At 35.6% G+C, this 205,042-nt stretch overlaps 1 protein-coding gene across 5 annotated transcripts; it reads right to left on the bottom strand.

Annotated features, from left to right (window-relative positions):
- Positions 1 to 26,379: 26,379 nt before the first annotated feature.
- On the bottom strand, positions 26,380 to 182,970 carry KIFAP3 (kinesin associated protein 3). 5 transcript variants are annotated; one of them, XM_025390910.1, is made up of 21 exons: positions 173,678 to 173,974; positions 157,915 to 158,046; positions 149,383 to 149,537; positions 144,373 to 144,536; positions 141,937 to 141,992; positions 140,995 to 141,136; positions 138,095 to 138,194; positions 137,025 to 137,149; positions 134,547 to 134,645; positions 127,112 to 127,290; positions 119,236 to 119,398; positions 97,413 to 97,513; positions 90,271 to 90,379; positions 88,962 to 89,074; positions 88,387 to 88,552; positions 87,644 to 87,769; positions 83,745 to 83,843; positions 78,297 to 78,382; positions 66,946 to 67,135; positions 59,575 to 59,674; positions 26,389 to 26,842 (listed from the first exon to the last, which is right to left on the bottom strand). In XM_025390910.1, exons 4-21 carry the CDS (start codon positions 144,455 to 144,457, stop codon positions 26,737 to 26,739), a joined length of 2,145 nt encoding a protein of 714 aa, XP_025246695.1. In that variant the 5' UTR covers positions 144,458 to 144,536; positions 149,383 to 149,537; positions 157,915 to 158,046; positions 173,678 to 173,974; the 3' UTR covers positions 26,389 to 26,736. The 5 variants fall into 5 exon arrangements, with proteins under 5 accessions (XP_025246682.1, XP_025246695.1, XP_025246683.1 ...); XM_025390897.1 differs by lacking the exons at positions 144,373 to 144,536; positions 173,678 to 173,974 and adding an exon at positions 182,798 to 182,970 and having other exon boundaries at positions 26,380 to 26,842; XM_025390898.1 differs by lacking the exon at positions 144,373 to 144,536 and having other exon boundaries at positions 173,678 to 174,021.
- Positions 182,971 to 205,042: the final 22,072 nt, after the last annotated feature.

Raw genomic sequence — 205,042 nt, 5'->3', positions numbered from 1 at the left:
GAAAAGGAGTACGGGAATTAGCGAGGACTTTCAGCGGAGTGACGTCACTCAACCTGTAGCTTTGATTGGCTAGGCTGCGAGGGCGGAGTCGTGCAGAGCGGCTGAAGTTGGCGGAGGTCCTGGTGATCTCGTTTAATCTTTGAGAGGGAGGGTCCTGAATCACACTTCATTACCAAAAAGTAATATTTGAAAATTTTAATATTAATGCAGTAGTCTCCCACCCCTCATGCTTTCTGCAGTGTCAGTTACCTGTGGTCAAACCTTGGTTCAGAAATGTTAAATGGAAAACTCCAGAAATAAACAGTTCTTAAGTTTCAAACCGCCTGCGTTCCAAGTAACCCGATTAAATCTCGGACCATCCACTGTGTCCCACCCTGGACGCGAATCACCTCTTTGTCCCAGGTAGCCCCGTATCCACCCATTACCCACTCAGTAGCTGCCTTGGTTAACAGATGCACCTGTAGTACAGCCGCGATAATGAGAGATAACACCAGCTTATGTTCAGGTAACCCTTATTTTACTTAATAATGGCCGTAAAGCACAGGAATTGTGATGCTGACAGTTTGGATATGCCAAGGAGAAGCCGTAAAGTGCTTCCTTAAATGAAAAGGTGAAAGAAAAAGAATCATATGCTGAGGTTGCCAAAATCTATGATAAGAACAAATTATCCATGAAATTGTGAAGAAGGAAAAAGATTCGTGCTAGTTAACTAAGCACCTGTCATGCACTGTGGCTGTAACTTTTGTAGTTTGAAGTGCAACAGCAAAAGACGGAAAAGGCATTACATTTGTGGGTGGGAGACATGAATAGAAAACGTGTTTCAACTGACCACAGTGTGTTTTGTCAGAAAGTGTTGAGCCTATGGGAAGACTTCAGAAAGGGATCCCCTGAAATTAGGCACACCAAGCCATTTACTGCAAGTAAAGGACAGCTACACAGATTGAGGACTGAAAAAATGTAAAAGTAACTGGAGAGGCCACATCTGCTGATGAAGAAGCTCCCACGTGTCTGGCAGAGTTGAAGAAATTGATTAAGGAGAAAGGCTTCCAGGAGATTGATGGAGAAGTTAGGAAAATCATTCAGGTAGCAATGAAACTGCCTTTGCAAAATTATGACTAAGACAGTGAAAGAGATCCAATTTAACCAACTCCATCTTGTCCTTAACCTCCATGCTGTCCTTGTTTATTCCTGTGCGTAGGCTGCACTAACTTTGGGAGGAAATTAGTTTATAATTTACAGTTTGAATCAAAGACAAAACCCTTTCTCAAAACAAACCTCCTTCTTGCCTGGGGTCTAGACTACCAACATTAGCCACAAGATTAGATATTATGGTTTGGGAGTCATGCAGCTGGAGGCCACAAGATTCTGACCCTCCCTAAACTGCTCCTGAGATCCGTTCTTGAGGTGTTTTGCAGATGCTGTACTTGATGGATCAGCTGGCACTACCCAGATGATAAACTGGCCCATCTGATCTTGTGACCCCGACCCAGGAACTGACTCAGCTCAAGAAGACAGTGAAGCCCCATAATCTCATCTCTGACCCAACCAATCAGCACTCCCTGACTTACTGCCCCTCCCCACCCACCAAATTGTCTTTAAAAACTCTGACTGCTGGAGGAGACTGATTTGAGTAATAATAAAACTGGCCCCCACACAGCCGGCTCTGTGTGAATTCTTTCTCTGTTGCAATTCTCCTGTCCTGATAAATTGGCTCTATCTAGGCAGCGGGCAAGGTGAACCTACTGGGAGGTTACAGCAAGACAAGTTGGTGAAGTAGGATTTGTCAATATGCTTGATGAAGAGATGGGAGAACATATCAAAGGCCTCGCTATCCATTCTGAGGACAGGTTTAACCTTCTCATACTAGAATCAGGGCTTAGTCACCCTGGACAGTCTCTAGTTCTCTGCCTCCTCCCACTTCCTCTATGTGGTCAGTCCAGAGATCTGCCTTGTATGACCACCTCTGGTGACCACCTCCCTATCGAACCATCAGGTACAAGCTACTTGCTTCATCCAATTGACCCCTATACCCCACATATACTTTGCAGATATGCCTCAGTAACCACCTCTTAGTCACAGTGGGATGTCAGGGAACTTGAAGCCAGCCAATTAGAATTCTTTAAGAGAAACCTGGTTGGGTAACACCCAGGACCACAGTGAAGGCTTTGGCCCACAAGTCCCTCTCTCTGTCTCGTCCCACTCCCACTGGTTGAGCATGTGTGTCCCCCTTCCCGTCAGCCCTATGAGGCATACTGTCCTCTTCTTATGGATCTGTAAGTAATGAAACTGCTTCTGTTATTTCATATGTTTTGTTCACCTCCTCTGTATCTCACCTGATTATGCACCCAAACCTGAGTTGTTTCCTGGTTATGGCTGTCCTAGAGAGTGGCTATCTTGGTTGGAATAAACCAGACATGGGGCAGACAAGAGCCACAAATGTGCCTGCTAATATAAACAAGCTTCCTGTGAGAGGGACCCCTGGTCATGGGTCAGACACCTAGGATTTAGGCCGTCTGCCAGGATAAAGAAGTGTGCCATGGAAGCCATGCTGTAAATATACAAGCCCCATCAAGGAAGAGCTAACGTTTATAACCACTCCCAGAAAGAGACCTCAAGACTGAATTAGAAAAGAAATACAACCCATATACTCTAGGTTTACTAGCTCCAACATCCTTTCCCACTCCTCGCCCCCTTCTTCCTTGTTCACCTTCCATAAAGGAGTTAAGAAATCAAAAAGATCACTTTCTGAGCCTACTTTGCCGCTAGGGTGGTCACAAGTTTTGGCCAGTGAGACGCAGCAGAAGTTGGGAGGAGGATAGACAGTGGATTAGGAAAAGTTTTTCCTCCCTGATAAAGGAAATGGCTGTGGGTGTAACAGCAGCAGCCACCCAAGCACCAGGAGACAGCAGGAGAACATGCTGAGGATGTAGATTTGAAAGACAGAAGAGGAATTCTCTTGCCTTTCACACTATCTGTCGAGAGTTCATAACTATGTTTTTCTTCCTTTTACAGGCGAAGTAGAGATGAGTCTCTTCAACCAGTACATGAAATCTTCTGCAGTCAACACAGCTACTTGCTGGCCCACCCTTTTCCCAGTGCCCTCACCTCTGAGTCTTTGCTGGCCTTCCCACCCTGTTCCTTCCTCCCTGATCTTATGTCCAGATGTGCTGAGCTCCAGGGTATCCTCTATAATCATTCATCAACCTAGAGGACTCTATTTCCTTTCATTTTCCCAAGGTGAACCCACTCCTCCAAATATCAATGAGAAGGGAATATTTTGTAGCGAATGGAGTAGGAGAGAGATGGGAGGGAGTTTGACACTCAATGCTTCCCCTCTTCATTATTCATCTACTCACCTATTTGCTTTTGATATCACTCAGGTCTCTGAACAAATGTCACCTGTTCAGACTCTTAAAGATTTGGGGCATTGAAGTCACAGGCTAACTTGTATATTTTTGTCCAACGAAGATGCAAATCTTTCTGTCCAGTGGAAAATATAACCCCAAAGTTTATTCTTATTGCAGTAGAGAGCGTTTCTCATTTTAAAATCTAATCTAGTAATCTTACTTCATTTTATATTTGCATGAGAGTTATAATTATATTTTGAAAACTCTGCTTGAATGCAATTTATCAGAGACAGCTCCCCTGAAAACACTGTCTAAAACAGCACCTTACCTGCCTCTTCCTGTCTTTTGACCTTGCCTTATTTTCCTTAACACCAATGCACATATTTGTTTGTTTGTTCAGCATCTCTGTCCCACAGCTAGAACATCAGCTCCCTGAAAACAGGGCCTCCTTCCTTCGTTTCTTTCTTTCCTGCCATATTTCTAGCACATAACACAGTGCCTAGAACATACTAGATACTCAGTAAATATTAAACACACAAATGAATTCACTGAGAGCATGCTGCATGTGCCAGGCACCCTAACAACATCTCTCTGCCTCCCAGCCCTTACCCCACAGAGCCCTCTATAGCTCCGGTTCCAGTTCTGAGTCCCCTGTAGCTGCCCTCTGAGCTCTTTCTGCCTTTCTTATGCACAGCAATCTTGTATTCCCTCACTGATTCCTCAGTCCTCATTTTAAATATGTGTAAGGCCAGGAAAGAAAAGAATCTCCAACAACCTGAATCCGCTGTCCTTAGAATGTGGCTGGTGGGACAGTTAGAAACAAATAGTTTGTTTTCTTAATAGAAATAATTTTTTCATGTCATACTGTTTAAGGCTCAATCTGAATTTTACTTTCAACCAATCCTCTTCTTAATTCAAATCAAAACATGTCAAATTTATTGCATTCAGCTTGACTTTTAGGTATTTTTAAAAAATCTTTTTCATGTTTCTAACTTAGACTCCCAAGTAGACTGTAAGTATTTGGATATATTCCTGGTTCTATAAAAGCCTTACCCATCCAACTTAATTATTTTTTCCAACTTGATTTGAACTAACTTTTTACAAGCTCTACCTAAAAACCAAAAAGAGTAAAAGTTATTCAAGTGATTTCTATTTAATGTTCTACCTCAATAATTTGTGTAATTGCATAATTGCAATTAGAATCTGGAAATGTAAAAGGGGAAACTTGCATTAAGGACAAAGCCTCCTTCAGGCACCTTTCAGATAAATACATATAGCATCCATAGGTAGTGGATACCTTACAGCAAACTGACCTTCACCTCAGCCACTTTGCTCTCTCATTGTTTTTTAGGAACTCTGCATAGATACTAGAAGATTTCTCTAATGAGAAGTATGCGTTTTCTAAGTTCCACCATAACCTTGCTACCACTACAAAGAGAGAATGAAAGCAAGTCTGAGGTGGGATTCTACACATTCACACGTTTATTAGCAAGGTTTAAAGACAGACAGTAGAGCTGTTATAAGACTCAATGAGGTTCCACTTCCTTGTTTAGGAGCTTGGACAGCATCTTCCATGAAAGGTTCATCTGCTGCAGGAAGATGGGACAGTATTCTAATAGCAGATTCAGCTATCCTAATTAGAGTTGGGTGACAAAATCTTTTTGTAATCTTCATATGGGACTGGTTTGAAATCCTAAATCTAGGGCACCTTTCCGAAGTGTGTAGATTAGTAGACTCACTAGATTCTCATACTCTGATCATGTAACGCATGGCAACATTTCTTTTCATTCTGTCCATCTTGAAATTACTCACTTTGGCCATGAAGATTCACTTTTAAACATCCTTAAAGCCACTAGCATTGGACTGAGTTAGAGATAGCTGAAGTGCTTGTAGTATCTGCCCCAGGAGAATAGACGTCTCATTGAAATCTTTCAGATGCTAAAACCCTCTAAGTGTGAATTGCTTCTCAACTTCAAAGTGCACATGAGTCATCTTGGAATCATGCTCCTGGGAGACAGATTTGGGGCAAACAATGTGTGCATTATATATCTACATCTTCTTTAAAATACTTCAGCCTTGAGGGGGATATAGATGTGTTCTAACTTAGATCTGTCCTGTAGGGGCAGTTAATTAATATTTGAAGGCAACATGAGCATCCTCTGGAAGCCTGTTAAAAATGCGAAAGCTGAGGCCTCACACTATATTGTCGGAGTCAGAATCTACATTTTAACAGGATCTCTAGGTGATTTGCAGGCACCTTCCTTGCAGGAAGGTTTGAGAATTGCCCTAAATGATCTAAGGCCTCGCTCCTTTGGCCTCACTGCTATCCTCCTGCTCACTCACTCTGGTCCACCCTCAGTGGCCTCCTTGCTGTCCTGTCAGCATGCCAGGCGAGCTCTTGCCTTAGGACTTCTGCTCTAGCGCTTCCTTTTGCCTGTCCTCCTCTTTTCCCACATGTCCGTTTGACTAAGTCTCTTACTTCTGTTTTTTGTTCAGATCTCATCTTCTCAGTGAAGTCTGATCCACCCTAATTCTACAACTTTTCCCTTTCTTCCTGCTATACTCCTGATGCTTCCTATCCTGTTTCCTTTTGCTGTTTTCCTCCATAGCACTGGCCATCTTATAAACATCCATATACTGTATTTTCTAGATTGTAAAAACTATACTTCTTCACATTTTAACATCCCTGAAAGTCAGAATGCGTTTTACCACAAATGGCATAATATAATTTGTCAATAATTTTTTCTTAGTGGTACGAAATATATTGATGCTCCCTAAATGTGATGGCATCATCTATTTGATGAAATATGGCAATTTATTTATATATGATGGCTTTTGGTTTTGAGAGAAAAAAAGTATCTGAGACTTTAAAATAGGCAATCGAGGTTACTGTGGCTGTCTTCCCATGCAATTCTGGATTAAATTCCTATTGACTAGGTTATTTTACTACTTTTTTATTACCTTTCTAGAGGCAGAAGCTAACTTTTTTATTTTCACCCACTGGAGATGTAAATAAGTTTGTCCAGCACAGCAAATCATCTTAATGGTTACAGTTTATTGTCCTGTAAGTCATTAACCCAGCAACCCGAACCTGACATGTCTTTATCAAATTGGCTACATATACACCTATCTTCTCAGCTGCTATTTGGACTAGCTTAAAATCTTAGTGATTCCCTCATTAATAAAAACATTACATAGAGTCTTTGACATGTGTTCATTTTATATTGGCCTGAGAAAACTTATTTTTTTTTTAATTACATTTTAATGGTTTCTTTCTCCCCTGCTAGAATGTTAAGTTTCACAAGGGAAAAAAAAAAATCTATTTTCTTCAATGATCTACCATAAATGCTTAGAACAATGCTTGGAACATTATAGGTGCTCAACAAATGTTTACTGATGAACGAAGGAATAGAAGTATAGAAAAATATACACTAGTCTGTTTACATTCACCATGTAAAGTAGGGAGAGGTTACTTTCTTTATATACCTTTTTATCTATCTGCATATTGGTTTGTGTTACAGTGAGCCTATATTGTTTTTGTTTGTTTGTTTAAAAGACAGAGTTCTTGCTCTGTCACCCAGGCTGAAGTACAGTGGTGCAATCATAGCTCATTATAACTTTGAACTCCTGGCCTCAAGCAATCCTCCCATCCCAGCCTCTCAAGCAGCAAGGATTACAGGCATGTGCCACCACACCCAGATACATATTTAAAATTATTTTTTGTAGAGACGGGGTTTTGCTCTGTTGCCCAGGCTGGTCTTGAACACATTGCCTCAAGCAACCCTCCTGCTTCGACTTCACAAAGTGCCGGGATTACACTCGTGTATTTTTGTAATTTTAAAGATAATTTAATAAAGAGATGAGGAACTGAATGTAAAGTTGTATAAAGGAGGAAAAATAATCTTTCCTTTTCCGTCTCTTAAGTTCATTGTCTGGGGCCCCTATAACAAAGATTGACAAGAGAAAAACAAACAGAAGTTTATTTGTATTTCATATACACATAGGAGATACTCAAGAAATGAGTAATTCTCACAGAGGTGGCTTAGAACTCAGGCATATATAGCATCTTCAACAAAGAAGATTCAACTCTTAGAGGAATAAGACAGAAGAAAGGATGGCAAACCATGGTAAGGCAAATCAATGGGAGTTTTTAATGTAGAGTCTTCTAGTGTTGACAGCAGCTGCCTTTAGTGATCAAACTTTGTGTTTCCTAGTGGAGAGGAGAGAAGGGATACTTTTGTAAATTTATATCTTGTTTTGAGGGAAGTGGGAGTAGGATAGAGAGCTTTTTAAAAATATCTGCTTCTTCTCAATTGCCTTCAGCTGAAAATAATCCTTATGCCAAGGAGGCATATTTTGGGCATATTCTAGTCTCCTGCACTTAAATTGAAAGCTTTTGAGTCTTACATCTATAAAACAGTGCCCATAGCCTGTAATTCCTCATATGATAACCATCTTGAGGGTCTTGTAATAGTAGCTCCAAAGCATTGATAGGAAACAGGAGGGGATACGGCATGGTCACGTTTCCTGATAAGGTATAGATGGCAGTTGAGTTAACTTTACAAATTTATGCCAAGAAACAGTAACTTGTGATCTTTAGCTAGTTTCTCAGTCCTCTCCAACCCTGTGCTTTAGCTCAGGACAATATAAAAATGATTTACTCTGTTTCCTTAAAAAAAATAAAAATTCCCTGTTGCTCACTGTGCCATTCCAAGTCTTTCTGAAGGCTGCCATCTCTCCTGAGTCTCTCGCCTCCTCACTGCAAACAGACACTCACCCCAGTCTCAGTTCTACATCAAGGAAGCAGCAGCTAGATCGGGGAACTTAACTGCTTGTGGGACAAAGGGATTCGGTGCAATGTCTGTTCCACCATCAAGAAGTGTATTAAAAACGGGGAAAACAAATCCCAATGATTTTAGACCTCCTCTGAAAACTTTTGCCCTCAATTTTGATACTAGTTTCTTATTATTTTCCTCTTCCCTCACAGCAATTATTTTTTCACCAATCTTTTGAATTCTTTCATTTACTTTTTTCCCCTAACTTTGCTCTCACCGTATGGAGTATAAATGGAGTTCTTTAGGAACGAATTTATTGATCCAGTGACATTATCAGCAGTAAAAGCCACTATGGTGTGTACAACCAAGTGATGAAGACACCTGTGTTCCCAAAACACAAGGAATAGCACCACTGCTACCTTCTCACCATTTTTGATTTGGGAGATGGGGAGGAAGAGGACGTGCTTATTTGTCTTTTTTATCTTCTGCAAGAAATAGGAAAGCAAGAATCCGGTAGTGATGTGCTGAAATCAGGGTAGCCTTAAACCAAGTGTGTCAACAGGGCATTTTAATAATAGGAATTCAGACCAAGAAGGGTAATTAGGAATTACACGAAAGTGTGATTACACTAACAACGTTGTTTTAGAGAGAAAACCTAAAACAGAAATTGGTACCACAAAATTAACTCTCCAGACAAAGGCTGGGCCAGGTGTGCATTTGGTTAGGCCTCAGAGCAGACCTCAGTTCAGGGCACTCTTTCTGCTCCCTGTGATAGTAAAAAGACAGTGAAGTCACTTGTCTGCTGGGTAGGTGTGTGCACTTGGAGCTTTGCTGTGTCTTCATTTTGAGTACTTTTATTGCCGCCTTAAAAGTTCCTGGACCAATGAACGGCTGAACAAAGTGTATTCCAAACAATGGAATATTATTTGGCCATTGGAAGGGATAAAGTTTTCATATGTGCGACAACATGGCTGGTGTGAAAACATTATTTTAAGTGAAACAATCCAGGCACAAAAAAGCCATACATTGTTTGAGTCCATTTACATGAAAAGTCCAGGTTAGGTAAATCCACACAGAGAGAAAGCAGATATATGGTTGCCGGGGGCTGGGGGTAAGGAGGAATGGGGCATGACTGCTAATGGGTAGGACGTTTCCTTTTGGAGTGATGAAAGTATTCTGGAATTAGATAATGGTGATCGCTGTGCAACCTTGAGAATATACTAACATCCACTACGTTATATTTTTAGTTTTAAAGTACATCTTAAATGTAAATTTTAGAAAGGCACTTTTATGGTATATGTATTATTTCTCAATTTAAAAAAAGACCATGCTATGTGTATTAGTGCATTCTTGCTCCACTATAAAAACATGCCTGAGACTAGGTAATTTATAAACAAAAGTTTAATTGGCTTATGGTTCTGTGGGTTGTACAGGCTTAGGCTTCTGCTTCTGGGGAGGCCTCAGGTGACTTAAAATCATGGCAGAAGGCGAGCGGGAAGCAAGCACGTCTTACATGTCAGAAGCAGGAGGAAACGAGTGAAGGGGGAGATCCTACAGACTTTTAAACAGCCAGATTTCGTGAGAGCTCTGTCACAAGACAGCACTAGGGGGATGGCGCTAAATCATTGCAAACCACCTCCATGATCCAGTCACCTCCCACTAGACCCCACCTCCAACATTGAGGGTCACACTTCAACATGAGATTTGGGTGGGGACACAGAGCCAAACCATATAACTAGGTGTACGAGCATGTACACAGGTGCATGTGAAGGGAGATGAATATCACATTCGTCGAGTCATTAACAGTTGAAACAAAATGGAACTCTATCGACAGCAGGTGCCTTATAACATATTCTATGTCATATTCTGTTATATTCCGTTATTTCTGTCAGGTTTGAGAAAAACTAAAAATTGGGGATACTCATAAAGACATTAGAAATGTTAAAAAATGAAAACAAGTAGCTAGACTTGGTAATTTCAATAAGAAATGATTGATAGGCTCTGATATGGTTTGGCTCTGTGTCCCCACCCAAATCTCATGTCAAATTCTAATTACCAGTGTTGGGGGAGGGACGTGGTGGGAGGTGACTGGATCATAGGGGCGGATTTCTCCTGTGTTCTCCTGGTGATACTGAGTTCTCACAAGATCTGGTTATTTAAAAGCGTGTGTATAGCACCTACCCCTGCACTCTTTCTTTCCTGCTCCATCATGTGAAGAAGGTGCTTGCTTCCCCTTCGCCCTTCTGCCATGACTTTAAGTTTCCTGAGGATACCCCAGTCATGCTTGCTATACAGCCTGTGGAACTGTGAGTCAATTAAACCTCTTTTCTTCATCAATTACCCAGGTAGTTCTTTCTAGCAGTGTGGGAATGGACTAACACAGGCTCAGCGTCCGTTTCTCAACTATTTCACTCCATTTCTGGAGTTTGTATGCACCCTCCAAACCTGTGTGGTTCTCCTTTTCAAAATCACCAAATTAAAACTGATTCCTTTGCAGAGAGTAGCAAGCGGTTGCCAGAAGCTGTGGGGTGGGGGAAACGGGGAGATGCTGGACAAAGGGTATAGACTTTCAGTTTAAGATGACTAAGTTCCGGGGATCTAACATACAACACACTAATTACACTTACTAATACTGCATTGTATACTTGACATTTGGAGATAGTGGATTTTAAGTGGCTTCCCCCTTCCCCACCCCACATACACACAAATAGTAACTAATAGTGGTGATGATAATCTTTTTTTTTTTTTAAAGACAAGGCCTCACTCAGTCACCCAGACTGCAGTGCTGTGGCGCGATCAGGACTCGCAGCAGCCTCAACCTCCCAGATTCAAGCGCTCCTCCCACCTCAGCACCCCTCGCGTTCTCCCCACCCCCAACTAGCTGGGACTGCAGGCATGCACCACCGTGCCCAGCCAATTTTTTCTTGAATTTTAGTAGAGACGAAATCTCTCTTTGCTGCCCAGGCTGGTCTTGAACTCCTGGGCTCAAGTGATCCCCTCACCTCGGCCTCCCAAAGTGCTAGGATTACAGTTGTGAGCCACCGTGCCTGGCTATGATAATCATTTCATAATGTATCCATATATCAAGTCATCACGGTGTACACCTTGAATACATACAATTTTTAATCCGTCCATTATATCTCAATAAAGCTGGAAAACAACAACAAGATTCCTTCAGTCCAGGACTGGAAATAAAGAAGCTCTTAGAATGGTGATCATTAAAAAGTCAGGAAACCACAGATGCTGGAGAGGATGTGGAGAAATAGGAACACTTTTACACTGTTGGTGGGACTGTAAACTAGTTCAACCATTGTGGAAGACAGTGTGGCGATTCCTCAAGGGTCTAGAACTAGAAATAGCATTTGACCCAGCCATCCCATTACTGGGTATATACCCAAAGGATTATAAATCATGCTGCTATAAAGACACATGCACATGTATGTTTATTGCGGCACTATTCACAATAGCAAAGACTTGGAATCAACCCAAATGTCCATCAATGATAGACTGGATTAAGAAAATGTGGCACATATACACCATGGAATACTATGCAGCCATAAAAAAGATGAGTTCACATCCTTTGTAGGGATATGGATGAAGCTGGAAACCATCATTCTGAGCAAACTATTGCAAGGAGAGAAAACCAAACATCGTGTGTTCTCACTCATAGGTGGGAATTGAACAATGAGATCACTTGGACACAGGGTGGGGAATATCACACACCAGGGCTTTTCGTGGGGTGTGGGGAGAGGGGACGGATAGCATTAGGAGAAATACCTGACGTAAATGACGAGTTAATGGGCGCGGCACACCAACATGGCACATGTATACATATGTAACAAACCTGCACACTGTGCACATGTACTCTAGAACTTAAAGTATAATAAAAATAAATCAAAATAACAAACATTTTTTAAAGAATAAAAAGTATTTTTGCTTCTGGTAAAAAACAAAAACAAAAACAAAAACAAACCTCTGAAAGTTAAGCTAAGCAAAAGGTAATGTTTCCTTGACTCACCCTCCTGGAGTTTAAGCCTTAGTGGGCAGCTCCATGTCCCACCTGGTGCAAGCTGTAATAGATATAATCTAAGGGATTCAGTTTCATATTCATGTACTAGTGCAGTGCTGATTACACAGCAGACTTGAATCGGCGGTAAATTGTAGAGAAGAAGGAAAAAGAGCTGAACCTGTAAGAACTCACTCATCATTTCTGTCTCATTCTATTGGTAGAAGTGAGATACAAGGGAAGCCCAGTTTCAAAAAGTGAGGAAATAGAGTCCATCTTTTGATGGGAGGAGCTGGAGAATACCATGGTCACCCTTTTAAGTTACATATCTCCTTCTGCCACAATTGTTTACATCCCATCCACATGCAAAATATGCTTACCTCGTCTGCCAAAAACCTCCTATCCTTATAGCATTAGGCTCTGGTTTAAAGTGCAGGATCTCATTATCAAAAATCACATCCAGGCACGGATGAAGCTCTTTGGGATGGTCTTCAGGTTCTCCTGTAGTCTGGCTCTTCTTGATCTAGAACCTGTGGACTGAAAGGAGGTACCTGCCCTCTCAAACTCTCCACCCTCACCCAACATACAACAGTGAGATGGACACAATAAGCACAAAGGATACTTGCGTGGAAAAAGAGATGCGTAGTCATCCTGGGTTCATAGCAAATCTGAAATGGTGCCAGGAACATGTGCCAGTTCCCTTTACTCTAGGACCAGGGAATGTTCCTTAGAGCTCATTTTTACTTCCTTTGAATAGTTTCATATTCTACAATGGTGCTATAATTGTACAGGAGCTAATCCTATAATAAATTCCATACGCTATATCACTCATAGTGGTTCTGTTTTTCTGATCAAACTCTGACTGATACAAGCTCAATTAAAAAGAGGTGCCCCCATTAGTCTCAGAATTTTCTTTAGGGGCATTACTCACTGGATTCTGGATCTTAGATCTGTAGATGATCCCTATTGGGTCAGGAAAGCTTCAGGAGCCATCAGTGGGATTTTGATGTAAGGGATTCATCAATCCAATACAGTGGAGCTACCCACTGTATCCCTGTATCAGGGGATACAAACAAATTTATACCCTTAGGAAAACAACCACTTTCTATTTAGTTGGAGCTACCTGAGTTGGAAGGCCTTATGGGTCTGGTGCCTACATCATAGCAACAAAGCTTCTAACTATATTTTGGAACAGATTAAACTGCAAACAGTCTAGAGTGATGGCCCAGATCTTGAGCAAATTAAAATAACAATGTTACTTTAAAGAAGGGGCCAAAATATTACACTCACAAGAAGGCAGCATGGCAGACGCTGGGCCTCCACTATTCTGAAGGATGGCCGTGTCAACTGAGATCAAAAGGGAGCCTGTGAGAAGCGGAAACTACCTGGTAGGATTGACAGTGGAAACACAGACTATGAGTGCGTCATGGATAGCAATGCCACCATAACCTGAAATAAAGTTAAATGCTAGGCCCTCTTTCCCACCCACACGCCTTCAGAGAAGAAGGACCAAGCCAATCGGCACAATATATTTAGCTCCAGGTAGTTTCAATGCAGACAGTACAAGAAGCCAGGTGCTGGTCATGTAGATGGAAACAAAATGCCTAGATAATTAGTGGAAAACCAGGTTGGGAAAAGTAACTACAGAAAACCCTGCTGATATATGTAGATGCCAACTTGATGAGGGAGAGGTTTATATATATAATAATGAAATAGATGCTCTAACTTGAACCACAAGCCTGTAAAAAGGAAAACTGGGACAATAGGGGTTATTTCCATCATGGAATCTGATAGATTAGGGAATTAAATGAAGAATATATACAACCCCGTGGAGAGAATCTGAGGCAGTTCCGTACTGCATCAAGTAATGATACACAACCAGATGCAGAAGAGGAAAATTACTTTTCAGAAAGGCTTGTGAGGTCACTAATTGCATTCAGTGTTTCTTCTTCTTCCTCTAGCTGATGGGATTCAATGGATATGTTCCCAACCCAAAGAAGCAGCATTGCTAGGAGTTGTCTCTGCAGTGGGGAAATGAGCTTGTCCGATAGGGGAGGATAGCTATTTAGGCTAGAGTAAATACCTTCTATTAGTGTCAAACACTTATTTTGCAGGACTAGAGGCCTGATTACTCAAAGAGAGAGACTTGCATTAAAGAAATGGAAGTAGTACAGCTGGGTGCAATGGCGGGCACCTGTAGTCTCAGCTACTTTGGGAGGTTGAGGCAGGAGAATCGCTTGAACTCAGGAGGCGGAGGTTGCAGTGAGCCAAGATCACGCCACTGCACTCCCGCCTGGGCAACAGAGGGAGACTTCATCTCAAAATAATAATAATAAATAAATAAACAATAAAAAATAAAAAAAAGGAAGTAGTGGTGAAGGCAGAAACAGAAATAGGTAATAGGTAACTAAGAGACCAGATGACTCACATCTGGTGAAGATGAACAAGCTAAGAAAAAAAGGCTTAAGATATAATGGACTAAAGTTATATTTACCCTTTGGTGACAATTTTGGCTATGGTGTTACAGTATACTCTTAACCTTATTAGGGATGATGACAATATTTATGACTAGTTGTGCAACTCAACAGCCATTAGTGATGATCACTAGGGCAGCTGGTTTTGTATGTACTATATTGTGTGCTTGTAGGTACTCAGGATGGTAGCTTTTGCTGTAGCTGCTTTTAGTTCAACCAATGTATTTGATGTGGAAGCAGAACCCCTGTGTCTTGTTGCCTGAACTACAAACAGTAATTGTAGTTACATTACAACATCAGCATCTGCCACATCTGCTGGAACAAATAATACAGATGTAGTATTTACTGGCACAAGAATTTCATGCTCACGACATCCTTGCTCTCCCACATAACCTGGACAGGAACCTATAACTAAGGTGAATAAACAAGCACACAGCCATTTAAAGAAGCTTCATGTGGGAATTCCTGTGTATTTACTGGCTTCAGATAATGAGGTTATACCTACCAGTTAATTTCCTATAAACTAGCAATTCTCAACCCTGGTTGCACATTAAAATCACCTGGCAGAATATTTTTTTAATAATTAAAAAAAAATGTGTGTGTCTGTCCAGGGCTGACTTTCAATACATTTCAGCGAGAGAGTTGCTCTGCTACATAGGAAACCCCAAACCCCGATCCAGAAGCAGGTCGTCTCTGAGGGGTTTAGCGCCAGGTTCCCCACGAACGTGCCTTGTGTGAAGGGTGTGGGGGTGGCTGCCTTTCCGGCTGCACCCCATTTCCCAGGACTAGGGGCTCTCTGCACCCGACCCGGTCCAGGCGCATGGTGGGGCAGCCCGTCGGGGACCTGGCAGAAATTTTAAACCACGGTGATGTGTGTGTTCCATCCCCAAAGATGATGATTTAATTGGTTTGAGTTGGAGATATATATATATATATTTTTAAAGCTCCCCAGATGATTCTACAAAATGCATATTAGTTCAGGGCCCACACTGTGAACTAGTGCAGTGGTTCCCAAAGTGTAGTCCTTGGACCAGAGCCAGCAGCAGCCCCTGGGAACTTGTTAGAAATGCAAGTGGCTCAAGCTTGTAATCCCAGCACTGTGGGAGGCCGAGGTGGGCGGATCATCTGAGGTCAGGAGTTCGAGACCAGCCTGGCCAACGTGGTGAAACCCCATCTGTACTAAAAAAATACAAAAATTAGCCGGGCGTAGTGGCACATGCCTATAATCCCAGCTACTCAGGAGACTGAGGCAGAAGAATCGCTTGAACCCGGGAGGCAGAGGTTGCAATGAGCTGAGATCATACCACTGCACTCCAGCTTGGGCAACAAGAGCGAAACTCCGTCTCAAAAAAAAAAAAAAAAAAAAGAAAAAGAGAAAAAAGCAAATTTTTAAGCCCCATCTCAGACGTGCTGAACCGCAAACGATTCAAGTCTGGCCCAGGAAGCCCACCCGTTGATTCTCATGTAAGGTAATGTTTGAGAACCGCTCGACTGGTGAAACAAGTTGTTGGGGTTTGAGCAAGCATCACTTTACTTCTACTAATGCATGAGAAAGACAATAATCCCCAAAACGAGCTGGGACAGAACTCTGTGGTCTTATGTGATTATTTGCACTTCTTGAGAATAAATTAGTTTTCCTGAGAATAATGTTTGCTAAACTTCCATGAGAATGCAGTTTTCTTCTGGAGAGCTAAAATTAGTCACACAGATGGTTGTCCTGATAATACTTAAGTAGAAATTCTTCCCTTCCGCCCCGCCCCACCCCCACCCCCCTCACCTCAAGAAATGATTGGTGGTAGGGGCTTCTCGCTGTGACACTAGGAAGCTGGGGAATATTTGCCCATGTAGTTCCCATTTTCAATGCGCTTCATTTTTTGGTGTAGATCCATAGTTTATCTGGTATCATTTTTTTCTGCCTGAAAGACTTTCTTTAACATTTATATTGTGTGGGTCTGCTGGTGAAGAATTCTTTCTCCTTTTGTATCTCTGAAAATATCATTTTTTTCACTTTCATTTTTGGAAGATATTTTCACTGGGTGTTTTAGGGTTTTCTACAGAAACAGAACTAGGAGGATATACAGGCGCTGCTCATCAAAAGTTGAGGAACATCCTGAATGCATATTGTTTTCCCACCATCACAAAGTCAAAAAATCATAAAGGGATCCATCGTAAGTCAGGGACCACCTATATAGACAGGTATAGCTAGATAGGAGCAGGTTTATTATGAGAATTGGCTTCAAGATTTTGGAGACTGAGAAGTCCCAAAATATGCCATCTGTAAGCTGGAGAACCAGGAAAGCTGGTGGTGTCATTTATTCTGAGTCCAAAAGCCTAAGAACCAGGGAGTCAATGGTGTAACTCAGTATGAGGAGAGCTGCTGGTATGAATCCCATAGTCCAATGGCCTGAGAACCAGGAGCTCTGATGTCTGAAGGTAGAAGACAGACACCCTACTTCAAAAAGAAAGCTTTCTCCACCTTTTTGCTCTATTCAGGCCCTCAATATATTAAATAATACCCACCCACCCTGGTAAGGGCACATTTTTTTTTTTTTTTTTAAGAGATGGAGTCTCGCTCTGTTGCCAGGCTGGAGTGCAGTGGCACGATCTTGGCTCACTGCAACCTCTGCCTCCTGGGTTCACGCAATTCTCCTGCCTCAGCCTCCTGAGTAGCTGGGACTAGACACATGCGTCACCATTCCCAGCTAATTTTTGTATTTTTTGTAGAGATGGGGTTTCAGCATGTTGGCCAGGATAGTCTTAATCTCTTGACTTTGTGATCCTCCCACCTCGGCCTCCCAAAGCGCTGGGATTACAGGTGTGAGCCACCACGCCTGGCCTTTTTTTCTTTTTTTTTGGAAACAGTTGTCTCTGTTACACAGGCTGGAGTGCAATGGTGCAATCATAGCTCATTGCAGCCCTACACTCCTGGGCTCAAGTGATCCTCCCGCCTCGCTTCTTGAATAGCTAGGGCTACATGGGCACACCACCATGCCCAGGTAATTTTTTATGTTTTGTAGAGATGGGGGTCTTGCTATGTTAACCAGGCTGGTCTCGAACTCTGGGCATTAAGTGATCCTCCTGCCTCAGCCTCCCAAAACACTGGGATTACAGGCAGGAGCCACCACACCTGGCTGGCAGATCTTTATGCAGTCTACTGATTCAAATGCTAATCTCTTCCAGAAACACCCTCACAGACACACCCATAAATAATCTGAGCATCCCTTACTGTAGCCATATAAAACTTTGTGACATTAAATTAACCATCACACTGGGTATAGAATTCTAGATTGACAGGTGTTTTTTTTCAGTACTTTAAAGATATTGTTGTGCTATCTTCTCGATAGCAAAATAAGAAATTTGCTAACATCCTTGTCATTTTCTTCTGTATATAATGTGTCTTTATAAAATTTCAACCTCTGGTTGCTTTTAAAATGTTCTTTTTATCACTTATTTTGAGTATTTGGGCCAGCAGGAATTGTAAGACACCAGTAGAACACAGTGTACATTTTTTTGTTTTTTGTTTTTTGAGATGGAATTTCACTCTTGTCACCCAGGATGGAGTGCAGTGGCATGATCTTACCTCATTGCAACTTCTGCCTCAGCCTCCCAAGTAGCTGGGATTACAGGCGCCCAGCACCACGCCTGGTTAATTTTTTTTTGGTATTTTTAGTAGAGATGGGATTTCACCACGTTGACCAGGCTAGTCTTGAACTCCTGACCTCAGGTGATCCACCCGCTTTGGCCTCCCAAAGTGCTGGGACTACAGGCATGAGCCACTGCACCCTGCCAACACAGTGTAAATTTGCATGAATGCACAAGTAAACTCATTTCTACACTCAGCGTGTGCACAGCGTTAGAGTTTGAATTGTATCCCTTCCCAAAAATATATGTTGAAGTCTTAACCCCCTAGTACCTCAGCACCTCAGTAAGTGACTTTATTTGGAAATAGGATATTTACAGAGGTAATCAAGTTAAAATGAGGCTAGTAGGGTAGGCCATAATCCAATGACTGCATCTTTTTAAGAAAGGGAAATTCGGACACAGAGACAGATCTGCAGAGGGAAGAAGATGTGGAGACACACAGGGAAAAGACAGCTATATTATGGAGCGCTGCATGTATAAGACAAGGAAGGCCTGAGATTGCCAGCAAACACCAGAAGCCAAGAAGAAGCAAGGAAGGTCTGTCCCTTACAGGTCTCAGAGGGAGCACAGCCCTGCTCATACCTTGATTTCACACTTCTAGGCTCCAGAAATGTGAGACAATACATTACCATGCCTGACTCGTATGTTTTATACCATCTGGTTTTGGTGCTTGGCAACCCTAGGAAACAAACACATGTGTATTTCATCCCTGTGTTTGATTTGGAGCATTGCACAGGTCCCACTCACTCAATCTCCCTCCCAAGTTATAAGAATTAATCAGGACCAGCAATTCACACTAGGGGTACAGCATACCAGGCCTGGAGCCCTGTTGACTTTCCGTTATTCCACTTCATCAAGTGCCCTGTTGTTTGAGCAAATTGCGAGGTTTGCTAGACTGACCACTGGAAGATGGTGGCTGCTGCTTCAGTGAGTTTTTAATGCAAAGTGATGACTGATCTCTGAAACCAGGGAACCACCACGTTGGGTCCAGGCCAAATTGCCAACCTTCCCAGTTGGGAACTAAATAAATGGTTGTTATTTTAAGTCACTATGTTTTGGAATGGCTTATTACATAGCGAAAGATAATAAAGTCCTCTAATAATGCTTGCCTTAATATTTGTATATTTCTCATATGAATGCATGTACTTTATCTCTTTTTGTACTTGAATGAGTTTGGCTGAATATACAACTGTAAGTTGGCAGTTATTTTCTATCAGTTCACTGAAGACAGTTTTCTACTATATGCTAACACAGTTGCTGAGATCTGATGTAAGACTAATTAGAGTATCTTTGTAAGTATTCTTTCTCTGTGAATACTTATTTCTCATCGATGCAGAACGGTTTCACACTGATGCATCCAAGGGGTGTGTGTGTCCTGTCTTGGAAATGTTTCCTTCCTCATTCTAAAGATATGTATGTCTTTTGTTAAGTCGGGAAATTCTCTATTTTCTCTTTAAGTATTGCCTCACCCTTTCTATTTTCTTCTTCCAGAACTCTATATTTATCTCTCCCCCATCCCCTTTCTGTCTTCTGAGAGCAAGGTTTAATGATGCCTCAGAATTATGATTATAATCATTTTTAAAGTATTACCAATTCCAACACACTGTGTAGGAATTACTCAGACTTTTTACCCCTTTAGCTTCTGAAAAACCATAGTAACTAACCATTCCTGGACTCAGTTGAGGAAGTAAAATGCATTTCCTTTTCAATAATTACCACAGAAAAGCACACTTAGCTTGCATTTCAAGTTGTCTTCGGTAAAGTCTCTTTTGCTTGCAACAGTTGTATTCTCCTGATTGCTCTTCCCCGACTTCCGTTCTCTGTAACAGAGATAGGTGTGTTGTGAAGGGCTACCTCCAAAGTCTTGCTTTTCCGTTTCTTTGCCTTGGGAGCACCTGAGAAGCCTTGAAGGTGAGGGCAATCGGAGGCGTCATGGGCGGTGTAGTAGAGCCCCGCACCGCAGCTGGGCTGAGATTGGGCCACTCTTGGTTTCTTTTGCTTCCACCTGGGAGACTTGCCCCGGCCTTTTCCTTTTTACCCTTTACCTGGCAAAGTAAATTCTCAGCTGAGCAGGTGAGTGTGGTTTCCAATTCTGAGATGCAGAAGGAGACCGAGTCCCCGCATCCCCCAGGGGCCATGCCCACAGGTCTGTTCCTTCAGCTTTCTCCCCCGCGCTGGTCCGGGACCCCCGCGGCTCCCATGCTTCTCTCCCCGTGCCCATGAGGCTCAGATGTGCAGGGGAAGGGGCCCAGCGCCGGCGACCTCACCCCCGGGCTCTCCATGTCTTTTAATTCCTTACATTTCTGATTATCTCTGTGCTGCACTCTGGCGAACTTTTAAAAATCTAGCTTTATTTCCTCTTCATCTGTATCCCATCTGTTTAACTCTTCCATTGAAATTATTTATCTGTTTCATATCTAGAATTTTTAATTTTGTTTATGTCTGACCTTACCCATTTGTCCTTTAATTCTTATGTTTTCATCCCCTCTTTCTTTAAATATTTTAAACATATTTGTTTTATATTCTCTCCATGAAAATTCCAGTGTCTGATGAAGGAGGGTGCCTCATTTTGCTCTGTTGTTTCTGCTCTCACGGGGGCTTGTTTCCTCGTGGGTTTTGTAATTTTTTTTTTCTAAAAGGTCATGTCCAGCTGATCTTAATTTGTGAGAATCCTGTGAAAACTGAAGGTTCATTTCTCTAGGGAGGATTTGTGTTAGTTTCTGCCAGGTGCTCCTGAGGTTACACCACCATACAAATATGGTAAATCTGAACCTCCGAAGATGTTCAAAGATGTGCTTGAATTCTCAGATGATACTTCTCCTTTCTCACCCAAAGCCCAGCCTGTATGGGCAATAATTTTTTTTTTTTTAATGACATATTTTCTTAGAGGTCCCTGCTTTGTGCTTCCAACTGCTCACTTTACATGAATCCAAGGCCCCTATCTCCTGTCTCTTGCATAGATTTCTACACCCAAGGCTTTATGTACTTGACATTGGTAATGCCTTCAGGGTAGGTATAGTGTGCTTGTGTGTGTGTGTGCGGGCGGGGGGATTGTGAGGGGGCGCCTCAGAGCTCAGTTAGGGCTCTGGCTTCCTCCTTTCTCTTCAGTGATCCCCAATCAATTTCCTTACTTTCTTCTCCAAGCCTCTAAAGCATTATCCCTCAATCCAATTCTTGAGTTTCAAGACCATGTCATCATCCTCGAATTATTTTGCCTTATGTATTTTTTCAGGAGTACATTTGCATGTTGTTTTGTAATAATTACCTATATTTGCAAATATTTAACTGCTTTTAGTGCTCACACCTGTCCTTTTGTGACCTGCTAATTCTAGAGCTAGTTTTGCATTACGTAAAAAAGTCATAGCACCAATTTATTTTTTTCCTCCCCCTCCCCCTCCTCATTCTGGGTCTCTGTCGCCGATGCTGGGTGCAGTGGTATGATCATAGCTCACTGCAGCCTACAACTCCTGAGCTCAAGTGATCCTCCCACCTCAGCCTCCTGGGAAGTTGGAACGGCAGGTGTGAGTCACCACACCCAGTTAATGTTTTTAACTTTTTGTAGAGATAGGGTTTAGCTTTGTTGCTCAGGCTGGTCTGGAACTCCTGGCTTGAAGCAATCTTCCTGCCTTGGCCTCCCTAAGTGCTGGAATTACAATTGTTAGCCACCTCACCCAGCCACCGTTTTCTTATGAAAATTAAATGGAAGGTATATTTTCTGAGATCTTTAAGACTCTCCATCTCCCTCACAAAATAAAATTTTTTGAAAAAATAATGAAAAGTGGTCAGGTGTAGTATTTCTGAGTTCCAAATCTATCTCCTCAATAAAAGGAAACAGCTCTACGGATCACACTTCACTGTTTTCTGCCACTTAATATCAAAGTTCTCAGGGTGGTCTGTTTCTCTGAAGATATTTTGTCTTTCTTTCCAAGATTCTTATGGAGGTTTTAACTCATTCTTCATAAGACCTTTCCCAGCGTATGTCAAGATAGATGCCAGTCTCCATTTTCAAAACAGGATGACCATATTGTAGGAAAAAGGCATCCTTTTTTTTTTTTTTTTAACGCAGGAAGGTTTTCTTGTCTTCTTCTTGTACTTTTTTAAAAGGAGTTTTAAAAATTTTAACTGGAAAACTTACTAGACAAATGTTGGTGCTCTGATTTTTGCTTCCTATATTCTTATTTATCATTTAGTACACGTTCTTTTCCTCTGCCTTGTCAGAGAGCTTCTTAAAGTTTTATTCCACATCACTGATTTTCCCTCAGTATTCCCTTCTTTAATGCCTGCTTCAGACCAGTCTTTATCCCAAATAGGAGGGCAGTGCTGCTGTACTCCAAGAACACATCACAAAGCCTAGTGCATTATCATTTCAATTTTGTAGCTTTTAAATTACCCACCTAGATCGTGGTGATAATTAATTTTAGGATTAAGAAAAGTTAAGAAATACTTAGACAGCTGGAAAATCATTATTTCTGGTTGTTTGTGAGGGTGTTTCTGGAGGAGATTGGCATGTGAGTTGGTGGACTGCATAAGGAAGACCCATCCTTGATGTGGCTGAGCACCATCCAATTGGCTTAAGGTCCAGATAGAAGAAAAAGACAGAGGAAGGGCAAATTTGTTCTCACTCTCCTGGAGCTGGGACACCCTTCTTTTGCCCTTGGACATCAGAACTCCAGGTTCGCTGACCTTCAGACTCTAGGACTTGCACCAGCAGTCCCAGGTCCTCAGACTTCCAGCCTTGGACTAATAAGTTACACCATTGGCTTCCTTGGTTCTGAGGCTTTCCGACCTGGACAGCCACACTGCTGGCATCCCTGGTTCTCTTGCTTATAGACGACCTGTCATGGGACTTCTAAGCTCTACAATCATGTAAGCCAATTGCCCTAATAAATCCTCTCTCTCTCTCCTAATTTCTCTCTCTCCCTCCCTTGCTTCCTCTTTCCCTCCCTCCTGTTGGTTCTGTCTCTCGGGAGAAACCTAACTACTACACATGTCTATGTGGGATTTTAGATATTTTAGGAGAAAACAGTATTTTCAAATTTTCCACTAAACTAGCAACAAAGACATAGAAGAACACAGTAATTCACCTCACTAAAAACCTCAATGTATCCTCAATGATAGAATTTGGGAAGACTTGCCGATAACTAGGTCAGTTGACTAGGTTAAAAAAGAAAAACAGGCTGGGCGCGGTGGCTCACACCTGTTATCCCAGTACTTTGGGAGGCCGAGGTGGGTGGATCACTTGAGGTCAGGTGTTTGAGACCAGCCTGGCCAACATGGTGAAACCCCATCTTTACTAAAAATACAAAAATTAGTCAGGCATTGTGGCAGGTGCCTGTAATCCCAGCTACTCGGGAGGCTGAGGCATGAGAATCGCTTGGACCCAGGAGGTGAGGTGGAGGTTGCAGTGAGCCGAGGTAGTGCCACTGCACTCTAGCCATGGCAACAGAGAGAGACTCTGTCCCAAAAGAAAGGGGGCTGGAGAAAAAAAAAAAAGAAAAACAAACCTCCAGCTACCACTTGGGGAAAAAGTAGGCAGACAGTTTCTATTTCTCTCTTGTTGTTTTGTGACTTAAAATATACAGGATCTGTAAAATCCTGAAGATCAGGTAGCTAATAACAATTAAGCTTGGAAGAAGAAACGGATTCTGAAAGTAGGTCTTCAGTTGGTTTGAAGAAAAAACACTCTTTTCTGTGGGACCTTCTGAGAGTTTGGCCTCATCTTAGAATTCTAAAGATTCCTGAGTATTTCTGGTGGCACAGGGCAAGTTAGCCCTGCCATGCAGGCCAGGTGAGAGCCTTGTGACTGTTGGCTCTTGTAATAATAGCAAGTTATTTTGCATGATATCTCTCTTCCCTTATTACTTATATCTCTGTAAAGTCATGATGAAACATATAGCTTTAGTTTCTCTTGTGCTGTGCAGATTTAAGCAACAGGTGTGTCACACACATGGAAGGGAATAAGAAAGGGGAGAGCAGTGTCATCTTCCCAGGTCCTAAGTGGAGGGAGCAGTGGTTCTCCCATGTGGAGGGCAGCTGTGATCTCATGAGGATCATGAACACAGAGAAAGCCGTGTAGGGGGAAGAGGAGGAACCATAATATGAGAAACCTATTCCTGGGCCTATGTGAGTAAGCACCTTAATGAACTCTCAGAAAGAGCAAAGAACTATGGAGAAGAAATAATTTTCAGCTATAAATCAGGGCTTGAAGCCATGACAATTTAGTTATTAAAATAAATCTGACCTAAATTTGTAGTCAAAATGTGGTGAGGACAGGATATTCGTCTTACAACATAAAATTTATTTCTAAAAGTGCCCAAGGCCAAAACCTTTTGTTCTCTGAAGTACGTAAAAATATTAGGCTGGGCATGGTGGCTCATGCCTGTAATCCCAGCACTTTGGAGGCTGAGGCAGGTGGATTACTTGAGCTTAGGAGTTCGAGACCAGCCTGGGCAACATAGTGAGACCTCGTCTCTACAAAAAGTCAACAAAAAATTAGCCCACTGCAGTGGCACATGCTTGTAGTCTCAGCTACTTGGGAGGCTAAGGTGGGAGGATCACTTGAGCCTGGGAGGCTGAGGCGGCAGTGAATGGTGACTGTGCCACTGCACTCCAGCCTGGGTGACAGAGCAAGACCCTGTTTTAAAACAAATCTTTTTTTAGATAGTCTTCCTTATTAATCTCTTTAGAAAAACACTCCTTCATAAATAATGCAATGGTAAACCAGTTCATACCTGAGTGGAAACAATTTCTAAATTTGTTAAGTCCTAAACTAATGAAAAAAAATTAGGGAGAGTGAGTATGTGCATGTAAAATTCAGTGAGCATAGCCCTGGGAATGTTATCAATTTTGGGGGGTGTTCTTCCTAAAGCAGTTTATAACAACATGAGGGAAGTTAAAGCTATAGGATGTTTGCATCATTTTCCTATTAATGTCACTTATGTGTATTTATACTTTGTACGCATGAAAATAATAAAACAAGGTATTTAGTATTGAGATTGCTGAATAGGAAGCAAAGAGACAGGCTATGTCATTGACTAAGTCACTTAATCTCTCCTGGCCACAGTTTTTTTGACTGCAAAAAGAGTTGGACAGGGTTGCTTCTAAGGCCTTTTCCAGCTTTAATATTTTATGGTTAAAATAGAAACTAAGACAAATAAATGTATGTTTTCAGAAAGATCAAAGGCATAAACATAAACATAAACATCCCCTAAGGTGCATCATATACTTCCTTACACATAGCAGGTAGTCAGGAAAATATCTGTTGATTACATTTAAATTCTTTATGTGATTGGTTTCTTAAATAAGTAGGCAGACTGAGTTATTTCAAAGGCCTTTTCCAAATGTTATCCTCTGCTTAAAATGTAATTTAAGCCAAATAAATAGTGTACTTAGATCAATGAGATTTTAAATTCAAGAATAGAAGTCTTATCTTTGATCTATGTATTCCCTTTGAAGCTTCATATTTCCTTCCATAGCAGGTGATCATGGAACTATCTCTGATTATAGTTATTATTATAGTTATTTGTTTGCTTAGTTTTTCAAGTAGAATTGAACATTTTTCTCAATATGAAAACACTGAACTACTTTTAAAACTCATTATTGTATAATGTCCATCCATTTCTTGCTATCTAAAGCTATGTTATAAAAACAAGTGAATAATTGGGAACTGGGTACCAAAGTGAGTGAAATATTCTGTTCCTTAGTTTTCCATAATGAGACTTTTAATTAGCTTTCCCATGGTTTAGATACTAAATTTATGAAGAATAAAAGTTAAAAGCCAAATGCTAATCTTGTATCACCGCTTGTCTTGTATACTAATTGTCCTAGGATTTCTATATTACAACCAGGAAGACGTGAATTAAAACCTCTGAAGAGACTATAACCATAAATAACTTATGGCATATGTTCCATTATTAATTGAAAACTCATAGTTAATAAACTTTGGGAAGGAAACTTTCAGGCACATGGCATGGAATATGAAGGTGATGTTCTTTTTATAAATTATAAAGGTAGCATATATTATATGAATTACTCAAGACTTTACAAGCAGAAAAAAAGGACAAAAAATAAAACTCATGTGCACCCTATGTTAACATGTAATTCGTAATGAAACGTGTGAAATATAAACACATGACTTTCACTTATTCATTTTCACTTTATACTTTTTAATTGAAATTAAATTAGTCACTTAACATACATAATGCAGTGTTTCTTTTCCAGTCTAGTAGCTTTTCAGCATTCAGTTTTGAGGCTCATGGGAAATGTTACTCAGTATCAAGATGTGGTTTGATGAGTGAACAATGTCAGTATCCACTGTACTTAACAGAAGACAGAAGGGGCTGGGGTTAATCTGCAGCTAACAACATATAAAAATAAAAACAAACACAGACCCACAATAACATCAACATGCATTATTAGGCAAAGATCCAAAATTAACCCAACCCACACAGATTTCTTCTAAGCTGAGGTAACGCATGGAAACAGATACTTTATCAAGATCCATAGCCATAGTAGTAAGGTTCATCAGGGCGGAATCCATATGCTGTGGCAGGGCGTCCAAGAATGCCAACTGGTTGGCCAAAGCCATCCATTCCAAGGCTAAAAAAGAGAAAAAGGAATGATAAGCTACGTTTTTCATCACACACCCACAATGCAGATTAAGAGGCCTAGATTTTTATACCACCAACATTCTCCTCCTAGCAGGGATAGTGATTTATGTGGATATCACTAACTTTTTTTTCTTAAGGTTAATAGAGTCATTAAAAGTGTATATAATAAAATACTTCTAACAATGTGTGTTAAAAGTATGAGAAACCTCTGTCAGTAGGTACTATTCTAAACAAAGTGGAAGAATCAAGTTAGAAAAGTTTTATTTAATGAATTACTTATATATGGCTCTTAAGCAAAAATATGAAAAGATTTTACATGCTAGCAATGATCAGTAATATATTGCTAGGGAATGATAAAAATAAAACTGTAGTAAAGTGAGTTTTGCTGTTTATAATGTCTTTTCATATGACGATATGGGACTAATTCCACTTTTAGTAAAAACATGTGTTTGAGTTATATCAGTGAACTCTCATGCAGGGCCAAATCATACCATAAGCCTATGATTAAAAGAACAAGATAAGGAATTTGACAAAATGTGAAAATTAGTCAGATTTGATCTGCAAATCCTTCCTCTGATTCCTCAATGCAAACAATTACAAAAAGTATCTATTTCTTTTGAGTGACAGCAAGGCAATTACAAATTCTGGTTCAACTTATTCTATGGAAATAACAGAAACCCAAAGATAACCTTCAGAGCTGTAAAGATAGCTTCAAGTATGTTAAACTTCATGATTATTAAAAAAATTACTTGTTGATCTATTAATACATTATTTAGAGGAAAATCTGTTCTCCAAAGTCCTTTTTAAAGGTCAGGGAATTATCCGACACTTAGGAAAATGACAAAGTATTAATGTTACCAGGCAGAATATGGTGACCTTAACATGCTCATGCATAGCTCATGCAGTGAATGCTAGTGAGCTTGACTTCCAATCAATAGAAACCATTTGTAATGCAGAAATGTAAGTTTTGGAAAAATAAAACACATTTAAATGATTTAAGTTTGCACTACATGAGGAGATGGAAAGATAATTTTCCCTCAATAGCAAAAGCTGAATCTGATGAAAAAATATATTCACATAGGCACTAACTCTCTGTCACACTCAGAGTGAGATTAAGTTGACACACTTTAGAAGTAACTATTAAAATGTTAAGGTTTTAAATAAATGTGTGTATGTGCATGTGTGCGTGTGCACGCATGCTGGTGTGTATTAAGATGGAACTAAAGAGTAAATGTAAAGAGCCAAAATACATATAACACATACTGGTCCAGTGACTCTACCCTTTAGGAGAATGGAAGTTCTGAAATACAAGTTTCAGGTTAGCATTTGTACTGAGCAGTCCTGGACACAACTTATTGTTTTGGGCTCCTCCTACATCAAAACTTTGTCTATAGTTTCCCAAAGTTGGTTGAAATTTTTAAGTCTACATTTTATTTTGAAATGGTAAAAATATAAGCACCTTTTCTTACTTTGGTCTCATGGGAAGAGAGACTAAATTTTGTGATGAGGGAATCAAGAGGTAGCTTAACAGATGTTTCAGAAATTAATGGAGTCAGTGAACTAAGAGGCACTGGTATCAGCTTAAAATTAGAGTAAAAGTTATTGAAAACTTCTCTGCAAGCACTAAGGCTAACAAGTAATTATCTATCTAAAGAACTCTCCATTATACAACTGTTGATTACATAGCTTGGATTTCAACTTGTTCCTTCTTCATCTTTCTGCTTATTACCTGTCTTTAACCAGTCCTTATTGTTTTTAGCAGCTCCTCTGAGGCCAAATAGCAGTAAGCTTAGGTTAAACACAAGTTAATCTTATGTTCATTTCTCAATCTGGGGGCTATGGCAAGATCTATTTCAGTAATTTGAAAACAAGAGGCATATATGGGACAGTGAGGAAATACGAAAAGGCACCTTCAAAACAGAGTATCTCACAGATGACTTGTTAGCAATATCACTGTAATTTTATCTAAAAGAAGATGGTCCTCAGAAGGGAGTTTGCCAGTCGTTGGCACAAAACAAGGAGCTTCTCGGCTACAATGCTGGTTGTAGCCACCTAAGCAATTGTGTGGTGATCTGGTAAGCTATAACACCATAAGGAATATCTGGCCTTTTTTGCAGTTTGGTCCTCAGTCAGGAAGGGAATTTAACATTCTCAGAGTCTGAGGCCATTCTACATTCAAGTTGCAAAATTCTCCCCCTTTTTTTATTTCTATGACTAATAGGCAAACTATTGATCATTGTTTTCCCATGTAATTTGCCAATAGGGTAAATAATAAACTTAGATATTACCTAATCTACCTGATGGTTATAACTTCCACTGTACATTAACAAATGGATTTTTTTTCTTTTTAAAATATGTCATGCACATTGTTGATAAGAATCAGAAGTCCCAAGTCAGTGAAAGAATGACCCTTGAGCACTGATGAGTCTGAGTTTCTGAACCTATAAATCTCTGGTCTTGAACAGCATGGTCTTTAGGTTACTATGGTAAAGATCTATTTATGCAGTCAACAGTTCACCCAGAGACACCTGTGGGTATTACAGTGTAGAGGACATCATTTACTTTTCTGAATTTCTATATACAAATATCATTTGGGGAAAAAGGAATAAAATTTGAAACCAAACTGTAAAATGATCTTTTCTGGAATTCTTCATTATGTATCACAGATGAACTTGCTGTTTAAAGAAAAAAATATTTAAAACATTTATGATCAGTTTAGAGAATACGTTGACATAGGTCCTAGGTCCTTTTGTATTATGAAAAATCAACTATATCTACAGAATTAATACATTTTTAATTAAATTCACTGTGAAACAAATAGTTTGTTTCTTTAATCCCTCTCATTTGATTCTTTCTAATATAGTGGGGGAAATTAGGCTTTCCAGGATGCTAAAACCTGGAGATATTCTTTTGGAATATGTAGACACTTTACTTTTTTCCTTGGGAAAAGGATATAGCCTTGCTAATGCTGAGTTTAGTTCAAAACCAGGAGAGTTTTCCTTTAAACAGAAGCAGATAGATTCTTCATGTAAGTTCTTGAAGGAGATAGAAACTATGAATATAGAAAGGCAATGTTGCAGCAAAAATTGTGCTTTCCTGATCTGGAAAGACTTGACTTCAATAGTGTGTATCACAGGAATTTGTACGCCCTCACTAGGGGCCCTGAGAAGCAAGGAAAAGTAAGCTGTGATATGCCACATCTGCTCTTGCCTTGTGTGACCATTTTGCTTCAGATACCAGTTTGAATATGTGGCTATTTATAAGTATACTGGAATTTAATCCAATCTTGTAGGGTGCGTGTCTCTGTATGTACATAGTTTCTTCTTGCTACTCCTAACCCACATAAAAAGTGGTGTATCCCTCTAGATTAGTATATGCCACTATTATAGTATTTTTTCTTTACAGGATTGGTTATTTAGTGTCATTTCACCTTTATCCTTAATGTTCAGATAACATATTTTGGACCTTTGAATCACCAAAATACAGTGTCTCTTCCTGAAAATACATAATTCTGGTCCAAAGAAAATAGTTATTGTTTATTGCGAAAAGATAACTAGGAATGATAAGGGCAAAAAGTCAATCTGCCATTAAGTTTTATTTCCCAAGAACAATTATTTCTGGGTACCTAGGAAGAAAAATGACAAGTTCTTTAAAAGACAAAAATTATATTTAAAACTCAACAACAAATAGAAAACCACATCTAGAGTGTGTTTTTTAAAATAAATTTAGAAATCTAATTAGCATTCAGCAAGCAGAAGACTGAGTTTTCACTAATATTTACAAGACTTCAAACACATTTGTAATAGCAATCATTAGAATTCTAAACTTGAGATGATTTAGAGCAGGAAAAAAGAAATCTGGAAATGACAAGTGATGCTTCACATGCAGCACATAACAAGGGAATGGCAGCCAGTAAGGAATCCCAGGCACTCACAGGCTCTTATTAAATTTCTGGGCCAGAGTTGACATTCCTGTAGAAAGAGAAGAAAATCACCTACCTCTGGCTGTTTGTGAGGCTTAATTAGTGCGTATTTGTAAAGCACTTTGAAATCCTTGGATGAAAAGTGCTGCATAAGTGAAAAGTATCATTATTTTATTAAAATGAGATAAAAGCAACACAAGTCTTTTTCTTCTTTTAAATTCCTAGGTCAGCAATATCAATGTAGAGCAAGTAATGAATTTATTAGTAAATGGCTACAAAAAAGAATAAATGCAGGCCAAATTATTGTTTCATAGGCTCATGGAAGTCTGACTTGGGAACATTTTAGGAAATAATCTTGGCTACACTTTTATTCACAACATCCTTGACAGGGTCTATCCAGCTCTTGTCTGAACACCTCCAGAAAGAAGTGCTCACTACTTTGTCAAGGCAGTTCATTCCATTTATGGATATGTAAAACTGTTGGAAAGTTCTTTATTACACAGCTCTAAAATCCAGTTCAATTAGTCTTAGAATTACCCTCTGAAACCACACAAGGAGTCCAATTCCTCTTTGATATGACTGCTCCACAGCCCTGGTTTACTCAAGCCTCATTACATGGTCTTCAATCTTTACCATCTCACTTGCTCTCTAAAACCACTTCCATTTTCTAGTGTTTGTCTTCAAATGAAGAAGCTAAAATTAACATGATACTTATGATGTGGTCTGAAACCAGTACAGAATAAAAGATCCTATATCTGACTTTATACTATTGTAGGTTAAAACTGTATTAATCTTAAACAATATTTTTAAGAAGATATTATCACAAAGTTGCCTAATATTGACTGCTTATAATTGTGTATATATGTGTATATGTATATACATAACATTGAGTTGTATGTAGTTATATAATATTGTTATATGTAACATTAAGTTTTTTATATATATGTACAGTTGTGTTTGTACACACACACACACATTCAAAATTTACTTATAACTACCATGCTGAATTTCATCTTTTTGGTCTGAGTCTGTCTTTAGGAATTCTATTCTTCCCAAGACAAAATCATTTATGACTACATATTTGTAAATAGGCAACAGTGATTTTTCTTAACAAACCAGTCTTTGTGATCCATCAGGTAATATTGAAGGCTGGAATGCTTTTGGAATTGTCAAGCGAAAGAATTTAACATGAGCTGTTATAGGAAGAAACTTTCCAGGATATTATAAAACCATATGAAATTACTTCTTCATAATTTCTTAGAATACTTCATTCTTTTTATGAATTTCTCCAATATATTGATTATAGAATCAAAATCAGTATTTAGTATGTTTACCTTTCTAAGTAGATTGTTAATTGATCATCAGGGTAATTTCAGCTTAAGTATGATTTGTCATGGGAAATTTAGGTCTATTGTTAATAGTGACTCTATATACCATTTGCCCATCCATTCACCTATCCCAATAGTAGAAACATTTATTGAGTTCCTACAATGTTCTAAGTATAGTTTTTGAAGCCAAGGAAAAAACACATGCTGGGAAGGCAATAATAAGACATAGTCCTTGACTATAAGGATTGGAGGCACCTAACATGGAAGAAATATTCTGATAATAACCTGATGTCATACTACTGTAGCATATGTATAAATTGCTACAGAAGAAAAGAGGGGGGCCAAATATTTAACATAAGAGTATCTTAGAGACATGTACAAATTGCTTCAGGAGAATCTTGGCAGCTAGAAAGTCTTCATACAAAATACTTTGATTTAATGCATCTGTTACTTCCTGACATATTTTGTTATTGTATTTCTTTCCCATTAGAAAACAAACACCATGGAGGGCAAGGACTGTCTTGGCCATTGCTATATCCCTAGCCTCTAGTATTGTATCTGACATGTATTCAAAAAATACATGAATTCACGAATGAATGAGTCTTAAAGGACAAGTAAGATTTCACAGGCGAAGACAGACAGAATTCCTGATGGTGGAGCAGCCTGAGCAACAGAGAGGAGTGGCCGATGAAGAGCAAATGGTTTGTTATGGTTAAAGTTTTAGATTTATGATATCAGCAAGTGGCAGGAGATAAGGCTAGAAAGGGCGGTTAGGACTAGATATTGAAGCTTTTCATAAAGCTAAGAACTGGTGGCTTCTGGAGAGTCGTCAACAGTTCCTAAGAAAGAGAATGACCAAATTCTATGTTTTAGAAAGATAATTGTAGTAGGAAAGGGGGTTGAGATGCAAAATCATAAACACTGAGGAAACTATTACAGCTGTCCAAACGTGAAGTAATGAGGACCTACAGAGGGGTACTGGCAGAAATAACAATGATCAAATATGCTACAATTCACAACAATGTTATCTTTTCTCTGTTTTTTTTTTTTTTTTTTTTTAAGAAGGAATCTTGCTCTGTTGCCCAGGCTGGAGTGCAGTGGCGTGATCTTGGCTCACTGCAACCTCTGCCACCTGGGTTCAAGTGATTCTCCTGCCTCAGCCTCCGAAGTAGCTGGGTTAAGGTGTGTGCCACCACACCCGGCTAATTTTTCTATTTTTAGTAGAGACTGGGTTTCAGCATCTTGGCCAGGCTGGTCTTGAACTCCTGACCCTGTGATCCACCCGTTTCAGCCGCCCAAAGTGCTGGGATTATAGGCGTGAGTCACTGTGCCCGGACCATCTTTTCTCATTTAAAATAGTTTTATTAGGCCAGGTGCTGTTGCTGATGCCTAAAATCCCAGCACTTTGGGAGGCTGAGGTAGGCAGATTGCCTGAGCCCAGGAGTTCAAGACATGGGAAAACCTCATTTCTACAAAAATACAGAAAACTATCCAGGCATGGTGATGCACACCCATGGTTCCAGCTACTTATGGGGTTGAAGCAGGAGGATCACTTGAGCCCAGGAGGTTGGAGGCTGCAGTGAGCCATCACCGCCACTGCACTCCAGTCTGGGAAACAGAGTGAGTGAGACCCTGTCTCAAAAAAAAAAAAAAAAAAATTTAAAGTTATACCTTTACATGTTGGGGACTGAGAGTTAAGGAGAAGAATTTTAAAACTGTCTGGAAATTTTAAAGGTTATAGTTAATTGGAATGGAGCAAATTTTGCCCCCTTAGTATGGGAATATGCTTCATCAAATGACTGAGATGCTGTGGTATTCCACATAGATGAAATCAGACTGTAGAAGAAGCTTGCCCCTATTTTCTACAGGGCTGAACTATTCTGGAAAAGGGAATATTTTCTCCTTGAAATTCTTACAATAAGAAGAGATGTGCAGATTGAATGAAACAATGAGTATAAAACAATACCTAACACTAGTAAAATGATGTGTTACTACATCGAGATCTAAATGTTTGTCATTTATAGACCAACCACTAGATGGAGAGCTTGTCTTACCACTGAATTTCAGGTACTTTCACAAAGTTTCAAAGCAAGGATTATTAAATTTAAACTTCTCAGCACATTTAACATTCATAGAATGTGGTGTCCATTGCTTTCGCAGATAATTAATGTCCAGTTTTATGATTATGAAATAATTTACAGCTAAATAGAAATACCTATCAGTTACATGCAAAAAAAGTTTTGTGAATGTTGGGTGCCTAAGAAAATAGGTTATAAGAAAAGATGCTGATTGTCTTGAACACTGAAAAAAGTAATATGCATGAATGTTAAAGTACTATTACTATAACATAGCTTCTAAAATTTTTCATTGACCTGATATTAATGGCATCTTGTTTCTATAAATCTATATGTAATAAATATATATTTTAAGTTGCTCAAAGGTATTACTCATTTCTTTGGATCTGAACTTTTGTATTGTTGAGAAAATAAAATCCAAGAGCATGGTTAAGAAGTCTTCTAATGAGTTTCACCAGCATATATCAAGTTTAGTTGTCATTTTCCATTTAGTTTTATTCTTAATTTTTTATATGCATAATTATAACTTTTTCTTTTATTATAATAAAAAAAGTGGCTAAAGCATCTTAAAGACTCTTATTCTTAATGAATTCAAACTAGTGTTTTTTTTCAAAAATCAAGGGCAAATTATATGAGTAGTGGGAGGCTGTATTTAAAATACTCATCTAAAAACATTTTTTGAAGGACATCTGTCAGTTCTAAGGGTGAAAACACCTTGAGGAAAACTCCTTTCAATTTAGTTACTACACTGAGATACTTCAGATAAAAACTAATTTGTACTAATGATGAAGGGAACATGTGTAAAACAGTCACTGATTTATTCTAAATGGTAAAGAAATTCCATTCCATTGACTGTCCTCTAATTTCATTCAAGTTATACTTCTCTTCTTATACATCTTAATCTGTTGATTAACCTGCCTCCAGAGTATTATTTTAGTGACTATATTTTAATGTGGAGATGTTATACTTGGTACTTTTTGATACTATATCATTGCATTAATTTTTCTATTCCTTTTTATTAATTTACTTATTTATTGCATTTTATATAGTCTCATTGAAATTCTTCTATTAACTATAATTCTCAGGCATCCTAACACTCTTGCTGTTAGAGCACTTGTCTTGTACTGTCATGTACTTTACTAAGCTTTTTTTTTTTCTTTTTCTTTTTCTTCTTTTTTTTTTTTTCTCCGAGACGGAGTCTCACTCTGTTACCAGGCTGGAGTGCTATGGCACGGTCTCGGCTCACTGCAACCTCCGACTCCTCAAGTGATTCTCCTGCCTCAGCCTCCCAAGTAGCTGGGACTACAGGCACATGCCACCACACCCAGCTAATTTTTGTATTTTTAGTAGACGGAGTTTCACCATGTTGGCCAGGATGGTCTTGAACTCTTGACCTCAGGCAATCCACCCGCCCTGGCCTCCCAAAGTGCTGGAATCACAGGCTTTACTAAGCTTTAAAACAAGGCTTATCAAATTTAAACTCCTCAGCATACTGAACATTGATAAAATGGGATTTCCATTACAATCTGATGATTCTCTTTCATGATGGTCCTTTTTATGTTTTCATTGATATGAAGTCTCATTATATTGCCCAGGCTTGAGTATTGTGGCTGTTCACAGGCACAATCATGGTGCACTGTAGCCTCCAACTCTTGGCCTCAAGTCATCCTCTACCTCAGCCTCCAGAGTAGCTAAGACTACAGGTATGCACTGCTGCACCTGGTTCCTTTCTTTGTGTACTTTGTAATATTTTATTGTGCTTTCAACTTCATTTTTTTTCCCTGTCTGTTGGCTCTTGAGCTGTGGAATTATTTCTACAGAGAGGTTCTGTATTTGTTTATAATGTGTCAGGGCCCTGGCAGTTCCACTGTCCTGAAACAATCTAAATGGCAATTTCTTGACTAAGGTTCCCTGAATTAAGTATATGGTGTAAATTCTGAACCCACTCATGTGCATGAAACAAGCTTGTGACTTCTCTTTCACATGAGTGACTATCTTCCCCTACTGAGGGTCTTTGAGCACAGACAAGTTTTGGCCACTTCTCTGGGCTGGTGAATTAACATCATTTAGTCCTCTTTTCAACTGATGAGAAAAAGGTAGACCTTTGAAATTCCAGGCTTTATTTAGAGAATTCAGTTCCATCTTCCTTTACCAAATAACCCATACCTAGTTCAATATTCCTGTGGGTGTTTTTTTTGTCATTGGGGTATTCCCTATCTTTCTTATGAACTTGGTCATGTAAGTTTCTGTTACATTTTTGTCTACCATTTACATATTATCTGTATAGCAGTGGTCCCTGCCAAATTAGCTCAGTCTACCATCTTGCTGGAAGTCCTTTTCATTTTATTATCACTATTTTTTTTGATGTGGAGTTTCATTCTTCTTGCTCAGGCTGGAGTGCAATGGTGCAATCCTGGCTCACTGCAACCTCCACCTCCTGGATTCAAGTGATTCTCCTGCCTTAGCCTCCCAAGTAGCTGGGATTACAGGCCCACACCACAATGCCTGGATAATTTTTGTATTTTTAGTAGAGACAGGGTTTTGCCATGTTGGCCAGGCTAGCCTCAAACTCCTGAACTCAGGTGATCCACCTGCCTCAGCCTCCCAAAATGTTGGGATTACAGGCGTGAGCCACCATGTCTGACCCATTTTATTATTATTTATCTGCACATTCGAAGAAAAAAAAATAAATTTTAGATTTCTCTGGCTCACAATAGGCTTTCTTGAAGAGAACAATGACTTGCAAGAAACAACTGGAGCCATTAAAAGATACTTTATTTTTCCTTATTTGTAGTTATTAACAGAAAAAATGCTCTAATAGGTACCTAATGGAAGTTGTCAGATGTGATTATCAAGTTGAAGTGAATATTTACTCAAACCTATAATGGTCTCAGGCTTTTTCTGGCAATATTTTAATGAAGGTATGCCATCTAGTCATCTTTAACTTACATTTCTTCCATTAAGTACAAGGACTTCTTAAAATTGGCAGTTCTATACTATCAAGCAATGCTTCATTTCATACCACCAAATGTTAAGGGAACTTGCTGAGTGGCTTAAATAACCCCTAGGTCAATAAACCGAGTCATTAGCACCTCCTTTAAATAATTGTTTGTCTGTTACTGGTTCAACATTTATATAATCTGTCATAATACCCTGGTTTTCTAAGGTAAAAAAATTACTGCTATGGGCTTAAACTAGAGAATATCATGTAAGTAGCAATGTTTTTTCAGTGATAGTTTAACTATACTGTCTGGTACTGAGTGAGTTAAAGCCTGAACACCACAACTAATTACTATGTAATGCTAACCTTAGTTGCTGGTTCATTTTGAGACTCTTTAAAATATGAACTGTGTATTTTACCCCTATGCACTCTCTTAATGATTTGTTTTTTTAGACTGAAATCACTTCCAGCCATCAGTTATACTTTTGGTCTCTACATATGCACTTCTCCAAGCACAAATATTTCTTTTTCCTATTGGTCTGCCAGCCCTGTCAGAGCAAATTTCACTTTAAACTAAATGCTATGATACTTAAAACCTCTTGGATTACTCAGGCTGCTAGTGTGATCTGTAACCTTCCAAGAATGACAGCTGAACTTTCCAATTTGCTTATAGTGTTTGGGGAACTAGAAAGCACATGCCAAAAGGAAAATGTTTCTGATGTTGAACAGAAAGGAAAGTTCTTGTTGGAGGTGGGGGCAAGAGACTATTAAGTACTGAAAAATACTAATAAGAAATGAAAAGAAACTAAACATGCTGTAAAGTCTAAGACCTCAAACATAATTCAAAACTTAATACTAGTACTAAAAACTCTGGTTAAAATATGAAAAATAACCTTTAGTTACTGTAATTTAAGCGCCAACCAGAATCTTAAAGTGATAATGCACTATTGAAATGAACAAATTCAAAAAATGGAATATAAAATTATCACAAGTAGTACACAAAATGGGCTATATCAACTCCCCATCTTTCTTTATAAAACAGGCAAGTCTGACATATGAACAAAAATAAAAGTTAATACAGTCATCTAACATACATGCTACCTCCATGGACATAATAAGAGTCTCTCTTATATGAACAAAAAACACTACTGACATAAACCAGTCTTTTTTTTTTTTTTTTTTTTTTTAATTAATGTTAAGTTTTTTGTTAAAACTTGTGTCTCCAAAATCCTTAAACAAATCATTCAGTTTGGGAACATTTTGGAATAGTTTTGAAACTTTTCACTTCAAGGAAGCAGACAAATGTTTGTTTTAAAAAAATCCTGAAATCTTATCAAACGTAAGATGCTTAATATAAAATCTCCTATTTATTTCATAATCTACTTATTCATTTGTGTCAATATTTTTTAGGCTAAAATAATAGTCAAATTACATTTGGATGATAAAAATTGAGCAATGACTGCTAAAGACGTTTCTGGAAAGCTAAATCAAACTAACATTTTTCCAAAATTGAGGGCAAACATATAGATAATAGGAACTATATTTAAACACATTAAAAGTGCATCTTTTTAAATAGCTAAGCATAATTTAAAAAATTTGATTCTAAACTTATAATTGCAAATACACACACACACACACACAAAGGCATTTCCTTGCTTTACAGGGGTATGTCAAAAGATTTATATTGGGCAGTATTATTTGATGTTTTGCAGCCATTAATTCAGTAATTTCAGTAATAAACACAGGTTGGAAAAATATATCACAGTTATTTAACGTCCGCTAGAACGTTTAGGATCTCAGAATACTGCATAATATAACAGAAATGCATTAGAAGAACAGGTATTAAAGTAAATCTCTACCGTTATAAGCTTTCTTGATCCTTAAGACTATATTTAACTGTTACATTATAGGTTTCTTTTTTAAAAAAGGTAAATTTATTTTCTGTTCAGGTATAAGACTATAGATTGTAAGATTACATGTCTTCTGATGATGAAGCATGGTGTTTCTATATCATCTTCAAAGAATAGGGCTAAGCATCCTTTGGTCACACTTTGCATTGATATAAACAAATTCAGTGTAGACTGGAATATAGAAATATATGACAATTGTTTATCTGACTTGTAAGAGTCATATTTTAAGTTAAAATTATTCTTAAATCAGCCTAAGGAAACACTATCTTTTTTCTTCTTTGTCACTCATGTAAATGAGCATTTCCCCTCTTCATTTAAGGACTAGCAATTAAGTTTATGAAATTCAGCCAAATGAACTTAAGTACAAACTATGAACTTATCAATAACTCCTAAATTTTCTTAAAGTTAGTAGGGTGCAATTACTTCAAAACTAGAATATCTGAATGGGATTTGTGTCTCCACTGATAACTTGTTTCAGTCTATATCCATAACTAACTTTGACATGACTTCTTTCTTTGTAAAATAAGAATAATGGCTATATCTTTTAACACCTCTATGCCTTGAAATTATTGTATTTCCAAGAAAAGTACCCGCATATAGTATATATTTGGTGGTGTTATTGTTATGACATGAAAATGATGAATACTTCCCTAGAAATGCTTAGGAAATTCTGGCTTCTGCCTAATGATCTAGACAGTTAAGGGATACTCTATCATACTTGGCAAGCTTCATACACATGCTTTCTGTTTGCCTTTATAGGGCTCCTACATAATTCATAGAGATTTATGCCTCCACATAGGCATACTAATTGTTGTTGCACTAAAATAATGCCATGGCCAATCGTTCTTTCCTTTTACCGTAGTAAGACTGGACTGTTTGTATTAAGATTGTTCAATCAAAACCCTTTAGATTCTATGTCATGATTGATGAAAATAACACCTTTAGGGATGAAACTTACTGAAAGATTCTAGTTACATGCTTTTTCATCTTATTTTATACTCAGTGAGTTTATTTTGAAAGTAGTTAATCAAGGGTAAGGTTTTTAGTTATCTCATGTAAATCATCACTTCTCACATTGTACACATTCCTATACTCAGGTTTACTGCCAGTGTTGGCTTCTCTTAGAAAAGTGCACACAGGTCATGAAAACGTTTAGGGTGGAGTATTTTCATTCTGCGATGTGTGTTGTCTTTGGGCTTGTGCCAACCTAACAATCTGGCACTTATAAGCAAAGCTGGGCAACTATGAGAATTCTTTAGGGAGATGGAATGCACCATACATTTTTGAGATTATCTAGGCTTTAGACAGTATTCTGAATGAGCATATAGGTATATCTATATTAGTTATTTCAAGTATGCAGGAAAAGGGACAAATTGATTCAATTTAAAATAACTATGGTATCTATTTGCTGATGGCAAAGAGTATCTCCCTTCCCTAGACTTTGTTGGGGGATCACGTAACATGCAACTGTATAAAATTGTAATAGTTTCTTTTTCCCCATAGTGTATAAAAAGAATGAGGTAAATTATAATAGCCTAATATTTACGAAGGCTTTGAAAACTTTTTAAAAAATATTTTAAAAAATATTTGAATGTTTTTAAAAACACTTTTTTTGAGATTTTTAAGAACTCTTAAAATGCTTTTTAAAAACACTTTTTAAATGCATTTTACAATGTTTTTAAAAAATATTTTTTGACTTTTAAGAGCTCTTGCATATTTATCACCTCAAAAATATCTCAGCATGAAGTTGGGCACCTTTATCAATATAGCTTTATAGGGTTTCTTGTATAAATTTGAAAAGATGTAAATTTTAAGCTACAGTTGTATTTTAAAAATTTACTTGCCTAACTATGTTCATAGAAGCCTCCTCCCATCCTTTCACACTTGAGGGGCTCTAAATTAGCCACTTGATACTGTCTACACAAATCTGGATTCCTTTTTAAGATCGCTGTGCCTTTTAATTTCTGACAGGCCAGTAGGAAGGTGCTTTGTTTTTGGCTGGAAAACCCTGAAAAATCGGGGTGTATCAACTTTAGATATAGTTTCTTCTAAAGCTAAACAAAGAAAACAGGCTTAAAATATATAAAATACATTATATTTCTTAAAATATAATGTTGACTTATGTTCATAGAAAGAGAATTATGTTCAGGAAATCATTGATTATGTTCCTGTTTAAGTGTATTCAAAAGACCATTTAAAATCCTTAGCTTATTCAAAGGGTGCAAGACAGCTTTTGTTAATTGTGCCTTTCTACTCTAAAATGAGACCATAGAAATATGTAGCTTTTACTTAAGAATCAAAATAAATACACACAGATTTTACATATACCCATAATGAACTATAATATTAGAAAAATGATTAGAAAATTACTAATAATTATGTTTAAACACAAAACAAAGTAGCATTTGAAAATAAATTATATTACAGAGTCCCACACTTGTCTCTTTGGAGCAGGTCTGAGTTCTATCTAATTCATGGAGGAACTGAGCGTTAGATTACCAAGTAATTTGGGCTAATACTGAAAGACTGCGTGTTAGCCTAAAATTCCTACAGGTAAATTCTATAAGATTATAGTTCATAATTAATCCTTTAACTCCAGACATCACCTCCATTTTCAAATGACCACTTTTTTAAAATTAGAAAACCTGATGCATTTTAACAAATCCTTTATAATTTAAAACTCTTCCAATGAAAAGTGTTAAAAATTCATCAATAGCTATGATGTCAGTGTTAAAAGAATTTCAAAGACTAAAATGTTTGTCTCTTGTTCCCTTGGGAGTATCTATCTATGTAAAATGAAAAGTCAGTTTTAACTCAGTAAAACTTTCACCCATGAGATGGGAGTCATAGAAAATCAACATTTATATCAAGCTCCTTGATAAAATGGTTCTCCCCAAACCTGTAATTATTCAAATTACATTTTTTAGGACTCTGATGTGTTTCTAAAGAGGGAATATCTCTATTACAAAGACACCAAAAGCTGTTGTTTCGACTAATCCTTCCAAACTGCTTATTGCTGTAAAGAAGTAATTAAACATTAGTGAATTATCAGACCATGAAAGTACGATATTTTATGAAACAGCATATATAATTTAAAAAGTTATATTTCAAAAATAATGTGGTTCTTTGACAAATATTGTACTGCTTAGCTTAGAATGCTATAAAATCTGGACCTATTTACTTTTTTCTAAGAAAATTCACATTCTCTAGATTTTTTTTTGTGTGTGTATAAGAAGATACTAAAGGTCTGTGTTTTTGTACCAGAAGTAAGTTAATGAATGACACACTCCAAATATCATGCTCTTCATAAAATATAAGGAGGGAAAGTATTATTTAAGATAAAGTGGCATTCTTTTCTAAATATCATTAATTCTGTTTCCTCTAAAAATTAAGAATTCAGAAATGTTTAAGATGTTTATTCTACTGGAAATATTTCCAATAGACAAATATTATTTATTCTATTTACAGTAGAAGAAACATCTTAAACATCTGAGTTCTCCTTAATTTTTAGAGAAATATATATATATCAAGATATTGGAATAACATACAAGTGGGCAGAAACAGATGAAAGACCATTGATGTCCAGATACTGACAACATAGTATTACTTTTATAAGCCTGATAATACTATTACCCTTAAATATTTTCAAAACAGAAAGCTGAAAGAATAATAAATAGAATGCTTTAACTCATCTCAAAAAATTATACTTTTAACCCTGAACTATATAAGCCTCTTAAAGAGAAAGAGATTATTTCTTACTGACCTCTATATCCCTAGACCTCATCCAAGTGCTTGTCAACTAAAAAGGTTATAAATAAAGGAAATTTTAAGTGTTAAAAGCAAACATTAAGTGATTCTATATTTTATCCTATATTTTGTGTTTTATAAAGTTAATTTCACCTGTCATCACAGAAACTTTAAGTAAAATTATAAGTATCTTTTGGAAATAACAGCAATAACAACAAAAAAATCCCAACAGCATATATACTATTTTTATGATTTATTGACTACTAACAGATCATTAGTTATAACCTGGTAGTAAGAAAGAAACACAAACAAGGAAACTCTATTCATTTTAAGTATGGAGTAGTATTTGTTGCTACAGAACTTAAGCTATTGCACTATGAAAACTAATACAGATTTTTAAAATATTCTGATTATCCTCTAAAAATACAACCAACTAAAGATACAACTTTAAGACACAGTCTAAAGATACAACTTTAAGATCCTCTAAAGATACAACCAACTTTAATATCCTCTAAAGTCATAACCATCCTCTAAAATTACACTATCCTCTAAAGATACAGCCGTAAAAATTCTTAAAACAAATACTTCTTGATGTTTAAACATAGAGCCATTTCTCCAGGTACAACAAAACTGAAAAAAAAATTTTTACAGCAAATCAGCAATGAAATTGACTATAATTGAAATTATGTGACTTCCAAGCATGTATTCTACTGATCTTTCTCCATGAAAAATGTAACTCCAAGAAAATAATTATTTTGCAATTCTAGTCAGTTGGTTATTGCTATTGTTAATGAGAAATTGAACACTAATCATATTATTTCTTCCTCCATTATGGTGAACCTATAATGTTTCTTTAGGCTAAAGTAAATGGACTATAAATATGATTTTACACACTCGTAATATTGGGACATTATAAGAGTTATTTTTGAAAATAAAAGAAAATTTTTCTGATAGAGATTGTGCTTATATTCAGTATAGATGGGTACTTCTCGGTATATTTAATTAGACTTGTAGTAGTATAATACAAGTACACTAAGAATCACTTAACTGGATCTTAATTATGAAGGCAAGCATCTTCATTTGTGTAAAATATGCCTATTTAAAGTCTGTTTTTATCTTACGTAGGTTATTAAAAAATTTTCCCATATAGCATAGGCTCCTATCAACAATTTTATAATACAAAGCATATGATACTGTAAGCAGGATATATAATACACATCTACTTGATTATATATTTAATAGATGATATGCATTGTACATTTGAAAGGATACTGAAATAGTAAAAATTAAAATTAAGAAATTATAAAAAAGTTCACACTGAAAATAAAACAGCATGGGAAATGGAGTAAGACATCTATGTCTGAATACTGGCTCTGACCTTTATAACTTTTATTAAACAAACGTCTATTAAGAGCCTAGTGTGTGCCAGTAGATACAACTTGGAAAAAGACAGTCAAAGTTCTTGCCCACCTAGAGACTGTATTCTTGTGGTAGGAGGGAGAATAAACAAGTGAACAAAAATTAAACTACTAGGTTAGATGAGGGAGAAGCAGCTTCTTTGATAATTCTCTTAGGAAAAGACTCTCTGAAGAAGTAATATTTGAACTGAGATTTGAAAGGTAAGAAGAAGCCAGTTATTTAAAAAGTTGAAAGACTATTCAAGTTAAGCGCAAAGGTGATGAAGTGAGAAAGAACTTGGTGAATGTCTGGGGAAGAGAAGGGGGTCCAGAGTGGGTAGAATTAACAAGCAATTATAACTGGAACATTTGATGAGGCTGGAGATGTAGATAACTGTCGAATAATGCAGGACTTTATAGAACATGGTAAGAAATTTGTATTTTATTACAGGAGTATGGGGAGCCACTGAAGGCAGGTGAGAGATGTGGTATGACATACTTGAAAATGATCATGATGGCTACTGTGGAAAAAATGAAGCAGAAGGGAAGTGTAAAAGCAGGAATATTAGGCTATTGAATGGTTCAGGTGGCAGATGATGGTGGCATGGAATAGGATACTAACAGTGAAAATGGAAATAAATAGCCAAATTTCAGACCTATTCTAGAAATGAAATGAAAACAATAGGACATGCAGATGGTTTGCAGTGGAGAGAGAGGCTACTGATGAAGAAAAGGGAGATAATAAGGAAGATTCCAAAGTTTAAAGCTTGAACTACTGGGTGGATGGTGGTGACATATACTAAGATGAGAAGATTATGGGAGGAACCTGTTTATATGTGAGAAATCAAAAGCTAAGTTTGATAATTTTACGAAACATTCAATTGGATAGCATAAGGAATAAGGATGGTGCTCAAAGGACAAGTCTAAGCTAAAAATATAAGTTTACAAATGGTACTTAAAGCCATGGATCTGGATGTAATCCTAGGTGTGGTGGGTGCAGTTAGAAAAGAGGGTCCCCCCAAATAGGGTATGGATAGAGAACAGGGATATAGCCCTGAAGTAACCAGCATTTAAATATGGAAAACAGAATGAATAGCCAGCAAAGAACACTGGGAAGGAATGACAAAGGGCTTGGGAGGAAAATCAGAAAAATGGGGTATCTATCTTGAGAGCTGAAAGAAGAGAGTTTCAATAAGCAGGGGCCTGGTCAACTGTGTCAAAACCAGCTGAGAGGTAAAGATGAGAATGGTCCATTAGATTTGGCAATATGATGACTACTGGTGATTCTGACAAGACTGGGTAAGTTGAACAGCACATGCAAGTCTTTTGAGAAGTTATGGATAAAGGGAATTGAGAAACAGGCAGTAGTTGGAGTATGATGTGGGGCCAAAGAGTTTAACTTTGTAGATTCTGATTTATGTTTATGCTGATTTATGATTTATGTATATCTGATTGTGTATGCTGACAGGAATTATCCAGTAGAGGGGAAGAGTGATGACAAAAAAAAGTCCTTGAAAGGACAAGAATGGGGTCTAGAATAAAAATGGGTTGACTGGATTTTGAAAAAACTTCCTTCATTGTAACAGAAGAAAGGTGGGCAAACATAAGAATAGTTTATTGATTGAGTGGTGGCAAGATAACCTTGGGCAAGTTGCTTTAAACCTACACGCTTCAGTTTTCTTAATAATAGTGTCTCCCTTCTTCAGCTGTTGTGAAGAGTAAATTAGATAAGGGATGTAATAAATAGTAATTCATACACTGCCTGGCACTCACTAATTTCAATAATTGCCATCATCATTATTGGTCCATCTATCTCATATTGTACATAGATCTGAAACCATTTAGAGTATCAGCCCACAACCTTTTTGGCACCAGGTACTGGTTGTGTGGAAGAATTTTTCCATAGATGGGGGAGGACAGACAATTTTAGGATGAAACTGTTCTACCTCAGATCATCAAGCATTAGTTAGATCCTCATAAGGAGCACGCAACCTAGATCCCTCGCATGCAGAGTTCACAACAGGGTTTGTGCTCCTGTGAGAATCTAAGGCTGCTGCTGATGTGTCAGGAGGTGGAGCTTAGGCAGTAAGGTTTGCTGGCCTGCTGCTCACCTCCTGCTGTGTGGCCCAGTTCCCAACAGGCCATGGACAGGTACTGGCCCGGGAGTTGGGGACCTCTGATTTAGAGAATACCATTTAAAATAACACAATTAGAATAAAGATTGTGTATGTCACTGAAGTCTGCATTGTTTCTACTCCTTTCTAGCAGTTTCATTTAAAACTTTACTGGGTTGTTCATGTCCCCAAAACACATTCTTTTGAGCAGTTGCACTTGTTTAAGATTTGTGTGTGTGTATGTGTGTGTTTTAAAGAACAACAAAAACTGAAGAAAACTATCTTCATGCAGAAACTTTCTGTGGACTTTCAAGGTTAGAATTTTGGGCAGATTTAAAGTTGCAAAGAAACAAAGAAGCAAACCATAGAACAGGCCCTCAGATAAAGTCTAAAATTCTGTTTTCACCTTCATCTTTTTTTCACATGCAAACTATTATGTTACAATTTAAGTAGACATAGGTCTATTTGAAAACAATTCTAAGAATATAAGCTACATTTTGAAAGTTCAACATTCCAGCATTGTACCTAATACCTTTTGAAAAGGCCCTGTGAGTGCTGCACTCTCTTTCCTTTAAAATGTTCAAACCACTCCTCTTACCCTCCTCTTGTATTGGGGTAACTAACAACAGGCACTTCCCCAAAAGTGGATCCTCTTTTTATCAGGAGATCTGACTTTACTGTCCCCAATTCAAAAATAGTCTTCTGAGTTCTCAATACACTTTTAGTTACTGCTTTTACAATAGTCATCTAAATCAATACATGAGTATTACGTATTTTTGATCTATCTCAACATTTTTATTTTTATGAGGATGGGAATAATTTTTTCTGTGAAATTAGATGGCTAAAACAGTAACTGTGACTTCAGTCTTCTGGGAAAATATAAGCTGATTTCCTTTTTAAATTTATTTTATAAAATTTCATATTTCTATATGTAAATTTGACCAAATATAAAGATATAATAAAATGTATTTATTCAATGACTGTCACCCAAGATGGCCCCCTGAGGGTGAATTTCTTGACAAAGAAGTTGCTAACTTCCAGTTGCCAACCACAAAAACAAAGCAGTAGAAAAGATAAGAGGTGTAAGTAAAAATTATATTTAACCTGTATTAACTGAATCAGATTATTAATGTCTCAATTGAAAGATTTCATTGTAACAAAAAAGAAAATAAATATTCTTCATGCACTTTACTATGAGAATGCACATATTAATGTATAAAATTCAGCTTGCTTAAATGTGATTTTGAAATTCCAATTGATTTATTTAACATATTCATAATATTTCCTTTATGTATGTAAGGACCCATTTGATAAGATGGTTTAGTGTATGTTAACAACAACGTTATTTTTACTCTAAGAAGAGCTCTTATAAAGCGGAACTTCAATTTTTTGAAATCCTTGAAATTCCCTTAAATTTCCTTAAGTACTGTGGTGTCTTCTCTATAACGAAAACCGGAAAAATAATGTTATGACTCATTAAATAAACCCAGTAAGTACAAACTTATGTTGAAACTAAACATACAAAATAACGAAATAACAAACCATTTTATTTTATTTGAGAAAAAAGAAAAAAAGCCTTGGTCTTTTAAAAGGATTGAAATAGACTCAATTTATGGAGTCTTGGAATCTTCACGGTAGTGCAGACGAACTTCCACTTGCCCTCCCCTGCCCCACCTCCTGCACACCTTCTCCTCTTAGTTTATTCGCATTTTAAATCTTTCTTCCAAGTTTGGCCTGCAACCACTTGACTGGATAAAGTAGGTCACTTGAAAAGGAAGAAAGCCCAATAAAATAAATTGCAAAGACAACAAGATTAAACTGATTGCGCTGTTTTCATACATTGTAGCTGAAATTCTGCAAATACGCAGTTGGCTGTGGTTTGGCATTCAACAGCATGTGATCAGTAAGAAGGAGGAAATTTTATTCTCATTAACTGCTGCAGATTTACTGCAGTGAAAAAGGGCTATGTAACTCGAGATGTGACAGTACAGAAAGATCAAAGCCATGGACTGGAAACTAAATAAACCCTCTGGCTACTTCCTGCAAGGAAAATTCACTTTGGCAATGTAAAACAGAGCCCAGTTAAAAACTACTCTCAGTTTTATGAGCTGTCACAGCAGTTCAAGTGGTTTGGACTGGCTGAGTTTATAACATTATATTTCCTTGTTTTTGTCTTAGATACTTCTGTAAGCGGTTTTAAAGACGCCCCCCACTCCTTTAAAAAATACAACAACAAAAAACTAATTTCTTTTGGTTGAAACCAAGAAGGTAACCACTAAACTTATTAACGCAGGTAGGTCTTCATTTGCACATTCCTTTCTCATTTAAAACAGCTTAATACTTTATTCTTAGATTTATTTGGTAATATAAATTTACTTAATAATTCATCTACGATCTGTACAATTCCTATTCAGAATAAGTGCAAATCAGTTTACAGAGCCCATATGGCTCATATCTGAGGAGTAAACTATTTGTAATAGCACATCTGTAAGGACTATGGGCAATATGGAGATTATGGGAATTAATATTACATTTAAAATTACATTTGAAAACGGTTGGCCCTAGGTTTTAGCTGTTTCTTAAAAAACAAATACCTTAGAAAAAATACCTAGTTTAATATTTCTAATATAAGAAATCTAACAACTGTTCATAAATAGTTAAATTACATTGTTAAATCAATGAAGACAAAAATAGGCTAGATTAAATCTACCTTAAATTAGAAAATATCCTTGAGTTAAGGAGTAAGCTCAATATCATTACATTCATATTTAAAGGAAATAAAAGATGACATGCTGTATTTCTCTCCCTTATTTTTTTGGAGGGGGTAGTGATGCTTATTAACCAATTATACACAATTTTGTTATTCTCATTATAATATGAAGGAGTAAGCCTTTATGATGGTAATTTGCATTATATTCCCTTAAAAATCATTTTTGTTTTTTAAAATAAGAGCATTTCCTAGGACAAATATGTCATAAGAGCAGTCATCTTTGCTTAAAGACTTTCTTCCTTTCCATTTAAATTTATAACTAATTTCTACCTGTAAAGCCAACAATGCAATTAATACATGTGAAAAGTATATGACCTTTAACACTAGACAATCACTTTTAAATGGTAATGATATAATTAACTTGCCAGATACAACTGGATTAGCTTCTGTGTCATCTTTTCTTGTAGAAAGCTACACCATAATTGACATGTTAACATTTTCAAAGGTTCCAGTCATATTCAGGTTACGTTTTTTTAAATTTATAGACTCAATTACGCTGAATTTCTTCTACTAAGTGAAAGTCCTAGTGTCACAGGATCCTTGGGGTGTTGCTTTGCCACCCAGATACCATTGTGGCTGGGCGGTACCTTCTCCCTGAGCATTGTTTGCGGCCGCTGGGCTCGTTCTGTCCACTCGGCCAGGTAGGATGTGCTCAGCTTGCGCTACCAACCTGCATCCCACACCAGTCACGGGTTAGCCAGGTGTGGAGCGGCAAGGGGTGTGTGGCTAAGCGAATGCAGGGCCTGGTCACCACACACAGCAGGCATGCTGGCTGACTGGCTGCTACGGCAGGGTGGGCAGCTCCAGGCACTGGTACAGGTGCTGGCTCCGTGCAAGGCTGCAGATGGACCAGATGTACTGCACCCAGCTTCTGCTCTGAGCAACTGCGTCTGGATGAGGGGAACACAGAGGCGCCCAGAAGCCTAGAGAAACCGGGAACCACAGAGCCCTGAGGGTGTCACAGCCCTGGCTCAGGAGCACCTAGGTCTGGGCTCTTGGAAGAGCCACAGCTCTTCTCTCCTTCTCGTTTCCCGCAACATGGCGAGTGGGGGCGATGTGTTTCAGCCCCATTTGTTACAGCTCTTTGAGTCCTGCCATTCAGGTCCCAAGTTCTTGTTTCACATCCAGGAAGAATGAGGTAAGTGGACAACTGGAGGGTAAGCAAAGGGGAAGAGGAGCTCCATTGAGTGACAGAACAGCTCTCAGGAGACCCAAAGTTGTAGCTCCTTTCTGCAGGCGGCCTGATGAGTGTCCAGCCCTCAGCAGAGAAGAGATCTGCAGTGGGTAGCTCCTTACAGCAAGCAGGAAATCCCCACATCTGTACGAGTCTGGCTGAGCCTGGGGTTTTTATAGGCTCAGAAGGGAGGAAGTGCATGCTGATTTGTTCATGGCTGGCCACAGACACGGCCAGAAAAAGTACAAGTTCTCACTTTGGGTGGAAGACTCCACCTGGAACCGGCAGCCTGGTCCCCAGGCTCAGGCCATCCCTGACTAGAAGGTAGGGTTTCACTGGGGACTCACCCCTTCCCCAGAAGCCTGCCTCTTGCCATCAACATGCCATCCACTGCGCCCAGGCAGCCCATACTGAGCCACCTTCAGCACCCCCTGGCCTCCCTCCCTGAGCTCGTAGGTGCCCAAAGCTTCAGAGGGGGCTGGGGCAGTGCGGGGCAGGGCGGGGGGCGGGGGGGTGGTGCTAGTGTGTCAGGGCTGCTCCAAGTGCAGGCACACCCAGCCAGATCATGACAGTGCCTGGGCTTGGCTTCAACTTTGCTGCAAAACTGGAGTAGGTGCCGGCAGCAGGGAGAGGCCAGGGAGCGGAAGCAGGCACTTCCGAAACTGCAGGGGCAGGGGGCCTTCCCCAGGCTCCCAGGAGCACTGGGATGACCTGGTCTCAAGCTGTAGCTGGGTGGGTGCAGCTGCACCCAGGAGCGCAGGGGGCAGGGCTCCTGCCTCTTCCCAGCCTCACAGCTGTGTAGCTCGCAGTGTCAGCTGTGCCTCCCCAACTGCAGCTGGCATCCCTGCAGCAGCTGCTCCAGATGGGCCACTGCCGCCATCACTAATAAAGTGACAATACATTTGGTTTTATTTGGGAGCATCTTTGGGCTTTCTATACAGCTAACGTGCATGCCTTCAAAATTTTTGCTCAGATTAGCAGATTTAAATTGAACACTAACTTGAAGAGGGTAGTTCTGTCACCAACTTCTCTTGTTTCTAAATTTCCAAAAGAAAGCTAATCACTTGAAATATTTTTTCAACTCAGGATTATAATTTCTCTAGGATAAAACATCTTCCCAAGTTTCCAGGATTCTAAGCCTTGATTTATGGCTCATATGTCTATATTTCAGTTACGTTTACAATTTACTAATGCCGATGTGTGATAATCTAATAAAATCTGCCCTTAAAGGTTATAGGCCCAATTTACTAATAAAACCTAATCCAATTCTCCTTGGGAAATGCAAATCATTAGTGTCCAAGTAGCAGAATGAATTTCCTTGCCTTTTCAATACTAGAAAGAAGTTGTCTCTCTAAGAAGTCTAAACAAATAAGAGAAATCAGACTAATATACAAGCCCATGAGGATTCATTTATGAGCATTTTAAAAAGAATACTATCACGTATGCAAAAATTTAAACTGCTTAATTAGCTGAATAAATGATTTTTAAAGAGACATTTACCCTTCTAGACTGAGAATATCCCACTTATTTCATTCCCATTTTTTATACAACTGGAATTAATCTGTAGAGAATTTAGTGAACTATTTAAGATAATTTAAAGGTAGTGAACTAATTACTCAATGTGTTAATAAACCCTTAGCAGCTCACTTCCAAGCAAATCTGAATCACCGATTTGCAGTAAACCATGTCAAATGTATTAAATCAAACTAAGTAAACAGTATGTCGTGTTGCACAACAAAACCTACATATCTTACTCTGAATTTTAATAACATTTATTTCAAACTTTCTAAAGTACAGTTCACTGATAAGACTAATATATCTGCTTGTCATCTGGAGGCAATAATGATGTAATAGTAAGAGGGTTGACTCTTACCAAGCTTAAAGGCTTCACTATTAGCTACCTGGTTTTAGGCTATTTCTTAAAAATCTCTGAACTTTAATTTTCACATTGTGAAAATGGGGACAATATTACTCTTTGCCCTATAACCTCACACACTTTTTGATGATCAAATAAGATACATGAAGATTTAAATGCAAGATAAATGTAAGTTATTAGTCTTCATATACTTAAGAGTAAAAAGGCTTAAACATTTTATTATTTGAATCTTTTAGAAGGCTCCTAAGGTATTCCACCTTCTTAATTAAAAAAGTAATTGGGACAGCTGCTATGAAAGTATACAGAAAGAAAAAAGGGATTTCATGTAAAGATTATGTGAGATCAAGACTCTTGTAGTATAAACATTTTTTATTTGCTTTTTTTCTCATTAATTAGAACTATGCTGTGACGTAACTATTGCACTCTTGTTCTCCTGTTTTTACCATCCCACAAGTTGAAGAGTAAAATGACCACTTCATTATCTTAGGAATAATTTTGCTTGTCATATAATACTATTTCTTATGGTTTTACTCGAAAAATTTTACTGTACACTTCTGCTTCATTAATACTGAAGAAGGTGGAAATAACTTAAAATTATTTCTATTGGCTTTACCTACCTATGTCATTTATTACTTGGCTTGAAATAGATGCTTACATATATTGAAAATAATGTCATTTGGAAAACTGAATACAATTATTACAAAAATTTGCACAGATCTGAGTATTTTTAGATCAAATCATATACCATGCCTGAATCAGAGCAACTTTTAAAAGTAAACAGGACACTGTATTATTATCCAGCCCTACTGTTGCTATAAAGAGGTTCTACTGAGTATGTTTAAATCATGACTTAAAATTCTATTTACATTGAGAAGCAACTCTTGCAAATATCCCAACCTAAATCCAGTTAAGAACAATTAGGGACCTACACAAATGTGCATGTCAAGAACAAAGTGTAAATAAAACATATGACAGTGCCTTGCCTTTAATGACTTTTTGTTCTTTTTAATACTATGTTTCATAATAGACTCATCTTAAAATGTTTACATATTAAGAATAAGTAAACAAATCTGTTATGATGTTTTAACACATGAAAATCAATATAAATAGATTGAGCAAATATTCTTAACCATACTGTCTACTATCAGTTACTAGAATTACAGATGTGGCAGTGATGTATCCAATTTTATGCTATCAAAACATCATATGTGAATAAAATTTTTATAAAAAACATTTTTAATAAGGAAGAGGAAAATTAAAAATTCACTGTGGTAAATCCTTTAAAAAGTCAAGAAGTTTATGAAAGGTGAATATTTATTGCTAAATGTATCTATTTTGACTTATGTTGACATTCACATATAAAGTTTACTTACAGTACCAGTGTAATAATATAATCTAATATGTAGACAAAAATCTCATGGCACAAAAATAATGTTGTAAAAATGTTTATTTCACTACCCTCAATTATCAATTTTCTTTGACACACAATAAATTATCAGTCTTTATTATTATCTCTGATTATTTCATAAGGACAAATTCTTAGAAATAAAGTTATAGAATAAAAGGAAGTAAACGAATTAAGGTTTTTGTTCTTTATCATCTTGCCTTTCATAAAGGTTTTATTAACTTAAATCCTACAAGAGGTGTTTAGGAGTACCGTTTTGCTCTGATGTGTGGGTGTTAGCATTAGAAATTATTTGGCAATTGATAGGTGAAAATGTTATCTGTCTGCTTTATTTTGTAACCACCATGTCTAGAAAAATCGCTAAGTCAGTTTTTTGAAAGGCTTCATGAAGCATGTTTTCTGCTGAGAAAAAGTAATAAGAAATTCATAAATAATAGAAAAACTATGATCATCTTTGGTAAAAAAAAAAAGTAATAACACACTAAATGAAGCAGTATTTTAGTCAATGATTACTTTAAAAAGATTTTATAGGTTTTTAGCAATTAGGTTAGTTCTTACAATGCTGAACAAATGGCTGGTGTCAATATCTATCAAAGAATGTGCTTCTGAGAGGTTCTTTTCACTTTTTTGATCCTTCCATCTAATTGCTATGCTATGGCCACAGTAAGGAAGATCATTAGAACTTAAGTTATTAGAACAAATGAGTTTGGGTTATTAATTAAAAATTGATAAACGACTTATCAAAGAAGGAATTTTGCAGGCATATTTACTTTCCTCTCAATATAAAAGAATTTTTTGCTTGGTCAAATTAAGGGCTGTAAAATAGACAACTTAGTTTCTCTTTTGAATAACTGCTTTGAAACAAACTCATAATATATAGTTCTAGGAATATGTAGTTCTGTAAACACTGCACAATGCCTTTTAGACAGAGAATATGTAATTTTGAGGTTGCTTTCTCAAGGGAAAAAACAGTAAACTAAATAGCTGAGTATAATTAAGGCAGCCTTACAGCTAAACAAATAAGTCTAATTTTTTTATATGTAGAATTCTAGAATTAAAAAATCATACATTTAAAAATTTGGGTAAACACAGCGCGAGACTCCGTCTCAAAAAAAAAAAAAAAGATTATTTCTTACATTTTAAAGAAATAATTTGTTCTCCTCAGTATGATTTTTTAAAGTACAACAAATATTCAACTGTGATTTAATATTTGAAAAAAAAGAGACCAAAATAGAAGGCATATGTATATGTAATATAAAATACATATAATGCACAAAAGTTAATACTAAAGTACCCTAAGAAAAGAAAAAGAGGCAGGCTATAACATATACATAGAAAATGAAAGTGTAAGAGTCAGATGGCTCAGATAATGCACACATCTAGTTTGTCTTTGACACCATTGAAATGGTCAGTAAATGACATCACTGTGCCAACCACAAAGAAGAACTCCAGGCTCTCTGAAAAATATTTTTCAAAGCCCCAAGGAAACCTAAGCAGTCTGCAATTTTTTTTCCAGTTTATGAAAATTGGATTCCTATAAAAGAAAAATGAACCATTTTTACTGCAACAAAAACTGATTTGTAAAAGCTGGAAGCAGTTTAAAAATACCCTTAACATGCGGTTCTTGTTAGTCTTGAAAAGTAAAAGTTATAATAAAAAAATGGTCCAAAAGTATGGTGCAGATACATGGTATACATAACTGGAAAAAAAGCTAGTCTTGCTCCTATTATTTTTAATTAGCTTCAAAAGCAAGTTCCACTTTACTTTCTAACACCAGTTCAGATTTTGGGAGGGGAAGATTTACATCTGATGCTCTGGGATTGGCAACTCCATAGCTAATGCCTTAGAGCCCTAATGCATTTTGCATTAGCTCTAAATGTTGGGAAATCCTGGCGCCAAGAGGTTCAAACTGATAGTGACACATGTCTAAAACCCAGGATTCACAGACCAATTGCCAATATCTATTTTATCAAACATCCAGTCTTCTTATAGAATGAGATAGATAAGTTTAACTGTTTTCACTGTTGCCTATTAAACTGCCTTGCTATCTTACAAAAATGCAGATATTCAGATTAAGAAGGACCCCCGATGTGGATTTTAAGAAAAACACCAATTTGAACTATTTAAATTCTTCTCTAAATCTGGCTTAGTTTCTCAGATTTTAATACATTCATCCTATTACTGAACATTGTCATTTTATGAAGAAATAATTTTTCTTTAAACAATTAAAAAAACCCTTGTGTCATACAAATTAGCAATTTATTATTTATTACATGAATCCACTCAAACTGAAATATTAAGAAAACAGAGAATGAAAAGCCATGAGAACTGGCTGAAGAGTATGCCACTTGGCACTGTCATATTGTTTCATGTTTTATCCCACATATTGTTATACTCAAATCATTACAAACAATGGTAATGATAAAAGTTCACTTTTTATACATTTATCAAGTATTATTCTTTCTCCAGATAACTTGACAGTGCTTATTTATTAAAGACATATGAAGAAGAAACAGGGAAAGAATTTATAAATCGTCTGGACCATTTCCCTGATTTAAAGGAAAAACACCCAACAACTCCAAATAGATAACATTTCCTCTTTTTAAGATACTTAGAGAATCAGCTTTTTCAATATGTAAAGATCAATTAAGCTATTATTCTATCACAGGTAACACAAATTCTTCATGTTGTCCATTAAGTCTGCTTATTCTCATCTTTACAGTAGAGATGAAGAATAGGAGTTCAACAACTTCTCTTTAATTAACTTGCATTTCTTGAAAAAGATTCCTATTTTGCTTAAAATCAGTTAAAATGAAAAATTTCAAAAATATTTTTGAATGACTATTATTTAATGAGATTTAAATTCACCTATAGGATATCAGGAGCTGAAATGCAGCCATAGTTTAAAATTTCACATTATGCAGCAAAATTATCATATTGAAATATGTGAATAATTATGTAAAGATTTAAAATACTTAAATCCTTGAATTGAAAAAATGCCACACTTTCAGATCCATGGTTACTGTTACAAAAGAGCTTAGAGGTCCTATTAAAAGGAGAATCTTAACCAACCACAAATGATTGAATAAAAGCAAAAAAGCAAATGATTCCAAAGTAAGTCAGTAAAATAGAGTAAGAAAAAGAAAACTATGAATCTTTGGCTATATTGTGTAATCCGTCTGTGGCTCTGCTGATAGAGTTTAGGGTCCCTTCTCGTTTGTTCTATTATGTACCACAAAATTTGAGGAAATTCATTGTGAATTATTTGTTCTAAATATGAAAAAAGTGATATAGTTAAATGTGATTTAAGGCCTTAACAATTACAAAAGACAAGAGATGAAAGTCTTAACTTTCTCAGGGAAAGTTCTTTCTAAAGGGCAAACAATTCTCAAATGAAAATAATTATAAAAATTGTATCATTCTTTTGATTTGAAAAATAGTCTATAGTAAGTTTTATTAACTAATCTTTTAAGTCAACATTACTGGGCTGTGTCTTTTGTAAAGTAAAAGAAGCTACTTAAGCATTTTTACTTTTAAAAAGAAAGTAAAGGTACAAAGGTAAAAGGATTTTCCCAAAGTCATTTAAAAAAATCTTATTAACAGAATGGAGGAATAAAATCCTGAAATCTTTGGACCCAGTACATAACTTGTAGAATACATTTATCTCTCTCAAAACTTTTATTATTTTATAAAGTAAGCATTTTCGAATACTGGAAATTAGAGATTTTGCTGAATTGGGCAAAAAAGGATTGTTTTCTATATTTTAGTGAAAATGTTTAGTTTTTAAAAAGTCACATAATTAAATAAAAAAATAAAGGCAAGTCTTTCTCAAATAAGTAATGCATGATTTATAGCAGTTGGTTTTTTTTAGATTCACAGTATCTGCAGGAGATACAAAAATAATGTTTTGCTAAAAGTAAAACATAAATGGCAGAATAATCTTATAAATGCTATAAGCAAAATTTTTCAATATAAATATTAAGATCACATATCTAAATCATTTCTCCTTTCCCAATTATGTTTCAGAAAACATTTGTACAGTAAATTGTCACCTGATACAGTATTTATAATGATTAAACAGAGCCTCTATTCAAATAATTATAGCTAATAAAGCCAGAAGCATCAAAAGTAATCAAAAGCCATATGCTTTCTAGTATTTAACCAAGTTTAGCTTTTATTTCCTAAGGCAAGGTGTTTCTTACTATGACAGTCTAGTACACAGATGAAACAATTTTTAAAGGGCTACTATTTAAACTACACTAAAGAACACTGAACTACACATAAGGTTATTATATTTCATGTAATACTGCTATGATTTTCCACCATGCTTTTAAACTTTGGGTCATGACCATCAGCAAGCTGTAAAATCAATTTAGTGGGTTGCAATTTGCATTTAAAACGGGAAATGGAATATAATAAAATATCATTGTGTATTACAGGTAGAGTACCACTTTAAGCAATTTTTGTTTTACACATATATACAGGTAGATACATGTATGTAAAACATTTACATATATGTATAGGTAGATACATGTATGTAAACAAATATGTATGTATGCATTAAATTCAAATATGAAAGGTATTTCTTTTAATGTGGGTTGTGATCAAAAGAGCTTAAAAATCACTACACTATGTTTTGTTTCCTCCAAATGAGACAGCATGTTATACTGGAAAGAACATAAACTTTGGTGACATATATACCTGAGTTCAAATTTTTGCTCCATCATCCTACTTGTGTGAATTGGTCAGTTAACCTTGAATTTTTAGAGCTGTGATTTCTTCATCAGTAAAACAGATATAATAATACTTGTTTTAAAATGTTGCTGTGCAAGTTAAAATAAATGAGTATTTGTAAAACAGATTATATACAATGGATAATCGATAATGGTTGAAATTATAATTTAGTATTAGATTAAAATAGCATTACAAGTGATCATTAAGAGTTATCACACATTGGTTGCAACTGTATTGTTCATTTAAAAAAATACATGAACATATCTTACATATAGAAAATAGCTTATCCTAATGAAAAGTAGAATTTCAGAAGAAAAAATAATTTAATAATTTAATGAAAAAATTAATAGGCTTAAGGGAAAATAACACTGTATCTGTTCACTGGACTAGCTTAATGTGAAATGTCAACTGTCAGCCTTAATTAAAATATTACACCTCTAGGAATGGTATGAAGAGGAAAATACTATTTATACTTTCTGGCAAGATTTTTAAAATCTGTTATATCATTATGTAATAAAGCTGGATATATGCTGTGGGGAACTTTATTATAATTGCAAAACAATACTGGCCTGATTTCTTTTTTCTCTTAAATATTTTATGCAAATGCCATCTAGGGAGGAAAAGTCTTCAATTTAATAAAAGCACCAACTTTTTAAAAACAGCTATGTCTTTGGTAATTGTTAAAATACATGTCTTGTGTTCTCATTTTATATTTTAATGGCTTTGGAAAACACTCAGAAACAATCTGCATTCGTTAATTAGGCAAAAGTATTGTTTGTGTCAACAGACAATCTATATTTTCCAACTTGAAGAGCATGTTTTGTTTTAGATCTGTGATCTCCCTTTTCTTTTTGAGACGGAGTCTCGCTCTGTCGCCCAGGCTGGAGTGCAGTGGTGCCATCTCAGCTCACTGCAAGCTCCGCCTCCTGGGTTCACACCATTCTCCTGCCTCAGCCTCCCGGAGCAGCTGGGACTACAGGCGCCCGCCACCATGCCCGGCTAATTTTTTGTACTTTTAGTAGAGACGAGGTTTCACCGTGTTGGCCAGGAAAGTCTCGATTTCCTGACCTCGTGATCCGCCCGTCTTGGTCTCCCAAAGTGCTGGGATTACAGGCGTGAGCCACTGCGTCTGGCCTTGTGATCTCCGTTTTTTAAATACAGAAAATGTGACTTCGTAAGTTACTTTAAAATCAAACAAACAAGTCCTTGAAAAGATTGAGGGTTTTTTCCCCTCTTAATGAAAAAGAAGAGAAATGGAGAGCGAAGAGAATTTTAGCTTTCCAAAAGCAACAGATCCCACACATTAGATTTTTCTTGTAAAACTTTACCTGCCAGGAAATGAATGCTGCCCAACAACATCTCCATTTTGAAGGTGGTAATCATTGAAGAAATCGGGACTTATGGCTCCTTCAGAGGCAATTAATCCATCTAGAAAGAAAAAAAATGGTAACCAGTAAAACACATGTGAAGGAAAAACCAGTCTATCAAGCAATACAATAAGAAAATAACTTGTATATTTAATCTATAAAGAAAAACGTTAGCATGACATGTTCTCTCCGGGAGTGTGAACAGATGACCACATGTACCTTAAGTACTGGTTCACAATAATGCAGCACAATAACTGAACATTCATTGAGCATCTACTGTGTATTTGGTACTATACGATTACAGAGAGGAATTAGTCTCTGCCTTCAAGCAGGCTTATGGTCTTCTGTGGAGAAGAAAGACAGAAAAAGATAAGGAAGGGAAACAAGGTGGGGAGAGACAGTAAGGATGGTTCAGGCTAAGGAAACAGAACAAATACGGGCAAGGAGGTATTAAATAGTTTGGTATTGGTAAAAGGTAATACTTTATTGTATTTCACAGCTTTATTAGTGTAGCATGATTAGGGAATCAGATATACCAAATAAGTGAATTTCTAAATAAGCAATACTTGACAGTTTAAGGGCCAAACATTAAAATACACGCACAAACTTACATTAGAAATCTTCATATAGTTTATACTCCTTATATTCTTAAAAGGATATACTATACATAAATATTTCTTGATTATTCAATATTCATTATAAATACTAAATATTGTACAGTCCCTAGGGTTAAGAGATATATTTGATTACCTATGCTAAATAGCTCTATACTAGTATGCTTTTTGAGTTATTTTTCTTTGCTTATAAAATGCTTCTTTCCCTAAATTTAAGTATTTGTTAAGACATTTTCCTGATTATAGTTATGCTACTTTCTCATTTGTTCCAATCTAAGAATCTAGATAACCTATTTTTGATAGAATTATGAGTAAGTTAAGAATAAAAAGAATCTGAGGAAAAAAAAGATTTAAGTGATGGCTGCAGAGTTGTTCAATGCATAGAACAAACACGTTAGTATATTGCTTTTGTAATAACTATTTGGATAGCTTTGAGGCCTTTCAAAGTTTCCTTTTCTGAAAGTATGCTGGGCTGTTGAGTGGCCTGCAGATAAATGTTAGCTAGGTCATACCCACCACATTGTTTATACATTTGGCACACAGTATAGGCAAATTATTCAATCACCAAATTTTATACTTAGCACATGCATAATACTGTGCTAGGTCCTGTGGGAAATATATAATTTTACAATACATAACCTCTGTTTTTAAGAATTTTAGTTTAAGTGAAATATAAGACAAACACTTAAGATGCAATTAAAAATGTAATTTATAATAAATGATATACAGAAGGAATGGATATAAGTACCCAATGAGTGTGGAGGCAGTAAAAGCTATAGAGGGGTCAGAAAATTCTACTTGGGAGGGGAGGAGGCAGAAGTGTAACAGATTTGAGTCTGGAAAGGCAGGTAAGAGTTAAATGATGAAATCTGTTTAGGAGTAAGGGTCTTAAAAATTGAGTGAATGGTAAAACTAAGTAATAGAGTTGGCAAACGAATTAAGTGGGGTAATTTGTATTTCCATAAGACTCCCATACTACTCATTTGATATATATATATCCATTTGTTATACATCATATATTAATGACATATTATTTAATTGTCAAATTGTTAATGGATGCCTTTGGTATTTGTCCTATTACTTTACTAACTTTAAAATACGAGATTGCTTGAGTTTCTACTGAAAGTGTCAGTAATATTTAATCCAGTTTTTATGTGCACTAGAAGTTAAAGTTTCTATAAATCAAAAAGACCAGCTAAACACTAAAGTCATAAAAAAATGAAATCATGGAAAATGACAAGACACCACAGACTGACAGTAAAGCAACGTAAAAAAAAAATCAATTTTATATGGATTCTCGCCATACAAAAATTTGTGATTCTATATGGTAAACTTTTTTAAAATATCTAGGACTTTGTGAAAGTGCCTAAAACTAACAAGGTTAAGAACACAAAAATCAACAAGTTCCTCTGTTAAATTAAAACCAAAGAATTGAGAATCAGAGTTTAAGAAACCTGCCAATTTTAGAGGAACAAAGCTAAGTAAAATGCCAAAATAAATTATATGCCACACGTGGAAAATACACACAGAGATATTTGGCATGCTAATTAAAATAAAATAATTTAACACTAAGAAATATTTCAGATATAAATAAAGACAAATGAAAAGATACATGAATTATGTAAAAAGCTATATACTTATAAAGTATGACATAGTGAAGTGTTCCAGGTTAGGCAGAAATTAAGTAAAAATCTGACCAAATTCTCAACATCTTATTTTTGATTCAGAATGCCTATTGTCTTCAAAGGGAACAATGAGTAGCAAAAGGATAAACAGAATACAGGGCACTAGAAAATGGGCAATCATCAAATAGAGATCAAATTAAAAATTTTGTACTTTAAAGATTCAGCCAGAAATTTTATAAACCCAGAATACAACTAGTCCAATAATATAATAAGTCTACTCTTATGTGAATAAAAAGAGTAAATTTATACTTCTGAAGTTGTTTTTTTTTTTTTTTTTTTGACAGACAAGGTCTTGCTCTGTTGCACAGGTTGGAGTGCAGTGGTACAATCATAGCTCACTGCAGCCTCAAACATCCAGCTAATTTTTAAAATTTGTTTTAGAGACCGGGTATTGCCCAGGCTGGTCTTGAACTTCTGGCCTCAAGAGATCCCTTTTGCCTCAGCCTCCCAAAGTGCTGGGAGTATAGGTGTGAGCTACAGTGCCCAACTTCATTTTTAATTTTCCTAGGACACTGTGGTTGATTCAGAAAGCTGCAGCTTCTACAGTGCCCTTTAAGGCTTGACAAAAGTTAGGCAGCTCTGACATGTGAGTAATCTTTCTTTACTAGAATGAGGTATAAAGATTCCATTAAAGCCTCTCATCTCAAGCATCTCAACTTCTTTGAAAATATCTATGTTTTCTTAACATTGTTCCACCAAAATTAATTCCTTTAGGGAAATATTAAAAAAGAATCACAGCTTCTTACTTATTCTCCAAATAAATCTAGGAGTGTCTTAAATTCCTACTCTAAACTTGTTGTTTCAAAGATACTAACAAGGAACTAAAGTATTTCATGTAACATTTAAATGACCAGAGAACAAACAGGAAACACAGATGATATACACCATAACCCTCTAAGCTATAGAGTATTATACACATTTACATTACTCAATTATATAAAACCTTTTAGACCACAGTTATAAAGTACACCTTTCTGAGATGCCCCAAGTAAGATGATAAAGAGTTATGAACAAAACAGAGCATATATTAGAACAGTGATGAAACCAAAGCAAATTTGTTGTCAACACAGGTAATTTATCAACCTTCTGATTTCTGAAAGCCAGTTTTAAAAAACTGGCTTATAAACATTGTGAATTAAAAAAAATACAAAAACTCAATATCTTATGTATTATCTTGTATATCATATATTCTTACTGAAATACAGTTCTTTTTTTTTTTTTTTTTTTTTTTAACTCTTTTTCTTTTTCTTTTGGAGATGGAGTCTCACTTTGTTTCCAGGCTGGTAGGTAGTGGCGCGATCTTGCCGCACTGCAACCTCTGCCTCCTGGGTTTAAGCGATTCTCCTGTCTCAGCCTCCCGAGTAGCTGGGATTACAGGCGTGTGCTACCACATCTGGCTAATTTTTGTATTTTCAGTAGAGCCGGGGTTTCACCATGTTGGCTAGGCTGGTCTTGAACTCCTGACCTCAAGTGATCCACTTGCCTCGGCCACCCAAAGTGCTGGGTTTACAAGCATGAGCCACCATGCCTGGCCAACTTTTTTGTTAAAGAGACAGGGTCTTGCTATTAATAATTGGCCCAGGTTGGAGTGCAGTGGCTGTTCACAGGCATGATCTCACTACTGGTCAGCCTGGGAGTTTTGACTTAATCCTTGTTGGATCTGGGCCAGATCACCCTTCCTTAGGCAATCTGGTAGTCTCCAACTCCCAGGAGGTCACCATAATGATGCTGAACTTAGTGGGGACACATGATTGGCATAGCTCATTACAATCCAGAGTTCTTTTTTTTTTTTTTTTTTTTTTGAGACGGAGTCTCGCTCTGTCGCCCAGGCTGGAGTGCAGTGGCCAGATCTCAGCTCACTGCAAGCTCCGCCTCCCGGGTTCCCGCCATTCTCCTGCCTCAGCCTCCCGAGTAGCTGGGACCACAGGCGCCGCCACCTCGCCCGGCTAATTTTTTTTTTGTTTTTAGTAGAGACGGGGTTTCGCCGTGTTAGCCAGGATGGTCTCGATCTCCTGACCTTGTGATCCGCCCGTCTCGGCCTCCCAAAGTGCTGGGATTACAGGCTTGAACAATCCAGAGTTCTTAAGACTCAAGTAATCCCCTCACCTCAGCCTTCTGAGTAGGTGGGACTACAGGCACATGCCACTATGCCTGGGTAATTTCTTTTTCTTTTCCTTTTTTTGGTAGAGATGAAGTCTCATTACATTGACCAGGCTAGTCTTGAACTCCTGGCCTCAAGCAACCCTCCTGCCTTGGCCTCCCAAAGTGCTGGCATTAGAGCTGTGAGCCACCATGCCCGACCTCTTTTTATTTCTTAAAGTCAAATGAAAATATAATATTGGGCACAGTAATATATATAATATTGGACATATAATAATATATAATATCAAAATTATATTTTTACTATATAAAATATAATATATGATATTGGGCACAATAATATAAAATTCATATCATATGAACTAAAGGTGAAATTGTGACTGTATGGGAGAAAATAGATGTCAATAGTATAGAATATGAGAAAAAGAAATAAGTAAAATGATAAATCTTATTAATAATTTATTTGACTATACTTTACAAGACACATCACAGAAATACACAGGTAAATGAAAACTATGGTTTTTACAATATTCCTGAGATAGAACAAACCATTTTCAGCTTCCTATTCCAGTAATATATTCACATACTAAGAGTAAGATTCACTACAATTAATGAAGAACAATTAAAAAATAAAAAGTCATTTAGACATATGTCGTAGCAATACGGCTTTATAAATGACAAAATATTTCCTCTATGGGTAAAAGTACTAAAGCAAACAGCTTCATTTTCATGATAGCAAAGGACATTAATTAGTGACTACAATCACAATAATTTTAGACTAAGGAAAAAGTACTGTAACTAAAGGAGATGCTAGTTTTGTATTTCACATGATAATACTAAGATTTTTTTTTAAAACATGGGAGAATCATTCATTAAATAGTCTAAAAATACAGAGTGATGCTAATGACTAGAAAATAGCAGATGCCATTTCATTTTAAAGTAAAAGATGAGACCCAGGGAATTACGAGCCACTCAGTTTAACCTCTGTGACTGAAAAGCCGCTAAAGCTGTTCTTATCAGAAACAGCCTAAATTTTCAGGGAGACCCAGAGGCTTAGAAACATGGCTCAAGCATTCAAACAAATCTGCAGTAGTACACATTTATCTGATGTTTTTTGATGATACAATCATACACAATAAAGGAAAGGAGGCTGATACTATCTAGATTTCCATGAGACACATCAAGAAATGCTACAGAGATTCATTTAGCCCATGGACTATCCATGGAAAATGATGTATGTAAAATAATTACTAAACTAAAAAAAATTGCTTGCTATAAGAAATTTAGTTTTAGACTCACAGCATGTAATTTCTACTGTCAAATGTCTATCATATCAGGCTACAGATTAAAAAAAAACTAAATGTTTCTAAGTTTTGGTATATGAAAATATACATAACTGTTTTCTCACAAAAGCATAACTTATACATTTTAAAGTATCAGAAAAATATTTAGGATTTTCACTTTAAGAGGTTAATCTAATTTTGGAAATGTGGTATAACTTTTTAGAAATCTGTTCTGAAATTTTAATTGTATTAAAACAACAATGATGAATACTGAGGTGGTTAATAGCTTTATCTGGTTTTGGAACCTGGTAATTGATTCATTATGAAAGGTAGCTATCAACCTTCAAAGCAAGAAACTTGATTCCAAGAATATTCTGATTTCTATTAACAAAAAAGTTCGTATCATATATATTTTACATCATCTTACTTCATGAATACTGAATATGGAAGTAACAGCTGTTTGCCATTACTGAACTAAGAAATTCTGTTTGGTTGAAATTAATGATCTACTCCATCTGGTTTGAAACACAAAGCAACATTTCATAACTACTGTAAAGTTCAGTTAGGAAGAAATCTATTTGATTTTCAGAGTAAAGCATAAGTTTTCCATGATTTAAATATCTATACCAAATACAAAAATAATACATAATATCTATGGAAAATTTGCACAATACACAATTAAGAAAACACATGAATGAAAATGTGAGTGATATTATTAATGTGAGTACAGTGATCAGATGTAATAGTAATTTACATAATCATCCAATCATTGATCAAATTGTTCAGATAAAATGAGATAATACACAAAATATTTAGACAACATATATTGAGAACACTAAATGCATGGTAGAAATACATGGTAAAAAAAAGTGAGTCACTAATTCAGATATAATCACTTTAATGATTTTTATCTTGAACTTGCTAGAGATCTTAATTATTATAGAAATCCTTTCCTTCTTCTCAATTAAATGACTTCAATGAAGTAATATTAATGTTGGCAACAGTACAAAATAGTGAAAGCTAGAATACGCAAAAACTTACCAATCTTTGTGTCAAACTCATCTTTGGAAAAAGGTAGTAATGCAGAATCAAAAGGTTATAATACATGTAAGATTTACGTAAATATTAAATTTTACCTTGAAAACATTAGCATAGTTTAGAAAGAATAAACAATTGCTCTAAAGTGTCTAAATCTTCCCCAAGTTACCATATAGAGCTTGGTAGTTTGAAACTAAAGCAAAACCATGGCAAAATTAAACTGTTAAGATTAAATACCTTGGAAAACAAAAGATGAATAAATTATGCATTTAATAAATGCAGAAGAAAAATGAATATTACATTTTTGAACAGAAGTCAGAAATCTTGAAGTTGTCCATTTAAGTTACACATTCTAGCAAGTAATAAACTTCTAAGAACAATTAATTTTCCTGGCTACAGCCTTTTATGGAGATTCCATTAAAGACTAACTTGGAAAAAAATGGTAAGTTAATAGGTTTGCTTTTTATATATAGATGTTACATCTAAAATCATTAGCAGAAGACCATTCATAAAGTAAAAGAAGTGCTAATTAAACTTGGGAATGTGCAAGGCTGGCAGACTAAAATCTCTATTCATAGCATATAAACTGTTTATTTTCGCTTTGGTTATCACCTGAGTTGTAGAAAAGGTCAGGTCTTTCGAGAATATCTCCTTCATGAATGTATGGCTCAATTCGATCATCACCATACAAGTACTGCTCACTCTCGTCCATCTGACGACTCTCTACCATCTCCAGCCACTGGGAGTTATGCCAGCGAAACTTTTCACTCTGAATTTTCTTAGCCCATTCTTCATCATATTCCTGTTGAAAACAAACAGTTAACGGTTATTATATAAGCTAACTCACTTGGCACTCAGACAGCAATATTTTTATCTCTTGAGAATTTTGGGGGGCCTTCATTGGGTCAGAGGAAGCATTAAAAATACCTGTTCAGAATTATTTTATATGATAGCCAACGAAAAGCAATTACATACATAAAGAAGTCTGTGTTTGTATTATTGATTACTAATGGCAATGGCAAACACTAGAAAAGTTCAAATTTCATAAATTCTTATTACATAAATATTGCCAGAATTTAAGCAAGCAGTAAGACTTCAGTTTCCAAAGAGTTCTTGTGACTGTAATTACATTTGACCTTAGAACAAAATGGATTTGAATTGCACAGGTGCACTTATACATGGATTTTTGTTCCACCTCTGCCATCCTTGAGACAGCAAAACCAAGCTCTCTTCTTTCTCCTCCTCAGCCTACTCAATGTGAAGACAACAAGGATGAAGATCTTTATGATGATTCACTTCCACTTGGTGAATAGTAAATATATTTTCTCTTCCTTATGATTTTCTTTAAAACATTCCTTTCTCTAGCTTACTTTATTGTGAGAATACAGTATATAATACATATATAAAATATGTTTTAATCAACTGTTTATGCTATTAGTAAGGCTTCCAGTTAACAGTAGGCTATTAGTTTATGTTTTAGGGGAGTTAAAAGTTATACATGGATTTTCAACTGTGTAGGGGGATTGGTCCCCTAACACCTGTGTTGTTCAAGAGTCAACTGCATTTGTGGCACTAATGACAGGTAGTTACCATAAAATGACATATTTTGCTGTATCTTTTAGTCTAGATAACACTAGGGGGAAAGCACTATTAAGTATTATTTTAGCTGCTAAAATGGTTTACTACAGAAAACAAATATCAGAATTGAATTTAATTTTTGTTCCAACCACAAATTAATGATCTTATTTAGTTGTAATTAGTTCTTTAAATGCTTCTTGTTTTGATCATAAACTCCTATGGAGCAAGATTAGGTTATTCACTGATAGGTGTATCTGTAACACTTGTCAGAGAGAAAGTTCTTGGTGAATGATTTTGAAGGACAAATAGGCAAATTACTGTAAGCTACAGCAGAACTTCTCCATCTTCTACTTGTCCCATAGGGTGCAGCTACTACTGATTAGTGTATTGCTTTATGGACAGCAGAAATGATAGCATGGATAGAAAATAAAGGGCTTCAGATATTTCATGTCATTGTTAGAGTTCTTGGTTTTAAAATCCTCTGTCATATCTTTAAACACATTTGGTTACAGCGGTCAAAAAGGAGTTAGAGGGATGTAGGATAATAGCACTATTAAGGTGATCACAAAAACTAAGAGGTAGACCAAATATATATTTTAGTCAAATGCTAAGCAATTTCAACTCAAGCTGAGACTCAAATCAAAATCACTATCACAGAATACATTTCTGGGATATAAAAATAAAATCTGTAATTTTATAATAAATGTAATTATTATTGTAATTTTCTTGTTAAAATTATAACTTGTTCAAGTTTCACATTATCAGCAAATCCCAGCAGTGTCAGTTGTCAGATTGTATGTTCTATACTGTACATTTAAAAAATACACAGACGCTCCCTTCAACTGAAGTTGGGGAAGGTAGAGGATATTTTTTGACTATAGTACTGCTAGTGACAATTTTGCTACCAAATTACTAAACTTTATTTTCTTTTTAATTTTTATTTTAGGTTCAGGGATACATGTGCGGATTTGTTATACAGGTAAACTGTGTATCATGGGGGTTTGGTGTACAGATTGTCACCCAGGTAATAAGCATAGTAACCAAATAGGTAGTTTTTCAGTCTTCACTGTCCTCCCACCCTCTACCCTTAAGTAGGTCCTGATATCTGTTGTTCCCTTCTTTGTGTTCAAGTGTACTCAGTGTTTAGCACGCATTTATAAGTGAGAACATGTGGTATTTGGTTTTCTGTTCCTGTGTTAGTTTACTTAGGATAATGGCCTCCAGTTCCATCCATGTTGCTGCAAAGGACATGATCTCGTTCTTTTTTATGGCTGAGTCCATGGTATATATGTACAACATTTTCTTTAGCCAGTCTACTGTTGACGGGCATTTAGGTTGATTACATGTCTTTGTTATTGTAAACAGTGCTGCAATGAACATGCACGTGCATGTCTCTTTATGGTAGAACGATGTATATTCCTTTGGGTATATACACATAATGGGACTTCTTTTCTTTTTCCTTTTTTTTTTTTTGTTGAGATGGAGTCTTGCTGTTACCCATGCTGGAGTGCAGTGACACGATCTCAGCTCACTGAAACCTCTGCCTCCTGGGTTAAAGTGATTCTTGTGCCTCAGCCTCCAGAATAGCTGGGATTACAGGTGCCTGCCACCACCACCCAGCTAATTTTTGTATTTTTGGTAGAGATGGGGTTTCACCATGTTGGCCAGGCTGGTCTTGAACTCCTGACCTCAGGTAATCTGCCTGCCTCGGCCTCCCAAAGTGCTGGGATTACAGGCGTGAGCCACCGGGACTTCTTTTCTAATAGTTATCTATTAACATTTCTATTAGCCGTCAATCTATTTCCTAATGTTATTATTTAAAATTAAGTTGCATAAAATTAAGAGCTATCATAAACATTATGTAAAAAATAGACATTTTTTATTCAACTGATAGTTTTCATAATTAAACAACTGAAGATCTTTACCTCAGTTACATCTGTTACACTAAACTATACTTGAAATTGACTATTCAGATATAAATAATAAATCCAAATGCCATACCTCCTTAGTATTATTGATGTGGTCACAGTGACTGAATGTGATGGTAATTTATACAACCACTCAATCACTGATCACACACAAATTATTCTGCCAAAAGGAGATAATACATATAAAGTATTTAGATAACTTATATTGAGAACACTTAATAAATGTTAGCCATTACCTTAATTAATTCAGGTAACGGCTCTCTGAAATAAGTACTATAATTATCAACATCTTACAAATGAGAAAATGAGGCCCAGAACACTGAAGTAACTTGATCCAGGGAACACAGCTGGCTGTGGCTACTACAGCACTGTAAGCCTCAGGCTAGCAACGTGGAAGAGGCAGTTAAACAGAGGATAAATGAATATTTTCAGGGTTCCTGCAAAACGGCTTCTTCACTGAATGAGAATATAACAAATAACCCCCAGGGACAACTTTCAGCTCTAAGATTTTGTAAGTAAACAGTGATATGGGAGGAAGTCGTTGACCAAGCAGTGATATGGGAAGAAGTAGCTTCTGGTCTGGTAAGTATATTATCCCATCGTATTCTCAGTCATGCTCTTACTGAGCTGGCTATACTTGGGAGGGTATTGGGGAAAGAGGGAATTGAAAAATAATATGCACAGAGATGTTGTTACAAGCAGTTTTGTGGTTCGCTTTGGGCTTCCAAACTTAAATAAAATATCAAGCGATGCCTCATTGTGTAATATAGGCATATGATCAGCTTCAAAGTTATTTAGCCTAAATGCTAAATATAACTGTGAACCTCTTTAAGATTCATATAACTTCACAAGAGTACACTTTTTGTTGCCATGTGTGTCTGTGTATGTGCTCAATTAAAGTTAGCTGCAGAAAGATATTGTCGTATTAGAAATGGCCAGATAATTACAAAGAGTGATCACATAACCACACAGTAGAAAGAAAGGATAAATTTATTATATCCATTGGGGTAAGACATTTAATATATTAAAAAGCAAAATGATAATGTGGACAAGAAATTGTCCATACTAATTGGCTTAAAAAAAAAAAAAAAAAAAGTTAGTTACAGGTTACCAAAACTCTCAGAATATGCTTTATAAAATATTAGAAATCCTAGTAAGTCCACATTAAATACAGAACTAATTTGAATGTTATTTTTTTAAAGAATAGTAGCTTGTTTCACTTGGGAAGAGGCATAAAACTAATTTTTCATTTTGGTAGAAAAATTTAAATCTGATTGAATTATCTGAACGAAGAGGTATTCATTCAAGGAAAAAGACAGAAAAATCATATGATCTGATGATTTCATTGCAATTTAAATTTCAAGCATACTCATTTCTGGTGTAAGAATAGGAGTTAAAATTCAGTCAAGTGCCCAAAGCATATAAAATATGGGGTCTGCTATTCCACTAAGAGTAAAACTTGACTCCTACTAATACCTGTGAAATGTTACAGAGGTAGGTAATATTTAAAATAACAATATCCTTAAACTACATTTCCACAAAATGTATTTAGCCTAGGAAGTAATGCTTTGCAAAACCAAAAATCCTGCTTACTCTGAGTTATCATTTCACATCCTCTTTTAAGATTATCCTAACAATAACAAAAATATATCTAATAAATGTAAAAATGTATAACAAAGAAGTTTCGTCATAAACAATTGCCCTTCTAACTTTAGCCTTCTGATCACCCTACGAGCTCACATCATTATTCTTATTAAAAAACTTATACATACAAGGCTCAGTTTAAAAAGAGATTACCAAATCTATCTGACAAAAGTCCAAACACACAAACCAAAAATATCCATAAGCATCCATGGCTAACTTTTGATACTTTCTTGGTAAAACTGATCTTCTAAGACAGTGAGTTAGTACAGAACCTAGCACCAAATGTAATGACTGCCCTTACACATTCCTTTAAAATTTTCACCTCTCTTTTATCAGTTTTTGATTGAATTTACTGTATACAACCAGTGCATCTCTTGACATTATAAGCCTAAAAAGTATGGTAGCAATGATATAGATTGTATTATCATTTTCTTACTTAAAATAATTGTATTCTAACTTTTAAGCATTTTGTACTATAAAATAATAGGTTTAATTTCTATGACTAACATACTAATGAACATGCATTATTGTGTACAGGATCACAGTAAAAATACCATGGTTATTTTCTCAGCTCTAGAAAAGATGCAAAACAACTCTTCTCTCAGGAAATACGACCCAGCACGCTACTCTGTACCAAACTGTGTATTTAGGATATTGAAAATTATATCCTGCAAAAGATCCAACAATGATTCCAGAATCCTACTAGGATGAATCTACTACATTGGCAAGCAGAGTTTTCATAAGAGGTGGCCTTGAAATTAAACATGTATGTATGGTTCTTTGTTATAGATTATAGATGGAAAATGGCAAAAAACAAAACAAAACAAAACAAAAACCTCGGCTTAACAGTATGAAAGCCTTCAAAGTTTCTCCATTTAAAGTCTTAAAGAGTCATAACATAACTCTGAAATAATATTTGGAGTTTCGTGATTATAAAAGTAATATTTTCATTGTTGAAAATGGAAAATTACAGGAAAAATACCTATAAAAACTTCAGCAAGATAGAACCACAATAACTACTATATCCCACCAGTTTTCAATGACTTTCTCAACTCCAATATTAATGGATAACTTTGGAAAATATTTTAAAATATGTGTTTAAAACATTTACAGGCTAAGTATGAAACATTATTAAGATATTGGACTTGTGCCATAAAAGTTTGCTCTACTTTGTGATAATGTTGCCTCAGGTTTTCAACTGTTTACCAAATAAAGCATCTTAGAATGAAATATGCCATAAGGAACACAATATTCATTAAAACTTTTTTACTTCTCTTTTTCCTTAGTAGTAAACGTTACTTAGAATCAAATGAAATAGCATTGTTTTGCTGTATAATGCTGACCATTTATGTTTATGTTTCTGGAAAGGTTTACCAGATTTCTTGAAAATGAAATATTTTAGCTCATGGCTGTTGAGATTCTATTTACCAAGTACAGTGAATTAATAGGCTAAGACAATGGTTTTGGACTTCAGGAAAGGTTCAAAAGCACATTTTGGGGACAAATATTAAAAGTAAATCAACTGCCACCTACTATTCCTGTTTTATTAAAGAAGGGTCATTTGCAGACTAAAAAATGTGAGAAAGAATCTCAAAGTAAAGACATACAGTACTTTCCCAAAATAAAACATGTTAGCAACATTATATCCCCCTCGTGGACTAACCTTTCCTTTTTAATATTTTTCCCTTTTCCATTTCAGTGACAATTTGCTGTATCATATTCCTATGGACCATCATTTGGGAATCTCTACCTTCTGTATGTGCTCTGGGAATCCTCAATGAATATAGTTTAGTAACCATGGCAAAGTGAGTTTCTTTGTGTTTCAGCATCTGCATTTATAGCTATTAATAATATGGTATTGTATAATATAAAGAACACTGGATTAGGAGTCAGGAGACCTGGGCTCTGGTTCTAGCTCTGATATTAACTGAATTATGCAACCTTTTAAAGGTATTCTAATCTCTTTTGGTCTCAGATTCTTCATTTGTAAAATGAAACAAACCTAAGACTTACTTAAGCTCTAACATTCTATAAATAAAAACCGATGATTTATACCATGAATTCATAAAGCTGTTGAAATAACTATCCCAAATAACTAAAAAATACTGGTAGGATAGGAGTTTCTTTTAAAAAGTTAACAAGCAATTCTTAAATGAAAACCCAGTGTCAAAAAATTTTAATCAACATATATCATTAAAATCAATTCTCTCAACCCCATTCACCAATCTCTAGTCCCTTCTTATTATTCACTCCCCTCTACCTCCAGCCCCGTATCAGAAAATAATTATGAGAATTCAGGGATGTCACAGCGGAATCACAGTTAAGGTATGTCATCAAAACCTATCCAAAGCCTTTGTGGAAATACTCTAGGATTATAGTTTTTTCTTCATTTTTGAAATACTTCTTTTCACAAGGAGTATACCCTGGTGTCCTGGCTTTGAGACTTGTATTTAAAGAAAAGCATGCTTTGTTTTTTATTTCTTTCTCTTCTCAGCTCCTGACATTATGATTTTAAGCACTTAGTATCCATAAATTCTAAAGTGTTGTGAAAGACTGATGGTTTGATTTTACATGGAATGTACCATCCTTTTTGAAGTCCTACATCATTTTGTTTATTAGTTAACCACCGAAACATTATGAAGCCTTAACTAGCCTATTATCAGAGCCTGTTCACTATCATGAAAACTCTTTGTCACTGGCTTCCGTCACACCTTGTATCTCATTAACACACTATAGGATAACACAGAGCAACATAGATCTGCTTTGTGTTCTAACATAACTGATGGAAAACAGATTTTCCTTTTTCCTTTAATGTGGCAGCCCCCTAATTGAGACTGTAATATGGTTTATTTAATGTAATTTTTCATACAAAATTAAAGCAAGTCTGGAGTAATTTAGTTGCTCATTAAAGTTACGGTGGTAGCTGCTAACAAGACACTTGTTATATATTAAAAAATATTTATTCCAGTAATATCGATAGACATACACATAATTTAACATACATAATAAAGTTGTTGATTTTTATGCACATACTATTTCTCAATAAGACTGCCCCAAGTGTTGACCTTTAGTCTTGACCACAAAATAAAAGAAATAACTAAATAAAATGTATTTAAGTAAGAAATCATAATTTTTTTTTCATACTATGTGTGGGTTCTTTTAAGTCCAACTGTTGCCAATTAAAAAAAAAACAAAGTAACATGCATAACAGGTAGGAAACACACACATTTATGTATAAAATTATGTGTGTATATGCTTAAATTCTAACAGGTTGGAAAAATATCCTAAATGTCTGCCTTTTGGTTTATGCAATATAAAAATGAACTATAAAAGAGGGTTAACTAAATTTATCTCATTAAACCCAATTAGACTATATGGGAAACAAAAATCAAACTCACACTGGGAAATAAAAAAATTTACCAAGACTGCAAAACAAGCAAGAACCAGTTCTGCTTGGTCTGGAAAGAAGATTTTAGAAATTTCTGCCAACAATTCACTTGAAAATCACTACTCCCACATCCAACTTGCATGCCAATTAAAAGTGACCAGCATTTACCCATGCCCTGCTCTTGAAAGTTTGAGTTCTAACGCTAACCCTAACCCTATAAAACCTTCTCTGTAACTTCTTTTCAAGATGTTGTAAGATACTTTTTAAAGTGCTCTCCCTTACTGGCAAGATTATTAATAAGTCCACCTTTTCTCTCTGACACAAAGATAACTCTGCCTGTGTTATCTCTGCAGAGATCATAACAACGGGTGATGTAGAAGCTACATTTAAAGCTACATTGGTTTCTTTCATTTTAGTAAACCAGCCTTATTAAGTACAATTTTGTCTGTCTGGAATGAAGGTAGCACCTACTTTTCCAAGTTTAGAATATTAGAGTTTGCTATTAATTCCAGATTATTAAAATAAAAACAATCTGCCCATGATCGTAATTAAGAGTTATTAAAAAAGGAAGAGGTACCCTTCAAAATCTCAGTGACACAAACCTATGTCACTACTAAATCATACACTGGCTAGAAAGATGACAGAAATCAGTCTTTTACCAGAGAACCTGGTTATATCCCTTTTCCTGTAAATACCCTGTAGATACAGTGTGCCGTTACTACAAATAATCTAGTGATAGGCCATGTAGTAGTATTGCTTCTGGAACGCCAGTTCACATGTTTACAGAATAGTATCTCAGGAGTTCTCTGGAGTCTAGATGGTATTTTCATATTAAGGAACTTTGTACTGTTGAGTTTTGTATTCTCAGGGTCTTTCTTAGTGTTTGGCACATAATAGGTGCTTAATAAACATGTATTAAATGTCTGACAAACCAGACATATCAGGGGAGCATTTTTGAAGTTCTCAAATACTTCATACAACGCTGAGGATGTACTGATGGATACAAATCTACATGAGTTTTTAGAAGTTCTCTAGATTGGAGGGGTAGGTGATGTTCTTCCCTTCATGATTCCCATGATTGCCTTCATGCAAGAGAAAGAGGCCATAGTCAACTGACTTATAATTCCCTTGGGAGATCAACTAGCTATAGGCTTCTCTCTTCTTGCCTCCCTGCTCCTCTTTGCACCTACACCATTCCCTGCCTCCCCAAACTACAAGTAACATAGTCACACAGGTGACAATGTGCTGATGAGGCCACAGAGACTGTATCATGTAAACAAGTGATGTAATCCTCCTTGGTACCCAGGGTACTGCCACCGCACATGTTTCAATTAATCAGTTGAGGGCTTGGGCCCAACTAAATTAAACAAATCTTCACTAGTATAATATTTGCATAATTTGGGGGACAAGTACTTTACTCCAGAAAGTATATTTCCCCAAGGCTTGCAAGGCATCTAAGTTTTCTTAGTATTATTCTGCACTGTCTGTCTTCAGTGGCAAATAAGTTTGTTTTTTTAAAGGTAAATTGTTTTAAGCTAAGAATATTCCCATTCTGTCTATATATTTTTTGGATTTTTTATTATTATAGAACACAGTCAGTCTGAGAATACTAGGACATCATTATCTAGAGGTAAAAAGAATTTCAAGGGATCATCCACTCCTCTCCTAAGCAGGTTTCTAATAATTTAAGTTTGTTATTTAGCCATTACTAATGCTAACTGAACAAAAACTTCACATTCTCCCTTGATGGTCTTTTTAGTGCGCACCACTTCAATGCAGCGATGGAGGCAGAAGCCAGAATTTTCATAAGTTTAAAGTGCAGAAATGAAGGAAGTAAAATATAGACAACTGTTTGGAAACTTTGGTACTAGAAAGAAGGAGAGCTAAGACAGTATCTAGGAGAGAAAAGAGACACAGGGTCGGGGGTGACTCCAGTTTAAGATGAGAGACTTAAGCCCAGAGTTTAGAAATTATTTGAAATTAAATTATTTTGTAATAAATACATTTGTATTGGAACTATCAACTTACATTCTAAACCACATACACTTAATATGTTAATCTAAACATTGTTATCTTCTAGCTACCTTTCCTAGACAGAAGGTAGATAAAAAGTATGCTAAATATAATGCATAACAGAATGACAACTGTCTCCTTTCTTTGTTGCTTCAAGTAAGATAATCATATATGGAACCATAAGAAGTTTCTTGTTCTTATACTATATACTTTATATACAACAATGGCACTGTGATCTATTAGAAAATAGTACATGAGCCATGAAATTATTCTCTAGGCATATTAAATATTCTATATTCATAAGCCCTGTGATCAGTGACCTATGTGTGAAATATTTTCGTAGAATGAGGATTTAATATGTACAGTTTCTCTATTCTGACTTAGAAATCAAAGCTAAAATGTCAACGTATCCATTTAGTTCTACACCAGTAATGAGATACTTAGTGAAATCCAAAAAACAGATAACAAATTAAGATGAATTTCTGAAGTAAAATGAGAAAGTGACAATAAAGTTCCTAATGGTGATTGTCTAGTTTCATGATTATATCACTGGCAGAAAACCCAACTTAGTGGATTTCCAACTAAGTTATTAATTGATTTTAAAAAAATGTTATTCTGATCTGTTTAAAAAGCTAAAGTTAAACTTTTAAAACTACTGAGTAGGCTACATTCAATAAGCTTTCTAAAAGTGAGCCAAATCCAGTTTGAAAAAGAAAGCAACCTGGTTGTGCGTAGCAGTATATACCATATATAAAAACATACTTAAAATAATCAAGTATCTTGTACATCCCTGGTACAAGGCCCAAATCCAGGCAGAAGACTGTGGTAGGCAGCAAAATTGCTGGCAATAAGTCTGCGTGGTTCACAAGTTTCTAACTCAACACTTAGATTATCTCTTTGATCATATCCCTCTAGTCATGTATCCTTTAAAAACCTCCAAAACTATAAATAATATTGAGATTTTTGTATTTCCCATCATTTCAAAGCAACTTAAACGGCAACTGTATGTATAAAACTATCAATTAACTGGAAAAAATAGCTGATACAAGATTTGATTTATTAAAAAAATTTAAGGGCCAAACCACAAAATTGATTATGTTTTGACAGAACTGTCTTCCAACTCCCCACTCCTATACAATAATTTATCTGAAAAACAAGTAACTCTGTGATGATATGTAGATCAGAACTCTGAATACCTATAAAATCTCTTTAAGTAAGGGGCCGATGACTTAAAAGTTGAAAGCTAAAGAACTTACTAATGTTTAAAAAGTAAATCTGTTATCATTGTATATCCTGAATCTTACCAAAATACAAATTTGGGTTTACACTGAATGCATTGTTTAAAATAGGTTTACAATGTCTTTTTCCCCCAAGATGAAGTCAATTATACTTTGTGTAGAAAAAATACTTACCGCTATAATATCTAATGTATTATCACAGACCTTTCGGATTTCATTATTCTTATCATGCATCAGGTCTATGAGATATGCTGGAGCCTCTGAATAAAAATGGTTAAAGATACAAACTACATTTGATATTGTGGCTAGTCAATAATACTAGAAAAATCTCATATTTTTCTAAATCTAAATGCTAAATGGAAATTTAACTCAAATTTTAAAATAAAACCATTAATACAAGATGACTAGAAACACTTAATATTTCATTTGTTTAAAAAAACAGGGATAGTAGGGACATAAAAAAGAGAAAAATCTAGATAAAAATGGGTAAGGAAAACAGTCAGTAAATCTCAGAAAGCACAAGACCACATTTGTGAATACATGAGGATCATGAACATAAATAAAGAGGAAGCTCTATAGTTGCGTAGCTATAAATGCTTCTTCATCTATCCTGCTCTCCTAAAAATTCAGGAAAACTAATTTCATACAAAACTAACAAGAGGGATTCATGGTCAAAAAGAGAAGGCATGATAAAACATTTTCACACAAAAGAAAGCTGCAACCTAATATTTCAAAAGAGATAAATATATTTTAAAAAACAGTATATATATATACACATATATATACACACATATATACACACATATATACATATATACACATATATATACATATATACACATATATATACATATATACATATATATACATATATATACACATATATATACACACACACACACAAAAGTGAAATTATTATATTGGATAGCAAATAACATGGAAAATAGAAGTGGAGATAATAGACTGTCAAATAGAAAGATATACTCCTTTAGAACTTGGTGACAATGCATTATGAAATTTAGGTTTGCATCCCAAAAGAAAAAAAAATGGAATGTATAATTACAAATAAGTAAGAGAGAAGGGACAGAATGAAGCAAACTCAAATTAATAAAGAAACCTTGATGAATCTAAAAGAGGAAGTGAAGAAAAACATTGTGATCTCGCATCAATACTATCAATTGGTCTTAGTTAAAACAATTTGAAAACAGAGTCCACAAATTTCTACTAAGAAACTCTAGCACACATACACAAGTACATACCATTCTTTGTATCACTGATTACACCCCCAAAATTTTATCACACAGTATTATGACTAGCTAGTGGCAAAGTGATGACTTAACTCATTAGTGTTACTTACTACTTAAATTGTTGTTTTTTAAAAATAGATTTAGGGGACCCAAGTACAGTTTTGCTACATGGCTATATTGCATAGTGGTTCTTACTATTTTTTTTTTTAGGGATACAAAAGGTATATTTAAAAATGTAGAAAAAATATACAGAATAATGTATTTGTGCATTCTGAAACTCATTTTTAAGAAAATATGTAAAAAATATGTATTGACTGCCTCTTTTCTCCACTGGAATATAAGTTCCACTAGGGCAGAGACTTTGCCTATCATATTCACTATAGTACCCCAGGTTTTAGATCATAACAAGTGCTCAATAAATTTTTATTTAATGAATAAATAATCATCTACATACTTCACATGGTTTTGTGAGAATAAAAATTATTAGAAAAATATTAAAAATTCTCAAGGGGAATCTAAAATAATCTAGACAAATGTGGATTATAATCTTCCCTCAGCAGCCATGGGAGACTTGTTCTAGGATCCCCCAATGATGCCAAAATCCACAGATGCTTAAGTCTCTTATATAAACTGGTGTAGTATCTGCATATGGCCTATGCTCATCCTCCCGTATACTTTAAATCCTTCCTAGATTACTTACAATACTTAATAAAATATAAATGCTAAGTAAATAGTTGTTATACCATATTTTCTGTTTTTTATTGTTGCATTTCTATTCTCTATTAGAATGCTTTTTGAATAAATTTAATCTATGGATAGTTAAACCAGCAGATGAGGAACCCCCAAATAAGGAAGGCCAGCTGTATTTTATTTCCCATACTGCAATTGTTGAGATTATATAAAAATATAATCAGCATTAGTTCTCAATTCTTATGTGATTGAGTCATGGTGTGAGTCAGTTTAATATTTTAAACATCTGAATATAAATCATATATTTATCTAAAATAAGTCTACACTAGCTATCTCATATGTCAAGTTTTCTGTTCAAATTATATCAACTAATATTGATCGAACTTTCTAACAAAAAGAAAAGGAATAAAATCTTGCCTAATAGATTTTTATTTTAAATATTCATATTGGATTCATAGGGAGAATCACAATAAAATGCTAAAGGTTATGGTGAAATAAAATATTTCAATAATTTTTAATATGTAATACATTGTAACATGACAGATTTAAATGCCATTGACATCAACAAAAATTGTGTTTTTTGAACTCCAAAACATTTTTAAAATGTATTATTTTTCAGCTTTTTTTTTTTTTTTTTAAGAGACAGAGCCTCGTTCTGTCATCAAGGCTGGAGTGCAATGGCGTGATCATAGCTCATTGGAGCCTCAAATTCCTGGGCTCAAGTGATCTTCCTACCTCAGCCTCCCAGGTAGCTGAGACTATAAGCATGCCCCACCATGCCTGGCTTAGAAAACATTTCTGTGTTTTGTATTTTGGAAAAGCACTTCAGTGATCTTTATCCAATTTTAAGACACAAAGTTTTTATAAAAATTTTAACTCAGCAGATCTTTATCTCCCTGTTGCACCATTATCAACATGTTATAATCTTCAGGACAACTATTCAAAAAGTATTGACTCCAGATTCAGTGACATAAAACAGAAATTAAACTTGGGGTAAAATGCAAAGAAAGTTACACTGAAAAGAAAGGTCAAATAGGAATTCTCTTAATTCTGTGGGCTCTGATAATAAGGTACTAAGTATACATTTTAAACAGACTTTCCAAAACAGAGGCGGTAACACTTATTCACTGTGTGCAGGTACTTGGTAGGTACTTTAAATACTTCACTTTTTAGTCCTCACAAAAAACCCTATGAGATGACCTGTAAATAGGGTTGTCTCTCAAAGAAGTTACCTAGAAAAACTACATTTTCATTTTACTCTTTTCTGTAGTGGCTTCTATAGTTATGTAAATTTTAAGTAATTCTACACATAAAATACACCTTCAGAGACTCTCAACCCAAAAAAGCATATTAAAGGTTCCAAGAAGACCTTGTAGCAAGAAAACTTGTTAACTTTAACTCAGTCTTTCCCAAACTTATTTACTATCGGAGAACCTTTTTTTTTTCACTAAGCAGCTATTAATACTTAAGGATTATGTTCCATGGAATACAGCTGGGGAAAAATGAATTTACTCCAATTATTTTAACACTGTTCAAAAGTGTATTTGGAATTTACCTTTCTGGGAAAGTCAGTTTATAAACCACATTAAAAATATTTATTCATGCCTGTAATCCTAGCACTTTGGGAGGCCAAGGTGGGCGGATCACGAGGTCAAGAGATCAAGACCATCCTGGCTAACACAGTGAAATCCCATCTCTACTAAAAATACAAAAAATTAGCCGGCCGGGCGCGGTGGCTCAAGCCTGTAATCCCAGCACTTTGGGAGGCCGAGACGGGCGGATCACGAGGTCAGGAGATCGAGACCATCCTGGCTAATACCGTGAAACCCCGTCTCTACTAAAAATACAAAAAACTAGCCGGGCGAGGTGGCGGGCGCCTGTAGTCCCAGCCACTCGGGAGGCTGAGGCAGGAGAATGGCGTAAACCCGGGAGGCGGAGCTTGCAGTGAGCTGAGATCCGGCCACTGCACTCCAGCCCGGGTGACAGAGCGAGACTCCGTCTCAAAAAAAAAAAAAAAAAAAAAAATTAGCCGGGCGTGGTGGCAGGCCCCTGTAGTCCCAGCTACTCGGGAGGCTGAGGCAGGAGAATGGCGTGAACCCCGGAGGTGGAGCTGGCAGTGAGCTGAGATTGTGCCACTGCACTCTAACCTGGGCGACAGAGCGAGACTCAATCCAAAAAAAAAATTATTACTTTCTGTACTCTTAGCTGTTAAGGCAGAACAGTATTTGTATTTTGATAGCCCATATTAGCATTTCTCAAATTAGACTTGCTATTTATCAGACTTGACTCTTAGAAACTCTATATGGTTCCAGAATTTTTAATTTTGTTTTGAGATAGGGTCTCCCTCTGCCACCCAGGCTGGAATGCAGTGGCAAAATCATAGCTTACTGCCGCCTTGACCTCTTAGGCTCAAGTGATAATTCCTGCTTCGGTGTCCCGAGTAGCTGGGACTACAGGCATGCATCACCGTGTCCAGCTCATTTTTTATCTTTTTATTTTTAGTAGAGATGAGGTCTTACTATGTTGCCCAGGCTGGTCGCAAACACCTGAGCTCAAGTGATGCTCCCACCTCAGGTTCCCAAAGTGCTGGGATTACAGGCATGAGCCACTGTGCCTGGCCAATCACACTGGATTATAATTTTATATTTCTTGTATATTATACCTGTCTATCTCTCCAACTAAACTATAAACTCACTGAGGTCAAGGACTTTCTTATATATCTAACACATAAGCCAGTATCTGTTTAGATGGTCAAAGCTTGAGAAATGTGTGAATAAATGAATGTTTAATTATATATGGTAAAAGAGTTAGCAGATACCAAAATTTTCAGCTTAAGAGGCTGTGTAGATGACAATGTTGTTATTCACAATGAATACAGATGGCAGGACTGTTCTGCTTATCAGGAGATGATGTTACCAATATTGAGTACCCTTTGGATGCAAGAATGATAAACTACCAGGTACTAAGTACCTCTGTGTATTGGGAACTATTACAGACAATTTAAATCCATTAGTACTTACAACAATTCTACAAGGTACGAGGTCTTTTTATTTTAACAATGTTACGGGCATTTTTAAGGTATATGATTGTATCCTAGGGAGGTTAAGTAACTTTCCAAGGTCCTGCAGCTTTGTAAGTAGCAAAAGGTAATTAAAATTACGGCTATTTGATTTACAAAGATCTCTAGACTACAGCATGCTATGCCCCTTTAGGTAGGTGGAAGATAACCAAGTGGCAGTTAGCAACAAATGCCTGGGGCTCAAGATAGGGGTTATCAAGATTAAATAGTTAGTATATAGTTGGTAGCTGAACTCATGGGAATAGATGTGGTTTCTCACGTAGAGTAAATAAGGTAAGATTAGAAAAGGACCAAGGATAGTCCTAGAAACCTCTGATACTTAAGGTATGTTAATAGAGAAGGAAGTTCTGATTTGTTTGCTAAGTTTCTTAGGAATCACAACCTGATAAGTTAATAAAATTGTTTTCATTATATTCTACCTATATACTGATTTGGGGTCAACAGCTTCCATGGAAAATAGGTTATCTTGTAAATTTATCTCAAAACTTAGTGTTTTCAGCATTATTTCAACATTTGCCAAAAAAACAAAAAACCCCAAAAACCTAAAGATGCATCTTTTCTGAATATGTGAAATATTGTTATCTACTGTAAACACTGAAAGGATACGTGTTTCCTTGATTATGACGTCTCTTGTGGCTTGGTGGAAAACCATCTGGTAGAAGACGTAAATTATCTGACATACAAATTCATCATCTTCCTGTTGAGCTGTAAATAAACAAAAAATTCAAATAAAGAATACTATATTTATATACCAAATTTAAAATAATTGAGGGGAATAATATCAAATGAGAAAAACTAAAAGTGATAAGGAGGTAAGTAAGCAGAAATGGATTAAAGTAACTTCTATGTTCCTAATGTAAAATGGTAACAGTTATCACCACTTGTTTTATCCATCATAAGAATTCTTTAAACAATTCTAATTTGTAAAATAAACCTGGTTCTATTTTGTCTTTATAATGTTGACTTCGCAGGAGAAAAATGATTCTTAAAAATTATCATGCCTTCTAAACTAAGTTTTTGGTAGAAATTGAACTATTATAAAAAGGTATTTCCTTTTGTTGAATAATGTTCAGAAAGTTAAACTTTACAGATTGCATGAAATAATAAGTAATTTAGTTTCCATCTAATTAATTATAATAGTAAAAAAGTTACATAATCATAAAGGCTAATTAATAAATCTTTAATATCATACAAAGAGTAATTTACATAACAGCTGATGTCCACCGATTAGTATGTAATGGAAAAAGCATAATTGCTTATAGAAATCTAACCTTAAGTAATGATTATGAAATTAGATTTAATAGTATAGTTTGCTATCAACTCTTGGTAAAAGTTCAATGAAATTTTAGAAACAAGAGTTTCAGGTCAACAGAGTATCAAACCAGTTGTGTAGAATAAATTGTGGGTCCCTTAAAGTTCAATTTGTCCCAAATCATCTCCCTCACTAACTTGCCAAAGTACTACTCTCCCAAACGAATTGGGCTAAATTTCTCACTATTAATTAATATCTTGGTATACAGTATTCCCTCACTTAATACCAAAGGCTTTTAGTCTTGAAAATCCATATATTTCTTAAAAAGAATATTATAAAGCCTCTGCCTGTGACAATCTCATGTCAGAGAACACCAAAACCATAGTAAAACACTCTGAGCTGGCTGTGTCAGATCACTTTACGAATATCTCAGCTCTCTTGATTATAATCACTATGGGACAGTAATTCCAGGATGCAGGTCATTTTGCTTCAACTTTCTTCAGCTCTCCACAAAATCTTCATTCTCACTCTGTCAACTACATGTCTTTACTTTCACCTCCCAACTACTTAGTCTTTCTTTTAATTATTTGTGATCTGACTGTGAGAAGACTGTATCAAAGTAAACACAAATATGTTACAGTTTTGAGAAGTATACTTCAAATATTGGGGCATTATCTCTAGATGACTTATTAAAATGAATTATATTAAGGAACTTACAAATTAAATTAAAAAAAAAAACTCAAAAGAGAAAAATGTGCAAGAGGCTTAAATAGGCACATCTTTTTATTGGCTATCCCTAAATAATCAATAAACATAAACAGGTGCTCAACTTCATTAGTCATTAGGGAAATACAAATTAAAATCACAATGAAATACCAGTATGATGGCTACAATTGAAAGGACTGACAATGCCCAGTATTGGAGGTGATGTAGAAAAATTGCAGCTCTCTTACATTACTGGTAAGAATGAAAACTGGCACAACCACAGATTCACACAGTTTACTAAGGTCAAACATATATACAAACTCTGTGACCCAGCCATTCTACTCCTATGAGTGAACCTAATGGAAATGAGTACATAAGTGCACCAAATGAAAGGTTTCAAAATGTTCATAGGAGCATTATTTATAATAGTCCTCCTCCTCACAAAAACCTAACTCTACTATCCATCAATAGTAGAAAGGATAAATGGTGGTATATTTATATAATAAAATATTACATACAATAAAAATGAACAAACTTTTGTATACAACATAGATGAATGTCACAAATATAAGGCAGAACAAAACAAACTAGATTCCACTTAAATAATAAAGTTCAAAACCAAGCAAAACTGATCTAGTGGTGACAAAATAAACTTATCTTTTGTTTCAAACTAACCACTTTGAAGGAGGTGGTAATGACTGAGAGGAGGGAGAAGAGGCATTTCTAAGGTACTGGTAATGTTTTATTTTCTTACATTAGTGATAACAACATGGGTGTGCTTACACTGAAAATACATTGAGCTATACTTAACAATTTATGTATGTTATATATTCTAAAAGTCTATTAAAATTAATACAAAATGCATATATATTATGCCTAGTACAAGATGAACTGAGATGAGAGTATCTTCTTCAGGGATCTCATATTAGCATTTTTAACTTCTATACTATTGGCTAGCTATGATGTGTAAGATCCTAGAGAACTTGGCCCTAATAAGATTCAGATAAATTTTGTATGCAATATGGAGAAGAATGAGCCCTGCCCCTTAAGAGCAATATAAATGCAAGGGGAAAACTCTAGGCCTACACTGTCAAATATTATAGCCATAAACCACTGCAGCTAATTAAATTAATTCAAAAATTCAAGTTATCAGTTGTGACAGCCACATTTCAAGTGTTCTATAGCTACATGTGTCGGACACCACACATATAAAACATTTTCATCAACTAAGAAAGTTCAGAGAACTCAGAGGACAATAAATTCTGGATCTAGAAGGGAATATTACATTTAGAATGAACCTTCCAACTTAGAAATCAAGTTTTAAAAAATAAGATTTCTACAAGAGAAGAGATCCAATTCAAACCAACACAAATCTCAACAGAAAGAAGTGATATAGCCGGGCGTGGTTGCTCAAGCCTGTAATCCCAACACTTTAGGAGGCCGAGGTGGGCGGATCACCTGAGGTCGGGAGTTCGAGACCAGCCTGACCAACATGGAGAAACCCCATCTCTACTAAAAATACAAAATCAGCTGGGTGTGGTGGCGCATGCCTGTAATCCCAGCTACTCAGGAGGCTGAGGCAGGAGAATTGCTTGAACGTGGGAGGCGGAGGTTGCGTTGAGCCGAGATCACACCATTGCATTCCAGCCTGGGCAACAAGAGCAAAACTACGTCTCAAAAAAACAAAACAAAACAAACAAACAAAAAGAAGTGATATGATAGAGTGGTCCTCCCTTATCTGTGGTTTTTCTTTCCATGGTTTTAGTTAACTGTAGTCAACCATGGTCAAAAATATTAAATGAAAAATTCTAGAAATAATTCATAAGTTTTAAACTATGCACAATTCTGAATAGTGTGATGTAATTTCCCACTGTTCCACTCCATCCCATCCAAGACATGAATCATCCCTTTGTCCAGTGTATCCAGGATGTACATGCACGCCACCTGCCTATTAGTCCCTTAGTAGCCATCTCAATTATCAGGTCAACTAGCACAGTATTGCCATGCTTGTATTCAAGTAACCTTTATTTCATTTAATAATGGCTCCAAAGTATAAGAGTAGTGATACTAAGCATATTGTTATAATTATTCTGTTTAATTATTAGTTATGGTTGTGAATCTCTTACTGTGCCTAATTTATAAATTAAACTTTATCATTGGTATGTTTAGAAAAAAATAGTATATACACGATTTGTTAGTATCTTTAGTTTCAGGCATCTGCTGGGGGTCTTGGAATGTATTCCCCTTGATTAAGTTGTGACTACTATATTAGTTGTTCAAGGTTGGTGAGGAGAGTACTTCTGTAAAATTGGTCCTGAACTGCTTTATAGCAACATTCTTAACTTTGAAAGCTAAAGATCTTTGATATTACTGTATCCAATCCCAGTTAGTAGTATATTTAATTCATTTTTCTTGATTATATAAGTTGCTATAAAACAATGTAATGAGAAAAACAGATTCAAACTCTGCATTTTATATTTAAATATTTAAATCAATAAGCTGTTAAATCAATAAGACATTAACATGAAAATGCATTAATGTTATTTACCATTTAGCAATTCAATGAGTGCAGGGATTATCCCAGATTTGGCTAGCAATGCAGCACAAGAGTCATCCATGGATACAGTTCCAATCATTATAACCACTTCTAAAACAAGATCATCTTCTGCAGCACCTAGTGAAGTCAAGCCATAGAAAGTTTTCACTGAAATGTCCTGATCCAAATTCATTTAAGAGTATCAAAATGTAAATACACAGAAAGGATACCGAAAGCTATTAAATCAAGTCATATGAATCCTCGATATGCTATAAATTTGTCCTTTTTCCAAATTTCCATGTTTGCTGATGACAGTTTGTGATAGTGGGGGGTAAGGGGGGGCAGTAGAAAAGTGGAAATAAGCCTTTGAGAGTGCAACTGAATGACAACGTAGACACAGAAAATAAAAGACTCATCTGAATGCCTCAAAGACCTTTGTGCGTGTGTATGTATATGTAGAGGGATGGTATTTGGTAATTTTAAAGAGATAGAATAAAAAAAATTACCAAAAGACCGCAAGAAAGGTAGAATAGGAAACAGAAACTAATACTAAGAAAACACACTGTTAGGAAAAAGAGAGTATATATATAAGAGGAGATTCAGTGACTACCTTTCTGGGAGAAAAGAGCTGTGAGAAGAAATGGCTTTTCCTAACATAATAATAAAATAGTCACACAAAACTGCTCTAGCAGCCTTATCCATAACAGAAAGAAATAACTTAGTGATTATGCAAAAGTGAAATACTTAGCACAAACCTGGTTTTAGTTTATCCTTGAGGTATGGAACCAACTTATATTCTTTAAGAACCAATTCCCAGTCTAAGTCTGGAATGGTCAAGTTTGCAAGAGTTCCCAAACATTCAATCACAAACTCCTCTTCCTCATCATTAGAGATCTGGGCTGCAAGGTCCCCAACATAATCCTGAAGAAAACAGAATTTTAGTATACATTTAAATTATTTTTTATTTAATCTAATAATTAACCCACAGGAATCTAACAATTGAACCCACTGAAAGAAAAAATCAATATCAAATGTGATTTTCTTGTTTTAATAATCTTGAGCTAAATTGCTAAAGAAGCCTATGGTGAACTGGTTTAAGGCAAGAAGACTGTAGTGGGGTGGAGGGATTAGGGGTAAGGGTCACAAAACAAAAACAACATTGAAACGTAGGTTGAGATTTCTAGGTGCTAAACTAACAAAGAAGTTGATAACATAAGAGCAATTTGGATTATAAATTAATATTTGACGAGAATCCAGTAAGAGTTGTATTTCCAAATGTAGCAATTTCAACTCCCAGTCTATTTTAATAGAAAGCCAAAATGATACTTACAATAAACAGATTTTTAGTTGGTCCATCATGCTGAGAAATGTTTCTAATCATTTTCATCAGCAATGGATCCTTAAACTTCAGAGCCCTCTTCATGAGCATCTTCAGCCCATTTCCTGAAACAGAAAAGTCCCCCAATAAAATTAAGGTTAACTTAAGTTTAATGATTTTTTGTTTAGTTCTCAAAAAAAGCCACAACTATTTATATCTAGTAAAATGCACAACTCTTAAGGGTACAATTTGATGAATTTAGATGCAACCCATACCATATATCAACATATAGAGTATTTTCATTCCCTCCAGAAAGTTCACTTGTGCCCCTTCCCAGTCAATCGTGTTCCCCAAATATAATCACTTTTCCTCTTCCCTGTCTCATTTTTAAACACATATAAGTTTTGCCTGATATAGAACCTCATATAAATAGAATCATACTGTATGTGTTCTTCTGTGTCTACAATTTCTACTATAAATGTTAAAAACAAAAGTACTTTTGACTCAGAAAAATTGTACTTCTGGGAATTTATCCTAACAACATAAAAATGAAAATGTGTAAAGATTCAGAGAATGAGTAATCACTATAGCACTGTTTGTAACAGAAAAGAGGTGGCAACGAACTATATCCATAATAGTGAAGTAAACTATGGCAAAATTCTTTAATAGACAATTTTGCAGTTATTAACAAATATGCTTTATAAAAGCATTTAAACACATAGAATATTATTTCATGATATTACTAATTTTAAAAGAATATATCATGATATACAGACAATCACATTTTTATTTAAAAATATGCAGAACTATTATACTAAAATCTTACCTATGATTATCTGTGGATGGTAGGAATAAAGATTCAAATTTTTTCCTTTTTGCTCATTTTTGCTTTTTATAACAAACACATACTACTTTTCAAATAAGGCAAAAATTATTGGGCAGATGCTGAAACATCATAATGTATGACAGGCTGTTCTACCAAGATATTATAGAAATAATCTAATACATTTGTATTTTATTACCTCATATTGTAATAGACTGCTTTGCAAAAAAAAGTTTCATTTTATCTAGAAAATGTTTTAAAAATCAAATTTCAGTGAAGGCTAACTCACCATGGTTTCTAAAATGTTACCAGAAGGTAAGTGTCTGCATTCATGATGTAAGAATATTCTATCTGACCTTTAAGGATTATAGCTATGAAGAAATTATGTGAAAACAGGACTTACATAATCATTATAATTCTTAATTCTTTATTATCTATTTTCCATCATATGCCAAATACCATATACTAAAAACGTTACCTACACTCAAAGGCACTGACCTTCACAGATAAGCTGTACATTTCTTTTGTTAGCAGCAAGATTAATGCAGAAAGAAATGAGTTCCAAGTCAATTCGTTCATCTGAACATTCAAACAGCATCTTCATTAACTAGCAAGAAGCACAAGGCACATTTTACTCAAGAAACAAAACAAAAAACCAAACATAGAAGCAATTATTTTTATCATAATGTATTATCTTAGACTGTACACTGGACATAATATTATTAGTTACGTTTCAACACATAAAACTGGCAGGCATTCACTGTTCAACAACTGGATGAATAAACAGTTAATGAACTCTTAGATGCTCAGCATTAAGTATAAACTTCTACGTACAGTGGAGAATATAAGTGAAGAATTAGATAAAACATCTGTCCTTAAATAATTAAACATTGTTTGGAAGCAGAGCATTCCAAGCAAAGAAAATAGCTTATGCAAAGGTCACAATGCAGGAAAACACAGTACTCTTTGAAGAACTAAAAGAAAGCAAGCATTGTTGGTGAAAGGGAAACAACAGTTTTAAGAGATAAGAAGGTAAAAACCAGATCATGCAGGGTCTTGAAGTACATGTTAAAGATTTTGACCTTCGTGCTAAGGATGATGGGAAGCTACTAAAAGCTTCTAAATAGGAAAGTGTCAGGATAAAATTGGTGTCTCAAAAAGATTTAGCCAGTGTAAAAAATAGAATAAAATTCCAAGAAAATATGGGGAACCATGTAGGATGCTAGAGGAAAAGTCCAAGTGAGAAGATGGGTGTCTGAACTAGGTAGAGATAAAATGATTGATTAGATATATATTTAGAAAAGAGAACCAAAATGGAATGGAGTAACTGACTAGATGTTACAGTTAAAGCAAGGGAGGAGTCAAAGATGACTTCCAAGTTTATGCACTGAGCAATGACATACATGGTGATGCCAACATCTACCAAAAAGGAGAAACTAGGGTAGAAAAAAACTTTAAAGGAAAGATGGTAATTTTGGTTTTAGATATGTTGAGTTTAAGCTGCTCATGTGGTAGTCTAGTGCAGATATTCAGTAGGAAGTCATAAACGCAGGCCTGAGTTTAGAAGAAATGTCTGGACTGGAGGTAGAATTTTAGGAACTGGCATATATGGTTGAAAACTGAAGTTGCAGGCTAAATCCAATCACTTGGGCATGGGTATAAAATGAGAAAAGAACTTTTTGAGTGATAAGAGAAAAAGGAGGAGAGTGTGAAAAACAGCAGACAAAAAGGTAAGAAGGAAAAGGTAGGCTACCTATGCCATTTAGCAGTAATCTAGATTTGTCATAATGAGAGATAGCTGCTATAATAAAGGACAAATGAACAAATTTCATGCTATGTTTTAGAGAAGCTAGTCTTCTATTATTGTCGAATCAGCAAATTAACTTAGTGTATAGTATGTAAAGAGAATTTTCTCTCAGCCCAAACTGTTAACAACAAATAGAAGTTATTCCTAAAATTTATAGTATAAAAACTTCTTATGTTTTATCTCAGGGCAATACCTTTTTAGAACAACATGCCTTCATGAATCCAACACAGCGAATAATAAATATTTATTTATTTTAGACCACTTTCTGTTAAATCTTGTTTTGATTACTCTTAGTTCAAGATGACTTCTGCATTTCAAAAATGATATGTGGTCAATATACAAAAATCAATCATATTTTTATGTGTTAGCAATGAACAGCTGAAAACCAAAATTAAATTTGGTTAAATTAAATAAAAAACACAATATCACTAGAATTGTTAGGTATAATTCTAAGCAAATACACTGATCTGTATGCTGAAAATTACAAAATACTGTAGCAGGTGAACGGCTGGCATGTATCATGTGCTCTCCCTGCGGGCAGATATTTAACCACAAATATTACCACTGATGGCATCTCTGGGTAAGAATCATTAATACTTAATAATGCCACAGAATAAAAAAAGATTCAAGGGCAAAAGTAAAATAATCTTAATTTACTGGATATATATTTAACAGATTTCACTACCTATCTGCCCAATTAAAATTAAATTACAAATAAAATTGCCAATAAAAATTAAATTACAAATTACCAAAAATGTAGGTGACAATCCTCTAATTAATTGCTATGTTTTCTAAACTGTAATTAAAAACCCACTATAGATTTTTTTCAAACTGAGAATTGGTTACATTGAAGCAATGTTTCAAGCTAAGTATTTATTGCTAACAAAAATTATTTACTTCAAATCAACCTTTGTGGTATGAAAATTAGCCTTAAACACAGGGCTACAGGTTATTATTTCAGAAGGTAAATTTTCTTTAAAGTAATTTCCATATTAAATTCTACCTAGAAATAAATAATCAGAAACTAGATTTTTAGAAAATAAAGCATGGCTCGAAAACTTACTCAACTCCCATTCCGCTTATCAAGCTAAATTAGGACTAAATATAAATGGAATGCATAATGATATAGAATTAGTTTTTCATAAGAAGAGAAATAAACATTTCAATTTTAATTAAAGCTTTCAAATTTAAAAAAGCAATAGTTTAGTTCAAACTCCACATGAAAGAGTATGTCTTTAATTTGATTGCTATGATGGCACTTCAAAAGTAAGTGTAATTGCTGACAACTAGACAATATTAAAACTAGATTTGTTCTGTTTTAACTATGTCCATTGTCATCTTTTACTAATTTATCAGAAAAGCACTAAAAGGGCTTCAGTCTGTGCGATGAAGAGGCAATAGTGTTCAATCAGACAAGTCCCATATTGAGTATCAGATACCAACGACCCATGACTGAAATCACTGTGTCTAGACTCCCTGGCACCTGACTTCACTTATTTACCAGTGACCAGAGGCCAACCCCCACAGCTCTCTGTATTCACATATAACTCTACCACCCCCATCCCCTACCCAAACATCTTTGAATGATTATACCAGAACTTTGCATGCCTCCGGAATCTTTTCTGACTGGCTACTCCCTAACTCTCCTGTTTGAAGTGATGCTCTGGTTTCTGAACTTCGGCAGATAATGGCAGGCAAGAGCAAAGGGGGCTGTCAGAAAGGACGTTTACCAGCATTCAGCTAAAAAGAAGCATGTAGATCAAAGGGGGCCATATAGGACAACTGCGGTGGAAAACATGTGGATCACTATGAAGATTCTTGCATGCTGTTCTAGGATAAAATATTAAATAACACCATGACATCACTACCTAACCATGTACTTTCATTGGCCATTCTATTACCAATAAATACTTTTATAAGCATCTGGATGGCATTTGCACCCATTTAAACAAAACACGCATCTCAGAGGTCTAAATAACAATGAACTGTTAATGTGTACTTTTAACTATTATTAGAATACAACCATTAACTCCCGGTTATCCTCAAGTATGCTTACCTGAAACAATCTACCCACTGAGACCGTTAAGATCATGTATAAAGACTTGACCTGGCCCCTAAATTTTACAGAACAGTGATACAACAGGGTAAGAAAATTAGAATACATTAGATATCTAGAGGCAATAAAGTACAAAGGAAGTAAAGCAATATAATATTGGGAAAGATTATGAGACATGTTGTATATATAATCACCCACTCCAGATGCTAAATATTTTCTAAAAGTAAATTCTAATCTCATTATAGGTTTATTCTATAAAACACATGTGATAGGCAGTATTTAAAATGGACTATAAATGGGTCAAAATGGTGAGAAAGATTTTACTAAGAATATCTTACTTTCAAATAGTTAAATTTATAAAGCTCCTTTAATATATGTAATTAATGAAGATGATTATACTCAATTTCTTTTTCATCATTGAAATGAATATGAATTACTACTAAGCCACTGCTTTCCTACCTTCAAAGTCATGTTACTGGCAATACATGAGGATTTTTACCAAGCAAAAATTAATATGCATAATTACAAAAGAACAGAATATTATATTAACTCTAAGATATGCCAACCGGGGTTATGACTTTAGTAAGTAAGTTAATCAGTGGCTGATTAAACTCATGAGTGAGTTTAAAGCCTTACTGATATTATAAACATTACTTTGAGTAGCCAATACCTCTAAAGGAGTACCTTTTTAATTCCTGAAGGAAACTTGGACATTTCATTTAATTTCTGACTTGTTTTCCATCATTCTTTTATTTTGCAATTAACTTGGCACTGGGTGGCAATAAAACCACGTCAACTTTTCTCCTTAAATATGTAAAATTTGGCACTATAAAGTAAAAGTTATAGGCTGGATACCATATTTGAAACAAATATATTGTACAGTATCATTTGTTTTTCTCAAAATACTAGCTCATATAGAAGCTTCAGGATGTTTACAACACAATTTGGTAACACAACCTTATTCCCTAAAGGGCTGAAATTTCAAAAAGAAAAAAATGGGAAAAAGAAAACATCGAAAATCATTGACCTCCTAAATTTGGAAAATGTTGTTCACAAAATACAGATTACACATGTACTGAAAACTTCACTGCATACATGTTTGATGTTAGAAAACTGTCTGGTAAGAAAATACGCATGGATGTTGTTCCTGAAAAGGTATGGGAGAATTTTCTGTATACAAAGTTTTAAATTGCAATAATAACAATATCTAAAAAGTAACCTAGACAGACTCTTATTTCTGATTCTTTCATTTAAAATAAAATTTTACATTTTATATTTGAGATTATACATTCTAGAAGAACAGGATAACTCCAAATTCAAAATTGTATAAATAAGTTTCCTATTTCTTCTTGGACTGCATATATTTCACTTTTATTTAATGTTATTCTCTTTAAAATCTAAATCTGGATAAAAACAGTCAATCTCGGCAAGAATATTATTATTTTTTGGCTGCTTTCCAGTTCATATCCTGTGGTCAATGAAGTTCTGACTCAAAATGGAATCGGAAAAGGAACACCCTTTGAAACTGCAAAGCAGAAACCTTTAGAACATATGGAGTGAGACTGTAGTAAATCACCTGTAATCTCCCTTTGACATGGCTACTCTTTTATTGAAAACTGGTTTGACAAAGAGTTTGATTACACTTTGCACTGAGTATAGTCTGACATGCATTATCTCTGTAAGACACCCTGCCTTGCTAGATAAGATATGCTATATATTCTTTCAGGGATGTCTATTTCCTATAAACAAGCATAATTAGTTTATCCCCTGATATAAAAGTCTAAGAAATTACCCTAGAGAATTTATCATTTTTTTAAATACATGTAGGTGAAGTGTTAAAACTCTCGAATAGCAAATTCATTTTTAGCACTGTTTTATCTAATTTGGAATGAATGAAAGAATAGTCAATTAGAATCAATAAAAAGAAAAGTTATGGTCTATTTTTTACTATATGTTATTTTTCAAGTAACATGCATTTAATAATTCTTTATAGATGAAGAAGGAATTATGTAGTAGGAGTCAAGAGGAATTACTTTCATAAGGATGATTTATTCATATTCTTCTAACACGTTTTTAAATGTATGTTTATTGTATATCATACATCCTACAATTTTTGTTTCAGAAAACTACTTTATAAAAAATAATGTAATATTAAAAATCAGCCCAACTAGTGTTACAATCATCATAATTCAAATTAGTGGAAGGTAGTTTAATAAAGATTAATGACACAACAGTGATCCTATGAATGCTAATTCCCTAAGAGTAAAATTGTTACTATGTACAGAATCTCTACCCTTATAACATACAGTCTATGTTACAAAAAAATCAATAAACTCCTTCAAGACATTTAGGACAGATATTTATTTAGGTCTATTTAGACCTAACATATGATACATATCTAGCCACTGAATCACAGAAAAAACTTTCTTGAGAGCAGTTGTATAAAATAAAAGAATTTTGATGAAACATTTTCTCATCAGAGAATGCAAAGCAATTAAATCTATTAATATTAAACATAAACAAAATTAAAGGACACGTGACAAGCTTAAGCAATATTTGTAACATAAAATTAAAATAGTTATTATATACATTGATCTTATTTAATAATAAAAATATTAACAAATCAATTAAAAAATTGGGAAGGCCCATTTTGATGGCTCACACTTGCAATCCCAGCACTTTGGGAGGACAAGCAGGGAGGATTACTTACAGCCAGGGGTTTGAGACTGTCCTGGGCAAGAAAGCCCAACCCTGTCTGTACAAAAAATAAAATAAAAAAAATTTAAAAATTAACTAGTCATGGTGGTGCACACCTGTGGTCCTAGCTACCTATGAGGCTGAGGCAGGAGGATTGCTTGAGTCTAGGTATTTTAAGGCTCCAGTGAGCTATGACTGTACCACTGAACTTTAGCCTGAGTAACAGAGCAAGATCCTGTCTCAAAAAAGTAAATAAATAAATAAAAAGGAAGGAAGGAAGGAAGGAAGGAAGGACGGACGGACAGACAGACTGGCAAGAGACATGAATAATCTGTAACAGAATATGGATAATAAACACATGAAAAAATGTTCAACCTCACCAATATTCATGGAAATGCAAACAAAAAGAAATAATGAACCACCACATATTTAGAACAATAATATCCAGTGTTGTTAAAAATTAAATGTTAGCTGGAAATAAAAACTTATGTTTTCTTAGAAGATATTTTGGCCAAAACAAAAACACAAGTTTTCATTATCTTTTGACTTAGCTATCCTACTTTTAGGAATCTAAGCTAAAGAAACATTCAGAGATGTGGAGAAGCATTTACAAATATGATATCTCACATCATTTTCATTTGCTTACATGTATTTTTACGTGATAAATTGGAAAAAACCTAAACATACAATTTAACAATATTTAAATTATGGTATATCCATGTAATAGAATGTTACACAACTATTAAAAATAATTTTTGAAGAATGTTCAGTGACATGAGCATAATTATGATATATTAATAAAGCAATATGTAAATATTATATATACCATATAATCTCAATACATTATTTTTTAAGTATGTAGAGAGAAGTATACCAAAGTATTAAATAGTTATCTCTACATTTGGGATAATGGAAAGTTATTTTCGTTTTTATACAGTTCTGTACTTCCTCAAATTTCTATAATAAATTTGTAGTATTATTAAGAACTTTTTAAGAGAGAAAATCTTGACAAATCAAGAGAAAAGAGTAAAAAAATATATATTTCTTAAGTGTTTTTCTTAAAACACTTAAACCACTTACCTGTGGTATACAGTCAGTGTACGCAAACATTGATTTAAAGCGGTCATCCATGCTTATGTGGTAAAGAACACACATTGCTATTTGTTTGTAGTTGTCATTGCCTAGGAATAAAACATCACGGTGATGATGCCATAAACACATATTTTTTTATACAGCACACTCAATGTACTACAACTTAAACTACTGAATAAAATCCTTATACAAACTTAATCTGAAAAATATTTTGAGCTATTTCAAATCCAAAGTTTAGAGCAAGCATATTTATGTTATATGTGAAACATCACTAATTTCCAAGACAGAATGTCTATTTTCCAAGGCATAGTTTTGAAAAAGACAATTAACCCTAACAATTAATTATTTTCATGAGTCCAATATAAAAACAATTGGGTCATTAGCCTCCTCATCTTTACTGTTTTATCAAAATATGTGATTAATATAGTTCACTGACAGTGGTGATGTATTAGAAATAGTAAATAAAAGAGCATATTTCTATGAACCAGAAACTGAAAATATCATCCAAATGATGAAAGAAGTAAAGTAGTAGTTATAACAAAAAAATAAAATATATGACCATAAAATGCTATAGGCTATAACATAACCTAAATATAGTATGAAGAATGTCTCAGAACTTCTAAGGTAAGATTATTCTGGTTTTATATGCCATGAAACTGAAAAAAAGTGAATATATATCAAGATTTGAAAAACAAAATGGGACTTCAATATATCATTTAATCCTAACTGCTTTCAGACAGAATATATTTTAAGGACCTACTTATGATCTCAAAGTCAATGATAAAACTAGAGCCAGAAAAGTTGCTTAACTAAAAATTTTATCCAAAAAACAATATCCCTTTTGAAAATTCTGGGCTACGAGAAATCCTGAAGATATTCCCAAGTAGTTAGAAATTCTTTAGAGGAAATAAACTGGTATTTTCTTTTCTTTTCTTTTTTTTTTTTTTTTAAAGAGACAGAGTCTCACTCTGTCACCCAGGTTAGAGTGCAGTGGTATGATCTTGGCTCACTGCAACCTCTGCCTCCCAGGTTCAAGGTATTCTCCTGCCTCAGCCTCCTGAGTAGCTGGGATTCAGGCACTTACCACCATGGCTCGCTAATTTTTTTTGTATTTTTAGTAGAGACGGGGTTTCACCATACTGACCAGGCTGGTCTCGAACTCCTGACCTCATGATCCGCCCACCTTGGCCTCCCTAAGTGCTGAGATTATAGGTGTTAGCCACCACACCAGGCCCTAAACTGGTATTCTCACAAGGCCTAGCGTAGAACATGGAAATTGTTCAATAAGTATCTGCTGATTGATTCTATTTTTAACATTTAAAGATAAAAGCTGAAAAAATAAATTCATTTAGTCAAAGACAGAAATTACTAGTTCTAAAAGGGGTTCAGAATTCAAGACAGATAAGATTTGAGACAGAAGTATTCAGTTTCAGGAGGTCTTTGAAGGATCATGCCTGTAATCCCAGCACTTTGAGAGGCTGAGGCAAGTGGATTGCTTGAGGTCAGGAATTTGAGGCCAGCCTGGCCAACATGGAAACCCTGTCTTTACTAAAAATATAAAAATTAGCTGGATGTGGTGGTGTGCGTCTGTAGTACCAGGTACTAGAGAGGCTGAGGCAGGAGAATCGCTTATACCCGGGAGGGGGAGGTTGCAGTGAGCCGAGATCATGCCACTGCAAGCCAGCCCGGGCAACAGAGTAAGAACTCTGTCTCAAAAAAAAAAAAAAAAAAAAGGTAAGCAAAAAATATAGTGACCCTCTATCTCCTGAATTTACTTCGAATTTCCTTACCATTTGATATATTTATCTAACATATAACCTCCAGGAAAACAAGGACTTTATTCACTGCATTATCCCCAGATGCAAGAATAGTACCTAGCACAGAGAAGGTATTTAATAATTGTTGATTGGTTAATAATAATCATTTATTAAACAGTTACTACATATCAAGAGACATGCTAAACAGACTGCATGGCATTGAATCTCAAAACAATCTGTCAAATAGGTCTTATCATCCCTATGTTTCAGATGAGAAATCTGAAGTTTACAGAAAAATAAATATTTGCTACACAGCCTTGTAAGTGGTTGAGTGGGGATTTAAACACAGGTCTCTCTGATTCCCAAATCTTTACCAGGTAATGTTACAATACCACTCTCAAACATTTTTTTCCCTCATTTGATGCCTTTGGTATTCAACATTTTTATATCACAAGGTAAAACTATTTTCTATATAAGATATTATCAGGTATAAAAGACTGATAGACACTGATATATGAGAGAATTAAACTTGTTTTAAAAATATACTACTTTTTAAATCCAGGCTTTTAGATTTTCAAAATTGTTAGGCTAAAGTCTATTTCCTATTGCTTACAATAGCAGTAACAACAACTCCTTGGGATAAGATAAAAACAATGTATGTTTTTCAGATGAACGGACACTAGTAAGCATTTTCACCTTAAATAAAATCTATAAATTCACTAATTCAACTACTTGGAATACAACATATACAGGAAACACATTTTATTTATATGAACTAATATTTATTTCATCTATTTTTAATTTTTCCCTATAGCATTATTTATAGAAAAATTAAATTTATAGAAAATTTACAGAATAGAGAGCCCAAGTCAAATCATTTAAGGTAAATTTCGCATTTCTTCTATTGTTTGAAGAGCTTTACCATAAAATTTATAAAGAAGAGAGAAGCTGAATTAGAGTCAGAGATAGGCTCTAAGGATAATGACTATTGACTAAGGTTAAAATAAAGCTAAGATAAAGTAATGTGGGAGAAAAAAACATTTAAAGTCTTTGTTTAGGGGTTAGAATTTTATTTGGAGGGAAGTAGGTAAAAATTGTGAAATCGCTCCAAGTAAGAGAAAAGTGCAGACAAAATAAATGTTCTCAACCCCAACAACTTTGTCCTCGAGTTTGGAGCAATCTAAACATGTAAGATTTATCAACTTTAATGTTAGATTTTAACAGACTACATTTTTATACTGTTGAAGGCATCAATTTATACTTATTCTAGTATAAAGCACATTTGCCATAGCAAAACTTAACATTTAAACAGGTTCTCATGATATGTAGGTTAAACATGAAAAATTCCAACTTTATTCTCCAAGAAGATAGGAATCCCTTAGTCTTGGTCAGACTGTATCTCACGTTATTTTTTTCCCCTGGAAATTGAGATATTTGAAAATCTTTTCAAACAGTTTTAAAGCAAACTCTAACATTCTGAAGGAAAGTCTTTCTTTCCCTGTGATTCCAGTTATTTTCTATGTCATTCAGCTGTGGATAAGTCCTAGTCCTACTTAATTTTTACAAAATATTTGAAGATATTTTCTCTATGTAATGGATTCACTGAAAAGTAGGATTCCAAGTAATACAACTTATTAAATGGTAAAAGAAACAAAGAGAAATCGATAACCAATATAAAAGATTCTTCAATAACAAAGTAAATAATCAAACATTAAAATTCAATGGGAGGACAGGAAGGAAACAGGAAACTATTCTATACTCTAGGAGAATCTGTCTGCTGTTTATGTCAATGAAAAAATTCTAAAAAGCAATGTCCTGAGGTGGCACATCATTCATGTAAGGTGAGAGGAAGGGAAGGAAAGACTCACCTTCAAAAACAGGTATTACATTAAAAGAACAAGAAATTCCTGAACATTGGGAGAAGCTAAAATAATTTAAAGAATAACAAGGGAAATTCTCTAATTAATTTTATATACATGTATGTATACATATAGCTTGCGTGTGTGTGTGTGTGTGTGTGTGTGTGTGTGTGTAGCTTCCAAAGGCCAACTCAGGATAAAGGGTATCTGTTAGAATAGAAGGTACAGAGAAGAGTCCTAAAATTATAATAATTTCTACTGGCAGATAAATAATATAAATAAGAAGCAGTTCTCAGATATAACAATTTATGTTAATTTTATATGGCAAAACTAAATGTCTAATTTCCAAAAATAGGATGATTCATTTTGCAGCCAGTCCTAACTCTGCTCTTATGTACTTTCTCATTTTCCTTTTCTCTTCACACTTATGGCCAAAGGTGAAAGCTCCTTACAGTTCTCCCACATCTTCCTACTTCTCTCTCTGTGATCCTCTATTAAAAAAACTCTGAATATGTTTCCAATTTCCTATAATACTCATCTAAAATGATCATTATATCCAAAAGTTTGCTAAAAACTAAAGGACTGAAGTTAAGAGAAGCTCTAGGGATATAAGGCTATGGACAGTTAATCTTTCTTATACCACAATTCTTTGAGAGAAGGTTAAAGAGAAAGGGTTAAACAAACAATGGTATTTTTCCTATTGCATGTTCAACATAGTTTTTGTCATTTATACCTTACAAGTAATTAAAGGGGTCGGTATTATCTTTGATTCAGAGATGAGGCAATGACATTCACTAAGGCTATGACCCTTTCAAAAGGAAACACAGATGTGAATCTGAGATTCAAACCTAGGTCTGACTATAAAGCGCATGCATGCACTCTTAAGCAAGCCTTCCAGGAGGCAGCAGAAAGAGGGAAAACAATAATGCCAAATAAATGTAAGTTATCATTATCATTCCTTAGGGCAAAGTACAGGAAGGAGATGCACCTAGAGGGACTCTGTAGGATCTGCTGGATCTGGGACTCTTGGGGAAAAGGGTAAGAAGATTGGCAGTGGTGAAGATAAGAGATGAAATGGAGAAATGCAATCAGATATTTCTCAGAGGGCCTGTGCCCAGATACAGCAGGTTCTAATGGATGAAATAAGTTCTTCATGGGGCAAACTGCATTATCCCCCAAGTGGTTTTGAGGACTAGACCTACAGCAGCCTAAGTTCTGAAACTCACTCTCACTAAATTGGACAATAACTGCTATCAATCTGTGATTTTATGAGAGAAACAAGGGGCTAGAAGCTTAAAATGTAGGTAGACTGATAAAAGCTATACTCTAACATTGGTTGACAGCTCAGGCTCTGGAGGCAGACTGCTCGGGTTCAATCTGTGGCTCTTCCACTCATTAGCTATACAGCCTTGTGAATGTTATTTAAATTCTGTGTTTCAGTTTCATCACCTGTAAAAATGGGATAATAACTGTACCTACCTGAAAAGGTTGTGGGAGGATTGGATGAGAGGATCCTGGTAAAGCAATTAGCACTAAGTTTGATGTACAATAAACCAATTTGATAAATATCATTTATTATTATCATTATTATGTTGACAATAATATTTTTTGTTTTACCAATACAACAGTACTATCATGTGTTCCTAATATATATGATGCTTTGTATTTTTTACTTTCAAGACTTGAACTGTAGTTAGAAGTAAAGTAAGTTGGAAAGGTAGCCAAGATTTCTGAGATGAGCTAGACACGATTCAGAGGTATTCTCTGAGCCTGTGGCTAAGCCACTTACCTTTCTACTAGTCATCTTCCTATACAGCTCTGCTGTTTGGCTGGATGCAGTGGCTCACGCCTATAATCCTAGCACTTTGGGAGGCCAAGGTGTGTGGACTACCTGAGTACAGGAGTTCAAGACCAGCCTGGCCAACATGGTGAAACCCCGTCTCTACTAAAATATAAAAATTAGCCAGGCATAATGGCAGGTGCCTGTAATCCCAGCTACTTGGGAAGCTGAGATGTGAGAATAGCTTGAATCTGGGAGATAGTGGTTGCAGTAAGCCAAGATTGTACTACTCCACTCCAGCCTGGGTGGCTGAGTGAGACTTCATCTCAAAAAAAAAAAAAAAAAAAGAAAAAAAGAAAAAACACAAACAAACAATTCTGCTGTTCATAAAATTTAGGCTTAGGAGAATCATCTTATACCTGAGGCTCTACTCAGTGACCCATATGTAATAAGAACCCATGATCATTCTCTCACTCTCACAGTTATAAATTCCTTAATGGGGAAAAGAAAAAGAAAAAACTTTACTAAAGAAAATGATCCCTTCTCAATCCCCCCCTCCACAGGCACATTGCAAAATCTCTTATCCTTTCACGTTTCCTTCTTTTAACGGAACTTACTTTCACTCCTAAAGTGGGGAACAGTCATGGAGGTGATGGGCTATCAAGCAGATGAAAGAACAGACAGAAGTCTGAGGACATTGAAGAGAAATCTCACAATTAGCTACCCTCTTTCATTTACCTTTAAACAGCATATCCCAGACAAATAAAACCTGTATGAGCAGAGGTGTTTCCCCCATGTTTTAGCTGAACACAACTGAACAAAAGAAATAGGACTACAACTAGTATTGCACCAACTATATATATATGTATATACACACACACACACACACACTTTTTTTTTTCTTGAGGAAAGAGTATGAAAGAAGGTGATGACAGAGCTAAGGAACTATAATATTGTATTCAGGGATCTATCTAACCCAAGTTGCTAATGTGTCTTCTGGATTTTATCTGGGTGAAGGTTCCCCTAGAATTCAAACAATTGATTTACAAATAACTATAAATTTAATTTTCCCCCCTTTTTGTATTTAGTTAGGGAATGAAAAAGATATAAACTGGCATTTGGCCTTTTATTCAGAAAAATATGTAAATATTTTATAAACGGTCTTGTTACCCATATATTATCTTGATGATTCTAGTTCCACAGTTACAAATCACATATTTTCTTTCTCTTCTAAATAATTTCAATATAGGAAGACTACAGTATATAAACCATATGTATCTTATTCACTGAATCATAAATGATTACATAAATAATCAACACTTAATAAAAATGTGGCCTATAAGTTCATGGCATCTAGCAGATATCTGACACCTACAACAAAAAAGACAAGGCATTTTAGAACAAAAGTGAGTACCTGGAGTGGGAAGATGTCTGGAAATAACTGAATTCATCTATTCAAACACAGCTCTGCAGAGAAAGTAAAGGCTCTTTGGCAGCCAACATTTATTATTATGACTTAAAGGCTAATTTGCAGATCACATAGCAATAAACAGCTATTAGAGAGATTAAATGGTCTAAGTAAAATAAAGATCTTATCCTTTATTGTAAACTAATAGTCTTCTTCATTCACTGAAAGAACATCTGAGTTCTTACAAAATAAAGCCCAAGAAAAAAATCTTATATACCCTAAGTGAATTCCTACAAGAAATGAGGATTGGAGGGTATGATTTTCCCATAAGAATTCATGACTAGAAGCCATAAACTCTAGCTAACCAGCTATGATTCCTCTATATCCTACAAATGGCAGACATTTCAAAAAGGCTCCTTTAAGACATAAAGACATCAATTATTCTCTAATGGCATCCCAAGTAGAAACAGGCTGCCAATAGTCGGCATGCTGGCACAGCACCAAACGCTCTGTGAATTTTAAGCAAGGGCAGTGAAAAGACTGAGTATCTTGAGAACTATGTTCTTAATGACTGGAGGTGGATTAGTCAAATCTGTTCAAGTAATAAGGGCAGGGTAGGAAAAAAAATGGCCTAGTCATTATGATTCCTTTGGTATTTATAGTAATAAACATGAATCATGATGAACTCACTGGCTATTAAATGCAAAGGTCATAAGTACTTCGATAGGATTTCCACAGGAATTCACCGTTAATTAGCTGGATCATTATTTGAAAGTGTTACTGAATTATCTTAGCATTTGTGCAGCCATTCCCCTCAAATTGGTCATTCCCAGCTGAGGGCAGTTAATGCCTTAACAAACTGGTCATTAACTCCAGTAACTGATTTTGTGAGAATTATTGCACTTATAAAGTACATTCAAGAGTTTATAAGAAACATTGCGTCTTTTTTTCTTTTTAAAGAAATTTACAGCTCGTAGTTCAGCTGGAGCAGCTGAAGGAGAAAAAAATCAGCTTTCTGGGCTGCTCTCACAATCGATTTTCTGCCAATTAAAGGGCAAAACACATGCTGATGGGTTTTGAATTTTAAAATGTCTTCAGTTTTTTCATCTCTGAAGTGATTAGTAAAAACACCGTTCAATTACTAATTTTGTAAGACAGTTGGGATTTTTCATTCACAGTTCAGTCAAGCAGAAACAAGTTCTGAACACGAGAACTCAAAAAGCCAAATTTCTGTTTCTGCAGTAGACCCAGCCCAACACTGTGAAAACAAAGTGAGAACACAAGTTATGGGCCACATTATCAGCCAGATTCTCATTCTCTTCTATACGCTATGTCTTCTTTCAAAGTAGAACACTCCCTTTGATGTCACAAAGGCTCCATGAAGATAAGAGAAGTGGGAATATAAGCACACCCATATTAGGATAGAACAGCATTAAGGTGATATATTACCCCTGGAAAGTCTATATGAATACAACATGCTTCAAAATTTGCAGGTGTCTTTACATTTATTATGGACTTAGAGCCCCTAAAGTTCTATCAATACAGTGAAAATGCCACAGGTGAAAACCACCACTTAAAAGATAAGTGCGACAATTATTGAACATGTTAACTACACTGACATTGCCTAAAAACATATTGAAATTATACCAGAACATCTTTGATACATTTCCATATAATTTTATGCTTATTAGAGCATATACTGCAGATATATACTCAGTATAAACAGATAGCCTTAGTTTAAACTTGAATTTGCACAGACCAATGTTTAAGACGGTAACTATACTGGATGATCTGTTTTATAATAGATTTGTCTATAGTCAAGATTTGAGATGAACAGATAAAAACTAACAGCTGTTAAGCAACAGTTAAGGGGAAAAAATAACATAATTTATAGGTTACAAAGATCAGTATGAAAACATTAAGTACAACAATCATTTCTGAGGTACAGTGATTCACGGATAATTTTTTATGTCCAATTACTTAATTTTAAAAGTATGAGAAACTAACATTGCAGATCTACCGGTAAGCTAAACACTCTGTTTTTAGAGATATTCACTAAATGAGTACTCTTATATACAACCTTTTTGATGGATTTTCATTTTTTTTAGTATATACAACTGCACATTTGGCCACACAGCTTCTTTTTCAACACGTCTTCAATTATTTTATTATGTCCTCTGTAGAATTTTTATTACATCCAGACAATACAAGTTATTTGCAATAAGCCCTAAAGAATACACATACTTGTGGTACAAATGATAAGGACCAAAATAAAGCCCTTAATGATGAGTGCTTTCTAGCCTTTATGTCCACATCATTGACTTAATATACTTTTGCCAAATTTTACCATCTAGAAATGGAGACACCCTAGGCAATATTCACACACACACAGTATTGGAACCAGCTGGTGATAGAAGAATCTTAAGAAAAAAAGGCTTCTTGATTTAATTGGGAAAACAGGAGGAAGCATAAATTTTACTGCCATTAATAACTTCAAGCAATCCTGATATGACTCTACCTCACCCTGACGGCGAGACATGTGCTTTCTGTTAAACTGTTTGCCACATCTGACCCCTATTGTTTGCTCACTTGATCAGGTAAGAAAATGTAGGTTTATTTATAGCATAAATGAGGCCTATTAAAATTGAGAAACAGTGTAGTAGTCTATGAGGAGTTGTGTTCGGAAACAGATGTGTGAAATTCCATAACAGTTTGGTAATAAACAGACCAACCAAACCAATTTATTTTTTAAAAAATCTACTTTAAGTTTCTTAAAGAAACTATCATAAAGGCAACCTAGTTTCAAAAAAATGAAAAACACTTCATTTTGCTTGGAAATCATTACTCTGACCACTTCCAGTTTTTAATAAGTCAGAAAAGGCAAAATGTTGCCTTCTTCACAAAACAAAGTTTTATTTTTTCATTCTTCACGATGCTGTTGGTAAATTAAAAATTAGATTATATTAATATAAAGTAAACAAGTGATTTAAGATTGTGAAAAAATTTCAAAGGTGTTCAGAAGTTAACTTTGTCAATTTTCTTTTAAAGACATATGACAGAATGGTCAAAGGAAATAACCCTTAATTTTTATATGATCAAAGTTTAGAGTTCAACAGTATCTGCTCTGGTGATCTCCAACAATAAGGGAAATCAGACTTGTCTAAACCGGAAGAATTCAAGCATTTATCACTTAACTCTTGACCTGGTCTGACTCCTTACATGCTGATGAAACCTTTCTACAGCCCTGTAAAATGCCCCAAACCCATATTACCTAAATGTAATCTAGACAAAAATGAATCAGGTGCCATTCTTACTCTCAAAATCAATTTTGGGTCTATTCACAGAATACAGAAACATTTATATCAATTTGGAACACCCTAGAAACTCTAATTTGTCTTCCAATGAAGACAATATGGTCTAACATTACTAAAAATTAGACCTTTTGAAATTATTCACATAAAATTGTGAAACAGGTCTGATGTGCTATTGAATTTAGGAGTCCCAATTTTCCTGTCATAACCAATAACGTTAGTTTCTGCATAAGCCAGCCATGCAAACTGGCACAGACTTAAAACTAAGTTAGAAGAATCAAAATTTACACAGTTAGAACTCAGAATCAAAATTTAGATGGTTCAAACCTTCATACTAGTAGCTTTCAGTGGCATACATTTATCACTGACCAGGGTGGCTCTGTTGATTAAAAGATAACTTTAAGAAATATGTTGTAGTTAGTTAAATTTTTTATTTAATTTGCATATGGTTATAAATTATATATGAAAATGCTTAACACAAGTTAAATACACCAGATGATTGACTCAATTTATAGCTATTATAATTACTGTAAGTATAGAAAAACTTAGCAACATCTATGGGTAACACTACTAATTCCTCAGTTTTTAAGGATGAGAAACATTCTCATCTCTGCTTATAAATGAGCTAAGGAGGTATCTGAAGGCAGGGTAACTTTGTGATACTGGGTTCAAATTATATGGACTTCTGAATACATTTAAAGAACAGTTTACTAACCTAGGATTAAGACTGTCATTTCATCTATTTGAACAGTAGTTCTCAAACTATCTGTGGTGGTGAGCCAGGTTTTTGATTTCTTCCCCTAACATTTTTATTAAATTATTTTATTATATTATTATTATTATTTTATTATAATACTTATATTATATATTATATTATCTTATTAATAAAAATGAAATTAAACGATATATAAAACAGAAAATGCAAATTTTTATTATTACATTCAGCAGACAAAATCTTATTCAGTCAAACTGCTATATGTGTCTAAGTGCTTACTTTCAATTTTTGGACTTACTCATTATAGACCAGTAACAACTAATAACAAATAGACCAAGTATTGGTCCATGGACCACACTTTGAGTATCACTGTATTAGAAGATTCCTGCACTGAATTCACTGATACATGAGAAAGGCATAAAATATAAGTGAAATTAAGGTGCTATTTCAATGTTTAAAACAAACACTCTATAACAAACCCTCTATAAGCAGGTCTAGAAATACTCAAAACTGTGAAGCAAATTGTTTTCTGTCTCCCTGATCTCTCATTTGGCAACCATTAGCCCCCTCAAGTCTTTCCCTTCCTTTTCTTCCTCCTTATCATGACTAACATTTGTACACGACTTTCTAGTTATCAAATAAATATATGTTTATTCTCTCATCTAATTCTCAGAACAAACCTGTGAGATAGGACCTATTTTATCCCCTAATTTTTTAAATAAGACAAAAGGTTTAGTGAAGATCAACTGATGACGTGCCTAAAGTCACTCAGGTAATAAAGGGCAAAGGGAAGACTCAAGCTCAGTTCCTTTGATGTTCTTTCCTTTCATGTGTTCCTTTCATCCTTTCATCCATTCATCCCTCTAACCAGCCACCAAATATTTATTGAGAACATACAATGTGCTAGACATTGTTCTAGGTATTAGGAGTAAAGAAGTGAAGTAAAGAAGTGCCATGCTAATGGTGCTTCAATATTCTTCATCTGCCTCTTCCTACATGTTAGCCGAGACTTGATGGAACTCCATATTGTCATGGAGCTTATGCTGATGGGGCCTGGAGGGTGAACACGGGAGGTGGGTGGTGGTGCATAGGTAATAAACAAGATAATTATATGGAATTTATATTCAATGATGATTAAGTACTATGGGGTAGCAGCTATATTTTGAAGATATAGCTGACTGGATTTCTAAGAGTTTGGATAAAGTACAGGAGGGAAAGAAAAGGATTGAGGATAATTCCTCCAGTTTTGGTCCAGTTAACTAGAAAGATGAAGTTACCATTTACTGACATGAGAAAGACTGTGAAAATAGTAAATTGAGGTGAGGGTAGGGTAGAGATTGGGAGCTTAATTTTGAACCTGTTAAATCTCAGATGCTAATAAGGCATCCAAGTAGTAATATCTGGACCAAGAAAATCAGGGAGGAGGCTGAGATTATTTCTATTGCTATTTAGGAGTCGTCAGAATAGGCAGACTATTTAAATGGAATGAATGAAGTCAGCAAACTAACAAGCATAGATAAAGTCCAAGGACTAAGTCCTGGGGGCATTCTAATGCTGAGAAATTGGAAAGAAGAGGTGGAAGCAGAAAAGGAAGCAGAGAAGGATTGCATATTTAGGAGGAAAGCTATTAAGAGTACTGAGTCCTGGAAAACCAATGGAAAAAGTTAAAGGAGGGAACTGTAACAAATACTGCTCATAGGTTGAGTAATATGAGTACTAGAAATTGACCATTGGCTTTGGCAATGTGCAGGTCACTGGAACTTGACCAGAGTAGTCTGATGGGTTGTTTGTGTGGGAGGTGAAGAGTGGGAGTGACAGCTTGATTGGAAAAGATTCAGTAGTGTGTAAAACAATGAGGGGAGGGGACTGAAAGAGGAGAGAGAATAGAAGGAAGTGGGGAGAGGGAGAAAGAGAGGGAGATGGGCAGATAGGGAAAGAGAAACAGAAAGAGACAGAGAATAGGGAGAGAGGGCATATTAATATATATGAAAGGGAAGAGGGAAAATGAAGACAGGAAATGAACACTTTTTTGAGGAGAGTTGAAATGGGAAGAAAAGAAACAACATAATAACTAGAAGGTAAAAGAAGTGAAAGTGAAAAATAAATTTACAATTGCTACAAAGAGAACACAACACCTAGGAATACAACTTACAAGGGATGTGAAGGACCTCTTCAAGGAGAACTACAAACCACTGCTCAAGGAAATAAGAGAGGGCACAAACAAATGGAAAAACATTCCATGCTCATGGATAGAAGAATCAATATTGTGAAAATGGCCATACTGCCCAAAGTAATTTATAGATTCAAAGCTATCCCCATCAAGATACCAATGATTTTCTTCACAGAATTAGAAAAAACTACATTAAATTTCATATGGAACCAAAAAGAGCCCACAGAGTCAAGACAATCCTAAGCGAAAAGAACAAAGCTAGAGGCATCACACTACCTGACTTCAAACTATACTACAAGGCTACAGTAACCAAAACAGCATGGTACTGGTACCAAAACAGATATATAGACTAATGGAACAGAACAGAGGCCTCAGAAATCTGATATTTGACAAACCTGACAAAAACATGCAATGGGGAAAGGATTCCCTATTTAATAAATGGTGTTGGGAAAACTGGCTAGCCATATGCAGAAAACTAAAACTGGACCCCTTCCTTACACCTTATACAAATATTAACTAAAGATAAGATTAAAGACTTAAACATAAGACCTAAAACCATAAAAACCCTAGAAGAAAACCTAGGCAATACCATTCAGGACATAGACACGGGCAAAGACTTTATGACTAAAACACCAAAAGCAATGGCAACAAAAGCCAAAATTGACAAATGGGATATAATTAAACTAAAGAGCTTCTGCACAGCAAAAGAAACTATCATCAGAGTGAACAGGCAACCTACAGAATGGGAGAAAATTTTTGCAATCTATCCATCTGACAAAGGGCTAATATCCAGAATCTACAAGGAACTTAAACAAATTTGCAAGAAACAATCCCATCAAAAAGTGGGAAAAAGATATGAACAGATACTTCTCAAAATAAGACATTTATGCAGCCAACAACATATGAAAAGAAAGTCATCATCACTGGTCATTACAGAAATGCAAATCAAAACCACAATGAGATACCATCTCATGCCAGTTAGAATGATGATCATTAAAAGGTCAGGAAACAACAGATGCTGGAGAGGATGTGGAGAAATAGGAATGCTTTTACACTGTTGGTGGAAGTGTAAATTAGTTCGACCATTGTGGAAGAGTGTGGCCATTCCTCAAGGATCTAGAACCAGAAATAACATTCGACCCAGCAATCCCATTACTGCGTATACCCAAAGGATTATAAATCATGCTAGTATAAAGACACATGCCCATGTATGTTTACTGCAGCACTATTCACAATAGCAAAGACATGGAACCAAACCAAATGCCCATCGATGATACACTGGATAAAGAAAATGTGGCACATATATACCATGGAATGCTATGCAGCCATAAAAAAGGATGAGATCATGTCCTTTGCAGGGACATGGAGGAAGCTGGAAAACATCATTCTCAGCAAACTAATACAGCAACATGTTCTCATTCATAAGTGGGAGTTGAACAATGAGAACACATGGACACAGGGAGCGGAACATCACACACCAGGACCTGTTGGGGGGTGGGGGGAAATGGGAGGAGTAGCATTAGGAGAAATACCTAATGTAGATGATGGGTTGATGGGTGCAGCAAACCACCATGGCACATGTATACCTATGTAACAAACGTGCACGTTCTGCACATGTACCCCAGAACTTAAAGTATTGTAAAATAAAATTTAGTTAACATTTTAAAAGCTGACAAAAAATTTGGAACATTACTCAATTTAAAATATACAATAATATCACTCACAACAGAAAAAAAATATGAATAAACTAAAAAATTCAGAATTGTCCAAAAGAGTTCACCAGTGAAATGCCACCTTTATTATTATTATGATGATGCATGCACTCTGTAAAACACTGCCACCTATCACTATGTGATGTTTAACTTTTATCCAAGAATGAAGGCCCTTCCAAAGAACACATTTCAATTGCGTATTTATGCTCGCTCTTGGGCTAAAACCATCCTCAAGTATATCAAACAATCCTCAGCTTATGAAATCTCTAAACCAAAGCAAATGAAAGGTGCAACAAAATGTGTGCATGATCCATCAGACAAAAAGCTAGGAAAAGTTAACTTTTCAAATTACTTTTGAAATACTATCAGTACATCCTCCAGGGCACTGAAGAATACACTATGACAAGGAATTTTCTTGCCATCTTCCAACCCAGTCTGACATAAGGAAGCACTCGAGACATATCAAGGTCAAATGGCTTAATAAGTTTTGACAAGGAAAATTGTTTTTTGAAGATCTGATTCTTGGATAAGCCAAAAAAATCTTTAAACACTTTTAAAAAGGTAACACTATAAAAATCTCAAAAAAGACTGTATCTAACAATTAAGTAAAGCCAAGTTTTGTAGGTCCAATTCAATTTGCAGATAATCACATTTGCTGAAACCAATGGCTATTATAGATCTCCCAGATGGTAGCATTAAGTTACCAGACATAAGAAACTATCTGTCAAAGTACAGGAATGATAGAACTGAAACGATTTACAACTGATACTGAACTAAGCAGAAATAAATTTAGTATCCTTATGAAATCTCAGGAAAATAACATATTAAAAAATAAGAAATGAATAAATTTGGTAATATTTAAGAGAAGGAAAACAAAGGAATATTCAGATATAAGGTTTTCCATGGAACCAATTAAAATTTTAGATTTTCTGCACTCTTAGGGAAAGATCAAAACTACTCAAATCAATTTCAGCATAAGATAGAAAATGTAAAATAATTATTTATAATATTCTTTACAAATCCCTTTTTGTATCTCTGGTTTTAAAAGAAAAAGTTAAATTTAAAATTCTTAAATGAAATGCTTTATGTGACAAAAGAAAATTAAAATAATTTTTGGTTCTATTGAATTACAGTTTCCCTTAGAGCCTTACATGGAAAAAGGCCTGAGCTATAACACAATTTCCCTTTTGCCTTTAATTATTCAAATCACAAAACCTTAATTATATATATTTTTTCAGTTTATTTTCCAAGTAAACTTTGAGTAGTTATTCAGCCATAAACACCAATCTCACAACAGCAGGGGTCGCAATGTACTAGTTAAATGTTTCAGGAAACTGAGAAGCAGATTAACTGTTCATATTGCATAGATTTATTAGAGCATGAAAGATTCACAACTCATTGTACTCTAGTGAAAATAATCTATCATTAAATATAAAAAAGATTTTTCTGTTGTGGGGATCCCCAAATTATAATAAAGAAAATCTACTTAAAAGCTGATAGCATTTCTAGTTGAAACAGCATAAAAATCACTTATGCTAAGTTCTACCATATGCATTAGCTCCACAGAGGTGCTTCTACACCTCTTAAAAAATAAGTAATTTCTATATATGGAACAGGTAATTCTTTAATTCAGTCAACTGTCAACTTGAACATATATTAAACATTGAGTTTATTTCCGAAGAAAAAAGCAAACTGACCATTGACGTCTACTGCATATTTTCAAATTCTTTTCTCCACAGTGGAGAAAATGTACCCCAAATACTTTAAATATTTGATTTACAGAAAGTTTCTGCTGTCGAATTTCTTTAAATTTTAATTCCATGTAATCACTCCAGTTATTTACCAAAAAAATCTAAAATAATTTAGATTGTCTACTATTTAACACATTAAAAAATCAACTAAAAATAAAACTTAAAAAAATCCACAAGAAACAGTGATATTTCTGAGGGTTTGAAGAAAAACAAGTCTAACCACCTCCTCTAGTTCATTATTTTTCATCAAACCAACCAGGAAGATAAAATCAATGAGTACCTAATAACTAGCATAAAAAACGGAATACAATAAAATACGAAGTGTCCATTGCACACAGAAAAGGTAAATACTGTTTTGTGAACATTTTTGTTTAATTACATATATTAAACAAATTTTTAAATATATATCAAAAATAATATGTAATATATATTGACATACACACGTGAATATACATATATACAAACATATACACATCACATACACGTGAGGGTTGGGCTACACTGTAAAATATATATTTAAAATAATATACTTTTTTCACCTTAGGAAAAATATATTTTACTATGGATTGAGGTAAAGAATGTGTGAAAGTCAGTACTCTAAATAAATTTTTCCTGTCCCTTTCAAATTCATGTCCTTTATAACACAGTTTCCTTACTATATCTTTTGTATAAGCTTGTAGCCAAAGATCACATATGTTAAATGTATCACTGAATTACTCAATTGAGAAGTTTAGCTTATTGTGTTAGGAGTTAATGATTTAATTGTCTACACATGTAACTTATACAGTAACAAATGTAAAAATGACCATTCTAGTAATATCAGGAAATCAATTATACACTAAATGCAATTTCTGTGAACATAGCAGAGAGATACAATCCAGCAAAATCAGTTTCTTCACAGTCAAAAGAAATGTTACAAGGTCCATGCAATAAAACTCAAGAACATTACTAGGAAGAGAACCCTTGGGGAACTCATTTGGAATTCATTTTTTAAAAAATATACAATTCAAGTAAGTTCAGTTGTCAGTTTCCAAGACCGCAAGAGAATAGAAATAGATTATTATAGGAGAGAAAAATTGCTGCTATAGAAATGCTGCTGGTACAGAAGAAATGTGAAGTGACAGCTAAGGCCAGGGGAAAAACAGAAAAATTGTATATAAAAATGAAAAATACATGGCGTTCTGGGGCCATTTAGCAAGGGGAAATCCTTGGGCATGGTAATAACATTTATGGCCCTGCATAATAAATTATCTTCAGACTTGCAAACTTGAATAAATGACAGTAAGAACAATAATAGCTACACACATATAGCCTTTGAACCTAGCGACTCTGGCTCCAAATCCCATGGTTTTAACCACTACACTATACTGCTTCTCACTAAAATTTAAAATTACATTCAAGATATTAAAGTAAATTTAAGAAAATACTTTAGAAAACAAAGATGTAATTGATTTTTAAAAGACCTTCTGCTATAAACTGAATGTCTATGTTTACCCAAAATTCTTATATTGAAACATAATCTTGAATGTGATAATATTTGGGGCTGGGGCCTTTGAGAAGTGGTTACGTCATGAAAGCAGAGCCATCATGTATGGGATTGGTGCCTGTGATAGTCTGTTGGCATGCTGCTAATACAGACATACCCAAGACTGGGTAATTTATAAAGAAATAAAGACTGGGGAGGCCTCACAATCATGACTGAAGGCAAATGAGGAGCAAAGTCACATCTTACATGGTGGCAGACAAGAAGAGCTTGTGTAGGGGAACTCCCATTTATAAAACCATCAGATATGGTGAGACTTATCAACTACCATGAGAACAGTACGCAGAAAATGCCCCTATGATTCAATTATCACCACCTGGCCCTGCCCTTGCACCATGGGGATTACCACAATTCAAGGTGAGATTTAGTGGGGACACAGCCAAACCATACAGTGCCTTTAGAAAAGACACCTCAAAGAGCTCCATTTCCCCTTTTGCCATGTGAGGACACGGTGAGAAGACAGCTGTCTATGAACCAGTAAGCAGGCCATCCCCAGACCCTGAATCTGTTGGCACCTTGATCTTGAACTTTACAGCTTCCAGAACTGTGAGTAATAAATTTCTGTTGTTTTAAGTCACCCAGTCTATTCCCTTATAGAAACCTGGACGATCTAAGATACCTGTGTATAAAATGATTAAATACCCTTAATAATATAAGCCTGGAGAACTTATCAAAAAAGATCCTTTCTAGATATCTAGTTTTTTGGGATCTATGTATTTTTATTTTGATGATAATTTCACATATTTGTAATTTTGTAATATTGCATTATCTCATTTAACTTTTCCCTATTAATATATACTATTATTATCTACATACTGGAGACAAGAAAACTGACATATAGTTTAGGTAATTGCACAATATTACATAATTGGTATTGGATGAAGCCAATATTCAAAGGCATATAGTCTGGTTCCACAGTCCTAGCTTTAATCAATGTGCTCTGGGCTACCACAGTTGCCAGACTGACTACGTCCTGTAGGATTTGCTATGTGTCAGGATGTACTATTTAAGAGATTCTGGTAATCCTGAAAACCCCAAAATAACTTTCAGAATCATTTTCTTGCTCACCAATGTTCTAGTTTTACTCATTCCAGGCATTTGTCCACTCCCTTGAAGTTAGGCATGGCCATGTGATTTGCTTTTAACAACAGAATGTAAGCAATAAGAATTTGTCACTTCAAAGTGGAAGCCTTTAAGAAAAGCATGCAATTCTCCATATCCCTGTTCCTTCACACTTCTCTCTTTCTGTTCCTGGCACTAGCATTCTAATAGTAATAGATTTTATGACTTCTTTTCCTATCATTACCCACATCCAAACAGTAACTGTAACATATTCATTTCACCTATGACAAATCCCTTCTGCCCTTTCCTTTTGCCTCATACTGGACATACTATGTCTTCTCTAAATGAGGTTTTCTTTACTTCTTGTCTTGCCTACTACAACAGGCTAGTGATCTCATCTTCAGACTCTAATGTGAGTCCACCAAATAGAATACATCAGATTAATTTCCCTTTAGCAGATTTCTGACTATAACCTACCTAGCTCAAAAGTTTACAATGATTCCCACCATTAGTTGTAAGTATAAACTTCTTAGCAATGCTTTACACTTTATAATACCACCTAAAAGCATAAATCCATTTTTCTAAATGTTATCTTTCACTTAGTCATATTCTATGCTCAAGTTGAAATGGCAACTTGTTCCTCCTACTGGCCTAGCTCCATCTATGCCTTAGGTAATGTTTACTGTTTTATCTTAATTACTTTCTACAGCCTCAATTCTTATTCTTTTATAAATATCACCCTGTGAAAATGACAAATTTTTCAATATCCATTTCAAATGAAACCTTATCTATAAAGTGTCAATATGGGAACATCATCTCTTTTGAATTCCAATATATCTGTAGGTTGAAAAATATTTCTCTATAGTGCTCAGCGCTGTGCTTTGCCATGGTAGAGTATCCACATTTTACTGAATTAAATTGTACTGCATATTCAAGAGTAAAATGTTTTAAAAAAATTAACTAGTTTGTCAACAAAAATATAACACTTTTGCGAAAAGTATTTGTACTCAGAGTAACATAAGTCAGCAACATTTATAGAATGTCTACTTCATAAGGAATGATGATGTTGATTAGGAAAATAACAGTAGCCAACATTTACTTAGAAAATACTATGTGTCAGCTACTTTGCAGGCAATTCCTCACTTAATCTTCAAAAACTCTAAGTTGAATATAGTCATTATCTTTATTTAAGAGATGAGGAAACTGAGTCACAAAGAGTTTGCAAAACTTGCCCAAGGTCACATGGTTAGATGTAAACAGTCACAATTCTCACAATTCTAATAAAACAGTCTGACTCAGGAAACTGAGCTCCAAAAGAGATAAAACATTAATTTATATATTGGGTATTATATCTTATATCCCAAAATTTACTACTTGTTAACAAATTATGAAGTGGGTATCGCATGAGTGATTTCTTAAAAATCTCTTTTAAATCACACATTTTATCATATATTACAAGGCAATTATTTAATAAAAGTACATGACTGGAAACTGAACAAACCAAATAGACTATGAATTCTTTCAGGCCAATGGGTGTAAATTGTTTATCTTCATACATTGGGAAGCTGACCTAATACGTGACACATAATTATGTCAGATTTATAATAAGGGAAAGGTCACATGAATTAAATTCAAAATCAATCAACTTTACTTTTAAAGTTTTCCTTATTTATCCTCAAATATCTACAATGCTGTGGTTCTCCAAAACCAATTTTTGAAAGTGCTCCTTAATAGAGTAACTTCTAAAATGTATAATAACACTGTTGTGCAGTATTTGAATATATGGAGAAAGCTGTAAAAAAGAATGAAACTGCAGTACTGAAGCAAAGGAACAAAGAGTTAAGATATAAGTAACAATTTGCTTTCTGGTTAAGAAAGGCAATGGCATTGCAGGTAGAGGAAAAAAGCAGATAAAACAGGTAGACAGGCACTTAGGCATGAAAGAGCTTATTTAGCAAACTGCAAGTGTTTCAGTATGGTGATAGTGTAAAGTATATGCTGGGAACTGGCAGGAACCCATAAAGATGGAAATTGAGTAGTTTGTAAAGAGATTTAATGCCCTACTAAGAAAGTTAGCATTATGTTGACTGCACAATGTTAACTCTTCAACTCACCATCTTGCTGGCAGCGGAAACAAAATAACCTATAAACTGAATTCTCCAATACAGTACTTTCTAAGTCTTGCTATACAAAATACCCTTTTTAGAGGCCAAGGTGGGAGGATCACTGGAGCCCAGGAGTTCAAGACCAGCCTGGGTGATATGGTGAGACTCTCTATTTAAAAAAAAAAAAAAAAGAATAACCCTTTTAACTTAATAACAAAAAGTTTCCACAAATTAGCTCATTTTTAAGTAGTATTTTAAAGGTATAGCAGAATATGAGAACATAAATGATACCTGCTTTTATTTCCTTTTTTTAAGAAAAATCCTGAAGATAAAATATTTTTTTCCTTATTGCTTCCTTGCTTCCTTATTTTTCCTTGCATCATTACTTTCATTTTGGCTTAGTATGGATACATGAAGTCAAAGGGTTAAAAGTAGCTATTTTATTTCATTCCACAGCACCATGGAAATCCTGGTACAGATCATTTTTTACTTATTCTGCTTATTTTTATTATTTAGTTTCCAATCAAAGAATACAGACAGAATGCTTTTTGTTCAGGAGACTTTTCAACACAGAGCTCAATTTTCTAGTGATGTTGGAAATTCCAGGCAACACTGTCATTGATTTTTAAAAAGCATACCTAGGAGTGCAGTGAGCTTGGGAAGCAGTCCAACTTGTACCATCTTATTCCTCAGTCCTGTGTCAAAGGAGAGGTTTAGTAAAAGTCGGAGGGTGATATTCAGCAGGTCTTCATGCTCACAAGGTATCATTTTCACCAGTTTTTCAACAATATCCATTTCCACCTACGTAAAATAATAATACAAATACAGTGAAGTTCTGCTGCAAAATAGGACAAAAATAATATAATTATTTTTTGTTTTTACCGTAATGTATACCTATTTTATAATTATATGTTAATCTTATAGTCCATTTCAATCTGTAAACTTTGCTGAAATCAAACTTTTGAGGAGAAAATATATATGCTACACCATCCTCTCCTTCCCTCATTTAATTCCATCAACTGGAAGACAAATTACATTTGATCCTTGAAAACACTTTGCATTATTGAACACCACCTACTGAGTACCAGGTCCTATGTAAAGATCTCATCTTGGCCTTCAAGGATTCCTCAGTATAAAAAGAGAGTAGGTTGGGCATGGTCGCTCACGCCTGTAATCCCAACACTTTGGGAGGCTGAGGCAGGTGGATCACGAGGTCAAGAGATTGAGGCCATCCTGGCCAGCATGGTGAAACCCCATCTCTACTAAAAGTACAAAAATTAGCTGGGCATGGTGGTATGTGCCTATAGTCCCAGCTACTTGGGAGGCTAAGGCAGGAGAATCACCTGAACCCACGAGGCACAGGTTGCAGTGAGCCGAGATCACGCCACTGCACTTCAGCCTGGTGGCAGAGCGAGACTCCGTCTCCAAAAGAAAAAAAAAAAAGTAGACAAATAGAATGAATAATGAAAATACAGTATGATAAAAACTGAATGAACAAAATGCTCTGAAAACAGCATGGACAGAACTACCAACTCACCTGGAAGAACAGAAGACTTCAAATTGGGAACAAAGTAAAAAAAAAAAAATGACTAAGAATTTGTTCTCTGGTTCAGAAAGGCAATGGCAATACAAGTTGAAGAAAAAGTCAGTGGATCAGCATTTAGGAATAAAAGAGCTTGTTAGGGAATTGCAAGTGATTTAGTATAATCATAGTATAAAGTACATGTTGGAGATTGGCAGAAGGCTGTAAGACAGATCTATACAAAATCATAAGAGCTTTTAATGCTGTACTAAGAAGATTAACATTATTACACAGGCAGTAAAGTGTCCTGAAAGATTTTAAGTCCAGGGGGTGATGTGGTCAGATTTGTTCCTAGACTAGGAATACTCCTAAAATCCAAAGTCCTAGACACTAACCAAGCACCAACTTGTAAAAGGCCTATTTAAAAACAGCAGTATCAGAGTCCTTTTCTGTACGGTCAATAAGGTAGATTATTTTCTGTTAACTGACAAATGGAAAAAGAGGTTTAGGATAATGAAGGCAAAATATTATTTTAATTTTTGACATTTAATTTGAGATGGTATTCAGTGAATATTTAAAAATCATATAAAACCCAGGAAAGAAGCTAGACTAAAAGTAATAGTTGAAACTTTAGGACAGGGATCAGCCAACTACGGCTAGTGGGCCTATCTGGCCTGCTATCTTTCCATTCAGCCTATGAGCTAAGAACGGCTTTTGGCTTTTAACAATTTTAAATGGCTGAAAAAGAAAATCAAATGAAGAATGATATTTCATGACATACAATAATCATATGAAATTCCAATTTCAGTTTTGATAAATAAATATTTACTGGAACAGAGCCATGCTCATTTGTTTATCGACTGTCAATGGCTGCTTTCATGCTACAACTAGAGCAGAGTTAGTAGTTGCAAGAGAGATCATATGGCCCGTAAAACCCACAATATTGACTATTTGACCCTTTGTAGAAAAAGTTTGCAGATCCCTGCTCTAGAAGATCATAAAATTGCATTAAGAGAACTTACTTTATAGTCATAGAGGACAGAACTTATTTAGTAAAAGAAGTCCTGCATTCAGATTTTTTTAAGGTAGCAATCAGAAAACTTTGGTTGTAAAAACATCACATGTCTTTTAGTTACACAACAATGGCAAAAAAGAAAGAAATTTGAAAAAGTATTTATGATTTTTTAATCAAAGGATTTATAATGAATTGTGCTCTACTTTTTCTTTTATTGGAGATCTAAAATATTTATTTATACTACCCATTTCATATCTGTGTTGCAATCTTTCACTGACCTCATAAAAATCACATTAATAACTGAGCCCTTGATACATTTTTTTCCTTTCACTCCATGCCAAGGAATAAACACAATTTTTTTTTAAATTGCTAAAGTGACAAATTTACACCTGATTTTTCCTTTAGACTTTTATCTACACTCCACAGCCACACTGTAGTCCTACCCTGGAGCTGTTCATTATAGGGTATAATTCTATCGCCAAAGACTTTCAAAAATCAAACACAAGATAAAAGTTGCTTCTTTGAAAATACCAAAGCAATTGAAAAACCGCTAATCTAGAAAAAAAAGATCGATATCTGAAATAAAACAGAGAAAATCACTTTAGCCTTTCAGACAAAGAGAGAAAAAGGAAACAGTACCAAAAATTTTATGCCCGTACATCTGATAGCAAATAAATGAAATAAATTCCCTGAAAGATAAACTACTGAGCTACCACTCAAGAAGAAATAACCTAAACAGTTTTATATCTATTAAACCAATTTACAGAAAGAAAATCCCAGGCCTATGACTTTTTACTGGTGAAGTCTATTAAACATTTATATAGAAATAATACCAATTCTACACAAACCCTCCCAGAAAAATTAAAGAAGAAGGGATGCTTCCCAACTCATTATATGAGGACATAGTTACTCTAATAATAAAACCAGACCAAGACATTAGGAGAAAAGAAAACAATAGAATAATGCCTCATAAACATAAAAATTCTCAAAAATAATTAGCCAATAAAACTTAGCAATATATATAAAAGAGCAATATATATAAAAGAGCAATATATCACAACCAAGTAATGTTTACACCCTAAATACAAGACTGGTAAACCTTCAAAAGCCAATCAATGTAACTCACTATATCAACAGTCTGAAGAGAAAAACTCATATGATTATCTCAGTAATAGATACAGGGAGGCATTTCACAAAATTTAACATCCATTCATGATAAAAAGTCTCAGGAAGCAAGAAATAGAAGAACTTCCTTAAACTGATAGCAAGTATCTAAAAAACCCTACTGTTAACATCATGCTTAATAGTGAAAGACATTGCTTTCCTCATAAGATCAGTAACAAGGCAAGGATAGCTGCTCACACAATTCCTCCTCAACATCAAACAAGAGGGCATACCCAGTGCAATTTAAGGCAAGAAAAAGAAATAGAAATCATACAGATTAGAAAGGAAGAAACAAAACTTTCTATTTGCAGATAACACAATTATCCACTTAGAAAATCTCCAAAATCTGTGAGTCAGTACAACTAAAAAGTGAGTTTAGAAAGTCACAGAACATAAGGTCAATATGCAAAATCAATTATATTTCTATATACTATCAACCAAAACCAGGAAATGGGTAATTTTTTAAAACTATCATTTATAATGGTAAAATACTTAAGTATAAATCTAAAAAAATACGTGCAAAATATGTATGCTAAACTATAAATGATGGAAGAAATCAAAAAAGACCCAAATAAATAGAAACCTATACCATATTCATAGATTGGAAAAATCCAATATGGTCAATATATTGATCCCCTCAACAGATTCAATGCAATTCCAATGATTTTAAAATGTACATGGAAAAATACAGAATAGAATAACTCTGAAAAAGAATAACAACATTTCAATACTTACTATGAGGTTATAGTAATCAAGAGAAAGAGGTATTGATGAAAGCACAGACACATAGATTAATGGAACAGAAAACAGAGTCTAAAAATAGAAGCAAACATATATGGCCACATTTTCTTTTTTCTTCTTTTTTTTTTTTTTTTGAGATGGAGTCTCGCTCTGTCACCCAGGCTGGAGTGCAATGGTGCGATCTCAGCTCACTGCAAACTCCGCCTCCTGGGTTCATGCCATTCTCCTGCCTCAGCCTCCCGAGTAGCTGGGATTACAGGCGCCCGCCACCACACCCGGCTAATTTTTTGTATTTGTAGTAGAGATGGGGTTTCACCATGTTAGTCAGGATGGTCTGGATCTCCTGACCTCATGATCCATGGAAAGGCAATTTCAATGGATAAAAGCATCTTTTCAACAAATAGTTATGAAACAACTAGATATCCATATTAAAAAACATAAATCTCGGTCCATATCATGCACCATATACAAAATTAACTCAAAATGGATGTATCATAGACTAAAACGATGATGACAAAAACCTCTATAAAACTTGAAGAAAACACAGGAAAAAATCTTTGTCAACTTGGGTTAGACAAAGATTTCTTAAATATGACACCCAAATATAGTCCACTAAATTTTTTTAATATGCTGACTTCACGAAAATTAAAAACTTCTGCTTTTCATATGAGAATGAAAAGAAGCCATAGAAAAGTGAAAATACTTGCAAAACATGTAACTGATAAACAACTTGTATCCAAATACAGAAAGAATTCTCAAAAGTGAGCAGTAAGAAAATTAAGCAAACTAGGCAACATATATCCTCTCTGTTGTTCCTCTGAAAAACTGTCTAAAAGCAAGGCTGGTATTAGTTCACATCAAGAGTAAAATAAACACTTGATTTAAATAAATAATACTACCTCACAAATAGCTCAACCATCTCCTTATTCCTTTTATAAATAAAACTGCCACAAGCTTCAATTGTCACTAATTGTATCAGGTGGTATTTTCCTTTTGAAAAAGCAACAGTGTATACATACACTGGTTGTTACAGCAAAACTTAATTAAAAAAACTTGCAGAGTTTGTTATTAATTTTTTTTTTTTTTTTGATGGGGTCTTACTCTGTCACCTAGGCTGGAGTGCAACGGCATGATCTCCGCTCACAGCAACCTCCACTTCCTGGGTTCAAGCAATTCTCCTGCCTCAGCCTCCTGAGTAGCTGGTATTACAGGTGTGTGCCACCACACCTGGCTAGTTTTTGTATTTTTAGTAGAGATGGCGTTTCACCACATTGGCCAGGCTGGTCTTGAACTGCTGACTTCAACTGATCCACCTGCCTTGGCCTCCCAAAGTGCTGGGATTACAGGTGTGAGCCACCATGCCCAGCCGGTTATTAATTTGTATTTCTATTGCACAGAATAGAATGTGAAATATGTGCCATTAGACAATCAGATGTTTAAACACTAGACTAGCATTTAACACAGCCTTCTAGTCATGTCTTTTTGGTTGATAAAAACCCAATCTTGAGAGCTAAATTTAATAACTACCTCAATATGCAATGCCCTCAGGTCTATTTCTTTCTTTCTTTCTTTTTTTTTTTTTTTTTTTTTTTTGAGACAGAGTCTTGCTCTGTCACCCAGGCTGGAGTGCAGTGGCATGATCTCAGTTCACTGCAACCTCCGCCTCCTGGGTTCAAGTGATTCTCCTGCCTCAGTCTCCGAAAAAGCTGGGATGGCTGGTGAGTACCACCACGTCCGGCTAATTTTTGTATTTTTAGTAGAGATGGGGCTTCACCATGTTGGCCAGGCTGGTCTTGAACTCCTGACCTCAGATGATCTACCTGCCTTGGCCTCCCAAAGTGCTGAGATTACAGGCATTAGTCATCCTGCCCGGCCCTCCTCAAGTCTCTTTCTATATCACAGAACTTATAATTAGTATTTTTATTAAACAGTCTATGTAAAGTGAGGGTTTACCAACAATCTATCAGCAAGTTTGTTTCAGCCTTTAATTGTATCTTTCTCAGTGTTTCTGGAAATGAACATTTAAAAACTGCTTATTGTTAATCTTACTACAAATGTCTTAAAAAAAAAAAGACCTAAACTATTTTTCCCAGGAGGCAAAGAAGAAGAGTAGGAAGTTCAGTATCTAGAGATCTGCTTCCTCAAGCAAATTAATGTCTTTGGTCCTCTCCTACTTCATCTGTGAAATTGGGAGGCTATAGATTCACTAAATCTGGCCTTGGATTTAAGGTCCAGTGAAATTCTAAAAATCTTGATTCTACAGATATCCTTAAATAAAGTGTATTTCTTCCACAATAAAAGGTAAAATCCATATCATCTATAGTAAAAATCTGGCTAATCAAATACTTCTCTTGATCTTAGAAGAATAACAAACTTTTTGGAACCTCAGTTTTTCCTCCTCAATAAAAAATGAGGTTTAATGAGACAATTTATATCATACATTCCAATTCTATGATCTTCCCAGAAAATAACTTTTAATAATAGTCAAGATCTTTTTGATAGAATAAACACATAACTGTATTAGTTAAATCTAACTCTAATACATATATAATAGATACATGCTGATAGAAATCAATTTGAATTTTGAAAACTTACTAAAAGTGAACTTAATTTGATCACACAAATAGAAGAACATACTTCAATTTATAGCAAGAGGAAGTAATTATTTAGCTATACTCTTAACTACTCAGGACTGTTTATATACTACCATGTTATCATATTCTTCTTAGATATAAGTGAAAACAAAAAATATGTTTGATTAATCTAAGAAGAGTCAATCCCAAAATAATGTCAGGCACATCATGAACATAAATAATTATATACTGATAATGAAAATGACAGATACTAAATATATATGGGAAAAATAAAATTTCATACATTCAATAATTATAATTCAAGGTACTTATTAAATCTGATAAATAAGTCTCAGGTTTTCAAAGGGCCTGCCATATCATTCACTATAGTATAGCTACTTCCTAGTTCATTTGATTTTAAAATAAAATAGAGTAGGCAGACATACTATATATTTAGACTATCTAAAGGAGAAGACAGTTTTGCCAGTAATACATAGCCACATAATGATATATAGTTATAAAAATTATCCTTAATGGAGTTAAGGTCAATGATCCAATAATTTCATTTATAGGAATCTGCTCCAAGAAAATAAGCAGAAATATAGACAAATATGTATGTACAAATATGTGCAGTGAAGAATTATTTGTAATAGATAAAATTGTAAACAACTCGGTTATGTGAAAACAAGGTAGGTTAATATATGATCTATTGACTATATTATTGTACATAACAAAGACTTTTTAACGACATGGTAAAAAGCAGATGAGAATTTTTATTTTATCTTTATATATTTTTATACTATGTATATTTTACACAGGTGAAAATGATATATGCTCAACTTGTATTTCCCAAAGATCATTGCATCAACACAGTAAAAGATGGCAAATGAGAGCCTAGTATAATTCAATCAAGAAATAAAGAAGGTATGAACAAAGAGGGTATTAATTAATAAATTAATAAAGAGGGAATTAATACAATGGCACTAGTAATGAAAGGAAGAAATATTACAGTTTCAAGAGATTTTTAAAAAGCAGAATCAACAGGTTGTGGCTGCCAAGTAGAACAGCAGGTAACAAAGAAGAACTGTAGGTAACAAAGTGGAAGTATGGGTAACAAGGAAGAGATCTGGCTAAATTTTAATTCCACAAACTGAAGTTGGAGATGCAGAAGGCAAAATAGCTTAGGGTAAAATAACAAGATCAGGTGACTCTGAAATAAAATTTTAAGTTTAAACAAACTTTCTATATATTATGTTTAATATGGCAAGATCCATTCTATATATTAGAAATGATTTTTATTCAGAAAGGTCCAATCATCTGGAATATTGACTAATATGGAATACATTTCTTAATGAAGCAATAACAGTGAGTTATTGCTATTGTAAAATCTTTATTCAGAATTATCTCAGTAGGGGAATAAAGTGTTTAATTTTTATCAAAATATTTTAATTTGAAAATGGCAAACATGAACTATTTCAAGAAAAAGCTTTGTAAGTTACCATATCATTTTTATTCTCCATAAAAATGCTGAGTTTCTTCAAGAATGACACAACTAGAATTAGCAGCTCAAAATTGTCCCGATCAAGGGCCTTCACCAACATGTGAACTATGTTCTTGTTCCTCATTTTCAGTTCGGTACGAGTATCCTCAGCAAGATTCAGAAGCAAATAAAGAGCAACTAGAAAAATGAAATATATGAGAGTTAAAGAATTAGTAAACTGAATCAACAATTTAGAAAATCATTTCTACTCACCAAGGCAACAGAGATAGCCATAAAACGTTAATATATTATTTTGAAAATTTTAACTGGTTAGTAATTGGTTAATTAAAAACCATTTATTGTTACTGAATGGGATATATATGTGTGTGTGTGTGTGTGTGTATTTTAAACAAAACATATATATAAAAAATAATTCATACAATGCTGAGAAGGACACAATAACCAAAATAAAACAATGATTCCTGCCCTCTTGGAGCTTACAGTTTAATAGAAATCAAATGGCAACTAAAGGTAGATAAGTCAGGAAAAAATAACGCAGACAGGGGAAAATAGTTTTTATACATATAGAAAACAAGATAACATATTATAAAACTTTAACACCTAAAGTCTGCTGTGTTAAAAAGTGCAATAATCCAGAATATACAGTATAGCTACAGCTAAATTTGAGCCTACTAAAATCGACTTTTCGTATGCAAACCGATTTTCTGTTAGTCACTATAAGAAAAGACCTTATGAAATTCAGTAAGACAATTATTGTAGTAAACAGAGTTGAAGCCACTGTTTGCTAGTTTTAAGTAAAATTTCTTTTAGATTTGTATAATAAAAATGCTTAGGTTCTCAAAGGAAACTTATTCTCTTCTTATAGTGAAAACGATATTAACAGATAATGTTTTCCATTTTTCCTTGATTGACAGGGAGCTTCAGAGTTCAATTTCTGTAAGAATTATGTAGGTTTTTATGTTCAACACAGTCTTTTTGCTCTCTTGTGGCCTCATTGTTTTAGTGTTTCACTTCATGTATTCTTGCCAGCTACCTCTAAATGCTTATGAAAAGAAGAAATACATGCATATGCATATTCATAAGTAGATAAATATAAAATTTATTTATTTAACAAATATTAGAGATGGAGGGTGGAAGGCCAAACGTATCTATTGTATGCCAGGCCTGTTGATGTATAAAGCATATTTAAATTCTAAAACAGTTTTATGAGGAAAGAAGTATTATAAAAATTTTACAGATGGGAAACCCCTGATTCAAAGAAATTAAATAACTTTCCCTACCATACAGCTAGAAAGTGTGCTAAATTGAAATTCAAGCCTATCAGATCCAAAGCTCACTCACATATTTACACTATTACATTATGCTGACTTTCTATACGAGGCACTGTCAAAAGGTTTCAGAATTACATTGAAAAAACAAACAGGCTTCTCTTTACAGCCAAGATAGATGTAGCAGGTTGAATATCATCCTCCGAAAATTTATGTTCACCCAAAACCTCAGGATGTGCTTTATTTGGAAATAGGGTCTTTGCAGATGTAACTGGTTATGGTGAGGTAATAATGGATTAGGGTAGACCGTGAATCCAATTAGTGGTGTCTTAAGAAGAGGAGGAGATGACATAACAGAGACCGACAGATTGGGAAGAAGGTCATATGAAGACAAAGGCAGAGACTGGAGTGATGTAGCTAAAAGCCAAGAAGCACGAAGGATTGCTGGGACCCACCAAAAGCTAGAAAGAGACAGGAGAAGATTCTTTTCCAGAGCCTTCAGAGAGAACATGGGCCTGATGATACCTTGATTTTGGCCTTCCACCCTCCAGAGCTATGACAGAATAAATTTCTGTTGTTTTAAGCCATCCAGTTTATGGTAATTTGTTACAGCACCCCAGGAAATTAATAGGATGGGGTTTTAAACCTTTGCCTGACAACACCACGAAAAAACCTGACTGAAATACACAAAACAAAGATTTTCACAATAGTGGACACCAGACAAGGAAGGACAGTAATCCCTGAGAGATAAGAAATAAATGAGATAGTCCTATGTTTATCCTAGAATATTGCCTTGAGAGAGTTTCCAGGTCACAACACAGTGAAGGAGAATCCAGGCAGAACCTGATAGTATCCCTGAGTTAAGGAGATGAAGCCAAGAATCCAGAGATGCCAAGGAGTTCACAGAAAAGAGTATTGAAGAAGAAAGAGCTGAGCAGAGAGAAACTCTGGAGTTCTAACAGAGGCCTCCCTCAAATATTGAGTTGAGTATTGATGGGAGTGTAGGAATTTAAGTGAGGCTGGGACAGAACAAAATGAGAGGAGTAGAAGAACAAAGCTGAAAATAATGCCTGCTTCTACCAACCATACTGGCAAGCTCATAATTCATGCATTAGTGGGTAGAGTCCTCAGAAGGGTCTTGCCTCCGTAGTGGGAAATAACCAGCTTTATACTAAATGCTGCTTCTGTCCAGACTAACAAATTATGAGTAAGATCCAAGAGGATACAACTGTTTCCAAGTAATTTAATTATGTTCCCAAACAAAACTCAAAGGTATTTTTAGGAATAAAAAATCCACCTACAACAACGTAAATTTCACTGTCTTGCTTTTTTTTTTTTTTTTTTTTTTAGACGGGGTTTTTCTCTTGTTGCCCAGGCTGGAGTGCAATGATGCGATCTCGGCTCACTGCAACCTCCACCTCCCAGGTTCAAGCAATTCTCCTGCCTCAGTCTCTCGAGTAGCTGGGATTACAGGCATCCACCACTACTCCTGGCTAATTTTGTATTTTTTTAGTAGAGACAGTGTTTCACCATGTTGGTCAGGCTGGTCTCGAACTTCTGACCTCAGGTGATCTGCCTGCCTCGGCCTCCCAAAGTGCTGGGATTACAGGCATGAGCCACTGCGCCTGACCCTGTCTTGCTTCTAATCAAAGATTATCAGTCATACAAGAAGCAGGGAATATAACTCACAAGGAAGAGAAAAATGAACCAATTGCAACTGTCCAAGAATTGACCTAGAGTTTAATTATAAAAACGGAACATTATAAGTTATATAACTGTATTCCAGATCTTCTAAAAGTTAAGTAGAGACATGGGAGATACCACAAAAAAATTCAAACTTCTATCACTGAAAATTACAATGCTTGAGACTGTAAACTAGATGAAATTAAGAACAGTTTAGAAACAGGAGAAAAAAAGATTAGTGAAACTGAAGACATAATCACAGAAACTATCCAAAATTAAACACACAGAAAAACATGGAAAAAATGTTGAGTTTCAGAGAACTGTGGAACAACTTCAAGTGGCCTAATATATGTTTACCTGAAGTACCTGAAAAAATAGTAACAGAAACATTTCCAAATTTAGTGAAAATTATAAACCCAGAGTTTCAACAAGCTCCCTAAACTCCAAAAACAAGAAACAGAAAGAAAATTACACCAAGGTCCGTCATAATAAATTACTCAAAATGAATGATGAAGAGACAATCTTAAAAGCAGTCCAAGAAAAAGAGACCTTATATTAATATATAGACAAAGATAGCATGACAGCAGACTTCTCATCAAAAACAGCGCAAACAAGGCAACAATGGAGCAACATCCTTATAGTATTAAAAAAGGTTGTCAACCTAGAGATCTAAGCCCAGTGAAAATATTTCAAAAAGATAAAAATATTTTTAAAATAAGACATTTTTAGACACACAAAAGGTAATTAACCACTGGTAAATATGTCCTACAAGAAACATTACAGGAAATTGCTCAGGCAAAAAGAAAACGACACCAGACAGAAATATGGATCTATGCAAAGGAATAACATCAATGGAAATGGTAACTCTACAAGTAAATATATAAGATTATTTTCTTAGTAAATATATATTTAAAATAAAATTGATTATTTATATAAAATGATAATGTGTTATAAGGTTTTTTGTTCGTTTGTTTTTGGCTTTCTTTTTTTGAGATAGAGTCTCACTCTGTCACTTGACTGCAGTGAAATGGTGTGATCTTGGCTCACTGCAACCTCTGCCTCCCAGGTTCAAGTGATTATCTTGCCTCAGCCTCCTGAGTAGCTGGGGACTACAGGCATGTGCCACCACACCTGGCTAATTTTTGTTTTTTGGTAAAGACAGGGTTTCCCTATGTTGCCCAGGCTGGTCTCAAACTCTGGACCTCAAGTTATCTGCCCACCTGGGCCTCCTAGAATGCTGGGATTACAGGTGTGAGCCACCACACCTGGCCTTGTGATAGGGTTTGTAACATATGTATAAGTATAATAAATGTTAGTATTAGCATAGAGGTGGGAGAGGGAAGAAGTGATTGTAACACTAAGCATGAAATGGCACAAAATACTTGACAGCAGACTTAACTTATGATAAGTTAAACATGTATCACTTGTAGGTAATTATGATTAAAGATGTGTGATATAAACCTTAAAGCAATCAATAAAATAACAAAAGACTTATAGCTAAGCTAACAATGGAAATAAAATAGAATTTTTAAAAGTCTCAAATTCATATGAAGGTGGACAAGAAGGAAAAAGGAGGAAAAAGACACATACACACATGCAAAGCCAATCTAAATGCTGTTCATAAAAAAAACACACTTAATATAGACATAAATATATTAAAAATATATAGACAAATATATCCCATGATAACACTAGTCACAAGAAGTAGATTAACATAAGAAAAGGTAGATTTTAGACAAAAAAAATATCCAGCCATGATGAAGATCACTTCATACTGATAACAAGGACAATTCATCAATAGTACATCTACATCCTACATCTTTATGTCCCCAAGAATAGAGAGCTTCAAAAATACATGTGGTGAAAACTGGTAGTAGTACAGGAGCAATAAATAACTCACAATTATAGTCAGAGATTTCAATATTACTCTCTCAACAATAGAAAAAGTACAGGAAAACATCAACATATGTAAAGACTTGAACATCAATTATTTGGGAAAAAAAGATCTCCCTTCTAAATAACCCATGGGTCAAAAAAGAAACCAAAAGAGAAACTGGAAAGTATTTAAACTGAATGAAAATGAAAACAGGACATATGAAAATCTGTGGGATGCCATCAAAGAAGTGCTTAATGGGAATTTTTTAGCACTAAATATCTGTATTTGAGAAGAAAGGTCTTGAATAAATGACCTCAGCTTCCATCTTAAAAAAAACCAAAAACCAAAAAAAAAAAAAAAACCAAAAATATAAGAGCACATTAAACCCAAAGTAAGCTGAAGAAAAAAAATTATAAAGATCAAAGTAGAAATCAATGGAATAAAAAATTGGTAGGGTTAAAAGCATCTGATATCAAAATTTTCTATAAGCTATGGTAATGAAGACACTGTGCTACTGGCATCAAAACACACAAAAGTGATGGACAGAACAAAATAGAAACCCAAAAATAGGCATGACACATATGGACAAATGGTTCTGACAAAGATATAAATCAATTCAGTAGATAAAAGATAGTGTTCTCAAAAGTAGTACTTACATAATTAGCTATTCATATGCAAAAAAATGAAGAACTTTGATCCATTCCTCACCCTATATACAAAAATTAACTCAAAATGTATTATAGGCTTAACTAAACTGAGACTATACAACTTCTAGAAGAAAACATATGAGACAATAATTGTAACCTTTGGTTAGGAAAGGATTTCTTAGATACAATACCAAAACCACGATCGAAAAAACACTAAGTTGGAATTCATAAAAATGTAAAATTCTGCTCTTAAAAAGATACTTTAGGAGAATGAAATCATGTATCTGCATAAATGCTTATATCCAAAACATGTAAAGAATATATATAAAACAATCCAATTTAATAGTAAGGCAAAAATTATGAAGGCACACTTCAACAAACAAAGAGATGGCAGATAAGCACATCAAGAGATGCTCAACATAATCAGTCACTAGAGAAATTCAAATCAAAACCACATACATTCATGGTGAGAATACAAAAATGACTATTATAGAAAAACATCTGGCAGTTTCTTACAAAGTTAAACATACACCTATCATATGACTCAGCCATTCCATCATTAGGTATTTAACTAAGAGAGAAGAAAGTGTATGTCCATACAAAGACTTGTAGACAAATGTTCACAGCAGCATTAAAATTGCCAAAAATTGGAAATATTCTAAATGATCAACAGGTGAATACAAAGAAATACTATTTAATAACTATTTGATAAATGCAATAATATGAATGAATAATTATGCTGAGTAAAAGACAAAAACACATATATACTACGTGATTTCATTTATATAAAACTCTAGAAAATGCAAACTAGCCTAAAGTGACAGAAAGCAGATCACTGATGACTTGGGATTGAGGAAGAAGGGAGAAGGTAGAAGGAAAGGGAGAGATTACAAAGATGTATGAGGAAATTTTGGGAGTGATGGATATGTACTTTATCTTGATTATGGTCACCATTTCATGGGTATTTACATATGTTAAAATTTATCAAATTATATACTTTAAAATTATACAATTTATTATCTATCAGTTATACCTCAATAAAGCTGTTAAGAGTATACAATATCTGCATAAATAAAATATTTGGTTAGAAACAGAGCTTAAACTTTTGCATGTTAAAAAAGTCAAATTAGTTCTTCGAAACTTTTACACGAAAACAATTGCTTTCTTGAGATCTGATGCATTTTGGATTACATGCTAACATAGATAATACCTATTATTTTCTAGCATATTTTAAAATGAACTTTTGAAAATCTGACATTTTCTCCAACAGGCTGAACTAAATTACTTGGCTTCAAATATTTAAAAAACTCAATGTAGTTAAAATTGCTAATAATCTTCACAGGATGAAAATATTTTGGGAGTTAACAAGTATTTCCACATACAAAGTTAGTCAAACACCAATTAACTACATGAATCATCAAATAGTCAAGTAGAAACCAGGAATTAAATTCACACTTAAAAGTCCCATGTCATTATCACTAACCACCATAAGATTTTACATCTTATCAGTAACCAAAAAACCATACTATTGAAGTTTTAAATCTCTTAATAAAGCTAGAGACAAGGAATTCTTTTCTATTAAACAAAAGAAATATTTTAAAATTTTTATATCAATTTCCTAGGAAAGCAATAAAATAATTCACTTTATAAAACAAGTAAGTTAGGGTTGAAGAGACAAAGATTGTTATCATTGAAAAAGTCACACACTAGATTAAAAAATCCTTTCTTAGGAAATAAATAATAAGTATATAAACATTTAGGAACTAAACGGGGAAAAATAGTAGAGTGAAATTTAAAACATTACCCATGCTAAAGACAGACGAACTTGTAGCATATTAATATTTATAGAACTTTCAGTTATTCTCACATTAGCTTTACAGGTATGATAAAAAAGTGAACAAAACAAATGTATTTAGACTAAGTACTTTGTTGCCTTCCTCATTGCTTAGGAATTCATACCTCGTAATAGCTGTTCCTGTTTTACCACAAGCCCCTGGTACTTTTTAAAGGTTTTTTCATAATCCTTTCTCAAGGTTTGATTTTCAGGGTCTTCATCAAGTAAACAACTTGTTAAGGATCATCCATACTCACTGAAGCAAAAAAAATCTACTGATAAATTCTATGAACAACGGCACTATTAGATTTTATATGCAACTTTATCCAGTTATTTTTCTCACCAAAAGTTTAACTAAAATGTTCTCTGTATAATAATTGTGCTGTAACAGCACTTCTTATCTAAGTGCTCATGGATTCCCTAGGAGTCCTTGGGTGAACAAACTTTTTTTTAATGTAGCCCACAGCTAACATCATATAGATGTTTGAACCTCACCAAATACTTGAATTCCCAGAAACTGTATGTGAGTATTTTATGTAGGTGCACAAATCTATAACTTTTAACAGATTATCAAGTGGGTCCATGAACCAAAAATATTACTGCCTCAGAGAATGATTTAGTTACTAAGAACACTGGATTTTACTTCAGACAGAGGCCCAGAATATTTAAAGGATATAGATTAAATCTAAAGCTTTTGTAGCAGCCTTTTCAGACTAGAGATGCCAAGAAAGAACTAGCCCAAACTTAAAGGTAAACAAATTTTAAAAATCACATCTTTTGGTCCCAAATCGTCCCCTGGACACCTTGCAAAAATAATCAGTTATTTCAGCATGTGAGTCAAGCATATGACCCCAGAATATGAGTCAATGCAGCTAACCTTGTTGAATACCACTTGTATCAAAGTACAAAGAAATTTAGGACATAATAAAATAGTAACATGTCAGGAGAAATGACCAGAATTCTGATGTAATTTTTATATCCCTTCAATTACCATAATCTATTGAGTCTAAGACACATTTTCCTCACATCTTAACATCTCCAAAATGGGATGTGTCTTATAATCCATGATGTGTCATAGCTTAATTGAAAGCCTATGTTCCTCTCCTAGCGGTTAAACAATAGTGAATCTTAAAATTAATGGTGTCTGATATAGAAATACAGTATGTCCTAAGATATCAGTTCTTGTCACCAAACAATCACAAAATGCAAATTCATGATTGCTAAAGAGTTCCACTAGTGGTTCCCTGCATACTTCTCCAGTTTAAAAAATTTTAGGTATCACTGAAGCATTCAGGAGTCTTGGGACTCCAGAACTGATGTAAAGTCTCTAGGATTCTTGGGTTGTCGATGTAGTTGAGTCACTGTCAATCTAGATGCCAGAAGTTTATGGTATGCATAGGAAATTTATAAACCTGAAAAGATTCTAATTAAGAAAAGTCAAAGCTTGTGTGTGATGTGGATTTTATAGCATCTTGGAATTCCATGTGACAATAATAAAAGTCTGACAGATTTTGTACACAATAACCTAAGTTAACCTATTACAACACAGATTAAATTGAAGCCTCAGGGTTTCCGGAGGCCAAAATTAATATAAAAGTAAGGTCCACTTCTGCACAAAGCAGAGTTAAAAATGTATGATACACTGCACAACAGGAATAAAGTTTTCACTTTTTAAAAGACACAATAAACACGTGATTCAAAGGAAAGTTACCAGCATGCCTAGTTGATCTACAAAACACATCATGTTTGAACAGATATGAATAAACCAGGGGCCTCCGATCCAGAAGCATTAAGTTGTAGAGGCTAAAATGTGATAAATATCTTCAAATATGAGAAGAATTATGATGTTGAAGAGAATATCCTTATTCCATATTGCTTTGGTATGCAATACTAGAACCAATGGATAGAAGTTATTGGGAAATGGACTTCAGTGCACTAAGCAAAAGACTATTATAATAAACAGAATGCTAAACCACAGAATGGGTGAAATAGAGAAGCATTGACATTGTTAAAGAAGAGCTGATGTAACGCCATTTGCCAGGGAAGTTGCAGAAAAGATTTTTATATTTGCAAGATAGGTTAAAACAGATACCTAAGTTTTCTTTCACAGGTTCTATCATTCTATAGGCCTTTCAAATTTTTATTTATTAACAACAGTATTTTTGCACTTTCCTAGAAAAATAGAACCTTTAGGTTCATCACCAAATTTACACCCATTCTAATCAAAGTCACCTTAGTACTCACATAGAAGTATATAAGTAGTAGCGGTGAACTAGGCTTCAACTAACCAAAGGATCATAGTGGATGTAATTACGTAATCCTTTAGAGGTTCACCTACTAACTTACCCGACACAACTACTACCTGCTCCGTCTACCTCATTAACTAATAAAGGTTGTTAAAGACAAAAAGTGAATGTCAAACTGTATTCATTTTGACAGTTTCAATCTACTTCTTAACCTTCAATAACACACTCCTGCATTGCTTCCAAGTAATGCAATTAACAATTTTACAAAAGAAAAAAGAAAAGAACAAAACCATCCCACCCATCCAAAGCTTATAGCAAAGGGCAAAAGAGGGTTCAAATGCCACCCTAAAAGGATATCAGCTTTCTTCTTCTTTGAAAGTTCTTCTTGCCAAAGCTCATGTCTTTTTAACTCATGATCAATAATATTCATACACAGAGCTCCAATTTTATAATGAGTAATAAGTCCATGAAACTGAGAAAAGCTTTAAAGAAGACATTTTAATATATATTTAAAAGAATACATTTTATGGGTACAGGAAATTTGTTTTTGGTGATCAATGGTACAAGCCATGTAGAAAATAAATTTGATATACATATTTTAAAAGATATATCAACAATACACTACTAGGAAGACTTGAGATTATAAAATTATTTTAAATATATCACACTACCCTTACCTAAAATAGTTATTTTTAAGAAGTTAGAAAGTAGACATTTTTTGTAACTAACCACCATATTAACTACTCAGATATTCACAATAGATTTTTAGATTATTGTCTAACAAAACTAATAATGTATCAATACTAGACATACATTTTATTTATTGTGTAAAACTGACATCAATTAGTAAAGTACTAGTAATTAGGTTTTACATATGTTTTCTAGACAATTCATTCATCCAAGTATTTATTCAATAAACAATTATTTGCTACTACTAGCACATTTTTAGAACAGAAGCAGCAATTCTCTAGGAATTGGCTAGAACTTTTCATAACATTTTAATAAACATCTTTCTTAAGGATATATGTGTATAAATAACAAATATGAATACATAATAGGTATGTATTTGCACATACATGCATATATATAACAATGACATTTACTGAGCACTTACTGTGGGTCAGGCCTTATTCTAAGCATTTTAATTTTTAATTCATTTAATCCGAAAAACTATCCAAAGAGGGTGCGACTATTACTATCCAAATTTTACTCATAAGGAAACTGAGGCATGAGTGAGTATAGACTAAATGAAAGATAGAATAACAGATAGCAAGACAGAAAATGGGAAACAGGAATAAGAATTTAGCGGTACAGCATAGGCAGACACACAGAGAAACTGAGAGAACGAGTGATCTACAAATTAAATCAATGACACAAACAGCAATAGAGATACAGTAGTCATTTGATTTAATAATTTTTATACTCACCTGGAAAAGCAAAAAAATATGTAAATTATGTTTGTAGCTAACTCAACACTTTGCTTCCAGTCTTCTCTCAGGACCCTTGCTAATGCACCAAGGGCAGTTTCTAAAGAAAAAGGAGAAGTACCGAAATGATCATTCTCCTTGCTCTGGTATAAAGGGTGATTGGTTTTAAATGTCTAGTTATTAATAAATAACAAAGCTAAGATAGAACTGGGACAAAAAGTAGTATGCTTCTTTCCAATACGGACAGCTACTTTTAAAACTAAAATGTAACTTTACTTAAAGATACGTAACATGCTACTTCAAGTATATACTGTACACAGAAGTAATCAAATATGATTTAGATAAAGTGACATAATATATATTATGGTAACAATAAAATAATTAAAAAGCCTTTCATTTTTTAATTTAATAATCTTAGATTAAGAACTGCAATCTTAATTTGTAAGATTAAGAACTGTACTCTGACTACTGCAGTACTGATTTTTTTCTTTTTAACATCTGATTTAATGTATTTGATAATATGAAAAAAACTTGAATAAGTCTAGAAAAAAATGAGCAGTTTAGTAGACTAACACTAGTTCCATTAAAGTAAATTAAAAACCAAATAAAATCTATACACAGAAAAATAAATTTAATATTTCAGTATCACACTGAATTTATGCTAATAGCCACAAATAAAACAAAAAGCTTTCACAAAATTCACTTTCAGGTAGGTTAATAAGCATTTCTGCTAAAATTTTCTCTTCAGGAAATGAAAATTATAAATTAATGGCATAGTTTCAAATTGGGTTGGTACATGGCATACTAATTCTTAAAATAATTAAAACAAAATAAAATATCTGTATGTTAAAATATAAAAATCATAATTCCACTGTTTTTAATAGGTACTCAAGATTTACAATAGTACTTTATGGACTGCATTATAAGTATTTATTATGGTAATGAAAATGTTCCATATTTGAGCTTTCTGGCTATTCGGACTATGAACAAAAATTAATTGTATTAGTTATGAATCCACATAGTGACAAATTTTTTAGCAAATTAAAAATCATCCTATGATAGCATTTCACAGTATTATTCATATTCACAATGCAGAGAACTGGAATAGTATATGCTTTGAAAAAAATTATTTTGGAGTCATGTAAATATGTTGGCAATGCATATTAACATGCAAAGCCTCCCAAAAGTCCTATTTAATAAAGAATCCGGTATAGCTTTGTTCAATCTAGTAATTCCCAAAGGTATTTGACCATTATAATCCAGAGAAAATAGTATTTCTTAAAATACTAGCCTATACAGAACTGTTCTATAATGTCATAAATTTAGGCATAGGTTTAGTGACCTATTTGCAAAATTTTATTTCATTTTTCTCCTTTAAAACAGAATAGAGAAACATCTCAATAAAAATACAGTTACAGGAGTTGTACACAGTTTACCAAGAAACAGCTAAAAGAAAATATAGTTTACAAGAGGTTAAAAGACAATCCCAAATTAATTTCTACATTGAATGCAATCATAATCAAAATCCCATTATGACTTTTCACAGAATATGATGAAGTAATCTCAAAGTATATAAGACAAATGTGCAAGACCAGTAAAGCCAATTCTTGGGGAAAGAAAGCAATTTGGAACATTTTTTCCCACATATTCTAAAGTTCAAGTCAAAATAAAAAACAACACAACAATAGTGTGGTATCGGTATGTAAATAATCAAATAAACCAATGGAACAGAAGGAGAGGGAACACTAAAACAATTCCATGAAAATATGGAACAGTACCTGCCACAGAATAAGTTTTCAAGAATTATCTATTTCATAAAAGAATGGCAAGCATATAGCAGAAAAGGCATTTGAAATACTTATTTGAAAATACTGATTGAGAAAACTATTGATTTGAATTATTTTATCCAGGTATTTGGCAACAACCAGAAAGGCATTCTCTCTCATGTAATGCAAACCAGATAATAAACACATCTTTCCTATTTTGTTTTTGATAAATGTATAATCAGAAAACTATGGATTTAAAATGATTCTATAGGCAGGGCATGCGGTGGCTCATGCCTGTAATCCCAGCACTTTGGAAAGCGGAGGCGGGTAGATCACCTGAGGTCGGGAGTTTCAGATCAGCCTGACCAATATGGTGAAACCCTGTCTCTACTAAACACACACACACACACACACACACACACACACACACACACACACACAAATTAGCCGGGCATGGTGGCACATGCCTGTAATCCCAGCTACTCAGGAGGCTGAGACGGGAGAATCACATGAACCCGGGAGGCGGAGGTTGCAGTGAGCCGAAGGTCGCAGTGAGCAGAGATCGTGCCACCGCACTCCAGCCTGGGCAACACAGAGGGAGACCTTGTCTCAAAAACAAAAACAAAACAAAACAAAACAAAACAAAAATGATTCTATAGTGGTATTACTGAGAAAAGGGTGTTAAAAACATTCTATCTCCTTTTCTTGTTACTACCAAGTACTTCCAGTGAAAGGAAAGCAAATACTTGATGTGAAATTCAATCTCAATGAAACTGCAAAGATTAATAGCTTTCCCTGTGCTACTGAGAAAAAACTAATACTGGAACTTTAATAAAACATGATATATATATTTATGCAAATGTCTGTAGTTTGATCTTATATTCTAATTGAAACAATAAAAGAGTTTCCCAGAGTAGAAGAAAGAAAAGGTATAGTACCATTAATGCTTAATTTTCCTTGTTTACATTAAACGGTTTGTGAATTCTCTGGAGAATATTTAAATGCTATGCTCTCAATTTAAGAAATCTGAGTAGAAAGAAATAAAAAGCTGGAAAATATATGCAGTCTTAAGTTTTGTATATATAATTGTAACTTGTTCATCTATTATGATTAAACATGTTTTATGGTAATCACCATTTAATAGTAGTTCTTCCAAGTTATCAGGATTTCGAGCAAGCTGCAGGATCAAAGCAGAACCCCGAACCTTGTCAGGAATATCTTCATATAATAACTCAATATATTCATCCATGTCATTAATGTTAGCAACTTCATCAATCTGAAACAAAGGAAGAAGCAGAAAGTACTCATCAACAATGCTCAACAGATCCACTGTCAAAGAAATAATATTTTGTGATCGATACAGATATAACAATACAGAAATTTCCAAAGAACTCATAGTAACCATCTTTTTGGATAGGGAAATTTTAGATCTTTAGACCTAGGACTCTAATACAAAACCCCATGATAAAATGAGATGTATATAAACTTTAAAAATTGTTTATCAATATAAAGTATCTTAAATGTAATAAAAAATATTTGTATCTACTATAGTAGATTAAACAATATTTCAAAACATATTACAATAAGAATATGTAAACATTTTTGCCCATCATTTACCAAAATTAATTGTTTAGAAAGCACAGCCAGCCACAGGTACAGCGGCTCACAGCTACAATCCCAGCACTTTGGGAGGCCGAGGCGGGCAGATCACAAGGTCAGGAGTTCGAGACCAGCCTGACGAACATGGTGAAGCCCCGTCTCTACTAAAAATACAAAAATTAGCTGGGTGTGGTGGCACGCACCTGTAATCCCAGCTTCTCAGGAGGCTGAGGCAGGAAAATCGCTTGAACCCGGGAAGCAGAGGTTGTGGTGAGCCGAGATCACGCAAAAAAAAAGCAGAACCAATACTTTTTGTCTTTTTCAATTAAATAATGGTTTTCTACCTTTCTCAGGTACCTGAGTTCAGTCATTTTTAAAAAATACCACATGCTTAATGTGATTGTGTGTATTATTGATGGAAAAAGGCAATATCTTATAATTCAGTCCTCTATTAGATCAGAACGCATGCAGTCTTACCTCCATTCCTTCAAAAGGAGGTGGATCTTTAGGCTTGCTTGATTTTTCTTTTTTCTCTGTAACAAGATTTTTTTTTTAAATAAGGAGAATTAGGTTTTTAGGGTTTCTAGGTAATTTTTATTTTCAGCAGCTGAGTTTAATTCTAGCTAAACTGGGGATATTAAAACCAGTTTATGAAATAATCTCTTTTCAATGTATAAAAATGCTCATATATAATCAATTCGATCAAATGAGGATATCAAGGAGAGTATAAATTAATAAAATCTGTATCACCAACTTCCTCCTTGGTTAACTTTTTGGGTATGTAAGGTATACAGTCAGACTTGCCAACAAGCAGCAAAATAGTCTGTTCTAAGTATCCTCTCTTTCCCTTCCTAATTCAAATTTAAGGTAGGAATAGGAAAATCAATAAGGCAAAGAAAAAAGTATGACTTGAGTAATATAAAAACTAAAATGAAAATTAACAAAGCAGAAAGAAATAAAAATTGGTAAATTTAAAACCTAAGATATAGAATAGTTGTTAACTGGTTCTTTTTTAACAAGTAAAATTAATATCATAAATTAAAAGGCAAACATTTATTACTTATATTAATTAAATCCCCACTTATTCCCAAATAAAGAGTTATCCAAAGGTGCTGAACACAAGTTTGAGCCATTCGTTTATATTGAATTATCTAATTAATGGCATAATTTCATTTTTTAACAAAAAAACTATCAAATACTTTATTGATCTGGATTATAAGTCTAAGTAATGTATGTACATTAAAGTAAGTTAGAATGTTATCAAAATTTTCGATTCCATAATTAGCAAATAAATATATGATAGAATTAGTCATTATTTTCAGAGGACAGCACTCATTCTATATAAGATCATACATTCTCAACAGCTTAATTCTGCTTCAGACAGATAATTTACTAAGACAGTGGTTTTAATTATGCAAAAAAAATCACTGAATGTAATGAATTACACAACCAAGTAAGTATTATTGTTTCAATTGCTTTTAAGATAAGATTTCTGGCTTTGGAATACTGCTTGCCAAGTAAAAGAATTTTAACAAAGAAAACCAGTAGTGTAAAAAAAAGCGTATATTTAATATACACTTCCTAAAGCATTTCCTATGTCTTCAATTATTAATAATACTCTACCCAGATAGAGAAAATATTGATTTGAATTATTTTATCCATGTATGATGACATGAACATTTTTTCATATTCCTCTAATTTCTGGGGAGCAAGGTAAAACCACTGATTTGCCCTGAAAACACAGTGAAAGAGTTTTTACTGGTTCAAAGATACTTTATTCTAAATGCCTTCAGAATTATATTAATTTGGCACTAGGAAAGATCAACTTTAACTATACTGTACAACCTACAATAAGTAGACACAGATCTTAAAAGACTACCAGATTTGCTTTTCTCCTTGGATTTATTGGACTATGTGATCTCTCATCATTTACAGACATCTTAACAAGAATATTCTATTAACAAAATACTTAATACAAATTTTCCTTGATAATATTTTCCTTATCTACATAGTACTTAACAATGCCAGGTATGTGATTAGAAGCAATCACGTTCAAAATGTCTATTTTTGCTTTTTTTTTTTTTGAGACGGAGTCTTGCTCTGTTGTCAGGATGGAGTGCAGTGGCACGGTCTTGACTCACTGCAACCTCTGCCTCCTGGGTTCAAGCGATTCTCCTGCCTCAGCCTCCTGAGTAGCTGGGGTCACAAGCATGCACCACCACACCCAACTATTTTTGCATTTTTACTAGAGATGGGGTTTCACCATGTTGGCCAGGATGGTCTCGATCTCTTGACCTTGTGATCTGCTCGCCTCGGCCTCCCCAAGTGCTGAGATTACAGGCGTGAGCCACCATACCTGGCCCTTTTTGCTTTTAAATAAATTTACAACCATTTAATTCATTCAACAAATATATGTTGACCATCTATGTTAGACACTGTATTCACAGCTAATAAAAGTATATATTAAGTACAAGGCATTTTATTTGCTGTGTATGAAGAGAGACTAATTTGAAAAAATTCCCAACAAAATTTTCTTTTTTTTTCCTACTTAGTCCAATCAAAACTTCAGCACTGATATATTATTTTAAGAGCACCAGCTGGGCACAGTGCCTCATGCCTGTAATCCCAGCACTTTGGGAAGCCGAGGCAGGAGGATCGCTTGAACCCAGGAGTTTGAGACTAGCCTAGGCAACACAGTGAGACTCCCATTTCTACAAAAAATGTAAAAAATTAGCCAGGTGTGGTTACAATTTAGTGGTGAACTCATAAAGGGATACCCATCGTGGGCATCTGCCTGTGGCTCGGTAACCTCTAGACATTTCAGAGGCCCGGAGATGAATCCAAGTGGCTGCCTGGCTTCTTTAAGCCAGGGGCTGTCTCTGCTGCCTCCCTTGCCAGCAAGGCATTGCCGACCTTCACATAAGCTTGCTTGGAGTAGAGAAACAGTTTCTGAATCGGAAACACTTCTCCGGTAAGTATTCCCAAGCGCAATCGACATCCCTTTTGCCTTCTCCTGATCTGTTGGCCTCCTTAAAGGTCCTGTTGCCTCTTCAGAGGTCCTGTTGACACTTCCTAATCTGTAAAATGGGCCCTGTTTAAGGGGGATTTTCCCAATTGGAAGGAGAACAAAGGGCAATGTTTGGGGGGAGTACTCCTGGATGATTTGGTTTCAGTTATGAAACCTGATTTTAGAGTTCTGACTTACCGGGGTCTCATGTCTGTTCTTATCTTGTCCTGTTTGTGTGTGGGGAACCCAGAAGGAAACATTAGCAGAAGTTCAGTGGGCCTAACAAGTGGAAAGGGGGGTCTGTTTTATCTGTTTTGCTAGGTTAAAACTTGGATACTGAGCCAAGTAACTGGTGTTTGTCTTTGTTATGTGTGTATTGTAATTTTCTCTCGGTTGATACAGGAAATGCTAACTTGATCCCTCCTACCTCAAGCAGCCCCTTGGATTCTATCTTGCAAAACTGGGCAGCTTTCACCTATGAACCCATGAAAACAAAGAAAATGGTTTTCTTTCATAATCAGCAAGCAGGGTGATCAAAGCTCTGCTCTTTTGGAAGCCACAGTTTAAGAGAATCCAGGAACCCAACAAGGGGGCAACAGGGTAGTAAGAATCGTTTACCAGTCAGGCTCCTGATCTCTCTGTGTAGAATCTGGCTGAGCAAAAGGTAAAAAAATCAGTTTTCTGCAAGGTTTTGATTAATAGGAGAAAAAGATGTGTATGACTAGTCTTGGGAAATACTGACTCTGGTGTACTTTTTGGTTTATTAATATTCATATTGTTCCCTTTCTTTCCAGAAATAATCTTTTCTTTGTCTTTCTGTGCTCTTCATAAAGAAAAGGTACTAACTGAGGGCTCCTCTCATCTTGTTTTATGTCCTTGAAAACTTGACCTGTGACCGAGTGAGCTCTATAAAATAGAACAATTCCTTTACACTATATACTCTGGTTTCAATAATTACTTCATTTTGCTCTTCCTCCACATTGGCTACCTTCTTGGAGAACACAGGTCACAGAGGCATTTTCTATTGCCCTGACATAATTTTCTGCTTTTGCGGGTAGCTTCGAAGCTAGTGACCTGAGCTCACACAGACCCACATCTAAGCTTTCTCTAGCCTTAAGGCCCAACCAGCAATCCGTTTTACTGTCATTTTAGCCATTATAGATGACAACAAGCAAGGAATTGAATATTATGTTTTTTTCATATTAGTTTGCATTTCCTTATGCATCCAGTGAACCAAGTCCCCAGAAGTTGTATCCATCTCCAAATTCACTGTAACTTTTACCTTTAGTAATTGGGCACAGCCCAGCTGCAGTTCCATGCCATGGATGATCACATGGTCACACAGGAATCAAAGGTTCCTTATCCTCCACCTTTTTATTTTATAGATTAATATCATCAGCTCCCTGAGGAAACTATGCTGAAATGGCTTATGAGAGTAACTAATTTGGGAGTGGTGTCTTTGGTTTTAAATGCTGCAGAGTGAAAGAACGTGTTTGGGTTGGTATGGTACCCACTGCTCACAATTAAACAATTGCAAATGATTATACATGAACCAGACAAACAGGACATGATTAGTGAGGAAAGAGTTAGCCTAATGAATTGGATAAAAGCCACTGTAAGGTCTCTTTACCCTAAGAAAGGGGACTGTCCGACTCTACCTGTAACTGCCAAGTGGAGTACCCCAGATGAAGCAGCTAATGTGGCTTGTATGCAAGCCATATGGGACTGGCATTATGATGACAGGGATATTCACCCCTTGAATATGCCCATTACCCAGGTCATGGTCAGCTTCTCCTCATGGGTCTTACAGATGCTAACAGAAAATATGAGGTTCGTTAACAAGGGAATGGTGAAGGGTAGAGGGGAGGGTCAAAGGATGCATCCCAGGAAGATGGGAAGTTTTAAACAGTTATTAAGAAATATGATGAATGAAGAAAACATTGATAGGAGTAAAACTAAGAGGAAAAGAAAAGGGGAGAGTCAGAGGACTCATCCCAGCAGAATGAAAATCTTTAGACAGTTATTAAGAAATTGAATGAATAAAATGGAAATTGATGGCGTTCAAACAAAGGCCTTAATTGCTGGTTCCCCCAATATTAAAGGGTACCAAATCAGTTTTCTGTACTTACCCCAATTGGAGACATTTTTTTAAAAATCAGAAGACAAAGATCAGTATGAGAAAACTGACCAACAATTGCCTAGGGTGATGTTGAGGTGACTAATCAACATAAAGATTGACTAAAAAGCCTTGGTCCCTTAGCTAAACCCTCTGCTGGGAACCCAAATCTCTTTTCACAGGAGAGGGTAAAATGGTCTGGGAGTGAAGAGAAATTGCCAGGACCAGAACATAAAATTAAGGGTGGATAGGATTATCAAAGTTGAAATGTTTATATAGGCTTTTTGTAAGTAATTGTGTATTCTTTACCTAAATGTCTTATGAAAATGGATATTGTATCTGACTAGGGGATGTTTTCTCTACCTAGTACTATAAAACTGAAGGCATGCAAATCTGCCCTTCAAGCTATAATTAACTGGACATACTACAATGGGAACCAATAAGATTGCCCGAGCCCACAGAATATAGAATAGAAGCTGGAGTGCTGGTAGGAACAAATTATCCACTTGATAGCCTTTTGTGGAATGTTTACTGAGGCTTATAGCAAAAGTCTGTGAGCACATCCCAGTGATGACTGCTGTGACTCTGGACTAGAGAATTTCCACTTAAGAGGCATTTACTGCCTTGTTACAGGACATTAACTGAAGACATCCTATGATGGAAGGACATACAATGATCATGACATCTGAAATACCCATGCTATTTGGGGCAATGTCAGAAACAGTCTAACTGGGGACAGCAGTGCCCAGAAGAGCTCCATAATAAAATGGAGATACTTTGTATATGATCATGCTACTTGGGAAATTCAAGGAGGAGACACTCATGAGCAGGGAGCCTCTTTTTCCCCAGGATTGACTCTGAAACTGTGAGAAGCTGCAGGATTCTACGGTGCCCGTTAAACAGCTCCTACCTGACTGACAAAGAGCTGCCTGATTTATGAAAGGCAATTCCAAGGTGAACAGACAACATCCTGTTTGGAAGTCGGCTACTCTGACTGAAGACGAGTCAAGAAAACTTTTTTTTTCTTTTGAGCTATTTATAGCTTATGACAAGTAAAGTACATCTTTATGAGCAAAATTTGCCTTTCTACCTGAGTTCTCACAAATGTGGAAACTTCATTCATAAGTATTATTTTACGGCAATATAGTTATTTGTATAAGTTCAATAAGAATCTGCTTTCTTTTGTAGCAGGACACAATTGCAGATGCTGGTTACTTTACCAAGGCTTTGACTGGATTGGCATATTTTCAGATATGACTAAACTGCTTTGAGGAATTGATGTTGACTTTATAGAGCCAATAAAAGCCCCTCGGAAAGACTAGCCTTCTACTTTGTCTATGTAGTTTCTTTTTAGGGTTCCTCACCTGTGATAAGTAAAAAATGTTACTTTCAACAGATCCAGAAACCTCAAGTTATTTTGGGACCTCCACAAGAAATGAGTTCACCCAATTCATACAGGTGTCTGCAGGCATGGATAAATCCTTGGTTTAGCTAACCTTGAGGCTTTCAAAAAGTCTAAACTAAGATTCCTTATGGAAAAGTTCCTGCAAAGTCAACTTAAAAGAGCCTATATGGCCAATCAATATTCTTGCCATACTTTATGCAAATAGGCCAAGTATAATAAGACTTATTTTGGAAATAAATTGGTCCTACTATAATTTGTCTTTGGTAGAAATGGCATACTAGAGACAAAAATTTTGTTTCAAAAGAAACAATAGTATACCTGTTACTAGATTCTAGCCTTGTCTATTATTTTTGGGTTTTTATTGTTTTCTACAATTTGAACTAAACCTGAATTCTTTCCTGGCTACAAGTCTTCAAACTAACATTTTCAAAATTTTCTTCCATTCTTCTGACTTGAATTCTGTTCCAGACAGAAATATAGTTATAACTAAGCATTAATTAGGCTATACTTTGGCTCATTACCTTGCTGCTAAAGTCACATAGCACTACATACTGACCATTTACATCCCCATTGTTCTTACAGACAGGATCTCTGACGTTAAGAATCATAAGGATTTTGCTTAAGGATCATTTAAAATGTTTTTCAGACCCTGAGTTGCAGTGAAACAGCTGACACCTCGGAAGACCCTCATAGAGGAAAGAAATCAGCATGAGAATACAGCTTCTTCATCATTCTGTCCCATTACTTCACCTTACACTCTTTGACCAATTAACAATCTCCACACTTCAGCCTAATCCAAAATCCTTAAAAACTCTAGCCCCAAACTTCTCAGGGAGATGGATTTGAGGTTTTCTCTCATCTCCTAGTTTGGTGACCCCCAAATTAAACTTTTTTCTTGCTGCTGCTGCCAAAAAAAAAGGAAACAAAGAAAAATAATTCATGAAAGTTATATCCGTTGGATAGTCTAAGGCATATGATATATATATTAACACTTACATAATCCGTCTAAATGACGAACAAATATAAAAAAGAAGCTTATAAAGTATCAGTCTAGTTGGTGCAGTGAAAATAGGTTTTCTGCCCCAAATTCTTTCCTTTTATTATTCTAGAATCAATATGACAGACATTTCCTTTTTTATTCTTACTTCAGTGTATGTGTACATACACAAAACATGAAAAAAGAATTAGACCATTTTATGTGGAAGCATCTAATATAAAGCCTACCATGAAAGCAATTAATGTTTATTCTTTGTTGTTTACTCATTCATAGCACTGGTGAAAAAAACCTACCCAAAATCAAATATCAATAGTTTGATAAACTTTTGTTTATAGTTGTTTGACAAACTATAAACAACTTTGGATCTGCATTAGGAAGCCAGGAATTCTACTACTTACCTTTTCCTGACAATGAATCACGGCGGTTCTGTAGATAGTACAACAGCTGTTCTACCTCATTTAGTTTTGAAGGATGAATGAGTTTACATTCTTCAACCACCTTCCTTGCCAGGGAAGTTATATCTGTGTTGGCATTGAGACTCTTAAGTCGAATGCTGTAGGTATGACAGAATTTTTCAACTCACGTATTATAAAAGTAATAACTGCAATACTACTACTTTAAAATAATTTATAGGTTATAAATTATTATAGAGAATCTGGCCATAGACTCTTAGTAAAATAGAGTATTAGATATAATTAGACTTAGAAAAATACAAGGCAGTGATTTTCTGTGAGCTAGACAAACAAAATAACAAAAGGAACACAAAATCTTCTTCCAACTCTCTAGGCAAGACAGCATATTCGGAGATTCTGCTTTAAAATGGTATTTCTGATATAAAATATATAAAGTCTTTAGCATTATCAAATGTAAGAATTCATACCATCATAAATAAATCATTTTCTTGACCATACCCACAAATGCTAACTTTTTTCAGCTAGGGACAAGACACAATATTGATACGTTCAGATTCAGTTGCTCTGGTGGTAATTATATAGAAAGTAAAAGCAAAAGAAAGTGAAATCCGGCTGGGCACAGTGGTTCACATCTGTAATTCCAGCACTTTGGGAGGCTGAGGCGGGGGGCTCACAAGGTCAGGAGTTCGAGACCAGCCTGGCCAATATGGTGAAAACCCGTCTCTACTAAAGATACAAAAAATTTGCCGGGTGTGGTGGTGTGCGCCTGTAATCCCAGCTACTCGGGAGGTTGAGGCAGGAGAATTGTTTGAACTTGGGAGGCAGAGGTTGCAGTGAGCCAAGATCGCACCATTATACTCCAGCTTGGGCGACAGGGGAAGACTCTGTCTCAAAAAAAAAAAAAAAAAAAAAAAAAAAAAAGTGAGATCCACTTTAAGATCTGTATGAGGAATTTTGAGGAACAAATGAATACATTTTATACTTAGGTTAGTGCATTAACAATAATAAGCCAACACCTCCCTCTTTTTAAAGTTAGCCCAGGAGATTCACTGGGAACCCATTAAGAAACCATTATTAAGAGTCTGGAAACAATTGCCTAGTTAGGGGATTCAGGGTACCAGGAAGAGGTATAAAGACATAAAATTAGATTCAAAGTGAAGAGTCAACCTGGTGGCAAAAGACTGTCAAGCAGATGCTCCCATGCAAGCTTCTTTTCAAAAAGAGAAAAATAAGCAAGCAGCCACTGTGTAGAATTATTTTGTGTTAAAGATGGCTAACTTTTTGTTGGAAGACATCAAGGAATTAGAAGGAGCAGGAGTGGAGATCTCAGAGCAATGTCCTGTAAGCTTATTATTCATACACAGATGATTTCTCCTGAAACCATTCCAGCAGAATGACTTAGATATTATTCCTAGCTATATATTCAACCCCAAATCTGGTTATCCTGGGGTTCTACAAGCTATGTAATCGCTTTTAATAAATTCCTTTTCTGCTTAAATTTGTTAGAGTGGTTTCTAATGTTTACAAGAAGAACTCTAGCAATATTCTGTCCCTTTATTTCTTCTTTAACTTATTTGGTTTTTTTTTTTTTTTTTGTTTCTACCTTGAAAGTCCTTTAATTTTATTATATTTTTATATAGTCTTAGCTGCATATCAGAAGGCATAGAGAGAAAGAAAGGTCAATACAGAGAAAAACTCTAAAAAGACCTCTAGTTTGCTTCCAATTGCTTGCAATTATGAGTAAAACTGCTATAAACATTCAAGTGCAGCTTTTTGTGTGAACATGTTTTCAACTCATTTGGGTAGATATCTAGGGGCATGAGGAGGGTCCAAGATGGCTGAATAGAAACAGCCCCAGTGTGCAGCTCCAAGTGAGATCAACGCAAAAGGTGGGTGATTTCTACATTTCCAACTGAGGTATCCAGTTCAACACATTGGGACTGGTTAGGCAGTGGGTACAACCCATGGAGAGTGAGCAGAAGCGGGGTGGGAGGACATCACTTCACCCAGGAAGTGCAAAGAGCCGGGGGACATCCCTCCCTCAGCCAAGGGAAGGTGTGAGGGACTGTGCTACCCGGCCCGGGTGCTATGCTTTTCCCACAGTTTTTGCAGTCCACAGATCAGGAGATCCTTTGTGAGCCAATACCACCTGGGCCCTGGATTTCAAGCCCAAAACCAGGCGGCTGTTTGGGTAGGCACTGAGCTAGCTGCAGGAGTTTTTTTCATACCCCAGTGGTGCCTGGAACCCCAGCAAGACAGAACTGTTCACTTCCCTGGAAACGGGGCTGAAGCCAAGGAGTCAAGTGGTCTCACTCAGGGAGTCCTACTCTTATGGAGCCCAGCAAGCTATGAACCACTGGCTTGAAATTCTCACTGCCAGCACAGCAGTCTGGAGTTGACCTGGGATGATCAAGCTTGGTGAGGGGAGGGGGGCCTGCCATCAGTGAGGCTGTAGTAGGCAGTTTTCCCTGGACAGTGCTAAGGAGACTGGGAGGTTTAGACTGGGTAGAATTCACCACAGTGTGGCAAAGTGCTTCTTTAGATGCCTCCTCACTGGACAGGGCACCTATAAAGGAAATGCGGCAGCCTTAGGGGCTTACAGATAAAACTCATCTCTCTGGGACAGAGAACCTGGCAGGAGGGGTGGCTGTGGGCACAGCTTCAGCAGACTTAATCTTTCCTGCCTGCTGGCTCTGATAAGAGCAGCTGATCCTGACAGGGGGAATTCTCCCAGCACAGCACACCAGCTCTGCTAAGGGACAGACTACCTCCTCAGGTGGGTCCCTGACCCCTGTGCCTCCTGACTGGGAGAGACCTCCCAACAGGGGTTGACAGACATCTCATATAGGAGATCTCTGGCTGGCATCAAACAAAGCTTCCAGGGGAAGGAGCAGGCAGCAATATTTGCTGTTCTGCAGCCTCCAGGCGAATGGGGTCTAGAGTGGAATTCCAGCAAACTTCAGCAGACCTGCAGAAGACGGACCTGGCTGTTGGAAGATTAACAAACAGAGAGCAACAACAACAACATCAACAAAAAATACCCCCCAACAAAAACCCCATCCAAGGGTCATCAGCCTCAAAGATCAAAAAGGATAAATCCACGAAGATGAGGAGAAACCAGCACAAACACACTGAAAATTCCAAAAACCAGAATGCCTCTTCTCCAAATGATCGCAAGTCCTCTCCAGCAAGGGCACAAAACTGGATGGAGAATGAGATTGATGAAATGACAGAAGCAGGCATCAGAAGGTGGGTAATAACAAACTCCTCTTAGCTAAAGTAGCATGTTCTAACCTAATGCAAGGAAGCTAAGAACCTTGATAAAAGGTTACAGGAAATGCTAACTAGCATAACCAGTTTAGACGAAACATAAATTACTTGATGGAGCTGAAAAACACAGCATGAAAACTTCGTGAAGCATACACAAGTATCAATAGCCAAATCAATCAAGCAGAAGAAAGAGTATCAGAGACTGAAGATCACCTTGCTGAAACAAGGCACAAAGACAAGATTAGAGAAAAAAGAATGAAAAGGAACAAACAAAGCCTCCAAGAAATATGGGACTATGTGAAAAGGCCAAACCTACGATTGATTGGTGTAACTGAAAGTTACAGGGAGCATGGAACCAAGTTGGAAAACACACTTCAGGGTATTATCCAGGAGAGCCTTCCCAGCCTAGCAAGACAGGCCAACATTCAAATTCAGGAAATACAGAGAACACCACTAAGATACTCCTCGAGAAGATCAGTCCCAAGACACAAAATCATCAGATTCTCCAAGGTTGAAACAAAGGAAAAAAATGTTAAGGGCAGCCAGAGAGAAAGGTCAGGTCACCTACAAAGGGAAGCCCATCAGACTAACAGCAGATCTCTCTGCAGAAACTCTACCAGCCAGAAGAGAGTAGGGGTCAATATTCAACATTCTTAGGGAAGATAATTTTCAACACAGAATTTCATATCCAGCCAAACTAAGCTTCATAAGCAAAGGAGAAATAAAAATCTTTCCAGACAAGCAAATGCTGAGGGATTCTGTCACCACCAGGCCTGCTTTACAAGAGCTCCTGAAGGAAGCACTAAAATATAGAAAGGAAAAACCGGTACCAGCCAAATGCAAAAACACACCAAAATATAAAGACCAATGACACTGTGAAGAAACTACATCAACTAATGTGCAAAATAATCAGCTACCAGTATGATGACAGGATCAAATTCACACACAACAATGTTAACCTTAAATGTGAAAGGGCTAAATGCCTCCATTGAAAGACACAGACTGGCAAATTGGATAGAGTCAAGACCCACTGGTGTGCTGTATTGAGGAGACCCATTTCACATGCAAAGACACACTTAGGCTCAAAATAAAGGAATGGAGGACTATTTACCAAGCAAATGGGGGGGAAAAAAAAAGCAGGGATTGCAATTCTAGTCTCTGATAAAACAGACTTTAAACCAACAAAGATCAAAAAAGACAAAGAAGGGCATTACATATGGTAAAGGGTTCAATGCAACAAAAAGACCTAACTCTCCTAAATATATATGCACCCAATACAGGACCACCCAGATTCACAAAACACGTTCTTAGAGACGTACAAAGAGACTTAGACTCCCACACGATAATAGTGGGAGACTTTAATACCCCACTGTCAATAATAGACAGATCAACAAGACAGAAAATTAACAAGGATATTCAGGACTTGAACTCAGCTCTGGACCAAGTGGACCTAATTGACATCTACATAACTCTCCACCCCAAATAAACAGAATATACATTTTTCTAAGTGCCCCATGGCACTTATTCTAAAATTGACCACATAATTGGAAGTAAAATAATCCTCAGCAAATGCAAAAGAACGGAAATCATAAGAAAGAGTCTCTCAGGCCACAGTGCAATCAAATTAGAACTAAGGATTAAGAAACTCACTCAAAACCGCATAACTACATGGAAACTGAACAACCTGGTCCTGAGTGACTCCTGGGTAAATAACGAAATTAAGGCAGAAGTAAACAAGTTCTTTGAAACCAATGAGAACAAAGAGACAACATACCAGAATCTCTGGGACACAGCTTAAGGAGCGTGTAGAGGGAAATTTATAGCACTAAATGCCCACATCAGAAAGGTGGAAAGATCTGAAATTGACACCCTAACATCAAAATTAAAAGAACTAGAGAAGCAAGAGCAAACCAAGTCAAAAGCTAGCAGAAGACAAGAAATAACTAAGATCAGAGCAGAAATGAAGGAGATAGAGACAAAAAACTCTTTCAAAAATCAATGAATCCAGGAGCTATTTTTTAAAAAAATTAACAAAATAGACTGCTAGCTAGACTAATAAAGAAGAGAGAAAAATCAAATTGACACAATAAAATACGATAAAGGGAATACCACCACTGATCCCACAAAAATACAAACTACCATCAGAGAAAACTACAAACACCTTGAAGCAAATAAAGCAGAAAATCTATAAGAAACGAATGAATTCCTGGATACATACACCCTCCCAAGACTAAACCAGGAAGAAATCGAATGCCTGAATAGTCCAATAACAACTTCTGAAATTGAGGAAGTAATTAATAGCCTACCAACCAAAAAAAAAAAAAAAAGGCCAAGAACAGATGCATTCACAGCAGAATTCTACCAGAGGTACACAGCGGAGTGGGCACCATTCATTCTGAAACTATTCCAAGCAAGAGAAAAAGAGGGACTCCCCCCTACCTCATTTTATGAGGCCAGCATCATCCTGATACCAAAACCTGGCAGAGACACAACAAAAAAAAAGAAAATTTCAGGGCAATTTCCCTGATGAACATCAATGTGAAAATCATCAATAAAATACTGGCAAGCTGAATACAGCAGCATATCAAAAAGCTTAACCACCATGACCAAGTCAGCTTCATCCCTGGGATGCAAGGCTGGTTCAACATATGCAAATCAATAAAAGTAATCCATCACATAAACAGAACCAAGGACAAAAACTGCATGATTTTCTCAATAGATGCAGAAAAGGCCTTCGAAAAAATTCAACATCTTTTTATGTTAAACACTCTCAATAAACTAGGTATTGATGGAACATATCTCAAAATAATAAGAGCTATTTATGACAAACACATAGCCAATACCATATTGAATGGGCAAAAGCTGGAAGGATTCCCTTTGCAAACCATCACAAGACAAGGATGCCACTCCTATTCAACACAGTATTGGAAGTTCTGGCCAAGGCAATCAGGCAAGAGAAAGAAGTAAAGGGTATTCAAATAGAAAGTGAGGAAGTCAAATTGCATCTGTTTACAGATGACATGATTGTATATTTAGAAAACCCCATCGTGTTAGCCTATAAACTCCTTAAGCTGATAAGCAACTTCAGCAAATTCTTAGTGTACAAAATCCAAGTGCAAAAATCACAAGCAATCCTATACACCAACAATAGACAAGCAGAGAGCCAAATCATGAGTGAACTCCCATTCACAACTGCTACAGAGAAAATAAAACACCTAGGAATACAACTTACAAGGGAGGTGAAGGACCTCTTCAAGGAGAACTACAAACCGCTGCTCAAGGAAATAAGAGATAACACAGACAAATGTAAAAATATCCTATGCTCATGGATAGGAAGAATCAATATCATAATAATGGCCATACTGTTCAAGGTTTACAGATTCAATGCTATTCCCATCAAGCTAACATTGATTTTTTTCACAGAATTACGAAAAAGTACTTTAAATTTCATACAGAACCAAAAATGAGCCTGTATAGCCAAGACAATTCTAAGCAAAAAATGGAGGCATCATGCTACCTGACTTCAAACTATACTACAAGGCTACAGTAACCAAAACAGCATGGTACTGGTATCATAACAGGGATATAGACCAATAGAACAGAACAGAGACTCAGATATAACACCACACATCTACAACCATCTAACCTTCAACAAACCTGACAAAAACAAGCAATGGGGAAAGGATTTCCTATTTAATAAATGCTGCTGGGAAAACTGGCTAGCCATTTGTAGAAAACAGAAACTGGACCCCTTCCTTACACCTTATACAAATGTTAACTCAAGATGGATGAAAGACTTAAATGTAAAACCCAAAGCCATAAAAACCCTAGAAGAAAATCTAGGCAATACCATTCAGGACATAGGCAAGGACAAGGACTTCATGACTAAAACACCAAAAGCAATTGCAACAAAAGCCGAAATTGACAAATGGGATCTATTTAAACTAAAGAGCCTCTGCACAGCAAAAGAAACTATCATCAGAGTGAACAGGAAACCTACAGAATGGGAGAAAATTTTTCTATCTACCCATCTGACAAAGGACTAATATCCAGAATCTACAAGGAACTTAAACAAATGTACAAGAGAAAAAACAAACAACCCTATCAAATAGTGGGTAAAGGATATGAACAGACACTTCTCAAAAGAAGACACTTATGCAGTCAAGAAACACATGAAAAAAAGCTCATCATTATTGGTCACTAGAGAAATGCAAATCAAAACCACAATGAGATACCATCTCATGCCAGTTAGAATGGTGATTATTAAAAAGTCAGGAAACAACAGATGCTGCTCAGGCTGTGGCGAAATTGGAATTGGTTTAACCATTGTGGAAGACAGTGTGGTGGTTCCTCAAGGATCTAGAACTAGAAATACCATTTGACCCAGCAATCCCATTACTGGGCATATACCCAAAGGATTATAAATCATTCTACTACAAAGACACATTCACACATAGGTTTATTACAGCACTATTTACAATAGCAAAGACTTGGAACCAACCCAAATGTCCATCAATGATAGACTGGATAAAGAAAATGTGGCATATATACATCACGGAATAATATATAGCCATAAGAAGAATGAGTTCATGTCCTTTGCACGGAGATAGATGAAGTTAGAAGCCATCATTCTCAGCAAACTAACACAGGAACAGAAAACCAAACACATGTTCTCACTCATAAATGGGGATCGAACAATGAGAACACATGGACACAGGGAAGGTAACATCACCCATCAGGGCCTATCAGGAGGTAGGGGGGTAAGGGGAGGGAGAGCATTAGGACAAATATCTAATGCATGTAGGGCTTAAAATCTAAATAACGGGTTAATAGGTGCAGCAAACCACCATGGCACATGTATACCTATGTAACAAACCTCCACATTCTGCACATGAATCCCAGAACTTTAGAGTAAAATTAAAAACAAAAAAAAGAAACATGAAACACATCTTTTATGGTTGATTTCATAAGTTAGTAGTTCATAATCTATTATATTCATTTTCTAAATGGGATAAATTAGAATATATATGTTACAACAGGTTCCTATTAAGCTTACAAAAATCTTACTTTTTCTAGGATTAATATACTCCGTATTTATAGTTTAATATAATCTCTCCTTCACTAAGATGAAGTATGCCTGGAAGAATGCCATAATTAATCACCTATGCAGATCAAAATAATATCAGATTTGTATAAAGTTTATATAATGTTCACTAATTTCAAAATGTACACAAATAAAGAACTTACATTTTTTGACATTCTTTTCGTTCTCCCAACATGGGGTCACCCATTTCTCCAAGAATGGTGGCTTCCACTTCATATTGAACAATGAGTGCTTTTTCTGATGGATGTACATCAATATTCCCTCCTTTAACTTTCCTATAATACAAAATTGAAATGACATACCAGATTAAAACTCTCAAAGTGGCCATGGTTTTTGTCTATGTTTAGGTCTATAACATATGGGTTGGATTAACATGTGAATTTGAATCAGATTACTCTTGACTTGGGATTAGAGATAACTCTTTTTCTCTAACTGTAATATATATATATATATGTGTGTGTATGTGTGTGTGTGTGTGTGTATGTATGTATATATATATCTTTGTCATGCATAAAGTATCTTTATAAATAGCTCTTCCTAGGAAAAAAATACATTTACCAAAGGATCATGCATAAGAGCAAGAGAATGAAACATAAACAATTAAGATGGCTTTGGAGAGAATGACCTAAAAAAAGTCAGTTATTCAAAACCAAAGACAACTGTCTTAAAATTTATGTTAAAAGAAAAAGTCAGGCCAGACATGATGGCTCACACCTGTAATCCCAGTGACTTGGGAGACCAGCATGGGAGAAATCCTTTAGGTCAGAAGTTTGAGACCAGCCCAGGTAATATAGTGAGAGACTGTTTCTACAAAAAATTTAAAAACCAGCGGGGCATGGTGGCAGGTGTCTGTAGTCCTAGATAATCACAGGCTGAGGCAGGAGGATCACTTGAGCCCTCTGATGGTGCCATTGCACTCCAGCCTAGGCAATAGAACAAAACTCTGTCTCTATCAAAAAAAAAAAAAAAAAAAAAAAAGTCAACCTGCCCATTAATTACCCCATAAACTGGACCAAAAGACAGGAAGAAATTATATATTACAATATATGTCATGTATCATTGTACAAGTTGTAGCATTAGTACCTAAATAAAATCACTGAATCACACCCAAATTACGTAACAAAAAAGCATTTACAGGTTAGGTAGGTTGTATAGTCACATATCTCAAATTATAGTGTCAATAGTAGGTTCTACGGAAAGGTTGTATATACTCTTTCTTCAAGCCCATGAAGTTGCAAAATGAATTCTTAATTGCAGTAAACCAGTGATGAATTAATCACTATTTGCCACTTGGCCATTTTAGAAGGCAATAACGTTGGTTGTGCTGGAAGAGATTAAGCAACAGAAACAAGTAAAATCTCTCATTCTTAGTACTAGCTAGCAGCTAGCTGACTAGTGGGGTCTTTTAGCCTGATAAGAAAAAACAAAAATATGACAACACCTTAAATTTAATTCCAGTAATTAGAAACTCAAAGCTTTTCTTTCAGTTGGAAATAATACTCTGATAAATTATGCATATTTTCAAAGTAATTTTTAACTGATCTGTTCACCAGAATTCCTCATGAAAAGGAGATGCATCTGCAGTGAGTATTAGGGTAATGATTAACAGTCAAGTATAGTGATAGAGTAGGAAATTAAGTACACTAAAGCATAGAGTCTAGGTAGGTCAGCAACTAAAGTGATAGTAAGACATATAGGACAAGTAAAGAATGAAAACAGAAGCCAGGCAGGCCAGCAAAAATCGAGGAATTAGGAAATGAGATATAAACATACATTTAAAAGAATGGTACAGATTCCAAAAGGTAAGATAAATGGATAAATGTACAAAAGCTATGTAAGTCACAGGAATCAAAAGATCTAAGGAAAGCTGAAAAACAGATATAATGTAGCATCACTATCTTAACTACATAAGAAACTATGTTAATTACGTAAGGCAAACTAGTTACTTCCTTCCTGATAACATGAAAAGCAATCCCACTACTGGACTTTTTGTAACTGTATCCAGTTAAGGGAAGAAAAGAATAAGGACAAAATATAAATGCAGATCCTTAGACTAGCCTCCTATTACCACTCTAAAATGGGTCTTCCACATATTGGCAGCTGGAGGAATTGCATAATTCTTGTCCTCTGTGGTCTCATTAAAGAAATCAAATAATTAAAAAGGAAAAAAAATGAAACACCTCATCACTCCTTTTTAGTTTTTGTTTGCTTTTTTTGGCTGTGTATGTGTGTTTTAGAGGAGTAAGTTAATTAAAATTTATCTCAACTTATGTTTATTACAGAAAAACTAAAACAGAAATGAGCAAAGAAAAAATAAATTCAAAAACTTACAAGAAGTAATCACTTGTTATTGGTAAACATATACATTCAGATATTTTTCTATTAGTACTAAATAATATAGAAAGAGAGAATGACAGCTATAGTGGTTTTTTTTGTTTTGTTTTGTTTTTGTTTTTGTTTTTTTAACAGAAGAGGCTAAAGGGTAGTAATCTAGTAGGGGTGAAACTATCATTTTACCTTAAATGCTGAACTTTCAAGTTGAATAGTATTCACAATGATGTCAGATATTTAACTATTGGGAGAATTAATTTCCAAATGTTCTACCTGAATTCCATTAATTAGATGAAAAAAATTTAAGCCATTATTAGAAATTAATGAATTTCTATTTGAAGCATCCTATGACACCGATGCTAAATTGATATCTTTTAGCTGGTTGCAAATTTCTTCTACTAATAGAGCCTTCTCAATAACAGCTCTGTTTCACTTTGTTTTTGTACATGAATAAGAAAACTAGAACCAACAGTGTGCTAAATTTACTTAGAAAAATAATTTTCTTTTAATCTCAATGAGAAGTTATGCTTCACAGAGTAATATAAAATACACCTTCTATAACTGCATGTGATAAACTGTCACCTTTTGGGACAGTGTTCTTAAATATTAACTTCTGAAGTACATCCTTATGTTCCTAGATTTCCTGTGGTTAGAGATATTATTGTGATCCTTAAGAAAGATAATAAATGCTGATGAACTTTGTGTTGCCACCCATTCATTATCAATTTTCTTGAGAAACCAAAAATGCAGTCCTTAACTTTTCATTACATAGGTACTTTAAAAAAATTATTCCTTTCAAAAGGATTTACTGCAAAATAAAATTGTATCAAATAATGAAATTAAAAAACAGTTGTAGATTTATACCATACAGCCAATAACATAGCCATTGTAGGAAGTGTTTGGTCTACTCTCCATATGCTCTCTGGCAGGATTGTTATGCATCTATTTCCTGCATCTACTTGAAAAATACCCAATATATAAGTGTCCACAATTCCAAATGACCCTACCAACTGTCAGAGCATATGTATGCATTTCCACAGTTTACAGCATGGGTATGGCACGATAGGCTGCTTAATGGGGAACTCTATTCAATGCTCGTATGTCTTATATACTACTAGACAAGACACTAACAGAAGCTGGAAGTACAAAGTGGAAATTTACCAAATCCTCCATCCCAGCTTATTTTAATGTAATTACTAATGATACCTCCATAACATTTAAAAAAACTGGGACAAATGCTAAGTCAGATGGGTTGAGGGGGGTGTGGGGGAGGAAAAGCTGAAAACTAGAATTGTCTAGGGCAAAGAGGCAAAAAATAATGACCCTAACCAAATATAATCCTTTCTTGCCTACTCAAAGGCACCCTTCAGTAATTATTTAGTAGTCCATTCCCATCCACAAATAAACATATGAAAATGTCTCAGGTTAAAAGGCAAAAAAAAAGAAACCCAACCCCCCAAACCTTACATTGCTTAATGCACTGTTGCTTAACACCTTGATATTAATCCATTAACACTGCTTTTCATTGTTACAAAACTCCTTTTGTGTTTCATTTTTTCATTTTTTTAAAAAAACAGACCCAAGGCTTACAAAACTTCTTTTGTTTTGATAGTTATTCTAATTAGTCTACTCACATGTGAACCCATTCCAATTAGACTTTGACTCTAAACCCTACTCCTACTCTACCAAAAAAGCTCTGGTCAAGGTCATCAATTTCCTCCATGTTCTAAATATTTAAAGTTTTCACATTTTTGTCTTTGATTTATCTGTATATTATTTTTGTATTTTGTGGGGATAAATTTTAACTTCTTTCCATAGAAACAACCAATTGTATCAGCAGGTTTTGCTGTGTCTTTTAAACTTTTTTGTTTTTTGTTTTTTTTTTTGGTACAAGTCATAGTCAAGCACATTTTTCATCTGGAACCAGTATGTACCTACTACACACATAAATCAAACAAAAAATTCAGGAAATCATGCCTGTTCTTATCATGTGAAAAGCACTCTATCCTATTCACAACCCACTGATACATTGTGATTTACAGCTTAGAAATAAAAATTTAGTCTTTTTTTTTTTTTACCATTGGTTGGCAATGTTACCTCTTTGCAAAAATGGCAATGAAACCGCCTTTGCAAAAATTATAACAGTGAGAGAAATCTAACCTTACTCCATCTTGCTTCTGACCTCACATGCTACCTGCCTCTGTCGAACTCTAAAACAAAAATAACAACCCCTTCCCAAAACTAGCCCTGAAACCACCTTTGTAAGACCAATGAAAGGCCACACGATTAGAATTATGGGAGGGGCTTAAATTCTGCTAAGCCAGTAGGTGCAGTTAAACGATAATCAGCCATTGTTCCCTAGTCTGCCTTTCTTAACAATCTACTGCTCCAAAGGTCACAAGATTTGTATCTTCCCCAATTGCTTTGATAGATAACAACACTATTGTCAAAACCTAAGATTAGTCTTTGAAGGTATTTTTCAGACTTTTGTATTCTGGCCACTGACGGACTCCACCTGGACTTGTGACTCAGCCCACTGAACTAATTCAGCTGGTTCTGTGATCCCCATCCAGGAAGTGACGCAGCACAAGAAGATAGCTTAAACCTGCTGCAATATCATCCCCAAGTAAATCAATCAGTATCTCCCGTTTCCTAGCCCCCTGCCCTCCAAACTGTCCTTGAAAAACCCTAACTTTCAAGTTTTACGGGAGGCTTGTATGAGTAATACTCCCACCCTGCTGATTGGCTACCCACGCAATCATTAAACTCTTACTCTACTGCAATACTGCTGTCACAGTGAGTTGGTTTTTTCCCTGTAGTGGGCAAGAATAACCCAGAGTCGATTACATCACATGTGTGTCTATTTCTAGGCTTTTCATTTTATTCAGTTGGTTTACCGAGCTATTTTTACGTTAATACCTGAGGGAAGTGTTCCCAACCTGGCTCTTCCATATTTTTCTCAGTATTGCGGGACCTTTGCTCATCCACTTAAAAATTTAAAATTGTGTTTCAAATTCAGTAAAATCCCTCTTGGGATGACTGACATTATGAATTTTCAGATTAAGGCATCTATCCATGAAAATGATGTATCTACTTAAGATTTAATTTTCTTTTAATGAAATAATATAAATAGAAAGGTGATGCCCATCATTTATTATTAGGTTTATTCCCAAATACCTTATATTTTTATTTGTATTTGTAAATAACTTTTTTGCTAACAATATTTAACCAACTATATCAAAATTCAATTTGGGTGTGTGAGGTATAGAGATGTTATATTCTGCAACTGTTGTTTAACACCTTGATATTAATGTCAATAGCTTGAACATTATTTTAGGTTTTCTCTACAGATTAATACATAATTTGTGAATAGTATCAGTTTCATTTCTTCTCTTGCTATCTTTATACCTTTCCTATTTCTTATCTTACTACCTGTTTAGGACTCCTGGTGAAATGTTGAGGTAGTTACATAGCTATCCTTGGATCATCCTTAATGTTAAGGAAAATGCTTCTAAAGTTTCCTCATTTATTATTTGATCTTTTGATAAAGGGTGTCACTCTGTCACCCAGGCTGAAGAGCAGTGGTGTGATCACAGCTCACTGCAGCCTTGCCTCCCAGGCTCAGGCAATCCTCCCACCTCAGCCTTCCAAGTAGCTGGGACTACAGGCATGCACCACCATGCCCAGCTAAGTTTTGCATTTTTTATCGAGATGAGGTTTCACGATATTGCCCAGGCTGGTCTTGAACTCCTGGGCTCAAGTGATCCACCAGCCTCAGCCTCCCAAAGTGCTGGGATGACAGGCATGAGCCACCACACCTGGCTAGTTTCCTTATTTAGTATGTTTATATCACAATTCCCTTTTATTTATGGCTTTAGTTTTTTCCTTAAATCATGAATGTGTAGTGAATGTCATCAAGTGTATTGTTCTTTAATTCATAAATATACTACATCAAATTCATTAAATACATAAAACCATACTCATAGTCTTAGAATAAGCACAACTTGTTAATGCTGTCTTAAAACACTGTTGGATTAAATTTGCATCCTTGCTCATTGAGCCTGCAATTTTCCTTTCTAATGTCCTTTTTCTGACTTTCATATGGAGATTATTCTAAAATCTTAATATAAATTAGTTGAGGAGTATCCTTTCTTTCTAGACTTCTTGGAAGAGTTGTACATAATTGGAAGCATCTGCTTCCTGAAAATTTTATTAGGATTTGACTTTAAAACTGTCTGGATGTAGCAGATTTTATCAGTATGAAATACTCCTCTATAGTTTTTACAGTATACTTTTTCTTAAAGTCTATTTTATCTGACATGAACATAGTCATTCTAGCATTCTTAGGCTTACTGTTTGATTGCATGCATTTACCATTAACTTACCATGTTCATACTTAAAAGTATATTTTTCAGGTATGACAGATAGTTGGGTCTTGCTTTTCTTTTTTCTTTTTAAAAGAAATATTGGTAATCCCTGCCTTTCCATTGGAACGTTAAAACCTATGCTGTCCGATACAATAGTCACTAGCTACATGGGTCTATTTAAAATTAAATTTAAATACATTATATTTTAAAAATAATTAAAAATACAATTCCTTAGCTGTACCAACCACATTCAAAGTGTTCATTAGCCATACAGCCAGTAGCTATGTATTTGATGATGCAGCTGTAAGACATTTCCATCAGTGAAGAAAGTTCTATTGGACATTACTGTTTTGGATCATTTAATGCAATTACTGACATACTTAGATTCAGATCTATCATTTCATTTTTATTTCCTGTTTGGGCCCTCTATACTTTGATTATTTTCCTAATAGCCTTGTGAATTATTATTTTTTTAATTCCATTTTGTGTAGATGTTTTCGCTATACTTAAAAAAATTGTTTTTGGTGGTTGCTTTAGGAAGAACAATGTTTTGGTTACCTTTTTTTTCTTTTTTTTTTTTTTTTTTTTGAGACGGAGTCTCGCTCTGTCGCCCAGGCTGGAGTGCAGTGGCCAGATCTCAGCTCACTGCAAGCTCCGCCTCCCGGGTTCCCGCTATTCTCCTGCCTCAGCCTCCCGAGTAGCTGGGACCACAGGCGCCGCCACCTCGCCCGGCTAATTTTTTGTGTTTTTAGTAGAGACGGGGTTTCGCCGTGTTAGCCAGGATGGTCTCGATCTCCTGACCTTGTGATCCGCCCGTCTAGGCCTCCCAAAGTGCTGGGATTACAGGCTTGAGCCACCGCGCCCGGCCTTGGTTACCTTTTTTTTCACAAGGTATTTAAGAGTCAATGCTGTGCTACTTCACAAATTGTAGGTCTATTGCCTACACCTCCCCCGCCATTCTTTATGTTATAGCTGTCATATGCATTATGTGTACTTACCTTATAAACCCACACAAAAATTTCGTAATTTTTGCTTTCAAGTCATATGTATTTTTTAAAAATTAAGAGGGGAATAATCTCTTATGTGTACTCAAATATTTACAATTGCTGATGGTTTTCATATTGGTAAAACCAAAACAAGTTTTATATTTCTATTACTAACATTAGACTTGGTAATGGAGAATTAGAGGATTAAAGGTAATTCAAACCAACACACCTTCTAAGAAAATCTTAAAAGCTGAGGGCAAAAACACATACGTGTGTATCTGTTTGAGGCCATAAGAGAACTAAAAAGGCAGAAAAAATTACAGTGCTAAGATCCAGGAGAAAAAGAAAATGAAGAGAGGTAAATCTTGAATTCAATGCTACTTTTCCCTAGAGGTAGAATAGTCATCTTCAGAAAAAAACTAGATATTATTTTATTAATTTCTAGAACTAAAAATGCAATAACCAAAATTAAGAATAATAAATAAATAAATATATTTAATAGCAGATTAGACACAGGTAAGGAGATAATCTGTGGTATAAAATATAAGTCAGAAGAAAACAACCAAAATAAAACATAGAGACAAAAAGACGTAAAATACAAGCAAAAGTATAATTCAGCAATCCATACTGAGTAGGTCTAGTATATGTACTTGAAGTGCCAGAAAAAAGGTGAGAGAGAATGGGGACAGAAGCAATATATGAAAAGATAATGGCTAAGTGACAATAGTGAAATGGCGAGAGTAGGGACCTCTAGAGGCTGGCACTCCCCAGAAGCACTGAAAACTTGGCAAAAAAACTATCACAATCAACCTCATCAGAACTCTGGAAGATAGTCAAAGGTTTATAGCTACCAAGTGAATGTTTAATCAGAAGAAAGGTTACAGAAACAGGGTAGGCGATCATTATGGTCTTTTCACTTACACTAGACATCCACCCCACTCTCAAGCACAGTGGCAGTCTTAAATATGGCAGCCCATATTCCCACTGTTAATACTTGGTTCTAGAGGAGTTATGTGGACCTTGCACCCAAGGAATTTTGTCTGACTGTTTTGCAACTGACTGGGGTTTCCTTTGAGGTCTGCTGCAAGGGGCTTTCCTTTGTTTTCACTGATTTTAAGCTCTTATCAGGATAGTGTAGCTATGCAGTCACTGAAATCAGTGAAAGCCAAGCATACAAGCTGCTGACCCCTGGGATAAATAGTAATAGCGGGGTCAAACAAAACATGCTGAAAGCCTAAGAGGAAAGTCCAGGGAGTCAGACATTTTGGGGGAATAGATGCTTTGAAAAGCTATTGCACATAAAGAGAAATCTAGAAATCCATGAGTATGGTCAGGGCAGAATACATACCCAGAAAAAACCTGGTAAGACCACAAGATTTTACCTCTGGCTGGTCTTTAGGCTCTGTGCAAGCAGCAAATGAAGGTTAAGGTAAAACTGTAAATTGCCTGACTAAGTGTTGAAGGCATATCCAAACACTGAGTTAACCTACAAAGACACAGAGTATTTTTTTCTTTTCTTTCTTTGGCCATCATAATATTCAAAATACCCAGTTTTCAACAAAAAAATATGAAACATGCAAAGAAACAAGAAACCATGGCTCATTCTCAGAATAAAAAAAATTAACAGAAACTGTCCATGCTATAGCACAAACACTGGACTTATCAAAGACTTTAAATCAACTGTCTTAAATATGTTCAAAGAGCAAAAAGAAACCAGTGCAAAGAACTAAGAAAAAGCAGAAACACAATGTCTCAACAAATAAATAGTTTAAAAATACATTATCATAAGGATCCAAATAAAAATACTAGAGCTGAAAAGTACAATAACTGAAATAAAAAAATCACTACAGGGTTTTTAACAGCAGATCTGAGCAGAGAGAGAAAAGAATCAGCAAACTTGAAGATATGTCAAATGAAACTGTCCATTTTGAAGCACAGAAAGAAAACAGAATGAAGAAAAATAAACAGAACCTAAGAGACTTATGGAACACCATCTAGTATACCAACATATGCATAATGAGGGTATGAAAGGAGAGGAAGAAAGGAGCATAGAGAATACTGGGAAAAAACAGTCAAAAACTTCCCAAATTAGACCAAAGACAAATTTACACATCCAGGAAGCTCAATGAAATTCAAAGATAAACTCAGAAATTCAAAGATATCCACAGTAAGACACTCTATACTGATGCTCTATTTAAAAAAAAAAATAAAAGGTTTTGAATTAACTTAATTTTACACCTTAAGGGGCTAGAAAAAGAAGAGCAAACAAAACCCCAAGCTAGCAGAAGGAAATAGTAGAAAGCAGCAATAAAAGAAATAGAGACTAGAAAAATAACAGAGAAAATGAAAACAAAGGTTAGTTCTTTGAAAAGATCAACAAACATTTTTGGAAAACTTTGTTAGACTGATTAAAAAAGAAAAGAAGAGACTCAAATTACTAAAATCAGAAATGAAAGTGGGACATTACTGCTGCTCTTTTGATGATTAAAAAATTACAAAAGAATAATATGAACACCAACAAATTGGATAACCTACATGAAAAAGAGTAATTCCTAGAAACACACAAACTACCAAAACTGACTCAAAACACATAGAAAATCTGAACAGAACTAGAGGTAAGGTGATTGAATCAGTAATCATAAACCTTTCAGCAAAGAATAGTCCAGTACAGATGGCCTCACTGGTGAATTCTACTAAGCATTTAAAGACAAATTAACATAAAAAACCCTGGAACTCTTCCAAAATATATAACAGTAGAGGAAACACTTCCTAATTCATTCCATGAGGCCACCATTACCCCGATACCAAAGCAAGACAAAGACACTACAGGAAAACCTACAGACCAATATCCTTTATGAATATACATGTGAAAATCCTCAAAATACTAGCAAACAGAATCCAGAAGTATATCAAAAGGACCACACAACATGGCCACACGGGCATTTCAATATAATACACCACATTAATGGAATGAAGCAAAAAAGTACATGATTATCTCAATTGATGCAGAAAAAGCATCTGACAAAACCCAACATCCTTTTATGATAAAAGTACTTGATAAATTAGGAATCGAAGAAAAGTCCCTTAACATAATAAAGGGCATATATGAAAAATCTACAGCCAATGTCATATTCAATGGTGAAAGAATGAAAGCTTTCCCCCTAAGATCAGGAACAAAACAAGAATGTTTATCCACTTTCCTGACTTCTATTCAACATAGTACTGGAAATTCTAGCCAGAGCAATGAGGCATGGGGGAAAAAAAAAGGCATCCAGATTGAAAAAGAAGAAGTAGAATTATTTCTATCTGTAGAAGACATAATCTTATGTACAGAAAATTCTAAAAGTGGCACAAAAAACTGGCTAGAGCTAATAAACAATTTCAGCATAGTTAGAGAATAGATCAGAACACACCAAAAAAATCCACTGTTTTTCTATATATTGGAGCTGAAAAATATGCAAAGGAAATTTAGAAAATTTCATTTCCAATACTATCAAAAAGAATAAAATACTCAGTAATAAATGTAACCAAGGAACAACTGTATACTGAAAACAACAAAAAGTTACTGAAAGAAATTAATATGAACTAAATGAAATCACATGTTCATGCACTGAAGGACTTAATATTGTTAAGATGGCAATATTCCCCAAAGTGATCTACAGATTCATTACATTCCAAAAGTCTCAATCGCTTTTTTTTTTTTTTTTTTTTTTGCAGAAATGGAAAAGTCAACCCTAAAATTCAAATAGAAATACAAGGAACCCTAAATAGCTGAAACAGAACAACAAAGTTGGAGGACTCACACTTCTGGATTTCAAAACTCACTACAAAGCTTCAGTAATCAAAACAGTGAGGTACTAGCACATGGACAGACAGATAAATGAAATATAATTGAGAGTGCAGGAATAAACCCCAACATTTTTGGTCATTTAATTTTCAAAAAAATTGCCCAAACCATTCATGGAGGAAAACAACAGTCTACTGTTCTTTTCTGACATTTGTTCTGACAAATGATGTCAGAACAACTAGAGAGTCACATATAAAAGAATGAAGATGGACCCTTACCATACACCATAGTCACATATAAAAGAATGAAGATGGACCCTTACCATACACCATAGACAAAAACTAACTCAAGATGGATCAAAGATATTAAATTTAAGAGCTAAAATTGTAAAACTCTTAGAAGAAAACAGAAGGACAAACCTTCATGACCTTGGATTTAGCAGTGGTTTCTTAAATAATGATGCCAAAAGTCATGAGCAACAAAAGAATAAATTAGACTTCACCAAAATTAAAAATGTTTGCATATGAAAGTTTTACATACCAAGAAAGTGTGAAGAAAACCCACAGAATGGGACAAAGTATCTGTAAATCATGTATCTGACAAGGTTCTATTATAAAGAACTCCTTTTCCCAAAGAAGAAAGACAAATGGCCAAGAAGCACATGAAAAGCTCAATGTCATTAGCAATTAGGGAAAGGCAAATCAATTCCAAAGTAAGATACCATTTGATATCCACTAGTACAGTAATAATTATAGAACAGAAAATAACAAGTGTTAGTGAGGATATGGAAAAACTGGAATTCTTATACATTGCTGGTGGGAATGTAAAATGGTGCAGTCACTAGGGAAGACATTTTAGTGGTTCCTCAATGAATTAAACATAGAATTACCATATGCTCTAGCAATTCCAGGCCTAGGTATACACCAAAAGATAGAAAACAGGTGTTCAAACAAAAACTTGTACAGTAAAGTTCACAACAGTTTTATTCCCAATAGCCAATAGGTAGAAACAACCCAAACGTCCATCACCAGATGAGTAATAACTAAACAAAATGTGGTATATCCATAAAATGGAATACTGAATTAGTCAATTTTATGTTGCTATAACAGATTACCTGAGACTAGGTAATTTATAAGGAAAAGGGGTTTATTTAGCTTACAGTTCTGCAGGCTGGGAAGTTCAAGGGCATGACCCTGGCTTCTAGTGAGGGCTTTGTGCTTCATTATAACACAGTGGACAAAATCAAAGAGGAAGAGAGAAGAGAGAATACTCGAGGGTCTTCCTGGCTTTATAACAACCAACTCTAGAGGGAACTAATCCACTCCCAAGAGAACTAATCCAGTCTCACTAGAGCAAGAATTCACTCACTCCGGCAAGAACATCACCAAGCCATTCATGAGGGATCCACCCCAAAAATTGAAACACCTCCCAGGCTCCAACTCCCAACACTGCCACACTGCGGGACCAAGTTCTAACATGAGCGTTGGTGGAAACAAACTATATCCAAACCACAGCAAATATTATGCAACTATATAAAGGAATGAAGTACTGATACATGCTACAACACAGATGGACCTTGATATACTATGTGAGAAAAGCTTGACACAAAAGCCCACATACTTTTTTTCATATAGCATGTATAAATACAATAAATATCAGTATGTTTTAAAGTCTGTATTACTTGCTAGAGTGTAAATGCCATGAAGGCAGGGAATATACTTGTTTAATTTGCCAAATATGTTTTATCACTTGGCTCAATGACTTTTACATAGTAGAATCTCAACTATTGAATGAATGAACAAATGTTGTTCACTTTTAATATACTTCAGTAGTTCCCCAATGCACTCATAATAAACTCTCAACTCTTTACTAAAGCTCATAAGCCCCATATGATTTGGCCCACATTTCTTTCTAGTCTTACTCTGACTTTACTTAATAATCTATGTTTCAGGCACCTTGCTGAGTGCTGGGGACACAATGGGAAGTAAGATAGACATAGCACCTTACCTTTATGAAGTTTATAAACCGGAAGGAAAAATAAAATAGTAAGATTAGAGAAAAACAAGGTATTAAGTATCATGAGACCCTAACAGGTATACCTGACCTGGATTGTGAGGGGGGAAAAGGAAGTTCAGGAAAGCCTTCTGGAAAAAGTAGTATTTATATCAAAACACGAAAGATGAGGAATTAACTGGGCAAAGAACAGGACAAGTTCCAGATAAAGGGAAGGGCATGTAAGAATCAAACACCAAAACACATAGGGATCCAAAAAAAATTATTTTTGTAAGACCAGAATATGGAATTATTCAGGTAGGAAGGGACGGAAAATATACTGCTATCTGCTGTCTTGTGAAAAACAAAATATAAAAGTAAAAATATTGTTAAAGAATATATGTAATCATGGTCAAAAAACAATAATTAAAATGGAAGGTTCTATTGGACATCATAAATATTTTCCATCAGGCCTGTATGAATACATGTCTCCTATATATTTCTAGTCTGAAAGCAGACGATTCAAACTTTTTCTTATTTATAGTAAAAATTAGATGAAATTAAGAAATGCATTTTTCAACCATTCCAGATTCTAATCTCATTTTACTTCAAACATTTCATTGACTGGCTCAGTTTTAATTTTGGAACTCTAGATAGTATGTGTTTAAAAGCAAACAATGGGTTGAGAATTATAAGTCACAGTATGCCTGAGTGTCCATACTAGTACCATAATGTTAAGAATAACTACCTCTGACACAAATATATTACATGAAAATCAGCTAATGGTATAACAGCGGCTCTTTGTTCCAGAACAATTTTGAATTTAAAGTTAAAAGACAATTTATTTTCTTGTGTCACAAAATTTTTAACAAAGGTATTTTAAAAACCAACGTTAAGTAAAATTCAGTGAGGAAATAAACACTGATGTAAGCTTATATATTCATTTAAAAATTTTTACTTATAAAGTCTGGCTATTTGCCAGTTTCAGATATATTTATATAAAATGATAAAGACAGGCAATACATGCCTGTCTTGCAAGGACAATATAGTTGATTATTTATTAAAAAACTGTTTGAATCCCTTTTATGAGTCTACTAACACTTGGAAGATCTTTCTGTGATGATGAGAGCTCAGCCAAGCCAGAATAAAAATATTCAGTACAAGTGTATTATGACTTCAAATAATACCACCACCTTACATTCATGTTTCTTTTTTTTTTTTTTTTTTTTGAGACGGAGTCTCGCTCTGTCGCCCAGGCTGGAGTGCAGTGGCCGGATTTCAGCTCACTGCAAGCTCCGCCTCCCGGGTTTACGCCATTCTCCTGCCTCAGCCTCCCGAGTAGCTGGGACTACAGGCGCCGGCCACCGCGCCCGGCTAGTTTTTTGTATTTTTTAGTAGAGACGGGGTTTCACCGCGTTAGCCAGGATGGTCTCATTCTCCTGACCTCGTGATCCGCCCGTCTCGGCCTCCCAAAGTGCTGGGATTACAGGCTTGAGCCACCGCGCCCGGCCTCATGTTTCATTTTTTAAAAGTATTTTCATCTTTCGTCCTCGTATCTCTCAGAAGTTAACACCTGTCCCATTTTCAGATGAGGAAACTGTGCCCAAAGGAAGGAATACATGTGACTTTTCCAGGGTATTTACTGAATCAGTACTGAATTAAAATTTTTTTCTATTTGATCACTGCTTACTCTTGGTCCAGTGGGAGGTATCTTTTTTTTTTCCAATCAGGAATGATCTGAGTATTTGCCAGCAGCCAAATAATCCCAACAGACTACAATTTTTTGAGTAATTGATACTATAAATATTTAAAAGAAATGATGGTCTATTTTATTGTCATCAAGCTTCTGAACAAACCTCTTGATAATTACGAAATGTCCTACAAAAATTATGTTGTATATATGGCAGTCAAATGGATGACATGGATGAGGAAAGCAGAAAGAGACTAGAAATCAACATCTCAATCCAGCCTTCCAAAAGGTAGAATCCACGACTTCCTTCTCCTTCATCATTTCAAAACCCCATGGCAGTGAACCCCAAACTGAGGCCCGAGGGCGGATGCACCAGATTTCATTCCCAGGCTCTCATGGGCTTTATCTATTATGGGAAAATGGAGAGTCTGGGAAGAGGGGGAAAAAAAACACAGACAGACGCGGTTTACTTTGCCCTACCTCCCTCTCCTCCTGGAATAAGGTGATGCAGCGAAGAAGCCATCTTTCAAGGCTGTCAGGGCTCCGCCAAATCAGGTCAGAGGACCTTGAAACCCCCCCAGAACTCTCTTTTTTTCCCCGCTTCACCTTTTCCCTCTCCTTTCGGTGACTTCTCTCCCTGCTTCCCATCCCCTCTTCTAAACTAGCGTTGCCCAGTGACATCTCACAGCCAACCCAAGACCATCTTCAGGGCCCTGGCAAGGAGGGTAGGGCAGAGCCTTGGGGAGTCGTCACCTTTTGAGGTATCTGGCGTCCTCCCCTTGCATGGCGGCAGCGGCAGCGGCGTGGGGAGGATGGGGTGTCTGAGAGGCAGGCGCGGCTATTTCCGGGGACGGTGACCAAAGTACCCTCACACCCAGAGGCGATGACAGTCCTGAGGCCTGCAAGGCGGGGCAGCAGCGGCGCTTTGGTTACCACGGTGAAGCCTCCAGCTCCTCCCACAGCTCCTGGGCCCCAAAACACTGGAGCGGCCCAGACCCGCCCAGAGTCGCCTATGCCGGGCCGTCAGGACGCATGCGCTTGCTCTGCACCATTTATATGCGCAGGCTCAGTGTGAGGCGCTGGCCTCCGAGTTTGACGCACCGGGGAGCGGAGCAGGGAAGTTTTGGTGCGCATTTGAGCGTCCGTGAATAAGGAGTGGCTCCGTAGTCACCGCCCCCTTGAGGATGGGAATAGAAAGGGCTGTCAGGTCAGCTTGAAAGGACGGAGGGGAATCCGAGAACCTGTTATCCAATGCCACAGAGCAGTCCAGTCCTAGCTAATAAGGGAGGTTTCTATTTGGGGGCCTGGATTGCACTGACGGCACTTACAAGCTCTAATTTGTGGAGATAATCTGACCCGTGTACAAAATGTATATAATTAATATCTACCTTGAAGGTGGCAAGTCTGTCACTTTGATGTCTTAGATCTAGAATACACCTCTCCCCAACCAAAACAAACAAACAACAACAACAAGAAACAGTTCCTGAAATTCCAACTCCACCAATTATCCCTAACTCAAGGTATGTTTAGAATTGCTTCTTCTGAGGCAGGCAATTGTGAGCAGTGCAGGGCATAGGAAAGAAGGGTTCTTTTATAACTGAATGTTCTCTGGTTTAAGATCTATTCCCATGAGTTCAGCTATTACGTCTATGCAAATGATTTAGGTTCATTTATTTGATAAATGTGAATTGAGGGCTGGCTGTGTGCCAAACACCAAACCAAGTTCTAGGGATGCAAAGAAAGCATCTCCACTCCCCCTCCTCACCTATAATCTTGTCACTTATTCACTGTCTTCTAGTCCTGTTTTCTCAATTGCCTTGAGACGTGCATGTAGTTGCTCTGCTGCTTTTTTCAAATGCAGTACGTTGATGCAATTATTGATTATCCGTTATGTGTAAAACACCATGTTAAGGCACTGCATGGTATATTAAATATAGAAATTCAGTCCTTACCCAACAAAATATATTTTTATCTTCCCACCCATTCACACCAGCTACAACACTATTTTTGTAGATGTTATAGTCATTCTTTATTCTGCCAGGGAAGAAAATTTGAAGCTAATTTTAACTCTTTCCTCTGTATCATGCCCTCTTACTAAAGTGTTACAAAATTCTATCTTTTCTTCCTTCAAGATATTCAGGTAGTCCAGTTTTTTTCTCCATTCTTACTTCTACCAATAGTCTAACCACTTTATACCTAGAGTACTGCAAGTCCTTCCTCACTGGACTTCCTATTGTTTGTTTTTCTAAATATTAATTCTGCAAAATGATGTAAAATTTTACAAATTATCATTTATGACAACTTTAACGGTAATATAGCAGGCTAGATTACTTTAAAACCTTCATAATACCTAAAATTGAAAGACAAAAATATACATTAAAATGCATAGATAATATAACAAGGATTTTTGGAATGTAAGTCGTCTCCTTGAGCTCAGAGAATTTATTTTGTTCACTTTTGTATTCAGCCTATAGTTGTCACTGAATAAATATTTGGTGTTGAAAAAATGCAAACCTGAGCTTGAAAAAATGCAAATCTGAGCTTGAAAAAAACAACAGCAACAACAAAAGCCTAGAGAAAATGCCCAGAGGCCAGAAGGAAAAGAGATGGCTGGAAATGGAAACCAGAGCAATAAATAGATAACTGAAACTGGGACTGAACTAGATAAGCTGTCTATGGCAGGAAAAGTACAAGATGAGCCTGGAACATTTTATGCTTGACAGTAAGGACATAGAAAAAGACTAATAAGATTATATAAAAAGGACACTGGTGAATTTGAGGCAATTTGGGTATCAAATGGAATTACTGGGATTGATTTAACATATTAAATAAATAAAAAAATGAAATCCATAATGATACTCAACAACATAGAAAAACAGGGAAAAAAGAACCCCACTTCCATTGGAGGCAACTACTACATCAGATCTTCACTCTGAAAACTGGTAATTAAAAGAAAGAAACACTTAATCTAATTCTTTTGGAAATAAACCAGATTTCACCTCCTTTTGACAAGGAAAAGCTCTTCTTAACAGAAAAATACCTGGTAGGAATGGAGAAAAATAATGATAGTTACTGTTTTGCAAGCCCCAATAAACAATGGATTCAAATAAGCCCTATCAATTTACTTTAAAATAATTTAAAGTGAGGCAAAGTTTTACCCCACATATTTCTTGATAATTCTAAAGGGAAAGAAATGTTACTTTACAATGAGGAGATCTGGCTGTCAGCATTTTAAACAGACAAGCAAACAGCATCATCAGTGACAGGCGAAGCCAGCTGGACATCTGGGTTGGATGGGGACTTGGAGAACTTTTCTGTCTAGCTAGAGGATTGTAAATGCACCAATCAGCACTCTGTGTCTAGCTAAAGGATTGTAAACGCACCAATCAGCACTCTGTAAAAATACACCGATCAGCGCTCTGTGTCTAGCTAAAGGATTGTAAATGCACCAATCAGCACTCAGTAAAATGGACCAATCAGCAGGACGTGGGTGGGGCCAAATAAGCAACTAAAACCTGGCCACCAGAGCCAGCAGCGGCAACCTGCTTGGATCTGCTTCCATGCTGTGGAAGCTTTGTTCTTTCGCTCTTCACAATAAATCTTGCTGCTGCTCACTCTTTGGGTCTGCACCACCTTTAAAGAGCTGTAACACTTGCCGCGAAGGTCCACGGCTTCACTCCTGAAGTCAGCAGGACCACAAACCCACTGGAAGGCAGAAACTCTGGACACATCTGAACATCTGAAGGAACAAACTCTGGACACACCATCTTTAAGAGCTGTAACACTCACCGTGAAGGTCCAGAGCAATTCTACTCCTAGTTCTATACTTCAATATTTCTTCCAGTATCATTGGAGAAATATTGAACTAGTAGAAAATGAAAAATGGAAAAACAATAATGAAATACTTTTGCAGGAGAATGAATGAATACATTTGAAATATTCACACAACACAATAATATGCAGCAGAGAACGTTGATTAACTTGAACTTTACATATGTCACTGTTGAATATTAGAAACACGATACTGAGTGAAAAATTGTAGAATATTAAATACAGCATGATGCTTTATTTAAATTGTACCATAATTTATATACACTAAAATGCATTCTTCTTGGCCTACAGTTCTCTAAGTTTTGACAAACTCATAAGTCACATAATTACCCACATAATCAAAATATAGAGCAGTTCTGTCATCCTCCAAAATTCCCTTGCATTCCTCTGGAGTTGTCTTATCCCCACAACCCCAGGCTCTGGTAAATACTGATCTGTTTTCTGTTCCTATAATTTTACCTTTTCCAGAATGTCATCTAAATGTAATCATAGGAGCTGTAACCTTTTGAATCTAGTTTCTTTCATTTAGCGCAATGCATTTGAAGACAATCTATGTTGTTTTTCAGTACTTTTTTTTTTTTATTGTTAGGTACTATTCCATGGTATGACTGTACCACAGTTTATTCATTCGCTAGTAGAAAGACATTTGAGTTGCTTCTAGCTTTTGGCAACTATGAGTAAAGCTACTAAAAAAATTTACATACAGATTTTTGTGTTAATTAGTTTTCTTTACTCCTGTTCAATTATCTAAGAATACGCTTACTTAGTTGTATGGTAAATATATGAATGACTCTGTACAAAACCGCCAAACTGTTTTCCAAAGTGACTGCCATTCTGCATTTCTACCAACAATGTATAAGTTCAGATTTAGCCAAATCCTTTCCAGCACTTGGTATTTTGGGGTTTTTTAATTTGTCTGTTTACTCTCATCATTGTAATAAGCGTGCAGGGTTATCTCACTTGATTTTAATTGCATTTCCCTGATTATTAATGGTATGAACATATTTTCACATGTTTAATTACCGTTTCTATACAATTTTTGAATTCTCTTCAAATTTTTTATCATTTTTAATTTATATTTTTGCCAGACTGATAAACTGAGCACAGAGATATCAACAGGTAAGTAGATAAAGATAGGAAAAATTACTAATATCTGAAATGAAAGAAGGGACATCATTCAGATTCTACTGGTATAAAAATGATAATTTGAAAATTATGAACTTTATACTAATAAATTTAATGACTTAAATGAAATAAGCCAATATCTTGAATTGTATTTATTGAGATGGTGACAAGACAATAGCAAAGACTTGGAACGAACCCAAATGTCCATCAATGACAGACTGGATTAAGAAAATGTGGCCCATATACACCATGGAATACTATGCAGCCATAAAAAAGAATGAGTTTGTGTCCTTTGTAGGGACGTGGATACAACTGGAAACCATCATTCTCAGCAAACTATCGCAAGAACAGAAAACCAAACACTGCATGTTCTCACTCATAGGTGGGAATTGAAGAAATCTACATTTCACTGGATTGAATGAAGTGTAGAAACTGCATCTCCCTTTAAGTCAGTTTACTCTCTTCCATTTTTAATAAAATTTTCTTTAAAATTTCCTTTACATACATTTAGAACTATATCAGTGCTATCATTTTGCATTAATCATAAAATAATTTAGAAAACTTAAGAGAAGGAAGGTCTATCACCAAAATTTAAAACTTCCCTTGGAAAGACACCATTAAGAAATGAAATGGTAAGTCACAGACTGAAAGTATTTGCTGTAAATCTATATGACAAAGTAATTGTATTCATGATATAAAGAGAACTATTACAAGCCAACAAAATATCTAAACAACCTAGCTAAAAATGAGCAATTGATTCACAAAAATGTCATAAAAGGAGATAGCATGGCTAGCTAATAAGCACATGGTGACTCAATGTCATTAGTCATCATGGAAACAGAAATTTAACCACAGTGAAATACACTATTATACACCTGTATTAGTTTTCTGTTGCTGCAACAACAAATGGCAACAAACTTAGTGGCTTAAAACACAAATTTATTATAGTACAGTTCTGTAGATCAGAAGTCTGCAATGAATCTCACTGAGTTAAAATCAAGATACCAAGAAGGATTTATTTTTTTCTGGATGCTCTAGAAGAGAATCAGTTCCTTGCCATTTTCAGCTGTTACAGGCCATCCACATTCCTTCACCGATGGCCTCTTTCCTCCATCTTCAAAGCCAGCAGCAGTGGCCCAAGTCCTTTTCATTATTGCCATCTCACAGGTCCTTCTTCTCTTATCACATCTCTCTGTGACCACAGTCAGGAAAAGTTTTCCACTTTTAGGGATGCATGTGGACCCCACTGGAGAATTCAGGATAATCTCCCCATGTTAAAGTAGGTCCTTAACTTTAATCACATCTATCAAGTTCCTTTTGCCATGTAGATAATGTATTTACAGGTTCCAGAGATGGGATGTGAGCACTTTTTTGGGTGGAGAGAGGGGAAGGGGATGGTGAGAGGGGTGGGAGCATTATTTTACCTGCCACAATACCTACTACCATAATGATGAATATTAAATTGTCGGACAATACCAAGTGGTGGTAAGAATGTGGAGCTACTGGAGTTCTAATACTTGTGAGAATGCAAAATGGTACAACCTTTTGGAAGACAGTTTTATAGTTTCTTCAACAGTTAAGTGCGTATTTACAATACAACCAGCAATTCCACTCCTATGTATCTACCCAAGAAAAGTGAAAACATATGTCCACAACAATTGCTTGCAAATGTTCATGGTAGCTTTATTAATAATTACAGAAAACTTGAAACAACCCAAATGTCTATTAACATGTCAATTGATACAAATTGTGGGATATTCACACAATGGATACTACTTAGCATTAAGAAAAACCAAAACTATTGATATATGCAACATGAGTAAATCTTAAAACTCATATGATGAAAGGACCATATGGTTTGATTCCATTTATAAGAAATTCTTGAATAGAAAAAAAACAAACCCTGATCTACTATGACAGAAAGCAGATAACTGGTTGCCTTGCGCTAGTGATAGAGGGTGGATAGACTGCAGCTAGGCTGGAGGAAACTTTAGGGTAATGGTTACCCATGTGAATACAATTATTAAAACTCATCAAGACGTATACTTGCATTCTTTTTTTTTTTTTTTTTTTTTTTGAGACGGAGTCTCGCTCTGTCACCCAGGCTGGAGTGCAGTGGCCGGATCTCAGCTCACTGCAAGCTCCGCCTCCCGGGTTCACGCCATTCTCCGGCCTCAGCCTCCCGAGTAGCTGAGACTATAGGCGCCCGCCACCTAGCCCGGCTAGTTTTTTTTTTTTTTTTTTTTGTATTTCTTAATAGAGACGGGGTTTCACCGTGTTAGCCAGGATGGTCTCGATCTCCTGACCTCGTGATCCGCCCGTCTCGGCCTCCCAAAGTGCTGGGATTACAGGCTTGAGCCACCGCGCCCGGCACTTGCATTCATTTTATTGCATGTAAATTTTTTAAATTGTGTATCAAAATAAATTATACATCCACTTTGTTGTATATAAATTATTTCTCAGTGGGATTGTTTTAAAAAAATACAATGAGCAAGGAAAAAAGTAGTAAGCCAAATGGGTGGATTAAACAGCATATTAAACAGTTGGCTGGGCACGGTGGTTTACACCTGTAATGCCAGCACTTTGGGGGCCAAGGTGGGAGGATCACTTGAGGTCAGGAGTTTGAAACTAGCCTAGCCAACATAGTGAAACCCCCATCTCTACTAAAAATACAAAAATTAGCCAGGCATGGTGGCGCATGCCTGTAATCCCAGCTACTTGGGAGGCTGAAGCACGAGAATCGCCTGAACCCAGGAGGCAGAGGTTGCAGTGAGCCGAGATCATGCCACTGCACTCCAGCCTGGGCAACAGAGTGAGACTCTGTCTCAAAAATAATAATAATAATAATAATAATAATAATAATAATAATAAATAACTAAAATAAAATAAACACAGTTGAAGAGAAAATTTGTAAATAATAAGAGGAAATAATACAACACAGTGTGATAGAGAAAACCACTTCTTAAAAAAGAGGTTAAGAAATGGGAAGGATAACATGTAAGGATCCATATGCTTTTAATGTGACTGCTGGAAAAAAAGAATAGAGAGACTAGAGACAAGCCAATATTTAAGACTGGAAAACATCCTGAGTTAATCAAAGACACGAACCCCAACCAGGATAAATAAAAGAAATTCATTACCAAAATTAGAGAATTCTAGAGATAGAGATCCCAGAAGCCATCATCAGTTAGTAATTTTGTGTGTGTTAATTTTGCATTTCTATTTTGTTCTCACCTCCCAAATGGATTATAAATTGCCGAGTGAAGAAACCAATCTCATTCAGCACTTGGAATCCCATTCTTGTATGGTGTAGTGTCTAAGAACCTGAATTCTTCTGAGGTAAGAACTTGATTACTGTGCCTGTTCTACCACTTACTTACTTTTGACCTTGGGCAAGTTAAACTCTGTAAGTTTCAATTTTCTCATCTATAAAATAAGGGTAATAGTCTTTATATCCTAGAGTTATTGTAATGTTAAATGAGATAGCATACCTAAATTTATACCAGTGTATTTATCACATTAAGGGGAGTAATTGATATTAGCTGAATCAGGTGTTTGCAAACTTAATTTATTACCTACCTACCATTTATTAATTACCACCTACCATTTATTAATCATATGACTACCCACCCACTTATCCCTTATTAATTATATGACTCTGGATAAGTCACTTAAGCACTCTGTGTGTACTTCATTTAGAAAAATTGGGATAAATACCCATATTGCCAAAGATTATTGCAAGGATACGAAGAGTTGATATTTTGTTAGAATCTTATAAATTTTAAAGTTACATGAAAACGATGATGTTATTATTATTTCAACTTTATTCTTAAATTTGTTAACTGTATTTTGAATACTAACCACAGTGGGGTGTTTAGAAGTACTGAGAAAAGTGCTGCCTCACAATTTTATAATTTGCCAGGAGAGAAAGAGTACAAAGATGCCTAACACCAATGACAGAATCATTTAAATACAAATAATCCCATTGATACACCAACATGCTAAAGATGGTTTCAGAGGGCTTTAGAGATACAGGAGTCAGTCTGGGTTGCATTGGGAAGCCTTTTGTTAATACCACAGTTTGTTCCATCAAGCAAAAGTCTTTTTCCTAGAAGCCTTTTCGTAAGCTTCAGATGTAGTAGAGTGCCTTCTCTGTTCTACTGCATATACTCTACTTTATGAGCATTATTTGTTTATACCTCTATGCTCTCCAATAAGAGGAATTAAAAAGGCATAAAATCATGGATTTCCAATCACAGTGCATGGCACATGGTACTAAATAAATGGCAACTGCTGCTATATCAAATACAGTTACTGCCTTCAAGGAGCACATGAACTAGTCACTAGGTATATAAACAATTATTGACTATATTAATGCTTTCATAATAGCAGCATGACATGAGTAGGATGTTGGCACAAAAGGGAGTAATCCACTTATCTTGGAGGATAGAGACTCAGAGTAGGACTCACAAAGGCTGAATAAAATTTTGCTTAGCAGAGAGCATAACATAGATATTATAGGGAAAGGCAATAGTACATACAAGGACACAAAATCATGAAATATCATGGTACAGTTAGGTACCTGTATGTAGTTTGAGACAGAATTAGGTTTGGGTGGAACAGCATGAAAAATAAGTTGGGAAAAGACAGCAGGGGCAAGATCATGGAGAACCTGGTATACAAGAACATGGTATTTGAATATTTCCTGCAGACATGAGGACCCATTGAAGAATTTTAATATTAAAAAAGTCATATGCTGAGATTTATTACTTTCAGCAACATTCATTGCTCTATATTTTATCCACACAGCAACAAAAAACAGAGGGGTAAGAATTACATTTTAAAAATACTCCAAATATGTTGTTTATAAATTTCAATCCTGATTTGCTCCAACAGTACATAGAAAATCTTTCTTACCTTGTGATTGCCTTTGGGATGCCATCAAATGGCCAGTGGGGCCCAAGGAGCCCATATCCACTGGCTATTAATGCCATTTTCTGCCACCTTTCTAATTAGTTTGAGCTCATGTAGCACATCTTAATTCAAAGGAGATTTCAGTTAAAAGGACCCTTTAAAATAATTCTCTTCCTGGTGGTGGTAACCACTGTTTCAACTAGTATGACATAAGACAATAACTATGACATCATTGGGTTGCTCCTAGGATCAGGAGTGGGGCGTGGCCCGCTAGGATAATGAATAATGAATTCCTGTGCTTTTTTTCTTTCACCAGATTCTCTTAGAGTCTGAATAACACTTTGAGAAAATAGTCATGCAAACTGATGAACCTTAAAGACATACAGTCAAATGAATGTGTTATTAAGTATGAATAATAGAGGTGTATTTAGTCACTTACACCCATATGTGCACACGCACACATCTATATTTGTGAATTTGTATATGTGGATTTATACATATATGTTTAAGTGGAAGTTCCTTGCAGGAGAGCATAGCTACTGTTATGCTTTCATGTGTATTCCTGTGCAGAGATGTACACAGCATGGTGAGGAAGGACTATCATCTGAGTGCATCCAGCCATATCAGCTGTATTTATTAATTTAAACAAAATTTATGAGCAGGTATTGCTTTAGATTTGGGTATGGAAAAATGAATAGACACAATTTTTGACTTGAATAGTTGTACCCAAATTCAGTGGGGATACACACAAAGTGAACAGATAAGTGAAATTTAAAGTCATATATTCTGTGGTAGAGCTATGATGTATCTCTATAGAAATCAAGGAGATGAGATGACTGTGGAATTGTTAGATACTTAATGCCGATTAGCAACAAGGCACTCTCCTAATTACTGACGCTATAAGAAGCATAAGATACAGATCTTATCCTACAGGAGTTACAAATCTAAGAATAGGCAATCAGGGAGCATGTAATTGACATCTCAGCCATATTTCCCACACACAGCTAATCCCTAGTCAAGTTTATTTTGTTCCCAATTTTCAACTATTCTTATCTATTAATTTTGTTCTTATGAAGAAGATGGCATTTCATCTCTTTTCAATTTATAAACTCACAACTCATAAACTCACAGTGATAGACATTTCATTTGAGTTACAGATATGAAGGGGATCAGATCTCTCATTCAATACACATGTTTGGTGCATATTATGCATTTCAGGCACAATTTAGAGCTAAAGTAGTACCCCCAAAGATCATTTGACAGGATGGAATAAATTCAGGCAATGGCTTTATATAAGCATCCAGGGTTTCCTGCACAATCTTAGGAGCTCCTTCTTCACCTCTTTAAGAAAAGGTATTACCATAACAAAAGTGTTTGTGACATATCCTCAGAACCAGAGCTGCCAGTTCATTCCAGATTAGTTCCTGGTAACTGCCAACTGGCAATAATAACTTTGAAGTTGGATACAAAATATGAATCTATGCTTCCAGGGTTGAAATATATTTTGTTTCAATGGGTGACATAATTTCAGCTTTTTAAGTATGGGGCCAAAATTAAATCACATCATTTTAAAAATTTGACTTTAAAAATTTTACCTTTTGTGTTCTTTTTCTTCCCTCCCTCCCTCCCTCCTTCCCTTTTCTCCTTCCTTCCTTCCTCCCTTCCTTCCTTCCTTCCTTCCTTCCTTCCTTCCTTCCTTCCTTCCTTCNCCTTCCTCCCTTCCTTCCTTCCTTCCTTCCTTCCTTCCTTCCTTCCTTCCTTCCTTCCTTCTTTCCTTTCCTTCCAATAGCACATGTGTTATAGAAATATCTGCATATTGGAAATAGAATTGTCGGCAACTTTGGAAATTTTCTCCTAAACCCATGTCTCTTAAATATTGTCATCACTATATCAGGAAAGGAAGTAGATATATATCAAGGATCATGAGAAATGGTGGAAATAAATCAGAATCTTTCCTTGTTTGTTAGAAACATTTAAAAGTCATTTTTAGTTCACACCTCATTACCTTGTTCAAACTGCCTATTTTATTTTAGTTTTAAAAGGGAGAGGTAGAAAATAAAATGCTGGTACTTGCAACTCAGTCCTCTTCCTGCCTATCCTTCTCATTGGTGTATGAATTTTTCTTTCCAAATGAGTCAGACATTTGAGAGGATGTCAACATTGCTCTGAATAAAATATGCTAGTATACTATCAAAAAAACAAAACAAAGTAAACAAAATGCTGCTTGTCCTCCTCACATTTGAAGACATTTATTGACATTAGTTCTTCTCAGGGTATGGTGATGTGTGTTTCTCTTTAAATGGTCTCTTGACTGAAACTTATCAAAGAATTTCCACCGTAACCAAGTGGATATGCTGATGAAAATTATTTCTTATGAACTAAGGAAGCATTCACAGCATAAACATTTTTAGCAAAGTTGGTTTTATTTTACCTTATTAAAATATTCTCATAGATTCCAGAATACTTTTTGTTTTCAGACCTTGAGATATTGGGTTAGGATTGATTCCAAGGTGATTTTGCTGCCAGTTCATTTGCATTTATAATACCATAAAATTGAACAAATAAGAAAAGTCTGAACTAGGAAGTCAATTACAAACTAAAGGAACACATTCTATTCTATTTTGCTGGTCAATGTATTCAAAGCAAAGAAAAACAAAACAAAGCAGACTACAGAAAGTGCTCACTAAATAAGTTTTGAATGAACATTTATAGAGAAGAGAAATAATCAAATAAATGGAAATTTTCTGGTATTTTGTAATATAGCAGTAGGTCTGCATTTAAGTTGTTGCATGCAGGCCAATAGAGTGAAGATTATACAGAAATTGGGGCTTTTGCATTTTTTCTCTTAAATGATAGTATTCCTCATGGATATAGTAGTTAACAAGAGGAAAGATTGCATGGTGGCTTTCTATTTACTTCTACAATACTGTAGTATACATTTACTTTGTTTCTATTCTATTGGTTTCTGCTGGCTCAAGAATAATATGCTTTATTGCATTAACAAATGCTATATACTTGTATGGAGGAAAAGGGGAGAAATATTTTTTGATGGCATAGTATGGGATAGGCACTAACAGAAACAAAATTGTAAGAGGGAAAATTATCCATATTTTACTGATGAGAAAGCAGAGATAGTTTGTACAAGTTATCAGTGCTTAGTTTATTTTTTATAAAATTGTATTTTACTTTTACCTTTTTATTATAAAGTAAAACACTAATACAGAAAACCACACAAGTCAGATGCAAAGTTAGTGAATTTTTATAAGGCAAACACCCTAGTAACCAGATCAAGACATAGAACTGTATCAGCCACCCCAGAAGCACCTCCATGTGCCCCTCCCAATGTTAACCCCTTTCATCTCTTCAAAAGTAATCACTATCCTGACTTTGATACCAGTCACATCTCTGTTTTACTTTAGGTTAAAACCCATGTGTGTAGCTCTAGAAATTATGGTTTAATTTTGCTCCTTTAAAAAATCTTGATATGTCTGTTAAGTCTCTTTTAATTTAAATATTTCTCCTCTAGTCCTTTGTTTTCCTTAGAATAGATCTGTTTAAGAACCAACTCTATTTGACCCATAATGTTCCCAAATTCTGGATGTGCTGATTGCATGCTTATGATGGAGTTTATTATATTTTTCTTGCAAATATGTGTTTTATGCTAATCATCAGCTGAATCCAACAGCTCAATTAGACTCAAGTATGATGATTTGAGTAATATAAGAAGTGGTGTATTATTTTCTCAGGCAACACGGAGTAACTGATGTTTACTTCTTTTTGGTTGTCAGCAACCACTAATGGTCAAGGCCACCAGTATTTTTGCAACGTCTCTGTGATCATTTTGGTTGTCTGAAGCTCATTCTCTAGTTTATTCCTTAGGAAGTACTCAGAGGAATAATATTTCTTGAGGTCTTTCATGTGGATAATAGTTGTCTGTGCTTTTTATATTTGAAGATCGCATTAACTGGTTATAAAATCCACAGCTCACATTTTCTTTACTGAAGTACCTTAAATATGCTACTCTATTTTTTTTCTGGCATAAAGTGTTGCTGTTTAAGAGTCTTGACAATTTAGTTTCCTTTCCCTTATAATCATATGTTTTTTTGTTTTTTTTTTTTTGTCTAGAAGACCAAAGATTTTTTTTCACTCCTTAAAAAAGTTCAATAATTTTACTAGAATATGTTTTAATGTCAGTTATTCTGCATGGATGATTCAGTTACATGGTGCATTCTTTCAATATATAGATTCACATCCTTTTTCTTATTTCAGGAAAATTTTCTTGAAATATAGCTTTTAGTATTCTGTTTTCTTGCTTGAGTTTTCATCACAGACAGAATTACTGATATGTTGGATTTTCTTTGCTTATCTTTAATATTTGTCATTTTCTCTTAAATTATTTTTAATTCTTCATTTCTTTATGATTTAATTTTTTTTCTTCTTTTGACTTTCTGTTTTTAATAGTTTTTTGACATTTATTCATTCATGTTGTAATATAGGTTACATTTGTAAATGATTTTAAATTTCTAATTCTTTCTTGAGTTGTATCAGCTTATTTCTGAGTTTTCAATACCATTTCATATTGTGTATCATTTTATATTGTTTGGCTTCTTTTGAGATAATATTTTGCAGTTTTGATCTTTCTTTCTCTCTCTTTATGTCCTTCTGGTGTCATTTCATTGTGATTGTATGAGATTTGACCTTGATATACTTAACTGTTTATTTTTTATCAAATTACTTTTCCTGAATGTTTAGAAAATAGCAGCTTTTCTAACTTCACAGACCCTCCTCTTCTGCTGTTTGTGTTTAGTCTTAAAAAACATAGCATCTTGCTTTCTGAAATTCCCTAGCTTTGTTCCCCTTTGCCACTTTTATCTGTATTTTTTTTTCCTTTGAAAGAAGGAAAGAAAATATTGTCTATTACCTCTTTCCTGCTAAATTATGCTTCTAGTCTGAGGAGTTTCTCTTCAATATGGAGCCCTGTCCTGGAAAGAAACTCTGGTGGATCAGGTTTGAGAGCTCCTAGAGAATAAACTGCTGCAGAGCTGCTGCAAATTAGCAGATAATTAACACTCAGTGCAAATTTGTTGAGTGAACAAACTCTGCTCAGTTTCAGCCATTCTTCTCAGATTCACCTGTTGTACTTTCCAAGGATTATCTGTTGGATGTTTTTGGTTCTTTTGTTCTCAGGACCATCAAATGCCTTGTTACTTCCCCCTGATTTTTCCCACACAGATGCCAGTGACACACAAGTCTTGTGGTTGTTAGTAGTTTGTTTCTATCCATTTGTATTTTGAGGTTTGCATTGTATCCTGTTACACAGATTTGTTGGAATTTTGGTTTTGCTGTCTAGTTGCTTGCTCTTTTTAATGTGGTGATCTGGGAAGAAACAAGAAACTATGCTGCCACTGTCATCTTCCCAGGATACTACAACAGTTAATCTTTTTATAGATGAGAAACCTGAAGCCCAGGGAATTAAAGTTATTTGCCCAATATTCCACAGCAAGCAGCAGGCGATAATTGTAAGTAAAGCACCTTAATTAGTGTCTGTTGCAGAAAACTGATTAATGCATGCTCTTTCCTTTCTCCTTCCTTCCCTCACTTTTCCCAGTCCTTCTTCCCTTCCTTCCTTGCTTTCAATTCTCCTGCCCTTTCTCCAGAGCGCATATTTAAACCCAGTTATTTCTGACTTCAAAGCCTCTGCAAATTCATTAAATGTGCTATACTTCTACCCCATACTGTGAAATCACTGGGGTTTTTAATTCAACAGAACTATTGAAACAAAATTAGTTTCACTAAAACCTACACCTGTCTTGCTCTAAGAACATTTTCTTCTTTGCTGTTAAGCTCATATACTTTTCTAATAAAATCCACAAATGTCAAATTCTTTGACACATGCCTCATCAAAACATGACATGTTAGAAATAAATTGATGCCCCTAGTTCAATGAATCCACTTATAGGCATTATATATAATCCTTTAATTGCCTTCTCTCTTTTTAAAAAACCTTCTATCGCCACCCAGGAAACAATATTTGACAAAAAGTAAATGAAATCTGAACCTGAAAAAGCTTGACTTCACTTCTGAATTTAAAATCCACAGAATTTAAAGATATTTTAAAGTTTGGGTAAAGTCAAATGCCCTGCTTTTGAAAAATCTTATAAAACTACTAGTTAACTCTTCAGCTTTGAGACACAAGTCCACAAAATCCGAAGCTCCATTAGTTAGGAAGCTTGGCTCCTGATAATACTTGATTGAAACTGATTCATTCAAAAGTTGAATGCACTTTGAAGGCTCCCAAATAATTTATACTGTATACCCTGTAACGTAGAAACTACAATTTACTAATTCTCCATAATCTTCTACAAAAGATTAATTAGAAATTAGATCTTAGGGAGCAGAGTTTTGCTTAAGGTATGAAATCGCCACACAAAACCTAAGGGATTCTATTTCCAGCCAATCCCTTTATAAAATCCTGTTCCAGCTTTTGACTCTGTAATGGATTGCCCAGGTTGGTGATATACCACACAGAAAATGTCATTTCCTTATTTCTTTCCCCCTTGAACTTCCTGCTCTAACTGTGCAGGCTTAGTTTATACTGTTTGAATTTACTTATTGTGGTTTGCATAAAATTATCCTTCACTCATCTACACGTAGTAGATAATGGTTATTTGCCTATAAATCTAACAGGTACTAAGTTTTATTTACCCTCCTGCACTGTGGGCATTCTCTGAACAAACGGGCAGTTGTTCTTGAAACATTTTCCATTTTTATGAGATTTGGAACTGTTAGAACTGTTTGGAACTGCTTGTTGCTTTGTGTGCTTTTTAGCAGCTTGAGGCTCCTTCTTTCACGGTGTTTACTCTGGAGCTGGTGTGAACAGAGGATCTTGGAAATGATAGAGTGTTAATATCCTGGAGTGTGTCTTGGTACATGTAAAAGATTGCTTCTCTAGGCTGCTGAGAGCTGCAGCAGAAGACACACAGACAAACACACAGGAGACACACAGACAAACACACTTAGTCATGAACGGTTGCACACCTACTCTCACTCTCTGATTTTGCATGTGCACGAGCAGGCCAGGAAACCTGACCCCATGTTGATTGGAACACTGCTTTGCATTTATTTCCAGAATATTTGGAATGGCACATATGTTTCTCATTAACGCTCATGTTTGATTGTTCTAAGAATGTTTTAAAAATTAAATAAACCTGTATCAAAAACTGTCACTTTGTGTTAAAGAAGCACAATTAGGTCCCTTTGGGGGAGCAAACTGAAAAGAAAGAATGAGATGAAATATTTTGGCTTCTTTACATGTATTTCCGTAAATGAGAGTGGCATTAAGACCTAGTCATACATTTGAGGTTCAAGGGATTTTAAATAGCTTTTGAACAAATCAAGCACAAAGTAGCATTACTTACACAAAGAAACTCATTTAAAATAGCCCATTAATGAAATGTGATTTAAAACCATGTCTGTTTTAAATATATGTTCAAAATTAAAAGTTACTGGGCCAGAAATGGAAAGTTAAGTAAGCTGATACCTGAATATAATAACTGTAATTGTTTCAACCCATAAGGGCATGATTTGGTAAATTATCAGACCTGGTATAATATACTTAGACCAAGAAGACTTCATAAATTTCTAAAAGTGCAGTTATTTGAATCTATCTTTATTTTACCTAACAACCTAAGGGCTGTCTCCAAACTCAACCTGGTAATGCTGTGGCCTTCTTAAGACAAAAAGGAGAAAAGCTTATGTATGTATATATGTATGTATGTATGTATGTATGTATCTGTCTCTATCTATCTATCTATCTATCTATCTATCTATCTATCTATCTATCATCTAGCTATATTCTATCATCATTTAGCTATCTAGCTATCATCTATATAGCTATCTATCATTATCTAGCTCTATATCTGAATCTAAGTGGCTAAGTCAAATATTTTGAGATCCAGGTATCAGGTTGATATTGCCTCCTGGCTCCTTACCTATCCTTTTATTTCACTCTTTTATTCTATACATTTTGGATAGTGCTTTGTGTATTAATTGTGTTTTTTATTTCCTATGTTTTACAATGGTTTGACATCTTGGGAGGTCATGGGGACTTAGGGAGGAACTGCCCCTCCCAGGTTTGCTGATTCCTAGACATTGCAAGCAACTTGCCTGTGAGCATGCTTTTGATATGCAAGTCAATCAACCAGAGCTCAGACTCTCACTAACCTCCTTTCTCAAATTCTCATACACCAAACCAATACTTCCCTGCCTTAAATTACCTGAGGACCAGGTACCAGACAACTGAATACCACCCTAGATGCCAGAGCCCTTTGAAATTATTCAAATCGTCCAATCCTAAGCTTGCTCAGTGTACCTACCCTACCTCACCCATTCCTTCCCACAGAAACCTAATACAGGCCCTGGTCCATATTTTCCCCTTCTTTCCTTCTGCCTCCCAACTGAGTGGGTACTTCCCCATGTGGCCCTATGTCACATGGCATGTTCCTTCCTCTTGGAAACTGTAATAAACTATCTTTTCAATGGAATAATTTCCTGATCTATTGGCCTCATCATGCCTGATTAAAACAAATCCTAGGTATATTTTAGCACACTTTGGCACTCTTCTCTATCATAGACTCCTGGCCTCTCTCTACCCATCTTTGTTTCGATTCTTAAAGTCCTTTGAGACTCTATTAACAGACATGCTTACACAGCCCTTTTTGGTGAGGTGTACTCCTGTAAAACTCCAATCCCAGAGGAGTTCTTTGGTCTAGAGGTAGTTAAGTACCATCTTAGCTCCTGGACTTTATGGTGAAGATATTCCATCCTGAAAGACCCAACCCAGTCTCCACTGCTGCCTCAGGAGTGGAGATGAGTTCAACTGTGAGATACTTTTCCTGCTGGAGCTGCTCCAGGCTCTGCTACCATTTCAAGCCCATGACTAGGCTTACTTTACTAATCATTCTTCAGATCCCAATTCCCCCATAAAATGTAAGACCCCTTTGCCCAATCTTCCAAGCTCATTTCTGTCCTTTCTTGTATATTTTCTCCACTATCTCCACCCAACCATCTCCTTACCATCCATCCAAAGTCCTACCAATCCTTAAGTCCTCTATAAAATCTTCTTAAATAATAACTCCTCTCTCTGAATTTGATTATATTTAATTGAATATTTTCTCATTTGTTGTAATTTTCTCTTCATTTCACATACATTTTTCTTTTATAACTGGATCCCTAGATTTTAAAATACTTGGCGCTGTAAGGAAAGCTTGAAATTTGAAGTCAGAAGACTTGAACACATGTCCTGATTCAATTACTTAAAAGTTGTATTAGTCTCCTCAGGCTGCTCTACAAAATACCACACTGTGATAGGTTTAAAGGATGGAGATTTATTTTCTCATAGTATTGGAGGTAAAAAGTCCCAGATCAAGGTCTGGCATGGTCTGTTCCCAGTGAGGGCTCTCCTCATTTGTAGATGGCTGCCTTTTCACTGTGTCCTAACATGTCTTTTTCTTGGTGTATGAGCATGAGGAGAAAGAAGAAGAGGGAGCTCGCTGATGTTTCTGGTAAGTACACTAATCTCATAGGATCAGGGCTCCATCTAACTTTAATCACTTCCCTAGAGGCCCCATCTCTAAAAACACCCACTTGGGGGGTGAGGGCTTTAACATACAAATTTTTGGAGGGCATAAACATTCCAAATGACTACAACAATATTTTTACATTTGAAAATGAGGAAAATACTACCCCGCATTTCTTCCCAAACTCTACCAAAGGGCTGAATCATGTTAACTGCTCGAAAATAATTATTGCATTGAATTTTAAGTAAACAATTTTATTATTTGTATTTATGAAATTGATATTGCAGGATGAGAAGTAAATTTATGTCACCTGAGACCCTGATGTTAACTTTTCAGGTTTCAAGAGTTGAATCTCAGCTTTTAGAAAGGCTTTTGCAGCTGATTCTTTCCATTGCACATTAGGGCAAAAGGGCCTCTGGTGTCAAATTTTCTTTCTTTCTAAAAATAAATCTTTTAAATCTTTCCAGAAAAATTATCTTATTCCTCACACTGTCAGCCTAGCTTCACACTCTAGTATGAAAATCTCAGAATTCTAGCTGAAATATGGAGAGGCATTTTACAAATACACATATTTTTTAGAGGCCAGTTTTGTTCCACTTGGCATTTTTTTTTTTTTTTTTTTTTTACAGTAAGTTATATTCTGGCCATCTACATCTGTTAGACTGTCTCTTAGATTCTTTTCTCAGATGGCTTGCCAGAGGTTGGGAAGGGTAGTGGGGGCCTGGGGGAGGTGTGGGGGTGGTTAATGGGGACAAAAAGATAGAATGAATAAGACCTACTATTTGACAACACAATAGAGTGACTATAGTCAATAATAACTTAAATGTATATACTAAAATAACTTGAGTGTAACTGGATTGTTTGTAACTCAAAGGATAAATGCTTGAGGGGACGGATTCCCCATTCTCTATGATGTGCTTATTTCACATTGCATGCCTGTATCAAAACATCTCATGTTCCCCATAAATACATACACCTACTGGGTACCCACAAAAAATTAAAAAATAATTTTAAAAATTTTATAAAACCCAAACTGAAACAAAACAAACTCCTTTTTGGTGAGCATTAGGTAAAAAAAAATTCAATTCAACTTAAAATTGCCTTCCTATGCTAATCACTAGAACTTCAAGCCAGTCATCCAGTCCTTCTAGATTCTTACACCACGGTTCTTTTGAAATAATATTTCCTAGATGCTGCCACCAGTTACTAGCAGCTCCTCCTTTGACTTACTCTCAAATTTCTCTTTGTTTTCACTTTCTTTCTGCTCCACTCATAACACCTCTAATTTCATTTATTCATCCAAAAAGCATTAATTGAGAACTTTTTATATGCCAGGCACTAGGAATTTGATGGCGAATAAGATTGGCCCGGACCCTATTCTCATTAGTTTTATAGTCTAATGGACAATAAATTTTCTTTGACTGGGAAAGCACTAGGTACTCTGAGCTCATGGTCTTGAGGGGAATGTCAGGGCAAAGGGAGTAAAGGGAGAACCATAGGTGCAGTCACAGGAAAAAAAGAAACAATGCCTGTTAGTGAGCTGTAACCAACCTCAGTAATTTCAATTACCTTCTGCATGATTCCTCCACCTCTCTCTCCTGAAACTCTATCTTCTGCTGTTGACAAGCATTTCTTTCTATAACACAAACTTGGCTATTACACTCCTGTTTCAGAACTCTTAATGGATTCCTGTTACCTACAGAATGAAGTCCAAACTCAGTATGTCAGATCACCTCATCAACCAAAACCCTGTGTGGGATAGCTTTAGTCACTCCACATTACTTGCCATTTCCCAAATAGAATGCACTTTAAACTTCTGTGAATTTGCTTCTTCCTCCTAAATTTGTTTACTTGATGGACTCATTTTAAACTCAGCTTTTAATGTCATTACTATGAAAATGTTCTTAACCTTTCAGTTTCTCAAATAAAATTAATTGCTTTTTTGTCTTTGTTTTTGTAGCTCGTCACAACTCATGTTGTTTATAACTGCCTCCCTAGATAGACTATGTATTTCTCAAGCCCTTTGATGTTTTATCCTGGTATTCAGTAGATACACACTAAATTAAGTTGAATTCGGCCTTTCACAAGTATCTTTTCTCGCTGAGATCAAAGTACTTGACCCCATTTATTTGATTATTCTTTTGCCAATGTTTGGATGCCATTTATTCATTAAACTTAGGCCTTGCATTAAACCAAGAAAGCTCTTTAATAAAGATACAACTACTTATGGAGTGCATTTATCACAGTGATTCGCAATTTACAGAATCACTTCTCACATATTTAATTAATAAAAGAATGATCAATCTTTAATAAAGCTGGGCTTAAAATGACATACATTTTTCTTTTTATTTTTATTATACATTAAGTTCTGGGGTACATGTGCAGAACGTGCAGTTTTGTTACATAGGTATACATGTGACATGCTGGTTTGCTGCACCCATCCACCTGTCACCTACATTAGGTATTTTTTCTAATGCTATCCTTCCCCTAGCCCCCCACCTTCTGACAGGCCCCAGTGCATGATGGTCCCCTCCCTATGTCTATGTGTTCTCATTGTTCAACTCCCACTTATGAGTAACAGGACGTGGTGTTTAGTTTTCTGTTCTTGTGATAGTTTGCTGAGAATGATGGTTTCCAGCTTCATCCATGTCCCTGCAAAGGACATGAACTCATCCTTTTTTATGGCTGCATACTATTCCATGGTGTGTATGTGCCACATTTTCTTTATCCAGTCTATTATTGTTGGACATTTGGGTTGGTTCCAAGTCTTTGCTATTGTGAGTAGTGCCACAATAAACATATGTGTGCATGTGTCTTCATAGTAGAATGATTTATAATCCTTTGGGTATATACCCAGTAATGGGATTGCTCAGTCAAATGGTATTTCTAGTTCTAGATCCTTGAGGAATCGCCACACTGTCTTCCACAATGGTTGAACTAATTTACACTCCCACCAACAGTGTAAAAGCATTCCTATTTCTCCACATCCTTTCCAGCAACTGTTGTTTCCTGACTTTTTAATGATTGCCATTCTAACTGGCTTGAGATGGTATCCCATTGTGGTTTTGATTTGTATTTCTCTAATGACCAGTGATGATGAGCATTTTTTCATATGTCTGTTGGCTGCATAAATGTCCTCTTTTTTGAAGTTTCTGCTCATACCCTTTGGCCATACCCTTTTTGATGACGTTGTTTGTTTTTTTTTTCTTGTAAATTTGTTGACGTTCCTTGTAGATTCTGGATATTAATCATTTGTCAGATGCATAGATTGCAAACTTTTTCTCCCATTCTGTAGGTTACCTGTTCACTTTGATGATAGTTTCTTGTGCTGTGCAGCTCTTTACTTTAATTAGATCCCATTTGTCAATTTTGGGTTTTGTTGCCATTGCTATTGGTGCTTTAGACATGAAGTCTTTGCCCATATCTATGTCCTGAATGGTATTGCCCAGGTTTTCTTCTAGGACTTTTATGGTCTTAGGTCTTATGTTTAAGCCTTTGATCCATCTTGAGTTGATTTTTGTATAAGGTATAAGGAAGTGTTCCAGTTTCAGTTTTCTGCATATGACTAGCCAGTTTTCCCAACATTTATTAAATAGGGAATCTTTTCCCCATTGCTTGTTTGTGTCAGGTTTGTCAAAGATCAGATGGTTGTAGATGTGTGGTGTTATTTCTGAGGCCTCTGTTGTGTTCCATTGGTCTACATATCTGTTTTGTTACCAGTACCATGCTGTTTTGGTTACTGTAGACTTGTAGTATAGCTTGAAGTCCGGTAGCATGACCCCTCCAGCTTTGTTCTTCTTGCCCAGGATTGTCTTGGTTATGAGGGCTCTTTTTTTTTTTTTTTGTTCCATATGAAGTTTAAAGTATTTTTTCCAATTCTGGGAAGAAAGTCAGTGGTAGTTTGATGGGGATAGCTTTGAATCTATAAATTACTTTGGGCAGTATGGACAGTTTCACTATATTGATTCTTTGTATCCATGAGTGTGGCATGTTTTTCCACTTGTTTGTGCCCTCTCTTAAATCCTTGTGCAGTGGTTTGTAGTTCTCATTGAAGAGGTCCTTCACATCCCTTGTAAGTTGGATTCCTAGCTATTTTATTCTCTTAGTAGCAATTTTGAGTGGGAGTTCACTCATGATTTGGCTCTCTGTCTGTTATTGGTGTATAGGAATGCTTGTGATTTTTGCACATTGATCTTGTATCCTGAGACTTTGCTGAAGTTGCTTATCAGCTTAAGGATATTTTTGGCTGAGACGATGGGGTTTTCTTTTTTTTTTTTTTTTTTTTTTTTTTGAGACGGAGTCTCGCTCTGTCGCCCAGGCTAGAGTGCAGTGGCCGGATCTCAGCTCACTGCAAGCTCCGCCTCCCGGGTTCACGCCATTCTCCTGCCTCAGCCTCCCGAGTAGCTGGGACTACAGGCGCCCGCCACCTCGCCCGGCTAGTTTTTTATATTTTTTTAGTAGAGACGGGGTTTCACCGTGTTAGCCAGGATGGTCTCGATCTCCCGACCTCGTGATCCGCCCGTCTCGGCCTCCCAAAGTGCTGGGATGACGATGGGGTTTTCTAAATATATGATCACGTCATCTGCAAACAGAGACAATTTGACTTCCTGTCTTCATATTTGAATACCTTTATTTCTTTCTCTTGCCTGATTGCCCTGGCCAGAACTTCCAACACTATGTTGAATAGGTGTGGTGAGAGAGGCCATCCTTGTCTTGTGCCAGTTTTCAAAGGGAATGCATCCAGTTTTTGCCCATTCAGTATGATACTGGCTGTATGTTTTTCATAAATAGCTCTTATTATTTTGAGATACGTTCCATCAATACCCAATTTATTGAGAGTTTTTAGCATGAGGGGTGTTGAATTTTGTCAAAGGCCTTTTCTGCATCTATGTGGTTTTTGTGATTGGTTCTGTTTTTGTGATAGATTACATTTATTGATGTTGAACCAGCCTTGCATCCCAGATATGAAGCCAACTTGATCGTGGTGGATAAGCTTTTTGATGTTCTGCTGGATTCAGTTTGCCAGTATTTTATTGAGGATTTTTGCATCAATGTTCATTAAGGATATTGACCTGAAATTTTATTTTTTTGTTTTGTGTCTGCCAGATTTTGGTATCAGGATGGTGCTGGCCTCATAAAATGAGTTAGGGAGGATTCTCTCTTTTTCTATTATTTGGAATAGTTTCAGAAAGAATGGTACCAGTCCTCTTTGTATCTCTGTGAGAATTCACCTGTGAATCCGTCTGGTCCTGGGCTTTCTTTGGTTGGTAGGCTATTAAATACTGCCTCAATTTCAGAACTTGTTATTGGTTTATTCAGGGATTCAACTTCTTCCTGGTTTAGTCTTGGAAAGGTGTATGTGTCCAGGAATGTATCCATTTCTTCTAGATTTTCTAGTTTATGTGTGTACAGCTGTTTATAGTATTCTCTGATGGTAGTTAGTATTTCTGTGGGATCAGGGGTGATATCCCCTATATCATTTTTTATTGCGTCTATTTGATTCTTTTCTCATTTGATTCTTTTCTCTCTTTTCTTCTTTGTTAGTCTGGCTAGCGGTCTATTTTGTTGATCTTTTCTGAAAACCAGCTCCTGGATTCATTGATTTTTTTGAAGGATTTTTTTTTATGTCTCTCCTTCAGTTCTGCTCTGATCTTAGTTATTTTTTGTCTTCTGCTAGATTTTGAATTTGTTTGCTGTTGCTTCTCTAGTTCTTTTAATTTCGATGTTAGATGTCAATTTTAGATCTTTCCTGCTTTCTCTTGTGGGCACTTAATGCTATAAATTTCCCTCTACAAACTGCTTTAAATGTGTCCCAGAGATTCTGGTACTTTGTGTCTTTATTCTCATTGGTTTCAAAGAACATCTTTATTTCTGCCTTAATTTCATTATTTACCCAGTAGTCATTTAGGAGCAAGTTGTTCAGTTTCCATGTAGTTGTGCAGTTTTGAGTGAGTTTCTTATTCCTGAGTTCTAATTTGATTGCACTGTGGTCTGAGAGACTGTTATGATTTCCATTCTTTTACATTTGCTGAGGAGTGTTTTATTTCCAATTATGTAGTCAATTTTAGAATAAGTGCCATGTGGCACTTAGAAAAATGTATATTCTGTTAATCTGGGGTGAAGAGTTCTATAGATGTCTATTAGGTCTGCTTGGTCCAGAGCTGAGTTCAAGTCCTGAATATCATTGTTAATTTTCTGTCTCGTTGATCTGTCTAATATTGACAGTGGGGTGTTAAAATCTCCTATTATTGTGTGGTAGTCTAAGTCTCTTTGTAGGTCTCTAAGAACTTTATGAATCTGGGTGCTCCTTTATTGGGTGCATATATGTTTAGGATAGTTAGCTTTTCTTGCTGCATTGATTCCTTTACCACTATGCAATGCCCTTCTTTGTCTCTTTTGATCTTTGCTGGTTTTATCTGAGTCTGTTTTATCAGCGATTGGGATTGCAACTCCTGCCTTTTTTTGTTTTCCATTTGCTTGGTAAATTTTCCTCCATCCCTTTATTTTGAGCCTATGTGTGTCTTTGCATGTGAGATGGGTCTCCTGAATACAGCACGCTGATGGGTCTTGATTCTTTATCCAATTTGCCAGTCTGTGTCTTTTAATTGGGGAATTTAGTCCATTTACATTTAAAGTTAATATTGTTATACGTGAATTTGATCCTGTCATTATGATGCTACGTGTTTTTTTGCCCGTTAGTTGAATAACATACATTTTTCTATACAGATACTGCCATTCTGCCATTCTTGAAATCTAAAATAATTTTGTAATTTGATATTTCCAATTCCTGTTTTCTCTGGATTTTTCCTAGTAGCTAGCTTAATAAATACGTATTGAAATAATTAAATCAATAAATGTGGTATTAAGTTTGATTTAGAAATGCTTCCCAACAAATTTTCAAGCTAAAATTTCTAGATCACTGTACCAAAGCAATTATTATTGGCAATAAAACAGTATCCTGAATTTCTTCATGTTTCAGGATGCCCCACATTTAAACTGTGTATCTAGATATATTTTTATGCGTATGTTCCCGCATATTGTTCTCCATATGAAAGATGCTATTTTAAAACTCTGTGCATTTGCTTATGCTATTTTCTTTGCCTAGAATATACTGTCCTCTTTATTTTCCTTTAAACACTACTCAAAAAATTAGCTTTACTATTTTCTCCTCCATGAAGCATTCCTCAAGCCTCTTGACAGTTAAAGTATCCACAGAATTCTTTTTAAAATCTTTGTCAGAGCACATGCCACACCATACTGAAATTACCCTTTTACCATCTATCCTTCCCAGTTGAGTGTAGCTCTTCAAGGAAAGAATGTGTGTTTTATTCATTTATTGGAGAATTTCTGACACAGTGTGTACCCAATAAATGTTTATTGACTACTGGATTTTGATGCTTAATGTATTTTATATGCCAGATGTATATTTAGGGTTTGCAACTAGGCAGAAATATGAAGTGTGTCTCTTGTACTCTTTTGCTACAACCTCCTTTCCTAACTTGCAGTACCTATTCCATGGTTGTCATGCTTTTACAGCAGTCCTCTCTCGTGGTTAAGAATATGTCTGGTTCAGTCACTAACACTAAGATGTTATTAAGGATATACTAAAGGAATGAATTTTATAATTTTAGACACAAAAACTCCTGCATAGAAAAGACATATTTTGAAGGGCATAGGACTTTGCAGTTCTGGTTAAATCATGTTAAGTACACCACTACCTTCTATTACTTTTTGCTGCTGCTATTAAGCATCTTGGGAACTCCAAAGATCTATTCATTGCAAGTTATTTGACAATCCCATATGAGAAAATTCAAAACACTATGTATTTTTGCTATTCTGTGACTTAGTCCATATAGTTTACTCTCTCTGGTTTTCTTCTGTTGCTTATCTCCCTTTAAAATGTTGACTTATTTTTCAATGTCACCTCTCCTAGTAATTGCCACTCTAAATATAATTAATTGCTTCTTCTATGCTGTCCCAGCACATATGTTTAGACTGTAGACTTTATTGTGATATTATAAGTTGTTATATTCTTGTCTCTATCTCCTACTTAAGTGTGAATTATTTGAGATAAAGGATTTTGTCTTCCTTATATTTGATTTTCATCCCATTTCAATTCCTAGAAAAAGTTTGCATTACACTCAATGAAGGGTTGTTGTAGTAAATAAAGTCAGTAAGCCAAATGTACCAGTATATGCTGGACGCTAAAATAAAATTTTATGTCTAGAATAAACATTTTATCTGGAATAAACAATTTATCTATAATAAACATTTCTTTCTGAGCTGTAGGGCTGCTTTAGCCTCCGTGTTTCATTCATGTAAATGGCATTAATCAAATGAACTATACCTGTTACTGTAACCATAAGATGATGCTGACCACCTAAGGCAGAGTCTGGATGACAGTAGAGAAAAATGCAGGAATTCAATGGGTGGTAGATTGGTTGACTTAAAGGCTCCTTAACCTCTGAAATCCAATGAAACCTGATATTCATGACCGGCCTTTTCTGAAACTTATGGGCAAAGTAGATGCTGACCATGGTGCTGAAGGTTTGAATTGCATGTAATGAGCTCCTAGACACATGGTCTTTCACATCACAAAAATCAACCAGTGCAAGACTAGCACAAGTGTAATTTATTTGATAGGTTATATTTTGATGTGTGCCTATACATACTTTTGTCAAAGTCCACAACTTTTATGATCAGTTCTGACTGGTATATCTCAATGTGGAGTACATTGAAAAACAAGATACAATTATCTATAAACATTCATGAAAGCCAGGTCCATTCATTGAGGAAAAACCAGATTTACTGCATAGACATTTACCCTCAAGTTTTCTTATTGAATAAATTTTTGCTTCCTGTGCCAGACAGGGCTCTGGAAGGACCAGCTCACAGGCTGGGTCCCAGGAGAGCCGGGAGGACTAGTGGGCAAGGCCCCAGGGCTCAGCTCCCACCTTCGACTTCCACTTCTGCCTCCAGCTTCCTGAGTCACTCACAGCACAGCCAGGGAATAGGCCTGTCTCAGGCAGGTCGCTGTACCTCCTTTGCTGCTGCTGCTGTCTTTGCTGCTGAGCAGGTCTCAGGCTCTGGATGGGAGATTCTGGCTGCAAGTGCAGGAGTCAGAGATGGTGCAGGAGGGACTGTGTGTCTCTGTGATCTGCTGCTTCTCCTACCCACTGAGGGGCTGGACGAGTCTACCCCAGCCCGTGGCCACTGGTTCAAAGGAGGGACCGACACAAACATGAGTGCTCTAGTGGCAAAAAACAACTCAAAATAAGTAGTGCAAATAAGTACCTAGGGCCGATTCCAGCTCACTGGGGATCCCCACTACCACAGTTGCTCCTTGGTGATCAGAGATGTGCAGATGGAGGATACGGCAGTGTACTCCTTTCAAGTGAAGAGAGGAAGCTTTGTGAGATATAATTTCATGAATACATTCTTTCTGGAACTGACAGCCCTGACTCAGAAGCCTGATGTCTACATCCCCAAGGCCCTAGAGCATGGGAAGCCAGTGACAGTCATCTGTGTGTTTAACTGGGTTTTTGAGGAATGCCTAACCCCTTCTTTCTCCTGGATGGGGGAGGCCCTGTCCTCCCAAGGAACTGGAACAACAACCTCCCATTTCTCAGTGCTCAACCTCACACTCAGACCTCAGGACCACGACACCTACCACAATTGCTGCATAGACTTCTCCAGAACAGGCGTGAGTGCATGGTGGACCATCCAACTCTGCGTGGTTTATGCCTCTAGGTACTTTGTTATCAGCATTTCCCATGACAATGCAGCAACTGAATTGGCCTCATCCCATATTTCCTCCAAAAAATCAGGGCCCATGAAGGATGTGGTTCTGGTAGCCACCAGGGAGGGAGCTGTGAAGACCCTGCTTCTCTGTATCTGCTTCATCTTCCTCAGTGTCAGTTTCTACAGGAGGAAGGTGGTGAGGGCAGCAGTGGGTGTGGAGGCTGCAAACACTGTCACAGGCTAATCCCTCAGGCCTCCAGACTGTGCTTCCAGATGCCTGCTTGTCCAGTTCCTCCACAATCTGAATGGCCATGTTTCCTCTCCATTGCTGGAGGATGAAGGGCAAATGCCACAGCCTGGACTGAAGGCCTTGCAGGGTCGGTCCCCTGCTAGACTCTGCTCCTGATCCCTCTTCTCCCTGCATCATCCAATGTCTTCCCACATCCACTGGACCAAGCCTCTGTGACTCTGAGACTTTGCATGTGTAGTTCCTTCTCCTGAAATGCCCTTCTCTCCCCATCCCTGCCTATCCAGGTCTTGAAAATTCTTCAGGCTCAGTCTTAAATGTCACCCTGGGCTGTGTGTATTCATTGTATGGTCTTGATGGAAGAAGGACATTGAATTATGCATTCATAGACTCACTCAGCAAGTATAACTGAACATCTGCTGTGTGCCAGGATTATCATAAACACCAGAGCAGTATGCGTGGAAACAACCTCAAAAATCTCTGTCATCCAAAGGTCTTGAGTAGATATTTCCCACAATATCTAAAAGTGCATTTAGATTGATATACTGGGTAAAGAAAATGTGGTACATATACACCATGGAATACTATGCAGCTATAAAAAAAGAATGAGATCATGTCCTTTGCAGGGACATGGATGGAGATGGAGGCCATTATCTTCAGCAAACTAACGCAGAAACAGAAAACCAAATACTGCATGTTCTCACTCATAAGTGGGAGCTAAATTATGAGAACACATGGACACATAGAGGGGAACAACCCACACTAGGGCATTTCAGAGGGTGAGAGGAGGGAGAGGATCAGGAAAAATAACTAATGCGTACTAGGCTTAATACACGGGTGAGGAAATAGTCTGTACAACAAACTCCCATGACACAAGTTTACCTAGGTAGCTAACTTGCATATCGTGCACATGTACCCCTGAACCTAAAATAAATGTTAATTTTTTTTTTGCTTCCAGACATAGTTGTAATACTTATAGTAAGAGGTGAAGAAAGATGTTTGGAACAGGGAAGTTCTAAATTAGACAGGCATGATGGCATTAATCTGGAGATAGATTAAGCATACATTTTCCCCATTATGTTAGCATTAATTTTAGATGAAATTTTTATGTGTACGTAGCTTAGGACTAAATGGAACCTCAATACGGAAGTAGTGAAATGTCACTATGCAAATTTCTTTCAAAGTCTGTTTGGGTGAAGATTAGTGGATAATAGAGTCTGAATACAGAGGAGAAGAAAGGAAAGAATAAATTTTTTAAACATTGTTGCTAAAACATTTTTAAAGACAACATTTTTCTACATTGAAAAACTCTTTTTCTTGTCCTATAACTCTGCCTTAATCATCCCACGTGATTGTTGAGGGAGAGAATTGAGGTAGTGAATATAAACACAGTTTGTAAACTACAACTTCTTATGCAAATGTAAGATTTTGCTATTGCTGTGTCGAGCTGGGTCTTGTTTCTAAGCCTTTCCAAATTTTATTCTACTATTCAAACTAAGATACACATACTCTGAATGGCATGTGAAGAGCTTCTCAGGGATACTATGCCTGAAATAGACTAAAGGAATAAACCTCCAGATCTTTGACTTTGACATATACTTGGTCCTCAGACTGATCTGTCTGACAAAGCACCTGTTTTGGAGGGGAGAGTATTACTTTCCCACCACCCTTTTCACAGTTTTCCTTTCCTTACTTTTGAAAAGAAGGACATACCTCTTTCTTACCTATTCAGGGTATTGTGATATATTTTTCTGGGAGACAAAAATATTTATGGCTTCAAACAAAGGGATAATTTTAAATATTAATGTGATATTCAGGAAAGGACTGCTTTTGGATAATAAATATATTTGCAAATTAAATTTCACTTCTCTGTTTTCAACACAATTGAGGGAAACAATCAAGTTGTTAGCTCATATAGCACTAAAAATAATTTTTGATGATGAATGATATAGAACTTTGGCATGTACATTAATAAATATAAGTACATGTATAGGTATACTATCATAAAACTTCCATTTCCCATAGTATAAGAAATGTCTATCAGTATCTACATAATAAAACAAATTATAATAGAATTTATGGTGAACCCTGTCTCATTAAAGTAGTAAGTTGTTTATCCAGAAACACATTACTAATCAAAAATATTAAGCCCCATCTATCTTATTAAAAATGCATTTCCAAGAACATACCTCAAAATAATAAGCACTATCTATGGGAAACCTACAGGCAACATCATACTGAATGGGCAGAAGCTGGAAGTATTCCCCTTGAAAACTGGCATAAGACAAGGATGCCCTCTCTCACAACTCCTATTGAACATAGTACTGGAAGTCCTAGCCAGAGCAATCAGGCAAAAGAAACAAATAAAGTCATTCAAATAGGAAGAAAGCAAGTCAAATTATCCCTGTTTGTAGATGACATGTTTCTGTATCAGAAAACCCTATAGTCTATGGCCAAAAGCCCCTTCAGCTGATAAACAACACCTGCAAGATTTCAGATACAAAATCAATGCACAAAAATCACTAGCATTCCTATACAACAACAGTCAAGTCAAGAGTCAAACCAGGAAGGCAATCCCATTCACAGTTGCCACAAATATAATAAAATACCAAAGAATAGAGCTAACCAATGAAGTGAAAGATCTGTACAATGAGAACTACAAAACGTTGCTCAAAGAAATCA

The sequence above is a fragment of the Theropithecus gelada genome, chromosome 1 (genome assembly GCF_003255815.1).
Source record: "Theropithecus gelada isolate Dixy chromosome 1, Tgel_1.0, whole genome shotgun sequence".
Taxonomy (NCBI): domain Eukaryota; kingdom Metazoa; phylum Chordata; class Mammalia; order Primates; family Cercopithecidae; genus Theropithecus; species Theropithecus gelada.
This window is presented reverse-complemented; position numbering and strand designations above follow the sequence as displayed.

Bases quoted from the DNA above. Each gene is read 5' to 3' on its own strand.
- KIFAP3 (XM_025390897.1), bottom strand. From the start codon at position 182,874: ATGGCATTAATAGCCAGTGGATATGGGCTCCTTGGGCCCCACTGGCCA. The intron at 158,047-182,797 runs GTAAGAAAGATT...TTTGTATTATAG, and splicing joins ATCCCAAAGGCAATCACAAG to GAAAGTTAAAGGAGGGAATA. The intron at 138,195-140,994 runs GTGATTACCATA...CTTTTTCTTTAG, and splicing joins GGAAGAACTACTATTAAATG to AAACTGCCCTTGGTGCATTA.